Here is a 260,080-nt window from a genome sequence, read left to right as displayed (position 1 = left end):
TGGTTCTGATTTCCATGGCCCTAGAAAGAAGGAAGGGAACCTCGGATGAAAATGGATTTTGTTGGAAGTCAGTATATCAGATTCTTGGGTTGGCTGGGGCAGCCTTCCTATATAGTCTATGGGGAAATAGGTCCTGAGTGAGCTCAAGTATCAATCAATTCTTCCCCTCTCTCCCTTCCTTCCTTCCCTCCCTCCCTCCCTCCTTTCCTTTCCCACTTCCTCCCTCTCTCCCCTCCCTCCTTTCCCTCTCTTCCTTCCTCCCTTCCTCCCTCCCTCCCTCCCTCCCTCCCTCCCTCCCTTCCTTCCTTCCTTCCTTCCTTCCTTCCTTCCTTCCTTCCTTCCTTCCTTCCTTCCTTCCTTCCTTCCTTCCTTCCTTCCTTCCTCCCTCCCTCCCTCCCTCCCTTCCTTCCTTCCTCCCTCCCTTCCTTTCATCCTTTCTTCCTCCCTCCCTTCTTCCATTTTTCCTCTCTCTCTCTCTGACTTTTTTCCTCTCTCTTTCTCTCTGATTTTACTTCACTCCCCCCCCTTCTTTTCCTTCCCTATTCAGACAGCTGAAATTGCTTTATCTTTGGGGCATAATTTCTGCTTTGGAGAGTTTTGACACATCCTGGGGATCAGTGAGCTGTCTAGTCTTCTATTGTATTGATCACTTTACTCCAAACAGAACAGCCTTAACACCTACCAAGTGAATGAAAAGCACATTGTCTGGTTATACATGGTATAGATCTCTTGTGTAGGTACTATAGAGGAACAATGACATACCTTGATTTGAATTAGATTGAGGTTAAATTGCTCTTCCAGAAACACTAATGTCATCATTATTAGTTGTAAGATTACATTCGCACAGTCCTCAATAGATATTTGATGAAAAGACAAATAAATGAATAATTTTGTTTACACTTCTTCTCCACTACTTCTCAGCATAAATCTGCTCCAGAAAAATATTCTTTGCCTCAGTATAATTATTTAAATATGCACCATGGAACTAGGCTCTTAAATAATTATCCTTTAAAACTTCATTGTATCATTGATTTCATCTTTGTGATCATTCCTTCACCATGCAGACTATAATTTATCTCCTCCTCATTCTGTGTGATTCTCAACCATAGTGCCACAGAAAATTTAAAATTCAGTTCAGCTCAACAACTCATTAAACAGTAAGTTCTAGGCAGTAAGTATTTTTAGGATCCTCAAATATTCAGATAAATATATGGCTCCCTGGTCAGTGATGCACATCATCACCCTTCAAGGCTCGCCTAACTCTCATAACTCTTAAACCATATCTTTGCTTCAATTCACCATAGGCAGATGTTCCAATTTGCTGGAGGCTTTACTTTCTCCTAACATTGAGAGTCTCTGGGGAGTGCTCTGGCTATTCCTTTGTCAGCCTTCTTCTTTACCATATGACCAGCCCAATTTCTTTTCCTACCCCTGAGGCAGCTGGTGGTACAGTGGGTAGTGTACAGGACCTGAATTCAAAGTTGGCCTCAGACATTTACTAACTGCGGGACTTTGGGTAAATTACTTAATCTTTATTTACTTTAGCTTCCTAAACTATAAAATGGGGATAATAACAACACCTTCCTCATAGGGTTGTTGTGAAGATCCAATTAAATAAGATTTTTAAAGCACTTAAGAGTACTGCCTGGCACCTACTAGGGGCATTTCTCCTACTATACAATTCTTCAATCACAACCTTTATTTCTGTTCTTAGTTGTTTTATTTTACAACATATATATATATATCTCCTCCATTCACCTTCCATCACTTTTCCAATAATCCCTTAGAAATAGTTGTATTATATGGTTTGTTGTTATATAGTAATACTAGTAGACGTTTCATATTAAAAAGATGAATTTTTGCTGTCATTGGAAGTTTAATGTCATTTAAGGAGTTTTACAATTTCCCTTAATCCACTTGGGCCCTAACTTGTCCATCCAAATGCATGTTATAATCTAGGCAGTAGACACTTATCACTAAATAATAGGAAGACAGGGTGGCTGGATGATGCTGTGAAATGAGCACTAAATCCGTCTTCCTGAGTTCAAATCCAACCTCAGACACTAGTTGTGTGACCTCTGTGTAAGCTGTTTGCCTCAGTTTCAGTGATAAACCACTCTAGTATTTTACCAAGAAAATCCTCAAAGGGCTCGTGAAGAGTTGGAACCCAAATGGGAATAAAACAGAGAAAAAAATCCCTGTCCTCCAGGAGTTTATAGTCTAATCTGCTGTAGATAGAATGGGGTGAGATTAACAAAAAGTAAATAGATACAAAATAAATACAAAGCCCCCTTTTTAGGAGTGCTAGAAACTGGGAAAACAGGGAGGTTCTCTTGTAGCAGGGAAAACGAGTCAAACCTTGGAGGGATGTAGAGATGAGAAAGGGGAGCATTCCAGTCATGAGGGTTGTCCAAAGGTATTAGTGATGGAAGTTAGAATTTTCTGCAGATTTCTACCTAGATTAAGGGGAATTTGGTATGCTCAAATAGTCATCAAAAATCTAATGAATGTCTTGTCAAACTAAGTGTGTGTGGAGATCAGAAAAAGTTCAGTTATTTTTGCCACCTCCCTACACAGCATATAAAATTAGAATAGCCACTTCACTTGCCCCCTCATTATTTCCTATAATAAATATATTGAATCAGAAAAATAGAAATAGAATCAGAACCATTGTTCTGGGAGTAGGATGATTTTTTTCCCTTTTCCTAGCCCTGCCTTTAATTCTACCTAAAAATAAAATAAAATTAAAAAGAAGGGATCTTTTGTTTCTTCTGAATGGTTCTGTTGGGATATTTAATGACTATATATAATAAGTATATTGTGTATATTGACATGCTCCAATGAAAGATATTTAGAATATGGATAATATTTTTGAAATCTCTTGGATGTGGACAAAATAGAAACTCAGAACCATTGTGGGGGTCTTTCATAATCTGAAAAAGTAAAGTTAAATAGGGTGTGTAGGATGGGGTGGAGATAGATAGTCTATTTATGATTCCAACCAATGCTTGAACAAACATTTAGAGCAAATCCATCACATTATCTGAATGTTTGTTTTCCTATCATTTGTTCAGCCATCATTTGGTGGGATGGTGACTTTTGACCGCTAGGTGGCATCGAGTTTCAAGATTTTAACTGGTATGGAGGCCACTATTTTAGTGGGACAGGCACTTTGACATGCAGTATTAGACTCTGTGGATGGGTCAGCCTGTTTTACTTGATATTGTTTTAACTATTTCTATATTCTAGGATTTGTTAAAAATTATTACATCTAGAAATGCTATCTTTTTGGCCACAGTTTTTTTTAAAGCAATCATTAGAAAATATTTTACTCAATTATAAGCCAATAAATTTCACAATCTGAGTTGAATTATAAATATCTATGAAAATATAAATTACCCAGATTAACTGATTAAGAAATAGAATGATTAAGTAACCCCATCTTAGGAAAAGAAATTGAACAAACTATCAATCAATTCCCTAAGAAAAACCCAGGACTTGATGGGTTCACAAGTGAATTCTACCAAACATTTAAAGAATAATTAATTCTAATACTATTTGGAAAAATAAGTAAAGAAGGCATCCTATCAAATTCATTTTATGATGAAATATGGTACTATTTCCTAAAACAGGAAGAGCTAAAACAGAGAAAGAAAATTATAGACCAATTTCCCCAGTGAATATTGATGTAAAAATTTTGAGTAAAATACTAGTAAAGTGATTATAGAAATATATCAAAAGAAGTATATACTATGATCAGGTATGATTTATGCCAGTACTGAAGGTTGGTTCAATATTAGGAAAACTATAAACTTAAATGATCATATCAGTAACAAAACCAACAAGAAATCATATGATTATCTGAATAGACGCTGAAAAAACTTTTGACAAAATGCAACACTTATTCCTATTTAAAAACACTTGAGGGAATAGGAATAAAGGGAGCAACTCTTAAAATGATTAGCAGAATCTATTTAAAAACCATCAGCAAGCATTATCTGTAATGGGGATATGCTAGAAGATCAGGAGTGAAACAAGGATACCCCTTATCACCTCTATTATTCAATATAGTACTAAAAATGCTAGCTATAGCAATAAGAAAAGAAAAGAAAATCAAAGGAATTAGAATAAGCAATAAGGAAACAAAATTATTATTCTTTGTAGATAGAGTGTCCTAGAGAATCAACTAAAAAAACTCCTTAAAATAATTAACAACTTCAGCAAAGTTGCAGCATATAAGATAAACCTATTTTTTTTTTGCAATGGGATTAAGTGACTTGCCCAAGTCATAATTATTAAGTATCTGAGGCTGGATTTGAACTCAGATCCTCCTAACTCCAGGGCTGGTGCTCTATCCATACTACACCACCTAGCTGACCCTACCCTTTATTTTATTTTATTTTTTATTTTTTTACTGTTCTTTTTTATTTAATATTTATTCTCATTTTGTACAAATAATGTTTTTTTACATTAATAAAATATTCTTGTTTAAGAGTACAAGAAATACCCCCTCCCCCCAAATATAGATTTGCTTGAGTGATAAAGTAAAAGGGAGATAAAAAAATTAAAATTAAAAATAATAGGTATGGCCAAGTGGCGCAATGGACGGAGCACCAGCCCTGGAGCCATGAGCACCTGAGCCCACATCTGGCCCCATACACCCAACAATCACCCAGCCGTATGACATGCAAGCCACCTGAACCCCACTGCCCTGCAAAAAACAAAAAAAAAAGAGGAAAAAAGACCCAAAATAAAATAAAATAGTAATAATAGTAGGAGTGGTTGGGTGGCAGACAAAGCATTGGCCCTTGAGCCAGGAGTACCTGGGTCCAAATCCGGCCTCAGACACCCAATGATCACCCTGCTATGCGGCCCCAGGCAGGCTACCCAGCCCCATCTGCCCTGCACCCCCCCCCCCCAAATAATAATAATAAAAAATGTGCTTGAGTCTTTGTTCCAACAGCAACAACTCTGTCACTGGTGGATCACATTCTTTATGATAAGTCCATGGCAAAAGTTACTTCCATATTTTTCCACCATTGCCATTGCTGATCGCAACTCCCTCCTTTGGAATTTCTCCACTACCATGTACTATATTTTCTCTTTCCTTTCACTCTGACTCTGCTGTAGGGTAGCTGAGTGGCACAGCAGGTAGATCCCTGGTCCTGGGGCCAAGAGGCCCCAAGCCCCCCTACCACCCCTTAGGCCCAGAATCCACCTGGCCCTATGGTCTCAGCCAGGCCAGCCAATCCGAGCCCCTTGCAAGAAGTAAAAAAGAAAATGTGTTATATCTGACCACTCTCCCCCCATGGTCCATCCTCTCCTCCTTCATTCACATCCCTACCCCTTCCCCCTGTCCCCACCTCTCCTTCTTACTCCAGATGCCTATACCCCATTGAGTATATATGCTGTTTCCTCTCCTAGCCACCTCTGGTGAGAGTGAAGATTCCCTCATTCCCCCTTGCCTCCCCCCCCCTTCCATATCATTGCAATAGCTCATTGTAATAAAGAAAAATCTTATTATATGAAATATCTTGGCCTATTCTCCCCTCTCCTTTTTCTTTCTCCCATTACATTTCCTTTTTTTCTATTGACTCGATTTTTACACTATATTTTATCTTCAAATTCAGCTTTCTCCTGTGCTTCAATTATAAAGGTTCCCTCTACCTGCTCTTAACTGAGAAGGCTCATATGAGTATTATCAGTGTCATTTTTCTATGCAGGAATACATGCGGTTCATCCTCATTAAGTCACTCATATTTCCCCCATCTCCTCCAATCTCTATGCTTCAACCGAGTCCTGTATCTGAAGATCAAACCTTCTGTTCAGCTCTGGCCATTCCAACAGGAATATTTGAAATTCCCCTGGTTCATTGAAAGTCCATCTTTATTCCCTGGAAGAGGACATTCAGCCTTGCTGGGTAGTTGATTCTCAGGTGCATTCCAAGCTCTTTTGCCTTCTGGTATATTATATTCCAAGCCCTATGAGCTTCCAATGTAGTTGCTGCTAAGTCCTGTGTGATCCTGACTGCAGCTCCACGATATTTGAACTGTGTCCTTCTGGCTGCTTGTAATATTTTCTCTTTGGCTTGGGAGTTCTGGAATTTGGCTATAATATTCCTAGGGGTTGGGTTTTTGGGATCTCTTTCTTGGGGGGATCGGTGGATTCTCTCCATTTCTATTTTGCCCTCTGCTTCTAGAATATCAGGGCAATTTTCCTGTAGTAATTCTTTGAAAATGATGTCAAGGCTCTTTTCCTGATCATGACTTTCAGGTATTCCAATAATTTTTAAATTATCTTTCCTAAGTTTGTTTTCCATATCAGTTGTTTTTTCAATGAGATATTTCACATTTTCTTCTAATTTTTCATTTTTATTTTGGTTTTGAAATATTGATTCCTGATTTCTGGTAAATTCATCAGTCTCCCTGAATTCTATTCTTTGTCTGAAGGATTTGTTCTCCTCAGAGAGTTTTCTTATCTCTTCTTCCATCTGGCCAATTTTGCTTTTTAAAGCATTCTTCTCCTCAATAACTTTTTTGAACTGTTTTATCCATTTGACCTAAGCTGGTTTTTAGCATGCTGTTTTCTTCAGCATTTTTTTGGATTTCCTTGACTAGGCGGCTGACTTCATTTTCATGTTTTTCCTGCATCTCTCTCATTTCTTTCCCCAGTTTTTCCTTCTAACTTGCTCATATGATTTTCAAAGTCTTTTTTGAGCTCTGTCATAGCCTGAGCCCAATTTCTGTTTTTCTTGGAGTCTTTAGATGCAGGAGCTTGTGTTTCCTTATCTTCAGACTGAGTATTTTGATCGTTCTTGGGCTCATATGCAAAGTATTTCTCAATGGTGTTCCTCTTGTTTCTCTGTTTGCTCATTTTCCCAGCCTATGCCTGTTTTGGGGGTGTTTCCTGAGTTTTTGGGACACTCCCACAAGGGTCTCAGTGTGTGAGGCTCTGTCCTCCCTCCTGGTCTGTGAATGACCATATGTGCCTCCCTCTGCCATGGAGCTGAGGTGGGGGGGGTGCTGTTCTATGGGGGGGCCTAGACTGCGATCAGGATCTGAATGTGGTCAGAGCCCCAGGGTCCTGTTCCAGGGGCAGAGCTCCACAGTCTCTCTCTTCACTCCCCTCCCTAGGTTCAATGGGCTCATGCCCTGGGGGCTCCTGCTTACCAGCTCTGCCTGCTTCTGTTCCTGGAATTCAGCTGTGCTGGCCAAGCTGCTTGCTGTGTGCCCTGAGGGCTGGGCTAAATGTGCTGGCTCTGGCAGAGGTCCCCTGCTGTCCCCTGGGGAATTGGTGCTTGGTGCTCCCCAGAGTGTAGCTCAGGAAACTCCCCCCTGCTGTGAGCCCCCCAGTGCCCTGGGGCAGCCTCCGGGAGGCTGAAGTTCTTTTGCTTTGGTGGGCCACCCCCTGGCAGGCTGCCCCTCCAACCCTGGGGAGCAGAGCCTTTCTTCTCTTTTCCAGGTTACCTTGAGTAGGAGAACTGCCTCACTGGGTCCCTCTGTGGGTTCTGTCTCTCAAAAATTTAGTTAGAGACCTTAGCTTATGAGTTTTATGAGAGAGCACCTAAGATACGATCCTTTCTTGTCCCCATCTTGGCTCTGCCCCCTGGCCACAGTTTTTTGATGGTCATTTTTTTTTTAGTTTTTTGCAAGGCAAATGGGGTTAAGTGGCTTGCCCAAGGCCACACAGCTAAGTAATTATTAAGCATCTGAAGCCGGATTTGAACTCAGGTACTCCAGGGCCAGTGCTCTATCCACTGAGCCACCTGGCTGCCCCCAATGGTCATATTTTAATGAGGAGAAATCTAAGTGTCAGATCATCTAGACTAAGTAAGATTTGGCAGTTACACATAGAGGATCTTATAAATAGTATTTTGAGCCTGGCATAATAGACTGTTGGACTTATATTCAGAAGACTTGAGTTGGGGTGCTGGCTCTACCACTTTCTAGTGCTGTATATGGGTTGTTCAGGGAGGACTAGCACCTCTGATGGGAGGGCTTGCCAAGCCCTTTTCAGGGCTGCTTATCTACCTTTCATGTCCATTTTCATGTCCAACTCTCAACTGTGACCCCAAGAAGCTTTAACATGTTCAGGTGTTCCACCCCAGCATAATAGGCTAGACCAGGTTGAGGGCAACCAACAAGCCTTGGATTTGTTGGAAAGTTTGGGGAGGTCTACCCAAGTCTGTGAAGACTTCCCTCCTCCCCCCAATTATGAGAACAATTTTTTCCAACAATCATGAAGCTTGACTGAAGCAGCTGCTATGGAGTTCTTAGAGCTTGTTTAAACATCAAAGACATCAAGAGAGTCTCATTGTGTCCTAGGCCATTGCTAGTCAGCCTGACTTTTGTCTTGCTGCATGACCTTTATGACTCTGATGACTTTGGGCAATTCTCTCTCATTGAAATCCAGTTCATGTGTAAGTCAAGTCATCACCCATGATGTCATTGATCTTTGAAAATGAAGGATGAGGGTGGCTAGGTGTCACAGTGGAGTCCTGGAGTCAGGAGTACCTGAGTTCAAATTTGACTTCAGACACTTAATAATTACCTAGCTGTGTGGCCTTGGGCAAGCCATTTAACCCCATTTGCCTTGCAAAAACCTTAAAAAAAAAGAAATTATCATTCCCATTACAGGTGAAGAAACAGACTCACAGGGGTTATGTAAAGTAAAAAGCCATATGATTTTTCCTTTAACATCTACCTGCAGATTTTTAAAGTTTTATCATCTCTAAGGTTCCCTATTGCTCTGACATCTTGTCAGTATGTCATTCCAAACTTTACCTCCCTGGATAGGACTTGCGTCTGTTCCAGAAAATGAATTACAAAAATTTAACTTTCAACAGGTCCAGATACTGAATTTTAGGAGTAGTGGTTCTTATGAACTGAATTTTTACTTGTGCTTCACTTGGCAAAAGTCTGCAGGGTGGGTGACAATGGATTTTGTGCTCATTTCTCTCCAAAAGTTCTTGACTATAAGGCAATATGCATCTAAATGAGGATTTGGAACAAACCCTGGTGGCTTCTGGGAGGCTCCAGGAACAAGTGTTGAAAGATTCTGAACAGCTGGTAAAGAGGAGGCCCATGAAATTATGCCCAGGGGATTTAACAGGTTTTATTTCATATTTTCATATATATAACCAGAACTAGAGGCAGGTTCCTAGAATGAAGAAATTTGAGAAGTACTTCTAAGTTAGGTAGAGAGAGGAGATAATAAAATGGTACCATCTTCTTTATATCTTGAATGGGGTAGGTGTCATTTCTCTTTTTGTTTAGGATATCATCTTCATATTGCTTCAAGTGTTAAAATGCTCAGCCCCAAATTATAGGGTGGGAAATAATTATTGTTAGTTACATATAACAATATATCATACAATATATAATAATCTAGTAATAATAATAATACATAACATTTTCTACTGTTTTTATTATTTACTCATTTTTAGTTATGTCTGACTCTTTGTGATGCTTTTTTTGGGGGGGGTTAATTTTGAAAAATACAGTGGAGTGGTTTGTTATTCCCTTCTTCAGTTCATTTTACAGAACTTGAGTTCAAATACAGTCTCAGACACTTCCCAGCTGTGTGACCCAGGCAAGTCACTTAACTTCTGTTTACCTCAGTTTCCTCATCCACAAAATGAATCAGAGAAGGAAATGACAAACCACTCCAGTATCTTTTTCGAGAAAACCCCATGGCCCAGTATTGGCATGCTATTGATATCCTTGGGGTCATGAAGAGTTAGAAACTACTGAACAACAACAATTGCACTAACTTACGTTTAGCTGTAAGATTAATGGATTTTTTTTTATAAGGCAATGGGGTTAAGTGACTTGTTCTAGATGGATCTTTATTAAAGAAGGTGATTAGCATACTTAATATCAGTTCCCTGGAATTATGCTTGGTCTCATGGGATTTCAATGATTCCAGCCTTTACTCTAGGTCAGAAGATGACCTTTTTTTTTTGTTATGGATTCTAAATACAAATTCCATTCTGAGATGCCATTAACCAGTTGTTTACTTATGAGTTCTGCCTTCTTCTGAAGTCCTTGATTTCCACTGACAGCAGAAATAAAAATATTAACTGTGACCCTGATATCTTTAATTACTTGCTCAAGATTTTACTGAAGTCTTGCTAAAGACATTATCATTGACTAGAAATTAGAGATTACTCTTGTCAGTATTACTGGGACTCATACAGATAGTAGTCATCAAGTTTGATAAATTCTGAGAGATTTCCAGTCATGTCTAGAGAAGATAGCTAACCTCTCCAGATATATTCTCCAGTTAACAGATGATTGACTTAATACCTCTCAGCAGGTAATCAACTCCCCACTCCTGTTCCATTGATTGGATAATTTCTCTCCTGGAAGTACCTGTGGATTCACATCATTATGTCCCCTCAGATAACTCAGCTCCCTCCTCTTAATGTTCAGTTATTTCAGTCATGTTTGACTCTGTGTCCCCATTTGGAGTTTTCTTGGCAAAGATAATGGAGTAGTTTGCCATCTCCTTCTCTGATTTATTTTACAGGTAAGGAAATTAAGGCAAATAGAGGTAAGTGATTTGCCTAGGGTCACAAAACTCATAAGTGTCTGAGACCAGATTGAACTTAGTTAAGAGGAGTATTCCTGATTCCAGACCTGGTCTGTGTCCACCTCATTGCCTAACTTCCATTCTGCTCTTAGGAAGAACTTTATATCTGTGTTTAGCTCAAAATATTCCAATATCTTTCTTTTTCCCTTCTCTATTCCAACTCAGTGGCAGTTAGGTGGTATATTGAGAAAGAAAGGACTGAGTTTAAATCTAGCCTCAGATCATTACTAGCCATGTAGCTTCAAGCAATTCCTTCAATCTATCTCATCCTCAATTGATGGGTGGTGTAGTGGACAGAGCACTGACTCTGAAGTTGGGAAGACCTGAGTTCAAATTTTACCTCAGACACTTGATACTTATTAGCTGTATGTGACCTTGAGCAAGTCATTTAACCCTTTTCTGGAGGAGAAAGTGAGGCTAATGATTTAGACAATATCTCATTCACCCAAATCCAATTCACAGGAAAGTCATGATATCACCTGATGTCTTGGTCTTCTTCCAGAATGGACAAACATCACAAATCTGCATAATGAGGATAATAGTAACATCTCTTTCCCAGACTTCTTGTGAGGATCAAATGGGATCACTTATGGATAGTGCTTTGCACACCTATTGTAATTATTATTATTAATTATTATCTTTATTCCAATCTCTAGACACAGGTCAGAATTCTCCTCTGTCTCTTTAGATCCCTTTTCTTCTTTTTATCTAATCTAATCCAATAAACATTTATTAAGCCTACTCTATGCTAGTGTCGTGCTTGAAAATCCCCCTTCAGGGAGATATTCAAGACTCCTCCAAACCAGGGTTTCAATATGATACTGAAGAAAGAGGCTGAGGAGCTCTAGATTGATTATATAAGTAGGTTAATTATCAAAATGGGATACTCACATGGGACAGTCTGGGGTGGCTCCCGGACAACAGCATATTGATTCCTAGAGGAGACACCCCAATAGCCTTGGTAATTGTAGAAATCAGACAAAGGGGGAGGAGTTATAGAGTACATTAGTGAGTATTGGATGATATTTTTGGATTTACCCTGCTCAGCACTGGGCTCAGATCTCAGACATGTAGTGCCTCAGACATGCAAGGCCTTATACTGGTCACTGTGGTCATTCCCCTGCCCGTGTGTTTTCTTTTGGCTTACACTAATCTTGGTTTCCATTATTCATGGCTTTCATTGGTAGGGACTTCTTAAAAATGATGATGATGGTGATGATGATGATGATGATGTTGGCTTTCACTGATAAGAGACTTTGGCAAGGAATCCCACATTAATTCATGGCTTTTAGTGCTTAAGGAATCCACATTATACTGCCACTGTTCTAAGCACCAAGGATACAATGAATAAAAAGAAAGACAGTCCATACCCTCAAGGAGTTTACAATCCGATGGGGGGGGGGCGAAAACAATACACAAAAGAGGGCATGAAAGTGGAGTGGGGGGATAGTATGCAAATGGTATGCAATTGGGGACATCTTATCCCTATTCCATGGAGTTGAAAATGCAGTGGGTTCAGAGTCCAGTTTCTGCTTCCTATAAAGTAGGCATTGGGAGGTGTTTGGTACTCCTCCCTCCAACTCTCTAAATATAGAAGGCTTGAATTAGCAGTTGAGTGTTGAAATTAGAGGTGATGAGCTTAACCTGGGAAGGACATCTTGTTCTGTGGAACTGAAAAAAAAAAGGCTGATAACATTTGCTAATCTCTTTCACTTTGGTTCGCTCATCTATACAATGGGAATAATAAAATTTACAAAAAAAGGGCAACTTGGTCCAATTCAGTGGCAGGTCTGAAGTCAGGAATTTCTTAGATCAAATTCAACCTCAAACACTTACTGTGTGGGTACTTCTGTGCAAATCATTTACCCTTTTTTGGCCTCAGTTTTTTCATCTGTAAAATGTACTGGAAAAGGAAATGGCAGACCACTCCAGTATCTTTGCCAAATGGGGTCATGAAGAGTTAGACATGACTGAAAATGACTCAACAAAAAATATTTACAAGAAACAGTGCCTTCAAGTTAGGATGATCTGAGTTTTAGTCCTATTCGGCCTTTGACACAAACTGATCCAGTTGCTCTGAATAAGTCACTAAGCCTTTGGTGCCCCAGGCTACTCTCTGAAAATATACATTTCTAACCAAGTGCTTATCTTTATTGATAGAGCAAATTCTTCACTGGGCATTCCCTAATGTAAAAAAAAAAATCAACAAAAAACAAAAACCATACTACCCAGTGTCACACAGTTATTGTGAGGAAGTGAATTACATAAATATAAACAATTATTATCATGAAGGCTAAATATGAATTTAATTAAGTTGGATTTCTATATCCTGAATAAAACAGAGCACAGACACTTTGTTGAATGCCACAATAAAATTTAAAAAGGAAAAAAAGAAAGAAGTTTTGGCATCATGAAAAGTCTCTGGATTTCATGAAATGACCTTTATTTTATTTTCAAGTTCTCATGTGGAGCTTCTTTAAATGGATAGAAAGGATGGAAAATCTGGAAAACTGTTGTAAGCCACAGAAATTATAATGCTTTCATTGTTTCCAGAAAGCAAAAACATCTCAGACCAAAAATTAACCTTACAGGCAGTGAATTGTGTCAGGCTGGTACCCTTGCAACATACTCTGCCAGGGCTGAGATGTCTGGAGCTGTGGGTGTGGAGGATGGTAGAAGGCCAGGAGGAGGGAGAGGGAGGAGGTTTCAATTATTGAAGAATTATGCAGTTACATTCTTGACCTCTCTCTTCCAGGAATTGAGATTTATTCATTAATTACTGCTAGGAAGCTGTATCTGGAGAGGTCAGAGCTAGGGTCCTTAGTTCCAGTCTCATTTCCAATTGGTTATACAATTTTAGGTAAATTTATTTGTTTCATAATTACTCCTTCTGTCTTATAGGGATAATGATATTCATTCCAAGGTAAGGTTGAAATGCCGTGAGATTCACAGATGGAAATTTCCAGATATTATATGCAAGTTTACTGTTCATTGGATTAGTAACTTCTGTTGCTATAGTAATATATGGTTTACTGGAAATTTCCTGTACATCCTTATCATGAGATATATAGTACAACTATTATCCCATTTTATAAATGAGAAAATCAAGACTAGTAACACAGTCAATAATTGTCAGAGCCAGGATTCAATCCCAAGCTTTTTGACTCTGTTTTCTTTCAACTACTATGCCAGGGAAATATTTTCTTTGCTTTTTTTTATGACTTGAAAATTTTTTAACTAATAAACCTTTGTTTTCTTTTCCTTCTAACTTTCCTCTACCCAAAAAGAAAACTCTTGTAATAAATAAGTATAGTCAAACCAAGCAAACTTCCACATTGGCCAGGTCTATAAATATATCTTGGGAGCCAGGCAAATATTTTCAATAATCCAATTCCACAAATATTTACTAGGTGCCTTTGATGTATAGGTATTGTGCCAGGTATTTTTTGAGTCACTTTTTAATCATGTCTGATTCTTTATGATTGCTTTTTTTGGGGGGGTTCCTTGGCAAAGATATTAGAATAACTTGATATTTCCTTCTCCAGGTCTTTATAGATGAGGAAAATGACTTGTCCAGGGTCACACAGCTAGTAAGTGGCAGAGGCCAGACTTGAAATCAGAAATGTGAGTCTTTCTATCTGTGTGTGTGTGTGTGTGTGTGTGTGTGTGTGTGTGTGTGAGAGAGAGAGAGAGAGAGAGAGAGAGAGAGAGAGAGAGAGAGAGAAGGAAAGGAGGGAAGAATCATAAAAAGGGAAAAGAATTCACTTATACAAAAATATTTATAACAACTCTTTTTGTGGTGGCAAAGAATTGGAAATTGTGGGGATGCCCATCAATTGATTAAATGCTGAACAAATTGTAGTATAAATGTGATGTAATACTATTGCATTATATGAATTAATGAGCAGGTGAAATTCTGAAAACCCTGAAAGACTTATATGAACTGATGCTAAGTGAAGTGAGCAGAACCAGAGCATTGTATACAGTAGTAGTAATATTGTGTGATGATCAGCTATAATCTTTGCCAAGAAAACCCCAAAGGATCATAAAGAACTGGATGTAACTGAAAAAGACTCTACAATAAAAAATGCAGCTTGCATTTGACCATCTTTGTGGTCTGGACACTTAGCAAAATTTAATATACAGCATTACTAATACAATAACTCAAAATGTTTTCCAAATTAAAACAAAACCAAAATAAGATAATAATTATTCAGCAATACCTTTGAAGTGTACCAACTCTGGTCTGTCTCAGGATAGTCAAGTAATATTGTGCATCAGACCCTGTCACAAAGGTCCTATCCAAGTACTTTATAATTTTCTGTTTATTGTTTTTTCATTTTAACATTTATATTATCTTCAAATTCATTTCTGAATATATCTTCTCCCCTGCCCAGAAAAATCATTATTTGTAACAAACAAAAAATAAAAGAGAAAGAAAAGAAAAATCAGTTTGGAACTTTTTGACTGGAGCAAGAATAGTAAATCCATTTTTTTGGCAAACTTATGAGGTCTGGTATGTGTGAAACAGATTGGGCTGAGATGGTAGAGTGATAAAACCTCCCAAGTTTATATGTTATTCTGGGGAAAGGGAGCATTTTGGTTATGGGAGCATGTTACAATAGTTGGGGAGAGAGAGAGAAAAAGAAGGATGCTAAGAATTTTCTTTTGCTCATCGGAAACCTAGAAAACTCTTAATTTGGTTTTAAAAAAACATGTCTATAAGGAAAGATCCTCTGTTGTTATGTTGAAAGATATCATGCTATAATTAGAGAATGATCAGATTATATCTGGGGAGAGGAGTAACATTTCCTGGGCCATAAAATGAGTTTCCAAGGACTTAGGGTGAAGCATAACTGTAGAGGAATAAGTAAGGTGATGAACCAAAATTTTATGGTTGATGCCCCATGAAATTAGTCTTTCTACTTTCAACTATTAGTTGATATAACCTAGTCTGTTAGGGTCTGTTTGTGCAGAAAGACCTTCATGAATAGTGCACCAGCCCTGGAATCTAGAGAAATTATATTCATATGTGACCTCAGACACCTTCTAGCTGTGTGACCTTGGACAAGTCATTTAACCATAATTGTCTTGCCACCCCCCCCAAAGTCAAATAAACAAAGAAACCAAATTCTAGAGGGTAACTTGGTTGCCCAGTGGATTGATCACCAGCCTTGGAGTCAGGAGGACTTGAGTTCAAATTTGACCTTACTATCACTTAACTAGCTGTGTGACCTTGGGGAGATCACTGAGCCCCATTGCCTTGCATCCAGAGCCATCTCCAGAGGCATTCAAAGGGTAGGTAACCTTGAGGAAAAAAAAGAAAAGGAAATGTCTGAGGCTGAAGGTTGAACACAATCCAAGAAAAATGAAAAATGGGTCATTTTGGGGAAAAAAGGGCTGCTATAATAATTATACATAGAATCTCAGTTTTGGAAGAGATCTCAGAAGTCCTCTAGTCTAATCCATACTTGAATAGCCATTCCCTCTATATCATTCTTTTTTTAAAAAACTCTTTCTAATTTTTTCCCAATTACATTCAGAGAAAGTTTTCAACAATCATTCTTCTGCAAGCTTTTGAGTTCCACATTTTTCTACCACCATCTCTTCCTTCCTCCCTCCCCATGGCAGAGAACAATCTGGTATAAGTTGTATATGTGCAATCATGTTTGACATATTTCCCTATTAGTTATGTTGTGAAAGAAGAATTAGAAATGGGGGGTGGTGGACCATGAGAAAGAAATAAAAAACATAAATGAAGTTTTAAAAAGTGAACATTTGCTCTTTTTTCCTCTGGATAAGGATAGCATTTTCTATAACAGGTCTCTCAGGATTGTTCTTGATCATTTTGCTGACAGGATTTGAGGAGTTCATCATAATTGATTATCTTATAATTTTTATGTACAATATCCTCCTGGTTCTGCCCACTTCACTCTACATCAATTCATGGAAGTCTTTCCAGGTTTTTCTAAAGTTCAGCCATTCACCTCTATATCATTCTTGACCACTGTTAGTCAAGGTGCTGGTTGATGACCTCCAGTGTTAGAGAACTCATTATCTTATAAGGTAACCTGTTCTAATTTTGGACAGTTCTAATTATTAGGAGGACTGCTAGGTGGCGCTGGACCAGAATTCAAATCTGGCCTCAGGCACTTACTGTGTTATTCAGGGCAAGTCACTTCATCTTATTTGCCTCAATTTCCTCATCTGTTAAATGTGTTAGAGAAGGAAATGGCAAGGCATTCCATTATCTTTGCCAAGAAATCCTCAAATGGACCATGACCAAAAAACAACTACAAAAAATTAGCAAGTTCTTCCTTTTTTATTTTTGAATGTGCTTCTCTATATTTATGCATTGTTCATAGGGCCTCAGTTTTCTCATCTGTAAAATAAGGAGATTGGACTAGATCTCTGGGTCTCTTCCAACTTTAAATCTTTTGGCCTCTAAGTTCTACTCTTTGAGTAAAGTAGAATAAATATAATCCCTCTTCCACATGACTTCAAATACTTGAAGGTAACTATCTTTTCTATCCATCAAGTTTGGTCATTCGAGAATTGTAGTGTGACACCTGGTAGCAGCTCTCAATTTTTTGAGTCCTTCCAGGAATACTTACTCTAGGTTCAAGATATTCTGTGGGTCCTGATCTCCTAAGATCATAAATGAATAAGACCCACTAATATGTTTATCTTTAATGGTCAGGAAGAGGGCACTATTAACTGAAAGCAAAGACATTTAAAGGAAAAGAAGAATAAGAAAAATAGCAACAAAGCATTTCCACTATAAACCTACATTGAATTTTCCTACAAATATACCCAATATCATTAGGAAAAATAGATATATATATGGGGAAACAATCATGTAGGGGCACATGTAAAGAAGTTGCAGATGCGTAATGGGAGTGATATGATTGTAGGGAATATGTATGGCCAGGGCATCTGTCTAGAAGGACAAGTTCATACCTCCAAAACTTTAAGATGGCTTTCATCTAGGGATGTTATTATGATGCCTTTCCCAGACATGGATCCTTATGTTATAAACTTCAGCAGAACTTTTAGTGAACATCCCCTCTAAATCCCAGAATCAACCTCTGAAAGCTAAACAATCATTACTAAATAGCTCTGCGGTTTAAAGTTCCCTAGTTTTCAAACCCTTAGGTAGGTCTCTTTCATTTTCCCTTATCAATGTATGGGTAGGTTTAAGGTACAGAAGCAATGCCATTACTTCCTCTGCCTGCCCTACTAAATTCCTGGTTATTTCATGTGCAAAGATGGTCAGGAAAGACTTGAAAAGGGTACAGTTTCAGAGTTGGAAAGGTTTCTAGAAGCCATGTAGTCTAAAGCGTAACCTGAAAAAAAAATCCCCACTTCAGAATAGCTGACAAATGATCACAGAGCCTTTGCTCAAAGAAATCCTGTGAGGGAGCCCCTGCTATGTCCTGAGACAGCTCATTCCATTTTTTCATATATATAAAATTGTGAGGAAATTTTCCCCCGCTACCAACAAGTGTATAATTACATCTACCTACTGCTCCTAGTTCTTCCCACTGAGATCAAACAGGACGAGTCTTGTCTTTCTTCGACAGGGCAACCTATTATGTTCTTGAAGACAGCTATCTGTTCCACCCTATATTATCATCTGATATAACTAGCCTTCATATAACCCTTTAAGATTTACAAAGTGCTTTACATATGCTATCTTAGAGTAGGAGTCATAGAAATGTTAGTTATGATGATGATGTAGGTGTTAGTATTATTCCCATTTTTACAGATAAGAAACTGAGACTGAACAAGGTTAAGAGATTTGCAGATGGTCACATAGCTAATAAATAAGGCAGGATTAGAACTCAGGTCTTCCTACTGAATCACCCAGATGTTCCTATTTAATTCAAAAATTTCTGTTCAATCTACAAGGATAGTATGAGAGACTTTGTCAAAGACTGCTGAAATCTTGGTAAACCATATTCATAGCATTTCCCTGATCTACTTGTCTTGTAACCTGACAAAAAAGGTTATGATGTTAGACTGGCATGATCTGTTCTCAATGAACTCACACTGGCTCTTAGTGATTTTTGCTTCACTGAAATTTAATGGATACTGACAAAATACATCTCATAGAATCATAGATTTTAGAACTGGAAGAGACCTTGAGAGTCACTAAGTTCAAGCCCTTCCTTCTTCAGATAAAGAAACTGAGATCCAGAGAGGTTTAAGTAGCTTGCCCAAAGTCACACAGTTGGTAAATAGCAGAACTAATCTTTCCTCTTCATTGACTTAGCCTAGAGGTACAATGCTGACCAGAAGCTAGAGAGATTTAAGTTTTCAAATTTAATCTCACATACTTGCCTGCTTTCTGACCCTGGGCAAGTCACTTAACTGCTTTCTCAATTTCTACATCTGCAAAATGGGAATAGGTTCTACTTTCCAAAATTGTGAGACTAAAATAAGATAATATTTGCAAAGAACTTTGCAAACCTTAAAGTGCTACTTATTACTGTTATTATGATTATTATTTATTACTATTGTTATTATTATTATTATTATTATGTATTTATGTGTTCTTCCTCTTGCCCCCAATATAGTAATAAGATGCTTTTCCAGTTTTTCTTATCAATAGGAGATGAAAAATGATTTTAGCCAGGGATGTTGTAAATAAAAAAGGGTCCTTATAAATTTAAACCATGAAAACATTAGAAAGCATGAGTAGCAGGGTATCCAAAATGCATTATTCTCATTCCATTCAGAAATCTTGGTGTTCTCTATCAGCCACTTTGCTGAGAAAGTTTTAATGGTTCTTTGAATGGAAAAGCTCATTTTCCTTCTCTTTCTGTTGTTCATAAATAGTTGAACAGATAGGTAGCTAAAGCATTTAAATGCTTTTTGTTCACCTGATATGGTAGGAAGTGCTGGAAATACAAATTCCAGAAGCTTATACTCTAATGGGGAAAGAAACCTATAAAAAGAGAATCGGAAAGGTGGTAGGGAGGCATTTCTCATGCTGCTGGCAAATAAGTGGACAAGTTTGAAGAGTCATGAGTATAGCCAGGAGGGAAGTAAGCATGGATGACCTGGGCTCCTCATGAAATTGTTCCAGGCTATAGATTAACCAATCAGTGGAGAAAGCCACAAGACAGACATTTCCAAGGTGAGAAAAAACTGTTGAAGAGAATGTCCTCAAGTCCACAGAGGATGGATCTGGTTAAAAATACCTCTTCCTACTATCCCTTTCAAATTTTAATTAATACCCCAAGAAAGTAATTGAGACAATTCTTTAGAAACTGTTAAAAACAAGATCTTTATAAGGAAACTGACTCTAACTTCATTCATCCATCAATCCATCCATCTGTCTATCCATCTATTTATCTATCCATCCATCCTCCATTCGTCTGTCTGTCTGTCTGTCTCTCTAACCAACCTTCTGGTAATGAGTCTCTCTCTCTCTCTCTCTCTCTCTCTCTCTCCCTCCCCCTCCCTCTCTCTCTCATTATATATCCATATCTATATACACACATACATACTTACATATATACAGACTCACATATTTTCTACATTATTTCGTGAATTCATCAAACTTTTAGTGGCTCTCTATTGTCCCTAGGAAAAGATAAAAGCCTTTTAGCTTGGCATTTATGGTCCTCTCAAGTTTTACTTTAACCCACACTTTGGCTTTATCTCATATCACTTCCTTTCATGGGTTCTATGTTCCAACTGAATTGGATTTACTATCTCTTCACTGAATTTAACATAGTATCTACCATCTCTGTGCATTTATACAATCTCTTCCCCCATGCATGGAATATATTCTCTTCATAGCTCTGCTCTCAGAATTCTTATCTTCTTTCCAAGGTCATGTGACAAATCCTCTATGAAGCCTTCTTCAATTTTCTTCCTCCTCTCACCATCAACAATGCTTTTTGTCATGCCAAATGCCATATCAGGTCAACGAGAATTTTTAAAAAGTTTATTGTGTAAGGGGCAGCTAGGTGGAGCAATTGATAGAGTATTGGCCCTGGAGTCAGGAGGACCTGAATTCAAATCTGGTCTCAGACAGTTAATAATTATCTAACTGTGTGACCTTGGATAAGTCATTGCATTATCATAGCAGCTAGGTGGAGCAGTGGATAGCATGCCAGTGCTGCAGTCAGGAATACTTGAGTTAAAATCTAGTTCCAGGTATTTCCTATGTGACCCTGAGCAAGTCACTTTATCCTGTATCAGTTTCCTCATCTGTAAAATGAGTTGGAGAATGAAATGGCAAATCACTCAAGAAACAAAATAAAACAAAAGTTTATTATGTGCTTAATGGACAGCTAGGGTGGAGCAGTGGCTATAATGCCAGGGCTGCTGTCAGAAAAATATGAATTAAAAATTATCCTCAGACACTTACTAGTTGTTTGACTCTGGGCAAGTCATTTAACCATGTTTGCCTCAGTTTCCTCATATACTAAATATATTGGAGAAAAAAATGGCAAACCACTCCAGCATCTTTGCCAGGAAGAGATGGACACTACTGGCAACACCTGAACAGTAATTAACAGTGCAATGGCATTGTGTGGAGTTCCAGGAATATAAATGCAAGCAAAAAGACAGTCCCTGACCTCAAGGAACTTGCATTCTAATGGGAAAAGACAATACATATCAAGAAACTAAAAGTAATGGGAAGGGAGTTGAATGTGAAACCCAGAGAGAACACAGTTTAAATGGGCATTCTTCTTAAAGTGGAGAGGCTGAAAGGAATTGACTAATCTGAGGAAAAGACCCCAAGAGCAGGGCCAGCTAGGTAGTGCAGTGGCTATAGCACTTGCTCTAGAATTAGGAGGATCTGAGTTCAAATCTGATCCAGACCCTTAATAAATGTCTAGCTGTGTGACCTTGGACAAGTCACTTAATCCCATTGCCTTGCAAAAAACAACAAAAAAAGGTAAAACAAAAATCCAGGAGCAGCATGTACTCCCAGTGTAAGAAGGTCAGAGTAGGTAAAGGGACAACAGGGAAAGAGTGAACTTCAAGGGTGAGAAGGTTCTTGTGGCATGGTAGGAAAATCCAGAGAGTCAGGAGTAGAGTCCAAAGATATATGAAAACATATTTTACTTTTATACATATACTGTGGCAACAAAAAGTTCAAGAGACATGATTTCTGAGTAATTAATCATTTTATTAATTATGGCTAGCAAATAATTAATAAAAGGCCTGCTCATTTGGCCATGTATCAAGAACCAAAGACCAACATGGTGACTTCTTGATGCTTAATATACCCTTGAAGGAATGGCTATCCACTGTGATTGGGTATCAATTAATGAGAGAATGAATATTATAATAAGAATCAGATCTATTCTAATGATGGGCTTAGGGAATGTGACTTTGATTACATCACTCTTACTCCACTTGTCTTGAAATCTAGACAAAGTTCTATACCCTCTCACCCTACCCCCAAGCCTAGAAGTAGAACACAGCAGGCAGGATTCACCTAGATTAAATTCATTTTACTCTTTAATCAAAACTAATTTTTCCCACTAATTTGGGTAGAGTTTGAACAAGATTGAAGATAAAGTTATTCCAATCTCATTATCAGCCATGTCCTTAGACACTGGCTAAATAACCTACAAGGGTCTGATTTTTGAATGAGGAAATAGAAGGGGACAAACCTTGTTCTAACTCAATAATTGGTTATTAATATAAAAGAGCAATGATAATTGCTCTCAATACACATCTCTGTGTGTATGTATACATACTTTATTACACACACACATACTTTATATACCTACAAGTAAATATGCATACACACACGTATATGTTCTATCACTCAGTAGAATATAATTTTTCAAAGACAAAGTCTGCCTTGATTAATTACATTTGTTTCTCTAGAATTTAGCATAGCACTTGGTATAGAGAATGTGCCTAATAGTTGTAAATATAAATAGTTGTAAAGCTAAAATGAGATATTTTAAAAATTGCCTTGAAAGTTATAAAGTGCTATATTAATGTTATTATTATCAAATACTCTCTGCCTTTGTGTCTCTCTGTCCTTTTTCTTCCCTCTGCTTCCTCTCTTCTTTCTTCAGCATTCTGTGTTTATGTGATCACACAGTAAATCAATGGCAGATTTGAGACCAGAACTCAGATTTCTTGACTTTTGTCCCTTTTATTTTTTTCCATAGATTACAGTTCAGGGAGAAGGGGAGACTGGTTGGGGATGACAGTGGAAGTTTTCCTATTCCTTTTCTAAAGAATTTTGCTTCACACCCTCTACATTGCACACTGCCCCAGAATTATAAATGGAAGGTATCAGAACTTTCTAGAGGTTTTTTATCCATAATCATTGGTGCCCAGGAGCAGCCTTTCCTGCCCCTTAGACTTCTGCCAGACAGGGAAAGAAAATACATTTTGGGTCCCCTTCTAAGACTCATAGGGGCCTGGGAACTACAAATACTCAGCAGTCATTTTAGTCACTTCCCTAGCAGAGATGACAAGAGTTCCCCTTAAAAACAGGCCCCCTCATGAAGTTTGTTCTTACTGTTTCTCAGAGACAATAGCAGATCCTGTGTGCTGTTTCCTTGCCTTGTTGGTTTTCCCTTTGCAAACACAATTAGGGAGCTCCCATAAAAACCTTCCTTTGTAAAATCTTAGACTCTTCTCTGGTGTGTCGATTAGGTGTCTAGACAGACAGAATGTACCGCCAGAGGGTTAGCAAGCCATCCACTTCTATTTTTATATCCTTCCATATTCCCAGTGTCCATTTGCCTTGGCATTTAGGATTGAGGATCAGCTCCAATGGGCCTCTTAAAAATGGAGAAAATTGGTGATGTTGTTGTTCTCAGTGTTTACAAGGTTCTACCCCGACCATTGTTCAAGGAAATGTTAAATTCATTTAATGGGGGCTTTGGGTCACAACAGATGATGGTTTTCTAAAGAAACTATGATAGGATTCCTTCTTTCATAAAGGAGGCTTATAAAATAGTTTAGGATAGTAAGTTCTGGGCAGTGTTTGTTGGTTGATGGTAACCTGTATTTTAGTCATACCAGAGAAAATAGATTATAAATTTTTGTATAACATACTTGTTGGCAATCCTTTGGAAAATTATCCACTGAGAAGCAAATGCTTTAGCAAACACACCGTTCACTTAGGATAGTGCCTTAAGTCATCTTGTAGGGTCAGATTTTTCATAGGCTGAATTTAGGAGTTTGTTTTAGAGGCTGATAATGGAGAATGGGAAGATGAAAGATGATGACTCCATTGAATTGTTTTAGTTGCTCTGTTAGAAGTCTTCTTTCCCTTGTAGAGTAGTCTCTAATTATTGTAATTCTTTCTCTTTCATCTAGCAGCAAGATGAAGCTTGTGCCCACATGTTAAAAGCCTGTGAGGAATTGAGATGACTTGAAAGCAACATTTTAGACAGCAGATCCTGTAATTCAATAGGTTTATCTCCCACTTTATCTTTGTCCATCTTTATATTCAGTACTAGTTGGATGACCTTGGGCAAGTCACTTCAGTCTGTTTGCCTCAGTTTCCTTACCTGTAATATGAGCTGGAGAAGGAAAGGACAAACCACTCCAGTATCTTTGCCAAGAAAACCCCAAATGTAGTGATGAAGAGTTGGACACAACTGAAACAAGTGAACAAAAACAATATTCAGTATTCTATATACTGCAGCTCCTTCCCTTTAAAAGGTTGTACGGTCCTTGGAGGATCCAGGATATATGATGGCTGATTGTGAGGAAACCTGGACCTGGACTTGGTCCTAATTATCTAGCCTACTAGGCATGGCAAGTCCTGCTTTTTTGTGCAACTCTCCTTTTGGACTAATGTTGAAGATTAAGGTCAATGATAATGAATGAGAAGCAGAATAACAAAAACAAAAATTGTATTTTAAATTCTCAGGAGGCTGGATTGCCTGGTCTATGGAGATATGGACTGATTCAGTACCATAGACAAAAATCTGAAGGAGCTCACGACATCACTCCTACTTCCTCTTTTCTCACTCACTTCTCGTCTTTTTGCAACCAAAGTGATTTCACCCTCAAGTGAGGCTACCAGTCAGAGTTCTTGGATATGCCCCTAATTTTGATAGCTTTTTTTCAGTCTTCTTTCTTGATCTATCTGTAGCCTTTAACACTGGTGATGGCTCCCATTTGCTGCATATTATGGGGGACATTCATGAGTCTCTTAGTTCTTTTACTTGTCATGTTGTTCAGTCAAACATGTTCGTGCCCCCAATTGGAGATTTCTTAGCAAAGATACTGTAGTGGTTTGCCATTTCCTTCTCCAGCTCATTTTACAAATGAAGAAACTGAGGTAAACAGGTTGAAGTGAGTCTCCCAAGGTCACATAATTATTAAGTGTCTGAATCCAAATTTGAATGCAAGTCCTCCTGATTCTAGACTGGATACTCTATCCCCTGTACCAACTGGTAACCTTTTTACTTATCTGGTTGCTCCCTTTGCTGGAGTGTCTTCTATGTAATAATAATGATAATAATAACAATAGTATATAATATACATATAATAAAAATAATAGCTAGCATTTATGTACTTCTTTATTACATGCTATTTGTATTTTATATTTATTATTTACTATTTTTATAAGCTAGCTTTCCCACTATTTCCTACTTCCTAACTACCCACTGGATATTCCTAAATGGACATACCAATAGAGGTCAAATGTACCCTTTTATATTACTCTCTTCCTGATCCTCTTTCCCCTAGTTGCTAGTGTCTCCTCCCCAATTTCCTCCTATTGGCTTTCCTTTGTATATATATATATATATTTTTTTTTATGGGGGAGGGATATTTTCCTAATCCAATTGGTAAAATTCTAGAATATAACTAACTTGTAATAGAGGAAATGAGGTGTTAAAGGTGTTTTGCCCCTTTAACACTTTGTATGGTTGCCTTCAATACTTGTAAAGGACATGACAGTTTAAATGATCCTCACCCTGAGTGACCAATTTGTAGAGTATAAAGCAGGGGTGGGAAACCTTTTTTCTGCCAAGGGCCATTTGGATATTTATATCATCATTCAAGGGTCATACAAAACCATCAACTTAAAAATTAGCTTGTTATACTTGGTCAAATATTTAATTAATTCACCCCTAAAGAGCTCCTAGATTTGTTGAATTTCAAGTCCTACCAGTGACTATCATGGCAGCAACCAGGTCTTATATGGCCTGTAGGTTAGGTGTTCCACACTCCTGATATAAAGGGTAAGAAACTGGTTATGGGGGAAGTTTGGTGGCACTGTGGATAGAGCACCGACCCTGGAGTCAAATCCAGCTTCAGACACTTCATAATTACCTAGCTGTGTGATCTTGGGCAAGTTACTTACATTGCCTTACAAAAACAACCACCTCCCAAAAAAAGAAAATCTAGAAACTGGTTATATCCTATTTATTACCTCAGAAAGATTTTAGACCCTTTCAGACTCTGATGAACCAGTGAAAAAATATCTATAGGGGCGGCTAGGTGGTGCAGTGGATAGAGCACTGGCCCTGGAGTCAGGAGTACCTGAGTTCAAATCTGACCTCAGACACTTAATAATTACCTAGCCATGTGGCCTTGGGCAAGCCACTAAACCCTATTGCCTTGCAAAAACCAAATAAATAAATGAAGAAAATTTTTAAAAAGTATCTATACTTTTAGGAGATGGAAGTATTTTTAATGAGACTGGAAACTGAAACCAAACAGGAGGCATCAAGCGATTTGCTAAGAGGTACAATTAAACCAAGCAATACATCCCTGTCCATCAGGAATGGAGCTGAGAGGGCAGCGGACCAAGGAAGCCCAGCTTAGTGACCTTCCAGGAAAAATATGGAAGCATGAGGACAACACAAGAAAAGAAAGATTGACTGTGAAGTGCCTTGAACTGAGGGTAATTGCTTTTGGAGGATCCAACTCTGAAGTTTGAATTGGGGGGAGGGAGTTAAGATGGGACCTTATTTCCTTCTCTGTGCACATAATAGATTATAAGATCCTTGAAGGCAGGAACTGTTCTGATTTTGCCTTTGTAATCCCAATGCTTAGCCAAGTGTCTGATGCATTTTGTAGTTGGCATTTAATACATTTTTGTTGAATTGAATTGAAGGGTCTTCTGATACCTCCAAATCAACATGTCCAAGATCATGGATGTTGTTTTTCTTTTCAAACTTTCCCTTCCTTTCAATTTTACTGTTTTATGTATAGAATCTCTATCCACCAAGTCTTTATATTCAAAATATTAGTGTTATCTTTGGTTCTTTCTTTTTTCTGCATCTTTGACCCATAGGTTACCAAATCTCTTCAAGTTTACTATTGTGGAATCTCTTACATCTACCCTTTCCTCTATTTTTCATTGCTACCAAGCTAATACGGGTCCTTCTTTCCACCCATCTGGCCTATTGCAAAAGAATTTTCCCACCCTCCCTACCCTCCAATGTATCCTCTTAGTATTGCCAGATCTGATCAGGTCACTTCATTGTTTAATAGGTTCCCACTGCCTACCAAATCAAGTTAAAACCTGAGCTTCTCCTCCCCCATTCTTTTATTTAACAATTTTCTATGCCTGGAATACCCTTGTCCCAGTTCCCCCATGATTGTCTAATTCCTGTCTATCTTTTCAAGTTCAACTCAAAAGACACCTCCTCCAAAGAGTAATTGATTGCTCTGGGGCTGTGATTGGGTAAGTAAGAAGGTAGAACAGAATAAGTCACCCAGTATGAGCAGGAATGAATTGGTTGCACTTTGAGTTATATTATCTTTCACCTCAAAACAATCTCAAAAAAACTTCTTTGATTCTCCTAGTCTATAACAACATTTCTCTCTCCAGACCTTTTTGGTACCTTTCTGAGGCACTTAAACATTAGAATTAAACATATGATATATTATGTTAATAGATCATGCTTAAGAAAGTAGCTAGATGTCACAGTAGATCAACTGCTGGACCTGGAGTCCAGAAGATCTGAAGTCATATCCAGTCTTGGACACTTATTAACTTTGTGACTTTGGTCAAGTCGCTTAACCTCCATTTGCCTTAGGCCACTGGAGAAGGAAATTACAAACCACTTCAGTGTCTTTTTCAAGAAAACCCATGGAAAATATGGCCCATGGGGTGATAGTCAGACACAACTGAACAATAACAGACCACATGATAGGCTTTTTGGAGAAAGAGTACTCTGTATATTCATCATTAAAACTGTTGAATTAAATTAAAGATCAGAATTTATATAATGTAGAGATGGAAGGGACCTCAGATTAATTATTCTAGCTCCTTATTTTACAAGTAAAGATGCTGAGTCTGAGAAAAGAAAAATAATTTGCTTAAGTTCACAAAAGTTTATATCTACACCAAGTTTTTTTCATATTTTGATTTAATTTGACTTGACTTTCATATTTTGTTTTTCTTGTTATATATTCAGGATTAAAAATAGCCTCAATGATTAGGGAATTATCATATGAATTGAAATTCCCATGAATAGCAAGCAGACATGAGTAAGACAAGCAGTCTGAATTGCAAATGGTTTGGGATTCAGATGAAATCATTACCAGTTTCCAAAGTGGGGGCCTAGAACCTTGGAAAATCAGTATGACTTCAAGGGGTTCATGATCAACCAAGAAGAGAGTGAGATGTGTGGCATCCCACTCTTCCTGCCATAACAAGTCATGAATCTTAACTCCCGCACCATCCTATTTACCTATTATTCACCCAATCTTCTCTATCTCTATTTCTATCCACTACATAGTGGTATAAATTTTCATTCTCTTCCTTTTTGCCATGGAATGGAATTCTCAAGGAAGGTATAATCTAAATTCAGCTTGGGGCCTTGCACCAGCAGTTATACAATTGCCATTGAGAAATTCTGCTTTCCCAATCATATCTTCATTATGTGCTATTTCTGTGCTCCAATAAGTAAAAAGGTAGAACATACTTAGGTGGCTAAGTGAATATAGTATTGGAGTTGGAATTAGGAGGACTAATCTAAGTTCAAATCTGACCTCAGCTATTACTGGATGTGAGACCTTGGGCAAGTCACTTGGCCCTGTTTGTTTTAGTTTCTTATCTGTAAAAGGAGCTGAAGAAAAAAAATGGCAAACCACTCCAATATCTTTCCCTTCTCCAGTGAATCCTCCACACAACTACTAAAGTGGTTTTCCTAATGCATAGGTCTGTTCAGATCACTCCCTTATTCAAAAAATTTTGAGACTATAGTATTTACTTTCCAATCAAATATCATCTCATCTTTGTATTAATTTCTATTTTATATGTTATTTCACATATATGTACAGAAGTGCATGTATATAATGTAAGTAATATATTTATATTAGGGTGAAGATCAAAAACCTCATTTGTGATCATAAAAGTTGACTGACTACTGATACTACACAAATGGCTGTGCATGTTTAGAGTTATGTTGATCATATCTTGACAGGAAATGACTAGTTACTGATGTGGGTATCGATTTTGTGTAGATGTCTGTATATAGTTGAACTATCTACTTGTTAGAGGAGCAAATAACAGAATTGGCAAAATTAAGAGAAAGGTTGAGAGGAAAAAACTGCATTCAATTACTATATCTCCAATTTGAATTATTCAAGTAAGATATTAATGTCGTGAAATAAGAAATGGAAAGGAAAAGTCATCAACAAGTCTTAGTATTTCCTACTGATATAACTTATTAGCTTGACTAATATAAAGTGGTTCTCACAATGAAGAGGATGAAAAGATCTTGTCAAGTTGAGAGATCTGAGAGGTTAAGGACAATATTCACTTGGAATCTGGACATTTGCAAAAGCTTAGTGGAAGACCCAGTGAAGTCAAATCATTCTAGGAACATATGACACTAGAACAGATGGAAAATGGAACAAGTTTGTCAGCATTTCTAAAATAAATTTTCCCCTTCTACTATCTGGCTTCTACCTACCTTTCTTATTTTATACTCTCTTATTCACTTTGTTCCAATCCAAGTAATCTGCTTTTCATTGTTCATTTGTTTCAGTTATGTCTGACTCTTCATGCCCCATTTGGGGTTTTCTTGACAAAGATACTGAATTAGTTTACCATTTTCTTCTCTAGTTCATTTTACAGATGAGGAAACTGAGGCAAAAGGGTTAATTAAGTGACTTGCTTGGTGCCATACAGCTAGTGTCTGAAACCAGATTTGAACTCAGGAAGATATGTCAGTATTCTACTTCCTGTACTACCTAGATGTCAGTACATACTTTTCCATTTCCTTATATATACATCTGGAATAAAACCCCAATAGAATATAAGTTCCTTCAGGGTGAGAACTAGTCCACTTTTTTTGTCTAGTCCATGTGACTAGTACAGTGCCTTACATATAGAATTTAAGACATCTGTGAAATTAAGTTGAAGAATTTTCCCATGTTTTATTATGTGTCCCAACTAAGAGATGTGAATATTTTTCATATATATCTACTGATTGACTATTGATTATCCACAAATGGCTGTGCCATCTGAAGTAGCAAAACAAACCAAAACAAAAAACTAATTCCCTCTTCCCTTTTTCTTTCATTCCTCCCCAACCCCCCAGGAAAACTGAGGTCTTTAGAATAGACAGGAAAAAAAAATACAAATCAACAACTACTTCTTTGACAGAAAAAGCATTCAAAGGAAAATCTAGTTGGTACAAAAAAAGATTAAAAAATTTAATGATTTAAAAATAGTCTCTACATATAAGATAGCAAAAACAAGAATGCAGTTTTAACAACTTGGTTTTCTTTTTTTGAAAACTTGTAATATCACTTGTAGCTTAGTACAAATCTGTTACCTCCTAAAAATATACAACATATCAATTGCAACAAAGTCCACAAAAATATACTTGTGTCATAATTCTTTTGAAATTGTTGATGATATCAGTCCCTCTTTTTCATCTGTAGGATGACCATTCATGTCCCATCTTTTTTTGATGGAGCACAACTGTGAACATTACAATAGATGCTATTTTAAAAAGTACTTATGTGATAAGCTTCACAATTCATCTTATCTCTTTCTGATCATGTATGATCTATTCCATTTGCTATTCCAATATTTTGGTTTTTCAGTATAAGCAAATTTTATTCACTTAAGCATATATTGTAATATAAGAACATGTTTTGACATAGGCTAGAATACAAAGAATGAGCAAGACATTGGATAGAAATACCCTAAATGCCTTGGCTTCAGAATATGAGTGTACATAACAGTAAACTCTTATAAACTCATTGCCAGCCACCGTTTTTTTTCCCACTATACTTCCAAGTAAATCTGATAAGACTTATGGCATGTGTTATTTCCAAAAGATGTAATGGCAGTATTTAAACTTTATAGTCAGTCTATGATATAAAAGCTGTGACTCAGTGTCTTGTCTCCTTGGAACTGGTCAGATTGAGATTAGTCAGCAAAGGTATAGTAAAGGGAGTGAGGTCTAAAGCTGTAATTGGTATAGGTTAGAATTGGTGGTAGTGTGTGAGCATGTGGAGGTTCATAAGATCTTCTATTGTCGTCAACAGGGAGGTGAACATCAGACCCCAACACTTAGTGTCCCAAAGTCCTTTTGCTAGATAGTAGTACCTAGACAATGGGTGACAGACAGCCAAGCATTAGTTTGAAATCTGTGTGTCAAAGATTTCCCCACTGTACCATATGGCACACGAAACCGTCTTTATTTTCATGGATATTTAGAACTTGAGGTATAAATGCAATCTATGTCCCTTCTGCAAAGAGGAGTTTTTCAGTTTAAACAAGACCTTTGGAAAAACCTCACAGATGACTCTCACAAATACAAATGATGAAACAGCCATCGGCACATATGTGACTTTGTCTTTATTGTGGCTTCCTCTCAGCTTAGATTACCCCCCACTCTTAACCAGAAATTACCTCTAAGTACAGTTTTCCTACCTCCTCTAATGACTAAGCTGCTTTTCTTCCCTAGCACCTTAAATAATAGCTCTTGTATTGACACACATTTTATAAATATGTTGTTCACCAAATCTGTATGCTCAGGAGGACCCTGTGCATTTTGGCATAAGGATTGGGAAAGGAGGGAAATTTTGGAAAAAATGTTCAACTAAAAGAGCAAGTTACTATTGTCTTCTTAATTATAAGGGATTGATTTATGGGCATAATCTAGTTCCCAAACACTGGAGTGAAAATATCCAGCAAAATCCCTACAATGTGTCAGCAGAATCATCTGTTAGATCATCTGTGAAGATGTAGTACTTTGGGGATGCATTATAAGGTGCTTCTTAATTCATGGGTTTTTTAAAATGGAATGTGTTACATAAATATCTACATACACACACGTTCCCACAGGCACACATGAGAACGTGACCAAGTTTATGTACAGTTTATATATATATATAATATATATATATATATCTTAGATACACAAAGGTATATATATATAAGAACCAAACAGTAATAACAATTTTACCTCTCCAACTCCCTGAATGTCTGCATGTTCTCTAACTCACAGAACATATTTAAAATATTTCATATAAAATATCTACAAAAATAGATAACATTTACATAAACCAGACAGTATTTCCAGTTTGATTCTGTGGCCTCCTCAGTCTCTATCCCCTCTCCATCCTCAGAATGTTGCCATTTCTAGCAATGACCGCTTGAACAGCTGGGCATTTCTGGACAAGTCTGTTACTTGGTGTACCATTTCTTGCAGAGCGGGTGTGCTGGGGTAATGGAGGGCTGCCATCTTGGTAGCCAGTACAATGTTCTTAAGCTGCTCGCACAACTGGTTACTAGAGTTCATCACCTTGTTACGTATCTCCTGGGCTGCCACTTGCCTCGTTAGTGTGTCTCCAATGAACACTAGCTTGTGTGCACTTAGGATCACAAACTTGCTATGCGCCACAAAGATCCTTGGGGGCTGGGCTGAGCTGACACAGCTGAAGAGGGCATCGATGGCATTGAGAAGGGAGATATAATGAGTATCACACTGGTCATAGTAGAAGAAAAGCAGCTGTCTGTCCTGGGCGCCTATGCTACTGTTTGTGGCTGGGAGGCTCTGAGAGGGCTTCCATTTGGAGATGTCATTCTCCACTGGCTTGGTAATTTCTTGCTCCAATAGCTGGAATTGACTGATCTGAAGAGAAAAAAAATCAAAGGTTTATTTAAAGGAATATCGTATAGTAGAATGAAAAGATTATAGCATTGGAGATCTGGATTCCAGTCTTAGGTCTTTGGCAAGTCACTTCAGCTCTTCAACCTCAGTTTCCCTATCTGTAAAATAGATGGCTTGGACTAGATGATATCTAAATTTAACTTGCATTTCTAAAATAATGTCATTCTGTTCTTCAGCTCTCAGGCTATAAATATTCTCTGATATGATAATGCAGTTCTTTTTTTTTTCTCACACTTGTATAAACAGCATTTATTGTACAGAGTGCTCTGAGGAAATATGACAATTCTGGTCTCAAAAGAAGAATATGTACAGCCAAGCTTTTTCTATTAATACATCTATTTTGTCCTGCAACACTGGAAAGAGGGAATGTGTGGCACCAAAGATAATGCAGTTCTAAGAGATAAAGTACAGGAGAGGAGGGTAGAACAGTACTTTGGAATACAGTAGGTGATTAATAATTTTGGACTGAATTAAGAACTCATATTCTGAATATGACTATAAAATGAAGCCAATGATGGTATCAGTTGAATCAATTGGTTTTCCACTTTGGGAAATGACTTTACAAGGGCCATTAAAAATGTTCAGATAAAAATCCCTATTTGCTTTCTTCTATCCAAACCTATCTATAGATAAGGAATCATTTGCCATCTTACCTTGAGCAAATGCAAAGCAAGAAACAAAACAAAACAAAACAGTTCTTGCTAACAAAAGGCACTAGGTTGCTGCTTAACATAATTATTGTTACACTTTGCATTTTGCAGTAACTTCCAGTGGTTCCACTGTGTCTCTTGGTGACCCTTGATACATGCACATGCCCAAACCCATGTGTATAGCCCCTTAGTTGCTGGTAAAGAAATTGAAATCATTAGTTGAAACTATGGGACTTGTTCAAGTTCCCACAATGGGAAAATGGTGGCAGAGGGAAAAGACCACACAGCCTTCCCCCATGACATATACAGCTAAGAACCACAGGGAATCTGTTGCTTGGATTCCCTAAGTTAGACTTATTTCCCAATAAGTCAGACAGGCTCCAGAGCTATAGTCAAGTGGCCAAAAATAACTGAAGGCTATGAAGGTAAGAATAATTTACACGTTTGTAGTTTTAAGGTTTCTGAACCTGTCCTCTATGCCTCAGAACAACTTTTTGAAAAGAGGGAGGCAAAACCTACCTATTTTAAACATCCTCACTTTATTTAACAGGAAACTAAGTCTTAGACAGAAGTTAAGAGACTTGTCAAAATGTCCACATCTAGTTATTGGTTGAATTGGGATTAGAACACAGATCCTAGTGTAATGATTGTCAAACTCTTCCAGTGGTGGAGCCCTCAGTTTGAACAAAACTTTGGCAGAATTCTTGTAATAAAATCCTCTAAAATGTTTTTAATATGTTTCTTAATAAACAACATTTCTGTTGTTCAGTTGGTTTTCAGATGTGTCTGACTCAACCCCATTTTCAGGTTTGCTTGGCAAAGATAATGGAGAGGTTTGCCATTTCCTTCTCCAGTTCATTTTACAGATGAGGAAAATGAGGTTAACAGAGTTAAGTGACTTGTCCAGGGTGATACAAGTGTTTGAGGCCAGATGTGAACTCAGGATAAAAAGTTGTACTGACTCTAGGTCCGGCTGGTCTATCTACTGTACCATCTAGCTGCTCTAATAAATAACATAAGATTTGTTTAAAAAATAAATAAATAGTGGCCTTGGGCAAGCCACTTAACCTCATTGTCTTGCAACCCCCCCCCCTAAAAATAAATAAATAAATAAACAAATAACTAACATAAGGTTTGTTTAAAAAAACAAAACAAAAACTTGGGGTCATTGAGTTCCTTGTAGCACAGGATGAGAAATACTAATCTAGTGCATTTGCACTACTGTCTAATACCAGAAGTCTGAGAAAGCTTCTCAAGTCCTCCTCTGGTCCCTGCTATCTTAGAGTATACTGGTTTAGCTCCCAAAGCAAGAACAATTGACTGGACTCTCTCCAAGAATTCTCAACCTTGAGAATAGCACCGACTCGCCAGGATTAACATGTATTTATTTGTTCCTATGCTCTTTCACAGGCCAGGAAATTTTCATATGTTGAGATCCCCACAGAAGGATGGAACTGTTCTGTTTTCCAAGTCCTATCTTTGCTGGTCTTCAGGAAAGTTTCCTGGCATCATAAAATGCTTTTAGTCCTAAAATCAACTTACCTGATGATGTTCCAGCTGCATCTTATTCTGCTTAATGATATTTTCCTTTTCCAACAGTTCTTTCTGCTGCCTTTCAAACTCTTCTTTCCCCTGTTATTTTACAAGAGAAAAGATCCATTACATCACTGCCATGATTCACTTATGCTAACAATTTAGATGACAAATGGGTAAATATTGCCTTGTTTTCCACTACTGTGGTTGCTTGCTACACCCACTTACCTACATGTAGAAACTGCATAATGTCACCCTGGCTCTCAGCCTAAGGATTGCTAAGGCCCCAAATCCCTCTTAATGCTGAGGTGACAAACCAGTTTCCATAATATACTGAATTCTGCCCTCTTGACCCCAACAAGCTTTTGTGATTAACAGGTTGGACTTCCTTCAAATCTCTCTTAGAAGCAACATTTCCAGTATTCTTTTCTAATGGATTCAAATTGGCCTCATAAAACTTAGTTCCACCATCTATAACATGAGGAAGTTGGATAGGATGATTTCTAATGTCCCTTCAAGTTTTAAAATCTTATGACTCTGTGACCTCTGAGCCCAAGTTAAAATCTGGCCAATAAAACTTGCTTCTGGTCCTTCAAGTTCCTCATCTGGCTCTGTTCTCAGATGGCCACAAGCCAGGGGTGAAAACTGCCCAAGTAACAGAGTAAACCTAATTCACATTGAGTGGAGTCAGGGTTTGATGACCTCTGCAAGAGAGAACAGAACAGTCAGAAAGCTAAAACTTTCCAAGGCTGGTGGGATACTGCTTTTCTTTCCCTTGCAGATGAACGTACTCTTCCATGGAAAAGAGCAATTAGAAGAGGTGATCCTCTGGGTCACTGGGTGTGTGCCCAGCTGCCTTCTGGAGAAGCCTGAGATGGGGAATGGACCAATGGCAATGAAAGAATGCAAACAATAATTTGGAAGCTGAAAGGGATCAAAGAGGTTCAACTTTCTCTTTGGTTTAAAAAGATAAGAAAATAAGGCCTACAGAGTAGAAGATTTGTTTTAAGGTATAGAGCTGATCAGTGGTAGAAGACCTTGACCAGTGTCTGCTAAAAGAAAGGTAATAGTAATAATGTGAACCTAAGTATCTTGGCTCTAATCATGTAATGAAGGTCTGGAGTAGAAGTTGGCAGTCTTGGACTCATATCCCAACTCTGCCACTGACGGGAGCACTATCCACTAACTATTCAGATCCTTTGAAGTTCATCTTAGTCCTTTCATTTTATGGGTGAAGCAAGTGAGGCGCACAGAGCTTAAGTGACTTGCCCAGTGTCAGACTGGTAATAAGTAAGAGCCAGAATTCAAATATAGGTCAATAGGCTCCTCATCAGGGCTCTTATACCTCTATTGCCTATAGTAAATCCTCTCCATAGGCTTTACTATCCTCAACTCTAAAATGAAGAGTTTGGACCAGATGCCCTCACAAGTTTTCTTCAGGTCTAAAAGACACAGATGTTTCATTGGTCCAGTGTCCTTACCTGCAGGTGAACATAATCATAGTCATCCATCCAACTTCGTTCAGAGCTATTGTTACTATTGCAGTCAGGATGCTGGTCCTTGCTTAAGCTTGGAGGCAGTGGCTTGCAATAGGGCTGGGCCTTGTGGTCACTGGGATGTAGCAGCTGGGTCTGTTGACCTGTGTGTAGGTCACCGGTCACATTCTCAGACCCATTCTTTAGCCGCACACTGCCTGCAACTGATCGGAAGAGCATTTCTGCATTGGTGCTGATGGTGGTAGTGATTTGTTTGGTGTCATCTGGCACTGTCTTTGCCACCATTACAAACCGATCAAGGTCATCACACTTGCTTTGAGGTTTATTGATAGCTAGAATGTTCAAGGACCAACTGCAGCCATTCAAGTCCTGACTGGTCTGAGTTAGAATCTGATGGGAATCTTCAACCCTTTGCAGTTCTCGCTTCATTTTGTTGTGCAGGGTGAGTTCGGGGAGACCTGAAGCATTTGCTACAGCCCCCTTAGCAAAATGGAGGTGCTCCCTCAGAGACAGCTCTACCTTTTCCACTGCTGTGCGGATCTCATTGATGTGTCTCTCCATGTAGCCATAACACCTCCAATCAGTGGTGACCAGAGAGGTGAGGTTAGACACAGCCATCTCTAAAGCCTGCTGAAGCTGATAAAGTCTCTCGATGGCTGTGTCCGGATCTAGCAGTAACAACCTTTTGTCCTGAGATGGTGAGGCTGACAATGAGGACTCTTTAGATGTTGTGGAAGAGGTGGACATGTTGCTCCTGGTACTACCTGTACTGGAAAAAGATAGTCTATTCATGCCATCGGTCACATCTTGGCACCCTTTGGTCTCCTGTGCAGTTTGTGGTGGAACATCATATACTCCATCTTTTTCTTCAACATTTAATCTTTCATTGGACACTGCTTGTGGCTCAAGAAACTGAACTCCTCGTGGGATGTCATATGCATCATTCTGAGCAGCTGCAGGTTGTCCAAGGTGCGTGTGCTGGTGATTTTGAAGAATGCTTTGGTGTCTCTGGGATACTTGCTCAGCAGCTACTGAAGCATCACAGTTATATTTTACATTAAGGTCCTTCCCTACTGCCTTGGAACTTGTTGGAGGAATGTCATAAACACCCTCAGGTCTTACTTCTGCTCTTATGTGTTGTCTCATAGGAGGAGGGAAATCATATTCCTTTTCTTTTAATCCTACTTCATCTCGGGAACCAGGTGGAATGGCATAAACCTGAAATACACAAGGAAAATGTAATTTATTTAGGCATCTTATGGGGGAAAGCAGAGAAAATAATAATTAAATTTAGTAGAAAAGTAGAACATACACTCCCTTCAATGACAGCTTTTTTCTCCTCTTGTGCCCAAAACTCCTGCAATATTTTATGAACTAGTTTTCATTTAAGCACTATACTTCTTTAATAGAGTCATTCCATTCCATGACTATTATAGCTATGTGAATCATGATGAGATCTGTATCTTCTGTCCTAATCTATCTCCTGGGATCTAGTTATTTCCAGCTCTACTTTGTTCTACTGTCCTCTCAATGGGTACTAAACTGGATTCATTATTTTCAAAATCTGAACACCTCATTTCTATTTGTAATATAATCAATTGGGATATTTTTTCAGTCTCTCAATAGAGAATTACTGCACTTCTACTTGATTCTTCCCTCTTTTTATCTGTTATTTACAGTATGTTAAATTCTGTTGTTTCATCCTTTATATTCTCCATTTTCTCTCTTTCCCCACTGTTACCACTCTAATCTAGGTCCTCTTTAATTGTTCTTATCCATTGTAAAAGCCTCTTAGCTAGCCTCTCTTCTATCTGCTTCTTCTCCTTCCTGAATTCTATTGCCAAGTCAATTTTCTTCAAACATCACTTCAAATATGTCACTTCTAATTTGAGTATCTGGCAATTCATATAACTTCTCAATGCCTCATTTTCCTCATTTGTAAAATTAAAGTCGGACTCAATGGTCTTCAAAAATTCCTTTCAGCTCTAAATCTAGAATCCTATGATCCTAATACTCTTAACACCGTTTCTTACACTTAGTAAATACTTAATTAATGTTTGTTGCCTTGCCATTTATTTATTTATAAAACAACCTTTTATTCCTTTATACAGAGACAATGGAGAGAGGGTTAGAAATAGATCCTAGTCTTACAATACTGAAGTGTTTGTGTGTCTCTAAGAAAAATCTTTTAATCTCTCAATAGTCCCTATAATGTTGTAGACCAGTTGCTGATTTGACCTTTAGAGAGAGTTTCTTAATTTTTCTTCAGGCTAAATGCTGGTCTTCCTCTACTATGTCCTTCTTTATCCTGAAGTCCCCTCCAGCTCTGGAATTCACACACTGGAACTATTTTCCATCCTTGAAGTACATTTCTGCCATTGGATCCTATTGGGTCCTCTCAGAAATTATATTTAAGTGGTATGAGTGTGAACTCAGACCACACTCCTTCTTCTCCAAACTATATTCCAGACTTTTTCTGCCATTAGACCCCTCCCCTTTTATGTTTTCCCCCATTAAAATAAAAGCTCTTGGAGGGCAAGTATTATCTTTGTACCTGTATTTGTATTCCTAGAACTTAGAATAATACTTGATAAACAATAAGCATTTTTTTATTTTGTTTTTTTGCAGAGCAATGGGGTTAAAATGACTTGCCCAAAGTCACACAGCTAAGTAAGCATTAAGGTCAAATTTGAACTCAGGTCTTCCTGATTCCAACACCAGTGGCTCTATCCACTAAGCTACCTAGCTACCCCAATAGCAATCATTTAATAAATGTTTGCTGTGGACTCACAGAGATATCCTTACACTAATAAAATCACAGGTTTAGGCTGCTCCCAAAGTGCAAATCATTGCAGCAGATGCTGGACATGGTCCCTGCTCTGATGTTACCTACAATTGAGCAAAGATTCCCTCCTGCCATCAAATTAAGACTCCAGTTCTTGGTAATCAAGACAGTAGATATTAAGACAGATCTCAAGACATTAGAAAAAGGTGCATGAATTACTGTGGTCAAAAGAATTTATCAGTCATTGGGTAATCTCTAGATGATGAACCTCTTGACACTTAGCTAAATTGATCCTTGGATGACAGAGATTCCAGTTCCTTCACTAAGTCTATACTCAAAAGTAATTTTACTGGGTAAGACCTGCCTACAGCTTGCATTATTTAACCAACTATCCTTTGAATGCTGAGGGTCCATCTTCCCATAACAATGAGACAATTGGAGGTCTTTAATGGAAGGAAAATTAAAAAATTACAAACAGATTTTACATATCCAATGAGTATTCTCTCTTTCAAAATGGCCACTTTGGGAAGTTAGATACATTTAAATGGTAAACAATGGCTCACATTTCTGAAATCTTTTGAAATTAAGGTTGGGCACATTCTTTTTAAGGGAGGAAAATCTCTGTGCTGTGAAGGTAGATGTACTTTTTGAAAATAATAAAAGATCCTGGGAGTCACAATTAATGAATAGGATAAGTGATAAAGAAGGGTAGTACTATTTGGGGATCAAAAACAAGGTTCAGTAATAAAATAGATTGCTTGGTGTGTTGTGTCTTTTGGATAGACATAATGAAGACTCTCTAAGAAAACTTTTAAGCAATGACGGTATGTTTGGAACAAGTATTTTTGTCTTCCAAGATTAGCTACTCTGCAGGGACAATCAGGATATTTAAATTTTGGCACATTTGGGAGGAAATTAGTAATATTTTTAGTCACAACTGGTGTTACTCTTCCTTTCATTCAAGTGGGTGTCTAAAACTTTTTCCCCTTTGAAAGATTCCATTAAGTTAAAAAAAAATTAGCTCACTCTAGGGAAAAAAAACTCCCAAATAATGGCTAATTTGACTTACTCCTTTCACAGGAGGGATATCATATATCCCTGAAGGTTTCATCTCTCCCATTGGAGCTGAGAACATCGGGCCCTTCAGTGATGATGGGGGGATGTCATATACCTGGAAAAGAAAAATCTGAGTCATGGAAATATCTTAAGTTACTTTTCTTTTTCTTTTTTTTCCCAAGGCAATGGGGTTAAGTGACTTTCCTAAGGTCACAAAGCCAGGCAATTATTATGTGTCTGAGTTCACATTTGAACTCAGGTCCTCCTGACTTCAGGGCTGGTGCTCTATCCACTGCACCACCTAGCTGCCCTATCAAGTCACTTTTAAAGGAGTTCTGAGCTTTTGTTTCCAATGGCTTTTAATAAATTGATTTGAAAACAATCTTTTGTGAGGTCATTTTTTTGAGAGTATAACTATACATACAGACCAAAATATAATGTAACAATACAAAAATAGATATTTTCTTCTCCAGTAAAGGACTTGAGTTTCCAAATAAAGAAGATCCCAAATTTCTAGGTTGTTGTAATTGACTATTGATAATAATAATTTTATATAAAATTACATATATAAAAACTACATATAAATTTCACATATTACATAATTATAACATTATATAAATTGTTTCTATAAAACTTTATTATGAAAGGAGTTTACTTTATAAGAATTTATAAAGTGTTTCCTTAGGACATCCTTATAAGACAGGCAATGCACATATTGTTTTCATTTTGACTCAGATGTTGAGAGATTTGCCTAGGATCGCACAGTTAACTAGTAAGCATTGGGTAGGATTCAATCTAGGTTTTCTAACCCCATGATTCTTCCCAATACTTCACATCAAATAGGTTTGTCACAAAATATCTTTCCTCTAAACTTCAGCTGATACCTGAAGATATACTTAATATTCTATTTTTTGCTACGTTATTGTAACTTACCCCTTGCATGGGATGAGATGGAGGAATATCATAGGTATCCTGTTGGTACTTGGATGGGAATTCATATGCATAGCCATGGCCTGTTCTCACTGGGGTGATCACCTGAGGATTAGAAGAGAAGGAAATGTCAAATTATGAGCCTGTATTCTTAGCAATGGATCAAATTCCTTTCTTGGCTCCTAGTTGAGTGAATACCTCCAAACTATTTAAGTCTCCTCTCAGCAAATCAATAACTAAATTAATAAAAATAGAAGGATGGAGGCAAAGAAAGAATGAGAAGAGAGGGTATTACAGAATAGCATTCCTGTTACTTTTTGGGCAAATGTTTACCAAAAAACAACCCTTTTTCCCCCTTATTTCCTCCTGCCCTGGGTAACACAAAAAATCTCTAAAAATGCTTCTCCCTTATAATAAAAGACTTTGTTCTGGCATTTTTATCTGACAGATCTAAGTATGAAAAATCCTATTATACTTTTGCAGTCCTAAAGATTTTTTTCCTACTTGAATATAAATTGCTATGTACTGAATTGGTTTTAATGACTCTAAACTATGTGCAAAGTGAATAATGGGAGTAGAGTCCAACCACTTAAAATTCCCCTCATAGCTTCAACTAGATACAGCATTTCCCTGCCCCTCTTTGCCAAACTTGATTATTATGAGTGTAGCAAAAAGGCTGGTGGTGAATACAGCATTTTTACAAAGTGACATTCAAATAATGCCACCCTTAGAGACCTGAAGGAGCTTAAAGTCCAAGATAAGGTATAAAAAATAAGAATTAAGATTGCATAATTGTGACAGGGGGCAGAGTTCAGGTCTTCTAACCCTGGTTCATTGTGCTAATCATTTTCCCATTACCATCAGGGCAGTAGAGGGCTAAATAGGACATACTTCCAAGTAAGTCAAAGGTCAAATACCCCTATCATGACTTCTGGCATCTGGAATTAATGTAAATGAAATGGATCTCACCTGACAAGCTCTTGTTTCTATATAATACTTTGGGGAGCCTTAAATCTGGGTTGAGAAAGACCTCTAAGAGGTTTTTTTTTTTGAAGTCAACTTATTTTGAAGTGTATTTACTCTCTAATTCTCCTAGGACTTCTAAATTGCTGTACTTTTTTTTTTTTTTTGCATCAATAACAGCACCCTCAAGTATTGCAAACTATCCTTAAGGAGAACAGGCCTCACAAATTAGAAACAAGAGGTGGTTCCCTCAGCAACCATCATCTTTTATCCTTTTCTCTAATGTGAAAACTCTGGCGTCAGGCTGCTCACAAAACTATGTGAAAAATGTTCCACCGTTGTAGGGCTCAAATGGGTGGGAACTTGGCCAAAAGTACCAATCCACCTCTCAGCAGGGACCCTAAACCCTGAAGGGCTGGAACTGGGTCTGGTGTTAAGTCATTCAAACTCCAAGTCAGCTACTTCTAGCAATTAAGATGAAATCAAGGATTTAGTACACAGGTTAATGTTTTCACATAATCTCTGCTGCTCAGGTTTTTCCAAAAGGAAATGCCCTCCTTACCTGAGGCTTCCCTTTCCTTCCTTGGGCCTTTCTGTTTTGGCCAGAAACCTTGAGGGTCTTTCCCTTCCAGACTGATTTTTTTTTTTTTATTGACTCTGCCTCATTTCTTTCTTACTAGCCTAAATCACTGAAATGGGTAGGTATAGCTTCAGTCAAAAAGAGAGTTGTTAAAGACCTTAGTTTAAAAAGGTCAAGGTCTCCTATGGCATCTAGTTGTTCTGATTTATATCTGGCCACTGGATTCAGTTGCTCTGGAGGAGAAAGTGAGGCTGGTGACCTTGCACTGCCCTCCCTCCCTTAAATCCAATTCGCCTGCATGTCATGGTCCTCTTTGATAACGAAGGACAAACAATAACAGGACCTGGTTTGAGTAGTGAAGAAAAAACTTATTGAATAGCCCCACACAGTATCATTTTCCCTTTTAAGAATATGCCTTTAGGGGCCAGCTAGGTGGCAAATTGAATAGAGCACTGAGGACCTGGGTTCAAATGACGTCAGATACTTAATAATTGCCTAGCTGTCTGAACTTGGGCAAGTCACTTAAACGTATTGCCTTGCAAAAACTTAAAAAAAAATATGCCTTTAAAAACAACAAACAAAAAACATGCCTTTTGCAAAAACAAAGCCAAAGCTACTGCACTTTCATGACTTCATAAAAACGCCTCCTGGGCACTATCATCCACTGGTGTTCTAAGGTATCTTCCTGCTTGTCTTTCATACTCTATTTATAGCTTTCTGATCTTGGCTTTTAAAAAAGGATGATCCTCTCACAAAGCAGCTTTTGTTCAGTCTTTAAAAGTTTCTGAGAGTGTACTACACCCAAAGCTGCCAACTCAGTAATGCAACTAGAGATCCAAAGTTTGTTGTTCTCAAGTCCAGCTTTAACTGTTTGGTATTTGCCTTTAAGAAGAAAAAAAAGACCTAAAATAGCATTTGGTGAAATGTTAACTTACAGAAATGACTTCAGAAGGGAGGAGACACAGAAAAGGGGGACTGCTTTTCCTTGCCTTTGTGGCCTTTGCCTGGCACAGCGTGATTGTTGTTCCCGGTATTTAAAAATTCACTTCCTGACAAATGTCACAGAACTGCAAGCTCTCCTCTTAGCTTCCCCCATTTAAAGAATGCCTGTGGTCATCTGGTTTTTGAAAACCCCTGCATTCCAAACTCATCATTTTCCTTGTTTGTGCATTAAAAGAAACAGATGGCAAAACCCATAGGGAAAAAATACATACACAACACAACATACTACAGTTCGGCTTGATTGCTTCTGCAGCCCCTCCCCCCCAAATTCCCTCAGAACTATGCCACTTTTTTGTGGTTCATTAAGTCTTTCTCCCTACCTCACTTAAGTACAAAACCTTTTTACATTCCTCTGATCCCACAAGAAGGGAAAGGAATAAGCATTTATATATATCACTTGGACTTTACATTTATTATTTAATTTGATTCTCACATCAACCCTGAAGGATAAATGGAAACCAAGGTGGACAGGTTAAGTGACTTGCCTGGTGTCTGAGGCAGGTCTTCCCGACTCCACTCCCAGTGCCAATGTGCCATCTTGTTGTTTCAGTAAATATTGACCTTAAGAATGTAGGTGCGGGTGGGGGAAGATTTTCAGAGACAGAAAAGCTAAATTTAAATGAGATTGATTCTCATAAAAGAAATGTGAAGTCATACTTATTGGAGTCATTCTTTAGTGTAAAATACATCACATAAGCCACTTTCTCAACTCGTATGTCTCCTTGTTTTTTCTCTATTTTTTAGTTTCCTTTTCTCTTGAGTATTTACTAAATCATTCACTAAAGAAGGCTGCCTCTTTATGGCACGAAGATGGTCTTAGGTTTGTGAAGGCTCCATCAGTGGTGGAGCACAAATTCTTCCAAGTTCTGCCAAGTTGGGAAGGCTTTGTTCTAAGCCCAGCTATAGACCAGGGAGGCTAAAATTCCATGAGGATTATCTCTACAAAACTGGTCAATAGGCAATAGAATATTTTTTAGCCATGGTAATCTATTAAACTATTAAAATATAGGGAAGGAGAGGATCATCTACAATCTCATTAATGGAGGAGGCACTCACTTTTATGAAGTCACAGTTTCTTAATAAAGTATCTATATAAGTACTTATTAAAGGACTAAGGTATAAAGAATAGCAAATTGATTCAGTTCATTAACATCTCCACAAAAGGAAACATTGAGGTTCTCTTGAGATGATCTTGTTTCAATTACTTCTCTATGCTTTGGTCAAGGGATATATTTGGTGATTTCTGCCTACATGATCGCTGTTGCACCCAATCCCTAATGTGCCAACTCAACAAATGGTCAGAAAATGGGACTTTGGTACAGATATCTGATTCAACATCTCACTAGTGGAAAGTCAGATTTTAAGCCCACAACTTTTCATTATATCACACTATACAAGATAGTGTCACTTTCCAGCCTCCAGTCACAATCATCACATTGATCTGAAGGCTTTCAAAATTATTCTTCTTTATAAGGTAGAGTTTATGGAGATACACTCTTATGAGTCATATTCCTACTTCTACTCCCTTCCTTCTGTATCACAGGAGGATCAGAGATTAAGAGGTACTTTACTTACTATCCAGTACTCTGGTCAAGGGATGCATTGGATAATTTCTTTTCGACCTTGTAATGTCTCTCCTTTTGCTTCATGCCTTCTAGAGATTTTGATGCCAGCTAACAGAAGTCTTAGAAGACTGGGTCTTTGGGCAAGTATCTGACTAGTGAATTTTAGATTCTAGAATATTAAACATTCCAGAATCTTAGGAAAGTAAGAGATAGTATTAATTCAAAGTTGTTATTGTTAATCATGTCTGACTCTTTGTGATACCCTTGGAGTTTTCTTGGTAAAGATACTGAAGCAGTTTGCCATTTTCTTACCTAGCTCATTTTAATCATGAGGAAACTGAAATAAACAGGACAAATTGACTTGCCCAGAGTCACACAGCTAGTGAATGTCTGGGACCATAGATGAACTCAGGTAGATTAGTCTTCCTAATTCCAAGCCCAGTGATCTACCTACTTCACCACCTAGTTAGAGAAGTAGTTAAGTATTCAATTAAGAAGATTAGCAAGAACTAAGAGATAGAATACAATAATTTTAAGTTTAATAAGTGTAGTTGAAGACAATGGTACAGTGCCTCAGCTTTGCCACCAATGATCTGTACTACTTCAGGCAAGCTAACATCTCTGGATCTCAATTATGTGTAACTAAAATGCGAGAATTGTGTCAGATAACCTCAAAGGCTTCTTCTAAATCTATGCTCTTATGATTCTTCTATGAAATGAAGCATACATTTTCAGACCTGGATAACATACAGTTTCATTTTGATTGTTAATACTTATCTTTTATAAGTATTTGAGCTAGAATTTGAACTCGACTTCCAAACTCCATCAAGCTCTATCAGTCTATTCACTATACTAGTATAACTTTCTATTATGGTCTCTATACTTATCTACCTTCTTTTGATACTATGGAAAGTCCTGAATCATGAGCAACACCTTCTGTTTCAAAGACCATTTAATTCTTTTCTAAAGTCATAGTATATTTCTCTGTTCTCAAATGCCACATATCTGAAGAGAGTATATGACATCGAAACACAAAGATGACTCCAGACAAAGAATGTTCAGTGAATGAAAGAATTAGATTATCAAAGATTGGAAGGAGACCTTGAGAGGTCATCTAGTTCATTTTGTCTCTGACTATATTTGCTAACTGGAGAGAGGGCAGATAGAAACAATACTTCTTCCATGACATTGAAAGGGTAAAGCTAATAAGGGTAAGAATTAAGATTTTTCTTTTTCTGTTACTTTCCCAAAGCAGCAACAGTATATTCATGGTGGAATTCTCCCTTAAATATCAAAACTAACCTAGTCCATTTCATTTCATAATGAATACTTGAGAGTGTGCCTTATATGGTATCTACCTCTTAAAGTATTTTCATGGGGAGCAAGGATAGGGCTTTAAAGTTCAAGGATGAAGACGAATGATGTGATAGTAAGGTCAGAGAGGGTAACTACGGTAAGCATGAGTAATTGAATTGACCATATGTCTGACAAGTTTTATGCTAGGATTGAGAGAGAAGAAAGAAAAGGTCTATACTCCCAAAAAGTTTCCTATCTAATTGTAAAATATGTGAAGCAACTAAAGAGCCATTCAAAATAAGATCTATGCCTATCTTAGATCCTTTGGTGCCAACAGAAAGAACCAGATAGGCCATTCTACCTATGCTGTGGATTCAAGTGTGAGCTCCAGGAAAAGTTTCCTCAGTTTTCTCAGATTGATCTCAAATTCCAAAGTGAACTGGTTCTAGGTTAACAGAATCTATTATATGATGATACAATTGAAAAACATGACCCATGTACATTAGTGAGGCATTTAAGATAGAATCAATATTTAGATTACAGATTTAGAGCTAGGAGAGATCTTAGAAATCATCAAATTCATCCTCTAATTTTTCAGATGAGAAAAATTGAGGTATACAGTCTTCAACTGATTAACTCTAATCCTTCATACAGCTCTCAAAGTGATCTCTCTAAAGCATAGTTCTGACTGTGCCACTTTACTTCTCAAGAATCTCCTGGGCTTCCATTTTGCTTTTAGAATAAACTACTAATTCCTCTGTGTGGTATTTAAAGCCCTTCACAATCTGGCTCCAGTCTTTCTTTATAAACTTTTTGCTAATCAAATTTATGCTCCAACATAACACATGCAGAGTTTAACACAGTGCTTGGTACATAGTAGGTGATAAATTTTTACTTAACTGCAACCATTGGCTAATCACCATCCTTTTACACAGGTTATTCCTTATGATTGGAAGGGACTTCTTCCCCATTTTCCTTCACATTTTAGTTCAATCACTACCTGCTAAAAATTCTTTTCTAATGCCCCCAGTTAGTACTATATTCCCTTATTATTTTTATTTATTAAATGATTTATTTTGTATTTACTTATTTGTATACATTCCATTCTCCCTTCCCCTAGTGAAGCACATAGTAGGCATTAAATTAAATGTTTCTCCAAAGAATGAATCAATGATGAGAAAAGTCAGAGAGAGCCCAAGTTCAGATCTATGGGAGAATTCCAACTTGCTCTTAGTCTATGTAACAAGGCCTTATCCTTTGTTGAAGGATACTCAAGGCCAAGTCTGGGAGCAACATTGTTTCCTTTTTCTCTCTATGGAGGTTTTGTCATAAACACCTGGGTTCTTTAAAGTTTCACAGTTCAAATATGTGGGAAAATTTTTTTAAGAAAAGGAAATGGAAGCAAAACCCTCCCTTCCTTTTAAAAATACTCATTCTTGACATCTGAAGGACAAAACATGCTTTAGTTCTGATAGCCAAGTGGGTTGACTCTTCTATCACCTCTGTTCTGGTTGTTAACAAAGAGCAACAGGTGCATCATCAAGGGAAGTACTAGACTAGGGGCCACTTGCCCCACTAATGTCTTCAGCAGGCTGAAAGTGCAGGGCAAATAAATCCTATAAGCTGTCTAATTGTGGCCATTCTTCCTGTTTCTCTCTAAAATGATGGTGGTGACATTAAGAGTATATAAATAGTGACAAAAGAGCTCAAAATTGTTTGCTTCCAAATGCTACATTATTTTATGAAGACACAAAATGAAACAAACTTCCTCAAAATTAAACCAGATTAGAGTCTCCTTTCACTGATTTATTCTAAGGATGCCAAGAAGGCAGTGGGAGTTACAAGTAAAAATGACTGATGACTAGGTGTGGTCCTACAGGCACTTGGGGGTAATTTAGCTTTAAGGCTATATGCTGATATTCATATTATCATCAGCATCTCTATGACAACCAACCACACCAAAAGGGAGAAGCCCAGTAGAAAATTTATTTTTATAGGAATTAGTGATGGATATGTTTATCTAAGAAAAGGGAGAAAACCACTGCTATCCATAACTCAGTATACTTAATAACTTAGCAATTTTGTTATATGAAACTAACAAGATACTAATGAGATAAAGTAATATTCAGGTCTTTAGTAAGATACATAGGCCGGGGGAGGGGTGTTATGTGAGGTGCCAGATGCAGAATTATTCATCTCAAGGCTGTTCTCTGAGCATAATTCCCACTTACAGATGGAAAAATTGGGACAAAAAGATTAAGTCATTTGCCCTAAGGTCATAAAGCAAGCCAACTGTTATACTTCTCCCAACCTCTTGAAGAGCTATAGAGACTTTGTTGATATTGTTTTGAAATTCTGTCTCAGTCTTTCTGTCTCTCTTATTCTTTGTTGTTAGGAAGGAATATTTGAAAACAGAGGTAATATAAAAAAACAAGAGACATCAATCAAAACATTTTAATGGGCAAACTATTCTCATTATCAACTTGAAGTAGGCAAGGAAAATGATTCCTTTATGACTTTGGATCTAGTAATACCGTACTGGACATATAACTCAATATCTACTAAAATATGAGTAGCAATTGTGTAGGAGCAAAGAATAGGAAACAAAGTGGCTGCAATATTACTGGAGAATGGTTAACCAAACTAGTATGTGAATATAATATTATCATGTAGTAAGAAATGATAAATGTAAATTCAAAGAAACATGGACATATTTGTATGCACTTATACATGGAGAGGTTTTAGAAAGGTCAAACATAGATAGGGCTTCAGTTTTTTCATCTATAAAAGAATGGGAGTGAACTAGATGACTCAGTTCTAGACTCTGGAAGCAGCTCTGAACTCTCAACTCTATTTACCCATACTATAACCATATCTTTATCTTTTTTTCCCATTGTCCCCATGCCTCTCTTTTGTACTTTGCCCATTCCTTTTTTCTCCTTAACCTTCCTTCACACACTATGCCATCTTATTCTTTCCTTAATCCTTTAAAATAGACACTAAGAAAAAAATGCCAAAAGATCTTAAAAATATACATTTGAGGACCCTCTGTGTTTGATGGAAAATACCCATTTCTGTATTATCTGTTAATTCTCTGTATTTAGTCATGACCAAAATGGATTATATTAACTGAATATTACATAATTAAAGTTCATGTAATATTTTGTTTATATTCTTTGAGCTACTTCCTCAAATCCTGACCCTGGTGGATATTTATTCATTTCAAAGAAAAAGAAAAATGTCTGGTAAGAACTTCTGGATATTCTGATCAAGGACCTAATGTATGTAAATGTATACAGTAGATGTTCAGAAAACATATTTGATAAAAATGAATAGATCACACCCAGGGATTAAAAACCACGAATATGTATATTGGGGGCATCCCAACCACTTCTTGGCAAGGAAACTAAACTCTTTCCAGAATGGAGATAGGCAAGTCATCTGTGACAGCCTTAGAAAGCTGTCTAGGGTATTCAGGAGTTGAATAGTTTGCCCACTGTCACAAAACTAGTATACATCAGAAGCGGAATTTGATTAGGTTTTCTTCACTCCAAGGTTAATTATCACACTCTAGTCCCTTACTACAAATAGTCATGTAGATCATCCAGATCTCAAATTGTAATTTCCATTAATCATCACAGTTCTATTTGTACTCTTTTCAGCATATATAGAATATAAAATTAGGTCCTTTCTGATAGACTTGATTGTCACTTTCAGGGTTTTATGCATCCATGAGATTGCATTCAGGTCGCCCACAATGCCTTTCTGAAAGGTTTTATTTTCCTTTTAAGATGATTGACCACTCTGACCATCTTTATTAGGTCTTATAGTTACGTCTTTGTCTTTATACTCATGAAACAAAGGATGTTATCCCTTTAACTAAAATCCTGCAAACAATGCTATGACCTGCCCACTGGAATTTAAAAGTTTCTCTCCTGAAATTGTAGCATTTCAGAGGTTTTCATGTTGAAAGTCCAAGATTACTAGTTACTTTTCTATGGCCAGAAAAGAAAGCCACATATTGCCTCTGCTGGATTTATTAATTCTCTATAAATTCTTCCTGCCCAGGCTGGGTGTAGCAGTGAGCTCATTTATTTACTCACTTAGCAACAATCTAATGAAAAGTGAGTCTGGCCATGCACCATAGCCACGATTAACTTCTCTCAAATACTAGGCATTGTGCTTGGGGTAACATTTTTTTTCATTTAGAAAAGGGGGGAATGAGTCCCCCCCCTTCAAAGACACTTTGAAGTTTGAATGAAAGCTACAACTTAGCCTTATGCTGACCACGTCGAAATAGCTGTCTCTTTCTTGTCCCAAATGAGGCACAAGTCACAAGTGAGAGCTGGGAAGCCAAGGGTGTCATTCTTTAGCATGACACATTGTTTGCAGTATTCCCATCCATGGTGGGGAATACTCTTTGGAAACAGTGGCCTGATTGTTGAGCCTCCACCATGGTCCTCCTTTGCTTTCAGCAAGTTCTTTATACAATCCGAGCTAGAGCAATATTTTCTTATGGGGTGACCAAACTCCAAAGAGCAGTCTGAAACTCTTCAGAGAAAGAACCAGACCCAGTTGTTTTTAGTTAAGCAGAAAAAGAAAAAAGAAAAAAAGCCTTTTGCCTTTTTCGGAGACAAAGAAGAGGATGGGATTCTCTTGTCCTTGTAACAGAGGGTAGGCAGAGCTATTTTTTTTGTCCCATTTCTCTGGGATGTACTTTGAGGAAATGTTAAAAGGCACAAATATGTGGGTTCTTTTTGATACCCAAATAAGTTTAACAGAATAAGCCCCCTTTTTAGCAGACAACTAAAGTAGGCTTAAATTTTTTTTGTTTTAATCTCAGATGAAAAAATAATGCAATTAAATAAGCCCCTGCCTCAAACGCAGCCTGGTAGAAGGGGAAAGGTGTGAGAAGTTGAAGATTTTTGGAACACAATTCTTTCTGATATTGTTTCTATCTAAACAGGAGAGCTTCTCACAGTTTAATTGGAAGCAAAGACATGGATTCACTTGGGGAACTGACTAACATGTCCAGAGTCTGTGCCAGACCCTTCAGGGTGCTTCTGCAACTGCCACAACCATTATGTAGCTTTCCTTAGAAAAAAACAGATCAACAATGCAGCAATGAGGGCTAAAGACATTCCAAGGGCATGGGGAGAGGTGCATTGATGCAGTGGAGGAAACTCAGCAGAAAAAAAAGTTCTTCCTCCCCCCCCCCCGCCCCCCCACCCCGGTTTCTCTCTCCCTGAGATCCCAGTGTGACAGTCCTTCTTAGCTCTCAGTGACAAAGCACAGATAAGAGACTTTTTCTAAATTACACCGACACAGGTCTAACAAATTTTAATTCTCTATGGCATTTGATACTGTAACCTAAGCCTTTCTCTTCAGATTATTCTGCTTTGGAAAGAGATACTAGAATAGGGAAAGAATCAATGGAAAGAAAAGTTTGGGAAGTTTTGTCAGTACTGTCTATTCAATGGGTCACTTTATTTTTATGAAAATTTATTTGATTCTTATAACTTCAGTTTGGTGAACTCATGTTATTTCTTTTTTGAAAGAATGTCCTACAATTCTATGTCTTAAAACTGGAATAGAAGCAAAGTAAAGGGCTAAGGGATCATATGTCCACTCAGTAGACAAACAGGGAACAAGATTCTCGCAGCACACTAAAATATGTAACCTCAATCCCCATAGAACTATTCTAACAATACTAGCAGATTCCCTCAATCACTGTATAATTATTGGTCTTTTTAAGATTTTTTCCCTACTTTTGATTTCCCTATATGAGGAGGCAGTGGCAAAAGCACTTGCTTTGGAGTGAAAGGATCTGTGTTCAAATCCATCTCAATCATTCATTACCTGTGTGACCATGAACATGTCAACTAACCTGTCTGTATCTCAGATTCCTCCTCTATAAAAAGAGGGGGTTGGATTAGGTGACCTTTGAGATTCTAGGTCTATGATGCTATGGATTCCAGCCCACAAAAAGTAGCCCCATGATCTTGCCTTAACATAGCTAAGCTTAAAGCTTCCCATCATTTCTTGGGCACTCCCTAGGATCAAAATGATTTCATAGGATCTTACCCTAGTGCATTGTTACCTCTCAAGGCTATGTAAATTCATTTGTTATGACTTGCAAATATTTGGGGAAAAAAGAGGTACATCTATGTGAAGGAAAAAGCCAATATAGCGATGATCTTGAGGGTTGGGGGTTCCAAAATGAGCATAATAGCACCATTTTGGGCTTCACAGAGATTTTCTGATCACTTTATTGAATGAAATTAGGTGCTGTAGCAGCATTTCAATATGTCCCTGCTTCTACAAAAGATCTTGTTCTTTGGAGTCAGAGAAAATGGGTGCAAATTTTCATTCTGAAATTTACCATCAAGTAGTCTGAAGACAGAGAAGGCCCTCAGATAGATCCTTGTACCCCCACATGGCTTGAACTGAGAAGAAACCCCCCATCCCCAAAGGCCAATGAATGAATATTTTACGTTCATTCATGTACAATTTGTACACTGATATTCAGTATCTCCAGGTCCCAGCTCTTTCTTTTCGGGAAAGATGGGCAGCATAGTGGATAGAGAAGAGAAGAGTTCAAATTCAAACTCAAACACTCAGTAACTAAGTGACCCTGGGCAAGTTAGTTAACTTGTTTGCATCAATTTCCTTGTTTATAAAATAGGAATCATAACATTACCCACCTACTGTCGCCACTATGAAGTCAAATGAGATATTTGAAATATAGTAGGTGCTATATAAATTCTAGGTATTATATCACTACAACTGCTGCTGAAAAATGAAAGGTGACTCAAAAACATTTATAGGTCATTCCTACATTATTTCTATTAACTAATGAAATTCAACAAATATTTACTAAGCATTGATTCTGAATAAGGTATACATATGTCTAAGGTTATGAAGGAATAAAAGAGGACACCCAGGTGCTGAGTTATCTCAAGGATTACACAATCAATTAGGGGAGGGTTTGAAAACAAATGAAGTCTTCTGGCAGAAGAGCCTCATTCAAAGATTTGAGGAAACTAGCTACATAAAACTAAATAGATAAACTGGGTTCCTTACAAAAGGATTTTTGACTTTCCAAATGAATTCACCACAGGAATCTTTTAAACACAATTAAGATACAATTTGGTTTACAAAGATTGAGTTACACGACTTTTCAGGAAGAGAGAGAGGGAGGGGGAGAGAGAGAGAGAGAGAGAGAGAGAGAGAGAGAGAGAGAGAGGTGTGTGTGTGTGTGTGTGTGTGTGTGTGTGTGTGTGTGTGTGTGTGTGTGTGTGTGACAACAACACTCAACATTGAGGTTATGGCCAGCACACCTCTTTAGAAATGTACTTGACTACGCCCTGCTGGCACTATTATATTTAATTATTATACTTTTTGGTAATATGATTACATTGTAGTCATAAATAAATATTAATTTCTATATATAGCCCTTAATAAGTTTTTATTAGGCAATGAAGCCAGAAGAATTAAAAGGTTGGACACCCATGCTTTAGAGTTTAATCTGCATTGTTAATATTTTCTTCATTATTTTCTTAAGTCTCAACAATCAACAAAACAATAAAGCAAGGCCAAATTTGTAGCCATTCCAGATTTTCAAGATGTAAATGCTCACATTGAAAACTTAACACACACTCCTGACTAAATCTAACTTTACCTTCCACATTCAACCACTAAATGTTATGAAAGGAAGAACCAAATACCTGGCCTATATGAACCCAAGTATTGGAATTTTGTCCATGCTTTAAACTTTTTGGGAAAACCTAAGGTCAGGTCCTAATTCTGCTGTGTGGCTTTAGGCAAGTCTCTTAATCACTTACTCTGAGTCAGTTTTGGAGTATGTAAAATGATGATAACATTCAAACTAGCCACCTGAAAGGGGATTTGTGATAATCAAATGAGGTAATGTACATACAATACCATATGAGCATAAATATTGTGTGAGTATTAGGTATTATGGTGATTATATTGTAAACACTCTAGAAAAATTATTATTTAGTGGATAATTTTATTAAAAAGAGAATGACTTTGCTTTTGTGGGGTGAGATATTAGTTATTAAAATAGTCTCAAAATATGCATTATCTGTAGTCTAAGGGATTTGTAACAAATTGGGTTTGAAGTCTCTGGCATTGACTCTAGTCAGACAAAAAGCTTCTTTGTTAATGAGCGGAGGTATTACAGTTCACTTCTGTTGGTGTGGGTGACTCAAGGCTAAGGAAGAATACTCCCCATTTTTAATGTCAGGGAATGAAGCCTGGAAACTCAAGGGGTCACAACCTCTATTTGGGGGTAACTTTCCAAATTTGTTTGAGCTTAGGGGTTTGGATGAAGGACCCCTTTCCCTCTAGTTTAAGGAAATGTGAGTAGAAAAATTTCTCACTTAAGTTAGCATTATGTTTTAATCAAGTTTCCTGTTCCACCTTGATTTTTTATAAGCAAAGTTGTAGAAGATGCCTTTCAAAAATCTCTCATATGCTAGTGGGAGGCATTTTTGTACTTTGGTTCACCTTTTATGTTAGGAGCACATTTTGATTGCTTTAAAGAAAAGGTAAAAGGAGAAAACATGATTTCTCAGTGGTCACAACATCTAATCAGGAAAGCCCTCTTCCCATCAGCTAGACACCAGATCTGGCAACATTTGCTGGGGATTCCTTTCTCTAAGTGTAACTCATAATGACTCAATGTCCAAGAAGGTGCAGACATTCCTGGCTAAACTGTTTTTTTGGAACCAAAGATTACCTTTCAGGTATGGAGGGAAAGACATGATTATAATCCATGAATCACATCCTGCTAATCTCAGACTCTTTCCTACTTTGGGCAATTGGAAGAGGGCCTTAGGGATGATGTAATGTAATCCTAATGAATGTAGCCAGGCCCTTTCCTAAATGCCCAGCCAAAAATAGGACCCACCTCACCTTTGTGCAAAGGTTTGGGGTGAGGGGAAGAGTCATCAATATGACTTAATGGCTACAAATGCTTTAATGAAATAGGTTGTCTAAGTAAAAGTCAAAAATACAGTGTATAAATAGTCTCAATGGTTCCAGAATTAAATGTCATGATTTCAGTTTGCCTTATTAATCCTTTCTTTTCATGAAAAGATACTGTAAATTGAGTTCAGGGTCTTCAGAGGAAAAACATAGACTCTTGCCCTCTTATGATTATCTCATACATCAGAAAAACCTATGAGTCCACAGGTAGATCTTATATCTCCTTACCCTCTGAAACTCATTTGCTGTGCATACCCACAGGGTAGAGAATATAGGAAGAGTTATTTTTAAAGGCTCTTTGAACTATCAAAGTTGTCTTGTAAAATTCTGAGTCAAGGCAAGAATAGGTTACACTATGAAAGTCAAATGTATGATGCTAGGTAGCATGGGGCAGGGCAGTCCCTGATGGAATCTTAGTATTTATCTAAGATCATCTTACTTTCTCTTGAGGTATATTACATCTATTCTATGTTTACTTAGTATGTTCTGATTTATATATGCCACCTCCCTACTTCCACCCCCCCCCCCAATTAAAATGTGAGCTTTGTGGCCCTGCTGATGGAGCACTGACCTTGGAGTCAGGAGGACCTGAGTTCAAATGTGTCCTCAGGCACTTAATACTTAGTTGTGTGACCTTGGGCAAGTCACTTAATCCTATTGCCGCCTTGCCCCAACAAAATATAAACTCTACTAGCTCAGGGGTTGTTATTGCCTTTTTTTTGGATCCTTAGGCTTAACTCATTTCCTAAAACATTAGTAAGTAGCTACTAAATGTTTGCTTATTGAGGAACTATCTTTACCCCTGTAGGTTTGGTATAAACCAAAGCCAGCACCAGTGAAAAAGAAAGTGTCATGATAGAAAAATGAGTAAAAAGATACTTGACCTTGCTTCCCAGGATCCAATTATGGCTTAAAGAACCTGATCTTTGTGATAAAGGATGCTCCCAAAGGATCTTTAAGGCAGTATGATATAATAGGAAATAGCTCTAAACTGAGAATTAGGAGATGTATATTCTAAAACAACTCTGACAAGTCCCATTGGATGGACAAGTCATTTAAAAATTTGTTTTTATAGTTATAATTTGTAAAATGATGGTATTGGAATAAGGACCTTTTAGATTCACTATGTCTACAATAGACTATGATTCTACACATAAAATCATTATGGTACTTAACAGCAGAATCATGTCCTCATTAGGAATGTTATACAGGCTCTTTAATGATGACATATATCCCTATGGATTATTAAGAAGTAAGGAGAATGAGCTCAAAACTGACTTTATGGAGAGAGGGAAAAATTGGTTGCTTTTCTTTGTGGTAGAAAGGGTATTTGTTTTTCTAAATGCTGATTTAATAAGCAATGAATGGAAGTTGATGTGTCTATAGAGGGTGGGGTTCAGGGCTGGAATTCCCCTGTTAAAACTAAATAAAGGATTGATAATAAGCAGACTGCAAACACTGTCTATTAAAAAAGTGACTCATTAACAGAAAAAAATCATGCGGGCTAAAGGTTCTGAAGTCTAGAAATACAGTAGAGTTCTTTAACTCTAGAAAATCCCAAAACACCCTCAGATTGACATATACAGGCTTAACATACTTCTCAACATTGAGGTTTTTTGTTTTTCTTTTTCTAGGACAAAATCCTATTTTTCTTGTCCTTTGTCTCAAAAGAACTGTTAGGGCCAACACCATACAATAACAGGATTACAAACTTTTCACTCATCCTTATTTTACAGATGAGAAAACTAAAGTATTGAATGTAAAAAACTTGTCTGAAACCACTCAAAAAAAGATAGTGGTGGTGGTGAGGCGAAGAGAAACAAGAAAAAAAAACCTTGCTTGTACACTGGGTTTGCCTCCTTAGGACATCTACTTAAGTCATTTGTATGGTTCCCCACCCATTAAAAAGATACTGAGTCATAAACCCACACATAGGGAGATGACAACAAGAATTTTAGATCAGTTGCAGCTAAATAATCCAAACTTCTCCCTGAGGGAAGGTAGCTCCTCCTATGTGTGCATATGTGTAGGGTAGGGTGAGATGGTGGGGGGGAGGCCTGAAAAATCTCAGGCCAGAGGAGCTAGAGTCACAAAAAGAAGACAGACTGATGGCTAACACTATTGGAAGAAACAGGCTTGGATATATGAGAGCCCAAAACTAGAGCTTGTTTTATTTGGCTACTGGCCTTCCCATTCTGCAACTCAGAGCCTTGCAGCCTAGAGTGGCAGAGGCTCATCTGCTCCTTTGCTAATAGTGGAGCTAGAGAGACTGTCACTACCTTCACAAGGAAGAGCTGTTTTAGTCACCCATCATGCCATTTTGGAAAGGGATGGTCCCCTGTCTTGTGATGAATATAAGGATACACTAGGCTTTTAGAATCAAGGAATGAATGAATGAATTAAGCCATAATATGTGCCAAGCTCTGAAGATGCAAAGAAAAAACTGCTTGCTTTCAAGGAGCTTATAGTCTAATAGGGAGAGACAACACATATGAAGGCGAATAAAATTAATAGGATCATCCTAGGACAGCCTACATTGCTAGAGAAAGGAATACTCAAAGTAAGGCCAAAGATCATTTTATTCCATTTCCACTTCCTCTACTTTTATGTAATGAATGCAAAGTAAATGAGAAAAGCTCTCTAAAGTTTTACATTTTTTAAAAATTGCAAAATTGAAAAGGTTGAGTCTAAAAAAGAGAAAAATTTGACCTTCCAGCCAACATAAACTGTGATGAAAGTTAAACATTCACACCTTCTAACGAGTTTTTCCATTCCAACTTTTCTGTCTGTTCTACACCAGCTCCAGTCCCCAAAATCTATTTTTAAGGTACAAACAAAATGGCACCAAGAAAAAGAAGATTCATTTAATTATAGGGATACCTTTTCACTGTGCCATTCCTCATAAGAAACAGAAGCCAGATTTAGCTTTAGCCACAGATTCCCTAGAGACTAGGGTTTCTTTACTTTTTGTGGATCATGGATCCTTGGGCAGTCTGGTGACGTTTTCAGAGCTCTTCTCAGAATCATGTTTTTAAATGTAAAGGAAACCAATTATATTATTGTATAATATATATTTTTTAAAAATTTAATTAATTAAACAATATTTTCTTTTTCTATTGAAGTTCATCTACTCCAGGTTAAGGACCACTTTTTATTAGTTTCTATATTTTCAAGTGAGGGAAACACCTAGGAAGAAAATAGTTCAGCCCCCTCACCTTCAGTAAGGGCTGCATCTAAATGGTACCAGACTGTATTAAACATGAAGGTTATACATAGGGATGATGATCAATCTTAATGGACTTGCTTATTTTATCAATGCAACTGTCAGGGGCAATTTTAGGGGATCTGTGATGGAGAATACCATCTGTATCCAGAGAAAGAATTGTGGAGTTTAAACAAAGACCAAAGACTATTATCTTTAATTTTTAAAAAAGGTATCTTATTATGTAATTTTTCTATCTGTTTTATTTCTCAACACTTTCAATTTCCATCAATGTATAGCATGGAAACAATGTAAAGACTATCAGACTGCCTTCTATGGGGGGTGGGGGAGGGAAGTAAGATTGGGGGGAAAGTTGTAAAATTCAAAAAACAATAAAAAAAAACTATGAAGGTTATCACAATCACTCAAGTATAAGTGTGCCTCCAATTTCTACTGCTGATTCTTGAAAAGTCATTCTTATTTCATAATTATTAGAAGAATCACATTGTAAATATACTTCTTTGATACTATCAAGTCAAAAAGATAGTAATCATAGGTTTTGTGTGTCTGTGTGTGTGTGTGTGTGTGTGTGTGTGTAAGAACCACAATTATTAATGAAGAGGCAGAATGATAGAATGCTGGCTGCAGTCACCCTCAGAGAATCATGGAAAACCTATATTTAATCTCAGTGGCACCAACTCTCTAAGAGTTATTACAATTTTTATTAGTAGAAAGAGTTCTTTCTAACAACTGAAATTATATGTCCAGTTCCCCCTCTTCCTCTACCCGGCCCTCAAGAAGGAACATATTGATTGTGGTCAGAGCTGGTAAAGGTAGTAAAATAATAGTGCTTTTCAATTGCTGAAATATTCATTAGCAGGAACTAAATCTTAAAGAAACCCCACAGTAAACTTTCTTGCCACCCATCACCTTTTAAAAAGTATTTTATTATAATATGAATAGTCATTTCTGAATGCATCGATTTTTAAGTTCAGATTTTATACACTGGCTTTTCTCAAAGCAGGATAACTCAGGAAACTCCTCTATGATGCATCCCTACTGATGTCAGAATGTTCAAACATTTCTTCTTTCTCTGTTAAATTGTTTTGTCCCTAATTACTGTCCTCCAGTGTCATGGTTATCACATTTTTGTAGTGTTATTTTCCATAACTTAATTCATATTTTGACTCATTTGAATGAAACTTTTGCACTCATAATTTCTTAAGTCTTTCTCCCCTCCACTGTCTGTTGAATTCCTTTGACATTCTTTTAGACTTCATTCATATTCACTGTCTTCTGTAAAACCATCTCTGATCTCCATGCTCAGTAATGATTCTCTGCCACTTATTCTGAACTCAATTAACATTTTTTGGCACCACTGTGATGTACTTAACATTTAATATTTTATATTACTGTTACTATTTTGTTCATCCTGTGAGAGTATAAGCTTCTTGAGTGTAGGAATTGTGTCTTAGCTAAATTTTGAATCTCCCTTAACTCAAACAAATACTATAGGAGAAAAACTGATAAAGCTTGTGGAATTGAAATAGATGAGCTACTGAATATTCTTTTAGTTAAATTCTTCATGAATCTACATTATTCTTAGGCATTTACAGGACTTTTTTCTTTTTCAAAAGGGCTGGGATAAAATCTCTTTCAAAATTTAGTAGTTTTTGCTGTTTCATTTGCTTCATGCTTCTAATTGGATATCTTTCAAAAAGAGACAGTAAAGATAACTGATAACATCTTTTTCATTCAGTTTCAAAGCAACATTGGGTTTGAAATTTGGAAGATATCTTAGAAATGGTATTGTTTAGTGTCTTATTAATTAATTAACTTTTTCATTCATTCATTTATTTTTTCAGGTGAAGTAACTGAAGTCTATAAAGGTTAATATCAATTACTCAGGATCACACAGGCAGTAAGCAAAAGAGCTGTGATTTGTCCACAGTCCATTGATCTTTCTATTACATCATTATTTTCTAGGTAGTTTCTTTTGGCATCATGATGCAACTTACAGCATCTAGCATCTTCTAGTATAGAAGGAAGAGAGAGAATAGGAGAAAGCTCAGCATTCTTGGAGCTATGAGACTTGGCACTCATTTACTAACAGTGATTCTTAATGGTAGTAAGCTATAATAGGAATATCTGAACTACAATTATGGATTGGTTACTGCCTCTATGGTTTCAAGTTTTCATGTCTTATGTTTCAAATGTAAATAATGGAAAAGGAAAGTACTCACCTTTTTACTTAAATGAGAACCATTGATTCCACCAATGCTTCTCTGTACTGATGGTGGCACCTGGTATACATCTTGCTCTACAGCACCATGGCCTGTAGGTACTTGGTAAATTCCCTGATTCTGATAGGATGGTGGTACTTGATAGACAGCATCCCGAGATGAAGCCTGTGAATGTGGCACTTGATACACTTTCTGAGGTCCAAAACTTTGGTGCATTAATCCAGAAGAAGGCTGGTCCTGATTGGAAGAACCCTCCTGTAGTGGACCAATCAGCAGCTTTACACGGTTACCTGGAACGATGCCTTGCCTTCCATGCAATGAGCAGAGCCACCATCCTTCCAGTCCACCAGTATTCTGCTCAATCACAGTCAGTATGTCTCCTTTGCGGAATGCCAACTCTTCTGCACACTCAGGAACATTGTCATACAAGGCTCTTGCCATAAGATTCTATGTAGCAGGAAAGAAGGAAAGGAGGCAAAACAAAAATAAATATGTTGGAACATAGTCTTAATTCTTTAACACTTGAAATTCATTCACTTGTGGAAGGAAACCTTCCTAGAAAGGAGTTTGAACAATAGACAATAAACAGTCACACAAAGAGAGATTGTTCCCATACCTTCTTGCCAAGTCTCAGAAAGCTGTGTGATTCTTGGATCAGTAGGTTATACTCATTCTCCCTTCAGTAACACCAATCAAAATTCTTTATCTTAGCTGAAATCTGTTACTTTATAAATTCATTCATTACCCAGGAATCAATCTTTTAGTGAAAAGCCTCCTCAAATTAGCTGGGCCTCAGCAAGAGGACATGTAACTCATAGCTGAGCCTATAATCAGAGACTTGTCTATGTCAGTAGGTATTAGATCTTGAATTCAGCTGACAATTCTTTGAGATCCCAAGTTACCTTTTCACTAGAAGGAGGCAATGGAGTAATGGTGAGTTCACATCTTTAGGTAAAAGATGGTAGACTATACCATGAAATGCTTTCTTTTTTTTTTTTTCAAGTCAGTAAAGAAAAAGAATCTTAGCTTGTTATTAGACATCCTGTATTTACCAATTCTTAGTGGGTAAAAGTGGCATAGATAATCCAAATCAAAAGAAAACACATGGGGCAGCTGGGTGGGCAGTGGATAAAGAACTGACCCTGGAGTCAGGAGGACCTGAGTTTAAATCCAGCCTCAAACACTTAATAATTAATCTAGCTGTGTGACCTTGGACAAATCACTTAATCCCATTGCCTTGCAAAAATACAAAAATATAAAAGAGATAACACAAATATAATTTCTGTGTTGGAATGCAATTATTCATATGCATATATTCACAACCCTGAGGTCTTGACTTTTCTAATCATGGTTACTTAAGATAGCTAAGGAACTACAAGCAACTCACAAAATTGACAGTTCACTTATAGAGAACCAAGAATTAAGTATTGTGTGGCTGTGCAAGTAATAACAATAGCACCTAGCATTTGTATGACACTTTAAATGTGCAAAGAAAATTTTACAAATATCTCATTTTATCTTTACAAACCACCTCTAGGAGGTAGGTGCTATCATTGCACTCATTTCAAATGAGGAAGAAACTAAGGTAGTCAGAGGTTAAGTGACTGGCCCAGGGGGTCACATAACTAGTAAGGGTCTGAAGTTGCATTTGAATTTGTTTATCTGACTCTAGGACTCACTTTACTCATTGGCCTAACCTACCTAATCTTCACTGAGTTGTGGAGAAGTCATTTTATATGAGATAGGAAAAGAAATGGAAACTTGAAAGAGAACTTAGAGATAATGATATCCAACCCTTTCATTCTACAGAGAAAGAAGCAGGCCTAGAGAGGCTAAAACACTTGCTCAAATGGAATAATAGCACTGCTAGAATTTGGACCTACAAACCTCTGATCTTAAATCCAATATTCTTTTCACCATACCATGCTTTAGGGAACATGATTTTTCTGTTCATGCCTATACTGAAGTAGTCTATCTGCCTTTTTTTGCCTATGACTTGAATCTCTCCATTGATGCTTAGAAAACTGGCTTCTCCTTTCACTGAACCAATAAATACTTTCTCTTTTTCTGTATGATGGTCTGTCTGGCACATTCAGTACAGACAGCCACAGTGGGCATTCAACAGAAAGGAGGCAGGAACTTTGTACCGACATTCTTGGAACTCTTTCAAAGGTTCCAAACATTTCATTTCTTGGCTCAAGTGATGTTTCCCAGCATGCTGGCAGCTATTGCCACCCGTCTGCCTAATGCACAAGGAAGGCAGAGTCAGTCATATATTTATTGCATGTACTTGAAAACAAAAAAGTAGTATTTTGAGTACATCAGCTAAAATACTTGGATGTAATTACTATCATTGTAATGACGAGTATTCCATGAGGAAATGGCTGTTGATTTGCTAGAGTGAGTGAATTGACTTTTCCCTTCTCTAATTTTAGAACTAGAGAATGTAAGCTTATCAAGGGTAGAAATTATTTTTAGTTTTATACATAATATGTTTGTTGGATAAGGTAGTGTTGGAAGCTATCCACAATTATTGAGTTTTCTGAATGCTGTTGGTCATATCTTTACCTTTTAGAATGATATGAGTAGATCTAAATGGGACTTCAAAAGTCATGTAGTCCAGTTTCCCCTTTCTCATACCCTTTTTAATTTTTTTTATTCATTTTGAATTTATCACATAAAGATTCCTTTTAGAGAAAAGTTAAGTGACTTGCCTCAAGCTCATACAGATAGTAAAATCAAATTGCAGAGTCAGGCCCTTTGACTTCAAATCAGACACTTTTTTCATTATAATTTCCACATAAAATTTTAATATACCATAATTTATATCTTTTTGCAGTTTTCCTATTCTAACTCCCCCCCACCTTTTCCTCTGGTCAGATCACAAGAGTAGAAGCATTTTTAATATACCTTACTGATTCTGATCAGGAGTGTGAGCAATGCCTAAGGAGGGGGATCCTCTTCAAGGGGTTTGAGAGATGATCACCATGGAAAGCCTAAGTCCCGATGCCCATTATTGCTCATCTCCAACTCCTAATCAGTGGAGTTATCTGGACAGGGGATAGAAAGAAACCCTCAACTCCCTTAGTGATGACCAAGAATGAGGCAGAGTGATTCCAAGAATGAGGCAGAGTGATTCTGGTTATGAGAATTCAGATAAGCTTTTTAGGTCTAATGGTATTACTACCACCACTACCACCAGCACCACTATTACTATTACTCCTTTTCCTCCTCCATCTCCTCCTCCTCCTCCTCCTCATTCTTTTCCTATTTCTCTTCTTGTACTACTACCTACTATGCTTTACAAAGTTGTTTACACATATTATTTAATTTTCAATAGGTAGTATTTTTACCCCCATTTAATGGATGAGGAGATTGAGGTAGAGAGGTTAAAAGACTTGTCCAGGGACACAAAACTAGTAAACATCTGAAGTAGAGTTTGAACTAAGTTCATTATCTATCCCATCTATGCCACAAAGCTACCCCAACATGAGCTCTAAAAGGAGTTTAAAGGATAGTGAAGTAATTGTGTTTTATATGATGACTTCACTTAGTAAATACAGTGAATCTGATAGGAAGGTTCAGCCTCTTCCTTCCAATAGCTAAAGATTACATTAGAAGAAAATTATGGAGGATTCTATCCTTGTTTAAGAAGAGTCTTGAGAGTGTCAGAACACTCACTTCCCCTTTTTCTTCTTCCTCCTTCATTTTCTTGAATATACTATGATGGGTATGCAAAAATGAATTGCACATAATTAATTCCTCAAAATGAGACAGTGGTCCTTTGATTTCATTGTACATGACCCCAAGAGCTCTGCCTTGCATATACAGGAGTCTGTTTCTTTTCTCCTCTCTTTGGTTATACAATTGTGAATGGGCAGTAAGTAAGCACCAGAGATGAAATCACAAGTAATGGAACCCCTACCCCTTTCTAGTTCTTCCAGGGACTGAGGGATAAGAGCTGGGCAAATCTATTGACTCTAAAGGAGAGAAACTCAAGATAGTCAGAAGGCCAGAGGCCAGAGACAACAGCACAGCTCAGAATAAATAAACAAAATGAGTTTTAGAGTTGGGTCAATTCAATGGAACAATGCAAAGAACTGAATGAAGCACTGAACCATGAGCGATTAGAAGCAGATAGAAATTCCCATGTGAAAGTCATTCTTGGTTGTTTATTGTCTCTGTCCCAGTAACCTTCTCACCACCTGGTCAACAGCATGTGAATACTATGGACCTGCTTTCTGGACCTGCCTTAAATGCAGCTTCATTGCAAACTACTTTCTCATTCCCATTGTCAATGCTAACTGAGGCACCATCCTGTGAGTTATCCTAATTAGTTGTCCATTATTTCACAGCAGTTTTCCCTACTGCCTGCAGAGATTAGTATTTAGAAAGTGATGTCTGATGGGGTTGTTAGCACCAGGGACCTCAGCAACAGCATGATACCTATTCACACAATGATGGATATTCTTAGTAAAGAAAGAACAGAAGTGCCAAGGTATAATGACTATAGCCATCAATGAATGTTTCAAAGGAAAATTCAGGTCCTATTCAATGTCAAATGATGTTGGTCACAGATCACAGTAATGCTTTTAGTGCAAAGACTCATATAGTAAGCACCAAATAAATGCTTTACATAGAGGTATGTAGGTGGTAAGATAGATAGAGTACCAGATCTGGAGTCAGGAAGACCTGAAATTCAAATTCCACTTCAGACACTTACTAGTTGAGAGGTCCTGTACAAGTCACTTTAACCTGTGTGTGCCTCAGTTTCCTTAACTGTAAAATGATGATAATAATAGCAACTTACTCCCAGGGGTGCTGTGAAGATCAAATGAGATAATGATTGTAAAGTGCTTAGATTAGTGCCTCGCACATAGTACATAAGGTTGGTTATTATTATTATTATTATCTATCAGACACATTTGCCAATATATACTCTATTGTATATTTAATTATTAGTGATCACAATGGTTGCTCTAGTCCAAACATAGCTGACTATCCCAGAGTTCATGGATCACAGATTTAAAGCCAGAAGAAACCTCAGAGATCATCAAATCCTATAATTTTAAAGATGAAGAAACTGAGTCTCAGGGAGGGATTTGCTTAAGTTCACACAGATATCAAGAAGGAGAGTTAGCCTCTTGAACCCATGGCACAGAGAAGGCAGTGGGGGATGGAGTGTCCAGGGAAGGCCTCACAGAGGTGGTAGGATGTGAGAAATTGAACTAAAACAGGGAAATTGAAATGTCCAAGGCTGTTCAAGCCACTTTATGGAAACAGGGAGCAATGTACTGATTAAACCAAAGTCAAACACCAAAACCACTTAAGACCTTCACTGAAAAGGCCTCTTTGTCCATTTCCCTTTATTTTATTTTATTTTTTGAGGGTGGGGTGGGAAGGCATAGAGTTCACAGGGTTGTTAAAACTTTCTAAATCTGGGATTTCCCTTTGCTCCATTGAGTGTAGATTCCTCTGTAATCAGTCCAACTTCCTATATTGGTGATGGGACTTTTTTTAGCTGCAAGTTTGATTGATGCTAACAAAAACAAATGGCCTGGTCTTTAGTGACTTTGATACTTACTAGGGTTCCTCCTGGCTAGGACTCCATTATGAAATAATGCCATTATGCAATATAATTCTAATAATGACCTACAGAATAAACAAAGTCTTCAAGTTTTTCAGTACTCATAAAGTTTCAGTTCACATAATGCTTTATGGTTCAAAGCATGTTCCACAAACAACAGCAGCACAGACATTAATTTAATTTTATAAGTGCAGACATGGAACCCAGACAGAAGAAGAGACTTGTCTGAGAGTTACAGGACTAGTTAGTGGTAGAGCAAGCCTCAAACTCTCAAGGCAGTTAAGTGGGCAATGAATAAATCACTGGACCTGAAGTCAGGAAGACTTCTGTTCAAATTCAGCCTCAGATATTAACTAGCTGTGTGACTCTAGGCAAATTACCTAACTTTTGCTGCCTCAGTTTCCTTATCTGTAAAATGGGGATAATAAGAACACTTACCTAGCTCCCAGGGTTCTTATGAGGAACAAATGACTTAATAGTTATAAAATGCTTAGCATAGTGTCTTAGCACAAAAGTAAGTTCAATATAAATATTTTTGTAGTTGTTATCTACTATATGACCTTGGACAGGTCACTTTATTGGGCCTCAGTGTCTTTATCTGTAAAATGAGAGTGTTTAAAGCAGATAATATCTTCAAATTTCATATCTTAGATTCCAAGATCTAGGAATCCCAGAATCCTAAATCCAGGACTTGTTTCATAGTATCACACAGTGGCTTTGGCTTCTATTTTAGTTCTCCCATCTCATTTAATATCCTTCTAGCAGCCTCTGGCTACAAGTCCCATTTTGTCTAGTTTGTCACATCTATTTAGTAACCACTGACATCTCTCATCCACCATTAGAATTCAATTCTATACAGACTTTTTCTTGATATTCCCAAATCCTACCATAGCAACTATAATCGATGACTTATCATAGTAACTTCAACAAGAAAAAGGAAAGTGATGTTCCACTGATGACCCTGGAGGACCTCTCTGAGACAGAGAAGAGATTGTAGCTAAATCCTAACCTTTCTAATAGCGAGGATAAGGAAATTAAGCTCTACAGAGGAGAAATGCCTTCCTCATGCTTATATATTCTAATTCTTCAGTAACTGGGGAAGGCTACATGTTATGCAGTTGGAGATCAGAAGAATCATGTGTCAATTATGGGTAAGAGTCAATCAAGTGAATTCACAACCAAATCAACTTCTTCAGAGCATCCAAGGCAGCCTACAAGAAACTACCTTCACTTAAAGCTTCAGGGAAAACATAGAAGAATGCTAGGATAGAGTTCCTTCCTATGGTCAGAGTTTTGTATTCTCACCTTTAGTTGAAAACTATCTCAAAGCATCTCAAAACAATCCCAAAGCAATGGTGGCTTCTCTAGTCAAGTCAGTTCTATTGAAAGTGGGAATTTATCTCTAGAGCTGGAACGGCCAAGATATTCAATAAATAAATATGAGATAAGAGGACAATTAGAATTCTAAAAACCAGTTAGATCATTAATCCAGTGGGTTTAGGTGATCAGAAATTAAGCAATATACACTCAGATCTAATAACCCCAGAATCAGAGAGAATTCCAAGTGGCAGCTAAGGTAGTTGAAGAGCCAGAAATCAGTTTGGGTTCTTTCAAATTATGGCATATTGGCAATTTGATTCAATAAACATTTATTAAAGTTTAAGTCTTAGTCCACTGCTTGTTGATCTCAGGATTTGGGTAGAGCCCTTTGTCACTCTAGGCCTCAGTTTCCTCATGAGTAAAATGAAAGATTAGATGACCTCAAAGGTCTCTTCCAGCTCTAAAATATACCAGATATGTTGCAAAGTCCTGGAAATACACGGAAAGGCAAAAAAAGCAATATCCCTTTCCTCAAGGAGCTCACATCCTAATGGAAAATATAATATGCTTATAGTTATTGATGAGTTCCTAGACGTCTATTAAGTATAAGACATGTTCTAGGCTCTAGAGAAACAAAGATGGATAAAATGGAAATCACTGTTCTCAAGAAACTTTTGATCTACAGGGAGGAAGAAAAAAGTATCCGAGTAACTGTGATAAGGTCAAAGGAACTGTCTGTGATCAAGTGTTCCATCTGGAATATGGAGAGACTATATCACATTTTCTAAAGGAAAGCTGCTTCTGAATTATCTCATTCCTCTCCATACTTTATACTTAGAGCCTTGGTGAAAAGAATAATCAGTCTCAAAAGACCTAGATTTGCAGGATTATTAAGCAAAATATGAACTTTTGATGTAAATGACCATTATGATAGTGACCATACTCCCATATTTTCTCTACCATGCTCTCCACACTTCATGAAATGACCCTCAGGTTTGGAAATCAGTCCTTAACGTCATGAGCTCTGTTCATCAGGAAATTTTGTTTCTAGATAGGTTCAGTGAAGAATTTGTTTTAAGTAATAGACTAGAGAAAATCAGAGTTTTCTCCTCCCATTGTTTTACACAGATAACCAGTCTGGGCAGGGAGCTTAGTGGTAATGATGAGATAACTGGGCCACTGTAAAAACTAAGGTTCCAGAGGTCTTAAACTTGGAGAAGGCAAAATGTAGGAAGGTCAGGCAGGAAAAGTGTCCAGCCCTTCCTAATAAAATAAACTGAGAATGACGTAGGTAAAAAAAAAAACACTACAATAAGTGTATACAATCACAGAGCAAACAGGAAAGCAAAAGGAAAAACAAAAAGAAAGAAAAAGGAGTTAGCTAACTTAGAGATTAAATACAATAGCTTCTTTAAGAGCTCTCTTTCCTTCAGAGTAGAAATCTGCAGCAGGATGGTGTTTAGATTCTATTTTCCTGGTTCTCAAGCTACCACAGGCAAAGAGGAAGAAAATGACTCTTAAAGGGAACCAGTAAAATGCCTGTTTCTCATAGGGAACTATAACCTTAGGTCATGTGATTACTCTTTTTTTATCCTTCCCTATTAGCTGTCAAAAAGCAGAGAGAGTTTAGAACTCTCAAGCCTGGAGATTCATGTGTTCTTTCAAGCAGGAAAAGGTGTGACTTGTAATTTCCATGACCATATAAGCTACTCCTTAGAGAAACAAAGGAGTGAGGCATCTCCTTATGTCAGTTGTAGCCACATACTGATAATATCACCCTTGACCAGGCTTTGTGACAAGAACTCTTCCTCTTCCTATTTTTGATCTATTTTTACAAGCCAGGAATCCTTGCCAAGGTTTCAGTGCTGGCATATTTCTTGACTTTCTTATATCTGACTCCAAGTTAGAAAAATGAGGTTTGAACTACTTGGGATAGAAGGACAAAGCCAGCCACAGTTCCCTCCCCTCATTCATTCATACATTCATTCAACATTCATCAAGCATGTCCCATCTAAAAGGAATCTCAAAAAGGAATATGCAATTGCTAGAGAAATCAAGAAGTGCCTAATGCTTGACTATATATACTCTACAGTCAATGTCTTCAAAGGGAAGAAATGGGAACACTTTTACTCCTATTACTAAAAAAAAGTCATGCAAGCTGGCAGCTCATTTTCCTGTATTTTTCCCTCATTTTCATCTTTAATCACTGCCTCTGAAATCATGCTCTAGGTAACCAGTTGAAACATATGTGTATTTTTCAGATTAGGTCCTTTTAGGGGAAGGTGCTTTGAAGACTAGAAAAGTCACTATCTTTGAGTTATTTGTCCCTTTGAAGTTGGTAAAAGGCAAATAAACTATTATTTGATGATTACAGTGGTAACTACCATAATGATCATTTACATCAAAAGTTCATAAAGTATTTTGCTTAATAAAACCCTGAAAAGATAGGTCTTTTGAGACTGAATATTCATTTCACTGAGGCTCTAAGAGGTTAAGTAACTTGTCTTAAGATCACATAGCCAGGAAGTGTTGGGGTCAAGATTCCAACCCAGGTCTCCTAACCAGTTTTTTTTTTGAGATAATGAATGTGAATGTATTTATATTTGAATTTTTTGAAATTAATCTTTGATTGTAATTATTAAACTGCTTTGTACTTCATGATTAAACTTAAACTCTAGAATTGTAAAGGTAGGATTATAATCACAATTCACATTAATAGAGTGTTTTCTTTGAAGGTTGAAAGGACATCAATGAAATGTACTCCTGAAAAAGATGGGTGGGTTTCACTTGACAACTAATAGATCTGTATGTTCCACTGTAATCCTAAGGGTGGCTGAGTGGTACAGTGGATAGAGTACTGGTCTTGGAATCAGGAGGATGAGAGTTCAATTCCAGCCTCAGATACTTATTAGCTGTGTGACTTTGGGCAAGTAATTTAACCCTGATTCCCTTGTATCCAGAGCTATCTCCAGTCATCCTGATTCTCATCTGACCACTGGACCCAGTTGCCTCTGGAGGAGAAAGTGAGACTGGTGACTTAGCACAGCACCTCCTCACTCAAATCTAGTTCATGTGCTTGTCTTGATATCACCTCTCTGATGTCATGATCTTCTTCAAGAATGAAGGATAAACATCAGAAGAGCATAAGGAAGACCTCTTGCATATTAGTTGTCTACACTGACAAATTCATAGGAGAAATTGGACAACAAATGTAGTAGATGGGGCAGGCATGGGTGGTTTATGATTTTCATTAGTGGAAGGTATAGCCCTCATGGATAACACAGATTCATTTTACTAAGGTTACAGACTTTATTCTTGCCCCCCCCCCAAGTGTTCTTCCCACTATAGCCAATTGTCTTTATGACCTTAAGTCCCATCATCTTTCACTTAATTGACCTCTATGCATTTTAGCCAATATTTTCTTACCAAGGTTCCTTTGTCATCTTGACTCATTTTGACCAAATATTTTGTTTCTGAACTATGCTTTCTCCCTACAGCCTTAAAGCTATCTCAGTAGATATTTTCATGTCTGTCTGTTTTCCTTTAGGTTTTTAAAAATGTTTAGATGCCCTTATAGTCCTTTAGCATAGACCATAAGATTCTCCTATAACAACAGAGATGCTGTAGTCATTCAACATTAAGACTTTAAAATATGCCAGATATGTTGCAAAGTCCTGGAAATACACGGAAAGGCAAAAAAAGCAATATCCCTTTCCTCAAGGAGCTCACATCCTAATGGAAAATATAATATGCTTATAGTTAGATATATACAACATATATATTTATATAGAAATATGTATGTGTTTGAGTGTGTCTGTACACACACATATATGCAGAGTAGGTGGAAGGTTTAATCTAAGCAAGAAGGCCAAGATGGAGTGTTAAATATGGAGGAAGTAAAAAGCTACTAGAAAAGACCTCCTGTAGGTAGCTGAGATGAAGGAAGCCAGGAAGCCACGAGGTAAGGTGACAGAATTCGAAGCACTAGATACAGCCAATGCAAAACTTCAACAACTCCCCCCCCAAATAAGCTTTGAAAGTCCTTTCCTCCCTTAAACCCAGAATGAAAATGACCCGAAGTCATTTGTTTAACTCTTTGGTTTAGGACTAAGGAAAAATGGAAAAGCCCACATGCTGAAATGATTCTGTCACTAACCAAACAAATCAAGCTTAGGCCTAGAGGCATTATTAACCTTTTTGACCTATACTACACTTACTCAGACAACCAAAATATAAATAAATGGGTCGTTTTTTTTTTCTTCTAAGTGATGACTTAGTTTGTACTACTACATCAATTGAAAGAATTCTCTCAGTTGAGGAAATCTCATGTTTAATTTGGGATCCAATTTTGAATCATGAAACTGGATGTTAATGAGATGAAGAGGAGAGGAGAGGAGTGGGGGGGGGGGGAGGGTTGGGAAAAGGATGAATGCTTCCTCTGGGTTTTTCTTCTTATGAGGACTCTTTCCCCTGAAATGAAGACTAGGAAGATATCAGTAGTTGATCTAAGGGATTTGAGGAATCAAAGTATTGCATTAGAAAGGGGAATTACAAATGGGACAATCACAATTTGCTATCATGGGGGTTTTTTTGGTCATAGAAATCTTAGAGAGATCATATGGTGTTGAAGGACTAAGGTTCATTCACACAGTTAACAGGAAAATTTTAGAGGTACAAAACAGTCAATACTACTGGGTGACACTAGAGCAGTTCCATCTGTCTGTCTTGATAGATCAGCATAGTACTCTACTTGTAGTATCAGTGTAGGTACTCTAGTAGGAGAGCTTAAATTGATTTAGAGAGGAGTAAGGGTCTATAATTCACTAGAATAAGGCACACTTTGTCTTTATGCAACGAGTAAAAGTAGTAATAGTCAGTTATGGCAAAGAAGCAGATCATCCTATTTTTCTGATCTCTGCCCCCCCCCCCCCACAACTCCCATCCAGTCTCTGTCTAAGGTTTAAGGACTGCTACTCTAAAATCATTTTCAGAGTTCAAAAGCCATTTATTTACATGACTATGTATCATCATTATTTAGTTTAGCTGGAATGGGAACTTTGAGGTTATCCCCAATATTATGGACATGCAATCAAGCCTCTGCTTGAGCATTTCCAGTGACAAGAAACTTAGCACCTTATATCTTATTCGTTGAACAGTTTCTTCTTCCCTAAAACAACCTGCTTTCCACTGTCCTATTTAAACTGTCAAGTCCAAATGAAGGTCCCATTTAAGGATAAAAAGCTTAGCTGAGAAGATAAAAAATTTACTAATTATTAGAAATATTATAGTGCCTAAGGAGTAAGGTCTGATCCATATTTATATAGCATTGTTTCTCAAAAGTAGGAGAGAAAAAAGGTAGGTGGAGAAATGGGATAAAACTTCAAAACAAAATGTTCAAAGAGAAGATGTGTGGACAGGATTGCACATGTATATTTATACAAAGATATTATGTAGCAATATAATCTGATTTTAATTACATCATTTTATTAAAGGGCCAGTCCCAAATTTATATCAAATCTCTAGTTGCATCTCATTCACTGAGAGACTCCAAACTAGCAAGGAAGTTTTGCCTTCATGGGCAGAAAAATCATGATCTGAACTGATACAGCAACTTCTTAGTAGTTTGTGGTATTCACAGAAACTAGTTGGGGTTTAGGATATGATGACGAAGTATCTCTTTGGTTAGGCCCTAAGATTTTTAGCTCAACTTAATAGTGGAAAAATTCTGATAAGACAGACAAGGGGGCTTTTTTATATTACCACTTCACAAAAACTTGAAGCCTTCCAAGCTTCCCTTCCAATGTTGTCTTCTCCTCCCAGCAACATCACTTAATAAATGATTATTGAATTGATTCTCTTCCCCCCTATTCTATAAATGAACTTTTCTTCCTTGAATCTTGGGCCATTCATTCTGTTTGAACCTGAACATATTTGTGCAGTTTACATTCTACTTATCTGGATACTTGTCCTCTTCCCTCCTAAAGTACACCAATAAGATTATAAATTCCTTGGTGTAGAGACAATATGCTATTTTATCTTTGAGTCTTTAGGATCCAGCACTGCATATTGTACACTGAAGGGGCTTAAGAGGTTTGTTGAAATGAATTAAGAAAGATGTGGAGTTGGAGGATGAATTCTAGCTTTGCCACTCACTACCTCTGTGACTGACTTTGGGCAAGTCACTTAACCACTCTGGGTCTCATATATGCTCATCTCTAAAATGAAAGGGTCCCTTCCAGCTCTAAATCTGTAATCCTATAAAATGAAAGAATGATCATTTTTATTATATCACTCCTAACTCATGAATTGAGAATCATGAATTATACTATTCCTCATCAAAAAAGAGAGAAAAAAATCCTCAGGGAGAAGAAAACAGATGAGAATCCTTGGCCTGAAATGAAATGACCTCATCATGATTACACCTGCCTCACCAAAACACAGGCAGTTCAGAGCCACTAAGTTCTTTCCCTGCAGCAATGAAATAAGCTGCGTCTATAATTAAGATCTTAGTAAGGATAGTAGGCTTGATGCTGCTGCTGCTGCCACAGGCTATAAAGAACAGAACTACGACTACAAGTTTCAAAAGAGAAAAACTGAAACATAATCCTGATGCTTGCTTAGAGGTTTCAGGTGTTCCAAACAATTCTTATATTTCAAATGGACTTTTCATGTAGAAACTTATTTCCAAAGATGGATATTTTGGCAATAAAGAAATGCAACATGCAGAAGTAGGAGGGAAGTTACAAGGGACGATGTGTCCAACAAGTATTCGGAGGCCTGGACTCTTGTTCCCAGATCTGCCACCTTGGGTCAATCATCTTTAAGGTCCCTTCCAGCTTTAAAATCTTTGAAGGGATTCCCTTGTCTTGGACAGGAGCATTAGTGTCCTTTAGTGCTAACATTCATTAGTCAACTTCATAAGGGAAAAACATCCTTAATCCCTATAAGGACAAATTTATTCAAAAAACATCTGTGAAGTATAGCTGTAAATGAAAACCACTAGAAAGAGATCCTAGGCATTTTAACTGCAGCCAAATTTGAAAAATTTTAACAAGCGTCATATCAAAGTTAAGGATGCTAAGCATACACAGACTCTAAGCATAGACTTTTGGGAGAAAAAGATAAGTCCTGATGAAGGCTTCTGTAGTGTAAATGAATATTTTACTCAAGGAACAAGATGACATTTATTGGGAACCAAAATTTATTCCCAAGGTATTCTTGGCTTATGCAGGACAATTCACAAGACCTAGAAATTCCAATTCACAAGGCCTAGAAATTCCAAATCACAGTGAATGGGACTATTTAGGGCAAGAGGTCTGATGGGTTGTTTACATTCTTCTTCTCCCCTCTCCCTCCCTTTTTTGGGAAATGATAATCCAGGTTAGCTCTATGAATGAAACAAATTGGAAAATAATTTATAACCACAACAGAATCCATCACCAAAGTGCACCCAGAAAGGACCTAATAAATCATTTGATTTGAGCTCACTCATTTTACAGATGACAGTGAAAATCAAGTTTATTCTAAACTTTGCCATCCTATCTATCCTTATTCCACTGGCCTGTTTCCTTTCAAATCAAAGTTGACAATTCAACATATTAAAGAGAAATAAGCTTTATGGAAAATCATTGATTTGTCAATATCAATCGACATATTAATGGGCACAGAATATGAATGATTACTGTCATTTGGACTCAAAGAGGACCAAAATGGCATTATCGGGATCAACATATAGTTTGTTCAACTGTGGTTGATCAATCCAATATAAACTCTGGAGGGCTTTATATCAGCTCGGCACAAACAGTCCTTATGAACATTTGGAATGGAGATGTCTCTAAATTTGCGTATTTCCTGTTTCTTTTCAGTTCCTGCAATGTATTCTAAATGAAACCAGGAATATACTGATCATTACCATGCAACTTCTGGTAATAGATAACAAAGGGGATCTCAGTCTGAAGGCTTTACATGTGGTTACTGGCAGAGGGAAGAAACTCTTGTGGCACACTGATCTCCTGGTTTGATTGTAGTGGTAACAGTATTTCAAGGGATGGGAATGGGCACAAGTGTAGTGACAGAGAAAGAGATTAAGATCTGGAAGGCATCTTCTTGATAATCTTGTTTAAAAATAAAACCCCATCATTTTACATATGAAGAAAGAGAAGCCCAAAGAAGTGAAAATAGTTTACCCAAGGGTTATAAGGTAGTAACCATTAAAATCAAGATTTAAATCCATAGCCTCTGTCCAGAAATCTGGCAAATTTTCCACAGTTCCTCTAGACCCACTGATGATAAGAATTCTATTACTGTACTTCTCTTATAGGGAGGTATTTCTGTCAGAGTTATGGATCATGGAAAGGCTAAGCAATTTATAACTGACCAAACTGAATTTATTTGTGATATTAACTTTTCTGGACATAATAGACAATTTCTACTTCCTATCAATTATTCTATTATTTTTACACTGCTGCAGCAACTGGCAAGGATGTGCAAGTGAATTTCAAATAAAATTTTTGGGAAATTGAAGAATGACTGAATAAATAATATTATAGGTATGTGATGGAATACTACTGTGCTATCAGACATAAGGTAAAAGGTTATTTCAAAATGACATGAAAAAATCTATATGAAATGATGCAGAGAGAAGTCAGCAGAACCAGAAGAATAATATACTGTAGCATCAATATTATGAAGCTGAATTTTTTGAGTACTTTGGTAAATTGAATAAGAATGAAAGGAATAGGGGCAGCTAGGTGGTACAGTGGATAAAGCACCGGCCCTGGAGTTAGGAGGACCTGAGTTCAAATCGGACCTCAGACACTTAATAATTACCTAGCAGTATGGCCTTGGGCAAGCCACTTAACCCCATTTTCCTTGCAAAAATCTAAAAAAAAAATGAAAGGAGCAGAATAAGGAAAACAATTTCTATGGTAACAGCATTGTAAAAACAAAAAACTTTGGAAGTTTTAAGAAAATGATCAATGTGATAACCATTTATAATAGAAAGGGGATACATTTAAGGTAAAAAGTAAGAGAAATATATTTTTGTATACAGACTTGGAGGAATTTTATTTTGCTTTGCTATACGAATATTTAAAAAATTGTTTCATTTGTTTTCTTTTGTTCAGTTAGGTGGGGGTAGGTGGAAGAGAAAGTAGATTTGTTACTTTTTTAAAAATAAAAAAGTGCTACAGATGGGAAATGCTGTGTGTACTTTCAGATGAGGTAACTGTTAACTGTTACTTTGTTAGAAGAAATATCTCATGGAGTGGGAATAATCTGTAAATATTTGAATTGTAAAAACAAAACTTTAGTAAATTTTTAGGTAAAATGAATAATCTATGTTCAGAGTGTACTTTAAGGCTTGTAAAGGACTTTGTTCATAATATAATCCTGTAGGTCAGGAGTAACAGCTATTATTATCCCCATTCTACAAATGGGGAAATGGAACCTCATATTGGTTAAACAATCAGTCCATGTTGGTTAAACAACCAGTCCATGGTCACATAGCTATTATGAGTCCCAGCCATCATTCAACCCACTGACCTGTATTACACTATGAACTGATAAGATAATTAATTCAAATCATATCTCTACCAGTACATCCTGGGTACCATAAATTCCCATGGAGATAATAATACTTCATATTTATATAATCCTTTGAATTTTAAAAAGACTCAAAACAATCCCATGATGTAAGTGGTGTAAATATTATCATACCCATTTCATAGAAAAGGAAACTGAGGCTCAGGAGAATTAAAGGGATTGGTTAATATCAAACAGCTAGTAAAGTATCAAAGCCAGAACACAAACTCCTATTTCTTGACTCCAAGATCAGTGCTTTTCCCACCGTACCCCAGAACTCTGAGAGAAACCACAGTAGCTGAGGAAAAGGAAGGAAAAAAAATCAAGATTAAGCTTAGTGGAAAAAAACCAACGTCAAAGCACAAGTGGAAACTAAATCCTACTGGAGTTTTTGAGGCATTTATCATCAATGCATCCTACACATATTAACTTGTTCCTTCTTTAAGCAATGATGTAGTTCTTGACTTCCTGGTAAGCATAACCACCAACATACCACATGAGAAACACATTGTCTAACAGCTAAGACCTGGAAGTCCCAGATATTTTCAGAGAAATCCTGCTTTTGCAATATGACTATGAGGATTTGCCTTAGCTTATGAATTGTGAAATCCTAAAAAACAAAACAAAAACCAACTAAAAAACCAACTAAACCCAAGTCAAAGAAAATACCTTTCTCTCTTCTGTCATCTACTTCATCAATATGTTTTCCAAAGTCACAAATAATAATACTGTGACTAATATTGTCTTCCTTATACTGTGCCACCAGAATGAAGTAAGGCTTCTGGGACTGTTCACTACCTATGCCTATATGATGAAAGCATGCTTTCAGAGGGCTGGGGAGTGAGACTATTAATAGGAACACCTAAGGACAGGTCAGGGAGAATGCTCAGCTTGGTCCTGGGCCTGTGAAATGGAGACCACTAAAGTGCCCACCTCTATCGAATCCTCTCTATACCTTAACGACCCTGGGAAGCTCTCTGGAATGTCCAGGGTAAACAAGATAGAGGGTTTGGGGTTGGCAAATTACAAACATTCTCTTTTTTCTCTTTCCTTGGCCAAATGCTTTGTAGTCATTCATTGCCTGGGAGACAGGCAGCTCCTCTTGGGCATTTGAGGCTGGGAAATAAAGTATTTTATCCTAGTGACATTGTTTTGTTTGTCTTGGCAAACAATCCTGGTAATTAAGTCTATATGTTACTTGCACAGTGGTGCCACAGTCCTAATGGCTGGCATCACAAACCAATTTGTTTAGATTTCTCTCTAACTCCAAAAATTATCTAAAAATAGATAACCAAGAACCAAGACCTCATGTTTCATATTTGCATCACTCTGGCTGAAATAGGATAAAGATTGTAGTCTATTCTGAACTTCTCTCAAAACTGACTCCTGCCCTAGTTCTTCCCCCTTCTACCTCAGTTTATTGGTGGCTTTCATAATGAATGATTTTCTCCATTCCTTAATCTCTCCCTCCCTTCCTATTTTCTCAGTTATGGGTAAAAAGAAAACCAAAATGAAACAAAACAAAACTCTAGTGAACTTTCCTTTCTGAGAGAAAACACTGTACAACTTTCATGGCAATTGCCAATTATGGTCTTGAATCACTTGATTATACTTATATCTATCCCTATCATATTTTTCCAACTAAACTCTGGGTTCCAAGATGGCAGGGCTAATGTATTTGCCACAATGCCTACTCAGCATAGAACTTTACCATGGAGTAAATGCTTTGATGATAATGATGATGCAGATGATGATGCGGGTAAAATCATTAATATGATTTTATATTATTAGTCCAGTGCAGTGGTGTGAAGCTGGTGGACACTAAATCCTTTGGTTTCATATCTGAAATTAGATATCTAGAGTATAAGTAATTTAGAAGAATCTGGGGCATGGTGGAGAAAAAGCATGCCTTAAGACTACTGTGGTCCAGTGGTAAGACTACTTGTTCCAAGTCAGAGTTTCTGGGTTCAAATTCTGCCTCTGAGACTTGGACAAGATAATAAATCTCCCCCAATCTCAGTTTACTGATCCACAAACTGAGGAGATAGAACTACATCTCTCAGACTCAAAGTTTTCTTCCAGAGCTAGATTTAAGATTCTAAAGACAATAAAAGTTTTAAGTCCCTCTTCTGACACTCACTTGTGGCTGAGGTCAAGTCACTTCATTTTTCAGTATAACTCAGTCTCTCTATCAACTCTAGTAAGGTTGTCCATCTGAATTATTGGAAAGAGTTATACCAATGAAATCACAGGTTTTAAAATAACAATAATAACAATAAATCTACACCCTTGGAATAATCAGTGCTAAATGAACATTTTCTCTATGTAACTATAGAGACAATATCACAGTCACACCAAAAACAATAGATCACCTCTTTGTACCATGCCCTTTATTCCCTGCTACCATCACCTGCTAGATTGTATTTACTGGCAAATATATAACTTTGCTTGCATTCACAGAAGTTGGCTTCAAACAAGCCAGTCCAGACAAGCACACAGCAGAGGGTACAGGCTATCATTTTAGATAGTGATTGGGTAGGATGAGTTAATTAGTAAGGGAGTGGTAAATACATTCAAGGGGAGTTGAAGAGAGTACAGAACTGTTTTAGGAACTATAAGCAAATTAGAGAAACAAATGTTTAGACTTTTTTTTAATGGAGTGGATGAGCAGAGACATTTTACTTATGGATAGTGACTGGACCTCCACAAAAACATACAGGCATACAGGGGCAGGGGCAAGGTCAAGCAATGGGAGTAAGATTCTTCCATTGGAAGACAAAAAGGAAAGAAATAAGACAAAAAATGTGTTTTAAGGAGTTCAATTGTGTGTATGTGTGTGTGTTGCGGGGTGCTGGAGTCTGAGGATAATAGAAAATTGTATGAAAAATGTAAGATGAGGTGGGGAAGGGGTAGAGGGAGGTGAAGAATAGAGAAACAATAAAGGATTTAAAGAGTTAGGAGAGAGAGATTTCTTTAGAAGACTGTGAAGCAGACAGGAAGTCAGTGATGAATTCTGAGAACAGGACTGATGTGTATTCCAGCGATGAAAAGATGCTAAAGGAATCTTTGGTATGTTCCGCACTGTGCAGGCTGCTAAATTGGGTTGTATGGGCACATCACCTTGGTGTCTAGGAAAGTGTTCTGGTTCACTGACACTTGAATAATTCAGCTCCCAAAATGTTAATCATTTTCCATGATGATGTTATGCAAATAGTCATTGCTTTTATTTGAAGGTGATTCTTAAAATAAAAAGCCAGGCAGTTTTTTTCAAGGTCTCATTAATGAGAGTTTGGAGTACATACAATAGAAAAGAAGAAAAAAACCTAAAGTCTTATCCTAAACAAAGTACCAGATAGCATATTGGGACTGAGTGGCAGAATAATGATCAATACAGACTACTGCAAAGATATCCTTCTCCTCCATTCAGTATCAGATTTACATATTCCATATACAGGAAATGTCTCAAAAATCCTTCAAGCTATTTCCATGGTGCCAAATCTTAATTAAAACTTGTTTGCTGCTTGGGCTATAACTGCCCCCTGCAAGACTCTCTATAATAATTTCAGGTTGTTGCATTTCTAAATCACCTTGTTGACTGTGCCTGTTTTTCCATGCTAGGATGAATTTTTAAAAATCCTTGTATGGCATAAATAAACCAGCAGAATTTAAGGCAAAGAAGTTCAGAAAATTGGCAAGGTCACAGACAAAGTCAAGAGTGGAGCAGGTCCTAGAAGACAGCTAAACAGGATTCATTGAGAGCTCACAAAGTTGAAGGAAGGTCTTGTGATAGAAGAAATCTCAGACTCCTGGTCAAACACAGCTGTACATATACTTACTCAAGTCATCTTCCTGGATATCCTAGGACCAACTGTTTCCCTCTCTCCTAGCTCAACAGATGGAAATTTTTTCTTTAGGCAGGTGTGAGGAATAAGTCACAGAGGTATTACCTTCAAATTAATGCATTCTCAGTATAGACATGGCAGCACATTAAACTAAAATTATTATCCAGAGTATCCATAGAACCAAATAATGAACTAGTTCTAAGGGAAACTGGACCCAGATGAAAACAATGGTTATTGTCTTTTCACAACAGAATAAGGATACAAATAAAAAGCTGTCAGTATTTATGCTTACAAAGCAATTTATGCTAGAAAATTAGTTCTTTAACCACTGTGCTCAGGACTGTTAAGAAACTAAAAACAGTCTAAGGTTGAGTTTATATGCTTTGTGATCTTAGACTAATATCTAGTTAATATAATCTCCATTGCAGTCAATATGGAATAATTAATCCCCTAAATCTGCTATGGTCCTGAATTATCAAAGAGTATTTTTGAAGGCCCTATCTAGATAGTTTAAATTTGTAGATACAGAATGGAGCTGTATAGAGTCAGTTATATCACTATCAATTCTAAGAGTTTACAATTAAGTAATTATCTGATCTGAAAGTATATAATGATAAAATTCACCCAATAACTGTCAAATCCACACACCACATTGCATAACCCAGGCATAGCCTATGGGTATTTGTCTTGCATGAGTACTTTTAAATAAAGTAGTTTAAACTTCCTGGGAGAAGTAAATACACCAGTCTAGCAAGAAACTTTATGTAAGCTACAAACCAGATTCTCTCAATATAGTATTTTCTTCTTGTCCCTTTTCTAGTCTATTCCATCTAGTTACATAATCAGCTCCTCAAACAAAACTCACCATTTCTAACTATAGGAGGCAAATGAATAGTACAAAGAAGGGAAATTATTCATCTAAATAGCATTTCGTTTCATGTTCATAATACTTGATGGGTTCCCATAACATAAGGTCACATCCCACTGTGAAGACTTTTTTCACTCCTTTCTTTTTTTTTTCTTTTTGGTGAGAGACATTTGAAAGGAATCACAGAGGGATTAGATTTATTATCACTGAAGTATTTCATTAGGGAGACACTGTAATGTGGTGAACGGAACACAGAAATTCAGTCATTTGGAATCAGAAGAGCTGAGTTCAAATCCTGATTCTGCCATTAATGACAACCTTAATTAATTTCTCTGGTTTTCACGTTTCTGGAATGTAAAAATGGGAAAAAATAAAATTTGCCCTGTATAACTCAAAGGATTACTTGTAAGAATCACAAACTCATCATCAGCTTTAGAGTTCAGAGAGAGACCTCTGATTTAACATCTTCAGATAAAGAAAGTAAGACTTAGAGACTGTGATTGGCTAAGTCACCAAATAGTTAGCAGCTATCATTTTGATTGCTGACCAGAAGTAAAATACAAGCAAAGGTAAGGTTTTCTCTATGGTTGTCAAATAATAAGTGCTATTGTCAGTTACAGATTTATTCATCTCTCATCTCCCCAAAAGTAAAGCAAGGATAAGGAGGTCACAAATTTCAAAGTAATTTTGGTCCTTGCTTAAGAATTTTAATGTTAAAATCCACCATTGGTAAATAAAATATATTGGATTACAAAATAATTTCTCTTTTTTAGAGCAAAGCTCTTGGCATAGCTTCAGATAAATGTAATCCAATATACATTTGAATTTATTAACTTTATATTTGTCCTGCATGTATTTTCATGCAAACTTATCTCCCCTTTGAGAATAGAAACTCCTCCCCCTTTTTTATAGTTTGTATCCCTAGTGCCTATAAAAGTTTTAATAGATTGGTTGATTCTGTCAATTATTTAAGGAAGCAATACTGCTCGGGGATTGCCTATATCCATAAGAGGAGAAAATTACCCCAAGAATTCTTTATTTAAAGAGGAAATTCTCATCTCATTGTCCAACATTTCAGTAAGCTGGAAAGAGATTCTTTTACCTATATAAAATAATGTTATTACCTAGAAGATGAACTATAGAAATGAATTTAAATACCCTTTGTTGACCTAGACAGAAAAACATGAAGCTTGACTTTCTGACCAGACATGGAAAAGGTGAAATGGAATGGCATGAGTTCTGGATTTGGAGTCAAAAGAATTGTGTTCAAGTCCTTCTGGGCTTGTTTTCCCCATTTGTAAAATGAGGGAGTTGGAGTAGGTGAAGCCCTTACTGCACTGTGGTTCTCTAAGTGGATGCCCCTCAGTGCATTTACTGTAAAAATGATCAAGAGATTATTAACTATTTTGCTAATAGCTGTTTACCCATTAGTGCAGACAATCAAAAAATTACCAACAGTAAAGCCACAACTAATTCCTATGGCTCGCAGATAATAAAACAGTTTATTCACAACCTGAACAGTCAAATACCTAGGGTAAGAAGCAATTCAAATGATAAGGAAAAGTAGGAAAGACTTCCCAAGCAATCACAACCCTGAATGTCAATCAGTCAATACAAAATTCCAATGAAAAAAAGCATTCCTGAGTCTTATGTCCCTACTCCCTACTCAATTAGAGTAACTTTTTTTTCTTTTTACATTCCAGAGCTTTTTAAACACCTCTAAGGAAGGTTCTCATTGCTCTGTCTTCTGGAATATAAACATTCACGACAAAGAATCCACTCTGAATTCTCAGGTAACCGAGTCAATACAAGGTGTGCTGTGGCCCTACTCTTCCCCCCACCCCCCTCCCAAGTCTAACTGCTCTTTACGTTAGGTAAGGGTTGCGCGCTCATTCCCTAACACCGATGAGTACAATAAAATGGGAGAGACACGGCAAATTCCATCCTTCTTTGCCAAGGATCAGTGCAGAGGCAGAATTGCTGGAACAATACCCTTCCTTTCAAGGGACCAAAAGAAAAGTTTCTGCCTCGAATTTTCAGGCAAAAGCTGTACCTACCTGAGCGTACTTTCAGGTCATCATTTCAGAAAGTAACCTGATGCACCCAGACTTTGCTATATGATGGGGGGGGAATCTCAAAACAATCCACTAACCCAGTCAAGATGCCTGGAGTTTTGGTATCTCTCACTGAAACACAGATGGCACACTGAAACAAATCCCCAGGGGGAGGAAGCCAGCTTCGAGATCCGGCAGCTCTGATTCCCCTTGGAAGAGGTCCCTATCCCGAGCCCCGAAGGCTCCAAGGGGGAAAAGTAGAAGAGACTTTTAGCTAATGCCTCCTCTTTTTCAGGGCTCAGATAATATTGTATATCTTTACCGGATACTTTCAAAAGGACTTAGAGAAAAACCTTCTATAGCGGGTCATTTCCTTCAACAACTTTCAGAGGGACCGGTCCCCGCTCCAGACTCTTGACAGAACTTCTCGGATAAACCTAGCCCGGGGTCTTCCACCTTAAGCTAATCACATCCCTGACCCAGGGGACTTGAGAATGCAGAACCGAAACGCCGCGAAGCAACAAGTTTTAGCAAGAAACCTGCAAAAAGACGGGTTCTTTTACCTTGTACTTCATTTCTGCAGCAGTAAATTCAGTCGCTTTCTGGAACTAGTGAGACTGCATTGAAGGCTCAAGAATCTGCCTCTCCATGGAGTGCTGGCTTAAATCAAAACGAGAGTAGGTCCCAGGATTGAAAGCTGGTTAGTCAGTTTAGAAATCTGCTGAGTTCTGGACACTGCGAAGTTTCCAAGGTATCTGAGCTCATTGTTTTGATTGAGGGCAAGTCTGACTACTGAACTCATTTGCATCTCTTCCCCTCATTGGCCAGAAGGGGAGAGATTCAGTGGGACAAGGTAAAACCGATGCCACCCCCATCTCTTAGTTTCTAAAAACTTGACAAAGAAGGCTTAATGGAATGGGACGTTTTTTTTAAACTCAGAAAAGGGGTGGGAAGACGGGGAGAAAACAACCTCTCTTCCAAACTTGATCCCCCCCCCCCAAAAAAAAGTCACAATGGAAAAAGAGAGAAAATTCTTTTTAAGATTAACTCAATTTTAAAAGAAATCTGCCCCACAAAGCAAGTTCTGACAGTCCTGCTTCCTGTGACCTAGCAACTCCTTCATACACCCGCTTCATTTCAAAGCTATTCACCTCACAATCTCGACATGAAACGGACTCTAGGAACAAAAGGTTTTCTGTTTCCAGCCCCCTTTTTACTAACCACCCCTGCTGATATCTCTTTTGGAGGGGGGGGGGGTGACGTTGTTTGCTTTTTTTGTTCTTTTCAGTGTTCAAAGTACTCTGAGCGTCAAGCCCCTGACACAAATCCCGATGGCAAAACCACCAGAACTTTCCTGAATTCTCATGAGTGCTTGGCTTCGGTATCACGAACACTCAGTGACCTTCCCTGACTGCTTAGTTAAGGAGAAAGAAAGGTCTTTAGGTTAGATTTTTTACCTCTCATTTGGTAGTAGCCTGAACATCCTCTCTACATTTTTTCCTTCACTAGATTGATTCTTTTGAAGATTGTCCACTTCTATCTCCAGTTTTTGAACACTGTGCTATTCCCATTTTGTTTGACCTTCTTGCTTTCAGGTTGAAGATGACCCATTAACCCATCAATCCTTTATAAGAAGAACAAAAGGTGCCAATCCCTGGATTAGACACTTTTGAGTGTGAAACTTCAGTGATGTAGTCTTGTTTAAGACGTTGCATTACACACATTTAGGTTCTTAGATGACATGGTGATTTCAGCCCTCCTTAGGAACAGATCTCCCTGCAACTTTTTCATTCTATGTGATCCATACTCAAATCTTTCCATAAATTCTCCATAGAGCATCTTTCCCAATGGACTGGGTGAACTTCTGGTGCCTCTTTGAATTTACCAAGTATACAAAGGTAGCACTCTGGCTTTACCCACATTGTTGTCACTCATTTTCTATATGGAATTCAAATTTCCTTTTCCAGTATAATAGTTTCTTTTTTTTAGGTTTTTTTTGCAAGGCAAATAGGGTTAAGTGGCTTGCCCAAGGCCACACAGCTAGGTAATTATTAAGTGTCTGAGAACGAATTTGAACCCAGGTACTCCTGACTCCAAGGCCAGTGCTTTACCCACTTCGCCACGAAGCCGCCCCCAGTATAATAGTTTCTTGATGATGTCCTTTATTGAACATTCATTAATTAAACAATTTGAGTCACCTAGTTACTCACTCTCCCCTAGGGAAAACACAAAACACTGGCACTGATTTCATGATTTCTGTTAGGATGCAAAATTCTCATCAATGGACAAACTTAGTCCTCTTAGGTATTCATCTAAAGGGGGAAGAGAGGAAGGAAAAAAGAAAGCTGAAGCTGTATCTTAGTATCCTGTTTGCTCCTTTTCACTGGGCCTCAAGATTAGGGTTTGGTGGATCCAGACAATAAGAATCCGTGAGTGGGATGGACTCCAACCAGACTACATGACTTGGATGGAAAATCAGCCTTTATATTTTTTCTAACCGAGTTGGATTGAAATCAGTATTTTCCAAGTCCCAGATGGATTAAAACGCTGCTTTTAATGATGTAAGCAAAGAGGGCAAGAAAGCATTGTCCTTGAAAAGCTGTTTCCAGATTCAGGGTGGAACCCCAGTTTTACAGTTTAATGCAACCCCGATTCCCTGGAAATAGCCCACCATCAGGCATTGCTAGGTTTCCACTTTATAGCTTCAGTTCTGGTTTGTAATATTTGGGCTGCTTTAGTCTCCTCCTAATCCTTTTTTTTTTCATATCAGAGTTTACAAAGAAAATGGACCCAAATGATTTTATGAATTTTTTTTCCCCCTTTACAAGAAATTGAGGCACTACCAGTTAGCTTTTCTATTCTGAAGGTAAAGAAGACTAAGAGATCTCTGACAGTGCTCGAAATTATTTTTGGGTCTGTCTACATTAGAAAGAACAATTAGTTTTTGGCCTTTTCATCTCTAAGGGCATATAGGAGGTCTATATAATATTCTCCAGATTTCCCTAACAGTTCTCTTTGATCAACTATGTGATTATTATGTTAGAAGATATAGCCCTTCTATATGAATATGATGAAATACTACTGTACTGTAAGGAAGAGTATGGGGATGGTTTCAGAGAAACTTGGAAAGACATGTATATGCTGATACAGAGTGAAGTGAGGAAGTATGAGGAATTTAATTGTAAAACCAAAGAAATAATATTTAAAGTCTAACAACTGAAAGGCTGAGGATCAATTACATTGATTGATTCGATGCCCACAATTCAGGGAGAAAGATTTCCTCAATGATGCTATCTACTTCCTGATAGCTCAGGGTACAGATTGAGATGTTTTATTTAGACATAGCTATTGTGAAAATTTATTTTGCTTGACTATATGTCTTTGTTACAGGGGCTTTGTTATTTTTCTTTCTATGTGGGGGAGGCGAGAAAAGGAAGGTGGGAGAAAGAGAAAAACCCTTTATTTTTTTTCCTCCTGAGAAGTGTCTTCACATATAGAGGCAACTTAGTATAGTTGACAGAGCACAGATGCCGAATAAGAGCACCTAGATTCAAGTTCTGATTTGTATTTCCCAGGTTCAAGCTGGAAGGGAATTGAGAAGCATTAAAAATTCTTCATTTTACAAATAAGTCAACTAAGAACCAAGGAGGTTAGGTAACCTGCTCAAGAACAACAAGCAGATAGTAATCATTGGGGGGGGGTGTAGGATTTGATCTGAGGTCCCTAAATTCCAAAGCTGATACTCTTGCCTTGAATCATATCAACTTCCTATTTTCTAGCTATATGCTCATGACAAGTTTGAGCTTCAATTTCCTTACATGTAAAATACATTAGTTTTACTTGTGCCATGTATCTTATATGGTTATTGCTTGGAAAGCACTTTGTAAGTCCTAAAATCCTGTCGGAATGTACTATTATTATGTTTTGATAATTTTTGTCTTAAGAAGATGCTAAATCTTATTCCTTTCTGCCAAAGGGTAAATTGTTCTATTTCTTTCAGAACTCAATTCACAGAATCGCAAACTAGCAGGAATCCCAGAGGTTATCTATTGCCTTCTAGAATATCCCCAACCCACCATTCATCTTGTCTTGGAAGACTTTCAGTGAGAGGAAACCCATTACTTTCCCAGACTGTCCATTACTATTTTTTTTGGTAACGTTCTAAGTATTAGGAACTTATTCCTTATATTGACCCCAAAACTGTCTCTGCAACTTTCAGTCTTTTCTCCCTGTTCTTCTTCCTGGAGCCAAGCCAGACAATTTCAATCCTTCTTCCATAAAATTGCCTTCAAATAAGTGAAGACAAATCTCTTGTCTACCCTCTTCTGACCTCCAACCACCAAGTCTTCTCTCAAGGCTAAGCATATCCAGTTGGTCCAATATATAAAATTAGTTAAGAAAAATTTAATATATATTATAAAGGAATTTGAATGTCAAATAGAAAAGATTGCATTTGATTGTAAGAGATGATACTTTATACCCCTACTTCATTTAATGTAATACAAGAAGTGTAAGACCTTGATGTGAAATGTATGGTTTATTTGGTTCATATCCCCAGTTCCTTTATGAGACATGAATCTCTTTAATTGGGTTAATAAGGGTCTGGCCTAATTGACTAATTAAATAAACTGATTATGCCTTTGTGAAATTTTAAATAATAGTATTTCATAAATTAATTCAACAGCAAAATAGTCAAGCTTCAGAGGCTTCCACACATAGGAGCATCTTGAAAAAGCAAACCTTTTCCCCTATGTCAGAGAGATGGGAAGGGGTAGAAGTGAGCCTGAAGGGAATGCCATATTTCTCCTATTCACAAGACCACATAGATGCAGAAGCACTATACATTCAACTGAGACAAGAGAGAGAGGTGTACCAAGGGCAAATAGACCCAGAAAGGAAATAAACAGTTTCAAGGTACATGAACCTTTAAACTAGAAAATAATTACAGCTATGATTTCAAGAAAGTTGTGAGTTTATCCTTTGGCTACAAATATCCTCTATATATGTACCTCACTACCATCATATTCTTTAAGATTAAGCCCATTCTTTACCTATACAAGAAATTTTCTATAGACCTCCAAGGGATTAATGAATAAATTTCAGGAAAAAATATTAAATAGAATAGAAAAATTAAAACTTTATTTGAATAATTTTCTACTAAAATTTAGCATTTTAAAAATTATTTAAACATATTATTCTGAGAAGCCTATTCATAGGTTTCACCACACTGTCAAAAAGGGTGATATGAAATTAATATTAATATTAATAACAATGCCTGCCCTATATTTTATGAATACTTGTAGGAAAGTGGGCTCCAAGTTTTGGGGGCAAATATTTTATAACAACTATTCTGACTTTACCAACTTAGTAAATACTTTTGCAACAAATTAATTTAGACTTGACTGACAATAGATTTGAAGTAAATTAATGGGGGCTCATGAATGATGATAGTACTTGAAACTCTAGTGGCCATCTGAATTAGGATTAGAATCCTGAGGGAATAAATAGCTGGCTGCTGCCTATGGATTTGAATGCTAGTACAAATGGGAGTTAGAACAATGGATCTAGAGGGAATGCAATAGAAAGTCAATAAAAGTTTTTTGAGTAGTAGAGTGAAATGATCAATTCTGAATTTTAGGAATATCAGTTTGATAAATATATGGAAGATGGGGTTAAATAAGGAAAAGATGGGAGGCATGGAGACTAATTAGGAGAATATTCCAATAGTTCAGGAAGGAGCTGATGAAGGCCTAAATTGAGTATGATCACATATGTGTGGAGAAAAGGTGATAAATAAAATAAATGTTATACAGGTAAAATCAGCAACTGTCAATTGATAAGATAATTGGGATGAGGAAGAATGAAGAGGCTATGATAGATTCATAATTATGAACCTAGGTAACACAAAAGATGATGGTGTCCTTGATCAAAATAGAGAAGGCTACAAGGGGAAGGCAATTTCAAAAAGAAGATAATAAATTCTGCTTTGTACAGATTTAGTTTTAGGTGTTGATAGGACTTGTAGATTAATGATACAGAACTGGAGATCAGGAGAGAGAGGTAAGACTTAAATAGAGTTGAGAGTTCAATTATATAGAACCCAAGAGAATTGATGAGATCATCAAGGGAGAGAATATTGAGAGAGAAGTAAAAGACACCCCAAACAGAGCCCTAGGGTCACCTATAGTTAAGGGGTGGGACACAATTGATAATTTAGCAAAGTATACTGATAAGATATCACATTGTTAGAAAGAGAACCCAGAGAAGAGAATATCAAAAAAAAATGTAGAGAGGAAAGAATAATCTGGAAGGCAGAGTATTCATCCATTGTCAAATATTACAGAGAAATCAAGAAAGGTCAGGACAGAGAAGAGGCCTTTTGATTTAATAACAAAGAGATCACTGGTAATTTTAGAGAAAGCAGTTTCATTTTAGTGTAGTGGGTTTAGAAATCCAATTTCTGCTGAGTAGTTGAATTGATGTAAGGAAGTAGAGGCAATGAATGTGAAACTTCAAGAGCTTTTAGAAGTAATTTGTGATAGTGGAAAGGGCAGAGAATTTAGATCCAGAGGATGTGGGTTTGTATACTAGCACTTGGTACTTGTATACACTTAGGTAAATCATTTAACTTTGGTACCTCAGTTTGTACAGCTGTAAAATGAAGGAAATGGACTTCATGAACTCTAAGATCTTTTCTGACTTTTAAGTGAAGCTTTTTAAAAGTAGGGGAGATCTGAGTGTGTATGTTAGCAACAGGGAATGATTTACTGGAGGAGAAATAGAGATGGGACAGAAGGATAAGAAGATGTGTTGGAATGAAAATCAAGGACACAAATGGAGAGTGTAATTCTATCAGGAAGGACTAGCTCTTTCACCATATCATACTATTGACTCTTATTGAGTTTATAATCCACTAAAACCCTCAAATCTTTTTTTTTTTACAGGAACTATTGTATAGCTATACCATGTCCTGTCTATACTTGTGCAATTGAGTTGGGTTTTTTTTTTTACTCAAGTAGGGGATTTTAAATTTATCCCAATGAAATTTCATTTTATTAGGTTTAGTCTCTCATTCTAGTAAGCTGAGATCTTTTTAGATACTGGTTCTTGATCTAAACCTGTGATTCAACATGAAATTCATGTCTTCCAACTTGGTGTCATGAATTAATCTGACAGGCATGCCACTTATGCCTGCATCCAAATTCATTGATAATAATGTTGTAGACAGAACCAAACATAGGTCCATGGGACATTCCACTAGTAATTATTTTATTGATTACCTAATATAGATCATGAATCTCATTTTTCAGATGGGAAAACTGAAGCCTAATGAAATGAATTAAGTACATATACAAGGTTATGTGAAACTGAAATTCAACAATCTAGTTAGTTTTATAGAAAGACATGTGATCTTCCCCTATAGCATTTTTATTGCAAATAGAATGTAATGGAAAGAATACTGCATTAGGGATGAAGAGATCTAAGTTAAATCTCAACTTAACCCACTTTTATCCTGTGCTTTAGGGTTTGCAAAATTCTTTCTTTGCCATAGTGCAAAACACCCTCCCCCATTACTAGCGATGAAACTGAGGCTCAGAGAGATGAGGTTTCTTCATTTTTGTAAAATAAGAGCATCAAACCAATTTTTAAAGGGCTCCTTTCAACATCCCATCTCCTTTCTTTGTATTAGAATTTGTTGACTGAATTTCACATATAAAAAGAGCAACTATGACAACCAGTGGTTCATGGCTTGTCTCAAAAGCTGCAATAACTTGACATTGTCATTGACCACTGTGGTGGGATACCTCTTTTCAAGTTCAACAACAAACATTATTAACTTAATAAAGTTGAAAATAAAGCATAGCTCTATCAATCTTTATACCACAATATTTGTGGGGTAGACAGGAAGATGGCCTAAGCTTCTCTCATACCAGGGAAGTCTTAGGACCTATATCTCCAAAGATTTTACCAAAAACTACTTGAGAATGAGGATTGTTTCATTTTGGGATTTGTATCCACAGCATTTAGTACTGTGTGAATTTGGGAAGCCACTAAGGCTTTTTTAGACTTAAATTTCCTTTTCTTTAAAAAAGGGAGTCAGATAAAATAAACCTAAAGTTCTTTCCAGTTCTAAGTCTATTTTCCTGAATTAAATGTTTATTGAATTGATTGAACTGACAACTTAATTTTTCTAGTTTTCCTGTGATGATGTTTCTGAAAACCCAAGAGAATTTTCTACATTGACCCAATTGGCCAAAACATGTGTGAGAGTTGTGAAAAGTCCTGACCCTTCCTAGTGATGAGTACCAAATGAAGGAGAACAAATTCAAAGAAGAGCGCACCTCAGCAAAGGTTAGTCCAAACCATATCCCCTACAATTCCTATTATAACACACATCATAGAATGATCATATAACCTTTATATCAATATTTTCAGTGAAAGGAAACACTACCACTCAAAACTAGCTATTCTACTTAGGAATAGCTCTAAATGTTAACAAGTTTCCTCTGACTTTGCCCTATGACTCTGTTCAACTTCTATTCATATCTTTTCTATGCTTAGGGCCAAAAAGGATATATCTAATCCCTCTTTTACATGACAACCCTTCAAATATTTGAAGACAGCTATCATATCCCCCTGAGCAATCTCTCCTTAGGCTAACCATCTCTATTTCCTTCCATTCATCTTCACATGGTATAGATTTGAGATCTTTCACCATTCTGGTTGTTCTCTAACTCATTAATGTCTTTCCTAAACTGTGGTGCTATTTCCTGAACACAGTATTCCAGATGTGGTCTGACCAAGGCAAAGTCTAATGGAACTATGACCTCTGTATTCCTAGAAGAAATGTCTGTTTTAATGCAGCCAACATCACATTAGCTTTTTTGGCTGCCATGTCATATGGATGACTCACATTGAGGTTACAATTTACTAATTTTTACTGGCTGTCCCCCATGTCTGGAATGCTTTCCTTCTTCATCTCTGCCTCCTGGCTTTTCCCCTGGCTTCCTTCAATTTGCAGCTAAAATTCCATCCTTCTACCAAAAAAAATCATTCCTGATTCTCCTTTATTCCAGTTCATCTCTTCTTGTTGATTGTCTCCAATTTAGCCTTCCCACATTTTGCATATATGTAGTTATTTGTGTGTTTTTTTCCCATTAGATTGTAAGCTCCTTGAGAGCAGAAACTGGATTTTGTCTTTTTTTTTTGTATTTCTAGTACTTAGTACAGTGCTTGAACCTAGGAAAGACTTAATAAATCTTAAAAGACTAACTAAAAAAATGCTCTGAATTTTTCAAACAAAACCATATAAACCATACTCTCTCCCCATCTGGAACTTGTCAAGTTACTTTTTTGAACCCAAGTGCAAGATTCATTGATCCCTATTAAAATTCAAAATGAATACAGGAGCATTCCAAAGCCCTTGTTTTCCTGCCTTTACCAGGGATCCTAAGAAAATTGCATCTTTTGACTCCAGGCATTCTTTATGCCTATGCCCCATGCCTAAAATGCTCTCTGACCTCTGCTCCAAGTACTGACCTTCCTGACTTCTTTTAAGTCCCAACAAACATCCTAGTTTCTATAGGAAGCCTCCTTCCACTCCTCTTAATTCCAGTGCCTTGCCTCTGTTAATCATCTTCTATTGATCCTGCTTTCTATATGTTTGTGTGTTGTCTTCACTAGATTTGTAAGCTCCTTGAGGACAGGGACTGTCTTTTGCTTCTTTTTTGTAACTCCAGTGCTTAACATATGTCTAGTACATGGTAGACACTTAATAAATGTTTATTGATTAATTGAAGGGACCTCAGAGGACATCAAATCCTAATTCATTATGTCATATATTATTTTGTTTTATATGAGAAAACTGAGGATCATAGGGGCTAAGGTGCTTGCCTATGGGCATGCAATACGTAAGAATCAGAGGCAGGATCTAAACCTGAGTCCCAGTTCAGCCTTTTTTTTTTTTTAGTTTTTTTTTTTTTGAAAGGCAAATGGGGTTAAGTGGTTTGCCCAAGGCCACACAGCTAGGTAATTATTAAGTGTCTGAGACCGGATTTGAACCCAGGTACTCCTGACTCCAGGGCCCGTGCTTTATCCACTACGCCACCTGGCTGCCCCTCCAGTTCAGCCTTTTGACAACTCTCTTCCTCTACAAATATTTGCTTTCTCTATTTTTACTACATTTCTACTATTTTTACTCTGTTTTACTATATGGAATATACCCATTGTGAGTTCCAGTACTTCACTAAGCTTATGGTAGTTGCTATAATTGTTGATGTTTTTTATTTCATAAGATATTTACATATCTCATTTTCACAAAAGCATATATTTGGAGAAGTTGATCTCTGTTTTCTGAGTCAAAGAGAAAAATGTAGTTAATTTGCTTGTTAACTAAGTTTTCTAAAATGATAGTTAAATGTATATCAAATGTAATTTGAAATCACAGTGATGATTTTTTGAATATTCTCTTATTTAAATGATCAATGTTAAAAAAAAGGTTTGTTCAGTAGGAAAAAAAATCTGGTACAGATAGCTTATAGGATTCAGAGTTGAAAGTCACCTTAAAGGCATTATAATGTCTTTCATTTTACAAGTAAGAAAATTGAAGCTCAGAGAGGATAAGTGACTTGTGGAAGATAAAACATAACAAGTATATGTTGTAAGATTTGAACATGTCTTCTTGATTCTGAACCCAAAGCTTTATCTACCCAGCTGCTTCTAAATTTTTACACTTTTGTAACCAGTTAGTTTGATGATTGGTATGAATGTGTGGAGAGATTTTTTACATTTCATGGTTTTTACTGACTCATATAAGGAAGACAAGGCAACATGGCACTGTTTTTGGAGAACCAACATAAAAGTCAAGAAAATCTGGAATTGAGCCCTGCCTAGAATAGAAATGATGAAACTGAGCAAGTCAGTTAATTGAGGTTTTAAGATTAAAAGTTGTGGAGAGGGCATGAACCTATCATGTTAGAGGAAATTTCTTCATCTGGAAGTTCTCCATTGGAATCACTCATCTGGTCCCTATACCTATTCTATATGGAAAAACATTCGAAGGTACATTTTTAACAGGAACTTAATGCTAAAAGAGGATGGATGCTTTCATATGGGTAATTTCTACTTCCTTTTCTTACATACTTTAGCTTATCAAAATAAAGAACTTGCTACGTGAAACTTTTTTGTTATTGTTTAGTCATTTCAGGCTCTTGATGACCTTATTTGGGGTTTTCCTGGCAAAGAGACTCAAGTAGTTTGTTACTTCCTTCATTTTTACAAAGGGGGAAAGTGAGGCAACTGTTGAGTCCCTTGCCCAGGATCATATAGCTAGCAAGTATCTGAGGCCACATTTAAATTCAGGAAGATAAGATGGCTCAGGCCTAATATTCTTATCCATTGTGCTGCCTGCATGAAACTATAAGAAGAAATGTTTGACCATATATACACATGAAGGCCAAGATAATCTACCATGATCACTGGATATTGAATGAAGACAATATTTACTCCTTACTAAAAGTCTTCTCCCATATGAGTTAGAGGCCAGTTCTCAGTTTGATTATTTTTTTAGGTTTTTGCAAGGCAAATGGGGTTAAGTGGCTTGCCCAAGGCCACACAGCTAGGTAATTATTAAGTGTTTGAGACTGGATTTGAACGCAGGTACTCCTCACTCCAGGGCCAGTGCTTTATCCACTGCTCCACCTAGCCGTCCTCTCAGTTTGATTTTAAAAATAGTTTTAATCACCTATGTTATGAAGAATGGGAGAGGAGAAATTAAAAAAAACAAGATAAAATCCCTGAACCCTCATGAAGTTTATAATCTAGTTGTGGGGAGGGGGTGTACAACACACAAATTATCATAAGGTAAGAGAAATTCATAAAGAGGTTAAAACAAAGTATAATGTGAAGTCTAAGGGAATTAAAGATCATTACTGTCTGGGGAGAGATATCAGAGGATGATTATTGGAATTGGTTGAACTTTAAAAGACAGTCAGGAATTTAATGATGTAAGGAGGGAGAGAGAAAGGAAAACATGCATTGATTTCAACAGGTGCAGGAAAGTACAGCTGGTAGTCTAATTTGACTGTAGTGGTATACATGAGGTAGTGTGGGAAGTTTGAAAGGCATGGTGACACCAAAGAGGAGAGAACCTTGTATATCAGGCAAAAGACTGAACTTTATTCATTAGGACATAAAGAGTCACTAAAGAGTAGAGGACCGACTTGAGGAAATTGATGTAGAAGGAACATTTGTCTATTAGTAGTGTGAAAGATTGTTTTGAAAAGTGAAAGACCTATTGGTAGACAATGGCAATAGCCCTCACTCAAGTCTTTGAGGATCAGTACTAGGTGGTTATGCACATAGAGAAGAAGGAATTGGTATGAGAAAGATTACTAAAACTTAATAGAATGGATCTGTTGACTTTATAAGAGGTGAAGGAAAAAGAAGAGACAAAGACTATATACATGAAGAGCTGAGTGAGGTTTTGGTACCATCAAAGGAAGTAAGCATTTGGGGGGGAGGGGAACTTGGTTCATGTTAAATTTGAGGTGCTTACAGGACACTCAGGGAGACATGTCATGGAGAAAATTGAAGAGGGTGGTCAGTGGCTAAGACAGAGGTGAAACAAGTTTAGCAATGTCACTTGAGGGTTATTCGAATTATCGAAATATTGCCTGAAACCTAAATCTATGAGAAGGAACCAGATTGTCAAAGGCAAAGGGAGAAAGATATTTTGTGAGGATGTTTCACCCATTGCCTTACACAGAGTGAATGTTCTGTGAATACTGAACAAAATGACAAAAATCCTAGTTTATTCTTACATTGCTTGAACTTTGAGGACTCATGAATTTTAAAAATCTCAGGTGCATTTCTAGTTTTGCAGAACCTTATAGATAAGATGATGATGATGATGATGATGATAATGACAGCTGACATTTATATAATGCTTTTTAAAAGGTATTTTATGTGAATTATCTCAATAAAGATAGAAAGTTTGAGGAGAAAGATTCCTATATTTCCACTCTCTCCTATCATAACTCTTTCTTATAAGTTGAAGAAGAAAATCTGTGTAAAGGCTAGTCTGGGTAATTAGGTAGTACTATAGATAGAATATGGGGCATGGAATTAAGAAGACTCATCTCACTAGCTATATGACCCTGGGCAAGTCATTTTTATCCTATTTGTTTCACTTTCTTCATCTATAAAATGAGTTGGAAAAGGAAATATCAGTATCTTTGTCAAGAAAATCCCAATGGAATCACAAAGAGTTGCTCATAACTAAAATGACTGAACAGCAAGTCTGTCAAAGGATAACTCCCTAAAGTCTTATAAGGGTTTTCATTGACATTTCTATTCTACTCTTCTATGTTGTCAGTCTCTAGGTCAGACTTGTTAAAAATTCAATGTTTTTAGAAGACAATCTAACCTGAAGGGGCAGTGATGAAATATTCTGATTGCCAAGCAACTTTCCTAGAGACAATGAGTGAACAAATACTTCAGTCCAAGGTGAGACATTCTTCCGCACCTCAAGGGACCCTATCAGATATGGTCCCTCTAGAAAGAATTCTACCCCTTCCCCCTTCCCCGCCCTAGCTACCAGGAATTACTATGCCAATGCTTTGTCAGCTTCCCTGATTGGGTTGTTCCAGGTCACCAAAGGCCTCATTGGGCAGCCCACTGGACCACCAGCTGGCATTGATGAGAGGGTAGGAGGAATGTGAGCACAGCAGTATCTAAGTGTGCTTGAGGGAATTCGAGAGAGAACCAAAGCAAAAGGAATGTATGTGGGGACCCAGCACGCACCAGCCTGTGGTGTCTGAGAGTTCTGAAGGGATCCATTCATTGTAGAAAGCAAACAAAGAGTTTCAACAATCTGTAATCTTTTATTTTGTCTCTAGCAGGAATGCCTTTTCAACTTGGGGCAGTGGCTGGGGGGGGGGGGGAGTACCAACAGCTAATGTCATCTTGCCTTTAGAAGTGTGGACAGCCACATGCCATCCAGCCCACTGGTGCAGAGAAATAAAAGGCTGTTCTCTTCTGTATAAGGAAAGATGAAGGAGGGTCTTGCTAATGAGGACACAGAGAATTTTTTTACGGTTTCACTAAGTCATGCCATTGTGGTTTAAAGATGTTAAATATAAGTTTAGCTAAGTTGCTTAAGTGTTAGTACCCAGTGATTTTAAGACTTGAGGACAGAGTCAAAGGGGTGTTGCAAGTGTTTTCTTGAGTTTCAGTGCATGTGGTTTAGAGCATGACTCATGTCCTAAGCAGGCTTTGGAGTTCCTGGGCTTGGAAGGGGATGGAGACCTGTGAAGAAAGGGGCTTGTGCCTAAATTGACTCCAGAATATTGCTTCTCTTATAAGGGAGCAAACTACAGTGATTTTTGATTACTTTTTCTTGGAGTAACTAAAATAACCTAGAACAGATCAAAATATAGATAGAATGAATGTTATTAACTTCTTTTCCTTTTAATTTGCATATGTTTACCTTAGGATTCCTTTCTGAGAGGGATAAAGTCTGGAAAGCAATTCTACTAAATCTAATGAAATTGTAAAGGGTATGTAAACACTAGAATTATGTCATCAGATTATGGCATACTAGAATTAGGGTTTTGAAAATTGAAACTTTGGGGTTAAAAAAAACTGGTGTGAATGTTAAACTTATAGAACACATTACTCTAGGTGATCATACAGGTTGATAATATGTATACAAAATTTAGATTCTTTAATGAATAATGAATCATGGATTATTAGAAAAAGCATACAACCAACATCTTCACAGAAGCAATTCCAATGTTAATCAATTAAATTAAACCTGTTCTCCCACAGAGTATCACTTGGTACCACTATCAGAAATGGAAAACTGATCTGGATGTATCAAGAGCATAACACAGTTTGTCATGTCTTAATATCATGAGATTAAGAGTTGCAGGAAATTTTGGAAATTCTCTAAGTTAATATTTAACCAACCTGGGCCTTAGCTTTTTCTATAAAATAAGGGACTTGGAATAGATAAAGATCCAAGCTCTTAATCTATTACTCTATGATGCTTATATTATTAAAGAAATTAAAGCCAACAAAGGTGAAGGGACATACCCAAGGTTGCTCAGGATGTAACCTGGTGAGTTTTGAATCTAGTCCTCCTTGTTTCTTGGGTATGAGCAACAGAAATCTTAGAGAACCTTGACCAATTATTTGGATAGTGGATTATAAGGATTAAAAATAAGAAGATTGCTTCCAGGTGGTACCAAATACATATCAGAAGATTTTGCTAATGGGGAAGAACTGGGGAAAAAAAATTCATGCCTCAGTGGCTAGGTGGTGCAGTGGATAGAGCACGGGCCCTGGAGTCAGGAGTACCTGAGTTCAAATCCAACCTCAGATACTTAATGATTACCTAGTTGTGTGGCCTTGGTTGGGAGGGGGTGGAGTCATGCCTGTGATTGGTCCTAAAAGACAAACTGTGAATATAAACTTTTCTGTATTTTCCTTCCTGTTCTCATGACATAATGGAACAAGGAATTTGAGACAAAGAAAAATCACTGTTCCTCCACCCCACTAAATTCATTATCTATAGAACTGATCTAATTCTCAAACCACATTTATTACTTTGAGCAGGTTGAGCTTTTTAAAAGTTGGTCTTTTTAAAGATTATTCTCTGTAAGATAACATGTCTTGCCTCCTTTTTCTATCATCAATGCAATTAGAAGTTATTTAATTAAATTTAATTATTAAATACCTACTGTGGGTAAAGTATTCTACATATGGTCCTACAGATTTTGCTTATTAGCAAGATCTCCATAGGTCAATGATAACAATTCTTTCCAATATTACCTATAGGGTGTGAAATTTTAAAAAAGTAAATCCTCAAAGTGAATTCAGTGATGTTTATTTTCAATGTATATATGGAGAGGTAGAAAAGCACAACTGGATAGTCAGTCTCATAGTTAGGACAACCTGAATGTAGTCATGATCGTGAAAGAATTACTTAATTTTTCAGTGACTCAAGTAGTTCTCAAAGACTGTGAGCTACACTAGAGATATAGATCCATATTAGGACAGGATATTTCCTCTCTAGAAGTTCCTTACATTGATGAAATCACACATCCAGACCAAATATATATAAACATAAACACACACAAAAAACATACACATAGACAAAGGGTTGAAATTAAAATGATCTTTTCTTGCTTATAATAATAAACATATAATAATAATAATAATAATAATAATAAACTTCATTTATAAGGAAAACATCATATGTTATATATAGGAAAGAGGAGTAGATATCCTCTTGATTCATTCTTTCTACTTTCTTAGGATCCATCAAGTCAGCACTGGACAGTAGCTAAACTTTGACTTCCAGCAACTTGATTCCTTGGGTTAATCCCGAGTTATCCCACAGAGCATCACTTGGTATCACTATCAGAAATGGTATATTTGGAAGTGATAGTGGGGAGGGTGTTAGCCAGGTCTTCTCTTTCCCAATTACTCATTTCTTTAGCTAAAAGAAATATCTCCTACAGTCCCCAAGATACAGTTTAAAAAAAATCCTGATAGGAATGATAAAGGATCATAAAATTTCTGGCAGTGATACTCTGTGTATATGTGTGTATATTTGTGTGTATTTGCATATGTGTGTATGTATGAGAGAAAATGGAGAGAGAAGAAAGCTGAAGAAATGATAAAATAGACACAGACAATGCTAAACTAAGAATTCTAAGGTGGTGATGGGTTGTAGATTGGGCCACGCAGGAAGTACAACCAGTTATCTCCTTGAAATGAAGATGAAAATGGAATCATTAAGTTGTAATGATTAAAAGTATGAAATATATATTCCTATTCTCATACTAAAAAAAGGTGTGTGTGTGTGTGTGTGTGTGTGTGTGTGTGTGTGTGTGTGTGTGTGTGTTGGGAGAAGTTGGTTAATTTGTATCTAAATTTGTGAATAAACAAAACTATTTGCATAATGCTGATTTTAAATTTTCTTGCCAATTAATATGCCTATGATAAATCACTACAGTATATTTTAAAATGCTTCTTCTCATTACAGTAGCAGCCAAAACAACTTCATGAAGATAAACGTGTGCAAAAAAAAATCACAGCGTAAAGTTATGTAAGTTTCTATTTTAGAATCATCTGGTTCTAATTTGCTAAATTTACTATGTTGGAACTGATGCCAAAGTGTTACATTTGATTTATGGAAATACTTTAGGACATTTTTCCATCATGCTATTGTATAATATATTTACAGCTCTTTTGTTATTGTTAGAAAGATTATGAACCTTTTTTAAAAATGCTAGGAGCTTGGTGATATTTTATAAAATGCCATAAGATGTAATAAGAATCCTAGTAAACAATGACATTCACTAAGTAGCATTCCACTTGGTTTACCGATTTTTATTTTAATTGAACAAAGAGATCCATCTGGAAAATGAATGTTTGAAAGCTTCCACTTTCTGCCAAACCACTTCTTTTCAGTGCAGACTGTATTTTTTGGGGAAATATTTAAATAGCAGCCATACTGTGATACACTGCTAACCAAAAAAAAAAAAAAGGGAAAAAAAAAGGAATACCATAAACCCAGACATCACCCAAAAGAGGAAGCTTACAAAATATTCCAGTAAAACTGAATCTAAAAATATCAACCATTAGTAACTTTTGTACCAATGTGACTATAAGTTCTAAAATGGGTCTGAGACAGGGCAAGGACAAGAATGAGAAAGACAGAGGCTATCTTAGGTTGGGCTGTGTATGTAACAATTGTGCTCCCCTTTAACTTACCCCCAAATCTCCACTCCTTCCTCCAATTGTCTTCAGTCCCAAGTTCCAAACAAACATAGGGTTGTGTTATAGTCTCCAGGTGGCTTACAAGGTCTGTATATACTTCCAGATTCTTCTTGTACTTCCTGGAAGTGGCAGTCCAGCAACTACCCCAGAACACTTTGCAGACAACTAAATCCTCACACCAACATCTTCACAGAAGCAATCCTATTACACTACAGTTTAACCAAACAAACCTACCTTGACTTTTCAAAGAGGTTTATATGCCTGTATGAATGATGTGCTACTTTTGTTTTTATCACTCAGCTTTTACTTAATTTACCGAAAATAAGAGATTTTTAATTTCACACTCACACAGAGGGATAGTTGTTAAGGAAATTTCCCTCCTCATGAAGTATTTTATTGTAGTTAAATGGGGAAATCTTATGATCTATTATAAATTAGATTATTTTTTGCAGACAATCTCAAAAAATTACAAATACAACACCCACAAGACTCCTTTATTTTTAATTTGGTGTCCTTTTCAACAAGCTACATAGTTTATCTTCTACAAATATTAAAATCTACTAAAGGAATAATGAAAGCAGTTGACATAGAAGTTTAAGGTTTACTGTATACTTGTGAGCATTAAGTCCTCTGATATATGGTTGATTAATGAATGGCCATGTGCATAGAGGCAGATGGATAGTTAAAGGGGGAATAAGGAGAACAACTTAAAATGGTTCCCCATGCTTATATCATTTAATCTAAACTCCTGGCTCCGGTTTTCAAGGCCTTTCATAATCTGGCCCCTAATCTCAAATATGACTAATTTAGTTCCATAAACTAGCCCTAACTTTCACCTTATTTTCAATAATTCCCCAGTTTGAACTATTTGCCACAGCCCAGTTTGGTTACTGCCCATACCTCCTAATCCCACATACTATATTCCTGTCTCCCTATTTCTCTCTATTTATTCTGATGTTCTGTGTTGAGAAAAATGTATAAGAAAGCTACAATCTTTTCATGGAGATGTTGTCATATTATATGTTGCCCATATAACTGTATCATCCATATGAATTATGATGCCTTTCCTCTGGGAAAAGACATGAAGATTCCTTAGTGATTAAGTGGGAAGGTGGGGCTGGAGCACTAAAAGACTAACAATCTTCCTGATTACCTTACAGAGATCCTGGAATTATAACCAACAGTAATGAATTTTGCCCAAAGCATCTGGCTAACTCAATGTCAAATCACTGAAGGTTCTCTGTGGAGAAAGATGCTATTCTTTTTGGGGACCAACTGAGGGCCTAAGGAGCATCATAGTGGATCTATTTAGCTGTGGGATACATGAGCCAAATAGGATATTTTTAGGAACTTTGATAGTTATATTTAGTTTGTACTAGATAGAATCTTTTTATTATTTTTTGTTTTATTTTTGCAAGGCAGTGGGGTTAAGTGATTTGCCCAAGGTCACATAGCTAGGTAATTATTAAGTGTCTGAGGCCAGATTTGAACTTATGTACTGCTGACTCCAGAGACCATGCTCTAGTCACTGTGCCACCTAACTTCCCCTGATAGAATCTTTTTAGATGTATTTTTTGAACTGTATTATTAATTATTATTTAAGTCTTTCTTTAGTGAATATATGCCCTAGGAATATTAGATTTATGATATGGCTATAGGAAAAGGTTTAGACCATATGCTGATGTAGGCTCCAAATGGAAACATGACCAATACATAAAAGATCATATAAGCAAATTAAAGTGGAAGGGAAGATTTACATTTAGGATCTATGGGTAAGGGAGAGTTCATAACTAAACATGTAATAAAGAGGACCATACAAGATGAAATGGAAAATTCTAATCATATAAAATTGTTTTACACAAACCAATCTAGTGTAATTAAGATTAGAAAGGAACTGGATAACAGGGAAAATATTTTTTACAAATTTCTCTGACAATGGTGTTATATTCAAGCTATCTAAAAAACCGATTAAAATTTATGAGACCGAGCCATCCCACAATCAATAAATAGTCAAAAGAGATAAAAAAAATTTCTAAAGGAAGAAATAAAACCATCATTGGTCATATGAAAAAAAAATGCTCCAAATAAGTGATAATTAGCAAAATGCAATTAAAGTGACTTCAAGGTTCCATATCTGACCTATCAGACTGGCAAAGATGACATAAGAATAATGACAAATGTTGGGGATAAGGTTGATGGAAAACTGAAACTGTTGGTTAGTGTAGTCATTGTGGGAATGAATTTGTCACTAGGCCCTAAAAGTTACGAATATTGTCCACATTGATGATGATGTTGATGATGACAGCTAGGTGCTTTAAGGTTTTCATCTTCACAACAATGCAGGAATTTAAGTGCTATTATTATTTTCGTGTTACAGAAAAAGAACTGAGCCAGAGAGTGGCTAGTAAGTGTCTGAGGTCTTCCTCACTTTAGATCTATATCTTTAAACTCTGTGCCACCTAATTGCCCAGTCCTTTGATCCAGCTATACTATCACTGAGTCTATATACCAAAGAGATTTTTAAAAAGGGTAAGGGGAACAGAATTTATATGTATAAACATATTTATGTAAGCTTTTCCCCATAATAACCAAAAAAAATTGGAATTAAGGTGGGTTTGGGGCTCTCAGTCAAAAAGCAAGTAGCAGAGTTGAGATCTGACTCAGTTACAAATTGCTACTCTTTCCACAACAAATTAAATCATTTGTGTCCCTCAGTAACTCAAAGAGGTACTAAAGGCATCATGAACTTCATTTTACAGAGGAATTAAGTGACTTGTCTATGGTCACAGATAAGTGTTAGAAGTAGCATTAAGACCAGATCTCTCCTGATTTCAAGGCTGATGCTCTTTTCAGTATATCACATGGCTTCTTAGATGATAAACTTAGTAAAGGCAGAGATTTTCTGTAACTTTACTCTCCTATCTTCAGCTTCTGCTATAGTTATCTACAGGTCATAGGCACTTAAAATTATTTGTTGAATTGAATCAAATGCTTCTCTAGTCTTATCAGCACCTAGGACAGTGTAGATGCTCTAGTAGGAGCTCAATGGATTCTTTTGTTAGCCTATATCAATTAATTGTTGATGCTGAGTTTATTCAGACATGAACATTGCCTCATGACCGTAGAGAAGATACTGGATTGGTTTTCCATTTCCTTCTCTAGCTTACTTTAGATAAGGAAACTATGGCAAACAAGGTTAAGTGATTTATCCAGGATCACATAGTTATTTAAAAGATCAGATCTGAACACAGGAGGATGTCTTCTTGACTTCAGGCCCAATGTTCTATCCATTGTACCACCTAGCCGCCTAGTGTATATGTATGTGCATAGACATACATACATATATATGTCTATATACACATTACATAATATATATACAGCATGCATGTATATGCATACACATTTATACGCACAAAAGAAAATGAAAAATGAGTACAGATGCAAAGTAGTTTACTATAAGGTAGTTTTGGAAGGAAGGCACTTTCAGAATTCGGGTGGGATTAGGAAAGTTTTCAAAGAGAAGGTGCTGTTTGAGTTGTATCTTGAAGGAAAAGGATTCTCTGAAGCAGTGATGAATCAGGGATGTCTTCTAGGCATGCAAGATGGCTAATGCAAAGATATGGAGATTGGTAACAGGCCTGTCTAGAGAGAAGTCTAATCTGGTTGAGATGTAGAATTAGATGGGGAAGGTGGATAATGTTTAATTAGGCTAGAAATATAGGTTGAAATGTTGTAAAGGGATTTAAAAGCTAAACAGAAGAATTTATATTTTACCTAGTATTCTAGAGGAGGGAGTTATTAAGAGCTGATTGAGTAGGGAAATTTCACGGTCAGATGTTCCTTTAAAGAAAATCATTTTGGCAGCAATATGGCAGATAGAAGGGGGAAACATTTGTGATAGAAGGACCAATTAGGAAGCCAGTGTAATAAGGTGGACAGGAAGAGATGAGGGGTTCAACTAAGGTAGTAACTTTGTGAATAGAGAAATGCCAGAAATTTTTAAGGAGGTAGAAATGACAAGATTTGGCAACTAATTAGGGTTTGGGGGAGAGAGAAGCTAAGGAACCAAAGTTATGACCCTAGGACTTTAGAAGACTAGTTGTACCTTCAACAGAAAAAAGGAAAGTTTAGAGCAGGGATGGGTTTTTGGGGAAAAAAATAAGGAACACAGTTTTGAACTTGCCTCTGTACATCTAGTTTGAAATTTCAATAGGATTTTTGTAATGTAGCACTGAAACCCAAGGGATAGACTGGACTTGAATTTGTAGATCTGTGAATCATCTGCAAAGAGATGATAATAAACCTATGGAAACTGATGAGGTTACCCAAGAAAGCATAGTAAAGATGAGATGACTTAAGATGCTCCTGACTCCAGGGCTGGTGCTCTATCCACTATGTCACCTAGCCACCCCTGAGGTGACTTAAGATAAAGCTTTGTTGAATATCCACAGTTATTGATCCAGATAATGAACCAGCAAGAGGAGAACCATGTGTCACAAAAACCAGAGAGGGAAGAATAGCAGAGAAAACAACTGTGTCAAATGTAGCAGAAAGATTGAGAAAGAAGAGAACTGAGAAAACACTATTATATTTGGCAATGATGAGAACTTTGGAGGGAGCAGTTATAGTTAATTGATAAAGTTGAAAGTCAGATTTCAAATTCTGGAGAAGTGACTGAGAAGAAAGTAGAAGCAGAAGATATAGACAGTTACAACTTTTCCTGGGAACATGGGAATGACTGAGGCTGAAAAGATAGTAAAGGATGGGATCTAAGACATCTTCTGTCTTCTTGGACTTTTTCCTATGTATTCTATAATCCAGCTACACTGATTTACTTGTTGCTGTTCCTTCCAGAACTCATTCCTTTGTACCAACTCTCCCTCTATACTTAGGAAAAGTTCTCCTTCATGTGTCTTTCCTAGTTTCTCAATGAGAAATTCTTTCAAGATTCAGCTCAAATCTCAACTTCTGCAGAATGTTTCTAGTACAGTCAGGTGCCACTGTCTACTTCTCTGAGATTAATTTCCTTCTGCTACGTATTTATCTTGTATGTGCCTAGTTATTTGCCTGATGTATTTCCCAGAATCTGAGATCTTCAAGGGCATGGATTATTTTTGGTTTTGCTTTTTACTCTTCAATGAATCCCTAGTCTGGCCCAAAGCAAGCACTTAATAAACAAGCAAAAAATAAATACAACTCATTAACTAACCAAATAATTGACTGAATAGTTTGGGAAGGTGAGAGCTACCACATTGTCAGAGCTTGAAGATTACTTGAGAAAATGAATATGACATAAGCATTATAACTACCTAAGATTTTAGTACATGTCTGGCTAACAGTACTATTAGCTTGCATTTACATGGAGTTCTGAGGTTTGTAGAGGTGGCTAGGTGGCACAGTGAATAGAGCACGGGCCTTGGAGTCAGGAGTACTTGGGTTCAAATCCGACCTCAGACACTTAATAATTACTTAGCCGTGTAGCCTTGGGCAAGCCACTTAACCCCATTGCCTTGAAAAATCTAAAAAAAAATACTTTCTGCATAGATGTCCTAAGTACAGAAAGACACATCACCAGAAGATTGATTGTTAGGTAAAAAATTAGACACTAGGTCTTGGGGGATTGTTACTGATGAAAACACTGACCTTATAAAGTTGTTTAAATGTAAACTATTATTACTATTTACCTTAGAAAGCATTCTTATGAAAACATATTACTTATCATTACAAACTTCAGCATGGACATAGTTTTTAGAGCAGATATACAGGAAGAATCAAAAGCAAAAATGGAGTGGAACATTGAGACAAAAAATGGCTTAGGAATGAATGACTGGGAGAGAAATCACAAATCCCTATTGTTCTTTTTTGGAGTTCTTTTTTGACCTTGGAGGTCAAAGTCGGTGAAAAATTGTAAACTATTGACAAACTGCTCCTGGCTAAGCATGAAAGTGAGTCCTGAGACTAGTTCAGTGGCAAAAGCCTAAATTTAATTTGACACACCATGAAAACAAGACAATTGCAAGCTAGGTTTGATGGACTCTAGAGTTGTCACCTCCCATTGGCATCATTCACAGGGTGGCTTCCAGCGTCTCTCCATTTTTCCAGTGTCATGAATACTATGCATAGCCATTTCTGGGAGTTCTTAGCACCCAGGAGTAAGAGAGCTGGGATGCTAATCTTCCTGAATCACTTCCTGTCGCCAGTGAATAGGATTTTGTTGTTCTTGTTGTTGTTCCCTTAAAGACCAGGCCCCTTGTGGAGGCTTCCAGTTTCCCCAAAGGGTCAACCCGGATTTTCCTTCTGGGTCTGCCATTCATATGGTTAGTAGCAATTACTCTTCTCAAGGTCCTAGAGAGGGGACTGTTAGTTGACCTCAGATTTTGTATCTGAGTTTGACAATGCCTATTCTGCCTTTTGGAGAAAGTTTCTTGGGAACTCACAGTCAATTTCCTTCAGTGATCAGCAGAAGTTCATGTAGCATCTCATTGATCATTCTCTGGGCAATAAATAATTCTATCCAAGTTGGTGTTTTGACCTAATATTTCTTCGTAAATGGCTATAGCTAGTGACCCTGGTAATGAAGTTCAAATACTTTTCATCTGTCATTCACAGCAAACATTTGAGGTGCATCTTTCATACTATCTTTTTCAGATTGCCATTTTTAAAAAAATGGAAAAATACATCATGAGATCACATTACACTCATATATAAAGTGCTTTGTTTCTATTTGTATTTATACTCTAATTTAATATTAAAATTGTGCTTCCATCATGGCAGTCCTAAAAAGTAGGTCCCTAAAGTCTTATTGTCCCTACATTGAGAAATGTACAGAGAAATAAAATGACTTGTCCAGGGTCTCACATCTAGTAATAAATGTCAGGGCTAAGACATGGAACTCAGATATTTTGCCTGCAAGTCCAATGGTCTTACCATCAAATTCTACCTTTTTTGGGAGGAGAGGAAAGGTGTTCATGTTTGTGTATTTATTGGGGCCAGAAATTCCAGAGGGGAAACTTCCTTCACCAATGCTGATCAGTAAATGGCACTGTGTAATGTGTGCAGAACTTAGAATCATAAACTTCATGTTCAGATGTCAGTTATGCTATTTACTAGCTGTGTGATCCCAGGTAAGTTAGTTCCACTGTATTTGCCTCAATTTTCTCATCTCTAAAATGAGGTAGAGAAATAAATGGCCAAGAAAACCCCACATGAGGTCACAGAGTCAGACACAACTGAAAATGACTGAACAACAATAATAAAAAATGAAGGGGTTTGACTAGATGACATTTTATGGTCCTTTCCAGATCTAAATCTAGAAATCTAAGTTAAATGAATGGCACGGGGACATATAACCTGACAGGGACAGAAGCATTTCTTGAACTCAGGCTTCTTTTACTTCAAGGTTGTCTATCTATCAGTTATATCATGTTGCTTTTTCTCTGGGACCTTGAAGATGATTTAGTCCAACCCCATCATTGTGTAAATGAAGAACCAGAGACATTGGACTTGTCCAAGTGGTGACTTGTCCAAGTTTACTAAAACTTTAAAAACTGGTAATCTATGATGATAAGAAAAAATTAATTTCTCTTTATCTAATTAATACAATTACTAAAAACTTAAGAAGATTCACAATTGCCATAATCAGTCTATCTGTAAACATTTATTAAGAGCCTACCTCTATGTTAAGCATTGTGCTGAGTGCTGAGGCTACAAAGAAAAGCAAGACACTCCCAGTTCTTGGGTAGTTTTTTGTTTGTTTTTTGAAATAAGAATGGTGAAAGAATGTGGCATTTTGGTATTGTGAAAACAACATTGGCCTTGGAATTTTAAGATCCAGGTTTTAGTTCCGTTATTTATTGTCAGGATTATTTAAAGATTACTTGAGAAAATGAATAAGGCAGCTAAGAGCCTTGTAACCACCTAGGGCTTTAATGGCTGACTGGCTAACAGTGCTACCACTTTGCATTAGAGTACTAAGATTTGCAAAACACTTTCTATAAAGCTATGCTAAATATGGAAAGGTTGGCTTTGGGGAAATCACTTATCTTCCCGGGTCTCAGTTCCATCAATTGTAAAATAAGGTCACTGATAGATAGTCCCTTTCAGTTCAGATATTATGAACTAGTGATGGTACCAGAGTCTCTGGTTACCAGTGTTTTGTAGTGATCTAGCTGCCAAATAAATATTTTGAAGCTTAAATCTTTATTTGAAGCCTTGACTTGTCACTTGATGATTTTTTTGTCCTTCATTCTTGAAGAGGACCATAACATCAGGTGAGGTGATGCCATGACAAGCATGTGAATTGGGTTTGAGTGGGGGGGGTGCTAAGTCACCAGCCTCACTTTCTCTTCCAAAGCCATCTGGGTCCATATGGGTTCAGCCTCCCTTTCTCCTTCAAAGCCATCTGGTCAGATGTGAATCAGAATTACTGGAGAGTTGGCCCTGAATGTGAGGCAATCAGGGTAAAGTGACTTGCCCAAAATAGTACAGCTAGTTAGTGGTAAGTGTCTGAGGCTGGATTCGAACTCTGGTCCTCCTGACTCTGAGACCAGTGCTCTATCCACTGCACCACTTAGCTGCCATGTGTTACTTAGCAATATGAGATAGAGCCCTTTCCCAAGATGACTGGTATTTTCTTTTCAACATGAACTTCTAGTTGCTCTGGAAATCAGGAATATAGATAAGTGTAAAAAATGAAAAACAAGGTGGGAAGAGGAGTTTTATGAGATTCAGAGGGCTTCACTGAAGTGCTTTGTGAGAAACTGGGAAAATTTTCACTATGGTATTTCAGCCAATTCATTCACTTTTAATATTTAGGTAAGTAAGCAGTTTGCCATCATAAAATTCTCTCCACCTGTTTGATTAAGCCTGCAAAATCTTTGTCAGTTTTATCATCTAAGAGTATGAGTGGTCCCTTTCTCTTTCAAAGCAAAGCCCCCACACACATACACAGAACTCACTCCCCCTTCCCCCCCCACAATGATTCACTGCAAATTGGCGTTGAAGACCCTGGAAGTTGTTGCTGACCTTTTCCCAGGCCTTTGAAAGCACAGTTGTGCTTGAGAGTACAGGCAGAGGTCATGTAGGAAGCTGTTGGCAAGCAAGGATCTCAGTTACATATTCTGTATAACTCTTTAATTATATTCCAGATTGTGCACATTTTGAAAGATGATTATCCAGATGAATAAAGCAGAAAATAATGAATAAAAATGAATCTCCAGTTTAATTTAGTTTGGCTTTTCTAAAGAAACCTGTCACAAACTGATATTATGATTTTGCTTGCAATTTGGTATAGCTTGGGATCACTTTTTCTTAAACAAAAATAATAAATTAAAGGAAGAGCTAATCATTGAAGATGATGATGAGATTAAAAAATGTCTAAACTTTTCCAAAGAAGCCATTTTCTTTAGAAAACTAGATTCCAACTAGATGTTGATTTTTTTTCCCCTGGAGTCCTTGAAAACACTTGAACAAGGATTAATAAAACCTGGGTTTTATTTTTCCTTCTATCATTGATTTAACTGTTGAAAAAGTCAACCCCTCCCTGGTTCATTTTGTTCATTTATAAACTAGAGATGATGCTTGCCTCCTAGGGTTGTGAAGACTGCACCTGTATGAGAATGTTCATCAGCTAAGTTCTGTCAACTATCGTTATTATTGTTTGTGTTGTTCAGTTTTGTCCAACTCTTCATGATCCCATTCTAGGCTTTTCTCAACAAAAATATTGGGGGGGTTTGCCATTTCCTTCTTGAGCTCATTATACAGATGAGGAAACTGAGACAACCAGGATTAAGTGATTTACCCAGGGTCTCATAACTAGTTAAATATCTGAGGTCAGATTTGAACTCAGGAAGATGAGTCATCCTGACTCCAAGTCTGCCCCATTACTATTGTTAAGTAATAATAATAGAAGTCTTAGATGTAGAAAAAAACTGATTCTCAAGGAAATGAGCTTGATTCTTTCAGTAATATCTAAAAATGAAACAGTCTGTCTGCAGGGAAACTATATATATAGTACAAGTGGATATTTCCTCTTATTTAAGCTAAAACTGAAATTCCTCAACTAATTAATTTTTACCACTAAGTAGTATCACAGTTATTTGAGTGGTACAGAATGCTTAAAAGTTTATTAGGACAAAATTAATTTTAATTCATTTTAATTAACAAATTACTTTCTGAGAAAATAATCAGAAAGTAATGATGTGACATGAACTCAATATCATGAAAAAATAAAATTGATTATATTTTATTGTCAAGAATAGACATTATTGAGGTGCAAATAATTCTTATATCAGTCATATGTGTGCATATGATTCGAGACCTAGGTAAGTTAGTTAAACTTAAAAAGTTAGTGTAAGCGTAAAAAGACCAAGATTTCCCACTGCAACAAGGACCATCTCTTGCCATCCTGATTATATCTTGTCACTGGACTCAGCTCTGTAGGTGTCTAGTGACTACACAGCCCTGCCTCATTTAAATTCATTTCACTTGCAAGTCATGATATCATCTTCCTGATGTCATTGGTTCTCTTTGAGAATGAAGGACAAACAATAGTCTATCAATTTACTAGAGCAAAGATAAAAATTTTTGTGTCAAATGAGAATAAAGAATAAAAGTGTGAAAAAGATATTTTTTTTGGTTAGAACAAGATAAACCTGATTATTTGAACAAGTTGTTCATAAGATTATAGATTTAGAATTGAAAGGGATCTTAGAGATCATCTAACTTAACAGTCATTTAACAGAGAAGGAAATAGAGGCCCAGAATGTGACTTAAGTTCACACTGGTACAGAATTAGACTACTCATTATGTCTCTACTGGACAGCAATAGAATTTCTTAACTCCAGATCCAGTGTTATTTCCATCTATTATAATATTTTCATGTAGGAGTTCGATTAAGATAAGTCAAATGTAAGACAAATGTAACTTCATATAGGAATTCAGTCATTATAAGTTTTAACAAGGAGATGAAAGCCTAACAAACAAATACTTTAGTCTGTAAAATTTGATTTATTCGCTCAAAAGAGAGGGGGCAGCCAAGGGTAACACAGGTCTAGAACATAAATTTTTCTATAAAATCGCATGAAAGATGGTGGAAGATTATGAATAGTAATATCTCATAAAGCAGATAAAACCAGGCAAGAGTAAAATCAATGGTAATAAAGCCTGGTGACAAAGACAATAAAGGAATATAATCCCAGGGTTATTTAAGGATGAGGTTGGAAAAACAACAAAGAGATAAATGAGGGAAAAGATCTACTAAGATTTTTTTTTATCATCACCTCTTCTGATCATCAAGGAAAGTGGAGACAATACTTGAATTTCAATTGAAAAGACATGGATTTGTTTATGGAGTAAAGAGAAAAAGATGAGAAAAACATCTGGATTAGACTAAATGTACATATGGTCATATACAATAGATACATGCTGGATGTAGAACAGCTATAAGGACATTTAAGACTCTATTTTCTAGGAATCGGAAAGAGAAATATATCAAAATGTGTGTGTGTGTATGTGCATGTATCTCTGTGTGTAAATTCCTATTTCAGACTTAATGTATAACTCCAAAGAAGCAGGCAACAGAATTTCTCAAACTACCTACTACTTTTCCATTTGTATAAAATTTTATGAGCATCATTTACATGGCATCCTATATGAAGATGTTACTAGAGAACCAGAAAACTTTTGCTAACAGTATTCTGCAGTAGATCACTACTTTTACTATCATACAGTTGACAAAAGGGATAGAGAATAGCCAAAGAAGATTCCAGTGTTGTTGATTATAAAAAAAAGCAAACTTTTCATTTGGTAGAGCTAAAATGTCACACAAGAGATCTTTCTTCTAATAACATATCTTCTGTGTATAAATAGAAATTATACAAAATGACTTGAAAAATATAGCAAGGGAGAAAAACTTGTTTAACTACCTTCTAATCATTAATATGTGAGGACTACATTGAGGAGATTGGTTTGTCAAATATATTTGTTATTTTAATGGTGGAGATCCAGAGTCCAAATTGAAGAGATGTTCCTTTTTGATGGTGAGGTCTTCCAGATCTCTCTCTCTCTCTCTCTCTCTCTCTCTCTCTCTCTCTCTCTCTCTCTCTCTCCCCCCCCCATCTGTTTTGTGAATGACTTGGTACTGATTGCATTAAGTCCTGGAATACTGCAAATCCTCGTCAATGAGATTTATGAATTAATGAACAAATGATTGAATGAGTCTGCATTCAATGATTCATTCATTTATTCATTAGCATTTATTACTCTGTGCTAGGAGATGAACTAAGTCCTGGGGAAAATAAATAAAGAAATGAAGCAGCAAATGAATAAATAAATAAATGAAGCAAGTATAGCAGTCTTTTCTGTAAAGATTTGGATTGATGATGTGAGGTGGTCTAATTTTTTTTCCCAATTTTGGAAGAGAAGAAGCTATTATGTTTTCAGAAATGGTGGTAGAATTTTCTGATTTGGGAATTTTTAAAATGAAGCTTTTTGGGGGGGGAGAAGGGGAGAGGACATATAGAGAGGAGGGAGATGGTGGCGTTTCCCTCTCCCTCCCATTCCCTCCAGTTTTATGCAGCAGCACTACCACATAGCTATTGCCATAGTATCTCTGAGGAGGACAGAGAGGCAAAGGCTAAAGGGGCAAACAGCAAGGAAAAATTATGTTTTTTATTGCAGGAACTTTTTCAGATGGTTGAAGAACTGAGGGAAAAATAACAACACACACAAACACACACACACACACACACACACATACACACATATACATAGCAGAACTGGACATCTTAATGGTCTTCCTCTATCTAACCTGAGCTATCTCAAAGTAGAACAGAGTTCCTTATGTGGAGGAGGAGTAGGAGGAGAGAAGAGAGTTCCATACATTGAAGATTTTTATTAAGAGACTGGTCAGCCAGAGGTTATGGATATTGCATAAGGTATTCCTGTTCAGGGGTTGGCCTAGGTATTTTCTAATGACCCAACTTTATGATCTGCTATTATATAATTATGATTTAGAGCATGCTATTCAGAACATGCAGACAGATGAATAAACATTAAATAGGCAAGTCTAAGGATCACATGGAGTTGATCTTTTTAGTCACTGAACAAAAGTCCTCATCATATGGACTTTGGACATTAGCAAAAGGCTACGTGCTGCAGAACCCAGGGGAGAAAAGAAAGTCTACCAGTTTAACTTTGCTCCTACATTACAAGCAGAAATTCCAGGGGTCCAAAAGGTGGTGATAACTAAACTCCACTTCTAGTACTTATGGGGAATCCAATTTCTCTCTGTAAGTAACCCTTACTTACCCTTCCACACTCTATCAGTGGCAGTTATAACTGGGTTGCCATCAGTGTTGGTATTTGGAGTTTCCCTGTGCATCTGAGATTTGATGAACCAATTTTTCATACACATAGCATTTTGGGCAGGAGTGAAGAAGCCTTGAAGAGGGCTTCCGTATCCTTTCTAATCTGAGAATTCATCTAGTTCCAGTTGGAAGTAAAGAATTAATGCTAAAGGAGAATTAATGCTAAAGGATACATGTCCACAACCTGGGGAGTAGATCATAAGAGAACCTGCAAAAGATATGTTTAAGATGATCATGAATTTAGAAAGAAAATAGGAAAACACTGCAACAGGCAGGTCCTCAGACTTGACTAAGCTTCAGAAGTGTGAATTTTATTTCCTGAAATATGCTTACAAGTGAGCTTCCCTTACTCTCATGACAGCCTGGCTCCCTAGCTTACCAAGAAGTTGAAGGGAAGTGGGTTGTGGTCTGCAGCATTAAAATATATTTGGTTCAGGTCACTTAGTTGTTAATCTCATATAGTCCCCTCCCCACCCCTTGCCTTGTCTGGAGTCTAAAGTTGACTGAGCTCCTACCTTTGACTCATCTTGAGATTGTTGGTCTCTGAGCTCCCCAAAGGCAGCTACAGGAACCTTTCCCAGTTCTTCTCTTAGAAGGAATACTGGCTGCCAAAGATTAAAGTAATTAAGCTAACTGAAGGGATAATGTTCACTGAGCTGGAGTGCATAAAGTCATAAATAGCTTTCATGGGTGATTATGTCTACAAGCAAAGCATAGGTATTGAGTTGTTGGGAGAAAGGTTATTTATGGCCACTTCTGATCCAGGCAGAGTGCATTGCATTCCTCTGGTAAGAAGAGCTGGAAAAGATGCAGAATGAAACCAGAGGGAGAAGACCTACTCCTCCCTCTGTACCCTAGGGGTTACAAACTCAGAGTGGGGAGGCTAATTTGGGGGGTGTGGTGGTAGCCTGTGTCTGAGGGAGGAGCTGAGGAGGGCTGTGTGAAGGGAGGGGAGTCAGCCTGGCTGCCGGGTGTGTTCTTGTGCAGAGGTGAAGAGTCTGGTCACCACGTGGATGAGGAGCACTTGGTGGCCTCTAGGCCCTGTTGGATGAGGCACACCTTTAACCCCTCACCCGGTGACTCCTGGCATGACAAAGCAGGCATCCGACAGTCTGAGGACACTCACCTGTTGTCTCTGTCAATACAGCCAGGGAGGCAGCAAGTTCAGAGACCAAACTAAGTTATTCTAGAGTAGATGGATTCCTGGCCTAGGTGAGCCTTTCCCTAGAAGTATTCCCTTCTCTGCTCCAGCTGAGGCATTGCAAACCTCAGCAAGCATAGAGGGATTGGACAGAAACAGATGCTCCCAAAAAACAGAATAAAAATATGGCAGAACATTATAAAACAGATCATTATTACTTGCATTCAGATATGTTGAGGGGGTCAGTGAATCAATATTTATTAAGTCCTAGACATTGTGTTAAGCTCTAGTTAGTTGTACGATTATACCAAAAAATGGCAAAAAAAATTCCTGCTCAGGGCGGCTAGGTGGCGCAGTGAATAGAGCACTGGCCCTGGAGTCAAGGAGTACCTGAGTTCAAATCCGAGCTTAGACACTTAATAATTACCTATCTGTGTGGCCTTGGGCAAGCCACTTAACCCCATTTGCCTTGCAAAATCCTAAAAAAAAAAATTCCTGCTCTCAGAGATAATATCCAAATGAGTCAGGTACATGATAGACTAGAGAGAAAGTAATAAGGGGTTTGGGGGGGATCAGAAAAGACTTCTATAGAAAGTTGAATTTTAACTATAGGACTTAAAAGAAGTGGAAGCCAGGAATCCAGAAGGTAGAGAGATAATGAAGGAGAGTATTCAAGGCCTGGGGAATGTAAAAATAAATTTTGTGAATGGTGAGGCCAAAGTCACTGGATTGCAGGATATGGGACTTTAAGGTGTAAGAAGACTGGAAAACTCAGATTATTAAAGGCTTTGAATGTCAAGCCGAGGATTTTATATTTAATTTTGGAGAATATAGGAAAACACTGGTATTTATTGAGTGAGTGGAAGGGGAAGGACATGATCAGACACGATCGGTGTGCTATAGGAAAGATCACTTCTGTGGGTAAACTGAAGATGAATTGGTATAAGAAAAGACTTATGGCAGGCTGACTAAATCAATATCTTTCAAAAAATAATAATTGTATGCAAAAAATCCAAATGATTTAGAATTTAGTCTGTAAGAAGAGAATTAGTGCTAGGTTTTAGTGATGGAAGAAAATGGATTTTTTTCATTTATTTTTATTTTTTTTAGGTTTTTGCAAGGCAAATGGGGTTAAGTGGCTTGCCCAAGGCCACACAGCTAGGTAATTATTAAGTGTCTGAGACCGGATTTGAACTCAGGTACTCCTGACTCCAGGGCCGGTGCTAGCCACCCCCATTTATTTTTACTGATGAGAAAACTGAAGCCCCAAGATGCTCCAGGACTTGAAAAGACCTGTCTTCTAAAACTAGTATTCTATCCTTCTTTTTCATTAGTATTATTTAAAGACTGGCTTGGCGGATAGACTGCTGGGCTTGAAATCAGGAAGACCTAGGTTCTAATGTGACTAGACATTCACTAAATCTGGGCAAGTCACTTAACCTGTTTGCCTTCATCCAGGGGAATGGGAGATGGTGAACTACTTCAACATCTTTGCCAGGAAAGACCCATGGACAGCACTGGTGTGCTGTGACCCATGGGGTCATGAAGAATTGAACACAATTGAATAAGGGGTTCTACTTACTTATTAATCACTATCTATATGTTACTTTTAAATCCAACCTGTGATTTCATTGCTATGGGGAATTACAGATGAGGAAACTTCCTGTACCAATACAATAAAAAAAAATCAACATTCAATAATATTTTCTATATGAGAGGTACTGTGCTAGATGGAAAAGTAGATACTGAACAAGGAGTCAGGAAGACTATATTTCAAACCATGCCTTCCACAATTAGCTATATTGTCAAATAACCTTGTTTTTCTCAATTTCAGTTTCTTCATCTTAAAAATGAGCTGGAGAAGGACATGGCATACCACTCCAGTATCTTTGCCAAATGGGGTTACAAAGAATTAGACACAACTGAAGAACAACAGCAAAATACTTTAATGCAAGCTATTATTATAGTGATTATTAGAGCTATAATGACAAAAATGAAAAAGACTCTGCTCTCAGGGAGCTTACACTCAAGGGAGAAAACATGTACATAAATGGGTATATTCGGGACATATCAAACACAAAGAACTTTTGAATGGAAAGGCAGATCAAAATATGCTCTGCAGCTTGGATTCATAGCTCATAAACCAAGAATATGAAAGAACCTCAGAGGTCTTCTAGACAGTCTTAGAATTCTAGGTTCATTGAAAAGTTAAGTGACTTGTCCAGTCTCACAAAATCTAGGTGTGTCAGAAGTTGGACCTGAATCTAAACCAAGTCTTCCTGATTTTCAGATCAGTTCTAAAGGTAGCAGACCGTATTGTCTTTCATACTTTATGGTTTTTTAATTTAAATCATGGATCTTATATATATTTTCATATATTTATTTTATGTCTACTTATATGAGTATATGTTGTCCCTCCAGAGGGAATCCAAGCTCCTTGAGGGCAGCAGGGAATTTCTCTTTTGCTTTTTTAAATCTCTAGTGCCTAGTATAGTATGTGGCAGCTAATCAGCACTTAAAAATGCTTGTTGCCTGATTCAAGTAATCTTCCACTAAATAGCATGATGATGATTTGTGCTTTTACATCACATCATTTCCTTCCCCTTCTTCTACCCTGCCAGTTTTCCTTGTTATCAAGACTAAAAAGGAAAAAGACATGTTATTTTTCACAAGTTTTTTTAATTCTTCCTCATTCAAAGACAAACTTTTCTTTACCACAGGAATAATTTCTCCAAATGAGTCAGATCTCCATGTAGTTAGGCTTGTTGCCTCTCCTTCTCAGCCCAAAGATCAAGGTTAACAGTATTAGCAACAAAGCTAATTGGATTCTAAATATAAAGCAATAGGATGACTGCCTGTGGGATCATTAAATTCCTGGGTCACTCTGGATGACTAGAGCTACAGGGGAAAGTCATTTTTAGTGGTAAATATATTATTTTCAGGAACAACTTTAAAGTTGTCTGGATCAAAGAGATCATTTAGATGTCAGTTTGTTTGAACACAGCACTGATCTCTTTGAATATTGGTGCTCTCAGGTTTTAGAGTTAAATTAAATATGGAGAAATAACAAGGGATTAACTAATATTATACAAGGGGGAAAGCATTGGACTGGGAGTAAGAGACGTGGGTTGGACCTAACTCTGGTATTTAATGACTGAGGAATGGTTGGGTTAGTTATTAAATTTTTATGGATTCCAAATTGGTACTAGCGGCTGAGTCTTTATGGACTGAAATAAAACTGATTCACATTTCTGGAATAAAAATACCCACTGACACTTCTAGGCAGGTTATTTCCAGGAGCTAGAGCCAAGGTTGAAGATGGGAGGGAACAGGTGGATCCAGAATAAAATGACCTGCTGTGTGATGAGAGTGGTGAGGAGATAATATAAAAGATGGGTAGGGTCACATCCATAATTGGCACCTAGGACAAATGATACTGAGAAGGTTGGGAACCTGGGTTGGGACTGAAGGACTGGCTACTGCTTGGGGGGGGGTGGGAAAGTGAGGTAGGGTTGGGATTTGAATCTAGATCTCCAAATCTATAACAGGCACTGTGTTAGATAGTACAGTGGATACTGGATTTGGGATTAGGAAGAACTGTTTAGAAACTGAGAAAGGATACCCCAGAAACTTGAATGGGAAAGAGACAATTGTGGAAATCAAATATGGAGGGGATTGCATTCCTGGAACACTACTATTGGAACCTTCCACATCTCTCATCCTGGAAAGGAAGGTTCCAATGTCTCTGCCCAGACAGAGGCACTGTGGCTGTTTCTAAGGCTGGGGATTCTTTTTCTCCATTTCTCTAAACCTAATCCTAAATGATCCCTATATACAGGTTCATAGATGATAGAGCTAAAAGGACTCCAGAGACTGGGAGAGAGGTACTGGAGAGTTTGTGGGGAGTAGTATATGAAGTATATGAAGGCAAAAGAAAGAAGGGAAATCCCAAGAAATGGCCGAAAAAATCTGAACATTCCTATGGCTGGCAGCTCTTCTGGGTGACTTGTCAGAGTCTGGCTTATATGCCTAATAAGAATGAATATTCACTGAATACTTTTACAAGGTTTGCAATGCATTTTAAACATACCGTTTCATTTGATCCTCAGAATATTCATGTTAGGTTGGTACTATAGATATTTTTGCCATTTTGAAGAAGAGGACTATAAATCTCAATAAGACTAAGGGATTTGTCTCTGGTCACACATCTAAGGCATGTTAGAGAAGGATTCAGTCCCAAGGTTTCTCTTGACTCCAAGTCCAATACTCTTTTTCATTTTAGCACAATGTCTTCAGCAGAGGATCATAGATTCAGAGCTGAAAAGGGAAATTTCAGCCCATGTAATGCAACCCCTTCATTTGTCACATACCCTGTTCCCCTTAACTTACTACATTCCTGCCAAACTAAACTACCCTATGTGCTTTTCCTTATACAAGAAAACTATTCTCTTTTCTGTGTCCTTTTGTACCAGAGGTGATCCTTGTTTGGAATGCACTCCCTATTTGCTTCTGCTTTTTAGAATCCCTAGCTTCTTGAAAACTAGCAGTGAAGACTGTCCTCATTCTTAGGTTGTTCCTACTCCCCTGAATTACCTTGTATTTGCTTTGTGTTTGCAGAGGAGACTGAATTGGATTGGATTGGATGCATGAAATATGTATGAAGATCAGCTTTGGGAGTGAGACAATCCCAAAGAAGCCTGTGCTCCTTTGGCAAGTTCTGGATACCATAGGTTATATTCCAATCTAACCCTTGCAAAACACACACACACACACACACACACATTAACTTATATGTGTACAAGTTTTGCCTTCTCCTTTAATTTTCCCCTGACCTATCAATGTAATGTAAACATCTAGAGGTCAAGGACTGTTTCATTTTTGTATTGAAACATTTACACCTAGCCCAGTTCTAGGCACATTGATTAAAAAAATGTTGTTGAATGAATACATGAATGAGGTAATGAAATTTCAGAAAGGGAAAGTGTCTTGCCCATAGTCACAAAGTAAAAACAAAGCTGATATTTGAATTCAGGCCTTCTAATATTAGATTCTACTTCATCATGTTTAGTGTACTGGTGTTACACTGGTGGGGGCTTTAAAAATGATAGGACTTTGATCAAGTCAGACCATAAAACAAACTATGACATGCTGCAGATAGTTTTAAAAGTTGACTATATCCAAATAAAGGCAAAACCAAGATGATGAAAAGTAGACTGAAGTTGTGTGGAAAGGCATTTCTCAGAAACCTCATAATTTTTTTTTGGTCTTGCAAGATAAGAGATCTCTATTGAACAAACCATTAATAATAGTAATGCTGATAATAATAATAATAATAATAATAATAATAATAATAATAATAATATGCAAAATTTCTCAACTTTCTCTTTTCATTAGTTGGATTCTGCTTCCAAGGAACTGTCTTTCATTGGCCCAGCCATCTCTGCTGCAATTCCAACACATACATGCTTCACCATTATATAACTGCTTAAGTTTATTACAGACATTGACTTTTTCAAACTACAAGGAGCCCTGCACAACATATCATCTAAATTTCTCATTATATAAATGAAGAAAGAAATGTCCTGAGAGTGACTTGCTTAAGGTCACAGAAGTGATGGAGCTAGGACAGAACCCATATTTCCTAGAATGAGAGTAAACTACCAATTGATTTAAGAGATCATAAAACCATAATATTTTTGACTCAGTAGAGTCTTCTGCCATAACTTTAAAATGTATGGCATAACAGAGTGCCACAATAAAGCAGCTAGGAGGTTCAATGGATAGAATACCAGGCCTGGAGTCAGGAAGACCTGAGCTCAAATTCATCCTCAGACATTTACTTCCTGGGAGACTCTGGGCAAGTTACTTAACCTTGTTTACCTCAGTTTCCTCATCTATAAAATGAGTTGAAGAAAGAAATGGCAAACTACTCTAGTATTTTTTGCCAAGAAAAATCCCAAATGTGGTTTTGAAGAGTTGGATATGACTGAAAAATAGCTTTAAAAAATTAGCCTTAGAAAGATCTATATTTAAATCCTATGTCAGATATTTATTTGGCTCTGAGATGCAGGGCAAATTACTAAACCTCTCATAGCTATGTAAAATTAAGATCAATAATGTCAACAATTTTCTTTCCAGAATTGTTATAAGACTCACAAGACATGCATATAAAATGCTTTGTAAACCTTAAGGATCATTTCTTACTATTATTACATTCATATGGTCATATTATCAAAGAACTAGCCAGGAAATGACCTTAGAGGCTAATTCCCTCCTACCCTCATTTTACAAATGAGGAAACTGAGGCCCAAGGTTAAATGACTTGCCCAAGGTCACACAGATAGTAACCATCAGAAGCAAGAATTAGGCAGAATTAGTAACAGTTGGTTGAAGCAGTAAAGAGACAGAATTAGGTTTGATGGAGAAAAACCCCTCCTAAAAACTAGAGCTGCCCCAAAATGAAATAGTCTCTCTTGGGAGGGAGTGAATGATCTCTTATCCTAGGCTTTCAGACAAAGGTTGGATTGTTGCCCCTTAATGAGAATGCTGGGTTGGATGGCTGATGAAATCCCTTTCAGTTTTGAGATTCTGTGGAAATCTCTGCCATTGGCACACACAACCAGTGTTAGATTCCCCAACTTCATCTGATTTTGAAGTTTTTATTGTTTTCTAATAACAGATTGGAAATCCTAACTCTCCAGTTTGGAAATTTGTTGTCAAAAGTTTTCTCAAAGTGGGAATATATGAATCTCTGAATTTAGAAAGGCTCTGGCTTTGAAGACAGCAGAGCCCATTTTCTTTGGTGTGGAATGACACAGATGTGCTGGCTCAGTGGGTTACAGGGTAAGGGCAGTTGAAAATGGAAAGGCAAACTTCAGGAATAAGTTCTTATCTCTCACTAATCTTGCTTAAAGTGTTCCTTAACGTTCATAAGGTTCTGATCACTGTATAATGCAGGACACTTTCTTTTAGTTTAACAAGAGTTAGTATTTATTGGTACTTTAACAAAGCTCTGTATGAATATAATCTAACTTGATCCTTGGAGATGGGAGTTATTATGATCCCCACTTTACAGATGAGAAAACTGAGGCTGGTAGGGATTAAGTGATTTGTCTAGGATTACATAATAAGTAAAATATCTGAAGAAGGATTTGAAATAATCCTAGAGATTTATTTGGAACTCTCTCTACCCCTTATATTGACACATATAAGGGGGGATGGGAGTAGGCAGTCTCTCCACCCACAAATGGTGGGTACAAATAATACACTCTCCTAAAACGGAAATAAGAAAACACTCCATTTGCCCACCTCCCATAGTCTCTGCTTGAACCTGACTTTTTTTATCCTTTATTATGGAAGAACACCATGACCTCAAGGAGGTGATGCCATGATAAGCATGTGAGTGAGATTTGAGTGAGGGTGCACTGTGCTAGGTCACTAGCCTCACTTTCCCCTCCAGAGTCAACTGGGTCCAGTGGCTAGATATGAATCAGGATCACTGGAGATGGCCCTGGATACGAGGCACTCAGGGTTAAGTGACTAAGCTAATAACAGTCAAGAATCTGAGGCTAGATTCAAACTCTAATCCTCCTAACTCTAAGGCCAGTGCTCTTTCCACTGTGCTACCTAGCTGCCCTGAACCTGACTTACATGGGGTTGGAATAGAGAGGATAACTACTGCAGAGGCTGAAGGTCACTGTGGTGGCTGATCAAGGAAAAAATAAAGTTCTCAGAGTAAAATATTTCTTTTCCTAACTCCGAGCAAATTGAACTTGAAAGATATAAAGCAGATACAAACTAAGAGAAAATCCCATTAAAAAAATTTTAAAAAAAAGGAAAGTAGATGGTGCAGTGGATAAAGTTCAGAAGGACCTGAATTCAAATCAGCTTTACACAGTCCCTGGGCTTAACCCTCATTTCACCTTCACTCAACCCTATTTACCTAAGTTTCCTCAACTGTAAATTGAGCTGAAGGAGGAAGTGGCAAACCACTCCAGTCTATGCCAAGAAAGACCCAAATGCTAAAGGGACAAGAATGGAAATTCTGACCACTACGGGATCTGGTTTATATGCTTCTTTTTACCAGTGAACGAGGAGCTCTCATTAAAATTGACTGAATTACAAAGGTCAGTTTCTCTTGTCCCCTCCTTTTATACTTTGAACTGATAGCAGAAATACAGAACAGATTAATCTTGCTCTTTGAGTAGACAGACTAGGAAAGATGTACAGAAGCATTTTGCTTTTGATCAGACCGCATGAGTTTCTTATGTAGTAATAGTGATTCTCCAGTAAAGATGCCTAGAGGTAAGGGAAAAATAAAGAAATACCCAAATGGGGTCATGAAAATCAACACAGCTGAAAGAACTCAACAAAAATTAAAGCATTGAGGGAATATGACTCTGGCCAGAGATTTTAAAATCAAGAAAGAGGGATGATCAGAGTCAAGACCAAGTATCTTATAGTTTAGTATACAAAGATACAAATGAAACCACAACTTTGAGCCAGATTCCGATTCTCCATCATTCAATAGGAATTTTTCTATAGAAAAGTTATTCCTCCCTTATTCTCAATCCCACATTCAACCTCTATAGCATTTTTAAAGATTAGTTGTGAGGGCTTTTCATGTTATAGCAGAGAACTTGGGAATAATGAACAAGGAATCCCTAACATATATAGGCCCTCCATAAAAGCCAGTTGTGGCCTGGGATGACACTGGGTTCTTGGAGCTTTTGCCAATGGACAACCAGTTCTAGCTTGTCTTGCCATGCTGGAAAGACTTCCAGTACATTCCCTGGGCTTCCTTCAAAGCTCAGCACCAACTTTTCCTAATCTTCCCAATTGCTGGCAATTCCCCTGATTCCCTGCAATTACCTTGCATTAACTAACTATATAGTTTTTCTCTACTTTTATGTCTAAATGTTGTTTCCTCCCTAAGGGTAGAGACTACTTCATTTATGCTTTTGTATCCTCATTGTTCATCACAGTGACTGATACAATAAATAAAATTATTAGTTGATTAAAATATGGGGTCACATGTGCAATATATCTTTGACCTAAAGTATAGCCTAGTTCTATATTCAGAAAGGCTCATTACCAGAAGATTGGGCACCAGATAATAATATTTTCTAGTCATGGTTAATATGTGGTAAAATGGAAAAGCTCATTGTATACAGAGTCAGAAGATATTGTTGTTTAAGCAGTGTCTGTGACCCCATTTAGGGCTTTCTTGGTAGAGGTACTGAAGTAGTTTGACATTTCATTCTCCAGCTAATTTAACAGATGAGGAAATTGAGGCAAATAGGGTTATGTGATTTGTCTAGGGTCACACAGCCAGTAAGTATCTGAGGACTGATTTGAGTTTAGGAAGACAAATCTTTAAGCCTCTAGGCCTAGCACTCTATCCACCCTTCTACCTGAGTTCAAATTCTATTTTTTGTCACTATATGATCATGGGCAAGTCACTTAAATTCTATAGATCTCAGTTTCGCCATCTATAAGGATAATAATAACAGCTAACATTTACATAGCATTTTAAAGCTTGCAAATCACCTTTTATATGTCATTTCACAACAGTCCTGGATGGCAAATATTATATGATATCTCCATTTTACAGATTAGTAAACTGAAACTGACAGGTTAAGTGACTTGTCCAGGGTCACACAGGTAAGGCAGTGTCTAAGACAGATTTGAACTTGGATCTTCCTAACTCCAAATCTAGTGTTCTATTCATTTAGAACATTGCAAAATTAGGAGTCTAAACTAGATGGCCTTTGAGGACCCTTCCAGATCCAAATCCATGATCCTACAATTTAAAGCATGGAGAAAGACTTCATACCATTGAAATCATAGATCTTTTGAATCATAATTGCTTAAATAATCATAATGATTATTTTTCAGATTTGTGTTAAGTGAACTTCAATAATATCTATTCCTGAAAAGCTTATATCTCTATGTGCTGTATGGTTACAAAGAGTTTTATATGCGTTATCCCATTTTATTCCTATAAAAAGACTTATGAAGTAGATAATAGAAGTATTAACATCTCCATTTTCTATATGGATAAACTGAAGTGTTAGAAGACCAGGTAACCATGACCAAGGTTACTAAGCTAGTAAGTGAGTTCTTTAGATTCAGGGTCAGAAGATAGAATTCTTGATTCAGATAGCATTTTTTATATGGCTGTCAATCTGTCAATGAAAGTGTGATTAATTTACTTTCTTTTGGGAGTGGTCTTTTTGGGATTAAAAAAAACAACAACCCCAAAACCCAAACTCCATAGTGTAGGAGTCTAAATTGCATGACTAATAGTCTATACTAGATATTAAAAATCCAGACAGACTGAAGGCAAAATGTTTTTCACTCATAGACTCTCTCCTAACCAACCAAGGCTGTTACTTTACTTACTTAGTCACTGACTTGATTCGGCCTCTTTTGCCAGCCAATGCTTCATTATAGGGAGTAGTGGAAAAAAAAAACTCTCACAGGACTGATAGTATCAAATTCTCTGAGTGTGTAATCTGTCTGGCACATTTACAACCCTTCCAATCTGTAGAAAGCATTGCTAGACTCAGCTGCATCAAGTTTAAAAGTCTGAGGGAGAGTCAATAGAGAGAGCAGCCATTGTCCAGAGACTTGAGTGCAGTCATAACTTTTGCCTTCACCTTGGTAGAGATCTTGTAAGGTTTGTGACCTTATGACACTCTGAATTTATGCTCAGAAAATCATACTGGGTGACTAATTTTACTTTCATATTTCATGTTCTGGCATTCCATGTTATGAAGTCACAAAAGTGATTGTGTTAGAAGGATCAGTGTCTGAGGTCACATACGCAAATAGGTGTCTATTGTTGCCTTAGGCTTTTCATTTTTTTTTAAAGGAAGAGAGATCTTTCTTGTCAAACAATTCTAGGGTCTTATCACATTCACAGACAGGAAATTCTTTGTTATGTCTTACTCTACATCCAGAATTAAAGTCATGGCATGATATGGTCATAGAGTAAGAGCTGAAAAGGTCATTGGGTCCAATCTGTTCATTTTTCAGATGAGAAAAGAGAGGATGAGTGAATTGATTAAATTTACTGTTTAGTAAATACTGGGGTGGAACATTGAGTACTGTTCTTTTTGCTCTAACTTCTGTGTCATAAGACTTTAGAATGCTGTTCATTCATCTGTAATATGGTCTATAGCTATTCAAGAGTAATTGAAGTTTTCGATTCTTGACTGAGATTTTCACTGGTTTCAATACCTTCATCCTTACCTCAATACCTTTATCCATATCTCACAGAGTTATTGTGAGGAAAATATTTTTAAACTGCAAAGCACTATATGAATGTGAATTATCATTAGCTCCAACCACTCAAGGCCGATTTAAACCACACATGGCCATTCTTTTTTTAAAAAGTCTTTGCAGGTACTCCAGAATTCTGTAGCCTTTTCCTCTTGTAAACTAATCTCAAGGTTAAATTTTCTTTTTTTTAAACTTTAATAAAGATTCTATTAGAAACATTCAGATGTCTGATTTGTTATCTCTCTTTCCCTATCTTTGCTCTTTGTTTTCTATTAAATTTTGAAAAGTATTGTACTGAATGCAAAAGGTTAAAAAAAATAGGAGCCATAACTCCTGAATTCAGGCACTTACAATCTGGTTGTTATCTTTCTATAGAGGTAAATCTATTCTTTGCATGAGCCAAAATGTAAAAAAAATAATAGATTGCCTTTGAACAAAATATTTTGAGATTTGTATATGCTATCTCATTTGATTCTTATAGTAAGCTTGTGAGGTAGGTGTCATTATTAAATACCCCTTTTACAGAAGAGAAAACTGGGGCTGAGAAAGATTAAGGAGCTTGCCCGTCACTACACAGTATCTAAAAACCAGTTTCAAACTCAGGTCTTCTTGAGTCCAAGTCAACTATTTCTACTATAAAAGTTATTAGTATGGTTTAGGAAAAGGTTGATAGAGTGTTTGAGGAGAGGGTTCTTTAGAAGAGGGATTGAAGGAAAATTTCTAGTTATTATTGGGGGTCATCATAATATCATGGGAAGATTACGTCTTCATCCCTAGCAGATAGTTTACTAGTCTCTGAGTATTTTTAGCCATATATATATATATATGCCACACAGCTAGGTAATTATTAAGTGTCTGAGGCTGGATTTGAACTCAGGTACTCCTGACTCTGGGGGCTGGTGCTCTATTTACTGTGCCACCTAACCACGCCCTATATTTTTCTTCCTATTCCACACACTCTTCTTGTAGCCAAATGAATTCTGTACACTTCAACTTATGAAGTCTTTATTAAATTGAACTAAATTAATTTCAGAGAAGGGAAAATGTCTTTTTTTATCTTTCTTAGTGTCCTCAATAAATGTTTGAGTCAAATTGAATTTATCTAAAATAAGGACCAATTTATGTAGTCTTAATTAGACTTATAGGCTTTGCCTGGACATGATAACTAGAGTTATGGGATTTGCTCCATGGTGAAGAAATTTTGAGGTCATACTTTGTATTCTGCTTACCTGGTTCCAACCATTAGCAATAATGGTCCTTTTCGCGGGGGCACTTTTCCTTCTCTGCTCTGATTACCTATAGCTTTGTTCTCACCTTCAGCAGAGAGTTTCCCCATCCTCTTTTAATTCCTGTGTTTTCTTTTGTTAATTATTTCCTAAAAATCTTATATATATAGCTTGCTTTGTATATATTTATTTGCATGTTTCCCCCATTAGATTGTAAGATCCTCAAAAACAGAAACTCCCCCCCCCCCCTTTTGTATAGTCAATGGATTTGAAATTGCAAGTTGCAATTGGTCTTTATCGATTTTGTCAGTAGAACAAACTGCTCTCTAGTCTCTGGTAGTCATGAATTCTATTCAGGCTAATTAATTTCCATTTGATTAAATTTAATGCTCAAACATTAGGTACCAGCACAGTGCTGAGTATGAGTAATAAAGATAAAAAGGAACAAAAAGTTCTTCCCCTCAGGAAGCTTAAACTTTAAAGGGGGAAGAAGGAAATGACAAGTATAGTTAGGTGGTAGAGTGCATAAAGCATTGGATCTGATGTCAAGAAGACTTGATTTTAAATCTTATTTCAGATATGTACTAGCTATATGACTGTGGTCAAGTCATTTAACCTTTGTTTGCCTCAGTTTCCTTATCTGTAAAATGTGGACAAACACTATGGTGTCTTAAATCAGAGAGGAGATGAGCTGTTTAGGAAGAAGAATAGACTCAAAAGTCTTAATTTATGTAATGTTCAAAGAACCTCTATAGTTCTGTAGAACTGGGCAGTTCTTGTTAGGGATGTAGGGATGTGTATTGCAGAAGAGGATGGGCATGGAGTTTCTTTAATAGGATTTAACATGTTTGAAAAGCAAACATTAAACAGATAATTCATAATAATAAACATTGATTCAGATCCTTCCATTGTACAAATTTTGACCTGGGAGTAAGTAATCCTTTTGGAGACTATTAACTCTTTCAAGTCACAACATGATTATTTAGGCAATATATGTCCTATTTTGAATAAAATTAAAAAAATTGAGCTGTCTTCTGGTTAATTTCCAACTGCAGTGTCAATTCATATTCATCATCAAGGGACATTGCAATGGTAAAGAGGCCTTGGTTATGCAATCACTGGTCCACATCTACCCAAGGGCAGATGGGGATTTCAGTGACATATGCTGCTTCAGTTATTCAACCTTGATGGGGTCTGTCTCTGGTTTCAATCCAGACTTCCTGGGCTATCTCTTCAGAGCTACTTAAAATCTGTTGATAAATTTGATGATATTCTTGGTTTAATTTCTGCTTGGACAGATTTCTTAAGGGAAGATTAATCAATCAACAAATATTTATTAAACCAGCAATTGTGCTAAAAACTGGGGGAGGGGTGGGTGTATACAAAAGGAAGCAAAAGATAGTCCCTTTCCTCAAGGAGCTCACAATTTGATGGACAAGTCTTAACTTGGCTGTATATAAGGATTGCAATCCTTGTTTCCATTTCATAGCTATTCTTTTGTATTAGGAGAAAAGAGCTCTTAGTGGGCAGTGCAGTGGCTCAGTGGAGAGAGTTCTGGGCTTAGAGTCATGAATACCTGAGTTCAACTATTATTTTATTAGAAACCAAGAGGGATGGGAATTCAGGGAAGCCTAGAAGGATTTGCATGAACTGATGCTAAGTAAGATGAGCAGAACCAGAAGAACATTGTACACCCTAACAGCAACATGGGGGTGATGGTCATCCTCGATGGACTTGCTCATTTCATCAGTGCAATAACCAGGCACAGTTTTGGGCTATCTGTGATGAGGAACACCATCTGTATCCATAGAAACAATTGAGTTTGAACAAAGGCCAAACACTATTACCTTTAATTTAAAAAAAAACACATTATCTTATATAATTTTGCTATCTCTTATACTTTATTTTTCTTCCTTAAGGATATGATTTCTCTCTCATCACATTCAACTTAGATCAATATATACCATGGAAACAATGTAAAGACTAAAAGACTGCCTTCTGTGGGGGGGTGGGGGAAGGGAAGCAAGATTAGGGGGAAAATTGTCAATTCAAAATAAATAAAATCTTTAAAAAAAAAGAATGCAAATAAAAAGGAAGACCTGAGTTCAAATGTGAGCTCAGACACTTAGTAGCATGTGACCCTAGAGAAGACATTTAACTCTGCCTCAGTTTCCACATCTGTAAAGTGAGCTGGAGATGGAATTGACTAACCACCCTCATGTCTTTGCCAAGAAAAACCCAAATGGGATCATGAAGAGTCAGACACACTCAGCAACATGTTTACTTTCTGTCTATTGAGTAGAAGATACAAATTTAAGAAATTATCGAAGCAACAGTTTTCACAGCAAATGTGCCAAAGAAAAACCCTGAATGAGCTGAAATTACTCTCCTGGTCTGTGATTACAAACATGAAAAACATCAGCGTTTCCAGATGCTGCTTTCAGCACTTTTTTTTTTTGAGACCAGGATCCATTGATGTCAGTTATTTTATGCTATCCCTGACCATTAACCCATAACAATAGCATCTGACTTTACCATGCAAAGGACTTCTTTTTTTTTCTTTCAGAATTCTGATGAGATGAACTCTTAAGAGATCTGAAACCCTTGGCAAGGTCATAAATCTTTGCACCAGAATGTCAGCAGGACCTTGGTTTTAGGGTTGTGGTTCCTAATTGCTGCTTTAAAATTGCTTTGTGCAAAGAGTTTGCACTGAATTTACAGAAAACAAAACAGTGATTTCTTCTCTGCAGGACAGTCAATTTGCAACTTTGAGATTTCCAGCACCTGATTTTGACTAAGAGAGTTTTCTGTGACTATGTTAATGATTTACATAGAAGATTTTAGTTTGGAACTATGGAGGTTGGAGGTGTGGTGCTGGCCAAACTCCCCAGGCACATATACTCATTCAACAGCTCTAATTCTCTACTCCATGATGTAGCCACAAAAATTCTAGTTCCCAAACACATCCCCTTTTCTCTCTGTTTTTACAAAACCCCAAAATACACCACTCTGAGAGCTTCCAGACTACGCACTACTCGATACCAACTCCCAAAACACATAGCTACAGAATCCCAACTTCACATTCAGCCATTTGTTCATCACAACCAATGCATCTTTTTATCCTTCTGCATCTGCAGCACCAGCCAGGCTCCTCATGGCCATAAATATCAGCCATTTCTAAAACCTCTGCATGAAACTCAAGTCAATTGCTTGCTCCTTTTTTGCTACAGCCCTAGAAGAGGTGGGAGGGGACCTTCCTGCCCAAAAGGAACCATCTTTATCTTTCTTTCACTTTCAGTCCCATAGACCCAAGTTCCGGATGTTGCATCATCCAAAATAACAAGTATGAGACGTATAAAGCAATATGGGAAAATACATGTGAAGTTAGGTAAAGCAAAGAAAGCAGAATTACTACAAGATATAAACTGCTAAGTGGCATCAATATGTTTATATGTTCATTTGTACATTAAAAATGTTTGGAAGGGGACAGAGTAAGTTTTTTGAGATTAAACATATAATATAAACAGTTTTCATTTCAATAAAAATGACATTATTATATACTTTTGTTTCCTTGATTCTTTTTTTGGTTGAGTCAGTTCACAATGAAAAACTATTTAAAAGTAAGCCTCCATTGTTGCGCTTATATCTTGCTAAAAGAGGGAGGTAAATGCTTCTATTATAAGTAGCCGAAGTGGGAGCCACTGTGGGAGTGACATCTTAGTCACTTGGGCTAATTAGTGGGAAATTAAAATTGCTCAGGACCTAGAAAATGAAAAAAAAATCCTACTAATTTACTAGAGACAAATACTTTACTTATCAAGCAGTTTGTTTCTTCTCAGGCCATGTGAGGTCAGAGAAGAAAGCTTCCAATGCTCCTGAAGTCACCAGTACATTAGATTAGGCTGGCTTCTAAAGTATTAAAAACAAAGCTGAGTGTCTGGGTACTGCCATAATTCAGTGAACTGAATACACCAGCTTGAATTCTGTGATTGAGTGAGCACCCCAGGCTGTGGGAACTTCCTGCTCCAATAAAGATGAAAACTCATTTAAGAGTTAGCAGATAATTCCTAAAAGTCATATAGAAATCAGATAGTTTGACCAGGACATAGTGTCCAAGGCAATTTTTGAACCCAGGTCTTTTCAATTCCAGATATCAAACACTATCTACTATTCCAAAATTGCCTTTATCAAATATATCTGATATACCACGAATGCTTTTCAGTTTTAGAGTTTTGAGGTGTATCAGTAGCTGGGAATTCAGGGCCAATCTTATATTTCTCTCCTACCTTCTTTCTGTAATATTCCTAGAGATTCTCTATAATTCTCCCTGATCAATATAATTTTTCTCCCTGAAGTAAACATGAATGATTATGTATTTTATTTTCTTATATGTCCTGAAAGATTCCAGAAGCCAATTCAAAATGATTAGAGGGGCAATGTGAATATAGTGGAGAGAAGATTCCTCTTTGTATCAGCCTGGGAAGATGAATGGATAATATACTGGGCCTGGAATCAGAAAGACTTCAGCTGAAATCTGACCTGGACACTTACTAGCTATGTGACCCTCAGCAGGGCACTTAACTTCACTTTCCTCATCTGTAAAATGGGGATGATAATAATAGTACCTACCTCTCAGGGAATTGTGACACATAAGTTTAAGAGACATAGTTTTGGGGTGATTAATCATTTTATTACTAATTCTAGCAGAAAATAAAAATAATAATTCTCAAATGCCAAAGACCCCCTTATGGAACTCACTCAACACATATATGTCCTGGACAAGTGGGTTTTCCTGCAATGGTGATGAATTCTGATTGGTTAACAATTAATGAGAAGAATTAATATTATAATGAAAAGTGAACCCATCCTAATGAGAGGTTGAAGGATGTGATTTTGATCACTCTTGCTTTGAGACCACCTCCAGTCTCTGGTAGTCTAGACAAAGGATCTATCCCTAGACAAGTCTGAGTAGAACACTATGGGGTAGATTTCAATTTAGATTAAATTTTTTGTAATACTCTCTAGTTGGGTAGGGTCTCCTATCCTGATCTCCTAATCCTAGGATTTGAGATATCTCATCCATTAGCAATTCCCTTCAGTTCAGTGTAATTCAATAACTGATTATTAATATGAGAGATAATGCCTGGCAACATAGTGCCATATAAATGTTGGCTATTGTTATTATTTTTAAACAAAAAACCTGAATGCAAGTCTTAGCTTTATCTTACCTCAGGTAAGTCAGTTCCCTTCTCTTGGACTGAGGTTTTTCCATCTGTAAAATGAGGAATGGACTAGCTGCTGATGTCAAAATTTCCTTCCAGTTCTAATATTCCATAGTCCTGAAAATATTGGTCTTGGACCCAAAGAATGAATAATGACCCTGCCATTTCTTAGGTAGTACTCTAATCCACAAAGTAAAAGGTCTATTGGCTCTTACCAAATGGATGTCCACTATTGACCAGTTTGTGTCCCCCTAAATCATGGGGGCATGGCATCTCCAGGATCTCCCTGAAGAAAATGGACTCTGCACATTCCCTGAGGCTACACTTGAGAATAATATTAAAAATAAACAAAAACTCCCTCCTTGAGATATTAAGGCCATAATCCCTTAATGCATGATTTGTAGCCTTGAGGCTATTCCCTAGAGTTGTGTCAGCTTAAACAAAACAGTTAAGGTTCCACAGTATTCATTACCCTTAGATTACAAAATAGTAAGTAGTTATTAACTGTTATTAAGAGAAGCTATAATTATAGTACTATCAGACAGAGTATGTGGTCTCTTTTTTTATGTACAAGCGATTTCAACCTATTTTCACCGCTGTTCTAATTAGAAAAGGACCTATTAATCTCTAGCCCCCTGGCTTTTCCTATCCACCTAGGAATAATAGGCTCCCTTATCCACCCAAACTAAACAGAGAGACCCTGCCAGGACAGATTTCCCTTCCAAAGACCCAGATGACAATGACTTCCTTCCCTGGGAGGCCTTGAACAGTATGGGCCACAGCTTGTGAACTTGTGACATAGAAAGCAAGGAAAGATTTGGAAGCTAGGGATCTTAAGATACTAGTGCTAGACCTGGAAGGGATTTCAAAGGTCATTTAGTCTAGCCTCATCATTTTAGAGATGAAAAAATTAAGAGAAAAGAAGTGATTTTCACAAAGTTACACAAGGTTATTCAATTAAGTTGGGATTTGAACTCAGGTCCTTGACTCCAGATCCATCGGGCTTTCCATTGCTCTTGTTTTAATGGTGATGTTGATGATGATAGTTTCTATGGTGTTATAATTTTCTAGTTACTGGCTGCATTCTAGACTTCTCTCTTGTCCTCCAGACTGAATACTTTCTTCCTTCTTCCTCCTTCCTCTTTCATCTATGTTGTTGTATAGTTGATTTCTGTCTTGTCCAGCTCTTTGTAATCTTCTATGTGTTTTTCTTGGCAGATACACTCATTTTATAGGTGGGGAAATTGAGACAAACAGGGCTTTCCCACTATTGCACAGCTCACTAGAGAAGCCAGAAAGGTTTTGAACTCACATTCTGATAAAAGAGACAACATGCAAATAATCATGTATTTGCAAGACTATATATGTAGTGTAGATGGCACATAAGCTCACTATCTGTGTAACCATGGGCAAGTCACTCAGTGTGAGGACCAGGAATAACCTTTGTCAAAAGATAGAATTTGAATTGAGTCTTGAAGGGGAGCCAGGAAAAGTCAGAATCTGAGCAAGAAGATAAGACTTGAGAATTCAATTGGGAATATGAAGATAGAGAGGATTTAGCCTATTCACAAATAGTTTACAATCTAATACAAAGGAAAAATTCTTACATAATTAATAGAATACAAGAGAAATAAATGTAATGGATAGGTAAAGTGCTATGAGATATTTGAGGATAGAGAAATTGCTTTCATTTAGAGTCAGGAAAGATTTTGTAGAGAAAGTGACATATAAGTTGAGCTGTGAAGAATGATGGAGAAAATTGAATATGAAGGGAAACTCATTGTAGACAAAGATTGAGAAAATGGAAAAAAGGTAGAAGACTGGACAAGAAGAGTAGATATAGTACAGGCTTAGCTTGTTTTTATTACTTTGTGAAGATTTTTTTTGCCCTTTTTTGTTTTTGTGTTTGCTTATTTGCTTTTAGAATTTGAAGGGTTTTGTCAACCGTGCATCCAAAAATCCAATGGGACCATTTTTTCCCCCTAACAGTGTGCCTTTGTCCAACATCATGGATTTCTGTCACATTTTGGTAATTCTCACAATATTTAATTATTTATTATTATATCTGTTTATGGTGATCTGTGATCAGTGATCTTTGATGTTTTAAAGTATTTGTTTTGGGGTGCCACAAACTGCCTCCATATTAGAGAGTGAACTTAATAAATTTGTGTGTTCTGACTGCTTCATTGACAGATTCTTCCCCATTTCTCTCTGTCCATCTTTTCAGTTCTCCCTTTTCCCTGAGAAATAACAATATTGAAGAATACTACATAAATTTAATTGATAAGGCAGTGGCAAGATTTGAGAAAATTGACTCCAATTTTGAAAGCTGTTGTACTGTGGGTAAAATGCTACCAAGCAGCATTAATGCTTCAGAGAAATCCTTCATGAAAGGAACAATCAATTGATGTGGCAAACTTCATTGTTATCTTATTTTCATAAATTAAGAAAATTGATATGAACAAATTTTAAGAAATTGCAGTTACCCCAACCTCAGCAACCACCACAGCTCAGTCAGCAGCCTTTCACATTGAGGCAAGATCTTTTGCCAACGAAAAGGTTATGACTCCCTGAAGGTTCACATGATTAACATTTTTTTTTTTAGCAAAAAAAGGTATTTTGCATAAAGGTATTTGCAATGTTTTTTTAAACATCCTACTACTGTATACTTAATAGACCTCAGTATAATGTAAATATAACTTTTATACAAACAAAAATTCATGTGACTTACTTTTTTACAATATTCACTTTATTACAGTGATCCAGAACTGAACCCTCAATATTCCTGTAGTTTATTTTGTCTTGAATGTATAGAATTTGAAGAATATGAAAATAGACTGGAAGGGTAGGTTATAGTTAAATTATGGAGGGTATTGTATTCCAGAGCAAGTAATTTATAATTTATTATCCTCCCCCTCCCATTATTCCTATCTGATTATTCCTTCACATGAAAATTCTCTAGTTTTTGGATACATCTCTCATATTTCACCAAAATTTGTACTCATCAGCATCTTCTACTACTACTACTACTACTACTACTACTACTACTACTACTACTACTACTACTACTATTACTGCTACTGCTACTGCTACTGCCTCTGCTATTGCTACTGCTACTACTACTACCACTACAACTTCTACTACACCCACCAACATCATCACTACCACCAATAACTAGCTAGCGAGCATTTATAGTACACTTTAAGGTTTGCAGACATCAGATGTTTTTATAGACATCATCTTATTTAATCCTCATTTTACAGATGAGGGCACTGAGCCTGAGGGAATTTAAGTGATTTTACAAGAGTCACACAATTAGTCAGTGTCTGAGGTAGACACTATAGTCTTCCTGACTTCAAATTCTATTGTGAAGATGTATAAAATAACTACTATCTATAACTGAATAAAGTATTAGAATGTGAGTTTTGCTGCAGTGGCAACACACTAAAATCTCCTTCAGTATAACTGAGGGAACAGCATAGGATAAGGATGATGTCTATGGCATCCTGTTGCAATATAATTTTGTTTTTTTAATGCATCTTGGAGATTATGACTATTTAGTAGGGTTACATTACTGATATGGTGGTATTAAAATGTTTTTCTTGAATTTTTAGGGATTAATGTTCTCTTTGAGCAACAGTTTGGTCTGTGATAATGGTATAGTTTATTGGTTGAGTACTCAAAGATATTTTGAGGTTTGTTTTTGTAGTACAGGGATCTGTCATCTGTCAGTTCGTGAAAAATAGTGAGTTTCTAAATGTACGATTCTAGCCAGTAGGTCATGTCTTTCTAGATATTGGAAAGGTGATAAATATTTATAGTTATTATGCATTGTTTCTATTTGAGGCTTTCTTTCAATAAGAGATCAGTGATTCTTTCTATTTTCACTTTTTTCCACTGGTTCTAAAAAGTCTGGGAAATTTTATTTTATGATTTAATGCAATTAGAAGTCCAAGCTTTTTTTTTTCTCTGTAATGGCTTCCAGATAATACAATGATCCTTATACTTTTCCTCCTTTATCTATTTGACAATCAGTTGTTTTGCTTTGGGAAACCTTAAATTTTCTTCTTTAGTCCTTTGACTTTGTTCTAATATTTATTTTTTGTGTCCCATTGGGTCATTAGCTTATATTTGGTGCATTCTAATTTTCAGGGAGTTTGTTGTTTGGACAAGGTTATATTTCTCTTGTGCTAAGCTGTTAATTCCCTTTCCAAATCTTTCTTCCATGTTCTCACTTCTTTTCCCAATTTCTTCTTCAAGTGCTGGTACTCCAAGTCTCTTTCTCACTTAATTGTGCATATGTGATCCAAGATAGAGAGGTTTCTGGGGAATGATAGAGATTTCCAGAGGAGTGCAGTCCAGTGGGAAATGAAGCATCCATGACTCTTAATTCCCCCCTCCCCCTTTCTCTCAAATGCAGACATATTTTGTGCAGTTCAAAAAATGACACCTTTGAAGAGGTAAGGAAACTTGAGAGTGGAGAGGTAGAAAATACAATTTCTGATAGCCCCAAATAATCAAAGTATTTATTTTGTCTCATATGAAAAATTCTTAGCATTTCTGTTTTATATTCATTTCTCATCCTTCTGGTTTTAGGAGGGGAAAATAGGCATACTTGTGACTCTTTGACACTAATTACAGCTAATGGAATCAGGAGCTTGATTCATAAGGGAAATTATAGATTTACTGTTATCAGATTTCTACTATAATTCTTCCTTCTTCACATTTCTTGCCCACCCTCAGCCCCTTACTCTTCCTTGGACTTATCCAGCTGTTGCCTGTAAGGAAATAATAAACTTATACATTGTATACATTTACATTATTACACAGAATGCTATTTGTGTTGCTACTATGTTAACCAGGCTTACATAATAAAAGAATGAAAAACAAAATATGTCCCTTTCCTTTACAAGCATATATCTGTCTGGTTCTTGAATCAGAATGATATTCCTTCCAGATTCTTCTTAGGGGACCCTATCACAGAAAATAGAGCTCAGACAATAGGCTCTCTGAGAATAAGACTATAAGGGATTGCTGACTGATCAAATCAGGAAATGCTGCTCTGTTCATTTATGTTTACTAGTGGGATTGTTTGTTCTTGCTTCAAATCTAGGATGCTCAGGGGCATCAAAATTATTTGATATTCACAAACTAAGCTCTCATTTGAAACTAAATGTGTACAGAAGACCCATGTTTGTAGAATTGGCAAGTTTGTTTCTCACTAGTGATGTGTCAATAGTATTTTGATTTAACCATATAAACTCAAACTATTATGTGATTTCAAGCAATATGAAATTAAATGAATAGAATTTTTTGGAGGGAAAAAACCCCAAGATTTGCATGACCTTTGTGTGTCCAAACTTGTAGATTTATTTTCTTGCTGGGTAAATTCCAGTATAACTTTACTCAGCTGGCAGAAAGCTTTGAAAATGACCCTTCACCTCCTAAATGCATCATGTTCAGATTATACATACCATATTTTCTCCATGTATAAGATGCACCCTTTTATGAAAAATTTGGGGTCTAAAAACTGGGAGCATCTTGTTACAGTGGTTGTAGATTTTTTTACTGGCATTTCCATACTTTTCAAACTTGTTGTCTTTGCACTTATTGTTTTGCTTTTGTTACTGATACATTAGGTTACTTTTTGCCATGTTCTGCCCACAAATGGTTCAGAAAAAATTTTCATACAGTGCTGAATTCAAGTTCAGAGTGATCCAAAGGTGAATGGAATCGTGCTGCTGAATGTAAGTTTAGTCCTCCTCCAACTGAGAAAACAACTGGAGACTGGCTAAAGGAAGAGGAAACTACTGAAAATGCCCCAGCAGAAGAAGGCTATGAGAGGCAAGTCAGCAAAATGGCCTGATTGAGAAAGGGAATTGAAGATATGGATTGAAGAGAAAAGGACAATTGGAATGGTGGTTCAGCATGAGGCAAGAAGAATTACTGATGAAAAAGAAGTTACTGACTTCAAAGGAAGACACAATTGGTGCTTCAGGTTCATGAAATGGAATGAACTAAGTATGTGTCTATGCATCAGACTTGCTCAAAAGATGCTTGAAAGATATGAGCAGAAGGACCTTGAATTTCATGATGAATAAAACTTGAGTTCAATAACTTTATGTAATAATTTTTTTTTCAAATTTCAGGCCCCCAAATTAAGGTGCATCTTATACATGGGGAAAGACAGTACCAGACTTAGAGTAAGGGAAGACAGGTCATTTTTCAGTCATTTCACTTATACTTCATAACCCCTTTGGGGGTTTTCTTTGCAAATATACTGGAATAATTTGCCATTTTGTTCCCTGACTCATTCAAAGGGGAGGAAATTGAGGCAAATAGGGTTAAGTGACTTTCCCAGACTCAGAGTTGTTAAGTGTCTGAGGTCATATATGAACTCAACTCCTTCTGACTCTAAGGCCAGTGCTCTGTATCTACTGTGCCATCTAGCTATCCCATTTTGTCACACTGGTCTTCCTTTTCTAAACATATTTCAGTTTGCTTAGATCTTCCCTACAATTTGAAGCCCAGAACTGAAGGCTATGCTTCAGATATTCTCTAACTAGGGCAGAGGATAATAGAAATCTTGCCTCTAATTTTATAAACTGTATCTCTCTTAAATTCTTAATGCCAATATTTGGTTTCCATGCTACACTCCTGGTCATGTTGAGTTTGCAGTTCATTAAAACATTCAGGTCTTTTTTTTTTTAAGAATAGAAGCTTTGTATTTGACAAAGCATGCTTTTCTTATGCACACAATGGAGAAATATAAGCTAGTTTAGTACAGTTAAATGGATTTGGAACTGGATACAATAAGTAATCATTAGTGATTCTAACTGTACCTTCTCCTTGTTATGCTTGTCAAAGTTTATTTTTAATCTCAGGTATAGGGTGTGTCCAAGGAAGACTAGTATGTTGGTGTGAGGGTTGCCGGGCCCTCTTCAAGACTTCTTTCCACCTTTGATGTCTACCTGAATCACCTAATTCTCATCTGTGGCTCCAAGAAGTTGTAGCATGCACAAATGTTTTGCAATGAATGACAGGCTCATGACAATGAGATTGCCACTTCTAGGAAAACTCCATGCCACCATTATCAGTATCTATGCTCCCACCATGATGAACACTGGTAAAGTTAAAGAAAAATTTTATGAAGACCTGGAGATACATCTTCCATGTACCAAAAGAGGACAAGTTTATAATCCTAGGTGGCTTTAAAGCTAGAGTAGGCTCAGATTACCAGACATGGCAGGGAGTCCTTGGGAGGAATGAAGATGTAAACAGCAATAGCAATGATCACCTTCTACTGAAGACTTGTGCACCTCATGACTATCTTATCACAAACACTGTCTTCTGTTTACCTATATGTAATAAAACATTCTGGATGTACTCTCATAGCAAATATTGGCATCCCTTAGACTTTGTGATTGTAAGGAGAAGAAACAGACAGGATGTGAGAGTGACAAAGGCAATATGTGGTGCAGAGTGCCGGACTGATCATAGAGTTATCCTACCCAACTAAATAATCACAGTCAACTAAAGTGGTGGCCCCAAGGCAAAGTGAATACTAGAAGAATTAATGTCAAGAGATTAGAGTGTCTCTCCGAGTGAAAACAGTTTGTTGCTAACTTGGAGAGAAAACAGTTGGCAACAGTGGAGCAGAAATGGAATGGGCAACTTTCAGAAATGTGATATACAGCACTGTATTTGCTCATCTGGACCAGAACACTTACAAACACCAAGACTGGTTTGATGAAAATGACAGGGAAATACAAAAGCTGCTAAATGAAAAACAAGAACTCCACAGGGTTTACCAGCTGGATAGTTCATCCATTTCCATGAAGGCAACATTTAATTCCATTAAAAGTAAATCCTACCTTCTATAGAGAGATGCAGGAATCTTGGCTCAATAAGAAGGCAGATGAAATTCAATTTTATGCAGATAGAAACAAACCAAAATGATTTTATGATGCCAAAGACATATGGTACATCTCAACTACTTAGTGCTGATGGACCCACATTGATTAACAATAGATATTTGATCCTAGATAGATGGGCTGAACACTTCCATATTATTCTGTTAAGAACATCATGGGGGGTGGCTAGGTAGCGTAGTGGATAAAGCACCGGCCTTGGAGTCAGGAGTAGGTACAAATTTGACCTCAGACACTTAATAATTACCTAGCTGTGTGGCCTTGGGCAAGCCACTTAACCCCATTTGCTGTGCAAAAACCTAAAAAAAAGAACATCATGAATCAATGCAGAAGCCATTGGCCATTTATCTCAAGTTGAAGTCAATTAGTCCTTAGCTGAAGTTCCACCTGAAGAAGAAGTTTTGAATGCCACTAGGCTACTTTCATGTGGCAAAGCACCTGGTGCTGATTCTATTCCATCTGAGATCTACAAGATGGGGGGTGGTGTTCTTTGCTCATGCAAAAACTGAATGAAATTTTCCAGGTTATATGGCATGAAGAGGTTAGAATTCAAGGATGCCTCCATTGTTGATCTCTATAAAGGTAAAGAGAATAGATTGTCGTGTGACAATCACAGGAATATTTCTCTTTTAGTCACTGCTGGTAAGATTCTTGAAGAGTCTTTCTCAATAGGCTGATCCATCATGTGGAAGTTGGTCACCTTCCTGAGAGCCAGTGTAGCTTCAGAAAGGGCAGAGGAACAGTCAATATATGGTGTTTGCTATCTGACAACTCCAGGAAAAATGCCAGGAACAGAATAGAGGTCTGTATACAGCATTTGTAGATTGGACCAAAGCCTTTGATACTGTCAGTCAAGAGAGTGTATGGAAAATTGTGTCAAAATTTGGTTCCTTGGAGTTTTTCAGTATTGTATATGCATTTCATGATGGCTTGCATGCCCAGGTCCTGGATAGTGGATGATGCTCTCAAGAATTCCCAGTCACTAGTGGAATAAAATATGGATCGATCCTTGTTCTCATATGTTTTAGCATGATATTTTCAGCCATGTCATCAAATGCTTTAGGCATATTTTATCATTATCCCCCTTGCCTCAAATGCTCTTTCTCCTCATCTTCATTTCCTGACTTCCCTGACTCCCTTCAGAATTCAGCTAAGATCCTACCTTCTATAGGAAGCCTTTCCTAATAGCTCTTAATTCTAATGCCTTCCCTTTGTTGATCATTCATTTCCTATTTATCCTATACAAAGCTTATTCTTGCATAGTTTGCATGTAGTATTTCTTCCATTAGATTGAGTACCTCAAGGCAGAGAAAGCTTTTTGTTTTTCTTTGTATCCACAGATATAAAGCTTGAATCTTGGTAGGCACTTAGTAATTGCTTATTGACTGACCGATTACAATTATTAGTAATAGTTGTAATAATAGAGTATTTTATTAATGCCTTTTTCACATCAGTTATTTCTAGAAATATCATCTTCCATCCCTACTTCCCATGACCCACTGAAATTAAACCCTCCTCTTATCGAAGAAAAACATACCACTATATGTTATCATGGTATTTGATAAAAGGGAATTCCATCTGAATTATCTATAGTTTAAAGAAATTTCATTCAGAGAGACAGCTGAAAATAATAGGTAATAACAAGGCATTTTGGAGGCAAAACACTTTCTAATTCTAGAAAAAATATAAAAATTCTCCCTGTTCACTCTTATACACAGAGGCAGGGGCTGAATCTATGATTTTATTGGTAATGTAAACTCCCAGATAAGGAATTTTCATTTATTAATTCAGGTCAGCACCTTCTCTGTAACTGACAAACTTAAAGAGTTTTCTAGAACACCATGAAGTTAAGTGATTTGCCTGGATTTAGGGGTGGAACTTGATCCTGGATCTTCCTGTTTTCATGTCCAGGTTCCTAGACACAATGCCAAGTTGCCTCTCATATGCAATTATAAAATCATACACTTAAGAGTTGGAAACTTAAAACATTCTCATTTTATCGAAGAAGAAACTGAGGTCCAGAGAAGCTTATGACATTCACAAGGTCACACAGAATTGCAAAGTATTCTTTCTACTATACCTTACCTAATATATCAGAAAATGAATATCACTTGGCACAGAGAACAAAATTCTCTGGCCTTAAAAATTGATGGATTCATTCAAAGTAATGTTAAAAATGCCTCTGATTGTTAAATACATCATATCCCCAAACCAATCACTTTGTCACAATAGTTGTACTCTAAGTAATTATCTTACCTTTAACTCTACCTTTGACTGTGTTTTCATAAAAGAAGTGTTCCCAGTATTCTGAGTTGGAGTTTAATCTTGTGGTTGTAGTCTTGTGATTACTTCTCTCTATTTCTATATATGTATACATTGCTATTCCCAATAAATAAATAAATAAAATAACATGTATATAGAATTAAATCACATTTGAAATTCATTAAAGGAGTCCATTATTTAATAGGCTCTATGGTGAATCCTTTTACAAAGTGAAAAAATAAAACAACCTCTCTCCCCTCCAGTTTTGGTAAAATGAATAATTCTTCTCCAACGTGAATAATCAAACTGCATTTACCTTCTGAATAAAAACATGTTTTCTACCTACTGAGTTTTCTTAAAGTCAGGTAAAACTGGAACATGACCAATTTCATATGGTATACATTAAAGGTGGAGGAGAAAACATTCAGTGGTTACACTTCTATACTTTGCATAGGGCTGCCTTTGGACTATTCTCTGCACCTTCCTTACTGGCCAAAAGCTTCCACCCTGTCAGTCATTTAATATGAACTTATTTATTTGAAGCTTTGCTCAAGTGTTATGCTGTTATAGTCTGTGCATCGGATGTTCTCACTCAATTGAAACTCTGAATTTGAAGCCCTGAAATTTGGGTTGGATCTCTTTAAGTAGTATATAATAGTCAATAACATCTCATGCAATAAGAACTTTTTTTTTCTGAGAAACATGCTTTATTACTCAGACACCTTTTGCCTTTAACAGACCTACCTGACTCAGAAACAAAGGAGGGGGAAAAACATATCATGTACTTTTTCTTTCCTACTACTTTTTGGATATTGGAGTGCTATGACCTCCCAAAGACTGCGAATTCTTTCTTAATTAGCCTTTCTCTCTTTCTGTGCCAAGAGATGATTAATACATTATTGTATTCTTTCTCCTAATTCACATTTTTGTTTCCTTCTAATGATAGAATTCAGCCACAGGCCTCAATTAAATCTGATAAGGCAGTGGACTCTATTACACTTGGACAATTGAAAAAAAATCTTTTTTCCCATGGAAAGTCCAGAACTGTTATTGTACCATATCCATCTGCCTTTGACCCTGCTTCTGAATCTAAGAAGTTTGATTGGAATCTTGGGAGATGACTTCTGAATAAGTTTACACAAGTTTCCTCTTCACAGGTTTTACAAAATCAACATTACATAGCATTTTGTCATCTGAGAAAAATGAAAGGAGGCAATTAGGTATCTCAGTGGATAGCGTGTTGGACCTGAAGTCAGAAAACCCTGAATTCAAGTCTAGCCTTGGATGTTTACTAGTTGTGAGACCTTGGACAAGTTATTTAGTTCTGTTTGTCTTAATTACTTCAGGATCTTTACCAAGAAAACCTCAAGTATAGTACTGGCATATGGGACTACAGTGCTCAGAGTCATGAGGAGTGGGATACCACTGAGCAATAAAGGGTTCTGAAAATGTCATCTAAATCCTTGAGGGTAGAGACACATTTTGTCTTTGTCATTGTACCTCAGTACCTAGCTCTGTGCTTTACATTATAAATAGCATTTAATCAGAGTTTGGTAAGTTGAATTGTAAAATAGTCCAGGCTTCTGAGGTAGTCCATAGGGACATAAAAATATTGGAAGGGATCTTAAGAAATGAGTTTGTCTATCACTGTTTTATTGAAATGAAGTCCAGAGAGGTATAGGTAATGCCCAAGATTACATGGCAAATATATATGAAACTTCTCTTTGATCACATTGTTCTCCTCCAAGAGATTTGTTATTATCCTATGCAGGGCTGAATTTATGATTAAGCAGAGTTTGCAGGAGTCTGGGGCAATATGAAAGGTGCTAGGAAGATCCCCTTCACCTCAAACTACACAACCTTTCCAACTAGTCTGTCACTCATGCTTGAGATTCCATCTTTATCCTTTATTCCTTTGGATTAAAGCTTGGAATGAGAGATCTAGAGTCCTTTTCTAGGGCCCTTCTAGTTACATGCAAATATTCCTGGGAGGGGCAATACAATATGCCTTTATCTGTCACTTGAAGTTCAATGTGACCAAATTACTCAAATTCTTTTTTGGTAGCTTTCACAAACATGCTCATTTCAGAATTATGCCCTTTTAGTTGGTACATGCTGGAAAGGATTACTAATTTATTTATAATATCTTTTATTTGCAAATATCTTATTAAAATGCAACTACTGTGGCTGTTAAAAAGATCCCATTCCCTGATATGCCCTTTACCATATTCCCCTGCCCACATTTCATGTTATAGTTTCAGTGACTTAAGCTATTTCTCTGCTTGTCTATATATTTTCTGAATGTGGCTCAGGTACCCAGGAGGTGTGTTTTCTCAAACACATATTGTCTCCTGTGTTTATACTTGTGTTCTTAAGTTGCTCCAATATTGAGGCACACATTATAACAATAGCATATACCATAGATCTGGGGTGATTTTGTATTTCAGGATTAGGAAAAGCTCAATAACTGATACTATCTTCTGTTGATTATCTTTGGAGTTCAAGTAACTGATTCATGTGAGGATCAAATTAGGCAACATCCTAGGGAAGTGCCTTAGCAATGTAATGTTATTTTTTTATTTTTCTTTAAAAATAAAGTTCTACTGATGTTTTTACCTTTATATCAGAGTCTCCTTCTTGGGAATAAATAATTTTAAAAAAGAAATCTTCCCTTCAGATTGAATCTTCCTATGATGCAAAGAAAAACAAAAAATTACAATACAGTGTCTATGACTATAGGAAGGGAATTCTCCCTTCACTTTGCTGTGAGGAGAGAAGTGTGCTTCATTACCTATTCTTGAGATCCTTCATTAAAAAAATTGTTCAGAGTTTGACTTTCATTTAGTGATTTTTTTATTTACATTGTTGTAATCATATTTGTTGATCTTTTTAGTTCAGCTTTTTCACTTTTCCTTAGTTCATACAACTCTTCCAAGCCTTTTTGAATCCCTCAGATTCCCAGCTTCTTATTGCATAATATTCCATCACAATATATATTATATGTATCATATAAATCTATCTTTATATACATACCAAATATCTATATATGTCTCTCTATATATCCATACATACATACCCACTATAAATATCATTTGTATGGTATTCCAGAAGTCTTAGTGGTGTTTTAAGCTTTACTAGTTTAAGACTATGAATTTTGAAACATTTTGTTTGTTAATATATATTTGTGTATGTATGTGGTATGAATATGTGTGTGTATTGATTTATAGATAGATCTATAGATAGATAAACTGACCATAGATTTTAATCTTTTTATACTTTTTTGGTGAGGCAATTGGGGTTAAATGCCTTCCCTAGGTCGCCTAGCTAATAAATGTCTGAGGCCACATTAGAATTCAGGGCCTCTTGACTCCAGGCCTAGTTCTGTATTCTTTGTGCTACCTAACTGCCCCTGAGCATAGTTTTTAGGATAGTTTTTCTGATAATGCTTCACCTTTGCCTTCTAGTATCTCCAACAGTAATTTAAATTTTTGGTGTCTGCATTGTGTAGACAACTGTGCAGATACTAGAAGAGGGAGCACTGCACCTGGCTTCCACATTTTCACACTTGTAGACTAGATAAGGAGCTCAGACTGAATCCTCATAGTTTGTTTTACATATTTTTATCACTACACATTTTTATCACTACTTAATACTTCATTCCAGGATTCTTTATGATGAGACTATTGGGTGATGTTACTGCTTTTGAACAGTCAACATGCTGATAGACTTTTTAAAGGCTCTGGCCACATGATGTAAATAGCTTTAGGCATTGGTTATAAAAAGACTTACAATTTAGGAAGCATAAATATCTTTTGCTTCTTTTTTATTCCCCCAGCACCTAGCACACTACCTGCAAATAATAGGAACTTAATAGGTATATCTATCTATCTATCTATCTATGTGGTAGATTTGCAATTTCATGTATAATAATGTTTTCTTTATGTGTACTCTTATAGAAATGCTTGTTTGTTCCATAAATTAAAAACAAAATAAAAATAGCTATCTATTCTGAAATGAATCTGTCCAGATAATATTTGAAATATATAAAGGGAATATATATTTATTGTAAGTAACATAATATATAATAAAAAGATGAATCTTGATGGACTTATAATACATAGATGGAATCTATAAATATTGTTCAGGAAGCCTGGATGGATTATTAATCAATAAATTAACAAAGAAGATTAGAAAATTTGGAGACAAAGTTAATAAATTAAGCCTACTTTCATATTGAAGAATCTCCACATAGCAAATATATTTTTAAAGTATATATAAGTATATATATATATATGTAAAATCAAAATTAAAACTTTAAAGTGGACAATATTGTTAGCACTATTTTTTTTCTTCTTTCAACTCCCTAATTTACATCAAGTGGGATGATTGATGTTTGTCCTTTGTTCTTGAAGAAGACCATGACATCAAGGAGGTAAAGCCATGACAAGCATGAATTGGATTTGAGTGAGGGGATGTTGTGCTAAATTACCAACCTCACTTTCTCCTTCAGAGTTATCTGGGTCCAGTAGTCAGATATAGATCAGGATGACAGGAGATGACCCTGGATGGGAGGCAGTCAGGGTTAAGTGACTTGTCCAAAGTCACACAGCTAGTAAGTGTCAAATGTCTGAGGCAGGATTCAAACTCCCATCCTCTTGACTCCAAGGCCAGCGATATATCAACTGTACCACCTAGCTTGGGACAGATACCAGAATTTTGAAGCACATATTTTGTCATGTTATTTTAAGGCTCTCAGTTGATACTTATCTTATAGGACTATTCTGGTTATTTATGGTTTCACACTTATCTTCTCACTGGCAAGTCAGTGTCTACCCTGATGACTTATCATGTGCTCTGTTGCTATTCCCTTTTAACTATTTGTAACCGAATCCTTTAGGCAAAATCTCTATTGATCAAGCTTTACCTCCCTGTGAGAATTAATCCATTTATATTTGGAAATGTCTATAAATGGACTCATTCTCATTTGTGAGGGATTGGATTATCAGGTCATCTGTTCTCCAAATCTAGTTGTGGTCTAGCAGACTACACTTGACAACCAATCAACCATTATGGAACCAGTGCCTATCTGTATATTGTATCATCTGCGGATTCCACTGCTTTTACTTTCCATCTCTAATTCTACCACAAGTGAAATGATGGAGGAACATTGATTGTTCTGCTTCTATTTGAAGTAAATGGGGGTGGCTAGGTGGCATAGTGGATAAAGCACCAGCCCTGGAGTCAAGAGTACTTGGGTTCAAATCTTGTCTCAGACACTTAATAATTACCTAGCTGTGTGGCCTTGGGCAAGGCACTTAACCCCATTTGCCTTGCAAAAAAAAAAAAAAACCTAAAGTAAATGATGAGGTACTATGTTCTGATATATTTATCAGGTAAGAAAAGGTCTCAGTCAACTGTTTCAGGTTATGTTTGAAAAGTCTTTAGATAAACTTCAGTGATGTTGACTAGAAGAGTGTTCAGATTAGTTTGGGAAAGTTGATCATGCCATACAAGTCATCTATAAGATAGAAGTAAAAAATTTAGAACCCAAATTATTAAAAAAAAAAAGCTATAGAGGGAGAGATTTCCAGGATCTGACAACCAGAGAGGCAGGAGATGGAAATAATCACAGCTGAGCAGGAAAGACCTAGCAACCCAGGGGCAATCAGTGATGATGATGATGATGATGATGATGATGCTTAACCTTTGTTCTTGAAGAAGACCATGGTATCAGGGAGCTATGCCATGACATGCAAGTGAATTGGATTTGAGTGAGGGGTGCTATGCTAAATCACCTGTCTCATTTTCTCCTCTGGAACCATCCAGTAGCCAGATATGGATCAGGATGACTGGAGATGGCCCTAGATATGAGGCAATTGGGGTTAAGTCACTTGCCCAAGGTCACATAGCTAGTACATGTCTGAGGTTAGATTTGAATTCAGGTCCTTCTGACTTCAGAGTTGGCCTTGTACCCACTGTGCTGCCTGGCAATCAGTGAAACAAAAAAGAAAAATAAGATTGAACTGTGGTAAAGAAAAGAGATATTTAGGAGGGCCATCAATTTAGAGGACATGGGTAGAAGTAAAACTGATTCCAAGAGTTATGCTCCCCCCGTCAAAGAATGAGGGAGGTTCCAAAAAAAAAGTCTCGCTCTTCCTCCAGGTTCCCTTCTTAATACATATCTATCAACAGACACTATATTAATTTCTTTACCCAAATACTTAAGGTAACCCAAATTTTACCTCAACCACAAAGAAATTAACTAGAGATAGACATAAATGAGAGAGAGCCAACCTCTGCCTAAAATATTAGGAATTTTCCTAACTTGGGTTCAGAGCAATGTGATTGATTATACTTTTTCATCTAACATAAACTTCCTAAAACAACAGATGAACCTGTTGGACCATTCTATCATTTCTAGGTTTAAACAAAGTAATTATTATAATGTCTTAACCAAAAATCAGACTTATACTACCATTGAAAGAGTGTGATGATAAACTACTTTGTGGCTATACTTAAAAGCCCTGTGACCTCCCAGGCAAAAACTTCCTTCTCTGGCTACCATTGTATGCAAAGACATATATATATTATATATATATATATATATATATATATATATTATATATATTAATATATATATACATTTGTATATGTAAATGCAGTACACATACACACAATGTATGTTTGTGTATAGCTATACAATACACATATAGATATATTTATTTATTTATATTATATATGTCTATAAATTTCTTGAGGCAAAGAATTGTCTCAGTTTTGAATTTATGTCTTAGTATTAGCACAGTTCCTGACCCATAATTAATGAATTAACTTGTCAATTCATTTAAATACATTCTGTCTTCTCAAGTAGACTGTCAGCCCCTTAAAGAACATGTCTTGTAGGCAGTTAATATGCCAGAAGCAGTTCTTGATTATCATAATGAAGGTCATCTGTACAGTGTACAAACTTACAGTAAACAAAATAAAAATTTTGCCTTACTGCTTAGTTTTTTATTAAATTTCAGCCTGGGTCCAGTGGCATCATAATAGGACAGGGAAGGGAGAGAGGATTCACCTCTACTTTCTGACCAGGAGAACACATTACTAGTACTCTTCTAGATCTCAAGGGGAGAGCCAAGCTGAATAATAGTAATTATGGCACCACGGCTGTAAGATAGAAGGCATGAATCCAGAATTGCTTGGAGTATGCCTTTAGGGAGTAATAATGAAGAGTGATAGAATTATGTCCAGTAAAGGGGAATTCAGGCATGGGATCTGGAAAAAGTATATGAGCAGCAGTGATCGAAATGAGGGGTGGGAGACTAATGACACTTCAGGATCTCCCCAGACCATCAGTATGTAAATCATTCAGCAGTAGGAAAATAGTCTGGTGGTCATGCTGCCAGAGATCCCAGAGAGAAGCATGTGTATTTTCAACCCCAGGGTATGGGGTGAAATATGTGGAGGAAACGCTTGAATAGGGCTAATGTCTCCCAGGAAAGAGACTTACCAGCTCCGGGTACCTTTTCTAGCCTTGGTAGATAAACATACAGTGGGAAAATAAGGGGGTTCTTCCTCAGATGCCTCCATGTATATTAACTACACAGGGGATCCAAGTATCTAATGATGGGGAGAAGTATTTCACAACAGAGAATGAGATATTGGAATGAACTAGCAGAAAGAGAGTGGGAGTTTGAAGTCTACATCTTTACTGGAGAAAAGGTCAACATTCATGTATGGAGGGGGGGGGAAGGGGAGATGCAGAGTGTTGGAGGAAAATATTTCCAAAGAGTCCTTGGAATCAGGCTCAGGAATGTGTTTCTGTTAGTAAAAACGGATCTTGAGGAATTCTGCTGTCTACTGCGAAGACAAAGGGTTTGGGGAAAATGTGGCAAAGAAAAGTGGAGTCAAAGAAACAGATACAGGAATAAGCAAAAACAAACAAACAAAAAAACCCAAAACATGAGAGAGGAGAGATGGGAAAACAAGTATATTAAGTTTCAAAATTCAGAAGGTACCTATCAATGTTTTTTTAAAGAGAAGCTTCAATGCTGTTTGATAACAATAGTTTGATGGTGAGTGTGTGGCAGAAACAACTTCATTCCCCCACCCCTGCCAGATGATCTGTGTAGTGGGTTCATGATGTTGGCAATGGATAGGGACAGAATTTCAGAGAGGTAAGAGGATTTTGAATGAACCTTGTTCAGACAGTAAAGGGGAAATCATTATTCATTATGCATTAATGCTTGGATTAAGTGGTTACTGTACTGCAGAGAGAAAGACAAAACAAAATTGTATCTGACTTCAGGGAGCTTACATCCCATAAAGGGAGCCAGCATGAACAAAGGATCTGGAAAAGGAGAGAGAGAGAGAGAGAGAGAGAGAGAGAGAGAGAGAGAGAGAGAGAGAGAGAGAGATTCTAAAAGGTGGAGATGAAAAGAGAATGCATTCTAGTCTTGGGGGGGGCACAACCTTTACAAAGATGTGACTGGGAAATGGGTTGTGGGAGAAGAATAGCAAGTAGACTAGTTTGACTGGAGCATAGAATGAGTGCAAAGGATTAATTTGTAATAAGCCTGGAAAAGTAGGTTGGAATCAAGTTATGAAGATCTTTAGATGCCAATGGGGTAATGTGTATTTTATCCAGAGGCAAATTGAAGTTGTTTGAACAGCGGAGTGACACAGTCAAACCTGAGATTTAGTAATAACACTGTGGAAACTGTGTGTGGGATGGACTGGAGAGGAGAGGCCTGGGTCATGGAAACCAATTAGTAGGCTTTGGAGTGACTAAATGCACAGTGGAAGTTTTGGGGGGAAAGCAGCCAGCTAGAGAAGGAGGAGATGAAATATGAAACAGCCATAGTAGAGCTAGGATGAATGGAACCCAGACTCTATGACAAAGACAGAAAATAACCTGCACGGTTGATCAAAGGTTGATCAAAGATTCAACCTCTAGTGGCCAAATCTCTTAAGGGCACAATCCAGTCCAAAGAACATTAGGTAACTATATAATGTGTCGACCTGAACTTCAAATGGAGCAGGTGATAGGAAGGAGGGGTTGGAACCCTAGATTCTGCTTCTCAAGGGGCCTATGTGGCTGAAAAAAGAAATAAGGTTCAATCTTGGAATTATGTAATGGAAATAAGGTAAATATAGGATTCCTAAAGTTTAGGGACCTATCCAGAAAGGGAGCTTCTAACATGAAAAAAGAATGACAAAAGGTTCTCTTAGGATGTGTTTTTTAAATGCCTTAAATGGTAGCAGACAACTAAGCAATTTAGGATTGTAATTTGCTACCATTGGTTGTTGTTTGTGTCTCCTCCAATTCTCTCACAATATAGTGAAGACATAGGATGAATAATTTGCCTCTGACTGGGTAGTGGTCATAGTAGGGATTTATTGGACTTAGAGAAAAGAACTTGTATTTGTATTAATGGTTCCTGAGAAATCACTGAGGATTCCAGAGGGTCTTCATAACTGGACATAGTTCCACACATATTCACAAATATTCCCACTTTTAAAAAAATATATATATATAAAAATAAAGGGAAAGGAGATAAATTTTCCAAATTTTAGGTTTCCTAGCTTTATGTCAATTCTTGTCAAAATACTGAAATAGATTATTAGGATACTTAGAACACTTGGGAAATACTTAGCAAACAAGGCTCTTGAGTAGACAAAATCAATGCTGCAATGCCCTCGGATTAAATTTTATGTAATTTATTTATAAAATAGTTTTTGATTTTGAGTTTTGCTTTTCTTTGTATCTCTAGTACATAACAGTGTCTGGCACACAGGAAACCTTTTAATAAATGTTGACTCACTGACAAACTGCTAAAGAACTACTTAGACAATCCCTCTTTTTCCTCTTGTTTCAGATATGGTGCTAAATATACCTGATTTTATGTCTTTCTCTAAAATGGGGGTTCTTGGGGCAGCTAGGTAGCAGAGTGGATAAAGCACAGACCCTGGAGTCAGGACAACCTGGGTTCAAATCTGACTTCACACACTTAATTATTACCTAGCTGTGTGGCCTTGGGTAAGTCTTGCCTTGCAAAAACCAAAAGAAAAAAGGAAATAAAATGGGGTTCTTGAACTCAATGATTTTTTATAATCACTTCCACCCCTCTAAACTGATGATCTGTAAAGAAGAGAGGTAGAGAATTAGAGGAAAAGTTGTCTCTAGAGAGACCGTTAGTCACATAATCTAAGAACTGGAAGGAACTCTGGGGGAGGAGCCAAGATGGTGACAGGAGAAGAGCCTCTCCTAGGTATTCTCTTCATAATATTTCAAAAATCTTAAAATTATGACTCTAACTAAATTTTCAAGAGACAGAACCCACAGAAAGATCCAGTGAGGCAATTCTCCAGACCAAGGTGACCTGTAAAATAGTGGAAAGGCTCCTTTCCTAGGGGTTAGAGGGGCAGCCTGCCAGAGTGAAGAAACTTCAGCCTCCAGGAGGCAGCCCCAGAGTGCCTGGGAGCAGTGGCTCATGGCAGCAGGGGCAGTTTCCTGATCTACACTCCGGGAAGCACAGGGCACAAATTGGAGGATCAGCAGAGGGAACCTTTGCCAGAAGCCCTCAGGGCAGTTGCGGCAGTCAGCATGGTCAGCTCAGCAGTGGTGGCCACACAGCAGCCCAGATCCCAAGAAATGGAAGCAGGTGTAGAGCCAGTAAGCAGGAGCCCCCAGGCAACTGAGCCTTGAGTGCTCAGCCCACAGAAGATAGGGGAGTGGAGAGAGACTTTAGAGGTCTGTCCTCTATACCTGGAACAGGACTCTGGGGCTCTGACCACATTCAGATCCTGATTGCAGTCTAGGACCCCCATAGAACAACCCACCCACCTCACCCCTGTGACAGAGGGGTGCACTTGTGGTCATTCACAGACCAGGAGGGGAGTCAGAGCTTCACACACTGAGATCCTTGTGTCCCAATAATATTCAAAAGCTCAGGAAGCACCCCAAAACTAGGCACAGGCTGGAGAAATGAGTGAACACAGAAAAAAGAGGAACACCATTGAGAAATACATTGTCTATGATCCCAAGAAGAATCACAAAACTCAATCTGAAGATGAGGAAGTACAAGCTCCTGTATCCAAAGACTCTGAGAAAAATGGAAATTGGGCTCGGGCTATGACAGAGCTCAAAAAAGATTTTGAAAATCAAGTAAGGGAGATAGAAGAAAAATTGGATCAAAGAAATGAGAGAAATGCAGAAAAAAACATGAAAAAGAAGTCAGCAGCTTAGTCAAGGAGATCCAAAAAATGCTGAAGAAAATAGCATGTTAAAAACCAGCATAGGTCAAATGGATAAAACAGTTCAAAAATTTATTGATGGGGCGGTTAGGTGGTGCAGTGGATAGAGCATCGGCCCTGGAGTCAGGAGTACCTGAGTTCAAATCAAACCTCAGACACATAATAATTACCTAACTGTGTGGCCTTGAGCAAGCCACTTAACCCCACTGCCTTGCAAAAAAGCAACAAAAAAAAGTTATTGAGGAGAAGAATGCTTTAAAAAGCAGAATTGGCCAGATGGAAAAAGAGATAAGAAAGTTCTCTGAGAACTGGAAGAAACTCCAAGGTTATTTATCTAGTCTAATGTGCAGCTGGACAAGGATACTCTATGTAGTACTGATAAGTGATTATTCAGAAGTAATTATTGAAGAACCCTTGTGGAAGGAGGGGATCACTCCAGGTTGACCAGTTCCATGATTGGATAGCTCTGATTATTAAGAAAAATATCCTGAAAAAAAATCAAAATTGGTTTCTTTTCTATCAGAAGAAAGTGATATCCAAAAAACCCATTGTGTTTTTGGAAGATTGTTGTTGTTGTTATTGCCCTTCATCCTCTAAGAGGATCAATTACATCAGGAGGATGAAGTCTTGCAAATGAATTGGAATTGAGGCAAAGTCATCAGAGACCAGTGACAAATCGAGATGACTGAAGATGATATTGGCTGTAGTGGGAGAAAGAAAAGATGTAGGATGTAGAAATAGGAATCTTAAAAAGTCTTCTAATCTGGGGTCATTGAATCAGGTGGAAAACAGAGAATACATGAGCCTAAAGGTTCATGTGGACTGAAAGTCAAGATGAGTCAATAGGAAGATGCTCTGACATTTCAATAGTACTCTCTCCACTAATGCAAAGTGTGGCCCTTTTTCTTCTTGTGGCTTCTCATCTTGTACAATTTTTGTCAATTTATTTTCACAAACACTATGGAAGATTGAACCAATGTGATATGAAATCATCCTTTGGTTCTTTTGATATCCTGGAATCATCAACATACTATTAGTTTGTCTCCTATTTTCTACATGACCAACTCAATTTTTTTAAAGGTCAGTATGTTCTTTGAGATGTCTTTTACTTTTCTGTGTGGTCTTTTTTTTTTGGGGGGGGGGTAAGGCAATCTTGCCCAAGAACACACAGCTAGGTAATTATTAAGTGTCTGAAGCTCCATTTGAACTCAGGTCCTCTGGACTCCAGGGATGATGCCCTATCCACTCTGCAAACTAGCTGGCCCCCTTTTATTCTTTTTTTCATGAGTTGATATTCAATGGTAATATTCTGCATTTCTGCAATCTTTTCACATCCATATGGGTTATTTGTAATTTTAATTCTTCTGAAATCAAAGTAGAGCTTACTTTTTATCCATTTAGGAACAGTAGGAGAATATTTATGTTAAAAAGGCAGAGAGCAGCTATGGACAATGCCATTCACATCCAGAGAAAAAAAACTATTGAGTCTGAATACAGAATACTATGTTCATTTTTTTAAAAAAACATCTTTTGTGTTTTTCCTTTCTTTCTCATGGTTTTTTCTTTCCCCTTAGTTCTAAATCTTCTTTTACAACATGACCAAAATGGAAATATGTTAAACATGTACAACTTTTACCAGATTGTTTGTTGCCATGGGGAAGGGGGAGGGAAGGGAGAGTGGTAGAAAAATGTGTAATTCATAAAATTGTAAATGGATAAAAGCTGAAAACTATCTTTGTAATAGAAAAAATAAAATAAAATTTCAATTTAAAAATGATGGACTTTTATGGTAGTAACTTGGGATGACTGAAAGTGTTATCCATTTTCTCATAAGTAAAAAATAGTATGGTAAAAATACATATTTATATAGAATATTTTATATTGTAATGTATATGCATGTATATACACATAAGTAATATATGTGCATGTATATACACTCTATCTATCTATCTAAAATACATATATGTGGGAATTCCTCAAATTTAAAATTTAAAAATGTTTATTCTGAATTTACCAAACAAATTAAATGAGTATTTTCATATACATAATATGACAGAAAAAGAGGATCGGACATGAAACTTCAGATTGCTATTATGTACAACTTGCTTTTCTTTTTAATTTATTTATATATGTGTGTGAGGCAGCACTGTGTAATGCATAGAAAGCTGAGCTGGGACCTGATACACAGTGACTATGAAATTCTGGGCAAGGCTCTTAATCTCTCAGTGCCCCAGGGACCCCTCCAAGACTATAAATTGCAAAGAAGGTGATTTGCTTTAGTTAAGTGAGCTCTCTACTACAAATCACAGGTTATATAACCTTCTATATGAATATCTTTAAGTGTGTTTATATATGTGTGTATATATGTACTCACACATGTAGACAGGTAGAATAATTGACTGTTCTCATGAAAAGAATAATTTGAGACCCTATATAAGCTCTTTGAGGGCAAAAGGTCTCACTTTTGTCTTTGTACCCCAGCACCTAGCAGAGTCTCTGGAACATAGTAAATGTTTAATAAATGTTTATTGATCAACTAATTAAAGACAAAAGAAGCACTAAGTCAACTTGCTACCCACACAACTGTATTTCATAATCAATTGGAATTTGAATAATGACTATTTTCAATCAACTGTTTTTATTAAATAACTAGTCTTGCATCTCTAGTCTTTTCACCTCATAGAAATGTCCTAATAATATTAGTTGTATAACTTTGGAATGTAGATTCTAGCATAGTCTCATTTAGGTTAAGTTTTGAATACCTTCTTATAAGCTCTTTTTCCTCTTCAACTACCTTTTGCTTTTTTGTAAAGTGAATTTAATATTTTAGTAATGAATATGTACTCATATTGTCATTGGCTTTCATGTCTCTATTCAGGAAGGAGTTTGACCATTTGTTAGCTGCAGTGGCTTCTGGACTTTTTGATTGTCACTTGATGGATGAGGTTTAACTCAGTTCATTGATTAGTGGACAAAGAAGACAAATGAAGAGGACCAACAGATAGAATAATATTTGGAGCCAAATAAAAAACTGCATGATTGTCAGGAGCCTCTATATTTTTAAAAAAATTTATTTATTTAAGGTAATGGGGTTTAAGAGTGACCTGCCCAAGGTTACAAAGCTAGGCAATGATTAAGTGTCTGAGGTCGGATCCGAACTCATGCCCTCCTCCAGGGTCAGTACTCCATCCACTGCACCACCTAGAAGCACCCAGAGGAGCCTCTTTATTCCCTTCCACTATTGTCACTGAAGAAAGGGAAGGACTAAAGATTGTTTTGAATTTTCCTCAATTTCATGGCCAAAAAATTCAGGCACCTTGGGATCAGTCTTTTGGTGATGAGTTTTCCTGTTAGGCTCTCCAGTTATACTGATCCTCAGAGGGTAGATGCAGAGGCTTATTGAGTTCTTTTGTAAATATGTAAATAACATAGGTAGCCAAACATCATTTGGAATTCCATGCTGACCAAATAAACATTTGTGCCAAAGTCTCATTCCTTTGAAAATCATCTGGGACAGAGGAAAAGCAAGCCCAATAATGTATCTCAATTGTTTAACACCATCTTTGTTGTTGTTGTTCCTTTTGGACTGGGGTTATAATATTCCAGCAATCTGTTCCTGACAGCAGACCAAACAACTCTTTTCCTTCACTGTTTCTTCAGAGCTGGTCTTTTGTTTACATGCTTGTTTGAGTCAAGCCGATGGTATGAAGTGATAATGACTTGTAAACTACAGAGGAGGGCTTGCATTTGTATAGACTGGAGCAAACAGCCAACTCTGTTTTTTCTTCCAGTTGGCTCCAATGCCAGGAAACTGACCAATAGGTATTTGAACAATGGCTATTCTAAACCAATGTTTTCTGCTAAACAAATGGCCCTACTTCTCTAGTCCTCTAGTTACCTTCTACCTCCCAGAAGTGGCCTAATGTTGCTCTGATTATGTCACTTAGGAAATAATGATTCTGTCTCAAGTTTACCATAAGGGATATACCATAGACTTTCTTTGAGTTCTAGGGTTCTAATGAGGATTGTATGGGTAAAGAGAGAGTCAGGGAGGAAATTACAGTATAGTCTTTACCAAAAATTGAAACTCAACTAGGAACAATGAGTGGAAATTGCAGAGGGACTGATTTGGGCTCAATGTAAAGAAAAACTCAAAAAGAGCCTGAAAGGTAGCATTGAATACTGAATGGGGGAGGGGGCAACCTTGGAGTCAGAAAGACCTGGGCTCAAGTAACTCCTCTGACATGTACTAGCTTGATATCATGGGCAAGTTTCTTAGTCTTTTAATTTCCCAAGGCAAGCCTTTGAAACTATATGGTACAGACAAGTTGCTAATCTATAATAGTTCAGGGAATTTCTGCACAAAGTGATCCCTACAATGATAAAAATCATAATTCTGGAAAGAAAGAGGACAAGGGGAAAGGAATAAGACTTTAGTAAGTACTCACTATATATCAGGCACAAACATGTGGTGCTATCATTACCTCCATTTTACAGATAAGCAAACTGAGGTAGGCAGAGACAGGATCACACAGCTAGGTCAGACTTGAACTCAAGTCTTCCTGACTCTAGGACCAATGCTCTATGCCCTATGCTATTAAGTTTCTTAAGTGACAGTGAAACAGATGAGACAGAGAGAAAATGGTCCAAGAGTAAAATGACTTACCTCTGGAAATCACGAGTCTGGAAGTCTTCAAGTGGAAGGGAGATAAAAAGTTGCAGAAATTTTAGAAGAGATTTTTTTTTCAGGTTTAGATTAGATTTTATGATTTCTAAAATTCCTTCTAGCTCTAAAGAATCTGAATTATGAGATGCCAGCCTTTTGGCTCTGGTTGATTTACATAAATTATTTCACTAACACCCTTTACTATATTTGGGAGGCTAAGAAAAGTTGCCATTATTTGGATGACATTTTGGGCAAGGGTCTTGTTGACTGTGATAGCTTCCTGGGTTCTCATCTACTTCTCAGAATTGATTCATGGTACATGTTCCTAAGTATAAACGCATTTTTGTTCTTCCTTTATTCTTAACTGCATTGATTTCTAAAAACCAATTTGATGCCCCAAGTCTCCCTAACTCCTTTGTCCCTTCTTGGATTCAGAGATGCCTAATAACTGATCTTTAATTGTTTTTCTCCTGTCTTCTTTCATGGCCACATGTCTTAATGACTGATATGACCACCCATTCCATCTTTCCCCTCTTACCTTTGGACCACAAAAGAATATTCTTTTAGCTTTAATCATAAGGGGAAAGTGAAATATGCAGAAATATAAATGAAATATAAGAAATGGAAATTATAATGAAAAGTTTATTTAACAGGAATCTCTAGCACAGATAGGATAGTTTTCAGACTACCTCAGTTGTTTTTAGCTAAAGTTTCTGGCCAGAGCCCATACTATAGTTGATTCCTCTCTCATACCATAGTTTTACCTGGAAAAATAATGTCATATACATTAGAATAGTCCAATGCCCATCTGTGATACACTGATCAAGGAGTTCTAGAAAGAATTCATTCCTCTATTTAATAATCCAAGGCTCACTTTCACTCAATTGAGAATACTGCTTTTGAAGAGAAAAGCCTCTGGTTTTCAAACTATGCCCTCTACTAACAGCTGTCTGTGACACCTGGGCCAATGTATGTAGTTTTTTCTGGGTCTTAGTTCTCTTATTTTGAAAATGAAAAGATTGGATTAGATGATCTCCAAGATCTCATCCAATTCTAGCACCTATGAGCTTCTTAATGGTTAGCAGACAGCTGGCATTCCATCTACATTCCTACTTAATTAATGAAAAACTGATTATCACTCTTAAAAATATCAACTTCTCTTATTTTCTAGAAAACAGAATAATGTGAACTCATATGTAGTTCATCATTAAAGTAAATACACAAAAAATTCAGCCATTACCCCTTACCAAGTATAGACACACACTCACACACACACATATAAACACATATACATATCTGTAAATATATATACACATATTAATTTACTTATGTGTCCCATACTTAGACCTGAGGCTCAATTAGTATAAACTTTCTTGAATATGGCTCTTGTAAGGAGTGAAGAAACTGGTTCTAGGCCTAAAAGTATGACTTCTTCTTAGTCTCAGTCTCTCTTGTTGTTGTTATTATTCTTTTATGCTTGACTTTTGGTGAACCCATTTGGGGTTTTCATGCCATTTTCTCTTCCATCTGCCATTTACAGATAAGAAAATTGAGGCAAATAGGGTTAAATGACTTGATCAGGATGACATAACTGGTAAGAGTCTACTCTACAGTTAGTTTTGATCTCAGGTCTTCTTTACCCCTGGCTGGGTGCTCTATTGATGATGCCTCTTAGCTGCCCCTCAATTTCCCTACTCATATATTAAAATGGGACAGTTTTACCTCAGCAAAATGTTATGAGAATAGAACAAAGAAAAAAGAAATTGAGTACAAATTTAAAGAGCATTAGTTGGAAATTTGATAGATAATTTATATTGAGTCTTACTTCCCTTTTTTGATGCATTGATCTAGCAAAGTTTAGATTTATGGAAGAAAAAGGATATTTCACAAAAAGAATAAATTATACATATAAAGGTTGGATGGGCATAATATTTCATTAATTTTAAAATCAATATTTTTCATGAGACATTAAAAGTCTGAGCTGATGATAGTTCAATAAAAAAGAGTTTTTTCTAACTTTTGATCTCCCACTCTCATATTATAGCCAGAGAAACATGGATAACAAAAAGTTAAAAGATTTGTCCAAGGCTCCTACATCATTCACTGGCAGATTCAACACTTAGTCTGGACTTACATGATGCCAAACATCTGGTTGGAAATGGAATTTTCAGTCAAATATCCAAATATGTTAGCCAAGCAGATTTTAGAAATATTTAGACATTTGTTTTTATGTTAGATATTATTATAGATAAATATCAGAGCTTTAGAAGCATCTAGAAAACTGATTTTTAAAAATACTTTTCACATAATTGTTTGGCATCATCTGCTACAGACTGAACTTGAAACCAGGTTTTTTGATGCATGAAACAGTTTCTTTCCACTAGCCTATTCTATTAGGACTTTTTACACTGGAGAACTTTGCATACATTCTCCTATTTTTCCAGGCTCCCCTTTATCAGGCAGGTTCTGTTTTTTCTCACATTAGGCTCTGAGCTTCAAGAAGGACAGCCTTTCAGAATGTATCTTTCTTGAGCCAAGCCGGAGTTCTAAACCACACTAGCAAGCATGAGTCCTCAACCCAAGTAGCTGGTAGACCAGAGCAGAATGTCTCCAACCCCTAAGTTGTGATGTCAAAAAGCAAACACAAAACATAGCCCTTAACAGGTGGCCCCTTGCCTCAGGATAACACATCACACAGTATCTTGTTTCTATTTTTCTTGCTTTTCTTGACCTTTTCCATGGTAACTTCATCTCACCTGGGAAACCAAGCATTATTCCTGCTAATTAGGGATTGACATGATGCTGGCAGTTGCCACTTAGAGCAGTGAGTGGTCCAGTGCTTGGGCTGAGGCATTTCAGGGACACATTGCAGATGGTAGATGTCTGTCTGAGCTTATTCTGTTCCTGAGAGACAAAGAGAGGAATCTGGAGTAGAAGACGTGGTGCTTTGGAGAGAACACTGTTACTAGAGTCAGGAGACCTACCTTTGAATCCAGATTAGCTACCTATTAACTGTATGGAGTTTACCCACTCTCTGTGTCCTAATCTGTAAAACAGTACTAAATGACCTCTAAGATCTTTTCTATCTTGAAACTTAGGTCATCAGGAATTGTTTTAGGAATTCACTAGGAATTCTGAGAAACAGCGCAGGGTGATAAAAGGACTGTTGGAAAGAAGAGACAGGGATCTTAGGTTCTTATATTGGGAGTCTAGACTAGAATTGCTGCCAACTACCTGTGTGAACTTGAGCAAATTACATAATCTTTTTGTATGAGTTTTCTTATTTGTCAAATGATGGGGCTGGACAAAAAAATGTCTAAGATTCCTTTCATCTTGACCATTCCATGATGCTAGGGAAAATGAAGTCAAGAAGAGCATGACAAGTTTGATAAATGAGCTTCATAGCAACTCTTGGAAGTTGGTAGTACAGATTTTATCCCTATTTCACAATGAGGAAACTGAGGTTAAGTGATTTGCCTGTGCTCATATAGTTATTAAATATTAGAGGCAAGATTTAAATTTGAAGCTATTGAACCACAAATCATGAATATAAATAGCAATAATTTTTGTTTTGGAAGACCCTGAGAATCTTCCCTTCCTAGATTGATTTTTTTTTTTGACTACTCAAAAGAGGTCATTCTTTGCTTCCTTTTTTTCCTTCCCTGCTTGTATTACTGAATCGCTCAAACTGAGACTGGTTCAGAACCTTAGCTTAAAAAGACCCAGGTCTGTCGTTGCATCCTGGACCATCTCCAATCATCCCAATCCATATCTTGCCACAGGACCCAAGTAACGCCAGAGGAGAAGGTGAGGCTGGTGACTTTGCACAGTCCTTCTTCACTTAAATCCAAGTCATTTGCATGTCATGGCATTTATTCCCCTCACCCCCCCCCCCCCCAAGACATGGCCCTCTTCAAGAATGAAGTACAAACAACAATAACAACAACAAAACATGCCATCCACCTCCCCATACTTACTCTCAACAAACATTTATCCACTAGTAAGAGCATAGATGCATACCCAGCATAAGTGTATGACATCCAAGGCTAATATAGCTAATATGACACAACCCTGTCACTATATGTTCTCAGAGATATGGTGATCAATTTAGAGGTCATCTAATCCAATCCCTCAATTACAGTTGAGAAAGTTGATGCTTTGAGAGGTCATAAAGGAAGTAAATAGCAGAGGTCCTCTGGCTCCATGTCTATGACCATATTGCCACCATGATCTCCTGACAACTTGTAATCACAGAAATGAACATTTATTGAGCACTTACAAATATTATCTCATTTGATCTCTTTTTTAGGTTTTTTGCAAGGCAATGGGAGTAAGTGGCTTGCCCGAGGCCACATAGCTAGGTAATTATTAAGTGTCTGAGGCTGGATTTGAACTCAGGTACTCTTGACTGCAGGGCTGGTGCTCCATCCACTGCACCACCTAGCTACCTCTCATTTGATCTTCATAGTATTCTCTCAAGGTATGTGCTGTTATTATCCCCATTTTACAGTTAAGGAAACTGAGGCAAGTGACTTGTCCAGGGTCACGGGGTTAATAAATGCCTAGGGCTGCACTTGAACTCAGTTCTATCTGACTCCAGCCCTAGTACTTTATCTACTGGACCATCTAGCCATTTCTTGGAATCAATTTCAAGATCAGATTCAGTTCCACAAAAGTATCAGATATTAGAAAGTTTACTAGGTTCAGAGTAGGAAGACTTGGACTTAAATACTGCCTCTGGTACCATGAGTGTGACCCTGGAGAATTGGACAAGTCCTTCAATCTGCCTGGGTTCTACTTCCTTCATCTGCAAACTGAGAGTTAGAATACATAGTCTCTAAGGTTTTTTCCATCTCTAAATTTATGATCCTGTGATAAGGAGACCTTGCAGCCAGGATGACATGAATTTTGCACTGTGTGTGTGTGTGTGTGTGTGTGTGTGTGTGTGTCCCTGGACAAGTGCTTGACCTCTAAGTGCTCTGTAATAAGTTGCTGAGGAAGCTTTCTCATCTGGGAGTTCTCCATGAAATTACAGGTCCAACCTTTATCACTATGACAAGGATTTTGCAGCATTCATCAAATTAGACTTATTAGACAGGAATTCCTTATGGAAGCAAGCATAATAGAAGGACTATAATATCGACATGGGGAGATCCATTTACCTCCTTATAAACATTACACCAAATATCAGGGACTTGGTCAGGGAAGAGGACCCTTTGGGCTAGAACAAGCAATAGGTGCTCATTGCTGATTCATAGTGGGGGTGGAGGGGAGAATTTGACAACACTTACCATTAGGTTCATAATTTTGCTTGTCCTAGATAAGGAAATTTAGTGAAGTATGACTCAGAAATCAAATAGACATTGGCAGTTCCAAGAGAGGGAACTGCTCTATTCAAAACTAGCAGAGAAGTGGTAAGGCTGAATGAATAAGACCCAGGTGGGAGGACCTAAATAGATGCATTAAGATGGATAAGATGTTGGTGATTCCCAGGATTCAGTTTTCTCCTATGGAAAATGAAATACTTGGACCAACTGACCCTGAAATCTCATGCTTTCATTTTTACATCTTCAGAAAGAAAACTCAATAATGCTTTCCTGGTTCTTGTCACTTCACTTTGCACAAGTTCGTATAAGTCTTCCCAGGTTTTTCTGAAATCATCTTGCTCATAATTTCTTTGCTTTATAAATATATATGTGTATATTTATACATATATACATGTATGCACCTAAGTATATGTACACATTTTAATTTTATTTTGTATTTATTTTTATCTAATTATATGTTAAAAGGCTTTTGTTAATATTTGTTTTTTTTTAATTTTGAGATTCAAATACCATCCTTCCTTCTCCATAACCCTGAGATGGTAAGCAATCAAATATGGATTATACATGTGCAGTCATGTAAAACATTTCAATATTAATCATTTTGTACAAGAAGACCTGAATAAAAGAAAAAGAATGAAAGTGGAAAACAGCATCCTTCAGTCTGTATTCAAATAACTATCAGTTCTTCTGCTGGAGACATAGTATGCTTCATCATTAGTCCTTTGGGATTGTCTTAGATCATTGTATTGCTGAAGATAGCTAAGTCATTCATAGCTCTCCAATGGACAATACAACTGTTACTGTATACAATGTTCTCCAAGTTCTGTTCACTTAACCTTGCATCAGTCATATGTCTTCTCAATTTTTTTTAAAACTAACCTGCTCATAATTTCTTATAGCACAATAGTATTTCATCACAATCATATACCTTAATTTCCAATTCTTTGCCATCACAAAAGTAGACACTTTCCCTTTGTTTTAAAAAATCCCTTTGAGATATATATGAGAACTATATTTTAAAAGAAAAGTAAAATCTACACAATAGAAATTTGTAGTTTAATGTAGAATATTCTCTTCCTTTTCTACAGAAATATAGAAATTTCTATAGAAATAATCTTTTTTATTTGGCATTTGTTAAAGTTAGAATAAAAAAGATTAAAAAAAGATCATTGGGATCAGGTGAGGGCCTGGCAGGTAGAACCTCCTCCCCCTTTCCCTCACCTCTGTTTCTTTTTTTTTTCTTTTTTCTTTTAGATTTTTCAAGGCAATGGGGTTAAGTGGCTTGCCCAAGGCAACATGGCTTGGTAATTATTAAGTGTCTGAGACTGGATTTGAACCCAGGTACTCCTGACTACAAGGCTGGTGCTCTATTCACTGCGCCACCTAGCTGCCCCTCTGTTTCTTTCTATACCTTTGATTCAGGGATATATAGATATAAACACATATTCTTACACACACACACACACATCCCACACACATACATACATATGTATGTGTATATGAGTGAATATATATAAATACATATTCACTCATATACATATATATATATATATATATATATTCACACACATCTTTTTTCCTTCCAGAATGAATTCACATAATTGCCATTTTATGTTGACTCATTTTCACTGAGTGAAAGTACCATTAGAGGGAAACCCAAAAGGTTTCTTCATATTTTAGAGAAAAAAAATCAAAGGCCCTCTGAGGGGAAAATAAAGCCACAGAAGACTCTGCAAAACCACAGATTATTCTCCAGTTAGGGAAAGTGTCTGGTCAGGATGTGAAAATGTTAAGTTCAAGGGTCATTTGCCAAGCCCCAACTCCTGTTTACTTCCTGGACACTGGACAGAGGTCCTTTTTGACAGTATAATTTCTGCAGTTCAAGCCACTGGGCTCTGTAATCCCTAATCAAACACAGAAAGTCTTAGGTAATCATATCCAAGGGAATTCCATTTTACTTGATTTAAATGAGAAAGTTAAATCTCAGTCTAGACGTGCCTCTTTGTAGCTCCAACGAATCTTACACCCTGCAGGACACTTGGTCTTTGAATATGTTTTTCATTTTCCAGACAAGCCCAGGGGATCTGCATCCCTCAATAAAATTCCCGTCTGCACTAAATTGCCTTTTGGTGGTGATTTATACCTCTATAAACCTCCATCATGGTGAGGAGAGTGTATTTAAATGTATAACTGACATGACTTATACAGGGATGAGTTATTGAGCTTATCTCTGCAAAGGGGATAAGGCAAGGCTCTGTGAAGTCATAGGCATTTGTGATGGTGGAACTGATGACAAGGAAAATAATCGGGGCTTCTGCTGAGCCCAGGACCACTCTGGAGTTGACAGGGCAGTGAGAGGTCCTGGAGACTACCCTTGTGGAGCAGGGCTTTGACTTGGGAGTCACAGATTAGATTTCTGTCATGGGTTCTTAGGCTCAAGCATTTATTGAGTGTCCACTGTGTGGGCTACAAGATGGATGAGAAGATGTCTAGTTCATAAGGAAAACATAACATAGCTGAAGAAACTATACATATATACCTGAAATTATGTGGTGGCAGTGGATCAAATACTGGTTCTGAATCCAGAAGACCAAGGTTCGAATTTTGACTCTTGGACTTTCTCCAGTGGTGTCTCCCAGATTAATTATAAAATTCTCCATTTGACATTCAAAGCCCTTTAAAACTTGCCCATCCTACTTTACTATTTACTTAAACCTTACTCCCCCTTATTTTTCAATCCAGTGTCAGTGGTCTCCATTTTCCTTGAACAAGTTATTCCATCTCCTGACTTTAAGTGTTTTCATTGGCTGAACTCTTAAGACTACCATTTTCTTCATCCTCCTTTCCACCTCATGGTTTTCCTCAAGGCCCAGCCATCTGCAAGAAACCTTTCCTGATTCCCTCTTAATGCTTGCATCTTCCCTCTATTGATCATCTAACTTTCCAATATCTTGTTTGTACATATTTGTAAGGTGTCTTTTTCATTAATACTACAAGCTAATATTTAACACATTAAATTATAAAATATATATCATATAGCATTTGTATATACTTTGTATATATCATTTATATATTATATTATAAATTATATATCAATTATATACTCTTTATTAGGCATTATGCTCATTATGCTCATTATTATCTCATTTGATCTTCAAAACAATGCTAAGTGGTAGGTGATATTATTATTTTCCCCATTTTACAGTTGAGGAAACTGAGGCAAACAGGGTCTAGTAACTTACCCACGGTAACACACTAGTATGTGTCAAATGTCAGATTTAACTTCAATAAGACTTTCCTTACTCCAAGTCTGTGTCACCAAGTTGTCCATTAGAGTGAAAGTTCCTAGAACAGGGATTGTCTTTTGCCTTTTTTAGTATATCCAACAATTGATATAACATCTGGCACACAATAGGTGGTTAATAAATGCCTCTAGACTTGATTTGACTATGTAATATTGGTTAATTTAATTTTGGCTACCCGGGCTTCAGTTTTTCTTGTCTATAAAATGAAAGAGTTGGATTGGATTGGTTCTGAGGTCCCTTCCAGTTCTTTCTCTCTGATTTAATTGAGTGCAGCACTGTAGGTAGCAAAACCACATGCTGATATATGGACATGATAATTTATACTATATGACTAGGGAACAGGACCATATAGGATAAGACAGAGATTGTATAGTATGGATAATGAATATAAAAATGACAAGAGAAAGGAAAGAGCAGTGCGGGTTCATTTTGCCAGACCATGAAAAAGATGGCTCTTGATAAATTAGTATGATATATAACATGTGGAGAAAATGAAGAAGGACTTTCCAAGGTTAGAGGAAAGGTTAGAGAAAGCCCCAGCAAAGACTGAAAATGAATTGTTGAATATGTTGTGTGTGGGAGATACTAAAGAAGGCTTAGTTGGGACAGAGACCAAAACAGATTTGCACATTGAGAAGTAATGAAAGAGATGATAGGATTGGTAGAGTAAGGTATAATTTTGGAACTTTAAATTTTCTTCAGAAGAAAACAGGGAGCCAGTGAGAGTTTTTGAGATAAGGTATGATACAATGAAGGTAAGGACTGTGAAGGATGGATTGGAAAAGGAAAAGTTAGGAATTGGGAAGATGAAACAAGAGGCTATTGTAGAGTAATTATGGCATGAGGTTTTCCTAAAATACTGTGTAACTCTTTTGAAAACTTCTTTTATGTCTTTAATTTCTTTTATTCCCCTTAGTTCTAATTCTTCTTTTATAACATGACTAAAATGAAAATATGTTAAACATGAATATACATGTATAATCCTATAACAACAGATTAATTGCTGTTGAAGGTAATGGGAAGGAAGGGATGCATGTTAAAAACTATCTTGCCTGTAATTTGAAAAAATAAAAAAAGAAATAAAAAGTGTAACTTTAAGAAATGTATGAGCCTATCTATGTTCCCCTATTTCTCTGCATGAAAAATGTAGGTAGTAATAACTTCTCTCCCTCCTGACCTACTAAGAGGAGTCTGGGGGGAGGGTTTACATAGTACATAATGTCAGCAAAATCCTTTGTGTTCCTTGGAGAATCATAGACTGATAGAGTCAAAGGTTCCTCCGAAGTTCACAAGATCAGGAGATCAGATATTTTTGAGACAGAGAGGAACTTAGAAGTTGCCGAGTCCAATCTTCTTGTATAAATGGGAAAAGTGAGGCTTTGACTTGTCCAAGTCACACAGACAGCATGTCTCTGAGTTAGATCTTAGACTAGCTCTTACCCAAATCATAAAGCCTGTTTAGAACCTTGGTGTCATAAGGTGTCACTGAATCCTAAGTGAAGAAAATAAGACCACATGTCCTTCAGCAAAGTCCTATTCTCCAAGTGCCTCTTACCCTTGAGAATTAGGTCATTGGTAGGTTCACTAATGCTGTTAGTCTTTATCCTTTTTTTATTTCATTTGATATTAACCCAGTGATCTATAAGAGGGAAATTGATAGTTTTAGGGCTGGAATGTACATTTGGAGATCAAATAGTCCAGATTCTTCATTTTACAAATAAGGAAACTGAGGCCCATATATAGCTGCAATGACTTATTCATGTCATAGATGGTAAGAGAATGTCCTGGCTTTCAAAGCCAGAGGCTCTAGTTCTTTTTTAAAAAAAATTTATTTAAGGCAATGGGGTTAAGTGACTTGCCCAAAGTCACACAGATAGGCAATGGTTAAGTGTCTGAGGTCCAGGGGCTTTAGCTCTGATCCAACATGCTTCTTTGTACTACTCGGCTTCCCAGTTATAAACAGAGGGCAAACCAGGACTCCAGAAGAACCTAGTTCATTGTAATTGCCTTTTTAGAAAATTACTCCAAAGATGGTTTGGCAAAATAAGGAAGGGGGGGTGGGGAGAGAGAGAGAGAGAGAGAGAGAGAGAGAGAGAGAGAGAGAGAGAGAGAGACAGAGAGACAGAGAGACAGAGAGACAGAGAAGAGAAAGTCAGAGAGATGCAGATAGAGATAGAGATAGAGATAGACTTAGACATAGATGTAGACATACAGAGAAGAGACAGAGAGGTCACCTCACACCTTCTATTCTCTAGTCCTAGGGGATTTAGCACCTTCCCTCAAGGCCCTTGAGTAAACCATGTGGCCAACCACTTTGGAATTCTAGGGAGTCTCTGTCTGATGAGAAAAACTACAAAGGACCTTAAATAATTTCTGTCTCTCCACTGTCAACATTCCTTGTCCCCACAAGAAGCAATGAATTTAGTTTGTTTTTGTCTGAGGATATATATAAAGTAAGATAATATCCAGTATACAACTTGCAGTCCCGTTGTCTGGGGAGAGAGGAAAGGATTTAAAATATTTTATCAATCATTCAATTTCCTTGAGTAACCAAGGGCCAAACCCAAAGGCCACAAAATACTGAAAAGGCAGCAGCATCTGAGGCAATGCAGTATAGCAATGCAGTATAGCCTCAGATATGGAGTTAAGAAAGATGGGATCAGCTTCTAGCTTTGACTTGCTGGATGTGTGAATATGGGCAAGTTACAACCCCTCTGAACTTCACTATCCTTACCCTTCAAATGAGTATACAAGCACTTGCACATCCCATCTTAAGGTAGTATTGTTGTGGGGAAAATACTGTGAATGGAGAAAAGAGGACTGATTTCAAAGTGGAAACCACCCAATTCAGCAACTTTGAGAGTTGCTTGTTGCTCAGAGAAGCGAAATAAATTATTTGGTCATGTTACACAACCAGGGCGATTGACTAGAAGGAGGTACTGAGCTCAGTTCTTCTTGAATCCAAGACTAGAACTTTATATATTTATGATAAAGAGAGATTATTGTGCTGTTTTAGGATTTTCTAGGCTTAGCAGTTTTAAGGGGCAGTTAGGTGGCAAGGTGAATAGAATACCATGCCTGGAGTAGAAAGACATCTTGAATTTTTCTCTGACTTCAAACACATAACTAATTGTATGACCCTGAGCAAGTCACTTAACCCTCTTTACTTTGGCTATCTCATCTGTAAAAAGAGCTGTAAAGGAAAATGGCAGACCTCTCTAGTATTTCTTTCAAGATAACCCCAAAGGATGTCACAAAAAGTCAGATATGACAGAACAACACCATTTTGGGATAAAGTCTAGAGGTTTCAATAAGTTTAAAGCAATCACGTACTAAACTGGTTTAGTTCATGGTTCATAGTAGAGTTGAGTGAATTTGGGGTTCAGTGAATTATTGTGGATTGCCTCAATTTGGGTTCATAGATTTATTTAACTTTAGTCTTTGGTTTACAGAACTTATTAACATTCTGTCTTTGTAACCTCAGCACCCAGCATAGTAAAGCATACATTATAGGTACTTTTATCTGAATTTAATAGGATTTGTGATGATAATGATGTTTGCTTTTCATTTTTGAAGAAGTTTATGATATCAGGGAGATGATGCCATGACAAGTACATGAAATGGATTTCAGTGAGGGTGTATTGTGCTAAGGCACCAGCCTCACTTTCTTTTCCAGTGTCTTCTGGGTCCAGGGGCCAGGTATGGATCAGGATGACTGGAGATGGCCCTGGATGAGAGGCAATCAGGGTTAAGTGACTTGCCTAAGGTCATATAGCTAGTAAGTGCCTGAGACCATATTCAAACTCAGTTCCTCCAGATATTACTCTACCCACTGTACCATTTAGTTGCTCTAAGGTTGGGAGATATTATTCAGATAACTAGAAGAAATGCTAAGAGGGCATTACTTAGGGCTGAACTTGTGCGTGTGTGTATGTGCGTGTTTTTGTGCATGTGTGTGTATGTGTGTGTCTGCATGCATGCACATGTAACAAACCAGGCGTGGATGAGACAGGATTCATTGTAGGGCATCAACAAATCCATGTCATATTCATATATTTTATATTCATATATATCTTCTCTGGAGTGAGTAAATAAAATGTTTTGCATATATACATATAACTTTTTCAAATACTTATATATATTTATTTATGATATATATATTTAATTATGATAAATAAAGGATATTTAGAAATCTAACTGAATCCATAGAATTTTGTTTTTATTTTATACTTTCTTAATCAACAAATGTAATGACATGGGAGTAAGAGAGAGAAAAGTTATTACTGATGTTTTTGAATAATTCAGATATAAAATAAGGCAGAATTAAATTAAGAGGAATTGTTTTCAAACCAGGGTAATGTAAAGATGGTGGAAGTGAAGTGGCGATGGAAGAAAGACTTCCTAGAAAAAGAAGTTATTTCTATTTTTAATGATTTTTAAAAATTATCTTTTAATTTGTAATTTATGGAATAAAACAAACATTTCTATAACATAATATAATTTAAAAAGATGATGGCACATAAAACTGCAAATCTAATGTATAACATATACAACTTTGTGTTCCTTTTAAACATATAATATAGTCATTATGTAAATTTCTTTTTTCTCCCCCCCCCAACTCCAGAGATGGCTATCTTGAGATACAACTCTCTCTATATATATAAATTTATATATCCATATAAATATCTCTCTCTCTCTATATACATATATGTATATATATATATATATAATATATGTGTGTGTGTGTGTGTGTGTGTATATAAAACATTTTTTTAGGTTTTTGCAAGGCAAATGGGGTTAAGTGGCTTGCCCAAGGCCACACAGCTAGGTAATTATTAAGTGTCTGAGACTGGATTTGAACCCAGGTACTCCTGACTCCAGGGCTTGTGCTTTATTCAACTAGCCACCCCTATATAACATTATTCTATACATACATCTATTTATCAATTCTTTTTCTGGATGCAGATAGTCTTTCTTCATAAGTCCTTTAAAATTAATTTGGGTATTTATAATAGTTAAAATGAATTAATTTATAGTCATTCTTAAAATGATATTATTGTTATTGTATGTAATATCATTTTGTGCAGATCTTTCCATGTTTTTAAAGGATCATTGAGCTCCTTATTCCTTACAGCACAATAGTATTTCATCACAATTGTATGCCAGAACTTGTTCAGTCATATTTATTACAATTTTAGTTAAACTAAAACATAATAAATTCTCCTTCAACCCTCCATTTTAACTCTGTGTGCATCTCTCATTCTTAAATGTTTCTTGTAAAACACATATTTTCAATACATTCATTCAAAGTTTCTGTTTTATGGGTGAGTTCATCCCATTTAAATTCAAAATTACAATTACTATTTGTGAATTTCCTTTCATCTTGTTTTAACTAACTGTTTTTCTTTTTAGCCTCCCTTTTTACTGTATTACTGTTACCTTTTCTTCTTCCCTTAACTTCCTATTCATTATTTTACCCACCCACTTAAGAGTTCTATCCTTTATCTTGAAAACACTAAAAACTAATTTTAAGGCAGTCATTAAGGTCAAACTCTCCCCTTATTATAATTTGAAAATGTTATCAGTGTTTTTAAAACTATCATCATTATTAAGGTAGTTTGAAAGAAAGATTAGGGCTGAGTTGAGTATCAAGTGGTGATTCTAAAAAAGCAATATTGGATAGGAAAAGGTAAAAAGGAGCAATTATCTCATAAAATGGGGTGTGAAGAATATAGAGGAAGCAGGTTGAGGTGAAGGGCCAGTAATGTTGAAAACTTATTCTCATCTAGGTTGAAGAGGTAACACTATGTACATCTGGAAGGGTGTAGAAGTCTTCTGAACTTGTAGAGAGGTGAGAAACTGGGGGATAGGATCAAGGAGAAACATTTATAAGGCTGCATAGAATAAGATTTAGGAAGGTGGAGGGAGAAGATAAGGGAGGAACTATTTTTAATATTAAAAGTGTTCTTACATTTAATAGGAGAATTTAGGTGGCAAAGGGGATAAGAGTACGAGACCTTAACTCTGATTCTATAAATCTTATTTTCCTTCCTCCTCACCTTGTCTTTAATTGTCTTAAACAAACAAACCACACAACGTTGTTAATCACAGCATTTAGGACCTTTGTGTTTCTTCACTAAAATGTATCACAGAGAGCCAAAGATTGTGGGTTGGGTAGAGGAGTGTGAAGGCTGAGAATGAGGGAGATAAATTTTACAGTTACAGGCTATTTCCTGACCAAGAAATCCAGAGTGAACAAGAGAATTGTTGATTCAACTTTATAACTTATTGGAGCAAAGAGAGAAACTTAAACCTGGATCATTCTAGGTAAATTAGTCAGCAGTTAGGGTTAGGGGAGGCTAAGAAAAAAATGGGAAGTGTATCTTGATTCCATCTTTTCCTTTTCCCTTTCAAGTCATGCCACAGGTGTGGAGCCAAAGGAATAGCTATAGATAAAGTAAATTTCAGAGGAGAAGAACCAAGGAAGGGACTGGAAAAAAAGGAAATCAGATTCATACAAAAGAGAAGACCCAGTGATAAGGAATGATGACCCTATCCCTAATTAGCTCATCATAGCATATACTACCACTTCTACTACTGCTTGACTAGTTTAGTGTATTTTTGGTACTAGGCAGCAAACTTTCTTTGTTGAAAATAATTTTTTATTGATATCTTTCCTTTCTACATCTTCTAGACTTCTTAGGCATCTAGGTGACATAGTGAATAGAGTGCCAGGCCTGTAATCAAGAAGATTTGTCTTCCTGTGTTCAAATCTAGCCTAAGATACTAGCTGTATGACTGGGCAAATCACTTAATCCTGTTTGCTTCAGTTTCCTGATCTGTAAAATGAGCTGGAGAAGGAAATGGCAAACTACTCCAGTATCTCTGCCAAGAAAATTCCAAATGGAGTCATCAAGAGTCAAACACAACTAAAATGACTGAACAATAAGACTTCCCCACCCAAAGAGTCATCCCTTATATGAAAGAATTTCATACAAAATAAAAAAGAGAAAAAAATAAACAAAATCAATCAGTACATCAAAAAAATCTGATATTATAATTTTCAATTGTTCATTATACAAAAACCCATATAACAGAGTATAACAAAGAGTCTACAATTACCATTTTAGTCAGTCTCTCACCAAACTATTAAACATTACTGACACAACATTAAATTTATCCTAAAAACAAAAAGTAATTAAAAATGATTTTTGCTAGACAGGTCCTCTTCTACTCCTGGGCCTTCTCTAGTGATCAGCAATAAAAGGAAAATAGTATATTAAAAAGTAGAGGAAACACTGGAGATCTGAATAATTCACAACCTGAGAAAAGTGTTCCTTGAAAAAAGGCTGTAATATTTAGATGTTTTTAGCCTCTAGCCCTAGCCTATTGATAGTTCCTGCCATACTCTGGTTTATGCCCTGCAAGAATTTGGAATGGAAGAGGCATTTCCCCTGGCATTGTTTTGACCATTCAAAGAACTCTCAGATTTGTCCTCCATGATAAAGACTCATCTCAACAAAGACAGACTGCCTAGATAAGAAGTAGTCCTTTTATTCCAATATTATCTAAAAACCTTGTTGGGATTGAGAAGGTAGTTAATTTATTTCATTGATATCAGTACACCTGCTGAATTAACATAAATAGTACTTAAATAAAAGTTGTTTGCTCAACCATAACTTACAGTTCCCCACATTTTTCTCAGTTCCTCTCTCTGTTAGGTCCAGGAATGATGGGGTAGGATGGTAAAGACTCCAGGGTTTTGATTCAATTGCAAATTTCTTCTTTTTCATAGCTTCTCACAAAGCTTCCAAAAACAGGTCTCATGCTGGGCTGTTGGATCTTGGAAATAATCATCTATGGCCCCTGAAAAGAAAGGTTGAGTGCTTGAAAGTGACAAAAATAATGAAAATAATACTTTGTATTTTGACAGCATTTGGGGGTTTTCAAAGGATTTCCTTATTTTTTTCTTTAAATAAAATGTAAGCTTGATAAGTATAAGACTATTTCCTTGACTCTGGACCTTTAGCAAATACTTGGCTCACAGGACATATAACAAAAAATGCCAGTTGAAAAGAATAGATTCGTGGTAGGTCTCAATCCTTTTAAAGATGAGGAAACAGACTCAGGAAGGAAAGTATACTTGCTTGTGCTGATATACTTTTGGACACATGGAGTTCTTATGCTTGTTGTATGAGGTCACAGTTCATTTCCTTGGAGAAACAAAACCAACAATTTGTTGTTGCTGTTGCTGTTATTTTGTTTTTTTTAATCAGACCTATGATTTGATTTCATTAGTTTAATGAGCTCAAGAGAATGAAAGCTCCTCTAAGGTCAACAGATGCTCTGAAATTTGTAATCATGTCACTTACCTAACTATGAAGTTAGTAACTTGGCCAAGCTGACATAATCACTATGTCTGTAAGGGAAAGACACTCTCCATCTCAGAGACACATTTAGGTTTTTAAAAGTATGCGAATAGTATTGTTTGCGCTGTGTGATCTCTTTATCTTGTGCAGACTCTTCTCTAATTGAGTGGAGAAGTGCACAGTATACTTGTATAACCAGAAAAACCAACCATACCTATCGGGGTTTTAAGTAGCTGGAGAAATTTTAGCACTTGTTCATAAAGTAGTGAACTTGTCCAGTGGCAGAGGATTTCATTCCAGAGGAATCCAGCTAAGTTCTTCTCTTTCTCTCTTCCCCATGCCCTACTCTCAATGACTATGATAATGGAGAGATGGGACCCTGAAGACAAAATGGACACAGACTTACACAAAGAGATGACCAACCACCAGACAGAGGAAGCAGCTCCTTGTACCAGAGAAGAATATTGGCCACAGACTCAAGAAAGGACTTCCAGTAATCAGGAATTATGAGTTTATTCTATGCCCACATGAGTTCTGGACATATGTGGTTTATCATTATCCTTTTCTAAATTTAATCCCACTCTTCTCCTGGATTCTGAGCATTTATGAAAGAATGTACCACTAGTTAGGTGGCATAGTGAGTGGAGAGCTGAACCTGGAGTCAGGAAGACCTGAGTTCAGTTCAGACCTTAGATTCTTGCCAGCTGTATGACCCTAGGCAATTCCCTTCACTTCTGTTTCCTTTCACTCCACTAGAAATGAGAATTATACCATTTAAATTCTAGGGATGTTGTGAAGATCAAATGAGATAAGGTTTGAAGTACTTAGCATATAGTAGGTGCTTAATAAATCCTTTCCTCCTTCCCTTCCTCTCTCCCTTTCTCCTTCCTTCCTTCCTTCCTTCCTTCCTTCCTTCCTTCCTTCCTTCCTTCCTTCCTTCCTTCCTTCCTTCCTTCCTTCCTTCCCTCTCTCCTTTGTCTTTCCTCTATCTTTCAATCAAAGCTAAATTGAAGTTGGCTGATGTCAATGGGGAGCACAGTTGTAATGTTAGTGAATGACAATACTAGAACTCCAGCCATTCAAGATTTTACCTAGAACTCTGAGCATAATAGTAGCCACCCTCTCGGGTGCAAGTGGAAATTAAGGAAATAACTTCAGAGGGGAAGTTATGTTACAGAAACAGGACTTAGATCTAGGTCTTCTTGACTGTCTCTCTACTATGCCTCACTGTGTTTATATAGAATCTAGGTTTCTTCCTTTATTGTCTGTTGCTGTTTAGTTATTTTCAATCATGTCTGATTCTTCATGACCCCATTTGGGTTTTTTTTTTTTTTTGGCAAAGATACTGGAGTGTTTTGCCCTTTCCTTCTCCAATTCAGTTTATAGTTGAGAAAACTGAGTCATACAGTGCCTAGAGTCACATAAATGATGAATGTCAAAGGTTGGATGTGAACTTGTCTTCTGTCCACTGAGCCACCTGGTTGCTTTTTATAATCTGTGCTACTACAACTGTTCATCTTATTGCAGCAGAATAGAAAAGATTGGATCTTAGAATATATGAAGTCTAAGGGAACTTAAAGGTCAATTAGTCTAACTCCTTCATTTTAAAGGTGAGGAAACTGAGGTGAGTGAGATGGAAGGAATGATCCAAGCTTAGATGCTTAGGAAATAGCTCTTTGGGGATTTCATTCTTCTGACTCCCTTGTCCAGGGTTCTTTTTATCACTCTATGCCATACATAATGTGGAGGACTCTGTCTCAAGGCTGATTTTATCCCATTCCCTTCTTATTCTTCCCCACTTAAATGAATGCCTTGAAGCATTTGCTCCTGTCAGCTTGAAGGCCCCAAACCCCAGCTGAGCTTTCTCTGTTGCACAGCAGCCGGTGAAGGTCACACATGGCTGTCTGCTTTCCGTGTTTCCTGCAAATGAGGAAAACTGGTGCTTTGGCAAAGGTTCCTTCAGACAGCTTAGATGCAAAGTACAGGAGTTGCTTTTTCCTGGGGAAGAAAAATGGACTGAGCTTTTGTTGGAAGGGTGCTGGCCAAGGTTTCATTTCCCTTTAGCATTGGGCTTCAGGTTTTCTTTTCTTTTCTTTTTTTCAGGGAGGAGGGAAGGGAAAGGAAGAGAGAAGGAATGGTTGGGTAAGGAGGGAAATGTCTGTCCCTTGTTGAAATACAACAAACAAACAGTCAGTAAAGCTCTGATATTTAAACCATGTGTGGCGCATGGCAAACTTATTGAAAACTAGGAATTTGGACCTTTGGAAAAGGAAAATGTTCTTTCCAAGGGCATGCGAAATAACAAACTCAACCCAGCAGGATGTGTCTGAGCCTGGGGTGGAGCCATCCACTCTTTTTGGCACTGGGAGATCTTCATCTTCTTCTCTGATCATTGGGAACAGTTAGGAGGTACCCCAATAATCCATCCCCAGATGGACAGGAGACCTGCGTTCTTCACTCTTGTCTCTCATTAGAAGGGGAGTGAGCCATCTTTTCTCATTTGTTTTGTCTAACAGTTTAGTCCTTTGGATGGAGGGAGGGGGGAGTGGGGGAAGAAAAGAATTCTTCAAGGCACTTGCAACGGCGATCTCAGTGGATGTTGTCTTGGTGACTCATTCTCTCTGCTGAACCCAAGAGTGGTTACCCAAAAATCTCCATGGATAAGGAAAGAGGCCCAACAGTGGGTAGCAGCAGTGAGGTATTTGTCTGTGTGGTTCTGCTATTCACTCATAGAGGCCCTCTAAGTATGTTCCCTAGAGGCATTCTTAACCCCCAAAACCCTTCCACCCGCCCCCAGAGAGCATTCTGTTCTGTCTGAGTTTCCCAATGAATCACTCGCATCCAATATTTCCACATGATCTTCATATACTAGAGACCAGGAATATACTTAGAACACAACCATCCTCTGAGGGACTCCTAAGATATAAATATTTGTTACTTGCAATGGAAGGTGCCCTGCTTAAATAAATATTTTAATATTCCACAGGTATTACTATTGCTAGAGATATGTGTATTAACATAGATAAGTTTAGAGTACCCACTCCAGGTGATCACATGGACTATTTGTGCCCAATACTGTGGTAGAGCATTCCAAGCTCGTATTGGTCTGATCAACCACAAGTAGACACACTGTAATTTGTCTTAAACATAGTGGTATATTTTGGTTTTCTTCGATAATGAAAGACAAGAACCAATCAATAAAGATAGCAGCTCTTTGCAGAAGGGTAAGTTATATTTCTGTCTTGCCAAAATTGAAAAAAAAATTGATTCAGAAGTCAGTGAATAAGCAATGTGCTTCTCTGGCCATGTTGCCTCCATACTCAATAAGCCTCAGTGGTTCCCTAAAATCAAATTTAAATTTCTGTTTGCATTTAAAGCTAAGATCTGCTGATTTCATCTTTGCCACATCTATAAAATGTACTTCCTTCTCTCTTCTGCCATTGCCACTATCTAGTGCAGGCCCTCACTATGCAATGTCTGGATCATTACAAATAATGTTGGTGGGTCTACTTGCCTTAAGTCTCTCCCGATTCCAATTCATCTTCCTCAGTTACCAAAGTGATTCTCCTAAAGCACAGGTCCAATCATGTCATATCCTCTCCTTCAAAAATGTAGATAGAGAGATTTTGGATAGATAGATAGTGCATGCACTGAAATAACTAAGACAATGTCTACCTTCGAGGAACTTTCATTCTAATGAAGAAAATACATTAAAAAGTGGGAGAAATAGGTGGGGGAACAAGTAAAATATGTCAGTGAGAGTTCTCCAAGGAGGTGGAGTAAAATTACCAGTCACTGCTTGGGAATCAGTGAGGTAAGGACCAAGCTTCCCTGGGGGACCCAGAGGCAGAATCCAAGATTCTGGAGGGAGAGAGATGAGGATGATGATGACCTGAGAACACAGGGAAGACTTGGTGGTATCCAGATGGCAGAAAGGTTCAACTCTGATCTTAGATTCTTAGGAGGAGAAAGACTTTTGGAGTTAATATAAATTAACCGCTCATCAGTAAAAACTAGACTGACCTAGATCTCAGTTAGAATAAGCAAGAATTTAAACATTTAGTAAAAGATACTATGTTGGAGATATAGAGGGGGTGGAGCCAAGATGGCAGCAGAAGAATAACTTCTCTTAAGTGCTCTCTCCAAAATATTTCAAAACCCTTAAAATTATGACTCTAACTAAATTTTAGGGAGATAGAACCAACCCACAGAAAGATACAGTGAGGCAATTCTCCAGCCCAAGGTAACCTGGAAAAGACTGAGAAGGCTCTGTTCCATGGGGTTGGAGGGGCAGCAACACAGAGCAAAGGAACTTCAGCCTTTTGGGAACAGCCCCAGGGTGCCTAGGTCCCTGGGAGCCTCAGCTTCTGGCAGCAGAAGCAGTTTCCTGACCTGCCATCCCATGGAGCAACAAGCACAACTTGGAAGATAAGCAGGGAGACCTCTGCCAGAACGAGCACAAAGCCCAAGTCGGTGAGTCTCTCCTCAGTGCAGGTGTGGCTCTCCTCAGTGTGGCCATAGCCCTTAGATCAGCTGGAGGCCTGGAAGCAGGCCTGTGGAGCCACCTAGCATGAACCATGGCAGCTGCTCCCAGAGTACTCGGCCCACAGAAGGTTAGGGAGTGGAGGGAGACTGCTGAGGTCTGTCCTCTGTCCCTGGGACAGCACTCTGGGACTTTGACCACATTCAGATCCTGGTTGCAGTCTGGGGACCCAGAGGGGTGAGCTTGTAGCCATTCAACAGACCAGGAGAGCAGTCAGAGCCTCACATCCTGAGGCCCTTGCAGGAGTGTAGAAACCAGGCACAGGCTGGGGAAATGAGTAAACAGAAAAAAAAGGAACCTGACCATAGACAATTACTTTGGTCCCATATGAGGACACAATCTGAAGATGAGAAAGTCCAAGCTTCTGCACCTAAAGACTCCAAAAAATATAGAAGTTGGGCTCAGGCTATGACAGAGCTCAAAAAAGATTTTGAAAATCAAATAACAGAGGTAGAAGAAAAATTGGGAAGAGAAATGAGAGAGATGCAGGGAAACAATGAAAACAAAGTCAGCAGCTTAGTCAAGGAGATCCAAAAAAATGCTGAAGAAAAAACATTAAAAACCAGTTTAGGTCAAATGGATAAAACAGTTCAAAAAGTTATTGAGGAGAAGAATGCTTTCAAAAGAAGAATTGGCCAGATGGAAAGCTCTCTGAGGAAAACAAATCCTTCAGATGTAGAATGGAGTAAAGGAAGTTGATGACTGTGAGAAATCAAGACACAACATTTCAACACCAAAATAATGAAAAACTAGAAGAAAATGTGAAATATCTCATTGAAAAAACAACTGATCTGGAAAACAAATCCAGGAAAGAGAATTTAAAAATTATTGGGTTCCCTGAAAGTTGTGATCAGGAAAAGAGCCTTGACCTCATTTTTTAAAGAATTTCTACAGGAAAATTGCCCTGATATCCTAGAAGCAGAGGGTAAAATAGAAATTGAGAGAATCCACCAATCTCCCCTAGAAAGAGATCCAAAAAAACACCCCCCCCTTGAATATTATAGCCAAGTTCCAGAACTCCCAAGTCAAAGAGAAAATATTACAAGCAGTCAGAAGGAATCAATTCAAATATTGTGGAGCTACAGTCAGGATTACCTAGGAATTACATTATCCAGCATCTACATTAAGGGCTCATAGGGCTTGGAATATAATATTCTGAAAGGCAAAAAGCTTGGAATGCAACCAAGAATCAACTACCCAGCAAAACTGAACTTCCTCTTCTAGGGGAAAAGATGGACTTTCAATGGGACAGGAGAATTTCAAATGTTCCTGTTTGTTTGATCTTCAAATACAGGACTCAGGTGAAGCATAGAGAGAGTGGATGAGAAGGGTAAATTATGAGGGACTTAATGATGATGAACTGTGTGTATTCCTGCATGGAATGATACTGATAATACTCATATGAACCTTCTCATTTAATAGAGTAGGTAGAAAGAGCTCTTTTAGATGAGGCACAGGAGAGAGCTGAATTTGAAGATATATTATGTTGTAAAAATGGAGTCAATGGGTGAAAGGGAAATGTCCTGGGAGTAAGAGAAAGGAGAGGTAGAATAGGCTAAGACATTTCATGTAGCTTTTGTAATGGTATGGAAGGGGGAAGGCAAGGGAATGAGAGAGCCTTCAATCTCATTGGAAATGGCTCAGAGAGGAAACAGCATACATACTCAATGGGGTATAGAAATCCAGAAGGAAAAGGAGAAAATGGGGACAGGGAGAGGAGGGGAGAATGTGGATAAAAGATTAGAGGGTAGCTCATAAGAGAGGATAGTCAGATACAACACATTTTCTTTTTTTACTTTTTGCAAGGTGGTGTGTTTGGGTGGTCTGTCTTGGACCACAGGCCTGGTGGTTGCTGGGTTTCTGGGGTGGGATGTAGGCTTGGGGCCTCTTGGCCCTAGGGCCAGTGCTCTGTTTGCTGTGCCACTAGGCTAGCCCACAGTGCATTTTGGCCTAGAAGTATTTTTTTTACATGAACCAGTTTCAATACGAGAGTATTTCTCTAATAACAAAAAACAAAACTTTCTTTGATTGATGTTCACCTAGTAGCATCAGATTTTGGTTTATTTTGTTTCTTCCTAAGGTTGAAGAAAAAAAATCAGAATTTCCCTCAACTCCCATGCCAACACTCAGATTAAAAATTTATTAAACAAAGGATAGACTTTATTTAACCTATCAAAACTGCATAAAGGTAAAGGACTTCAATCAAAGCCCATGAGGAATCAAAACTATACTTCTGCCCTTCCCAGGAGAGCTCCATATTCCCTACTGATCTATACAATTCTCTGAATTTACAGTATCACCCTAGGGTTGGGGTGCCCTAATCATCAAAGGCAAAACATTTTGCCTACCTCCCTCCAGTGTGTTCTAATTTGCCCAGGAAACTATACAGTTTAGACTTAAATTACTATCCTAGGGTTGAGGCTTCTTTGTTAAGTGGAAGGGTCACTGGAGAGATGACTTCCCCCCCCCCCCAATAGATTTATATAATCCACAAAATTTACATTATTTTCCCAAGTCTTAATTTCTTCATCTGTGAAATGAAGAGTTTGGATATCATCTCAGATAAAACTATACCTTCTACAGAAAGCTTTTCTCATTCCCTTTTGATTCTACTGTCCTCATTTCACTGCTTATACCATTTAATCCTGTATATATTTTATTTGAACAATGTTGTTTTCCTGCTGTCTTCCCTATTAGACTGTGAGCTTCTTGAGAGCAGAAACTATTGTTTGCTTCTCTTTGTATCATCACTGAACAGGACTAATCTAAAATCTCTTTCTTATCTGTCTGGTTTTCCATAATTTTAAGGTACAGTTCCACCAACAACTCCTCTGAACTTTAACAAAGGAGAGGTTTCTTAAATAATTACATATGGAAAATTCTTTTCACCTTCCTTAGTAATTTTATTTTTCCAAGCTGGGCTACGCAATTTATGTTCCTCCTGCCAATTGATGATGGAGATCTACCTCTTTGTCATATACCTAGTTTACTGTGGTAGGTAACTAAGTAATGAGTTAATTAAACTCTTAACAAAACAATTCATCAGCTACCACTTTGGAAAATAAAAAGCCTGAAACTTAGAACTTCCCTTCAGGGAAGCTCACTGTTGCCCTTCCATGTTCATTGTGGGTTGGCTGACTCTTGATTTTGTATCCTGAAGGAAATAAGAGAAGATGCTGCCTAAAGGAGCTTGTAATCCATCCAGCTCTCCCAAGAGCTTTTTTCCTTGGATGCAGATTTTTTTACCATTTGGGGAAACAATAAATACCATTGGTCACTTCAGTGCACACTGAAAAAAGACTTTGTTGGGGATTTGACACTTTACTAATTTGGACTCACTTTAATTTCTCAGGCTGACAGGACAAATATGATTTGTTGGCTTACTTTGAGAAGTTCAAGTATTAGGGAAAAAATTTCAAATGGCCTTGGTCCCTTCAGAAGGAGGCCTGGAGGGCCTAGAGGGGGTTGGCCTCCATCTAAGTTGGACCTCATCAGATTGAACTGTCATCATGTCTGACAAGCAACCTCTATTCACTGTGTGGAAAAAAACAGGTGAGAACAGAGAAGGAGTTGGAACCATAAAAGACTGTTTATTACTTTTGCCCTCGAAGTGTATTCAGGCCTGAGGCTCCCTTGGGGCATAGCAACAAACCAGACCTTGTTTCAATATAAACAGTAAGACTCTCTAAAACTTTGTCCAAAATCTGACCCTAAAAGATGGGTATGTTTCTGGTGCAAGGGAAGGGAGCACCAAAGATAGATTCCCATTCTTCTAAGCTACCTCCTGATAATTCTTGTACAGGGAAAATTTCTTGGTAGTCTAGGTGTGGTATTAGTCTTGTTTTTCATCAGGCTTTCCCTAGGGTCATTTGAGGATATATCAGTAGGGAGATGGAGTGGGAGAGCCATTTCGGTTTATTGATTCCCAATGCCCAGATTGCTGATATTTTTATGGACTTGGAACATTCCATCTTGACCTTGCTTACATTTACATACTTTTAAAAGGGTTGATTTTCTACTCTTCAATAACCTTACATTTGTAGGGTCACCTTTGATGGCCTGCTTTGTGTTTTTTGCGTTCCCTCTTTGGACTTGTACTTGAGTTTGAATCCTGCCTTTCACCATGACTTGTGAAGCCTTGAGTAAGTCACTTACCCTCTTTGAGACTCTCCTAAGGATATTGAATTTTGAATCTCTCTTACAGTTCTAAATCTATGATCCTATGATCTTTTGGGATTTTGTTGTGACTGAACATTTTCCAGAAAAGAGGACTTTACAATTTTCCCTAATAGTTCTGGTATCCTGAGAGTCAAGAAGTTTTTCTTTTTGTTCAAACTGAAGCTCTCTTCTCTTAATTGAGAACAAATTCTTCTTTAAACCTCTGTGAATGGGGAAACACTGGTTAATGAGAGGAAACCAGGCCCAAATAGAACAAGAGAACTCTTTACCTTAGACAGAAAACCTTTGGGTTAAATTCTGAGACAACTTTCTAAATAGTTCCTCTACTTTCTCTTCTTTCACTCTCAAATCCTTTGCAAATTTTTCTGAATCATTTAATTCTTCATGGCTCAGGCTCTCCAAGAATACAGAAACTAGAAACAGGAACCCAAGACATCTGTTATGATAAATTGTTTTCAGATAAGCTGCTGATATGGATTCCAAGATTACCTGTGGATGGCTCTTTCAAGAAATAGAATGATGGTACTTCTCTGATACCATTGACTTATTTTGGCAGTAAAATTGTTTTTCTAAAAAAAATTGTTTTTAATAAAAACATTTTATATTAACCTAAATGGATACATGTCATTTCCCTGATCAAATTTAAGCTCTTTGAGAGAAGTCAGGTAATAAAATTTTTTAATAAAGTTATTGTATGAGTTTTTGTTTTTGTTCTAAAACCTTTACTGCTTAGCTATACTATAATGTTAATACAGATACACCTTAAATAATTGATCTAGATTTGCCTCTTTTGAATGCTATGAAACTTTGATGATGACTTACTTTTATGATCTGGAGGTAGCCTCCTGCCTTTTGGTTCCTCTTCTTGGCAGAAGATCCTTGGTAATTAAACCCTAGTTCTTTATGAGAAACCCAATACTTGTGGTCTTTCCCTGAGTGTGGACCTTTTTGCCAGAACCTTTCCCTATTATTTTTTTTTAAAGAAGAAGACTGAGTTTGCACCATTGAGCAGTATTAGCCTCAGTATGTGCCAAGTCTTTTCACTTGATCTTGGGGCAGGTTCAGAAGAAACAAGACACTTGTTGCTTAGAAGATAAGGTTCAAACTCCTTAGCCTTATTTTCATAATCTGGCCCCAATTTACTTTTCCAGCTTTATCTCTAACTCCTTCCTTTGCACAAAACCTTCACTCCAGCTGGGCTGATATATTCACTGTTCTTCTATATAATACTTGATATTTTTAAAAGTACTTTCCAACACAAACATTGCAGCCAAATGCTAGTGTCAATCCAGGCCAAGATGATGCTTGTAAAAGATTTTGTATAAACCTGGTTCTTTCTACTAATAGTCCAACAAAATGGAAAGAAATGGACCAAAAGAAGCAATAGATCAATAACTAAAGAGATTTTAAAAAATAAACCTCCCCTCCTTTCATCTTAACATCAAAGATTATATTATTGGCCACAACATTCCATTTGTCCTACTCACACTCTACTACACTACTATTATACTAAAAACTGAGCATTGAGGATGAGGGGTCCAAGCTGAAGTTGGAGGCTAGGAGCTCCATGTTGAAGACAGAGAGTTCTGAATGGCATCTATTGATCCTTGTTCACTGTGTCATCCCTGCTCCAAAGTCTGTCTGAAGACTAAGGGCTCCTCATGATGGTGACTAGCAGTTGTAGAAAAAGAAAAATTTAGTAACTTCAGCAGGTAGGAATAATCTTCACCCATCCCTATTGGAGTTCTCCCTCAGTCAAAATTTAATCACAACCCTTCTGCCCTCAACAGGGGGAAATTAAGAAGTTAAGACTACAATGGGGAGGAGGTAACAGCAGAAGAAAAAACAGAGAAGAGATAGGAACTGAGAAAGCATAGAGAAGTTCCCATTACAATGAAGAAAGACTATGATTTAAAAGAGTACCAGTTATCTTGCAGCAACTCTTAGTCATGTATCTTCCATTAAGAATAATTTAGAAGGCCCAATAAAAGAAACAAAGAAAGAAGGCATGAAATTTCTACTCTTGATTAAAAACAAAAACAAAACTTCAAAGAATAAGTCTCTTAAAAAGGAAGCTAAAAAACCTTAGTTAAATAGTAAATACCTTAGAAAAATGAATGTAGTAAAAAACAGATTTTAAAAATTCAATGATATAATGAGAAACATTAGAAAATGAGAAAAATATGTAAAATATATAAAAAATAGATGATCTAGAAAATGAAGTTTAAGTTCCAAGAAAAGCACAGAGAAACAAAATAACCTCTATACTATAGTTCTAGAATAAATGGACATTTCCCCAAAGTATGAAGCAGAGGGAAAAGTGAAAATAGAACTCATTCTCCAAAAGAAATCATAATTTAATAACCCCAGAGATGTGATCACCAAACTCCAGAGCTACCAGGTTAAGGAAAATGTATGACAAATAGCAAAGAACAGATCCCGTATTAAGGAGTTAGTGACACATAGGATTTTGCATCTAATATGAGAAAGTCAAGTATCACACGAAAAGACAAAGGAAGGATATATATATATATATATATATATATATATATATATATATATATATATACCATAATAACTTATCCTGCAAAGCTGAGCTTGAACTTTTACTTAATTTTAATAGAATTTGTGACATTCAAGCATTCCTGTTCAAAAAGGTAAATGTAGGAGGCAGAAAAGCCTAAAAAAATGTAAATAAGTTTGAATAACTTGAATGAAGTGTTGGCTAAGTGTTAATATCCTGAAGTGGGATAAAAGAACTTTGAAGTCCCTTTAGAATTCCATTACCTCTCAGCTTAATAAGGGAAAAAATAGGGACAAGTTAAGGTCCTGGACGTTCAAAAAGGCATATCTTAGGAAAGGAGAGAAAGAGGAGGGAGCAAATTATTATATTTTCATCATTAGGGTGCCATAGGAGAAGATTTTTCATACTTGAAGGTTATGAACTTTTTTCCTTAATGTGGTTGAAAAAAATAATGGCAGAAACATACTAAGTAAAGAGGAGATTAGGTTGGAGCAGGAAGCCCAGAAAAATTATTTCTACTTGCAAACAATATGATAGTTTACTTGAAGAAACTCAATGATTCAATAAATAATTTAATCAAAATGTCAATAACTACAGCAATAGAAGGATACAAAAATAAGCCCACAAAAGTTATTTACCTTTCTGTCTATTTAAAAATTCAGCAAGAGAAAGTTCATTCAAAATAACTTCTCTCTCTCTCTCTCTCTCTCTCTCTCTCTCTCTGTATATATATATATATATATATATATATATATATATATATATATATATGTATATGTATAATATTTGGGAGTTAATCTACCCAAGACACAATCAAAGCTTATATAAATCCAAAGATAAAATGATCTTTTCAAGAACAAGAGATATTTAAATAATAGTAGTATTATTTATTTTTATTGGATTACTTTTATCAATACAATTAAAATGATAGTATTAATGGAATTAATTTAGGCCAAAAAATTAGGTTTCCCAGGAATTACTTTACATAACTAGATGGAAAATGATGTATTTCATTTGGGAGGGGGAAAAAAGCCAAGAATCTCAAAAGAAATAGTAAAAAAAAAACAGTAGGAAAGAAAATGCTTGGTTTTACTATATTTCAAACTACAATGCAGTAAAGGAAAAAAATCACATTAAGTCAGCAGAACTCAGATTAAGGCACTAATCCATCTCTATTCTTGAAGATCCATAATGAAGCCTATCTCTCTCTTCTCACTAGAGAAAACGTAGACTAAAGGGGTGGAATGAGGCAAATGTTATCAGCTATGACCAATGGGTCTTTATTTTGCTTAACCATAATTGCCCAGAATGGGGCAACTGGATGGCACTGTGGATGGATTCAGAAAGACTCATCTTCCTGAGTTCAAATCTGGTACCAAACACTTATTAACTGGGTGACTCTGGGCAAGGCACTTCACCCTAGTTGCTTCAGTTTCTTCACTGGTGAAATGAGCTGGAGAAGAAAATGGGCAACCATTCCAATATCATTGCCTAACTGATAACAACTAATTTTTCATTATATGAGATATTTCTCTTGTTGGGGGAGCTACTAAGAACTAGCACTATGTAAAAAAGAATACTAATAATATAGCTTTCAAATAGTTGGTATTCAAGAGAGGCTCTCTGACTGTTTCCATCTCATAGAATTTGAATAGTTCAAGAAGGACCACTTCAAGATATGGGTCTGGTCTTCAATTCTGCACAATCAGTTTTACCTGTTGATTCAGAGAATCCTGGGCTATAGGGGACCAAATTCATCAGAAATAATGAGAGGATTAATTTATTAATTTATGATATAAATTATCACTATTGAAGTCCATGGATTACTGAGTCAGGTCAGTTCATTCTTTTTCGGTGGCAAAATTTCCTTGGAAAATCAATAAATAAAAAATCACTTAGTAATCATGGTTGGTATCAAGATGCAGTGATTTAGATAACCTTAGTAAGGTTTTCCCTAAATTAAATCTTAAAGGCTAAATTTTAAACTCTTTTCCACTCTAGCTGACCAAAAGGTGACCAGAGTTGATAATGTCTTTGGATGAAAAGTTGAGGCACATTTCTCACAGATGGTAGTAAATAAATATGGATCCCCCCCATTCTCTTTTTTTTCAATATACAGAGCTGATAAGGACCTTAGAGACCAGTTACTCCAACCTCCTTATTTTACAAATAAGGAAATTGGGGACAAGAAAGTGCCAGATGAATTAGAATTCCAACCAAGGTCCTGTGACTTCAAGTTCAGTGCTCTTTCTACTGTACTAGGATTTAGCATCAGTTTCCAATTCTAACATTTCCTCATGAAAGAGATGTCAACAATTTATATTTTAAACTAATATCTTCTTTTTTTTTTTTTAGAGAGGTGCTCTCAGGGCTGAGATTTCAAAAATTTTTCAGGTGTTTTAATAGCCTATAAAACTGCGGCAGATGGCTAGTGTTATTCATCCTAAATTTATTTCTCTCACTTTCTATTTTAGATCCTAACATTTTCTAAAGTCCCCTAATGATGGGTAATTTAGGATTTGAGCATGGGAAACCTACAGTCCCAATCAAAATGATTATAGCAATACCATTAAGTAGGTAGGAGAGCATTTTTATGTCCAGTTAATATCTCTGGACAAGATAATCTCTAGTATGCTTTTCAGCTTTAATATTCAGTGCTCTTGTAAGTTATAACTAGTAATATAGTCTCAGACCAATCACAGGAAATTCAGCAAAAACTCCTTTCCTATAGGTATTGAAATGAGGTAAACACACACACACACACACACACACATGTATAAAGATGGATAATGAAAGCCACATGGAATAAATACTAGGTCAAGCTTTGTTTAGTGCCAGAAAGCAATGAGTTTCCTTGGGTCCAAATAGACCTCAGCCCAAGCACACAAATCTAGTCCATTCCTGGTCAAGAGGAACTTTGGCAAGGTCCATTGAGAAGCCTATGTTCTCTTTTTAGCTCCAACCAACTTCTTCTAATTCATGTCAAACTTCATTATCCTTATTACCAGAAGAATTTCACTCCCCTGGTAAATACTTTTTCCACTTGCAATCCAAACTGAGGCACTAACAGAGGTCCTTTGGTTATCCAAGAAGCATGTCTCTCCTGGCATTCAACTTTTGCTCAACTAAAACAACCACAAAGAAACCTTTTTTTTCTTTTTCTAACAATTTTGTAACATACAAATTCATCTTTTATCTATTCTAGAAGAATGAGAGGAACATCTAATTTACTTATAAGCAACTGATCCAAGACAATTAAGCTAAGACAAAAAAAAACCATATAACATACATAGGTTTCAGCATAAGATACATATGTTGCAGAGGACAATTAATCATTTAAAAGTGAGAACAAGAGTATGGGAGTGAAAGAAGGGAACCATCTTGTTCATAAAGCAGCTTCTGGTGAATTTGGTCCTCTATAGCCAAATATTCTCTGGATCAATAGGTCAAATTGATTATACAAAACTGAGGACCAGACTCACATCCTGAAATGGTTCTTCTAGAATACTCATTCTATGAGACTGAAGCAGCCAGAGAGCCTCTCTTGAACACCATCTATTTAAAAGATGTATTATTAGTATTCTTTTTTACATAGCATTATTTCTCAGTAGCTCCCTCTGTACCAACAGAAATCTCTCTTATAGTAATTATTACATAGTAAGATATAAGTTAGGCAAAAGATACCAGAATGGTTGTCCATTTTCTTCTCCAGCTACTTTTACAGATGAAGAAAAGAGAGGAATGAGTGTGCTGAGGCTCAATGCTACTTAAATATGGGGGAAAATGGGGTTTAAATGTTTGATGACTATGACCTCTTGACAACTTACTTATAATGAGTAATTAGCATTATTTTTAATAGTCTGCCTTGTGAGAACTTTCTTAGCTTGACTGTTAACTTGAACTCAGAAACTGTTGCTAGCATAAGGTATTTCATGTTCATAATAATCAACCCTGGCTAAAATTACTCTGAAATTTTGTGCTTTTACCCTAATCATTTGGTCTGTAGGTTAAAATTCCAATAGCTTACATTTAGTAGGTCCTTGTACATTGCCTACTAGACTATGTGATTTTAAATTTTGTTTTCTCATTTCCCTCTCTTCCTTAGAATCTTCTTTCTTTTTTCTGTCTCCTTCCTTTTCATCTTTTTACTTCCATCTCATTCTCCTTCCCATCCACCTATCCTCTCCTTTCCTTCTTTTCTCTCTCTCTCTCTCTCTTTTTTTAGGTTTTTGCTAGGCAATGGGGTTAAGTGGCGTGCCCAAGGCCACACGGCTAGGTAATTATTAAGTGTCTGAGGCTAGATTTGAATTCAGGTACTCCTGGCTCCAGGGCTGGTGCTTTGTCCACTGTGCCACCTAGCCGCCCATTTTCTCCTTCTTTTCATCTCTTTACCTTTCCTTTTCTTCATTCTTCTGCTGTAATTTCATCTCACCTCTCTTCCTCTTTTCTCTTCTAAGGGTTTGCTCTAATGAAAGCTTTCTACTTTAAAATACAAAATATATTTTTCTTTTTTATTGAAAAGCTACTTTTTTTTAGTCTGGTTTTGAGGAAACAATCTTCTGTAAAGAAACTGGGCAGAGGTGTGAATCTGTTCAACACTTCATTCATTTCTCATATAATAATGTGAAAACCTCAGAAACCATGCTAGTTATTTATATAACTATTGAATACTCATGGTTAAGTTTTCTTTTCTCCTATCCTCATGTAATTATATAAAAATATGATAATAATAAATGTGAGAAAAGAAAATATTTCCTTTTAATAACCCTAATCACCTTGTATGTTGGTATATAAAGGAATTCAGATTTGACAATTTACAGATTAAGATGTTACATAGTTTCTTTTAAGTGCTCAACGTTAGGGGAAGTCACACCTTCAGAGAAAAGGGCCTAGCAGAATTCTATAATTGCAAAATTGGAAGGCACCTCAAAGGTCATCTAAGTCTCTCCTTTAACCAAAGCATGAATCTCTTCTATAAAATCCCTGACAAATAGTCAGCTAGACTGCTCAGTGATGAAAACTTATAATCTTTTGAGGAAGTGCATTCCATTTTTGTGAAGTTCAAAAATTGGGCTGCTGCTGGGAATTAGGGTTTCCTCCATTAGTTAGCTCCATTAGTTTTTTTTCATTCATGCTACTGAATTGATCAGCATAGAATCTATGCTCCAACAACATCCAGTTTCTTTGCCATTTTGCTAAGGAGAGGCTACTGGGTTCACTTGAAGAGTATTGGTCTACTGATTCAGGGGTATGGTTAGAGATACCAGGAAATACCTAATCTGGGTAAAAGTTTAAGCTAAGGAGTTCAAAAGCCAAGGGCAACAACTCAGGAAAATAGCCAGTGAAGAGTGGAATCCCAACAGAAAAGAGCATCAGAGAGATCATCAGAAATGCTCAGTAGAGAACACCTTGATGATATCACTAAAGAACATCAGTGACTCTTTGGGGTCAGGGGTGGGAGTTGCCTCTGTTGTGTGTATCTCCTTTCCATATGTTTGACACGTGTTCACATTCATACATTTTTATGTGCATGCACATCACTATGCATGCCTCCCTCTAAATATGTTATCTGGTTTCGCATATTCCTTGTTCACTAAAAAACCTCATTTGTAAGATGAGTTCTTGGATTTCATGGCCTAAAGTCTTTCCAACTCTAAACCTATCATCTTATGAATTTATAATCCTATTTCTCTATTAGTAGTACAGTGGCAACCAGTGGAAGAATGTATCATATGCCATCTATTTTGCTATGTTCTTTGGCTAAATGTCTTTTGCTTTGAATTAATATGTCTTTTGATTGGCCTAGAAAAGGTAAATACACCACTTGGGGGCTTATGAATTATAGGTGCTTTTGTTGATATTGCCATTAGATTTTTTCTTTTTAAGTGGATGCTGATCTATGAAGTACTTTGAACCTGTGGTAGTTTTGTAGGGGCAATATTTTAAGGGTACTTTAGGTTTCAATTTTGACTGTCTTTAAATAAGTAAGAAGTTCTATTGGTATTGGGCTGAAATATACTTCCATGTCAATAGAAAATCTTTGGCTCTATTTCTGCTTTCTACAACTATACTAAGAAAGTAAAATTCGAATGATTGAAGACACATATCTCCACTCAATGCCCTTCCCTTTCCAACTAAACATCACCACTTCCTTTAAAAATATTTGTATCACATAATCTTCAACAACAGCATCACCACCTTGTTATCTTCATTATATAACCAATTCTTATATGACAAGAAGTTGAGAACTTTTTCATCATGATTCCCCCCTTTTGTATGCTTTCCAGGTTATAAAGGTCATTTCTAAGTAGAAAAATCAGTGCATAAATACTCCAAATGTGGCCTAGCTAGAGTAGAGTGTGGTGGGTCTATCACTTCCCTAATCCCAAGCAGTATGCCTTTCTCTATGCAAACTACATTAGCTTTGTGGTTGCCACATCTCACAGTTGAATCTGATTGCAAATATTTCAAGATGCATTGTTGTCTGACCAATCCTGGGCAAGTCTCTTTATCTCTCTGGGCCATAGTTCCTTATCTATAAAATGAAGGGATTGAAGTATAGGATCTTTCAGGTCCCTTAAAGTTCTAAATCTGATGATCATATATCTTGTTCAGTTTTCCCCTGTTAAGTTTACTTTTTGAAGTGTAACATGTTACATTTTCCTAATTAAATTTCATCTTATTAGATTCAGTCCAATATTCTGGTCTCTTAGATTTAAATCCAGATTCTGCCACCATTCAGTATGCTATCTCTATCCCTCTCAAGTTTGTGTCAACTGAAAATTTTCTAAGTGTATCATTTATGCCTTTATCTAGTTCTAAGTCACTGATAATGTTTTACCATTTAAATGAAACTGGAATTTCATTGATATTACCATTAATGATGAAAATTACAACTCAGCCATCCTAGCTTATCTTGTATGATTCTTGTCCATGTTCTCCCACAATTTCAGCCAGTAAGGGAGATTTACTTAATATACTATAGGACTTATTTGCTTTCTCTTGACATCAGAAGAATGCCAGCGGAACATAAAGGCTGTGATCAATCTATCTTCTTTTTCTTATATATATTTTTATGATTATATCTTTTACTTCTCTTTCATAATTTATGGTTTGTAATTTATTGCAGCCTTCTCAAACCCACCACTTGCCTCTCCATTGTCTTTTAGGTGATCTTCTATTTTAATTTTCTGGAGGGTGCAGTGTTCCGGTATTTGAAACCATAGAATCCCAGGAAAAAAACGCTGACATTAAAAAGATGGGCCTTTGTTTCAGGACAAAAAACTTGGTGTCATTAGAAGAACTTTGTAATTTCCTAAAGGGAATTCAATCTCCTCTCTCCTGTTTCTTTACCTCCATAGTTTAACCTGTAGAGTTTGTCTATCCGTTTATGGACAAAGCTCTGCATATGGATAATGAATGGGGTCAGAATTGAACAGCAGCAAGAGAGTGGGTTGGATTCTTTTTTATGAATTACAAAATTCTTTTAATGATCCCAAACTTTTTTCCCAAAACAAAACCTATCTTTTTAATATTAGTATTTTTTTCTGAGGTCCAAAGTTTATAAATACTGGAACAATATCCTGTATAGAAAAATAAAATTGGGCAGTGGAGAAGTTCAGAGGGATTAGGATATTTGTATATGGTCAGTCACACAGCCAGTAAATTTCAGAGGCAGGATTCAGATCTAGAACTTCCTGATTTAAAGACCTTACTCTATCCATCATACCATGCTGAGTCTCACCATGAAACTGTCAATCTAGAACAAATAGAGTTTTGTTGTTATTCAATTATGTCTGACTCCCATGACCCCGTTTGAAGTTTTCTTGGCCAAGATTGGCTTGCCATTTGTTTTTCTCCAGCTCAGCTAAGGAAATTGAGGAAAACAGGGCAAGTGACTTGGCCAAGGACATATAGCTAGGAATTATCTGAGGTCTTTCTGACTTCAGACTTGGTGCTCTATCTACTGTGCCATCTAGCTACTCTAGAACAAACAGATAGTATGGATAAAGATCATAGATTTAGAGGATTTAAAACTGAAATGATTCAGAAATCATCCAGTAAAATGACATAATGATGATGATGATAGTGATATTATTATCATTATTATTTACAAATGAGAAAACTGAATCCCCAAAGGTTTAGGAGAACCATTCAAAGTTACATAGACATTAAATAGTTGAACCAGCATTTTATCTCAGAGGCAGTACCAGTTATTAAGCCTCTTAAAAACCTTTCCTGATAAAGGTGGTATTTGTATCTGCCCTCTGAGGAAAAGATCATGGAGTAAAGTAAATGGCTCATAGCCAGGTCTCAGTGCTGTGTGGAGAAGTCTGGAAAGATTTCCTGCTCCTATAATTTCTATTCTGAGGATCAGATCAAAGTCCCTCAAGATTCTGGGAAGATTGGCAGCCTGTGACTGTCAGATCAGGGGTGAATATCTGGTGGGATTTCAAGGGCTTTGGCAGGGAATGGCTCCCTGGCCAAAAACAAAAACAAACAAATTTTTAAAAATCCTTTTCTGTTTCTTGGCTGATGACTGGAATTCTTTTATCAGGCATGAGACAGTTTACTCCATTAGATATAAAGTTTAAAAGGCAAGTATTCTTAGGAGCCTAAATATTGATTTAAATTCATATCATAGTATAAATAACTACTATAAAACTTTTCTTAGAAGCAAGTTTTCTTAGAGGAGGGTGGGGTGAAAGAAATGGACTATAGGGATGTTGAAGATAAATAGGGACTGGAGGGAGGTCTGTGCCCACTCCCTTCTAAACTTGCCTGCAAAGAAACTCTTGCTACCAAATTCTGCTCATTGGCTGCAAACCTTGGTCTGTGCCCATCCTGCCAGGGGAAAGAAGAAGTTTTCACAGCAAGATTTAAATCCCTCCTCTTCCCACAGCAAGATTGAAATCCCTCCTCTTCCCTGACTGTCTCCCCTCTTCCAAGCAGCCAAGGACATTCCCAAGAGGCCAAATTATGTGGTGGTTTTCAGGGGTGACAAAATACTACAACTTTCTTCTTGCTTTCCATTTTGATTTTCCTGAAAGTTCGGATCATTCCCCTGGCTATATGATCTGACTTTACTCTTCAAAGTTAAACAGAAATAAAAATAATCATACAGGAGAAGTAACAGTGCACTGGAAAGAGCACCAGTTTTTGGAGTCAGTTTGAATCTTGGCACTTCAACTCATTCATTACCTGTGACCTTGGATTTCATATCTCTGGGCCTCATTATATATTCATCTGTAAATTGGGGAATATTGTTTACTTAGATGACTTCTAAGGTTCTTTCTAGCTCTAAATACTATGATGTTAAATTGAAACTATCAACTTCTTGGAAACTAGATTGAGGAGGAAAAGAGGATATTGGGTACCATATGCTGGCAGCTAAGGGAAACTATAGGTGGGCTAATGGGATGAGCCTTACACAGCCTGAAGCAAGAGGGTGATAGTATGTAATGAAAAACCACAGAAGAGAGTAGTTGAGGTAACTCTGGCTTTATTTCCCATCCAGCTGCAATCTTTTGGACTCCTTTGGATTGTGTGTATAAAATTTTGCTCATGTGCCCTCTATCAAAATGGGGGAATTATACATGTCAACTCTTGGAAAATATACTCTTCAGCTAAATGGAGACTCATATGTGCAGCCCGCCCTGTTGTTAAAATAAGGATAACAACTCAAAGGCATAATAAGAGAGTGTTCTTCTTTGGAGTACCCCTCCTCCTGAAGTAAGAAGTCTATAGATGCCCCAAGTGGTAGGCTGTGCTGTGGGACCTGGATGGACAATTCCTAGCTCTTAACTCTTGAAGATAGTGCCTTTAAATCTATTTTGGAAATGTTCTTTTGAGTTAAGGGTCAATAGTTGCTAGAGCTGTGTTATGGGTTAATGTCACAGGTGAGCTGGAGGCAAAGCCCAAGTAGAGCCTGACCCACTGGCATTAGTTATCTGAGTAGCACAGAGACAAGAAGTGATGACTCAAATGCCTGAGAGCTAACAGAATGTTTGTGCATATGGGATATATTTGGGGCCTGAAACATTACACCTTAAGAAAATCATGAACCAAGGTTTGTCAGGCAGACTGAGTTATTGCTTGCAAATAAATACCATGTACAATAAACAATAATTTATGTTTATCTTCCTAGTTTCTGAAGATATTTGAGAGAAATGTGAATCTGTTCCTCAGTCCTTCCTCAATTATTTTTTCCCTTATTCTTCCTCTCGACCTGAACATTTCTATTGAAGTTCTTGTTGAGCCCAAATAAGAACTGAGCCCTCCAAAACATTTGCTAATATTTTCCACTGGGAAGCAGATCAAACTAGGATCTCCTGTCCTTCTGGAACATGCCAAATCACTTAATTGTTAAAGTGACCAGACATCCCATTCTCCCCAGGAAGCTACTAGTGTCTGATGACCTATTCAGCATAAGTGGGAAAATGTCCCAGACAAAGTTCTAGGCAAGTGTTTCTGGGAGGCCAAGGTGTTCTTCCATAAAGCTACATACTAACTGCAAAATGTTCTCCCTTGCTTTTCTAATCACCAAAGCAAAGTTGTGACCCTAAATTATTTCTTAGCAGTCTATAGTTTAACACCCAGGGGTTTGGAGCCCAAGTTAGAAGAAACTGAGCTATAGGATTTGGAACTGGAAGGGACCTTAGAGATCAACTAGCCTTTTAATTTTAGTAGTAAGTAGGGGACAACTAGGTGGTAAAGTGAATGAGAAATCCTGAATTCATTGGCTATATGATCTTGGACAAGTCACTTAGCCCTATTTGCCTCAGTTTCCTCCTCTGAAAAATGAGCTGAAGAAAGAAATGGTAAACCACTTTGCAAAGAAAATCCTGGTGAGTCAGATATGACTGAAATGAATGCATAAGAACCATAATAATAAATGTTTACATTTGAATTTCACAATAGCCTTGTGAGATAAATGCCAAAATTATGATTATTTCCACTTTTCAGATGAGACAATAGACTGAGAGAATAAGTGACTTGTTCTGGGGTCTCACCTTTAGTAAATATCTGAGGTAGGATTTGAACCCAAGTCCTCCAGACTTCAAGTCAGCATTTTAATCTTTACACAGATCCAGAGAGGATGAAATGAAGTATTCATCAGTCTACATACTTTTAATGGAGGGATATAGAAAATAAGGAAGAGCTTTATTTTTTATTCTTTAAACCTTTTGTGTTGTGAATCACTTGGCATTCTGGAGAATTCTATGAACTTTTTCTTAGAAACATGTTTTTAAATAATTGAAATAAATACATAATTTCAATTAGAGGTCAGAGAAAATAAAAATGAAATTTCCCCCCTCATTCAAAATCTAGCCCCCTAGAAATATCCAGTCTGTACAAACTGAAGGAAACAAGAATATATTGTCCTTTTCCTACCTGCCTAGTCTAACTTCTCTACCCTTTTCCCCATTTTCCTCATGGTCATCCATTTACTCACACTGGTTAACTTGTACAATTCCCGCCAAAGTTTCCCAGTGACCCTGGAACCAATAGAGAAGACAAGAAGGTCACAAAATGTTCTGAATTATAATTGTCTTACACCTCCCCCCCACCATCTTTTTTGCTTGTTTTTCAAGGATTGTCATAAATGCCTTGCTATGTAGTGCATACTACATAGTGCATACTAAAGCCTTATGCAGGCCTAGAGACAAGAGATGCCTACTGTTTCATAAAGAACAGGAAACAATAAAGAGGCAAACTCTGTTTTAGGGAAAACAGGCAGACATTGCCTAGCATAAAAGTTACACAAGAAAATTGTCACTGAAGGCAGAGGAAAAATATATAGATTGGTGGTGTTCTCCTGAAGTGCTCCCCTGCAGGCATCCACATACTCTAACTTAACAACCGAAGAATTAGTCATGGGTGACAGACCTGAGCCTGGGGAGGTGAAACACCTCCTGTAGCCCCTGCCTCCTGCTGCTAGTTCACAAAGTCCCTCAGACCTGCAAAGGGTCCCAGGTGCCTTGTGAGCCCACAGGCCCCCATCAACTACATTCCTCTGTCACAAGTTCAATTTAGCAAGGGTTCTGCTTGGTTCCAAGCCATAAAAGGTCAGAAAAAGACCCCTTGGAAATCCAGAGAGGCTATATGGGGGACGGATGAGGATTTCTCATTACTGGAAGGAGTATTTTCTGTCATTAAAAGACAAAAAGTGGGCATGTTTTGGGGGAGAGTAGATGTTGAGAAGGAACTATCTGCCAAGGTCACTTTGTGCTGGAATTCTTTGGGGAAGGTGAGCCTAGATGCTTCCAAAGATCACAGCTCACTTTCCATACTTCGCACTATAGAGATTTTCATGAATACATGAATGTGGATTTCAGGATGTATTAAGATTGATTGTGTAGGGGCGGCTAGGTGGCACAGTGGATAAAGCACCGGCCTTGGAGTCAGGAGTACCTGGGTTCAAATCCGGTCTCAGACACTTAATAATTACCTAGCTGTGTGGCCTTGAGCAAGCCACTTAACCCCATTTGCCTTGCAAAAAAACCTGAAAAAATAAAAAAAAATAAGATTGATTGTGTGAAGAGAACCCAGATGTTGAGAAAGGTCCTCAAGGACATCCTTATGGGGAAGTGGAGGGAAGTGTGGAAGACAGCTAGTGTGAAAGTGTTACACTAAAAGTACCATTAGACAATTCTTCTATAAGACTCAGAGGATTTGAATAGCACCTTTGAAAGGAGATCCATCACAAGGGAGTTTGTCACTGAACAATCTATTTTGACAAACCAGGGCCTAGCAAAACATTAGCTAGAATGGCATTTCTGCAGGTCACACAATGCTACAAGGTTCTCCTTCCAAAAAAGAATTAGTATAGCAAACTTAATAAGTTCAGCCCACACGTGGATGTTTTCTCTAACCATCCTGTCTTCCCAAAGAAAATTCTTCTAAAAACAGAACATTTAATTCAACCCTACCATTTCAGAGATAAAGAAATGGAAGAATAGAGAGGAGCTTCCTCAAATTCAAATAGCTAATAAGTAGAGGAGGTTTGATTTGAAACCCACATTTCCTTTTTTGTCACAAAGTTGGGGAAAGGCAGAATGGGATAATGGATAGAAAGTTGATCTGAGAGCAAGGAAGACCTGGATTAATGATGTAATGCTCTGAGTTTAGGTTATTCTTTCAATTACAGAGAAAGAACCTAAACTGTATTGGTTGGGAGAACTTCCCAATCCTAAATACCCTATGTTAATTAATGAAATCACAAACCCAGGCCCTATGATATGAAACAAAGTTTGTGGAAAAAGTGAATTCAGGCTCTTGAACTCTCAATCATAGTATTTGCATTAATAAAATTAATGTTCTTTTTTTGGTCTTTAGTTATTCAACAAGCAGGTGAATGCTTCTTCCTAAGGCTGTCACAAAGAAAAGGAAGACTATATAAAGAAAAGGAATGTTATGTGTATTATTTCTTAAATTCAACAGGCCATCTGCTATGATGTCCAATATGACTAGCTAGATGACAACAATGTTCTTTGACTTTTGTCAGATCAATTCTGTCTTTAACCAATTGTCCCTCTGCCTCCCTTTTCCTTCCCCCTGCTCCTCTTCCCCCCCCCCCCCCACTTCCATTTCATGTCCTTGGGTTTTGTGGTCAGCAAGTTTTGTTGCACAGGTAAATTTAATTCTGATAAAAATGAAATGCAATAAAAAAGTTAAAGCCAGCTGCAGAATCTCATTTCTCCCAAGGGCCTTTTATCTTGGGATTACCACTTGTTGAGTACTCTAAGAATATCACTCTTGGTATTTATGATTTACAAAAAATTCTTGATGTTGGTGCTGATATACTCATAAAGGCACTGGTATTTTGTCCCCACAGTGGGGGGGGGGGGTGGTAGAAAAGAAAAAGGGAATTACTGAAACAGATTTTACCTTAATTTGGAAAACATCAGCTCTCTTAAACACACATACACACACATACACACACACACACACACAAAGAGACACACAAACACATACACACACACACGTGCATGCACTCCTTCTATTTTTGTTGAAGAATCACCATTCTAGATTATCAAAAAAGAATGTGAACAAGACAGCAGTCTTTAAGACTCTCTATCACACTATCAGTGATATTTCATATTTGTATGAATTTTCAATAGTCAAGAAACATTTATTAAATATCTATGTTCCAGACACTGTGTTAAGCAATTGAGGACACAATGAAGGAAAAATAAAAAACAAAAAAGACAGTCCCTGACCTCAAGATGCTTACAGTTTAATCGGAAAAGGCAATACACAATACATTATTTTCAGACTATTGTGAATTCATCACATTCTTCTCCTCCCCCCCAAAATTATCATAGACATTAATGAGCTGTTAACAAAAGGGCAGTAGGGAGTATTAGACAGAATGTGGTGTGCCAGGAACACCTCTTATTCTAACTGTGTAATCCTGGACAATGCACTTAACATCTCTGAACCTCAGTTTCCTCATTTGTAAAATGGGGTAATAATAACAACCACTTCAAAGGGTTGTTGGGAGGATCCATTGAAGCAACAGATGTAAAGCATATTGCAAACCTTAAAGGACTATAGAAATGAGACCTATTATTTTTACCAGGAGTGTTAATATTATCAGGGGAAGGGCGTAATTTGTATAATATGAACTTGACCTTGTTCCCCCTTCTCTTTTAAGGAGCTGAATGACTTTAGTTTATGAAGAGGAGGGGATAGGTTTGTATTTAGAACTATTTGCTGCTACAGTCAAACACTGAAGTAAAAAATAGTTTGGTATAATATAAAGAAAGAAGAACAGCTTTTGGGGTGAAGAAAGGTTTTAAGAAACAACCCCCCCCCAAAAAAAGTGTGAGAGGCAAAAGTGAAATAGTAGGGGAAAAAAAGGATAGGGTGGAGTAAAGTCAGGAAGACCTGAGTTCCAATCTAATCTCAGACACTTACTAGCTGTGTGATTCTGGAAAAGTCACTTAACTTCTATTTGCCTCAGTTTACTCAGCTGTAAAAATGAGGTTAATAATAATATCGACTTCATAGGGTTCTTTTCAGGTTCAAATGAGATACTTGTAAAAAGGACATGACCCATGGTAGGAGCTATAAAAATGCTTATTGGGGCAGCTAGGTGGCGCAGTGGATAGAGCACCAGCCCTGGAGTCAGGAGTACCTGAGTTCAAATCCGACCTTAGACATTTAATAATTACCTAGTTGTGTGGCCTTGGGCAAGCCACTTAACCCCATTGCCTTGCAAAACCTAAAAAAAATAAATAAATAAAATATAAAAATGCTTATTCCCTTCCATTCTACCTCTTCCATCCCATATCTCTAAAGTCCCTTTAAGATTTGAAAAATTTGGCGATATTGCAAATTCACTATTGGCAGATTGTTTCTTTACTTTTTTTAAATCAGACCTGTAATATCATCTGTATAAAGAACTCCTAGTGAGGAATTTTATCTTCTTTATAACTTATAGTCTTAAAGATACATTATAAAATCTATTATATTTTTAGGTTTGCACAGTACTTGTATATTTAAGTGTCTAGTTGAGTAGGGTATTTTCAGGGTCAAAAGATAGGAAAAAACAAGTAAGTGGTCTGGAGCAGAAGGACTTGATCATAGATTCATATTTCTAAAGATAGAAGGTACCTTAGATGTTAGCTAGCTGCTCTCCTTTTATAAATGAGATAACAGAGACTCAGATTAAGTGACTTGTCTCAGGACACTTGGCTTTGAATCCTTCAACTTGTGTGGTTCAAAATTCTTGACTTCAGAATTCTATATACCATATTCAAAAGAACCTCCCCTCACCAAAAAAAGAAAAACCATGCAAACAACCCTTTCCTTCGGTTAGACAAAAGTTCTCAGTTCTCAGAATTCTCAGAAGCCACTACACTAAATGCAAGCTAGTTGAACTGATCCTAAACTGTTTTCTAGTCTCTATGAAAATTCTTGAGGCATGAAGTAATAGCTTATATAGTATCTTAATGCAGATAAAGAAATTTTCTTTATGAAAGTATTATTATTATTATTATTATTATCATTTTATAGATGAGTTAACCAAGGTACAGTGACATGTCCCAAAATACACAGTTGGTAAATGGTGGAGCTAAGGTTTTCCTGCTACAAACTCCTCTTTAATCATGCTGCTTCTCCCATTCTGAGATCTAGAGGGCAACTTAATGGTACCTAATTATCTCTTCCACAGAATTATGAAAGATACTCTTGAAGCAAAGTGTTAGAGAATCAGGATAAACAATAAATGAAGACTGGAATAAAAGTTGAAAAAACTTTCCATAAGAAATGCCATAGTATGCTAGAGTTAAAGCTTGGAACACTGAAGCTTGCAGGTAGGATGACTGTTTTTGATCAGGTCAATCTAATTTCTACAATTTCAGGCTCTTAGGCAGAGTTTCTTCTGGTCTCTTTGGAAAAATGATAATAGCTTGCTTTTGCCCCAGGTCACTGAACAATCCAAATCTGCTCTATTTTACAGAATACAGGAATATTTTGTGACCTATTTATTCTCTTCACTTTCTAGCCATTGTGCTGGTGAAGCACTACTTTTATATATGATGGCCTAGTTTCTTCACCATCTTATAACAATTCTGGGTATAGAATAATCCCAACTCATTTTAAGTTTTCTTCTATAAGTATATCCCTTTTCCTACTCCATTTTCATAGTAAAGATTTGACTTCTCATCTCCAAACTAGAAGCAACATTTCAATATATAATACTCTCATTAAATAGTCACCTCAACTTAAAAAAACAAACAAAATCCTAACTTTGTTATAAATTTACACCATGAGAAGGAGCAGGCCACCAGTGGCCTCAATCTCCCCAAAATGCCTCATAAACTGGAACAAGTCCTAGGCATCTAAGCAAAGAGTGCTATACCCATAAAAGTTTCAGAAATTGGTTTCCTTAAATTCTCCAGTAATGAAGACCATTTGTTTGTTTAAGCCTTTTAAATCCTTCAACCTTTGCAACCCAACCCTGTGGCCTCCTTTCAGAATTCCAGAGCATGGGACAAGAATGACATCATATGCAGGAGGAATGCATACCAAATAAAGTCCTTCCTTTGGTCACAAAGGAGTCCTGCATTCCCCAAGACAACTGCATCAGAGGATGTGAATAGTTCCTTGAAAGGTTCTGTCAAAAACTCAGTGTCAGAGCATCCAAGGAAAACTCTCGGTTGTAAACTTTGGTCTGCCTGGAGATAAGGCTTGGTAGCCAGCAAGTTGCTGCTGAGGCAGCACTGTCCATTCGACAGAAGAGTCACTGGGGGAACAGGAGGATTAGCAAGTCAGGTAGGAAGACTCACCGTAGAGTAATCTGGCTTCCCTTGCCTTTCCTGGGGCAAGTTGACTCACATTGGTGTTAGCACTGGTCCCTGATGCCTGTTTCTGCCTTAGTTTATATTTACAACTCTTGCTGTTGTACTTAAGGGCTTTGAGGGGCATAACCTTTGAACACCAAGGGAGCCACAAAGAGAGGAAATCTTCTCTGTTATAAATACCATCCAATAATTATTGAGCAGTGTTTCAAGAGCTCTTAGGGTACAGAGGGGGCACCCAAAAAAACCACTGACCTCTAGAAGTTTACGGTCTAAGGCAACACAATTAAATGACATAAAACAATAGCTCAAACTGGTCTCTTTGGATCCCAACTTCTTTTTCTGTAAAATGAGAAACTTAGAGTAGATCACCTCTAATGTCCCTTTCAGCTCTAAATTTATACTCCCAGGAACTTCATTTTACTCACATATAACACTGTGTCTATTCATACAGTTATTTCTCCTATGTCATTTCCCATCTCTTTTTAGTGCTAAGGGAAAAAACCTAGTTGTAGCCCCATACAGTGTGATTTCTTAGGACTGGGGAGATCTGCTAAATATGCCCTCCTCCTCTAACGCGTGCTGCATTCACTCTTCTGGGAAATAGGACACTTTAAGTTGTTATTGATCATGTAGATCTGAGTAAGAAAGAATGATTTGAAAATAGAAAATAGAAAATAGAGATAACAGGGCTTCTGGATATCTGAGATGCAGAAAAGGCCCTTGATGGAATGGGAAAATCACATTGGGGAGACTAGAGGTATTAAAAGAGACGTTCTATATTATAATTTTTCCTCTATCTAGCTGTGTTAAGGACACATAAGAATATGAAACAAGTTAGTTAGGCAGTCAACCAGCATTTATTGATCAATTATTATTGATCAATCTAGACATTGTGATAGACAATGAAGTTACAAAGACAACAAAAAACATGGCTCTTGTCCCAGAGAAGCTAACATATGAACCTACTCAGAGCTCCTACATAGTGACAGTTTCTCATGAAAACCAAGCCAGAAAGGAATAGAAAGAAGAAACAAAGTATATTGTCATATTTGGAACTGATTCCCATTCCTGTAGGTCTCATTTTCTTTTGAGGTCTAAACATATGGGCACAGGTTGCCGCCCCTTATAGATGAAAAAACCGAGATAAATAATGTTAAGTGACTTGTCTAGGGTCTTACAGCTAGTTAGGGTATGAGGTCAGATTTGAGCATCCTGCTTCTAGGTCTGGCACTCTATGTTGTCCTATTATCAGAGATATTGATGCAAAGATTTTTCCCCAGTCTACCACTTCCTTTCTTATTCTAAATTTATGAATTTTGTTTGTATAAAACCTTTTACATTAAATGTAGATGAAACTAATAATCTTATATTTTGTAATTGTCTCTATCACTTTTTGTTAAAAATAATTCCTGTTCCATAGCAATGAAAAGTATATGATTTACTTTTAATTTTTTAATGCTCCACATATACTTAAATATGTATGGGGTACTTTTTTGAGATAGCAAAGAACTGGAATAAAAATATTTGATTATAAATTGAGTAATGGTCAAAAAAATTGTGATACATGAATACAATGAAATGCTATTGTGCTGAAATGACAAATGACAAACAAGATGGATTTACAAAAAAAGGAGTGCAAGGGTTACATGGACTGATGCAAATTGAAATTTACTGAACCAGGAAAGCAACATATTGTACACTGTGTCTACAATAATTTAAATAGAAAGAACAATGACTACAAGAGAACTGAAATTGAATGTTGTGACATTTTAAAGAACAAGCTTAGCTCCAAAAATGAGATAGGAAAAAAGATCTCCCTCTAGTTCCTTGTAGAAGTCATGGTCCACAAATGCAAAACATTGCATATAGTATCATTTTTTTCAATGCATCAATTGGTTTTTCTTTCTCTTTTTCTTAGAAAATCTTATTTTTTTATAACAGAAGAGAGAGGAGGCAAAAAGGAGGAAAGCACAAGGTGAAATCTAGATGAAGCTAAAAAAGGTGTCAAGAAAAATCCAATTTTAAATCTATCCCTTCTTTTGAGGTGCTTATAACCCAGAAAGACAGACAAGACATATACAATATAAATTAAAAAATCAAAATAGAATATGGTAAATATTTATGAGGAATATAGAGCATTATTATATTATCAATGAAGGAGACACTATCCCTAACTGGAAGAGATCAAAGAAGGTTTCACAAAGGAGGGACATTTGAACTATGTCTTGAATAGTTAACATGTCAGTAGAGGACTGGAAGGAAGAGCAGAAATGAAGGAAGATGGGTGAAATATTTCATTCAGATTAACTCAAGTATCATATATATGAGGCAACAAAGTATTTTCATGGTTAAACATGGTCTTAAGATCAAGAAGGGTAAGTATTTCTTCCACAATTAAATCTATTAAATAAGTTCTTATTAAAAGCTTACTATGTCATAGACATGAGTTTCCATTGCCAGGGATACAAAGATACAAAATAATCAGTGCCTTTAGGCATTACCATTTTCAGAGCTAGAATATGGTATGAAGATAACTCCTGGATCAATGGGGTCATAGAACCACTGAATCTCAGCATTACAAGGGACCTTGGAAGCCATTTTGTATAACCTATGTCTGAAGAAGAATCCTTTTGATAATATCCTCAGCAAGTAGTTACCTTATTTTGTTACCTTTCCAGGTAGCCCATTCCACTTTTGGGGCAGCTTGAATTGTTAGGCAGCTTTTCCTTATCAAGTCAAGATCTATACCTCAACAATTTCAACTTATTGCTTCCCAGTCTGTTTTCAAACAATAGAACTAAACTAGTCCCTCTTACATTTCAAATACTTGAAATCCCACCTCCAATCTCCAGTCTTCTTTTCTTTAAGATAAGAGTCTCTGCTTCCTTCAATTGATCCTCTGATGGAATGTTCTCCAGTCCTTCCTCTAGCCTAGTTACCTTATACACGCATTGATTTGTCTATGTATTTCTTAAGATGAAGTACCCCAAAGTATTCCAGATGTGGCCTTTTGGGTCTTATGTTTTTTGGACACAACCTAAATTGACATTTGCTTTTTTGGCAGCCAAGTCATGCCACTGAGGGATTCAATTTTGCTCTCTGTGGTCCTAGAGGAACTGTTGAGATACTACAAAGCAGCAAATTTAAACTGGATGTTAAAAAAAAAAAAACCTCTTTAACAAATAGAGATATCCTTTTTAGGAGGTTCACTAACAGAGACTGGATGACTATTTGTCAGGTGGACCGTGAAAGATTTCTTGGTCAAGTATAGATTGGAATAATTGATCTATGTGATCCCTTCCAACTCTGAGGGAATGAGACTGTGAATTAATATGAGCTTTGGGGCCACTGCACAATGCTTAGACATTTAATAGACTTATTGATTGATTGATCCCACCCCTCCACCAGATTTTATTTTCTCTATTCTCTAAGCTTAAATAGATGACCTCTAAGGTTCATTTTCGGGCCAATGAGTCTCTCCATTCTTTTAAAGTGAAATTGATTTTTTTCAGTTCTTCAAAGTAATAAAATAAAGTATGATAACACTGTCTTATGCATCTTGATTCAATGTAACTTTACTTAATTTAGTCTAGTATTGCAAGTCTTCAGCTTTTATTCTGGAACAAGAAAGTGTTAAAAGTTTGTAAGGTATGGGACAGGTAGGTGGGGCAAAGGATAGCACACCAGCCCTGTAGTCAGAAGGATCTGAGTTCAAATCAGACATCAGACACAACCTAGCTATGTAAAGGTATGTAAGGTACTTTCTTTATAACAGCTCTGTGTGATAGATAGTCCAAGTATTATTATCTTCATTTTAAAGATGGGGAAACTGAGGCTATAAAAGGGGAATCTAGTTGTCCATGGTCCAATATCTAATAAGTGTCAGTTGGAATTTGGAATCTCCTTATTCCAAATCTAACTTTTTGTTATGTATTTCTATTTCTTGACATTCAACATAATTGGCTTTCACTTTTTGGTGCTAAAGCAAATACATTGAGAAATATAAGTCTCCATCTGGGTAAGGGGGAAAGCTTACATGTAGCAGCAGCAAGCCTAGACCTATTGTTTAGTGTTATAGCTCAAATGCAATAATGTTGGTTTTAAAATCATCACCTGTAAGTCTTTAAATATAATGACTGATTATTGGGTAACAAACTTTCAAAGCTCTGTTATCTGCCCTACTTTGAGTCAGAAGTAACATATCCACCATGAACATTAGATATGAAAGATTCAAAATGTTCCACGAAAAAAATAGTCACCATTAAACTACATATGACGGATTTAAAAAATCTTTTTATTGAGATAAGAGAAGAATGGAGATACCAAGAGCATGGAATAGGAGAATTAGTCTTGAATCCTACCTCCGTTGTATAATCTTGGGCAAGTCACTTGGTCTCTCTGGGCCTCAGTTTCTTCATTTGTAAAATGATGGGATTGGACTTGGTGACTTCTAGGTTTTCTTTCAACTCTGATTCTGTAAGCCTTTTATCCAAAACATTACTCTGAATCAAAATTCTGATTCTTTTTTGCTAACTTACTTTGCAAAGTCTTTTTCTGCAAACTCATTTTCTTTTTGCCTCTTTTCCAAGAACCATATTTAAAAGAACTTGTAAAGAATTCATTTAAAAAAAATTGAGTCTCCAGACACATTCCCATTTCAACTCTCCAAATTATGGAGTGGTGTTGTGATGATCAAAAGTACTAAGGATCCCTGCTTCATCACTTCGCCTTGTTTATTAATCTCCCACCACTACGCCAGGATGCTTTTTGGAAGGATAATATATCCTCTTTGAAAGAATCCTTAAAGAGATGGATGTGACCCCCAAACATTGCACTTTCTTAAGGATAATAAAGAGACAAATGTAAATTGTTTTAGAGAAAAAAATGAAGGGATGCCTCAGGGTGGGTGTGAGAGGAGGGCCCCTTCAGAGGACCGTTCTGTAAGGATTAGTTCTTGGACTGGAGCAAAGAAAGGGACTGCTTTGGTGTATTGAACATCATCTATAAGATTAAAGACGGAATTTTATTTGGCTGCTGACTGAGACCTAAGAAAAGCCAGGAAAGTTGCATTGGGTAATGTGTTTATGTTCTCAGTAGAAATCAGATCACAAGAATCTTCAAAATGAAGTGCCTGATTGATTAATAAGCTCATTTCCTAATACCTCCCCAAAGACTGTCTTTTTTGAGTTTATTATTTTTTAGAGGAGAGATTTATTATTAACCACAATGCAAGGCTTACTGTGCCGTCTAGTTATCAATGCTCTTTTTGGAAAGAACCTGCCCTCCTCCCTTTCTGGGGGTGTACTAAAGCAAACACAGCCTCCCAGGATGTGGGGAAGACATCAGGTGAGTGTGCAGAGCTGGGTGAGCAGCAGGTGCAAGAGGCAGGGCAGTGGCACGGGGCCATGCAGCTGGGGCTCTCTTTCCCTCGTGGCACCGAAAGCTGTCTCTACTTGCTGCTCCCTGCGATTGCTCATCAAGTGTGGCTGGGAATTTTGACAGCCTGCAGCTGTGTTTGGGAGAGCATTTGTTCTATCCACCATATCCTTTGAGGACTTTCAGTATAGGTCTCCTTTATCCACCTTAATGAGCCCTCTAGCAGTTTTTGCCTGTGGCTCTGCATCTACAAGTTTAGCACCAGAATCATTTGCACCCCTATTGAGGTCAAATTGATCATGCCATTGTCCTCCTCGATGATTAAGGCAGCCAGAATGGTCAGAGTCAAGGCAGCATGGGTTAGTGGAAAGTCCATTTGAAGGTGGAAGACTTGGCTCTTACTGATTTGGGGTAAGTTACTTTCTCTATCAGCAAAATGAGGATAATAATACTTATGTAAGTTGTACTTGGGGAAAGTGCTATATGCTTATAACTCATTGTAACTATGCTGAGTGTACTCATTTCACTTAGGCCCAGCTTTTGTTGTCAGATTGCATCCTATTTTTCTTTCCGTCTCAGACATACTACATTTCAATCACACTGGACTCCTAATGGTGCCCTGTATCTGATATTCCATATTTTCCCTTTGTCCCCCATATCTAGGATGTGCTTCCTTTTTGCCTCTGTACCTTAGAAATGGCATCTCAAACGAGCCTTAAAGGGAGTTAGAGATTCAAAAAGGCATTTCTTACTGCTTATTTAGTCCACTTTAAAAGTCAACTATATTTTACACACACACACACATGTATATACTGGTCAGAATAATCTGACTATGTATGCAATTCCTGTCCTTGAAAGGCTGAAAAATCAAGTAAGTCAGAGAGACTAAGCTTCTGTCTTTTGTATATTTCCTGCCAAGAGTTTGGCATCTATTGCTGCCTTTTCATCCTTGAAGTCTATTCTGGTTAGAGAAGATAGCTCCTTTTCATATTTGGTTTATAGGATGTCCTTCCTTTGCCAGTTCAGGATTCCCTAATCTCTTTGATTCATAAACTGGTATCCTTTATGAAAACCAATCTTGTCGTAAATGTACAATCAGGGTAAGGTGGCCTCCCTTATCACACCCTATAAATATTGCAGATTGATTGGTTATTTGGTTGGTACAGAGATGAAGGTGCTTTCTTCATAAAATGGAGGGGATGAAGTCTTGTTTCAGCTAATGAGTGCATATTAACCCTTTCTTGCTTTTTTTTTTTATCTTTAAAAGCTCCATTCAATCCCTAGAACAATTCCTAAAACACAGTTATTTCTTATGTTGTGTACGCAACAGCTAATTGCCTTCTGCCCTTCCACATTGACATGGGCTGACCAATGACCTCTTTATCCCCCATGCTCATTAATGGTGCTTTAAGATCAGTGCCAACCTGACCATCCTTATTTTTTAATAGAGATATTGCTAGCATGACATGTTTCAGTCCATCTTGTCTCCAAGGGTCCTGTTTCGCCAATCTTTTGTCCTTCAGTGGAGGTAGTCCTGGCATTATAAATTGTGGACAAGATGAAATGTTAGACAAAGGACATTAGTCAAAGGCACTTGAGAAGTATATCAATTGCCTTCCTATGGTCTGTAAGCAATCATTCATTTCCTTAAAGTTATTCCAAACTTGCCTGAGTTTGTTTTGCAGACACATACCCAATTCTTAGTGTTTTATTCCTTTCCTAAACTCTAGTAGAAGCAACAAGGAAAAGCTGCCATATATCCAGGACGATAACTCTTGAATTAATCACATTTACCAAAAGGAAACTAATATAGACAGTTTCTCACAAGACAAATATATCATAATTACCATTGTTGACTTAGCTTATGAGTCCAAGGAGACTGATGCCATTCAATTTGTTTCTGGAAACTTATTTGAGGTTCTTTGAGTTTTTATGAAACCACTGATCTGAGTTTACAGGGAAGCAAGGTAAAGAAAGGGAGAAAATTGTGGTTCCTATTGAAAGTCATTATGTGATCATGAACCTCTCTGGATTTCATCTTCCTCATCTATGTAAATGAAAGACTTGGACTAAAAGATCTCTGAGGTCCCTTTTTGCTCTAACATTCTTGATTCTAAATTGCTCATTGAATTAAGTTAATGAAGTTTCTAAGGAGTTAATTAGTTTTCTGTATTTGCACATTGAATAACAACTTTTTAAAAAGTTCTTTTCCTTGAAGCTTAGGCAACATCTGACTGTTAGCCACCTGGAAAGTCTCTCCTCTCGGTTTTTGTGACTATTTTTCTTTAGATCCTCCCTGTATCTGACTGATGGTTCCTTTTCAGTTTCTTTTGCTGGATCACTATACTACCCTAATTTTGGTTACACTCCAGATTCTTTTCAGGGTCCTCTAACTCTGTCTGAATATCCAGGTTATCTTATTAAGTCCCATGGATTCAAATTTTCATCTCAGCAGATTATATCTAGATCAGGAGTTCTTAGCCTCCAGTTGTTATGGAAAGATTTCAAGAGATCCCTGAATTTGGATGGGGAAAATACATCTTTATTTTCACTACAGTCTAATTAAATTTTGCCATTTTCTTCAATTATGAACATAGGTCTTAATCTTCAGTAGTAGTGGGCTTCACTAGAATAACAAAGGGGTACATGAAACAAAAAAAGGTAAGAATCCCTGGCCTAGATTTATACAGCCAGTCCTAGTCTCTCTCCTGAGCTCCAGTCCCATACCACTATCTAAGAACCCTTATCTAGTAGTAATTGGCGGAGATGATGAATATACACAACTGAATGTCCTAAAGGCAGTTCAACTCAACATATCTAAAATAGAGCTCATCTTTCTTTCCAATCCACATTTTTTCCTAATTTCCTTATTTCTGTTAAGGGTATCACTATACTCCCAGTAGCCAGTTTCATAATCTCAGAATCATCTTTGACTTCACTCTTCCTAGACCTTTCCTTCTACCTATTCAATCACATGAACAGTACTCTAATTCATACTAGCATTTTAACTGATCTCCCCACTGTTTCTCCCCTTTCCAATTTATTCTTCATTCCCTGTCTAACTCATTTACCAGCTGCCTTGCTACCCTGGAGAAACCTTTATCTTAAGCTTCCACTTTCTTAATTGGTGACTAATTGGACTAAACATTTCAGGAAAGGCCCTAGCTTTGTTAAATTCACTTCCCACTAAACTTATTCTTTGCATTCATTTCTTCACTTCCTTTTCTTCAGAGAGATAATACTTCTCTCTCTCTCTCTCTCTCTCTCTCCCCTCCCTCCCTCCCTCCCTCCCTCTCTCTCCCTCCCTCCCTCCCTCTCCACCTTTTTAGATTCTTTCATATTTTTATTATCTATCCTCATTAGAATAAAAACTTCTTGAGGGTAGAGAATGTCTTTTTGACTTGTGCTTTATTCCCACTCCTATAGCTGCCAAATTAAAATTCCTAAAACATGTCTGGCCATCTTATGCCATCACTCAAAAAGTATCATGAATCTTTATATTATTTTACTTCTAGTAATATATACATAAACTTTATGTATACACATATATACAGATATGTGTATACTTATATCTACATCTCTCTCAGGGATTCTTTTATAGGAAATATACATATTTATACATATATCTATATATATATGTGTGTCAGAGGGAAAGAGACATATAGACATTCTTGGCATATATGCACATTTCAAAATTTTCTTGGTATTGGCATGTCTGCAATTTAGTAGATGTTTTGCAAAAATTACTGTGGCCAAAACAATTCATTATTCTGTGACTGACCTATAAATGGGTCTTTCTTTACTTAGCCAGGTACATCTTTACATGATAAACATATGTGCTGCACCTGGGTCCAAACTTATAGTTTCCCAACTCAGGGCTTTGCCAGAGCTTGGCTTTACTGACAAAGCTTTCAAGAAAGCAGAGTAACTTTGTTGCTATTTGCAACTTCCAGGCAATCTCAGAGTTGTTTGAGACACCAAGTTATTAAATGATTTTCTCATCACAAAAGAAGTTTTAATTTAAAACGTTAAACTTTTAAACACATAATTTATATAAATTTAAATACATAAAACATACTCCAGAAATGATTAAAATAACAATGAAATAAATTCTTTATCTTCATATGTATATTTAAATTGATCTTTGAAAACCCCACAAATAACAATACAGTTTAAAGAAGTATACTGGATTTGGAATCAGAAAAATCTGGGTTCAGGTTCAGATTCTGACACATCCTAGGTTTGTGAACCTGGATAAATTGTTTAAACTCTAAGGAGTCCTAGGCAACCTCTAAAGTTATAAATTGCAGGTCTCCATTGACAGAAGGAATTTACTTACTAGAATTTCCCAACTCCAAATAAACATACAGGGTGTGTGTGTGTGTGTGTGTGTGTGTAGGGGAGGAAGATAAAAATATATCTTCCATTTTACCCTGAATATTAGCAAATGAGTATTTTTGTAGACTTGGGGTCATCTACAGATGATTTGGAACGTAGGGAGAGATAGGAAGCTAATCTCTTTTATCATAATGGGAATGGTGGACAATCTTCATCGTGGTCCAGTTCTGGATATCACCTTGAATTGTACACAGAAGCCCTGGTAACATTTAGATCAGTAATGATAATAAGGACTCCCAGAGAATCTATCCTATGGCAAATGCTTTCTCTTATACACCACAGGTTCTTAATCTTTTTTGTATTATAGGCCCCTTTGACAATCAGCTGAAGTCTTTGGACACCATCTCAGAATCATGTTTTAAAATTCATAAAATAAAATTTGTAGGCTTACAATGGAATATAATTATATTTTTAAAAGTTATCAAAATTTAAAAAAACAATTAAGTTCACAGACCCCAAATTAAGGCCCCCCCACTATAGACAGAAAAATTAATAGTAGTCAGATATGCATTATTTTTTGTACTTTCACCACCTGGAGACAAAGCCTTTAGCAGAATTCCATCCATCAGCTTTCACTAACTAATAAACAGTGCATTGTAGTGGTAGAATAGTAAATGTACAATTAGAAGACCTGGGTTTTCATTTTGAGTTCCATTTTCTACCTGTGTGACCTTAAGCAATCACTAATTTTCCTATATTTCAGTTTTTCTATTATTCTACACAGACTTAAGATCAAATGAAAGAATAGATACAAAAGCACTTCGTAACTACTATAAATCTACATACATGTAAGGCATCTTAATAATAAATTTGCTTTGGACAGAACTACAGTGTGGAAGGCAAGGGCAGATCAGATATACCCAAATTTAAGTAATTCCAATATCTGAAAAATCCAAATTTCAAAAGTTTAAATTGGAAAGTGATTTACTTGCTTTATAAAATCCTTTATATAATTCCTTTAATGCATTTAAAAGTATTTACTTGAAAACTTTTTTGTTTTATAAACTTTTCAGGACCATTTCTATTATGCAAAATGTATTAATTGCTCCCTTGCCCTAGGTCACACATCTAATAAGTGTCAAATGTCTGAGGTCAGATTTGAACACAGGTCCTCCTGACTCTCACCTGGTACTCTAACAATTACAATCACTTAAGTGCCCCCAAGTTGCCTAACTCTGATTGTCTTGCATCTAGGGACATCTCCAGTTGTCTTGATTCATATCAGGCCACTGGACTCAACTAGCTCTGGAGGAAAAAGTGAGACTGGTGACATAGCACACCAACTCCCTCACTCCCATTCAGTTCACAAGCTTGTCATGGCCTCCCCTCTCTGATGTCATAGTCTTCTTCTTCAAGAATGAAGAGCAAACATCAGATTCATTCTTCCCATGAAAATATTCTGGGAGTTAAGAAATCTTAAGTCTTGGCTAGAGAGGCAGCATTACATAATAGCCTGGGAGCTAGCCTCAGAGTCAGGAAGATGCTGGTACAAGTCCTGTCCCTGTACTGGTCTATGACCTAAGAATGTCACTCAATATCTTAATGTTCCAAACAATTCTCTAAAACCACATTTTGCACAACAGCTGCCTACTGGCATTGATAGAGGAAATTTCCGTACTGAAAACTGTCTAGCCCAGTGAAAACACACAGTGAAAACACTCTCCCCTCAAAAGCTTTAGCCATGTAGTGGGCTACAATTGGAGAAAGGATGGAGATTTTGAATCTTTTTTGATTTGAAAAAACTAAAAATTTTTGAAAATTTGATTTTGAATATTGAAAGAATGGATTTTGAATGTTGAATTTAAATTGAAACACACTCAAACAGGAAGAATGGAATTGTATTTTTTACAATTATGTTAAAGTACACCTTTAAATAGGGACCTTCAGTCAAGTGATCATAAAGCAGTCAGCTTATCAATCCTTTGTTAGTTATTTTGACAGTCAAGTATTAATAATATTTAATGGACTCTATGTATGGAGTACTAGCTTCAGGAATCAAGAGTTGCCTGTGCAGGGTGTCTCAAATGTCTTAGAATAGATTTCAAACTGCACTAAGATTTTTGGGACAAACAACAACTTTGGGGTAACCTTTTACTCTAACAACAAACAATACTTTCTGTTAATGTGGCCTTTTCTACAAATTGAGGTCAGTTGTGTTCCAACTGCACCTATTCAAGCAGTCTGGAATGAGAAGCATCATGGATTAGTGGAAAGGATTTTCCAGCAAGGTGTGTGAATTCCTTCAAAGGTTTTGAACTGTTTGATATTAGTAATGGAGAAAAAGGATGATAGAAGTAACCCTGACCTGGAATGTAGAAAAGCATAAGAGGTAATAGGGCAATAGAATTAGGAATGACAGGACAGGGGAGAGAGATAAAGTAGACTTTGTTGGATTCAAGTTTTCAAAGGAAATCAGATCAGGGATAATGACCTAGGAAACCTGGGAGAGGTAAATTACTGTGTATCATGGATGGCAAAGAATAGTTTTAGGAGGAGTAAGGCAGAGGAGAAATGGAAAGAAAGATGGTTATAATACAAAATGCCTGGATTTAAATTGGTCTCTGATCTTTTAGTCATAATCAGGCCTAAACATCTAGGAGTTGCAATAGATAGATCTGTAGACTTGGAATTAATAAGAATTGAATTCAAATCTTATCTCAGTTAATTACTAGCTATATGATTCTGGATGTATAACTTAAGCTCTCCCAGACTCAGTTTCCTCACCTGTAAAAGTATGTAATAATGATTCCTACCTTTCAAGATTGTTGCAAGACTCAAATAATATTTATATGTGTGTGCATACATGCTCACCCTCATGTATAAATCTATATACACATGTATATGGATATGTACATAGATGCACATATATATCTATATATACAGAAACTCATGCATATATGTACACACATGCATGTGTATGTTTACTTCTCTGTGTGTAAACCTTAAAGTGCTATATAATTCCTAGTTATTATTATTAGCTTATATGAAAAGATTTGTAAGTCAAAATCATATTTTAAACTAAACAATCATCTAATTTTGACTCAGAGAAAAAGTATAGACCTGACTTTCTACTTCTAAGCAACAAATCTTTGCATTCTTCTCATTCTTACCTAGTTTTGATTACTGTATTCTGAATACTGGGAGCATAGCTTCTTTCTTGCCCTTTATGAGCCATCCCAAAAAAAAACAAAGGGAAATTGAGGAGTGGACAAAATGCTATCAGAAATAGTTCACCCCAAGAAGCAGTTAACTTTAATAGAGGAAATTAAGGCTAGGGGATAATTTTTCTCACTTCACTGGGTGGTCATCAGATCATTGACAAAGTTCCATCTTGCTCAGCAGATATATCCCTGATGAGTTCAAAGTTCCTGCTATTTACTGAGTAAAGAAATCTTGATTATCATCCACATGTCAGATTTGAAATAGGGCACTGACCTGACCTTGCCATTAAAGGTTTCTGTTTGAAATTTATCTCTTCTCTGGAAGTCTACTCTGGGGGAGGAGGTAAGAAGAGGCATACAGACTGTTGTACTGACCTGGTTAGGGATGCATTCTTCAGCCCAATAGGACTCCCAGACTGACTGATCATTCACCCTGTGGTCCCAAAAACCTGGAGCACAAAATTGGGAAATGGCCTGCTATGGGTAGTGCCCCCCTACCCAAACACCTAGGGAGGCCCTGCCATCTCCTTTGTGGAGGATGTAGAGAAAGATTTGAAATATTCTTTTTCTCATACACTCTCAGCCTATTGTAGTCAAAAGCGTCATTTACTTTTTATTTATTTTCTACCTACCTGCATACCTATTGTACCACAGGCAACTGGGTGATACAGTGGACAGAGTAGTAAGCCTAGGGTCAGGAAGACCTGAGGTCAAATCTACACTGAGACATTTACTAGCTGTGTGTTTCTGGGTAACTAAACTCTGTATGCCTCAGCTACCTCAAATGCAAAATGGAGATGATAATAGCATCAGCATCCCAGGTTGTTGTGAGGATCAAATGAGATATTACTTGTAAAGCACTTAGCATAGTGCTTGGCCTATAATAAGCACCTTTCCCCCTCTAGAAAAATGTTGACTCTTCTGGCCAAGATGTCGGAGAGAAGACAGGCACAGTTCTAAAGTCTCCTGATCTCTTCCCCGTCTATCACATGAAACAAACCTCTTAAAAGAAATCTGAACCAGGAAACTCAGAAAGAAAAGCGAGGAGAGGAACATCTACCTCAGGATTTGTCTCCTGCAGCAGCCTTGGCTGAGTACCGGCGGGCGAGTCTGGGCTCCGAGGGAGGATCAGCCCAGGATCAGCCAGATTAACAGCTGAATTGGAACCGGGAGTCTGAGGGCCAGAGAGGCGGACCTGCTGGATTAGCGGTGGGGCTGGACGAAAGAGGCTTGGGTCCGCGGGGAAGCAGAGGCGCTGGTGTTGGTGCTGTCCCCCTGGAGCTTGGGGAAGGGGCTGTGGGGAGAGGTCTGGTGCAGGAGAGCTGCGGACGCCATCCCTGGGCTCCTCGGGTCTGAGAAACTCTGAGTCCACGCCTCCACTGCACTGAGGCCTCCTCCAAAACAAACAATTCCAAACTACTTCTTCCTCAGGCCCAGGTGTGTGAGCAAAAGAACCAGCCCAGCTGAGGAATGACCTCAGGCCAGGGTAAAGCCCACCATTGATTGAAGGCAAAAGAATTCAATAGCTCCAATTCCTTCCCTCAAGCAAAGGGAGAAGGCCTCTCAACCAAGGTCGCAGACACTCCAGAGAAAGCAACCAGCACCTCCTACTGGCCAGCCAGAGAAACTGCACTCAGTAAAGCCCAGGTGAACCAGCCCCCCCCCCCCAACTCAAGGTCTTAGCATAATGAAGAAGGGTCAGCGTAAAGGTGGATCCATAGAAAAATTCCTGGAAGGGAAAGACCCCAACTCAGAGAGACCTAGAACTTCTGAGGAGAATACAATCTGGTCTCCAGCACAGAAAGACTTCCTTGAAGAAATAAGGAAGGAGCTTAAAAATTTGGGAGAGACAATTAATACCTTGCAACAAGAAAACAAAACCTTAGAAAGTACAATTGGATAAACACAAAAGGAGAATAAATCTCTCAGATCCTCAAATGAGCAAATGCAAAAAGAAATTAATTCTCTCAAAACCTCAATTGGTCAAATGGAAAGCTCTTTCAAAAGTAAAATTGACCAAATGGAAAAGGAGTTGCAAAAGGTTAATGAAGAAAACTCTTCCCCCCCAAAAAGAATGGAGTCTACAGAAACTAATGACTCCATGAGACAGCAAGAGTCAGTTAAACAAAATCAAAAAAGAGAAAAACATAGAAGCAAATGTAAAATACCTCATCAACAAAACCACTGACCTCGAGAATAGATCGAGGAGGGGCAACCTGAAAATTATAGGACTTCCTGAAAACATTGAAGAGAAAAAAAGCCTGGACTTAATATTACAGGATCTAGTGATGGAAAACTGCCCTGATATCATGGAATCGGAGGGCAAAGTAGTTATTGAAAGAGTACATCGATCCCCACCAGAAAAAGATCCTAAAATGAAAATACCAAGGAATGTTGTGGCCAAACTCCAGAACTGTCAGATAAAAGAGAAAATCCTGCAAGCGGCCAGAAAGAAACAATTTAAATATCAAGGAGCCACAGTAAGGATCACGCAGGACCTGGCTGCATCAACTTTAAGGGATAGAAGGGCCTGGAACGAGATATTTTGAAGAGTATGGGAGCTTGGAATGCAGCCAAGAATCTACTTTCCTGCAAAGCTGAGCCTTCTCTTCCAGGGAAAAAGATGGACATTTAATGAAATTAACGAAATGGAAGAATTCCAAAAATTTCTGATGAAAAGACCAGAGCTAAACAGAAAATTTGGACATCAAACAGGAGGTTCAAGAGACACATGAAAAGGTAAAAAAAGGGGGGGGGGGTAAAAGGAAAAAAATGCAATCCAGTAAATTGAAACTGGCTATATCCCAGCATGGGGGGGGGGGGGGAAGAGACTCTCATAAATCCTGAGAAATGTAACTCTAACAGAGAGAATGTACCTAGCCAGAAATGATGGACATCCATGACCTATCCATGAGACTGCTATCTAATGGGATGTAACTGGCTTTAACCCCACTTGGGAGAAAGACTCTAATAACTCTCAGGAATTTTGACTCTGTTCAATAGAATATACTGAACTAGAAGGGACAGATACTCAGAATTTTCTATGACCTAGATAGAATGATCTAAAAAAACACACTACCTCCCTATAAAGGGGGACAGGAAAGAGATGGGAGGAGAGAGGGGATTGAATGGGACAAATCTCATTACACTAAGAGGTACAAAAACCCTATGGTAATAGAGGGGAAGAAGGGAGCAGAGGAAAAACAACTGAATCTTCTTCTCATCAGACTTGGCTTAAAGTCAACCTACACATACTCAGTTAACTTATAAAACATCTAACATTTCAAGTATTAAAAGGGGAAAAGGGGAGGGGGGGATGGAGAAAGGGAAGGGGAGTGGGGGAAATAAGGGGAAATAACAAAAGGAAGGGAAAAGGGAAAAAGGGAAAGGGGAAAGAAAGGGGAGGGTGTGATATAGGAGGGAAAAATGTTGACTCCTGGAGAGTATAGACTGCTTTTCATTTTATCTTCACATTTCCTGACTTATAGGCACTTAATAAATTCTCGTTGAATAATGAATGAAGGAATCTTGGTTGAACTTGAGTTGTATCCAGTCCTGCCCTCCTCCAATCCCAAATGTCCACTTCCCTTTCTTAAAGATCCCTTCTTTCTGCTCACTAGCTCCTACTGGGTCATTTCACCAGGACTTCCTTCCCCAGTGACTCCTCTCAAGTTTCAAACTTTCTTGCATTTTTTCTTTCACTCCAAAAACTCAAAAGTTTTCACTATTTCTTCAAGGCTTTGCAGCTGATTTGGCTGCCTTTCCTCTCCCTCTCCCCTTTTTTTCTCCCTCTCTCCTCCTCTTCCCTATGTCTTTCTCTGCCTCTATCTCTATCTTTACATATATATATATATATATATATATATATGTATATATATATATATATATATATATAAATATATATATATCCATCCCCTGTATAGTATATAGTATATAAAATAAAGTTTGTATATATTATATATATATATACACACATATATGTCTCTGTGTATGTGCCCATATTTGTTTTGTCTTCACAGATAGAATATAAGTCCTTTGAGAATATTCCTTTGCTGTAATTTTGTTTCAAAAACACCTAGCACCGTGCCTGGAGAATTAGTAGTTGCATAATAAATTTTAGTTGCTTGCTTGCTCGATATGATAGAAATTGTTCCCTGAAAAATATTTTCACTGTTAAGCATTGACTCTTAAGAAAAGACTACCTTTTCTAGGAACAGTCCCTCTGATCTCTGTCCCTAATAGTAGTCACAATGACATGTTGTTTCCCCAGGGGGGGTGATTGTTACATCATGTTCTCAAGACTGCTTCTACAATTATAGTTCAAGAATCTACTAACAGACTCAATTATCTTAGAAAAGACATTTACTCAAATCAAACAGCAGAACCAAGAACTGTAATTACAAAACATTACTACCCCAAACCCTACTTACAAAAGCACCAGAGTCTGTGGGAGGAGGAGTGGGCATAAACTCAAGATGTAGTGGGTTAAGTGTAAGGAATACCTGTTCAAAGTAATTTGCAGCTCTGGAATTGGAGAACCTCAATGTCCTTTATTTCTCTGGAGAATCTTTGCAAAATAGACAGAGAATGAATATTAGTTTAGTTACAGACAAGCCAGTCCACTGCTGGACTGGGCTGGTTCTCCACAGACAACAGTATCTCAACTGGACTGGTGACTCACTTGGCTTCTTTTCTTAAAGGACGTAATATGTCAATGTACTAGTGGGACTGAGAGGGTAGCTTGAACCACTGGACTACTTACATAGAGGGTGCAACATTTCTGTGGGATGGTTTAAACAGCTAAATTCTCAGGGATCAGTTTTTGAAAGTTGCTGCCATTCCCACTACCTCCAGACTCAGTCTTGACTGGGCATTTCAGTTGGTTGGGTTAGAGTACTAGGATTGGTAGGGGCTTTTCCAGTTTTGCTCCCTCAGGGCTCTGGTACAGCTTGTCCTGTTCATCAATCAGATCTAGCCAAGAAAGATTCTCCATGAAGAGATGGTGATCAATAGAATCAAAGGTTACAGAGGTCAAGAAGGGTAAAGATTGAGAAAGACCATTATTTAACAATTAAAAGATCATTAATGATTTGGAGAGTGTTGGGAACCATTGTGTATGGGAACATTGTAAGTTATTTTTACCTGGCATCTTTGAACATCAGAGTCTTATCTTACTAAGTGCCATGGGAGTGGGAGTGGATTAGAGACTGGAAAGGTATTTAGGCACTGGTGTTTTGGTGAATAAAGGGACCACACAGAGATCTTGAATGGAGTACTTGTCTCCTTTGTCATCCTTGTCTCCCGCCCCTCCTATATTTGCTTGGGAAAGATAAGGGAGTCCAGAAGTGGGACTCAACATATGAGTCCGGAAAGGGATTCAAAAGGAGAGGACAGTTGAAGGATGAAGTCAAAAGCCAGGGAAGTGAATCAGAAGGTTCAGCAGATAAAACTGGGGGAGTTAAAGTTAAGAAGACCTGAGTTCAAATTTGACTTTATTTACTAACCATCAAATTTACTAACCATGTGACTCTGAGATCACAATCCCTTTTTGCCTCAGTTTTTTCATCTATGAATTGGGGACCTCACAGGGCTATTGTAAGGATCAAATGAGATAATATAAAGAATTTAGCATGGTACCTGGAACATATTAAAAATTATATAAATGTTAGTTATTAGAAGGAAGTGATAATAAGATGCCTAGCATAGAAAGTTTTCTATGGGTAGAAGACATGTCTGTTAATAACTAACAGAGATGGTCAAATCAGACAAGGTTTTTTTAAGGATGTGAGAAACATGGGCATGTTCGTAGACAATAGGAAAAGAACCAGTAAATGAAGAGAAAGTGAAGATAGAAAAGAAGCTATTGGAGAAAGAGAAGGCAATGGGAATGAAAGTAGATATAGAAAGGTTTGGAACAAATATCAAATAGGAGAATTTGGAGTCCATGAATGAGAAAGTATAGCATTTGTGGGTGAGTATGATCACCTATATATTTTGCTGAGGTGGAATGGAGAAATAACTTAGGAGAATTCAGTAGAATGAGGAAATGGGAAATTAAGTTCCTGGATGATATATTGTTGAGCATTGGCATTGGAGTGGAAAGAAAGATTCTCGGGCACTGAGTTTATTGAGGAAAGAGAGCAAATGTCATGGGGGGGGGTTGCTAGACAATGACCAGTAAGAGTTAGATTGAGTGATAAATTCATATAGCCCAAATTTCAAAGGAAAAGAAGTTGGTAAGAGATGGTGGTAGAAGAAGAATCTGAGAGTGGCACTGGAGAATCAGAAGTGTTCTGACTCCCCATTCTGTCTGGTGAATTAGAGGTAAGAGTTTTAATTCGACCAATTCAAGAAAGGGTAGCCAGGGATATAATGAAAAAGGAAAAGATTTAGAATTTAAGTGAGTTTTTAAATTATGGAATAGAAATTCCAGAGGGCACATTAGAAAGAGTGGGTAGATCTGGTATGGAACATTGGGGCATGAGAGTAAAGCTGAAGTGGATGGGAATGAAAGAACAAACAAATGGGGATAGGGAATAATGGGATTTACACTGAGGGAGGGTCAGAATCATTGGGATATAGAGAATATTGGTGAGTGAGACTTTGTTAATCCTAGGGAATAAATTTGGAAAAGTATCAATTACTGAGTTAGCCTTGAACAGTCTAAATAGCTATCTCTTTGTGCTGGAGAAAGACCTGGGACAAAGATGTTCTTTCTGATTTAGAATGGGTTCCCTTAGAGAAGGATCTCACCTTAACTTTGGTGACTATCCCCACTACATTCCCCAAATTCCTGTTCTTATGCAAATGAGAAATTAGTCTGAGATAGTCCGTGCCCTGGGGCATGTTCATTGCCTCCACTTACCTTTTCATATGCAATTAAATTGCTCAAAGTCTCAAAATCTTTTCTAGGGGCATCCTGCTTCATTTATACCTAAAGGACTGACAGTATATTCCTAGACTAATTTTTGTTTTAGTTTCAAATATCTCTGATTATATTTAATAATTGCATAGCTTGATTTGTGTCTAAGAGATGGTTCTGGTTCAGTTGTTTTCTCACTTTTATCTGACTGCGACCTAATTGAGGTTCTGGCAATGATACTGGAGCAGTTTGTTATTTTCTCCTCCAGTCATGTTACAGATGAGGAAACTGAGGCAAACAGGATAAAGTGACTTGCTCAGTAAGTTTCTAAGGCCAGATTTGAACTCAGGAAGATGTGTCTTTCTGACTCCAGGTCTGGCACTCTATCTACTGTCTGCTTGCCCGTAGAGGTCAATTTATACAACAGAGTTTAAATTCTAGTATTCTGTACTTAGAAAGGTAGTTATGAAATGTCTCTTGCTTATACCTTCAGTTAGAGTTTAATATTCTCCAACAATGATCGGGGCGCTGAAACTTGTAGCCCTTCCTTAGGAAAGATCTCTTTCTCCTTAATTTCCACTTAACACTTAACTATTCTCTTGGGCTTCAACATCTACAGAAACTTCAGGTAGATAGATGACACAGTGAACAGAACTCTGGGTCTAGAGTCAGGAAAACCTGAGTTCAAATGTGACCATAGACACTTAAGTAACTGTGTGATCCAGGGTTCAAGTCATTTAACCTCTGTTTTGCCTTTCCTCATTTGTAAAAGGGGTATGTACTATTGTTACACCTCTCAGGGTTGTTGTGAGGAATTAATAATTGTAAGGTACTCAGCACAATGCCAGGCCCATAGTAAATGATCTATAAATGTCAGTAGTTGTTGCTATTGTGTCAATTCTGAAACTCACCTCTTCTGCTCCCAGGACCTCTTCTTTCCTCGGATAAGAAAGAGTGAAAGGTGGAAGTTGGAGAACTCCTCCCTTTTTTTTCTACCATTTAAGGAGAGTACTCAGGAAATTCAACCTGTCATTTCTCATTGATCTTCTGGATTTCAGAATCTCCAGAAACTCATCATTCTTCAAGATAACAGAACTCTATAATTCTCAGATTATTTTCTACTAAATTGCAGGACTACCTCAAACCCCCAGCTTTGTCTCTGTCCCCCTCCTATGGCCCTTAGCTTTTTAATGTTTTTATCTTTTGTTTTCTCTTCATTAGGGACTAGTTTGTGACATCTTTGCATCTCCATTGCTTAGGACAGTTCCCCAGGTTACTCTGATTGGTTGCTCCCACTGTGTCTTCTTGTCCCCAAATAAAAGAACACCTAAGAACATAAGGACAAGACTGATCACAGGTGCTCATGAGAAATAAAAAAAATAAATAAATCTAGTAAATATATTTAAGAAAAACACAAAAGGAAACAAGGCTTGGGCAGAGTATAACCTTCTGTTCCTTTTTTAGTCAGTCTTGTTTCTCTGCATTGACCTTCTAGTTTGATCATATACAAAGGTCATCTTTTCTTTACAGAAAGGAACTAAAGATGTCTTAGGAATTGGCTGTTGCCCTTCTATGGGACAACCCTCATCCCTCTCTCCTTCCCTTCTTTTCTTTGAGTCCCCAAAGCTCAAAAGATCCTCTGAGGTCCCCCCAAAAGTGAATCTTACATTAGTTTTCTCTTTTCCTAAATAGGGAAGAACTACAAATTACAGAGGGTTTATTGGGGCCAGGGTGAACATACAAACACGAATATGTATATATATATATATATATATATATATATATATATATATATATATATATATACACACACACACATACACATATACAGACTTGACTTATCCATATGATGTGCATTTATATTTGTGTGCACAGTATAAGGCTAAAAGCACAACAGATTAGAGTACACCAAACAAAAGCTTTCCTGGGATAAGATTTTGGTAATCACCACCTAAGATGATAAGGGAATTTTCCTCCTTTGATCTTAAAATCACACCCTTTTTCTTCTATTTTTCTCTGACACCTTCTACATAGTGGATGACACACATTTTTAGATGCACATTTTCTATGCTGGTGAAAGAAAATCTTGGGAGTTTCAAAGATTCATGAGTAGGTATTTTTCAGGTATTGCAAATAGTTTAGTCTCTTAGATCTTAGTGACTTAACATACTGATCAATTATAGTTGCTTCTGTTTTATCTCAAATCTGATCTACTCACTATTCATTGTCTGCTTAAGAAGATCCAATCCTTTCTTGTTAGATAAGTTATTCTCTCCCACCCTATCACCTCACCCTCCACTTCCAGTAGAAATGTTTCTTGAGGGCTGGATCTTTCTTTGCTTTGTTGTTTTTATTTTCTTTTGTCATTCCAGAACCTTGTTTGTGATATGAGTTTAATAAAGATGTGTTGAATTAAATAGTAATGCTGTGGGGACAATTTCTCCATATTAGGTTGCTATTGTTCATTTCTCAGTAATATGAAACTTTGATCTGGTGTTCTATCTTCTTCTAAACTCTTCTGGGGTATCCTTTTTTGTAAGCCAAACATAGTAAATAATATACTGACCTTGAAGTCAGGAATACTAGGGTTCAAATTTCACCTCCAACACTTACTAGTTCAAGTCATTTTACATGAGTTAAACTACTTTATTTTGAAACTACTTCAGTTTCTTCATCTATAAATTGAGTATAAGAATACCTTAGTCTTACCTTACAAAGAAAGCATCAGCAGGAGAGAATTTGGGATATGAACATGGAATGAGAAAATATGAGAAAAATATTTCACAAAATTTAAAGCATCAAATAATATCAGTTATTACTATTATGACCCTTCTTCCTTTCTTTTCTTATTCTTTCAGGCTGCTTGGAGACATTTGCCTCAGTGACTGCTTCTCATTTACAAGTTTTCCAACTGACCTCCCTTTGGTCAGTGTATTTACTTCTTTCTGAGAAAACTCTGCAGGTAATATGACCTGAATCAAGTCATAATACTTTCAGTTCCAGCAATTCTCTGCCTACTCTTCACCCTGCCACCCATCCCCCCCTTCCAGTATTATTGATGTCACTTATCACCAACTCTTGCAGATGGTGCATCAGTTAATCATGAAATAATTATTTCTATAATACATATATAATCCACTTATAAGAATTAGGGAATAATTACAAAATATAATGAAAAATGGGAAACATTTCTCTATAAAAACCAAATTATTTTATTAGTGAGAAAGAGTAATGTTTCACAAAGAACTCTTTAAAAGAAGTATGGAGGGGGAGAACAAGATGTAAGCAATATGGTGCCTATAATTTAGAGGTCTCAGGGGAATAGGCATTTTCATGCTGATTTAATCTAAAATTTCAGCTTTAACAAGGTATCAGGTTTACAGACTTTAAAAATTAGCCAAAAGATATAACTTTACCCTGGCTTAACAAAGAGCCAAAAGAATAAAACAGGCAGCTGTGTCCAAGCTTGTAGGCTAATGTTAAATGCTGTGGTTTAAACAAAATAAAGTTGGATTGGGTATGAATTACAGGAAGAAAGGAAGGAGGAAAATGAAAGCACTTTATTCCTATTCTATGGTGCATATCAAGACAAGACTGAATCATAATAGACTGTAGATTCAGCAATACAAATAGGGATAATCCAAGTCAAAGGCCTCTAATACTCAAAAGCTTCTTATCTGGTTGGGGGGGACTGCTCAAAATCTTCATTTGTTCTGAGGGAAGGAACCTTTGGTTCCAGGTCCACTGAGAAGCATAGCACAAGAAACTGCCTCAGTAGAGTAGATCTAATACCTGACTTTGAATCTCTCAGGGTCAGAGTTTGGTACAGCTGCTTAAAATGTTTCAGGATTGAAAGGGCTTATGTCTCAGCAATGTTTGGACAGAGGAAGAGTTGGACTCCTCACTCTTTTTTTTTTTTTTTTTTGGATTTTTCAAGGCAATGGGGTTAAGTGGCTTGCCCAAGGCTACAGGGCTAGGTAATTATTAAGTGCCTGAGGTTGGATTTGAACTCAGTACTCCTGACTCCAAGGCCAGTGCTCTTATCCACTGCACCACCTAGCCACCCCAACTCCTCACTCTTAATTGATAGAAGCCATGAAATGAACGAGATCAAGCTTCTTGATATAAACCCTGAATTTAATCAACCTCTTGGGTTTGGGATGAAAATACAAATGAGAATTATGCCTATGGTTAGAAGTGAGAGAGAGAGATAATATTTTTTGGTACTATAAGGCTATAAATATGATGATAATACATATAAAGTTAGAGAAATGAAGCATTTTTAAAATTGCTAATTAACATAAGGATTATCTGAGGAAGAAAAAAGACATTTTATTCAAAGAATTAATAGATATTTGTTAATTACCAAGTGGGTACAAGGTATTATGGGACATTCATTTATTCATACATAATATTCCTTGCCCTCAAGGAGCTTAAAATCTAAATGGGAAGATAAACTCTAAGTACATGAAAAACAAAATAATAATAAGGTCTAAATAATAATTCAGGTCTAAAAGTGAGGGGGATGGGCTAGATGTTATATGAGACTTTTTAGATTTAACAGTCTAAAATGAGAATAATTAATTATCAAATGAGTGGCAGTGACAATGAACATATTGAATTCACATGAAGCATAATCATTTTGAGTCTATATAGGTCTGAGAAAGTTTCATAAATGAAATTGGATTTCTGTTTAGTTTTGGAAAGTATTTATAATTTGAACAGGTAAAAGGCAGAAAAAAGGTATGCTTGGGCACTGGGATTAGTATGAACAAAAGTGTGAACAAAGACAAAGAAATGGTATAATTGCAAGGAAGCTATATTAGATAGGTAATTATTAGACAAATTTTAGTACAGTGTAGGAATACTGGAGTATGCCAGTGACAACAAGGCTGGGAATGTAGGTTGCTACCATATGAGAAAAGTTTAGATGCCAGAGCAAGACATTAGAACTTTTTCCTGTGGTCAGTGGATAGCCTTGAGAAGTTTTTGAGCAAAGGTATTTCTCACTCTGTCACTGTGACAGTGTTATGTGACCTTAAGAAAGTCACCGCTTCTTCAGGCCTTGATTTTAGAGTATGTAAAATAAGGGAATTCAATAATCTTCAAAGTCCCTTCCTAATCTAAGGATTCTAGGATTCTGTGTTTAAAGTTTTAGCAACATTAGTCTGAATGAGTATAAGTTACTGGAAGGGGGAGAAACTGGATACAGTAGAGCCAGTTAAGAACTCATAGAAGTTTAATCTTATTTTATAGATGAGGAAAATATGTTCGTATATGTTATACCTATGCAGATATATACATATAATACAATATGTACATATATTTATTAATAATTTCTCTCTATTAGAACTCTTTACAGTATTATTAATGGTGTCATTTATTAGATTCATACTATTGTCAAACATTGTACTGAGTTGGGCACTTAGTTGGGTAAATACTCAGGTTCTATTGAATGATATCAGTAAAGATGCTGATACTAATATTGGTATGCACAAATCTGACTCTACTACTTCTCAATAAATATTTCAAGATAAGATTTCTTTCGGTTGGTGGCTAAGGAAATAAAAATAGAAAGAAAATAATGACCCAGGAGGACATGGGTGTCAATAACAAATTTTCTGCTCCTAATTTTCTAGATGATTTTTATGTTGAAAATAATGAAATGAATATAGAATTCATTAATGGGTTGTACTTTACCCAACCCCCACTGTATCCTCTCTTTGGCTATAGAATCATTTGCAGCAGAGAAGGGGAGGAAGCCCTGAGAAAAACCAGTTTCATTTTCACTTTTATAAGGCTGTGTCATCAAGAAGATTTGCTTTTCATCTCCTTTTCAAGCCCCTCTCTTGGACTCACCATTACCATTAAGACTCTAAATCTATTTACTGAAACATTATACAGACATTTCTTGCTTGATTTCACTCTTCATTCTCCTGGACTTATTTATCATTTTAATCTGGAAACATGGAGATGAAAATTTCAGTGTCTGCCTGACATTCCTACCTGTTTCTTAATGTTCACCTTGCTTTTTTGCTGTCAACTCTACGGGACTTTATTTTCCTTCCCTTTTGGCATTGCCATGACTCCTTGGAATGCTTCTCCCACCTATCCACAACCCAACAAGAAAATTTCTTGGATTGTGGATTGCACATATGGCCACAAGCCAGACCCCAAACCAGGCACACCCCGTACTAAGTTATAAGGGAAAAGAAAACCACTGACCATTATTAGCCACCAAAGAGGACCGTTCTCGATCCTGAATTCTGGCGGAACATTTAGATCGTGGTTTAGTGGCTTTGCAACTTTTACGTAACTTGAATTAAGAAACAGCAGTCCTTGCTCCCATACCCTCCCCCAAAAGAAAAATAATGGAAAAGAATAGGACCCCCAAATAACACCAACCTCTTTTGAAATAAACTCTGTCTCATCTTCCTCTCTCAGTGATGATAATGCAACTAGAAATCCAACCAATAAAAAGAATCCAACTAGAACGGAAACAAAACAAAACAAAAAAGAACTCATCTTGTGTGCCGACCTGATGGAAACAGATTGTAGCCATTTGCCTCTCAAAAGGCAGTTTGGTTTTTGTTTGAACCTATGATTATGAAGAAACAATCATTTCTAAATTGGTCTTGCAATAAAACTGGTAATATCTGGTGGTTAGATCTGGAGCAGTGAGTAACAGGGTCCTTATCCTTTCTTCCAATCACAACCTGACTCTGCCTTTGAGGGCAATCAATAATGGAAGAAATTTCATACTTATTTTGTCCTCAAGTTGATATTGCATAATCATAGTTGCACTCAGATTATTACTGGCTTTAATAGTGAAATAATTCAGAGTGATGAGAGAGAGTATGGATGCCATTGAGGGCATCAGCTTCTATGGTTCAAGGCTTGCCTGCTTCCTTTGCCCTCTGGATCAGTGCACACTGTCCTGAACTTGCTTTGGTGATGTATTCCCTAAACTCATGATTCAGTTAATCATTTTCCTATCTAGATGATGAATGAATGTGCTGTATCTGATCATAAATAAGATGATGTACTTTTTTCTTTTAAAACCAACCTTTTCTTGACAGCTATTTGTATAGAGTTAGACTACATCAGGTCCCAGATGGCCATTTCTCTGACTTGTAATCTACCACCAGAGCCCCACAGACACAATTAGCCTTTGTGTTGAGAAAACCTCTATTCAACAGTCCCAAACCACACCTCTGATCATTGACCTGATCTCAGTCAATCATCTTGCAAATTTTCTGTTGTTCAAAATGAGGAAGTCAAAGAGTGGGGATGAAGCATTAGGAGGTGTCACCTTCAATGGAATCAAAGGCAATATCTCATTGATGGGGGTCAAGACAAAAAGTATGTAACAAATTTTGTATTCATAGAAGGATACTCGGAGTTGGAGAGACTCCATCTACAGAAATATTTACTTATGAATATCTCTTTAGGGGAATGCTTATGTCATTGGGAAGAAACATCTGAGAGATTATCATTTGGTCTGCTTAGATCATTTTCCCAGATACAAGTAACTAAATGTCCTGGTCTTAGAATAAAGAGATCTAGTTTTCAGTCCCATCTTGTGTAATCATGAAAACAACCACAACACTTATTAGTACTATTAATTATTATGGCTACTATTTATATAACACTTCAGTGTTTGCAAAGTGCTTCTTTACATGTGGTCAATCCTCTGAGGTGGAGAAAGGTTAAGTGACTTGTCCAGGATCATATAGCTAATTAAGTCTTTGAAGTAAAATTCAAAGTTGTGTCATCCTCATTCTAAGTCTGAACTTCAGTTTCTCCATCTGCAAAATAGGGATAATAATACCAGGAGCTCCCAAGCTCATTGTAAAGAAAGCAATTCATAAGAGATAAAGTGCTGAATGAATATGAACTAGGATTACAAAAATTATGTATTTATACATACATATATGTATATATATTTATATGTATATTTATGTTATTATTTGTCTGGGAAGGTTGTATGATACAATGTAAGGCTGCTGGCAAGACCTGGGTTCAAAGTACTACCTATTCCATTATTGAGACCTTGGATAAATCACTATGGATAACTTCTTTGAGTATCAATTTTCTGCATCTATTAAATGAAAGGGTTGCAATCTAAGGTCCCCATCTAATTAAAATTTATGTTACTTACTCTGTATACACACATATATACACAGGGAGTATTTCATTCTTGTCTTTATATTCCCCCAAATTAGCACAATGTCAGCACATTGGGTGCTTAATGAAGACTTATTGATTGTTGAAGTCTACAATCTGAGGATTCAATCAGAAGAGGAACTATAATTTGAATGGAAGAAATCTGATTTAAAAGATAGGGAATTTTTGAAATGAGAGTACTTTAGTTGACATAAAGAATGAGAAGATCTAGTTGTGGATTTTCTTAAGTCCCCAGGAATCTGAATGCTCAAATGGGTTATCAGATCAGATTTAGCAAGTTTTGCATATGTATTTGTGTATGTAGGGGTATTTTTGGGGGGAGCATGCTCATTTCTGTATGAGGAAGTTTGGGGTAGAAGTTGACTTAAGTTCTCAAAAAAGTCTTCCTCTTTACAGTTGTACTAGTTTAGACAAAAATAATATATTGGTTCAGTGGCCTTTGTGGTTCATTTGTGTTTTTTATATTTTTCTAAAGAAGAGAATCAAAAGGAGTTTATTGCCTGGAGACCTATGCTGAACCCATTACAGAAAAAAGGCATAAGTAATGTTGTTCTTCAGTAATGTGAACTATTCTTCGTAATCCCATGGACCATACATACTGTCCATGGAATTTTCTTGGCAAAGAAATTGGAGTGGTTTGCTATTTCCTTTTCCAGTGAATTAAGGCAAAAAGAGGCCATAGTCAATTATCTTAATTCAAATATTTCTACTGGACTTCTGATGATTATGGAGAAGAGAGTGAGGCTGATGATGTTGTGCAGCTCTGCCTCACTTAAATTCAATTTACATGCAAGTCAAGCCATTGATCCCCTAATTTCATTGGTCCCTTTGATGAACAAGTCAAACAGAGATTGTCATTTGCCCGTAGACGCATAGCTAATAAATATCTGAGGTTGTATTTACACTCAGGTCCCTTTGACTTCAGGCCCAGGATTCTAACCATCAAACTACCTAGCTGCCTCCTAATTAATAATGTATAGTACAGTATAGCAGAAGGAATGCTAAGCAGAGAATTCTGGTCCCAGCAGGACCCACTTCTAGTAAGCTTATGGGCCTCAGGTTCCTTGTCTGAAAAGTGAGGAATAAACCTAGATATCCTCTAATTGGCCTTCATGAACTAAAAGTCTAAACTTCTAAATCTAAACTGGAAAGGGTGTGCTTGTTAACTCCCCTCTCCTCTCTACTCTTCTTCAAAGTAGTCTGAGGGTTTGGGTTGTCACCAAAGCTCACAGAGTGATAAACTCTAGTAGGTCTGGGGAATCTTCTGCAACCCGTCCCTGATGCAGGTTCTAGGATCTTAAAGAAGGAAAAGGAGACAGTTTGGAGAGGACAGAGAAAGCACTGAAAGTAGAAGATGATACAGGAAAGGTTAAAGGGCTTCACTCCAACATATATACAGTTGGACAAGGTGACAATTAAAGGAAACAGGATCATCAGTCTATAAATATTTGAAAGAGATACAAGTAGGGAGGAGGAGGAACTGAAACATTATCGTGGCAAGTCATCACTAGCAAATATTTATTGAACACTCTTGGAATCATGTGACCATAAATCTAGAGCTGCTAGGGAGCTCAAAGGCCCTTTTAGTCCAACATCCTCATTTTACAAATAAGGAAACTGAGGACCAGGAAGTTAATTTTAAAGCAAATTTAATTTTAATTTAATTAATTTTAAATTTATTAAAAAATATTCCCTGAGGGACAGTTAGGTGGTGCAGTGGATAGAGCACTGACCCTGGAGTCAGGTGGACCTGAGTTCAAATTCAGCGGCAGACACTTAATAATTACCTAGCTGTGTGACCTTGGGTAAGTCACTTAACCCCATTGCCTTGCAAAAAACCTAAAAAATAAAATAAATAAAATAAATTGAACAAAGCTTACATTTTCAAGTGTGGCATGATGATGATGATGATCATGATGATAGTGGTAGACATTTATGTTAACATTTCAGGAGATAACAGTGTAATTGATCTAAAAGACTGGGCATGTCAGAAAAGTTCAAATTCTGTATGTGAGATCCATTGACACTTTAATGTCTGGAAACACTGGAACAGAGTTGGGGAACCTTTTTTCTGTCAAGGGCCATTTGAATATTTATAATATCATTTGTGGGTCATACAAAATTATCAACTTAAAAAATTATTCTGCTATATTTAATCAAACATTTAATTAATTCTCTCCTAAAAAGCTCCTGCCTGTGCAGTTGCCATGGGAGCACTAGACAAAGTGATTTAGCCTTGACCCTATTTTAGGATTATAAATTGCAAACAAATTGCTGAACTTCACTAGTGGAGAGGGTTTCCACATTGATGAAACAGAGTATTTTTTATAAAGTACATCTTTAAGTTCATAAAATTCTCTTTTTTTTTTTTTACATTGTCTATTTTAATCCTCCAAAGAACCCCACGGGAGGGGGGTAGTTAGTTTAGGGTGTTTTTTTCCCATTTTAAATATGAGAAAGGAACAACTAGGTAGCAAAGTTGGATAGAGTACTGGACTAGGAATCAGGAAGACTCATTTTCCAGAATTCAAATCTAGCCTCAAACACTAAGTGACCCTAGGTAAATCACTAAATTGTTTGCCTCAGATTCCTCATTTACAAAATGAACTGGAGAAGGAAATAGCAAATCACTCCAGTATTTTTACCATGAAAGTCCCAAATGGAGTTACAAAGTATTGGATACAATTGCAAGAAACTAAACAACAACAAAAGAAGAGGAAACAAAGGCCACAAATATAAATCTGGGACTGGAATCCAGATATTCAGACTTCAAGTACAATACTAACAGAAGAACAGAGCAACATGAGGGGTTTGGGCTGAGGAAAAAAAGCAAAAAACAAAACACAAACAACCAAGAAGCAAACTTTTATTTCATTGTATAAACTGTATCTCCAACTCTAAGACAAACATGCAAGAACTACTATTTATATACATTTTAAAATATTACTTTTTAAGAAGAGAGAAGATAGAGATTTGAGTTAGGGTAAAGAGGCAGAAAGGAATGGACAATTCTACTTGAATAATAATTTCTTGAAATGAAAGCATCATGATATGGAAATGAGCAAATATTTGAGTTGAAGTGAAAGTTTGGGGGCAAGGATCAATTAAATAGTAATAAAGGTAAAATTGGCAAGTTGTGAATGGAGAAGGTAAAGGACGCTGGTCAAAATTCGGTCAAAGAAGGCTTTGTGCCCTCAAAGATAAAGGGTCCAGAATGCAGGGTATATTTCATTGATTGGGCTAGTCATATTCTTCCCTCCATTATAATATTTACTTTATTTAGGACAATCTGGAGACCTAGTACATTGGAAGATCCTTGAAAGGAAATATATCCTGGATAAGCACATTACTTCAAGCAGTCATGATTCTACTTATGAGGACTCTCAATTCATTGCTATATATATCACAATCACAAGAATTACAGAATCTCAGAATGTATGGGAGCTTAGAGCTCATCTAGTCTGAACTCTTACTGAACAGCAATCCCCTCTTCAACATCGTTGACCAGTGAAGGATGGGAGTCCTTTGGGGAATGCAAACTTCTTATAGACACTACTAAAATTAGATAGATTTTTCTTTTTCTTTTCTCTTCTTCATACATTCAGAGTAAATCTGCTTCTCCACAGCTTCTAGTCATTGGTCCTATTTCTGCCTTCTGGAGTCAAGCAGAATATCTAATCCCTCTTTCCTTTATTGTAGACTAGATATTTGAAGACAGGTATCATAGCCCTCCCCAAGGCTTCTTACATGTAAATGAAACCTCCTCAGTTTTCTCAGTTGATCTAAAGATCAGTTATATTGTGGTGGATTCTTACCACCCAGGTTGCCCTCCTCATCAACATGTTCAACACCTTCCTAGCTAAGTATTAGATCTTTTTTTTCTAGAATTTTGCCATGCAAGAAATAGTCTATGACTTACTGTGGAGAAAAAAAGGAAATCATCATCTCTATGGCAACTTCGTGATGATGTAGCTTTCCATATTTAGCAAGGTTAGACCTTGGTTGACCCAGAATAAATCATTGGATAACCAGAAGCCTTTCCAACTTGGTTGAAGCTGCATGACAAAAAGACTAATGTCACATACTTACTGTTGACTTCACTCAATCCCAGAATCTTTGCATTGGATGCCATTTTGTCCAATCTGTGTCTTATGTCAACTTTCTACAACAATGTTACAGATTTCACTTGAATGTCTATCCCCTTCATCAAATATATGAAGCCAAGAATAGGCAGCTTGATCACAGCTCTTAAATGTTTCATTGACAATCCCTGAAGGGTGAAGTACAGAAAAAAGTATTCATTTTTTTGATTAAGAATAACAATTCACATTTGTACGTCACTTCAGAATTTACAAAGCTCTTTTTTCATAGCAATCTGTGAAGTAATGCAAATATTCTGTTTCACATTTTTCAGATGAATTAATTAAAGATCATAATGGTTGCAGAATTTGTTCATCTTTACATAAACTACTCAGTAGTTAGAACTGGAAACTTGGACCCAAGTCTCTATTCAAAATCCACTCTGTAGAAAAATCACATAAACTTAGTTGGAAGGAAGCCCTGAGGCTCTCAAGACCACTCTAATTCTAAAAATGGAACCTCTCTACCTTCCACTAAGCTGCCACTGGACAACAGACACCCCAATGGAAGGAGACATACCCTGAAGCAGCTTCTCTTCTTCATAACCCTGATTTGAAGTTTGTTCAAATATTAGCATAAATCTACTCTTCTGAAACTTGCTACCATGTCTGCTTCTTGGAATAAACCAGAGTAAGTCTTTAACACATGCCAACCCTTCAAATACTTGAATACTGCGGGCATCTTCTTTTATATGCTCCAAATTCTCTGTTCACAGAATCTCAGAGCTGGAAGGCATCTTAGATCCAATCTGGCCAGATAATTGAACAAGAATCACTATTCTGACTAAGAGGTCATCCAACCTTTGTTTGACACTGTCCAATAGGAGAGGAGGAAGCAAGCCTGTCACCACCCACAGCGGGTCATTCTTAGGAAAGTTTTCCTTTAATTACTTCCTCTCATGTTTCCTAGTTCTATTCTCTGGGTCCAAGAAAAATGAGTTTCAGCCCTCTCTTCTGAGATGGCCCTTCAAATTCATGAAACTGTCATTCTCTCCAGTTTAACCCTGATCTTCTCTGAGCTAAACAGTCCTTCAGATGCTCCTCATATCATGAATTTGAAACCCATCCTCTGGACAGAGTACAGTGATATTATAATCCTAGACATTTTTTTTTTTTAAAGCAGACTAGGTCTGCATTGTGAGGAATTTGAGAGAATAGAGATGAAAGTCTCACATAATGGGCCAGCCTGTATGGGTTGTCATCTGCATCCCTGAAAAGAATGTCTTTATGAAGAAGATATCTTTATTGAATGGAGTTAGATTATGTTAGCTTTGGGGGCTTACAAACATGCTATTAACTTTCATTGATTAGACTGGGAGTTCCTTGAGGTTAGGAACTATCAGTTTACCTTTCTTTGTATTCCATGGTGCCTAATGCATAGTAAAAATAAATGTGTATTGACTATTGAATCTGTTGTTCCTAGATCTTTTTTAGGTTAACTAGTTTTTATCTCCACCTTATACTTGTGAAGTGGACCAGGTCCTTCTAGTTATCCACACATAGCAACCTTTCTAGTTACCTGTTAAATGTTAACCTGTTAGTCTCCCTCTGGATGTGATCCAGGTTGTAGGTACACTCTCTGTTTTAGATACCATGTTTTATGGTATCTAGAAATGGAAAGGATATTCTAGATGGGGTCTGACCAGGGGAAAGTACAGTGATGATTGATTTTAATGTTTTTTTGTTTTGGGCATTTTTTTTGGGTCAGTCATAGAGACATTGTTGACTCATATTGAACTAACTGATCTCTAAAACCCCCAGATCTATTTTCATTAAAAACCTGCTATCTAGTTAGACCTTCCCTATCCTATACTTTTGAATCTGAGTTTTTAAAGTCAAGTGTAGTTTTTTTTTTAATTTTAAATTCGACATCAATTTAACAAATTCAATCCATCATTTTGGATTGAGATACTTCGGATTTTGACTGTCATGAGGCACACTAAAGATCACTTTATGTTACATGTAGGTTTTTTTTTAAAAAACTGTCTCATGGGGCGGCTAGGTGGTGCAGTGGATAAAGCACCGGCCCTGGAGTCAGGAGTACCTGGGTTTAAATCCGGTGTCAGACACTTAATAATTACCTATCTTTGTGGCCTTGGGCAAGCCACTTTAACCCCATTTGCCTTGCAAAAAACCCCTAAAAAAAACTAAAAAAAAACCCCCATCTCATTTTGCTGACTATGTTATAATTATGTTATTAAGAGAGAAAAAAAGATGATCTGCACAAAAATATCCAGAGCAATGTTATTCATGATAGCAAAAAATTGGAAATAATCCACATATTCAGATGATTGGAGAATAGCTGAACAAACTGCAACATTTCATTACACCATGAGAAAATAATTACATTTTAGGAAACAACTATGAAGAACACAAAGACAAATTTTTTGATTTATATGAAGTAAGGCAGTGTTGAAAGCAGAATCAGAACAATATACATACTATCCACAACTATGTAAACAATAATGAAAATAGCAACAAAATCTGGAAAAACACAAAAAGAAAAGAGTTCAAATGAGGACATAGACTGGTAAGGAATTTTTTTAGCATGGTGTTTGGCATCTAATAAGCACCTAATAAAAACTTGTTGATTAACTGTTAAAGTTGATACATTAAAGAAACTAAAAAGAAAGGCTCAGTTTTATGTAAATTTAAAAAAATTTTTTGGTAGTTATGAAATTTAAAATGAAAACAAATGAATAAAACAAATGACTAACCAAACCATGTCAGATTTTTTTTTTTAATAAAACAAATTCAGCACCAGAATTTTGGGAATATGTAGCAGTTAGGTGCAATAAAAGTACTGTTTTGGGGAGAGTAATAGTGGAGGTAAGCTGGGCATTATAAATTCTCTCTTACAGTCTTTTATCAGGTAAGTGGTAAAGTAGATAAAATTTAGAAAAAGGAGGCATACTAGCTGCTTGATCCTGATCAAGTCACTTTTAAACTTCTGTCTCAGTTTCTTCATCTATAAATTGGAGATAATAATGGCATCAATGTAAGGATTCATTGAGATATTTGTAAAGCAGTTTACAAATCTTAAAGGACTATATCAATACCAGCTACTTATTATTATCTCCTGGAATGAAGGGAAAATCCACCTTCTATCACCACCTGATTCTTTTCTGATAAGGTATAACAGGCCTTATGGATGACTGCTTTTAAGTTTTTGATCTATTTTTGTTCAGCTATTTCAGTCCTGTCAGATTCCCTGTGATCTTGGGATTTTCTTGGCAAAGATGCTGGAGTGGTTTGCCATTTCCTTTGCCATCTCATTCTACAAATGAGGAAATTGAGGTAAACTGGTCCAAGTGACTTGCCCAATGCCCCATAGGTAGTTTTAAGACTCAAGTTATACTTGGGTATTCCTGACTCCACAAGCCCAGTGCTCTATTCATTGAATAACCTTTGATCTGTCTACCCTCCTCTATGCCTAGACCTGAGTTCAAATCCAGTCTCAGACACTTGAAACTTACTAGTTGTATGTTCTTGGGCAAGTCACTTAACTGCTTTGCATCCAGGGCCATCTCCAATCCTCCTGATTCATATCTGTTCATTGGACCCAGATGGTTCTGGAAGAGAGAGTGAGGTTGATGACTTGGCACAGCCTCACTCAAATCCAATTCACATGCTTGGCATAGCCTCACCTCCCTGAGAGGTCATGGTCTTCTTTGAGAATGAAGGATAAACAACAGCAGCAATAATACCCATATGGATCTTCCAATGAGATCTTGTTATGAGCAAAAATCTCAGATCCAGAAGGGGTCTTAGAAGTCATTCAGACCCAGCCTCCCTAATCCCTCAGGAGGCAGTCTGATCTAGTGGAAAGTGATGAAGGATTGTAATCAAAGGTCCTAGTTTCTGACATTTATTAAGTCGACTCAGCACTACAAAGTACTTTGCATATATTATGACTTATGGTCCTCACTTTGGGCAGCTAGGAAGCACAGTGGATAAAATATTAGGTCTGAAGTCAGGAAGACTCATCTTTCTGAGTGTAAATAGTGCCTCAGACACTTACCAGCTGTGTGACCCTAGGCAAGTCACTTCACCTTTTTACCTCAGTTTCCTCATTTGTAAAATGGGTTGGAGAAGGAAATGGCAAATCACTCCAGTATCTTTGACAAGAAAAGCTCAGTTAGGGTCATAAGGAGGTAGACTCCACTGGGAGGGAAAATGACTGACCTGTTGGTATGAGAGATATATTTCACATATTTTTAATGCTAGTACTTTTTATTTTCATTATATTTTTTGAACCTCAAATAAATTGAGGAGGTCCTTCAAGTATTAGTGTTTCATTTTACAGTTGAGGAAACTGAAGAATGATGATGATTATGGTCACAGTGACTAAGTTATCAAAAGGCAGGATTCCAACGGAGATCTTCAGGACTCCAAGTTCATGTTGTCTAATTTTGCCACATTTATCTGTGAGGTTTTGGGCAAGGAATTTAATCTTGCTAGGTTATATTTTACCCATTTATAAAACAAAGGAGGTAGATTAGGTGATTTCTAAGGTCTTTTCTAGTTATGAGTCTAAGTATCCTTATGAGTAGTATGAATTGTATCTAATAATAATGGTTATAACTCATTTATTTAGTACTGTAAGTTTTACAAGACATGTTCTTCACAACAACCTTATGTTAATATACCCATTTCATAGATTTAAAAAAAATGGAAACTCTGGGTCATTAAGATGTCAAATGACCCATGACCATACAGCAAATTTATGAACCTGGATTCAAATACAGATTTCCTTACTCTGCTAGCATTCTTTTCACATTTGTTATGCTGATTCTCCTCTACAAAATGTCTAACAAATAGTCATTCGCTCTCCTCTTAAAAATATTTTTTAAGGATAGGTAACACCTTCTAGTGTGTGGGTCACCAATTGTTAGAGGGTTTTTTCCTTGCGAAATCCCCCCTGCTTCAATTTCCACTCATTGCACACTCTTCTCTCCTAAGATAAGGAAGAATAAATCTTCCACATGAAAGATGCTCTGATACTAAAACACAATAATCATGTTCTTCTGAAACTCTTATCCAGGTAAAGAACATCATTTCCTTCAACCAGTCTTCAGAGGGTAAGGTCTCTGAGTGTCTCATCATTCTGATCAAACTCCTATAAATATGAGTCATCTCATCAATGTGCTTTCAAGAAGATGGACCCATAATCTCATCCAATATTCCATATGGAATCTGAACAGAAAGGAGTATAGAGGAATTCTTACCTCAGTTGTTCTGAATACCATATATATATCTTTAATGAAACCAATGAATCAATCAACAAGCATTTATTAAAAAATGAAACAATGTCTATACTCAAGATGCCTATATTTGATCAGGGGACACAACATATACATGGATGAATATATACTGATAGATACAAAATAAATAGGAAGGGAAGATATCAGTGTTAGAGGAAATCAGAAAAGGCTGTATAGGTGATGCCTGGGCTACATTTTGAAGTGAGGAGTTTTTAATGAGACAGAAGTGGAGAGGGAGGGAAGGCTGAAGAAAGTAAGTGTGTCCCAGGGATGGAGATAGTTTTTTCTTCTACTTGTCTGTAATTTTCTCACCATCTACCCTGCTGTTCCACCAAAGACCATCCCTGGAAGACCTAACCCTTTCATTTTTGGAACTTTCATTGTGGAGTGTTAGCTTTTCCAGAGTCCTTAGAGATACAATGAATACAACAGTGAACCTGGAATTGGGAAGACCTGAGCTCAAATTTGATCTCAGTTGCTTGTTAGTTGTATTACTCTGGGCAAGCCACTTTACTTTTGACTGTCTCAGTTTTCTCAACTGTAAAATGAGGATAATAGCAGCACCTACCTTGAAAAGTTTTCATGAGGATCAAATGAAATAATATTTGTAAAGCATTGAGCAAAGTGCTTGTATATGTAAGAAATGCTATTTCAAGGTTGTTCCCTTTTTCTTTCTTGCCTTGATTGATGAGTTTAAGCAATTTACCCAAGGTTAGAAACAATAAAGCCAGGCAGGATTTGAGTTTAGATTCCCATAGATTCCAGGTTCATCACTTTTTCCATTGCACAGTGGTCTTTATGATTAAGGATGCAATTTTAACCCTTGATATTGTTCTACTGACATTTTAATTTACCCCCCCCATTAAGGCTCCTGAACAAATCATTAAGCACTGAATTTTCTGAAAAGTTAAAGCAATGATATGGAATGCCATCCTATCCTTTTTTCAGGGGAGAACTTCACTTACTTAAACTCTACTGTCATTATTTAATAATCTAATGTTTCCCTTTCCTTTTTCAGCCTGCCCCATCCTCCAGGTTAAGGGTTGAAGTGTTGGTCACAGAAATGAAAGTCATCTGGTTCAGTTCAGGGGATGAGTCTTTGGAACAACATGGGAAGGTCAAAGGGACAAGGGATATAGAAGGAACCCCATGGGGGTATTAAAGACAATCACTTACCTCACTATTTTTGGCAATGCACCAGCTCTAGTAAAAGAGCGTTTTTGAAGGTTCTAAGCTGGAAATTTTTATAAGATTTCTACTCTGAAAAGAAATTCTATTTTGAATGGTGAAAATCCAGTACTAAGGTAACAAAAACAAATCACCTATGTTTGACAAAAAATAATAATAATGATAATAATAATAGCTAGCACTTGTGAAGTACCTTAAGACTTGCAAAGCACTTTTAAGTAATCTCATTTTATTCTCACAACTCTGGTAGATGATGCTACAAATATCCCTGTATTATTGTTGAGAGAACTGAGACAGACAAAGGTTAAAAATGACTTGTCCAGGGTTACACAGCTAGTAAGTGCTGAAGCTGGATTTGAGCAGGTCTTCCTGATTCCAGCTTTAGTGCTCTCTCTTTTGTGTCACCTAGCTGCCAATCAAGAAGAAAAAGACCATCTGGTAGATAAATTTACATCCAGTCTTTTTATTAGTAACTGACATTTTTATAACTCCTTAAAAATTTGCAAATTTTACATGTTATCTCATTAGGGCTTCTTAACAATCCCCTGAGTTAAAGAACTACATCCAAATTTTAAGTACTATTCCAATTTTAAAGAAGGAAAGAGAAAGTAAAAAGTGACTTGCCCATGTTCACTCAGTCAACAAAGATGGGATTTGAACTCAGATCTTCTTGGCTTCAAGCCTGGCATGTTATCTGCTATAATACCCTTACTTCTTTCTGCTTCATAATTTGGTGATTTTCACCTATATTTCACCCTGGATTTAGTGGAGGCTAAGGAAGAGAAGGAAAACAAGCACATAATCCCTGTCAGCCCACTTCCCAAATCCTGATTATCATTCTACTGAATTCTGGAAAAGAACTGCTACCTTAAGATGAAAGGCTTTATCAGCCTAAACTATAAATTGAAAGGTCATTGCAATGAATTGTATTTGTGATGGTCACACTTATAGCTTTCTCTTCCTTTCCCTGGAGACCTTCTTTGGGCTGTCTCAATCCTTTTTTCTTTTGTCTGGTTAAAATCACAGAGTAGTTTAAAATGGCAGTGGGCATCAATTAAGATTTAGGTCAGAGACTGAAAAGTACCCAGTGATTTAGTTACAGGGATTAGAGAAGACAAAACCTTATTGACTATTGGATAGGAGGCACATTCCTTTCTATTGTGATCATCCTACATCAAGGAAATGTTTGGAATCTAGGCAGCCTCCCATGATGTGCCTGTTAAAGTTATTATATGGATTTTTTAAAAAAGAAAATAGCAGCAACACAAGTGTGTTATATAAATCTCCACTGAAGGCAAGGCCCTTTGGAAAAGAAAAAGTTGACTTATGTGCAAGTAATAAGGGACTTTCAAAGGGATTATAGTCCTGCAGGAGTCATTGAATTGGTGGGCTAATGGAAGCATGACCACCTTCCTCAGATCGCTACTTCAGTTACCTACTGATGGATCTTGTGCTTCTTTAGAGCAATTAGAGGTATTCATTAGGGCCCTCTTAAGTGTTTAGCAAGCATCAGTTGTTGACTAGAAACTCCTATTTCTGTGAATTTTTTGGACTGGCTCCTGTCTGACTTAACTTTTCCCAGGAGACTAAGTTTTCTCAACTCACCTTTTAGCAGCCCAGTACTATGAGTGAATGAATGAATGGCACATTGGGGGGGGGGGGTTCTTCTAATTTATTTAATTGAGTTCCTAGTTGGTTAAGCACCTCCTTCACAGAACCTCTTTCAATAAATCTTTTAATAGTAGGAAAGGTCTGGCCTCACCATCTAAGTTCACCACCAGGAGGTCAGGATTTACACCGCTGGATCTAAACTCTTGACAAGAACTCTTCTGTGGATAGGAGGAAAACAGACTCTGGGTCTCCTTAACTCATTCAAATCTACTTCCTAGGGTAAGAGCTGGGGGAGCATAGACATTTTTCAAGAACATGCATCTCTATTATTTATAGACTGCTTAGGCTTGCGAAAGATATAATATCTTGTTCTCTTACTTTTCCTCTCCTGTCTTTTAGCTATTTCACTACCTATTTACACTTTTATCAGAGGATATTTTATGTGAGGGAGAGAAATGTCAAGAGATCATTTTTGCTCTCTTTTAGAAGCAATCAATTGAATATATGAATGAATGAATGGGGAAAAAAATAAGTTCTATAGCAAAAGACCATATAAGAAAGAGGTTAAAAGTCAAAACAAAAATACGTGTCAAAAGTGATACTTTGATGAAGTTCCATAATGTGGGATTATATAGATTATATATATAGATGAGAACTCTGAAACACTTTCCCTTTTTGGGGGGGATGTCCAAGCAATCAATAAATCAATCAACCAACATTTAGTAAGCAGCTACTGTTCTGTGCTAGTAGTGGGCGATGGGCCATATAAAAAGAGGCTCTCAAGGAGTTTACAATCTAATGGGGGAGACAGCCAACAAATATTTACCAGATAAACTGTATATAAGATAAACAGGAAATAATTAGCAGAATGAAGGCACTAGCATTGAGGGGTTGGAAAAGGCTTCTGTAAAAGGATGGATTTTTGTTGGGTCTTAAAGGAAGTCAGAGTCTCTCCAATATGCTTGAGGGGCCTTCTTCTAGACTCCTGGATATTGTGTAGATAAATGGTATGGTAACATGATTGGTCCAAATCCTTTTCCAATTATACATCCTTCTTATGATGTCCTTTACCTGTTTCTCCTGAACAATGTTCATTTGTTATAAATTGCAGGCGACTCTTAAATTCATAATGCCTTTCCAATAACCTCTGGGTGACCCTCAGTTTTAATTCTTTTGAGACTAGAGTGACTCATAGATACAAAGCATCACTAGTTCAATATCCATATATGGAAAAACTAAATGAATAAAGTGCCTATTGTTCAGGTCATGCTGTATAGTCAAATGGACTATAAACTATGTAGAACTAGTCCATTGAAAGAGATCTTAGATAGAGACCATGGCATAGCAATATATTCATTCTAGAATTGAATAGAAGGGCAGAAAAGATTATCTATGCAAAATTACACAGTGCTTTAATTTTTCATGGAACCATAGTTTTCTTTTTTTTTATGTCTATGTGATCCATCTAGATGAGGCTGGCAGGAAAGTGCAAACAGATTCTTCTCACCTCTCCTCAGAGAATGTATACCTGAGAGGGATTAGAATTATATCTCTCTGCCCTGCTAAATGTTATTAGTCTAAGGGAATTAATTCTTAGGTTCAAGTCACTCTCTTTTAAATAAATTAGAAGACCTCCCCACAAATGTGTGAGTCACTCCAAGCTTTATAGACAAAGATTTGATTCTTTTCCCACCAAGTGGTTGTTTCTAAAAGATCATCACAAATTGCAAATAGAAAATAAACTCATTTATTCAAGTTGATAACAAAGATAGATCAGAGAAGTTATTACACATATTGTTTATACCCAGTACATGGCAGAAGAACTGGTTCTAATTTCTAAAAATCATACCACCCAGGCAAGTCACCTATTCTGTCTATGTATAAGGACAACTCTGGATTTGGGGGTAATTAGTAATAGAGTAGTATTCTTACTATTTACCGGAGCCAGTATAATGTAGTATAAAGAGTGTTGACTTTAGAAGGCTTGAGTTTGAGTAATGGTACTGTCATTTACTATTTGTGGGATTTTCTTAAGTCATAACCTTGCTCAGGTTCAGTTTCCCCAACTGCAAAATAGGGACAATAATATTTAAACAACCCACACCTTAAGAATAGTCATCAGAATCAAATGAAATATCTATAAAATATAAAATGCTTTTTCCCCCCTCTAAAGATCTGTAGAAATATGAGTCATTCTTCTTGTAATTGGTTTAGGGAGGCTGGTAGAATTGGTGAAAGCTCTTGCTAGCCAACTTCAGATTCTGAAATCTTTCTGGATAAGAAACAAGAGGAACAGAAGTGGGTGCAAAGTGTCACAGAAGATGACTAGTTTGTGGCTGTGACTCCTGCTAAGTATGTCTGGGAGGTTGGCAAGGAGTGTTTGTTTTCTTTGTAAACATGAGGTGTTGGGTCAGAGTACAGGAAGAAGCAAAGTCCTTGTGTGTAGGAATCTCAGGTAGGTAGGGATTGTGTAGCAATCAGGCTATGGGGACAGTCACTGACACAAGTACAAAAAGACCAGGCTGGGAACTGGAGTATGATGCTCCCTCTTTCTTTCATGTCTACTGTCACACCCTAGACCTCTCTCCTACTGTCTTAAGAACCAAGACTGTCTGGTTCTCTCACTGACACCTTCCCAACTACCTCCCTTTCTCTACCCAAACCTTTCTCAAATCCTGGCTACAAATGTATATTCAAGCAATTGATTGATCTAGAATGTAATGATAATATAATATTGAATTAGTATATTGTGTAGGTAAACTGGATTACAATATATTCAATATTTATTATATATGTTATATTTCTGTTGTGTTCATATCATTTGATTATGCAAGTTTGTCCAATAGGGACATTCTCTCTAGTCATTCCTCATTTTCAGATGACCAGGGTCTAGCACTAGAGGTACATTTATCATACTGACTGTTGGTGTCCTAGTCACAAGGATATACCATTGATTGATACAGTTGATCATTATAGAAAATAATGGTCGTCTAACTCTGTAGCCTATATGACTTAAGTCACTTAACCCTAATTGCCTCACATCCAGGACCATCTCCAGTCTTCCTGATTCATATCTGATCATTGGACCCAGGTTACTCTGGAGGAGAAAGTGAGGCTGGTGACTTAGCATAGTAGCCCCACCCTACTCCCCACTCATGAGCTTGTCACAGCATCACCTCCTTGATGTCATAGTTTTCTTGGAAAATGAGGGTCAAGCATCACCATGATTCAGAGAAGATATTCAGCTAAAATCACTGACCTTAAATACTGCACAATTAAAAGGCAAAATGATTGTGCCTCTAGGATAGACAAAATTAGAATCCTCAATTACATAGGAATTCTTCAGCAATATGAGATAGCAGAGAGAGGAACAGATAGACTCACACAGAGAGAGAAAGAGACAGGGAGAGAGAGGAAGGAAGAGGGAGAGACAGAGAGATAGTCAGAGATAGAGATAGAGCATCAGTCTGGAAGCAATTACAAGGTTTAATGGGTGTAGATTTTAAAATTATTCCAAACCCATCTACATTTTTGTTCTAGTGACTTCTCAATACCATGAGGACAGTATACTTGTTGGATTTGGAAGCCATTTTTGTAGTTCAGGTGGGTTTCTAATTTTTTACTTTGCAGCTCTTTGGAGCTGTCTAGTAAGTGGTTTGGGGTTTTGAATTTGATTTTATTTATTGTTTTTGATAAGAGAAACTGAACAGTGAATGAGATAACCAACTGTATAGTTTTGTCACATGATCCAGTAATCTTTCTCTTTCATTATATTCACATTCTGAGACAACCTGATCCTAAATTTCCCCCAACTGTTCCAAATTCCATTTGCAAATTTATAATCCTAACCTGATCACTTAGTTCAAATAACTAATTGAATTCTAGGGTTGTTCCTTAAAAGCATTTTAAAATGAACTAGCTATCTGGTCTTGGAGACAAGCTCTAAGATCTCCCTGAACTTGAGATCTAATTCTTCAATAAAGAAACTGAGGTTGGGATTAAAACTCCATTCAGTGCTTTTTCTACTTCACTTCTACTTCCATTCTCATCAGTAAAAGTAGATTTTAAAATTATCCTCTTTTATTGATACTTTTTTCTTTTTCTCATTCATCTTCAGAAGTTCCCTTTCAAATCTCCATCAAGTCATTTCTTGTAGCAAAGACTTTCAAAAGAGAATTAAAACACACACACACACACACACACACACACACACACACACACACAATGTAGAAGTATGAACCCAAACACTTGTGTCTTTCCCCCAGATGATTCTCCAAGCCTTGAAAATTTCCTATATGCTTCACAGATAACATATTATTTTGCGAGTGGTCTTTTTCCACCTGCAATTGGGCAACTAACATTAAGACTTCATCTGAACTCCAACCTGCCTCTCTAAGCATTATCTCACCCATTTCTTTACAAGAGCTCTTTCAACTCTCCCTGGTTGGCATACCTGGCATTCCTGTTTCTGCTCCTATAACTTTTCTTAGGTTCTTCATCTACATGAAATGCCCTTGTATCTCTTATCTAAGGCACATTCACTTTTAAATCCTATCACCTTTGTCAAAAGTCTTACTTGGTTACTTTAACCCAGAATGATCATAGCTACCTCTGATTTGTAGAATTTATTGCTCCTACTATTAATTTGACACAACATGTATTACTTTGTTAATTTAACTTTTGAGTATGTGTCCCACCTCAGTAAACACAATATACAGATCTGTTAATCAATGAGACTTTAAAAAATCCAACTATCTACTATGTGCTATGCATTTTGCTAGATACTAGGTATACAGAGACAAAAAACACATCCCTTTCTTGAGGAAATGTACCTATTACTGAGAAAAATAACAGAGAGAGAGAGAGAGAGAGAGAGAGAGAGAGAGAGAGAGAGAGAGAGAGAGAGAGAATGAACACATACTAAGTAAATGCAAGGTGATTTCATGTTGGGGGAAGGTATTAGCAGCAAATCAGCAAATTTAGGAAAGTCCTTTATAGATAAGGCTTGAGTTGATCTTGAAAGGAAGGTGGGGATTGATTCTTTGAGACAATGATGAAAAGCCAAGGGTAGGAGAATGATGAATGGAGAACAACAGTTCATTCAGGGACTGTGTCTTATATCTCTTTGACTTACTAATTAGTCTGCCATGAGTCTTTGAGGGTAATAATGACTCAATAAAAAAAATTACTGATGCTTGTTTGATGATATAATGGTTGTCTTGAGAAATGAATGAATGAATGAATCTACATACCTTTCTGATATTGCTTATTTTTTTTTAGATTTGTTCATTTCCTTTTGATAACTTTATTTCTAATAAAGGCTACTTCTTTTGGGGCACATAGACTCAGCCCAATTCATTCCTACAGGGATTCAGCTTATCACTGAAATTTGTACCTAGGTCATCCTTCCAATCATACACATATTAATACTGACAGTTATCTTGTGAGAAAACTAAGGGAATTAGAACAGGAACTGATTAATTGTAGAAATTGAGTGAACTATATTGACTTCATCTTGTGACTCAATGCTGGAGTTAGTTCCCTTTCAATTCCATTGTAGGTCAAATCCTATTTCTATCTTGTGGGAAAATTCAATTCAGTTGTGAGAATTTAGAGAAAACTTAATTGCAGTATTTGAATCTAGCACAGTGTGACTGGGAAGCTAAAGGATAGAAGTGTATAAAGGTCTTTGTAATGCTGACCAGAAACCTGGTCAGATCCAAAAATAGAGGCAAGAAATTTTCTTACAATGTGTGTGTGTGTGTGTGTGTGTGTGTGTGTGTGTGTGTGTGTGTATAAGCAATCCATATATCTTATCTGAAAACCAATTAGTTATTGTTTCCATGTTCCTTTGTTATTTATAGTCTCTTAGCAATAAGGAATACTCCTTTTTTGATTTCAAGAAATTGAACCTGTTCATTCTCCCCCTCCTAACTTGCAAAGTCCCAAATTTTTCATCCAATTAGAAATCAGATGACCTAATGTTATATAGTTCCTTTTAATTAATTGGTTTTATTTGATTAATTAGTTTTAATGTATAAAAATCTGTGTCACTGTATTTGGGATCCAGGTCTAAGCTGACAAGGTTTGATCCCAGTTTGCTGGGCAATTACCATGCATTTGAAAGAAATTGTTATCAATAAAGAATTATTTGGGGAGATACAGAGTGCCTCCTTTTTCTAAAGTCCTCATTTCAAGGTTCAGTCTTGCTTAGACCTTACCCAGATGGGGAAGTCTCGATTCAGTTTGTGATCTATTCAGTCTGGGAAGGGATAAATTCTTTGAATAGATTACCCAAGACTGGGAGTAACTTAGAAGTAAATCACTTATTCAAAGTTTATTAGAGTAGGTCCAGCCACCACTGACCCTTTTTATTATTAAAATATTGGCATTATTAATAAAATGAATAATTCCTGGAAATTCTGCTGTTAGACTATATAAACATCACAGTTATTTAATAAATCAGTATGCTCAAAATATTGAACTTTGTTTTCTCAGTCATTTCATCTTTCACCCACCACACTTAGTAGTTAACATATAGGTACATATCATCCCATTATTATGAAGATGTTGACTGAGGAAAGGAAAAACAAGAACCCATGATTTGATCACTCCTGGGTTAACCATAACATCAGAGAAAAATAATCAAAATAAATGTCCTTGGACCAGTTCTGCAAAAAGTTATCAAACATTTCTCCCCAAATCTCTTTTCAGAAACCCTTGTAGATTTCATTGTTCTGATGAAGGCATTTCTTTCATTTTTGCTATGTTGTCCCCCTGCAACAAGTAAAAGATTATGAAAAAATAAATTCAGAACTTTGATGACTATGCCAAAATATATCACAGATATATTCTTAGGATATCACTTATGTATATAACTGTATAAGATGCATGTATGTTATTTATGGATGGTCAAATAGAACATTTATGAATATTTCTGTAAAGAGTAGGTACCAGGGGCAGCTAGGTGGTACAGTGGATAGAGCACCGGCTCTGGAGTCAGGAGTACCTGAGTTCAAATCCGGCCTCAGACACTTAATAATTACCTAGCTGTGTGGCCTTGGGCAAGCCTAGCAAAAAAAAAAAGAGTAGGTACCAGCTCCTTGGTGAGGAATGTTTATGAGAATTTTGCTTCCATAGGAAAATAGATAAATTTACATACTTCTGAGCTGTAGCATCTTTCATAGGAATTTATGGGAAGGGTCAATGATTTCATTTTGACCTTCATTCTCATGCAGATCATGATGATCACTTAATAGGCAATCTTTGAGACATATCGAGGCCAAAGAAGTCATTACCCTTTGGCTAGCCTAGACAGGAGTCTATCTGAACTTGGGCTGGTCCTCAAGAAACACCCTGGTGTCAAGGACACACAGCTCGTTATCAGGTCTATCTCTGAAGCCTTTTCATCCTCTTTGACAAGTCACTTAACTACCCTAGTTCTTACTCTGCTTATCTATGGATGTTGAAGACTATGACATCAAGGAGGTGATACCATGAAACTCACATGAATTGGATTTGAGTGAGAGGGTGCTTTGCTAGGACACCAGCCTCACTTTCTCCTCCACAGTCATCTGGATCCAGGTGCCAGACATGGATCAGGATGACTGGAGATGGCTTTGTATGCAAGACAATCAGGATTAAGTGACTTGCCCAAGGTCACACATCTAGAAGTGGCAATGTCTGTCTCAAGCTGAATTCAAACATCTATAATGTACTAATCTGCTAATCTAGAAAATGAAGGTGGTTGAACTACATGGCCTCTGACAACTCTTCTATCTTTCTAACTATTCATCCCAGTTTCTATTCAATGTTATTTTTCAGTCATTTCAGTCATTCCAGACTTTTCATGATCTCACTTTGGTGTTTCCTTGGCAAAGATACTGGCGTGATTTGCCACTTCCTTCTCCAGCTCATTTTACAGATGAATTCAGAAGCCAAAGCAAACAGGGTTAAGTGACTTGCCCAAGGTCACAAAGCTAGGTCAGATTTGAATTTAGGTCCTCCCAACTCCAGGGCCACTGTACCACCTGGCTGCCCCTCCATATAATGTTCAGGGGATATTCTTGAATGTTTTAGAGCTTAGGGGCAGCAGAATCAAGTAAGTGGCATCAAATTATTAGCTAGAACTTTTCAACTCATCAAGCCCTAATAGCAGAAACTATTATCATCTCAAGTTCTTTTTATTTTGGTTTTTGCAAGGCAGTGGGATTAAGTGACTTGCCCAAAGTCACACAGCTAGGTAATCAAGTGTCTGAGGAAGGATTTGAATTCAGGTCCTCCTGACTCCAGGGCCGGTGCTCTATCCATTGTGCTACCTAGCTGCCCTCAAGTTCTTTTTCTTTAGTGTATATGACATGTCAACATCCCCCCCCCCCCGGAAAAAATTAGCACAATGAGAATATAACATTCTATAACTTTATGTATATTTAGGATGTGTTATATGAGACACAGAGTTATCACTGTTTTCAGATGAATGTTTCCCAAAGCAGTGCTTTACTGCTGATGGTACTACTTCCCCTAAATCTTTCCACTGCTTATTGTGAGATTGTGGGTGGGGAATTTCAGAGTCGTGGTAAATGTAGTGTAAAGGTCACTAAAGATTTGTTGGATGCTCCATCATCCTCTTATCACATGGTTACTGTTTAGTTTTTGACATGATATTAATTAGGGAAATGAAGGTATTAAAAACAAATTAATAAACCTATAAATATATGCTTTTTGTTGTTGTTCTCCAAGGGTCAAGCAGAAATCCCTCATCATTGGCAAAAAATAGTACTTTTATTTTTTAAAAGTACATTTTTTGCTTTATAATAGCTTGCAGTATACTAAAGCTAGTTCAATTTTTCTTTGATTCAGAATTTTCAAACTGTTTTATTTTATTTCATCTTTTTTTTTTTTAAAAAAAAAACTGTGTCTCTGTATCTCATCCAGGCTGAAACTGTAGCAACTCTCCATAGACCTTGCCCAACCCTAATCTGAATTTTTTTGTTTCTAACCTGAGCCAACTTCTTTCTTAGGAAACCTAATGGGCAGCTAGGTGATGCAATAAATAGTGTTCTAGCCTGATTCAGATTCTTGAATTAAATCCAGCCCCAGATACTTATTGCATTTTTGATCCTGGTCAAGTCACTTAATTCTTTTCCTTATTGTAAAATGACCTGGAGAAGGAAATGACAAACCACACCAGTATCTTTGCCAAAGAAACCCCAAATGGGGTCATGAAGAGTCATAAGCGACTGAGTATCTCCTCCTTGAACTGGACCATATTAATGAGAAATTTAGGACTCCTGAATAGCCTAACCCACTGAAGCTCAAAAGTCCTGAACAAAGATATCCATCAGCCTCCTCCTTTGCTGTGATGTTGGCTACCATTTGTATTTTATTGTGCTTTCAGGTCACTATTCTGAATATTAATGCTCTGGACTATGAAATAGAAAGTAAAGATGATTGGTTGATGATTGATATTTGGCATACAGATATAACCTGATAACTTCCCCACCAATCCAAACAGACTAAGATCCTCTATGAGTTTATGCTTGTCATTTATCCTATAGGGTTGGAGGTGAAGGTTGGGAGTTCTGGTGAGCTGGACTACTTATATATACTTAACCAAGATTGCCTATCTGGAATGAATATAAAAACAAGAAAGGCTCCTAGACCCTGATATTCACCTCAGCTGGTTCTTGGGAATCACCTCTACTAGTCATCTCTGAACCACAAAGATTCTTAGTCATAGCAAATCTAGTCTGCCATCTGCATTTTGTGACATGTCATTTTGGAGGTGTGGTATTGAAGTTTTCAAATTCCTGTGTACTTAGGCTCAGCCCTGAATATGACTGAAAATAAGAATAAACATGATAACTAACATTTATATAGCACTTTAAGCTTTGAAAAGTACTTGACAGATGCTATCTCATTAAGTCCACCAGAAAGACTGGCTCAGGCATTACTTTATCTGCTTACTTCATTATGGCAAATGAAAAGTATATTTGCAGTGTTTTTCCCCCCACAGTCTTGTTATCAAGTACTAAGGAATCTCTTCCCTCACCCCATTACAAATCCTTTGAGGGAATCAGAAGTTGAAGACATCTAAAGGCGAGCACAATTTCAAGATGGAATTGGAATGCCATCAAGAACCAAAAGACATAAAGTTCATTCATTTCTAACTCTTCTTGGCCCATTTTAGCATTTTCTTGGCAATGATGCTAGAATATTTTGCCATTTCTTTCTTCAGCTCATTTTACAGATAAGGAAATGGAAGTAAACAGGATTATATGACTTGCACAAGGTCACATCCTTAGTGTGAGGATGGATTTGACCTCAGGTCTCCTGACTCCAAAGTTGATTGTTCTATCCACAATGCCACCGGGCTGTCCTTCTGGGGTTTCCTACACTGATGAAATCACAGGTCCAATCTCTATACTTGTTTTTGCAAGTTAATTTTTTTCTTGTCCTCTCTCCCTACTATTTCCAGTCTTAGGAACCAAATTGTAACTAGGAGAGGTAGTCGGGGGCGGGGGGGGGGGGGGAGGAATCATTACTATAGCTGATGCAAAAACCAAACCAAACAAATAAAAAAACCCGAAGCCTAAACTGTACACACACACACACACACACACGTAAAATCAGAGAACAAATCTCCTCTACACCCAAGGCAAAGAAGTGGGTCTTTCCCCACCAACCCCACTGCCCCTCTTCCCACACACAACCCTGTCTGAACCCATCCCAGATTAGGGTTTTATGCTTCTTTACCTCCTCAAACCTGCCGTTAATGTGCACTTTTATCTGATTTCCTGTGTTTTAAAATGTTGGGGGAGGGGTATGGTGCAAGCAGACTCTATGACTTTGTGCCCCAGAGAAGACCTGGACAGTAGTCTCATGTTCATATAATATTTACAAAGAACTTACCTTACAATAGCCCCAGAGGTGCAAGTAATGCAAATGTTAGGATGCTCATTTTACAACTGAGGTAAGTGAGGCTTGGGGTGGAAGGTAATCTTCTCACCCATGCCATCTAAAATGTCTCAAGTCAGAATCAAAAGGTGGGTCTATCACCATTTGCATTATATTCTATGCCTCTCCACAAAACCAAACCATTTCTTGCTACTCAGAATAATTCTTGGTATGACCTGAAAAATGTAGAGTGATTCAGATCTGATCTAAAATTAGTTGGACTATTAGCTTTCTGAAATATCAGTAGGGGAAGGAAAGTGAACTTTTATCTGTTCTTTTATTGTTTGTGCAGAGGGAGACTTAAGGTAGTATGGTGAGTAGAGACTTTGCAGTCAGGAAGACCTGAGAGAATACCTCTGCAGATACTCATTGTCTACATGACTATGAGCAAGTCACGTAACTTCTTAGAGACCCCAACAATTTTCTAAGTTTCATAGAAGATATCAAACTGAATTGGTGGAAGGCATCTTAATTGGAAGTGCCCTGTGGTACAGAGAACCAATGAAATCACAGGTACAATCATTCTACCTATTGGGTTTGCAAGCATGTTTTTTGGGAGCAGAAAGCATACCTAGGTATATTTTGTAGTTGCCACACTAAAGAGGGACCAAACAATGTGAGCAACAGCAGAAATCCCTGTTCCTCCCATCAAGAAGTTTAGAACAGAATGACCTTTTGGTTCTATGTCATTGGCAACTAAATATGTTCCTAAGCCACAAAAGCCAACAGATGAGTCTGTAAAATCAGGAAATGATGGAGACTCAGCAGAAGCCACTATGCTAGCCACAGCCAGAGCAAGAAGAGAAGAGAGTTTGGTACTTACCAAGTACAGCAAAACCCTTTTCACCTGCTACAGAAACAGCTTTCTCCTCCGAGCATTCTTTGTCTTTTCCCCTGCCTTGTCTCCAGGAAGGAGATATCTTAGGCAGACCAGCTGGGTGATTCTGCTTCTCAATGCAGCCACTCAATTCTGTCTTCTTGGCAAATTTGAACATTTTCTCTGTTGTGAAACCACAATTTTTTTTCTTCTTCCGCCTGTTGGTGCAGCAAGGTTGCCTCAGTTACATTTCCTCTGGCTGCTTTTTTTTTCTGACAGACTATTTAGACTACTAAGTACAAAGATGCCTTGATAGTTTATTTAAGTGAAGAAAGCAAATCTAGCTTCAATTTACAATCATTTTTGGCTTTCAAGGGGATAGATATCATGGAGGACATTTAAACATATTTATACAGATAATATAAAAAAAACTTGCATGGAAAAGTATTTTAAATATTGCCTTATTCAACCTTTCCATTCCCATTTGGAAAATGAGAAAATTGAGGCTGAGAATTTAAGAAACTTGTTCAAATAAAGTAGTCTAACCTGAACTCACTCTCAGGCCATCCTGTTTCAATTTCAGACAATGTTCTTTCTATCAGAGCATTGTTGCTGTTTAGTCAATTGAATTTTGTCTGACTCTTTGTGAGTCCATTTGGGGTTTCCTTAGTAAAGACACTGAAGTGGTTTGCCATTTCTTTCTCCAGCTCATTTTACAGATGAAGAAACTGAGGCAAACAGGATAAAATGACTTACCTACTTTCACACAGTTGGTAAGTGTCTGAGGCTACATTTTAATTCAGGTCTTCCTGACTCTAGCCCAACACTTCCCTGAGCCACATAGTCTGCTCTCTTATAAATGTCATCTATTATCATTGTTGTTTATTGACATCAAGGGGACTCTTCTTTTGCCTTATGTAAAGAATAATTAGGCAGCTAGGTGGCGCAGTGGCTAGAATGCATTTCCAGAGGAGGAGGCTGATTGAAGTTAGCAGTTTGGAGGAACACCTGGGAGAACACCTGTTTTCCACTTGGCCACTGGGAGACTAAAAAAAATAAAGAAACAAGAAGGTAGAGTTTGGAATTAGAGAACCATACCTTTAAAAATTACCTCTGCCTCTTAGCTTTATGACCTTGGGCAATTCCACTTAATTTCTGTGGGTTTCAGTTTCCTCAAAAAAAAAAAAAAAAAAAAAAAGAATGGAAAATGAAGAGTGGCTTAGATAACCCTGAAGGTTCCTTCCAGATCTAGATTTATGACTTCATATGAATTTCAGTGACACACAGAATGCATCTTGAATGGAGGGCTTTCATAATATTTACATATGCTGATTCTTGTTACTTTCCTTGAGTTATGAGTGTATAAGTAGGTGGGCAGCTAGGTGATACAGTGGATAGGGTACCTGGCCTGAAATTAGGAAGCTTCATCTTCCTGAGTTCAAACTTGACCTTAGACGCTAACCAGCCATGTGATCCTAGGCAAGTCACTTCCCCTATTTACCTTAGTTTCCTCATCTGTAAAGTGAATTGGAGGATGAAATGACAAACCATTCCAGTATCTTGCCAAGAAAACCCCAAATGGGATCACAAAGAGTCAGACATGAACAATAACTGAACTGATATAGATTGATGGAGTCTTGGAGTTGATCTTGATCTTAGAGATTACCTAGTTCAAAACACTTGAGAGTCTAACTTTTTTATTCCACTTGTGCTCTAGCTTTGATAGTTAACTCCCAATTGTAGAACTTTTCCTAAATATATAATAGAAAGGCATTAAAGAATAGGCAAGAAGATAAGCTTTGTTTCTCTTATTTTTTTGTTGATGCAATGAATTTCACTGCACCATAATTTTACAATTTCACTGTTGAGGCAGTGAATTTGTGAAGCAGTAAAGAGGAGTAAAAGTGGTGACCAACCACTTCTAAAATATCCTTGCTACATAAAATTGAGACTCGGATACGTAGTATCTGGCCTGTCCCAAGGATGTGAGCACAATTTTGAATGTCTCTGACAAATACTCTCTGATATGATTTGTACCATCCTATCAAGAGGAGGAGGGGGAGTGGTGATAGCTGGGAATGTCAGCCTATGCTGATCCTCCCAAAAGGAATGTCCTCTATGAGCTTACAGTGCTTCCTTGGAAGCACTCA

General features: G+C 37.1%; 1 protein-coding gene and 1 long non-coding RNA gene across 4 annotated transcripts; one reads left to right on the top strand and one right to left on the bottom strand.

Moving 5' to 3' along the window:
• Positions 1 to 28,122: 28,122 nt before the first annotated feature.
• NEDD9 (neural precursor cell expressed, developmentally down-regulated 9) lies at positions 28,123 to 258,102 on the bottom strand. 3 transcript variants are annotated; one of them, XM_074208030.1, is made up of 9 exons: positions 257,937 to 258,102; positions 232,174 to 232,256; positions 176,729 to 176,910; positions 61,013 to 61,459; positions 41,153 to 41,254; positions 40,233 to 40,334; positions 36,364 to 37,596; positions 34,892 to 34,981; positions 28,123 to 32,660 (listed from the first exon to the last, which is right to left on the bottom strand). In XM_074208030.1, exons 3-9 carry the CDS (start codon positions 176,738 to 176,740, stop codon positions 32,151 to 32,153), a joined length of 2,496 nt encoding a protein of 831 aa, XP_074064131.1. In that variant the 5' UTR covers positions 176,741 to 176,910; positions 232,174 to 232,256; positions 257,937 to 258,102; the 3' UTR covers positions 28,123 to 32,150. The 3 variants fall into 3 exon arrangements, with proteins under 3 accessions (XP_074064131.1, XP_074064130.1, XP_074064129.1); XM_074208029.1 differs by lacking the exon at positions 232,174 to 232,256; XM_074208028.1 differs by lacking the exons at positions 176,729 to 176,910; positions 232,174 to 232,256; positions 257,937 to 258,102 and adding an exon at positions 84,829 to 85,154 and having other exon boundaries at positions 28,124 to 32,660.
• Positions 83,866 to 101,437, top strand: LOC141502988 (uncharacterized). The gene is made up of 4 exons (XR_012472733.1): positions 83,866 to 84,004; positions 92,461 to 92,617; positions 97,641 to 98,823; positions 101,319 to 101,437. It is a non-coding gene; the product is annotated as an uncharacterized LOC141502988 (long non-coding RNA).
• Positions 258,103 to 260,080: the final 1,978 nt, after the last annotated feature.

This window comes from Macrotis lagotis, chromosome X (genome assembly GCF_037893015.1).
Source record: "Macrotis lagotis isolate mMagLag1 chromosome X, bilby.v1.9.chrom.fasta, whole genome shotgun sequence".
Lineage (NCBI taxonomy): Eukaryota > Metazoa > Chordata > Mammalia > Peramelemorphia > Peramelidae > Macrotis > Macrotis lagotis.
Note: the sequence above shows the minus strand (reverse complement) of the source record. Positions and strands in the feature narration are given on the sequence as shown.

Excerpts from the sequence above, each read along its gene's own strand:
- NEDD9 (XM_074208030.1), bottom strand. Across the intron at positions 41,255-61,012 it reads GTTCTCATTTAAGTAAAAAG|GTGATCACCCCAGTGAGAAC; the intron begins GTGAGTACTTTC and ends TCTAATCCTCAG. Across the intron at positions 32,661-34,891 it reads TGCAGCTGGAACATCATCAG|ATCAGTCAATTCCAGCTATT; the intron begins GTAAGTTGATTT and ends TTTTCTCTTCAG.